The 261,869-nt window shown below is 40.4% G+C and overlaps 5 protein-coding genes and 1 long non-coding RNA gene across 16 annotated transcripts in view; 2 read left to right on the top strand and 4 right to left on the bottom strand.

The window, feature by feature from the left end:
* Positions 1–49,565: 49,565 nt before the first annotated feature.
* Positions 49,566–105,384, bottom strand: raf1a (Raf-1 proto-oncogene, serine/threonine kinase a). Of its 4 annotated transcripts, none has more exons than XM_067447017.1 (18): positions 105,291–105,384; positions 99,396–99,575; positions 98,354–98,466; positions 91,922–92,024; positions 91,679–91,836; positions 90,037–90,129; positions 79,132–79,276; positions 78,880–78,933; positions 75,363–75,387; positions 75,180–75,283; positions 69,643–69,760; positions 69,479–69,563; positions 60,956–61,132; positions 60,820–60,866; positions 58,174–58,292; positions 57,953–58,084; positions 56,159–56,293; positions 49,566–50,168 (listed from the first exon to the last, which is right to left on the bottom strand). In XM_067447017.1, the coding sequence occupies exons 2-18, from the start codon at positions 99,549–99,551 to the stop codon at positions 50,025–50,027; spliced, it is 1,908 nt and encodes a 635-aa protein (XP_067303118.1). In that variant the 5' UTR covers positions 99,552–99,575; positions 105,291–105,384; the 3' UTR covers positions 49,566–50,024. The 4 variants fall into 4 exon arrangements, with proteins under 4 accessions (XP_067303118.1, XP_067303119.1, XP_067303120.1 ...); XM_067447018.1 differs by having other exon boundaries at positions 79,132–79,240; XM_067447019.1 differs by lacking the exon at positions 78,880–78,933.
* Positions 105,385–107,076: 1,692 nt separating this feature from the next.
* cnbpa (CCHC-type zinc finger, nucleic acid binding protein a) lies at positions 107,077–125,424 on the top strand. Its single transcript, XM_067447016.1, has 5 exons — positions 107,077–107,228; positions 108,543–108,654; positions 111,794–111,859; positions 111,943–112,141; positions 124,511–125,424. The coding sequence occupies exons 2-5, from the start codon at positions 108,546–108,548 to the stop codon at positions 124,626–124,628; spliced, it is 492 nt and encodes a 163-aa protein (XP_067303117.1). The 5' UTR covers positions 107,077–107,228; positions 108,543–108,545; the 3' UTR covers positions 124,629–125,424.
* Positions 125,425–129,227: 3,803 nt separating this feature from the next.
* On the bottom strand, positions 129,228–145,918 carry LOC137079439 (uncharacterized). Of its 2 annotated transcripts, none has more exons than XR_010905514.1 (3): positions 145,814–145,918; positions 139,818–139,925; positions 129,228–129,506 (listed from the first exon to the last, which is right to left on the bottom strand). It is a non-coding gene; the product is annotated as an uncharacterized lncRNA (long non-coding RNA). The 2 variants fall into 2 exon arrangements; XR_010905513.1 differs by lacking the exon at positions 145,814–145,918 and adding an exon at positions 140,987–141,259.
* On the top strand, positions 142,175–145,952 carry LOC137079438 (serine/threonine-protein kinase pim-1-like). Its single transcript, XM_067447396.1, has 6 exons — positions 142,175–142,264; positions 144,373–144,500; positions 144,601–144,651; positions 144,926–145,364; positions 145,636–145,756; positions 145,838–145,952. The coding sequence occupies exons 1-6, from the start codon at positions 142,225–142,227 to the stop codon at positions 145,839–145,841; spliced, it is 783 nt and encodes a 260-aa protein (XP_067303497.1). The 5' UTR covers positions 142,175–142,224; the 3' UTR covers positions 145,842–145,952.
* Positions 145,953–200,900: 54,948 nt separating this feature from the next.
* On the bottom strand, positions 200,901–211,074 carry gp9 (glycoprotein IX platelet). The gene is made up of 2 exons (XM_067447015.1): positions 210,928–211,074; positions 200,901–202,840 (listed from the first exon to the last, which is right to left on the bottom strand). Exon 2 carries the CDS (start codon positions 202,837–202,839, stop codon positions 202,123–202,125), a length of 717 nt encoding a protein of 238 aa, XP_067303116.1. The 5' UTR covers position 202,840; positions 210,928–211,074; the 3' UTR covers positions 200,901–202,122.
* Positions 211,075–216,978: 5,904 nt separating this feature from the next.
* iqsec1a (IQ motif and Sec7 domain ArfGEF 1a) overlaps positions 216,979–261,869 on the bottom strand; it is a 238,640-nt gene continuing 193,749 nt past the window's right edge. For 4 of the 7 annotated variants that reach the window (XM_067447006.1, XM_067447007.1, XM_067447013.1 and 1 more), the window contains 12 exons: positions 242,565–242,844; positions 240,541–241,661; positions 232,538–232,699; positions 228,885–229,007; positions 228,088–228,254; positions 227,796–227,935; positions 227,554–227,583; positions 227,148–227,273; positions 226,912–227,011; positions 224,755–224,916; positions 223,333–223,512; positions 216,979–220,162 (listed from right to left, as the gene is read on the bottom strand). In XM_067447006.1, the coding sequence (XP_067303107.1) occupies positions 220,149–220,162; positions 223,333–223,512; positions 224,755–224,916; positions 226,912–227,011; positions 227,148–227,273; positions 227,554–227,583; positions 227,796–227,935; positions 228,088–228,254; positions 228,885–229,007; positions 232,538–232,699; positions 240,541–241,661; positions 242,565–242,844 (2,605 nt within the window). In that variant the 3' untranslated portion in view covers positions 216,979–220,148. Of the gene's footprint in view, positions 220,163–223,332; positions 223,513–224,754; positions 224,917–226,911; positions 227,012–227,147; positions 227,274–227,553; positions 227,584–227,795; positions 227,936–228,087; positions 228,255–228,884; positions 229,008–232,537; positions 232,700–240,540; positions 241,662–242,564; positions 242,845–246,442; positions 246,499–246,773; positions 246,925–261,808 lie in introns of those variants that run through there. The other 3 variants (XM_067447011.1, XM_067447008.1, XM_067447012.1) reach the window with 3 other exon arrangements.

Here is a 261,869-nt window from a genome sequence, read left to right as displayed (position 1 = left end):
TAGTCTTTCTGAAACGCTGAAATGTTTTAGTCTCTGAAATGCTGAAATGTTTTAGTCTCTGAAACGCTGAAATGTTTTAGTCTCTCTGAAATGCTGAAATGTTTTAGTCTCTGAAATGCTGAAATGTTTTAGTCTTTCTGTAATGCTGAAATGTTTTAGTCTTTCTGAAACGCTGAAATGTTTTAGTCTCTGTAATGCTGAAATGTTTTAGTCTCTGTAATGCTGAAATGTTTTAGTCTTTCTGTAATGCTGAAATGTTTTAGTCTTTCTGAAACGCTGAAATGTTTTAGTCTTTCTGAAATGCTGAAATGTTTTAGTGTTTCTGAAACGCTGAAATGTTTTAGTCTTTCTGAAATGCTGAAATATTTTAGTCTTTCTGTAATGCTGAAATGTTTTAGTCTTTCTGTAACGCTGAAATGTTTTAGTCTCTGAAATGCTGAAATGTTTTAGTCTCTGAAATGCTGAAATGTTTTAGTCTTTCTGTAATGCTGAAATGTTTTAGTCTCTGAAATGCTGAAATGTTTTAGTCTCTGAAATGCTGAAATGTTTTAGTCTTTCTGTAACGCTGAAATGTTTTAGTCTCTGAAATGCTGAAATGTTTTAGTCTCTGAAATGCTGAAATGTTTTAGTCTTTCTGTAACGCTGAAATGTTTTAGTCTCTGAAATGCTGAAATGTTTTAGTCTCTGAAATGCTGAAATGTTTTAGTCTTTCTGTAATGCTGAAATGTTTTAGTCTCTGAAATGCTGAAATGTTTTAGTCTCTGAAATGCTGAAATGTTTTAGTCTTTCTGTAACGCTGAAATGTTTTAGTCTCTGAAATGCTGAAATGTTTTAGTCTCTGAAATGCTGAAATGTTTTAGTCTTTCTGAAATGCTGAAATGTTTTAGTCTTTCTGTAACGCTGAAATGTTTTAGTCTCTGAAATGCTGAAATGTTTTAGTCTTTCTGTAATGCTGAAATGTTTTAGTCTTTCTGAAATGCTGAAATGTTTTAGTCTCTGTAATGCTGAAATGTTTTAGTCTTTCTGTAATGCTGAAATGTTTTAGTCTTTCTGAAATGCTGAAATGTTTTAGTCTTTCTGAAATGCTGAAATGTTTTAGTCTTTCTGAAATGCTGAAATGTTTTAGTCTTTCTGTAATGCTGAAATGTTTTAGTCTTTCTGAAATGCTGAAATGTTTTAGTCTCTGAAATGCTGAAATGTTTTAGTCTTTCTGAAATGCTGAAATGTTTTAGTCTTTCTGAAATGCTGAAATGTTTTAGTCTCTGAAATGCTGAAATGTTTTAGTCTTTCTGAAATGCTGAAATGTTTTAGTCTTTCTGAAATGCTGAAATGTTTTAGTCTTTCTGAAATGCTGAAATGTTTTAGTCTTTCTGAAATGCTGAAATGTTTTAGTCTTTCTGAAATGCTGAAATGTTTTAGTCTCTGAAATGCTGAAATGTTTTAGTCTCTGAAATGCTGAAATGTTTTAGTCTTTCTGAAATGCTGAAATGTTTTAGTCTCTGAAATGCTGAAATGTTTTAGTCTTTCTGAAATGCTGAAATGTTTTAGTCTTTCTGAAATGCTGAAATGTTTTAGTCTTTCTGAAATGCTGAAATGTTTTAGTCTTTCTGAAATGCTGAAATGTTTTAGTCTTTCTGTAATGCTGAAATGTTTTAGTCTTTCTGAAATGTTGAAGTGTTTTAGTCTTTCTGAAATGCTGAAGTGTTTTAGTCTTTCTGAAATGCTGAAATGTTTTAGTCTTTCTGTAATGCTGAAATGTTTTAGTCTTTCTGAAATGCTGAAATGTTTTAGTCTTTCTGAAATGCTGAAATGTTTTAGTCTCTGTAATGCTGAAATGTTTTAGTCTTTCTGAAATGCTGAAATGTTTTAGTCTTTCTGTAATGCTGAAATGTTTTAGTCTTTCTGAAATGCTGAAATGTTTTAGTCTTTCTGTAATGCTGAAATGTTTTAGTCTTTCTGAAATGCTGAAATGTTTTAGTCTTTCTGTAATGCTGAAATGTTTTAGTCTTTCTGAAATGCTGAAATGTTTTAGTCTTTCTGAAATGCTGAAATGTTTTAGTCTTTCTGAAATGCTGAAATGTTTTAGTCTTTCTGAAATGCTGAAATGTTTTAGTCTTTCTGTAATGCTGAAATGTTTTAGTCTTTCTGAAATGCTGAAATGTTTTAGTCTTTCTGAAATGCTGAAATGTTTTAGTCTCTGAAATGCTGAAATGTTTTAGTCTTTCTGTAATGCTGAAATGTTTTAGTCTCTGAAATGCTGAAATGTTTTAGTCTTTCTGAAATGCTGAAATGTTTTAGTCTTTCTGTAATGCTGAAATGTTTTAGTCTTTCTGTAATGCTGAAATGTTTTAGTCTTTCTGTAATGCTGAAATGTTTTAGTCTTTCTGTAATGCTGAAATGTTTTAGTGTTTCTGAAACGCTGAAATGTTTTAGTCTTTCTGAAATGCTGAAATTTTTTAGTCTCTGTAATGCTGAAATGTTTTAGTCTCTCTGAAATGCTGAAATGTTTTAGTGTTTCTGAAATGCTGAAATGTTTTAGTGTTTCTGTAATGCTGAAATGTTTTAGTCTCTGAAATGCTGAAATGTTTTAGTCTTTCTGTAATGCTGAAATGTTTTAGTCTTTCTGAAACGCTGAAATGTTTTAGTCTCTGTAATGCTGAAATGTTTTAGTCTCTCTGTAATGCTGAAATGTTTTAGTCTTTCTGAAATGCTGAAATGTTTTAGTCTCTGTAATGCTGAAATGTTTTAGTCTTTCTGAAATGCTGAAATGTTTTAGTCTTTCTGAAATGCTGAAATGTTTTAGTCTTTCTGTAATGCTGAAATGTTTTAGTCTCTGTAATGCTGAAATGTTTTAGTCTTTCTGAAATGCTGAAATGTTTTAGTCTTTCTGAAATGCTGAAATGTTTTAGTCTTTCTGAAATGCTGAAATGTTTTAGTCTTTCTGTAATGCTGAAATGTTTTAGTCTTTCTGAAATGCTGAAATGTTTTAGTCTTTCTGAAATGCTGAAATGTTTTAGTCTCTGTAATGCTGAAATGTTTTAGTCTCTGTAATGCTGAAATGTTTTAGTCTTTCTGTAATGCTGAAATGTTTTAGTCTTTCTGTAATGCTGAAATGTTTTAGTGTTTCTGAAATGCTGAAATGTTTTAGTGTTTCTGTAATGCTGAAATGTTTTAGTCTCTGAAATGCTGAAATGTTTTAGTCTTTCTGTAATGCTGAAATGTTTTAGTCTTTCTGTAATGCTGAAATGTTTTAGTCTTTCTGTAATGCTGAAATGTTTTAGTCTTTCTGAAACGCTGAAATGTTTTAGTCTCTCTGTAATGCTGAAATGTTTTAGTCTTTCTGAAATGCTGAAATGTTTTAGTCTCTGTAACGCTGAAATGTTTTAGTCTTTCTGAAATGCTGAAATATTTTAGTCTTTCTGTAATGCTGAAATGTTTTAGTCTCTGTAATGCTGAAATGTTTTAGTCTCTGTAATGCTGAAATGTTTTAGTCTCTGTAATGCTGAAATGTTTTAGTTTCTGAAATGCTGAAATGTTTTAGTCTTTCTGTAATGCTGAAATGTTTTAGTCTTTCTGAAATGCTGAAATGTTTTAGTCTCTCTGAAATGCTGAAATGTTTTAGTCTTTCTGAAATGCTGAAATGTTTTAGTCTTTCTGTAATGCTGAAATGTTTTAGTCTTTCTGAAATGCTGAAATGTTTTAGTCTTTCTGTAATGCTGAAATGTTTTAGTCTTTCTGAAATGTTGAAGTGTTTTAGTCTTTCTGAAATGCTGAATTGTTTTAGTCTTTCTGAAATGCTGAAATGTTTTAGTCTTTCTGAAATGCTGAAATGTTTTAGTCTTTCTGTAATGCTGAAATGTTTTAGTCTTTCTGTAATGCTGAAATGTTTTAAGCTAGGAACACACCAAGCCGACGCCGATCAACTAGTGGCGACGAAAGCAAACTGCTGAGTCGGCTCACGTTGGCTCACGTCGGCAGCGTCTTGGGTCCAAAGCGGTCCAAAGTTGCCCTGACACACCAAGCCGACGCTCGACATCAGACGGCCAATAGCGCGTCCGTTCTGCGCCTGCGTTAGAGGAAATACCTTTCCGTCCCAGCTGGTGGCAGTAGTCTGTTTTCGTTATTCGAAGCGGGAAACCGGAAGAGCTATAAAGATATCAGCTGTCGTTTTCGTTTCCCCACACAGACGGATTCGTGCATTTCAGAACGTTGCAAATGGCATTGCCGTTGTCAGCCCTTGGTCTTTTACTTGTGGAAGAGGAAAGGTAGAAGCGGACGCGAAAAATACAAAGAAACGCTCACTAAATGGATGAAACCATACCCGAAGTCAAAATGTGAAACCATAGATTATTACACTTGTTCACCTATCAATGAACCATAACAATAACAGGGCATAGCTCAAACAATACCCTGCAAATTGGCTCATTCAGATGCATTGTGGAAGTTAATGTGACACAATCTGAGCAATGGCCACTTATAAGGATTGTTAAAATAAATATATGTGTATGACGCATTCTGATTTACAGTAAATTATGTTTGTGACAATGCTTGGTGCTAGTTCAATGAATTATGACAGAATTTGTATATATTTTTTTCATTGGAAACATGCCTATGGTGACATTTCTTCAAAATGATATCATGCTGCTTCTTGCACATCACATAACAGCAGTTTGGAAATGAAATCTCCAGTGGCACAGAAATGTTAATGAAAATAATGTAACACTAAACCATACACTGAACTTAACTGACAGTAACCATGCTAACTATTAATTTACAGATATTGCACTTTGATAACATTGTATTGCGGAAGTAACACATAATGAAAATATGTCTCTATTAATTGAAAATCTATTTATTCTTAAATTAAAACATCAATACAGATGTGTTTATTTACCCTGCTAGTTAGATGTCAAATAGCAAAATAAGGGTTAGAATTCTGCATCATCTTGTGTTTTGTGATCCTTTTTTACATAAAGAACTGTGAATGCAAGTACCCAAAGTCAAAGTTTTTTATTTTCCAATGTTCAGTACAATGGGCACAAATAGCTATATAGAGAATAGCTATAAAAGTAGCTATATGTGTAGATTCAGCCAAGGGTGTACTGGGCCGTAGCTCCGCCGTAATGAAGCTGGGCTCCTCACGGGTGCCAATCCAGGTGTCACTGTTGGTACCATCTGAGGGTAAACAGGATTCACTTTCAGACAAAGGTTCCTTAAAGAAACAATCAAAATGTGAACAATGTGATACAATAGATTCTTACACTTAATCACCAATAACCCATAACAATAACAGGGCATAGCTAAAACAATACCCTGCAAATTGGCTAAATGGATCTATTCAGATGCACATTGTGGAAGTTGATTTGTTGAATTACTTGTAAATAGACCCATCTGAACATTCATTGGCCACTTTACCAAAAGCAAAATGTTCATTTGTCCAAATGGAAAGAAAAAATAAATAAAATAAATTATACACACACACACACATACATACATACATACATACATACATACATACATACATACATACATACATACATACATATATATATATATATATGTGTGTGTGTGTGTGTGTGTGTACCCTGATAGTTAGATTTGAGGTGCACTCCTTCCTTTTTGTGTGAGGTTCTAGAAACTGCAGGTGGGTCTTCTGAGCTCCAGAACTTCCTGAGGGTCCATGTTTCTTGTAACACATGTGGGTTCGCAATGAATCCCACCGCTTCTTGAGCTCTTTCTCTGAGGGACAATAAAAAAAATAAAAAAACATTACGCTGAGTTATGTCAATTTCATGGCTATTGTAATGTTCATTTTTGTTCTACTATTAACTGGATGTATTCTGGATGACAGCATTTTTTTTTACAGTCGCTTGAACACATTTCTCAATACATTTAGGTCACTTTTGCAAAACTCTCCACACAGTTAGTACAACCGAAATATATGAGGGCTAAACTGTGGATTTATCATTGCTTTTGGACATGAAGACATGCATTAAGTGTTTTGATATCTTTAGTGCATTTTGAATGTGAAATTAACTGCTGTGCAAAGATGAAAGTTGCACACAACAATCTAACATGCAGTTTTTTTAAATATGGACTACTGAAGAAGAAAAAAATATTGCAAAAAGGAAATCTTACCTGACATGACAACTTTATTTGCGATCTCACGCCACGGTTCTGCTTTCGCCACACAGTTGACATAACGTTAACATTTTCCCGTAGTGTGATACTAAGCTGGCCTTTGCTGGATCATGCTGATCAGTTTGTCTTCACTTGCCTCGGTCTACACAGCCATATATATTAACATGTGTTAACATGTATCGTAATGAGGAATATAATCAAATGAGACGACACCTTTCTTTTACTGTCTATGGAGGAGACAGGCGTTCTGTGTTCCCTCTTGACTCTGTCGTTTACTTGCTTCGTCACTTCCGTTTTATTTTCTCGTGCACTGGTTCGCTAGCTGAACAGCAAATCAGAACGATCATATGTCCCGACTGACCGACATGCCGCGACGCCGATTCAACATGTCGAATCGGCTGAAAAACAGCCGACGAGGACCAACGCCAGCCGACGGCGTGGAACTGTGTGGAACACACCGAGGAAACTTAGTTGGCCGACGCACAAAAACTGCCCGACGGCCGACCGTCGGCTTGGTGTGTTCCGGCCTTTAGTCTTTCTGAAATGCTGAAATGTTTTAGTCTTTCTGTAATGCTGAAATGTTTTAGTCTCTGAAATGCTGAAATGTTTTAGTCTTTCTGAAATGCTGAAATGTTTTAGTCTTTCTGTAATGCTGAAATGTTTTAGTCTTTCTGAAATGCTGAAATGTTTTAGTCTTTCTGTAATGCTGAAATGTTTTAGTCTTTCTGAAATGCTGAAATGTTTTAGTCTTTCTGTAATGCTGAAATGTTTTAGTCTTTCTGAAATGCTGAAATGTTTTAGTCTTTCTGTAATGCTGAAATGTTTTAGTCTCTGAAATGCTGAAATGTTTTAGTCTTTCTGTAATGCTGAAATGTTTTAGTCTTTCTGAAATGCTGAAATGTTTTAGTCTTTCTGTAATGCTGAAATGTTTTAGTCTCTGAAATGCTGAAATGTTTTAGTCTTTCTGTAATGCTGAAATGTTTTAGTCTTTCTGAAATGCTGAAATGTTTTAGTCTTTCTGAAATGCTGAAATGTTTTAGTCTTTCTGTAATGCTGAAATGTTTTAGTCTCTGAAATGCTGAAATGTTTTAGTCTTTCTGTAATGCTGAAATGTTTTAGTCTTTCTGAAATGCTGAAATGTTTTAGTCTTTCTGTAATGCTGAAATGTTTTAGTCTCTGAAATGCTGAAATGTTTTAGTCTCTCTGTAATGCTGAAATGTTTTAGTCTTTCTGTAATGCTGAAATGTTTTAGTCTCTCTGTAATGCTGAAATGTTTTAGTCTTTCTGAAATGCTGAAATGTTTTAGTCTTTCTGTAATGCTGAAATGTTTTAGTCTCTGAAATGCTGAAATGTTTTAGTCTCTCTGTAATGCTGAAATGTTTTAATCTTTCTGTAATGCTGAAATGTTTTAGTCTTTCTGTAATGCTGAAATGTTTTAGTCTTTCTGAAATGCTGAAATGTTTTAGTCTTTCTGTAATGCTGAAATGTTTTAGTCTTTCTGTAATGCTGAAATGTTTTAGTCTTTCTGTAATGCTGAAATGTTTTAGTCTTTCTGAAATGCTGAAATGTTTTAGTCTTTCTGTAATGCTGAAATGTTTTAGTCTCTGAAATGCTGAAATGTTTTAGTCTTTCTGTAATGCTGAAATGTTTTAGTCTTTCTGAAATGCTGAAATGTTTTAGTCTTTCTGTAATGCTGAAATGTTTTAGTCTCTGAAATGCTGAAATGTTTTAGTCTTTCTGTAATGCTGAAATGTTTTAGTCTTTCTGTAATGCTGAAATGTTTTAGTCTTTCTGAAATGCTGAAATGTTTTAGTCTTTCTGAAATGCTGAAATGTTTTAGTCTTTCTGAAATGCTGAAATGTTTTAGTCTTTCTGTAATGCTGAAATGTTTTAGTCTTTCTGTAATGCTGAAATGTTTTAGTCTTTCTGTAATGCTGAAATGTTTTAGTCTTTCTGAAATGCTGAAATGTTTTAGTCTTTCTGAAATGCTGAAATGTTTTAGTCTTTCTGAAATGCTGAAATGTTTTAGTCTTTCTGAAATGCTGAAATGTTTTAGTCTTTCTGAAATGCTGAAATGTTTTAGTCTTTCTGAAATGCTGAAATGTTTTAGTCTCTGTAATGCTGAAATGTTTTAGTCTTTCTGAAATGCTGAAATGTTTTAGTCTTTCTGAAATGCTGAAATGTTTTAGTCTTTCTGAAATGCTGAAATGTTTTAGTCTTTCTGTAATGCTGAAATGTTTTAGTCTTTCTGTAATGCTGAAATGTTTTAGTCTTTCTGTAATGCTGAAATGTTTTAGTCTCTCTGAAATGCTGAAATGTTTTAGTCTTTCTGAAATGCTGAAATGTTTTAGTCTCTCTGTAATGCTGAAATGTTTTAGTCTTTCTGAAATGCTGAAATGTTTTAGTCTCTGTAATGCTGAAATGTTTTAGTCTTTCTGAAATGCTGAAATGTTTTAGTCTTTCTGTAATGCTGAAATGTTTTAGTCTTTCTGTAATGCTGAAATGTTTTAGTCTCTCTGAAATGCTGAAATGTTTTAGTCTTTCTGAAATGCTGAAATGTTTTAGTCTTTCTGAAACGCTGAAATGTTTTAGTCTTTCTGAAATGCTGAAATGTTTTAGTCTCTGTAATGCTGAAATGTTTTAGTCTTTCTGAAATGCTGAAATGTTTTAGTCTCTCTGAAATGCTGAAATGTTTTAGTCTCTGTAATGCTGAAATGTTTTAGTCTTTCTGAAATGCTGAAATGTTTTAGTCTTTCTGTAATGCTGAAATGTTTTAGTCTCTGTAATGCTGAAATGTTTTAGTCTCTCTGAAACGCTGAAATGTTTTAGTCTTTCTGAAATGCTGAAATGTTTTGGTCTCTCTGTAATGCTGAAATGTTTTAGTCTTTCTGAAATGCTGAAATGTTTTAGTCTCTCTGAAACGCTGAAATGTTTTAGTCTTTCTGAAATGCTGAAATGTTTTAGTCTTTCTGAAATGCTGAAATGTTTTAGTCTCTCTGTAATGCTGAAATGTTTTAGTCTTTCTGAAATGCTGAAATGTTTTAGTCTTTCTGTAATGCTGAAATGTTTTAGTCTTTCTGAAACGCTGAAATGTTTTAGTCTTTCTGAAATGCTGAAATGTTTTAGTCTCTGTAATGCTGAAATGTTTTAGTCTTTCTGAAATGCTGAAATGTTTTAGTCTTTCTGAAATGCTGAAATGTTTTAGTCTCTGTAATGCTGAAATGTTTTAGTCTTTCTGAAATGCTGAAATGTTTTAGTCTCTGTAATGCTGAAATGTTTTAGTCTTTCTGTAATGCTGAAATGTTTTAGTCTCTGTAATGCTGAAATGTTTTAGTCTTTCTGAAACGCTGAAATGTTTTAGTCTTTCTGTAATGCTGAAATGTTTTAGTCTTTCTGTAATGCTGAAATGTTTTAGTGTTTCTGAAACGCTGAAATGTTTTAGTCTCTGAAACGCTGAAATGTTTTAGTCTTTCTGAGCAAAGTGTGTTGTTAAAGTGGTTCAGTTTAATTTCCTCCCAGAACTCTTAGTCGACTGCGTTCACAAACAGCAGCTTCCGCCACAGAAAGCAAGATAACTTGATCATGATTATTGCCTTTCGTCTGCGCACTATGAGACGCAAGTCATTTATTATCTACAGATTTTTTCCATACAGTGGCTTCTCCTATGCAGCAACTTCCATTTTTCCAATTGATATTTAGTGTCAGTTTATCATTAAGTGTTTTGATCTCTTCAACCGACTGGATGGAAACGGTGCATTATGCACAAATGTTTTATGCGATATTCCAATTTTGCGTATAAATTAAATGTGTGACTTTGGATGGAACCATAACTAGTGTAAACTTCAGTTCCCTTTCAGTCGGTCACGTTCGACGTACGTCAGAACTGAACCGACGAATTGGGATCTGCCCTCAGAGACCTATCCACTTCGAGTGTAAAAAACAAGCCAATCGGAGATTGGCATGTGATCCACACATTCCACGCTCCGCCCCGCAGCGCGGGTATAAATAGGAAGTGGAATGGTAGATCAAATGCTTTCAACTTCGGAGCCGAACAGTTCATTCTGTTTCCACGAAGAGTGTTTAAGACTGAGTCTTGGAGAGAAAGGAGAACTGCCAGTGCGGGTGTTACAGCGCTTCTCAGCGAGAGACCGACCAAGTTGCAATTGTTTGCATTCAACACAAAAGAGCTTCCATTGTTGGTTCGCTGGGCGTTTTCCCCCTTTTTGAGTGTCACACGCAGGCTTGCATTCGGACTGCGTGCTGACCGCGGTCATCTCCCTGAGTGCTTCAGCACAACTAAAAGAGCAGTTTTCCATCCTAAAAGAGCAACACGGTTTGACCCTGCGTCTTTTTCAAGATGTCATTCAAACCGTGTGTTTCTGGGTGCGGTCGCTTTCTGTCCCCGCTTGACGGTCACGTTCGTTGTCTCTCGTGTCTGGGCACTCAGCACGCAGAGGCTGCGTTCGTGAATGACTCATGTTCCCATTGCGGGAACATGACCATCGCAGTGTTACGGTCCAGACTCCAATACCTCAAGGCAGGTGGAGCACCCTCGCGCATCCCCCGGTCTAGCGGTCCTTCTGCGCCTAAGCAGAGGGCTGCTACTCTGGCTGATGACTTGGGTGGGGACCTGAGGGTGACGGTCAGGGCAAACCCGCCGGGTCATATGGCTCCTCGGGCCCCTCCCCCCTCCGCTGCGCCGGTGGAGTTTCCGGAGGAGCGTGCTGACCTCTCACGTGGAGTGCCAGCCGTTTCCTTTGGGGCTCCGGCGGAAGACAGGATGTCGGTCGCTGCATCGGGGGACGAGCTAATGGGCTCTGAGGATGAGGATTCGGCTGCGCTGCCCCCTTCGGGTGTGACAGCGTTGCCCGAGTCTGACCCAGAGCTTACGGCTATGCTTTCCCGGGCCGCCGCAAGCGTAGGGCTCGAGTGGAACCCTCCACCGTGTCCCGAACCTTCACGGCTGGACGATTGGTTTCTCGGGACGGCCCGTGCTGGTTCTCAGCGCCCCGCCCCGGTGCCTTTCTTCCCGGAAGTGCATCAGGAGATCTCGAAGTCGTGGGCAGCGCCGTATAGCGCTCGCTCGCGATCGACGGACTCCTCCGTCCTCACCTCCCTCGATGGCGGTGCGGTGAAGGGTTACGTGGGAATCCCCCCGGTCGAGCGGTCAGTGGCGATGCATCTGTGTCCCAAGACCGCTGCGGACTGGCGTGGTGCCCTGCGTCTCCCCTCCCGGGCGTGTAAGTTCTTGTCCGGGCTGACCGGCAAGGCTTACACAGCCTGTGGAGAAGCCGCATCGGCTTTGCATGCCATGGCGCTCCTGCAGGTCTACCAGGCCAAAGCGCTCATGGAACTGCACGAGGGAAGTTCCGACCAGGGCGTTATGCAGGAACTGCGTGCGGCGACAGACCTCGCTCTCCGAGCGACGAAAGTCACTGCACGCTCCCTGGGTCGGGCGATGTCCACTCTGGTGGTCCAGGAACGCCACCTGTGGCTAAACCTGGCAGATATGCGTGAAGCGGACAAGGTCCGCTTCCTGAACGCCCCTATCTGTCAGGCCGGCCTCTTCGGCGACGCCATCGAGGACTTTGCCCAGCAGTTCTCGGTGGCCCAGAAGCAGACGGAGGCTATCAGGAACATCCTGCCCCGGCGACCTGCTGCTGCCTCCACCCAGTCGCCGGCCGCAGCTCCCCCGCCTGCTCGTCGCCGAGGGCGTCCCCCGGCGTCCGCCTCTGCCCCTGCCAAGCCAAAGCAGCAGCCTCCACAGGCCAAGCAGGGTGCCGGGCGCAAGGGTGGCGCCCAACCTGTCCAGACCGCTAAGCCTGCCGGCAAGCGCAAGGGGAAGCGGCCCTGAGACAGGCAGCCCAGGGAGGACAGGAGCTGCTCTTCGGGAGATGATGTCCGCATCCCTCCCACACCCCCCGGAGGAGGACCGGGGGGTCCCGACTGGTCCGATACATCTGCCGCCAGCTCTCCGGAGCTCGGCGGTACCCACATACTCACAAAAAGAGCAGTTTCCTATCCCCCTGGGCTCCAAGAGGGTCAGGGTGGCAGTTCACGACGCCTCCGGGCTTTGTCTCTCCCTCCCTCCCCTCCCCTCGCCAGGGGGCAGCAGAGTGGGCTCCGAGGACGCCTCCGGGCCTTCTCACCCACGCTCTGCCTCTCCCGGGAAAGCTCAGACAACACTCCGGGCCGCCCACGGGCCTCCCGAGTCGGGTCTGAGCATCCCACCTCTCTGCCTCCGGGCAGCGAGCAGTCGAGCGGGCTCCGAGGACGCCTCCGGGCCTTCTCACCCGCTCCCTGCCCGCACCAGGAGAGCTCGCGCGACACTCCGGGCCGCCTCCGGGCCTCCCGAGTCGAGCCAGAGCTCTCCGATGCGCTGCCCCACCCCGGGCATGTCTGTGGTGCCGTTGGTCCCGCTGGTACGGTCCATGGGAGCGTGGCTACAGCTCCCTCGACCGTCCCGTTGGCTCATCCGTACCATCAGACTCGGCTACGCGATTCAGTTCGCGCGCCGGCCACCCAAGTACAAGGGCATCCTCTTCACCTCAGTGCGAAGCAGCGATGCTCAAGTCTTGCGGTCAGAGATCGAGGTCCTACTGGCGAAGGACGCGATCGAGCCGGTTCCTCCAGCCGAGATGAAGACAGGGTTCTACAGCCCTTACTTCATCGTGCCCAAGAAAGGGGGTGGGCTCCGGCCAATCCTGGACCTGCGCGTCCTGAATCGAGCCCTGCACAAGCTCCCGTTCCGGATGTTAACGCAGAAACGCATTTTTCAATGCATCCGTCCCCAGGATTGGTTTGCAGCGATCAACCTGAAGGACGCGTACTTTCATGTCTCTATACTCCCCCGACACAGACCGTTCCTACGCTTTGCGTTCGAGGGGAAGGCATACCAGTACAAAGTCCTGCCCTTCGGGCTGTCCCTGTCGCCTCGCGTCTTTACGCAGGTCGCGGAGGCAGCCATTGTTCCACTCCGAGAACGCGGCGTTCGCATCCTCAACTATCTCGACGACTGGCTCATTCTCGCCCAGTCTCGGGAGCAGTTGTGCGAACACAGGGACATGGTGCTCAGTCACCTCAGCCAGTTGGGCCTTCGGGTCAACCGAGAGAAGAGCAAGCTCTGTCCTACGCAGAGAATCTCTTACCTCGGTATGGAGCTGGATTCGGTCAGCCAGACTGCGCGCCTCACGGAGGAGCGAGTCAGGTCGGTGTTGAACTGCTTGAATATGTTCAAAGGCAGAACAGCGGTCCCACTGAAACTTTTTCAGAGGCTCCTGGGGCATATGGCATCCGTAGCCGCGGTCACGCCGCTCGGATTGCTTCATATGAGACCGCTCCAACACTGGCTTCATGGCCGAGTCCCGAGGTGGGCGTGGCAGAGCGGCCAGTACCGGGTCCCAGTGACTCCTTACTGCCGCCAAACCTTCAGCCCGTGGTCCAACGCTTCGTTTCTCCGGGCCGGGGTGCCCCTTGAACAAGTGTGCAGGCATGCTGTGCTATTCACGGATGCCTCATCCACGGGTTGGGGGGCCACGTACAACGGGCATGCGGTTGCGGGTCTGTGGACGGAACCGCAATTGCATTGGCATATCAATTGCCTCGAGTTGCTAGCAGTACACTTGGCACTGCGCCGCCTCAAGGGGCCGCTACGTGGCAAGCATGTACTGGTCCGTACAGACAGCACGGTGGCTGTTGCGTACATCAACCGTCGGGGTGGTCTACGCTCCCGTCGCCTGTTCCAACTCGCCCGCCACCTGCTCCTGTGGAGTCAGAAGCATCTGAGGTCGCTTCGGGCCATGCATGTCCCTGGTGCGCTGAACCAGACAGCCGACGAGCTCTCTCGGCAGCCAGCACCTCCGGGAGAATGGCGACTCCACCCCCAGGCGGTCCAGCTGATATGGGACCAGTTCGGAGCCGCACAGGTAGACCTGTTTGCCTCTCCGGACTCGACCCATTGCCAGTGGTACTATTCCCTGACCGGGGGTACCCTCGGCACAGATGCACTGGCGCAAAGCTGGCCCCGGGACCTACGCAAGTATGCGTTTCCCCCAGTGAGCCTTCTTGCACAGACCCTGTGCAAAGTCAGGGAGGACGAGGAGCAGGTCTTGTTAGTTGCGCCGTATTGGCCCAACCGGACCTGGTTCCCAGAACTTACTCTCCTCGCGACAGCCCCTCCTTGGCCCATTCCCCTGAGGAAGGACCTTCTTTCTCAGGGACGGGGCACTCTATGGCACCCGCGTCCAGACCTCTGGAATCTTCATGTCTGGTCCCTGGACGGGACGCGGAGGTTCTAGATTGACTACCACAAGCAGTCGTAGATACCATCTCTTCAGCTAGAGCCCCCTCTACGAGGCGCCTCTATGTACTGAAGTGGAACCTGTTCGTTGAGTGGTGTTCTTCCCGCCAGGAAGACCCCCGAAGGTGTTCGATTGGTGTTGTGCTTTCCTTCCTGCAAGACGGGTTGGAGCGAAGGCTGTCTCCCTCCACCCTCAAAGTGTACGTCGCCGCAATAGCGGCGTATCACGACGCAGTCGAAGGTAAGTCCGTCGGAAAGCACGACCTAATCGTCAGGTTCCTCAGAGGTGCGAGGAGACTAAATCCTCCTCGTCCATCCTCGATACCCTCTTGGGACTTGGCTCTAGTGCTCAGAGCACTTCAGAGCCCTCCCTTCGAGCCGTTGGAGCCGTTGGAGGCTCCTCTCACCTGTGGGGTCCCTCAACGGTCCATTCTTAATCCACTTCTTTTTTCTTTATACACTATATTGCCAAAAGTTTTGGGACGCCTGCCAGTGGTTCCTCCCACTGAATGAGCGGTGGAGCGTGTGCTGTCCTGGACCTCTTTGGTTTTAGTGCTGTTGTTCAAAACCTAATTGATTCTTGAACACCACAGCACACGAGGTGATGGATCTTCTCTCTGTAGTAGGTCTCTTCATTACCCAATATGTGACCCACTACAGTGCATTGCTGTCAAATTTGACAATGGTGTTAGAGGCACGGATAGGGGTGCAGTCGCCTGTGGAAAAAAGCACGCATCCCTGTGGAGTACCTGTGTTCAGAACGAGGGTACCCAATGGATTATCCCCTATTCTTACCACTTGTGGTCCATTGGTTAAAAAGTCTGATTTATGAACACAGAGAGGCAGCTTTACAGTGATGATAGGGCTATCTTAGTACCCCCTCAGTGGTGTAAGTCTTATTTATCAAATAGAAGCTTTGCAGTCAATGTTGGTGAATTCTTGTTGACCTCAGCTCCTCTCACCTGTGGGGTCCCTCAACGGTCCATTCTTAATCCACTTCTTTTTTCTTTGTACACTATATTGCCAAAAGTTTTGGGACGCCTGCCATGAGCTTTAATGCCATCCCATTGTTAATCTGTAGGGTTTAATATGGAGTCGGCCTATGGAGCGATGCTTTGAGCACTGGAGCGCAGTCATGCTGGGACAGACAGGGGCCGTCACCAAACTGATCCCACAAAGTTGGGAGCATGAAATTGTCCAAAATGTCTTGGTATGCTGAGGCATGAAGAGTTCCTTTCACTAAACTAAGGGGCCAAGCCCAACTCGTGAAAAACAACCCCACACCATAATCACCCCTCCATCAAACTTTACACTTGGCACAATGCAGCCAGGCGAGTCCCGTTCTCCTGTAACTGCCAAACCTAGACTCGTCCATGGGATTGTCAGACTGAAGCGTGATTGGTCGCTCAGAGAACACGTCTCACTGCTCTAGAGTCCAGTGGCGGCTGCTTTACTCCACTGCATCCCACGCTTTTACGTGGCTTATCACTTCATGGCTGAGTTGCTGTTGTTCCCAATGGCTTCCACTTTGTTATAATCCCACTAACAGCTGAGCGTGGGAATATTTAGTAGTGAGGAAATGTCAGGAATGGCCTTATTGCACAGGTATCAAACCTATAAAGGCACCACGCTTGAGTTCACTGAGCTCCTGAGAGCGACCCATTCTTTCACTAATGTGTGTAGAAGCGTCTGCAGGCCTAGAGCTTGATTTATACACCTGTGGCCATGAAGGGATTGAACACCTGAACTCAGGGATTTGGAGGAGTGTCCCAATACTTTTGGGAGTATGTGCTCCCTTTTAGGATCTATTTATAAGAAACATAATGTTTATTTTTACTGTTATGCAGACGACACCCATATGTATCTACCGTTGAAACAGAATAATAAGAATGCTCTTTAACACCTCTTTTGGCAACAGCGCCCGGTGGCTAGAGGACGCAAACCCCAAAACATAGTATTGAAATGGTACCATCATCATCTTCGTGTAAAGGATTTGGGATTCTGTGCGAATGGTGACGGGATACACGCATTACGTGTTTATATGTGCAAGCGTATCGTTGTTCTGTACAAAATGGCCCCCAAATTACTTCTTAATTCGTCTGGCTTGTTGAAACATGATGAATGTTTCTGTTAGTGGTTTACTCCCCTTGATGAAGATAATTCTGTGTACAATGTGTCACACTTGCCTGCTGCGATATTTCCCTGGAAGCTGATATGACTGCGATCCTTCTGCTGATTTTATATCCTCTCCTGTATACTTTCCTGAGTTTTTTTTTAATAAATACCCCTACACCTGGGTCCTGACTATATCTATATCTGTGTGGAGTTACAGCCACAGCCTGTTCTGTGTGAAAATCTGAAAATCTAAATTCGGTCTTTGTTTTGGTCTCCCGCCCACTGCCAGTTCACCCAAAAGTATTTCGACACCACAGGTTGCCAGATGGAGGAAAGCACAGCGTATTGTGGACATGGAAGCCAGCGAACAAACTTGGTCAGAGATCGCGGAATAAAAAGCCTTGGCATCCATTAAAAAGCTCTATGAGAGGCATATTAAAACTGATAAATCGAATCCATTGTCATGCCATTTCAACCACAAGCTGTCAAATATACATAGTCTGCTTTAAAATGAATATAACTATTCTAGCTTTATGCATTGTTTTTAAATCAAGTTTCATAAAGACACATGTTGAACAAAAGCTGGTCATATGCGTCATATTCAGAACGATGATCGAAACACAGATGGAGTAGATCGAGTCCATCAGCACCTCCAAAACTTCAGCTGTTTCCTCTTCATGGGTTCGGGATTTCAAAGAACAAATCTTGATCTATATGCTGTCACCTCTTCACCTTTATAGCGCTTTATACAATGAAGATTGTTTTAAAGCAGCTTTGCAGTGATAACAGGAAAATGATTCAAAGATGAAAACAGTTCAGTTCGGCTCTAAAAGAACAAACAGTGTGATTGTTCAGCGGAAGTCAGTTCAGTGTTCATTCAGGTCTGTTGTGAAGATCATCAATTATTACATTTGTTCAAGCTTGTTGTGTAAGCAAGTCCCAGAGGCGACAGTGTAAAGAAACTCAAACTCCATCAGGTGATAGGATAGAGAAAAAACCTCAGGAGAAACCAGGCTCCGTTGGTGGTCAGCGAACGAACAGTGTCATTATGGTTATTCAAAACAGCTATTTTCTTAATCAAATTCAAAATAATGACATGGATTTTGCCACTTGATCTTTAGTTGCTAGAGAATGAACACTGGCAAACTGAAGCGCTATGATTTGGCAGACACTGTTATCAGTTCAGTAGTAGAGAAATCAACGCTTCAGTGTTATAAGCTGAACTGAAAGCCATACATAAACTTCTTCTCAACCTGTCCAATTATTACTGAAGTTTGGGTTACTCCATGCTGAAGCTGCACAATAACGCACTGCAGATCTTTGCACAACTCTTGCATTAAAACTGACTGCAAAACCACGGACAGTTTACACAGCTAGACATTTCATCAGCTTTGGTCACGACAGCCCATGCGCGTTACACAACGTTAATGTGAACTGTGACAAATGCAACACTATCTTTTACATTCCTAGATCACTGCATGCATTGTATACTAGATAACATGAACATACAGTTATAACAGTCATTATAATTGTACATTTTTAAATATACTTGCATAGCAAATGATGATGTTCAAAAGTGTACACCCTGCCCTTGGCTCTTAATATCACGCCTCCTCCATTGAGATTCAGGGGCTGTTTGCAGTCCTTTGTTTGCCATAAGTAGTAAAGCTGATCTTTTTTGCCACACAAAAGACAACTGAGGGATTCACACGCAAATCACACAAACAGCAGCAATCAGCAGATGCTCAAGGAGATGAATCGACACTCGACAGTACCAAAGTCTTAGAGTGAGATAATCTGTGTAATAAGAGTAATTATTTTCTATTGTGGAATACACCGATCTGGCATAACATTATGACAAAACAGCCCTGACCCGTCGGGGGGAATGGACTCCACTATTGTGGACAGTATGCCGCCCCATACGCACCAAACTGAGCTGCTTTGTGTATTCTGACAGCTTTCTATCAGGACCAGCATTAACTTCTGGAGCAGTTTGAGCTCCAGTAGCTCGTCTGTTTGATCGGACCACACGGGCCAGCCTTCGCTCCCCACGTCCATTCAACTTTGAGGACAAAATCTTCACTTGCTGCCTAATATATCCCACCCACTTCATCTGTCAGTGGTCATAATGTTATGCCTGATCGATGTATATATAAATATCTGCTGTGCTTCTTCAAAGCAGCTCAAAAACAACATTTTTGAATTCTTACAAATTCTGCAAGTGTTGGGAGTAACGCATTACAAGTAACTTGAGTTACATAATCAGATTACTTTTTTCAGGTAACATGTTACTTTTCAAACTTACAACAAAATGTCGGAGTTACTTTTTCAAATAAGTTACGCAAATGTATTTTGTTTTCCCATTTATTGACTGACAGCTGTCTTGTCCTCATGTCCTCTGGTTAGTGCAGAGGCGGTGTGTGTGAGCGAGGGTTACTGTAGTAGATCTGTGAGCATTCACCCAAACACACATCTAGAGTTCCTCAAAGTGAATAAAATCTGTGAAAGGCTGTGGCAAGGGGGGCGTGGTTCAGCGAGGTCTGCAGCGGGAGAGAGAGCCGTGGGACGAGCGGTAAGTGAGTGGGTTGGACGCAGATTATTAACACCTGTCTCTTGTTCCAGTAATGAGCGCGGAGAGGGTATAAAACATCGGTGGAACCGGAGACCAGAGGGAGAGAGAGAGATCGGACGGTTGATGCCAAACCCCCACAGAGACTGAGTAACCGGAAGCCGGAAGTGCAGACCCGGATGTGATCGTGTGTTTATGTGAATCCACACCTTAGTGTGTGTTTTTGAGTTATTGAGAAAATAAAGAGAATAGCATCAACCGTCCAGCCGACCCCCGTGTCCTCTTCCTTCCTCATTCTATCGAACTTTGTTACAAAGGCAAAATCTGAATACTACGCAAACCTCCAATAATTAAATATGCTAACTAAAACCAATACCACCATGACCAATGTACTTGCTGCTGACCTTCGATGAGACAGGTAAAGTCCCAGGGAACCGGGAATAGCGAGTGAGTTTGCTTCAGTGCTGTGACGTATCAAGTGAAAGGTAATATTGAACAGAGGGCAGAGTGTGACTCCTCCTCTCCATCTCTCGCTCACAGCAGACGAACGGCTGGAGATGGTTAAGGACATTCAAACCTAATCCGTCAAACCGACATCAGCTGAGAAGGAACGCCGTTTCCAGACCGGAAGTTACTTTTCAGGTTTTAATGAAAGATTACCGCGACAAACAATTTTTTTCTGTGTATTAACTTACAGGAACACTCCACTTTAAAAAAAAAAAAAGGCTTATTTTCCAAGTCCCTTAGAGTTAAAGAGTCATTTTTTGACCGATATGGATAGGAACTATTCTCTCATTCCCGCGTAATAATCAGGGAATTTTCCCTATGGGGGTAATATTGTTGCATTATTCCAAACAAATATATTGTTATCCACAAATAAATGTAAAGCGATTCACAAAAAATAAATAATTTCACAAATCAATATATGAGATCCACAAATATATGCAGGAGTTTCACGAGAATAAGTTAGATTCACAAATAAATACAATGATGCATTTGTGGATCTCTTCCTCTGCATTTGTGGATCTCTTCCTCTGCATTTGTGGATCTCTTCCTCTGCATTTGTGGATCTCTTCCTCTGCATTTGTGGATCTCTTCCTCTGCATTTGTGGATCTCTTCCTCTGCATTTGTGGATCTCTTCCTCTGCATTTGTGAATCGCTTCCTCTGCATTTGTGGATCTCTTCCTCTGCATTTGTGGATCTCTTCCTCTGCATTTGTGAATCTCTTCCTCTTGTAACAACAACGAGTTTATGAGTTTAATGTCTCGGGGAATAATTAACTCAAAAGGGGTTCAATATTCAATATTCATGAATTTATGAATATAATTTGCCCGTCATTCATTACGTATTAAAAATTTCCCGATAGGGAAAATTGTTTAATTAAATACAAGTAACCCTTTATGAAATTGCTTGAAATTATCCTACTAAGTTCGTCCACCAAATTAGTTATAGACTTTTCAACTCAATTCTCCATAAGGGATCACTGCTTTACGAGCGCATAAGAAACATTAACTTTACTGATCAGGACAAGTTCAATATTTCAAATGGTCATACAGTTTACTTTACTAACATAGTAGCATAAGCAGTTAGGTAACTTAGATCGCAAGTTTCATTGACTTTGTGTATGTGGGAGAACAACAGACCCAACTCATTAAATGTTTTTTTCGGAGGTTTAATAAACACAGACTAAAAATAACACTACGATTCACACAGAGAGTACACACTAAATATGCATCAAGAAAGTAGACATGTAGGTATTAACGAAAGAATACATAAAAGAGAATAATGAATAGAATGAAATTAGAGAGAGATAAAAGAGAGAGATGGGGGAGAGAGAGAGATGAGAGAGAGAGATGAGACAAAGCATTTAGAGGTAAAAACACAACTTTCCTTCAGTTCAACAACTACGACCTTCACGGAGCTTGTCCCAACGGGACAATACACACCTTCTTTACAGCAGTTTAAATTTTATAAGAAGAAGAATACTTGCATTTCTTTTGGTTTCGTTTTGGCTTCTCGCTTGTGTGTGTGTGTATATATATCTGCGTCTCAGGTAGTTCTCTCCGAGGTCGGGAGGTGACGTAGTTTTCCTTTAGCGGCGTTTCGGGTCTACCTCCTGAAGTAGCCCGTGGCTAGTAAGTTGATGGAACGAGGAACAAAGGATTGTTGAAGACCGGATTGTAGAAACGGAGTTTCTTGAAGAGGAGTTTCCAGAAGAGAAGAGTTCAGAGGAGAGTTTCAGAAGTCAAGCCGGGAAGAAGTTTCAGAAGCGAAGAGGGAAGTCAAGAGGGGAGATTGTGGTCTCCACTGGTCTTTTAAGAGAATTAATCCACGCCCCCTTCTGGCTAATTCACCCAATCCAGAGGGTGAATTCGGTAGCGGGAAAAGTTCTCTTTGTCTCATTTTATGGCCTATTTTGCATGTTCCTGAGGTGTCGTAAAGGGGTGTTGATTTTGTATGGTTTTACTCCCAAGTCGGCTAAACATATTAATGATACATTTCACAATCCCATTTTGTGCATCATTGAGTAAGTCAAAGAAATAGGAATATTTAGATATCAAACACCTTATGGCTGGGAGATATTAAAACAGAGATACAATTTTACACAGGAATACAAGCATTTAAAATGAGCTTACATTGTTTCTATGCCATGACTGAGTAGGCCTGAGTCAAGGAGCATGCATATACACACCAAGCTACCTCGTATACAGTCTAGAATAGTCTTAATTAAAGCTTCATAAGGAATGTGTGTGTGTGCTCGTGAGTCCTTGTGTATTGACAGGAGCCTTGGCGCCTTTCGGTCTGGGGAATGAAAAAGGGGGGGAAACAGGGTTCGAGTCGTGTGACCCGATCAGGGCCTGTGTTATTGGACGGGGTCGTAAAACTGCCGAAGTTGTCACTTCCCCCAGACTCTGTGGCGTGGCTCTTAATTTACATGCGGCTAAAAGCTATCCCCCCCTTTTTACAATCAACATTGGGTTCCTCTTTGATCCTCATTGTAAGAGACCACAGACGCTACAGTTCCCCCTTTTCACCTGACGAAGTCCGTATGACATCGTCGGATGACAGTTATCGTTTTGTTCGGATGACAGGTGGATCATGAGGGTCAAGTGGCTAGTGGTTTCTTAATTGTTGTTTTTCTTCAGCCTTCGGTTCCTGAGGTTATTCTCGGACAGCCTCCCATCACGATGGATGGATGGTAGGTGAGTCGGGCAGTCGGGAGCAGGTGTTTGTTACGGCTGGGGCGCCAGCTCGATGAGGTCCGTCTCTGCTCCGGGCGTTGTAATTTCCCTCCGGGGTTTCCATCGGAGACCCCCGGACACGGCCGTTGTGAGCTTGGCTGTGGAGGTTCTCATCTGGTTGAACTTTCTGTACAGGAGGAAAGCGATGCCCAGGGTTAGGGTATTGCCGAAGATCATAGAGACACATAGCGCAGTGTCAGCTGCGGTCCAGGTTTGGACCACAGGAGAGTTATTCAGGATGGGTATTCGGGACAATGCTTGGAGGGCTGTATCAAGGGGAGCAATGTCAATGAGCTGGGGCCCCCCTTTCTCAATCCACAATTCTAACTCGGGAGCGAGGGTGAAGTTGTGGTCCTTGAAGAAGGCGGGGATTTCCAGTTCCGACTGGTATTCTTCGCTCGGGAGGTGGTACAAGGCCAAGTCGTCCAGGTGGAGGATGGCTCCTCGTGGTACTTGGACCCACATGCTCTGATCCAGCAGGTTGATACGAGTCGCAGTGTCGTGTTGGTCGTAGATCAGTGTGGCGGTGCGCACGGGAGTGTTGACGAGCCACCTGTCACCTACGATCTCTGCTTGCGTCTCGGTGACTAGGGTACGAGGCGTTGCGTCGGTGGGGCAGCGGGTATTGCTGAGCATAGGTTGCAACCCGCAGATTCCCTCCGTGTTGTCTCGGAGGAAAGGTTTGCTTGGGCAGAGATAATGAATGTCTTTGGTCAGGGTGCACATGTGTAGGTTTGGGGCTAGGTACAGCTGTGTGTCGCTGTCATGGTACGCGACTACCTGAGGAGTGCGCACCTTGAGGTGGGTGTTACCTTTCCAAAAGCCTACATTAATAATGTCTTTGAGTCGGTAGATTCGGCTCGACTCGATGATGGGTAAATTAAGGAGGAAACCCATTTCTTTCTGCTCGGGATCCACATACAGGGGAATGGCGCTTCCCAACGAGTAGGCCAGGTGTATCTGCAGCGGGTCAGTGGGTGCGTTGATCGCAGATGCCAACACGTTTTGCACCAGGCTTAAGGGTATCAGGTACGGTGGGATTCTACCCATGGCTAAGCTGTCGATGGACGAGCTTATTTCCCGTAACATGTCCGTCATTAAGGCGGTAACTAGCTGTGTTTGGGCAAAGTCATTTTGGAAGACGGTGAATAACTGTTTCATGGAGTTCACGGTCTGGTTCAACAGGACACTGTGGGTGTTTAGAATTACCACAGTTCCTCTCAACGTCTTGCCGATAGTCTGTAGAGCGGCACTCTGTGTGGTGAGTTGCTCTTTGAGCTGTGGAAGTTCAGTTTGGATTTCAGCCACATGTCGTCTTACTGTGGCGATGTTCACTGCGTTGACACTGGACATACCAATGTTAAACAGAGTTCCGACGGCGGCAGCGGCTCCGAGCAGCGCTCCCAGGAACCGTTTGGGGCGGCGGTTGTGTCCACCTAATTCTGCCTGGGTGACGGTCATCTTCTCTAGTTGTTTTAGCATGTGCGTGACATCAGCATCGGCGTGGCGGAGAGAGTCCTCTGTCCAGCGAGCACCGGCCCAGCTGTACTGGGCTACTGTACGGGGGTAGTGTGCGTTGTAGACGTTGCGGGGGTCAAGTCGGACATACACCTTCTGAGTGTGGGTTCGGCAGTTGGTGATCAGAAGTCCAGGTTGCTCTCTCAGTACGATGCCCGAGGCTGGACCCGGTGTGATGATGTCTGGTGGTGGCTGGCCTCTGATTGTCTGGAGGCACAGGAGCAGGATCCACAGTGGCATCCTGTTACAGGCAAGAGAGAGAGAGAGAGAGAGAGAGAGAGAGAAAGAGAGAGTGTGTGTCAGTGAGATTTGTCCCAGGTGGGTGGGACAGTCTTCTCGTTTCGGGGACGGCGGTTGTGTTCAGCTTGCATTGGCCCCTAACTGTCTTTCTCTGTTAGTGGCCACATGTCTCTTGATCTGGTTCCTGTGAACCCATTTGAGAACTGGTTCTCTTTGTCCCTGGTTTAGCTGAATCTGGTATGCGACGGGAGAGAGTTTGTTCATAATCTCATGGGGTCCCGTCCAGTGGGGCAGAAATTTCTTTGACAATCGTCGGGAGCCTGTCAAAGGTGGCGGGTTGAAGTTGTAATACCAGACCTTGTTGCCCACCTCCAGTTCTTGGTGTGAGGCTTTGCGGTCGTAGTAGGCTTTCTGACCTTCAGCGCTCTTTTGCAAGTGTTGCTGAGCAAAGGCAAAAGTTGTTTTTAAATGTCTATGGAGCTCATCGAGGTACTGGAATGTGGTGTACGCGGTGACCAGGTTGGAGTCGCCGGGTTGGTACAGCAGGTGTAGTGGCAGAGTCATCTGCCGCCCAGTCATGAGTTCAAAAGGGGATACCCGTGTTGATTCCTGCGGGGTGGCTCTGAGGGCCATCAGCACGAGGGGGAGTTTCATATCCCAGTCTTTTTGGTTAGCAGACACGTACTTTCTCAGCATGGCGACTACTGTGCGATTCGATCGTTCAACTTGCCCTGATGCGATTGGATGGTAACTGACGTGCAGTCTAGCCTGTATCCCCAGGCATTTCCAGATTTGTTGCATGATCTCGGCAGTGAAATGGGTGCCTCTGTCTGAGTTGACTTTCAGTGGCAATCCGAACCGTGAGAAAACGTGGTTTAACAGGAGGTATGCTGTGGTCTGGGCGGTGTCGTTGGGTGCTGGTAGACACTCCACCCACTTGGTAAACTGGCACACCACTGTAAGAAAGTACTTGTTGCCTCTTGTGGACCTGGGCAGGGGTCCTACCCAGTCGATTTGTAGGTCTGACCATGGAAACGTGATTCCTCTGCGTTGCAGTGGGGCTCTGTGGTTCGGGTTTGCCGGTTGGAACTGACAGCAAACCAGACACTCTCTGACGTACTCCGCAACATCTCGCTGCATGCCGGGCCAATATGCCACCTGTTTCAGTGTGTCATACGTGGCTCTGGTGCCGTGGTGTCCCGCACATGGTGTGTCGTGGGCGTACATTAGCATCACCCCCCTTTGCGATCATGGCACCACAAGCCGTGGCGTTGTGCTGCCATCGGGTGCAAACCACAGAATGTCGTCCTGTATGCGCATCATGTGTTTGGAGTTGTATAGTTGCTTGAGGCTTGAATCCTCGGAGAGGTCAGAGTCAGAGATAGGGTGGTCGGAGGGGTCAGAGAGGTGGTCGAAAATTGTCTTAATTGCCGTGTCAGAGGCTTGCATTTCCGCAATGTCGTTGTGTGAAATCTGCGGCGTGAGCGCTAGTGACTGTGCGGCGGCCATCGTGGCAGGTTCTGGTCGCTTGCTGCGGGTTAGCACTGCCACGGCGGGGCTGGGTGTGGGGTTTGGAGGTTCCCACATCTCGCCGTGTAGTGCGCCCATCTTTGCGAGGGCATCGGTCTGGTCATTTAAGTCTTTGTCGGGGCCGGGTAGTTTCGAATGGCCTTTGACCTTTTTCCAGTACACCGTCAGTTCATGTGTACTTGTGATGTTGTCACATGCCTGGAACAGGTGTTGGTGCTTGACTGGCTTGTTGTTAGCGGTCTTGAAACCATTTTGTTTCCAGGTTGGAAGGTGGCAAATGAAACTGAGCCTGGCGTAGTTAGAGTCTGAGCAGATGAGTAGTTCTTTGAAGTTATGGGCTGACGCGATCTGACAGGCTATGAGAATGGCTGCTATTTCTGCATATTGCGATGACTGGGGGCCCAGCATGAAGTGTCGTGGTGGGCACGGCTGATCGTTCACCCATAGCACACCTGCACCTGCTTTGAGGGTGCCGTCGTGGTTGTAGGAGCACCCATCGACGTAGGCCGTGGGCATGTCCTGGCACGCGTTCAGTTCAAAGTACCTGTGACAGGTGAGTTGTTGTTGTTGGGGTTCTTGTTCATCAGCGGCAGCTGTAGGCGTGTCATCGGAGCAGTTCTGGCATGCAGCCAGGCCATTACCCAGCGCAGACTTGTGGTTCTGTGCATATCGTGCCTCAACGTTGCGGCCTTGGAGGGCCATCAGCCATGTGGCGATACGTGAATTAGTGACTACGCCATCTCGGATGCGTTGGCTATTGAGGAACATTACGGGCTGGTGGCAAGTCTCTATGATAACCTTCTGCGCCCCAATGTAGTTGGAGAACCGCTGTATGGCCCACACCGTGCAGAACAGAGCTTTTTCACAGTCCGAGAACTTGCACTCCGGTGGGAGAAGCGTTTTGCTGGCATATGCGACCACCTTTTTGTCTTGGTCATGTCGTTGATAAAGGCCAGCACTAAGACAGTGGTCGGAAAACCCGGCTTCCAGGTAGAATTCCTTCTGTGGATCTGGGTAAGCAAGGCATGGGGCTGTGCATAAATGTCTTTTTAGTGCTGCCATGGCGTGTTCCTGAGCTTCGGTCCAGACAAACGGTGAGTCTTTCTTTAGCAGGGCTGTGAGCGGTCTGGCAATGTCTGAATAGTTCTCGATGAATTGTCGGGAGTAATTGCATACCCCAAGAAAACTGCGTAGCTTAGAGACATTAGTAGGGGGCTTGATGTTTTGAATGGCATGAATTCGGTTAGATTGAGGTTCAATGCCTTGGGATCCGATGAGCAGGCCAACGTAGTTGACCTTGGTTCGGCACCATTGTCCCTTGTGGAGGGCAATCTTGGCACCGGCTGCGGATAATTGGTTCAAAACATAGTCTATTTCTTTCAGGTGGTCGTCCACCGTGGCGCTCTTCATGAGAACGTCGTCTACGTAGATTAAGTTGCCTCTTACTCTGGCATCCGGGCAGGCTTTGTTAAGGAAGATGTTGAACTCAGCTGGTGAGTTAGCATATCCGAACGGGCACCTGTTGAAGGTGAATTGTCGGTTGCCAAATGTGAAGGCCAGCTTGTGTTGATCTTCTGGATGCACTGGGATGGTCCAGAATCCAGAGGCCACATCAAGTGTAGAGAAGATTGTGGCCCCCCTTATTTGGGGTATTTCTTGTTCCAACTGAGTCATTGGCCACCTTGACAGCGGCACCTGTTGATTCAATCTCCGATAGTCTATCGTTGGGCGCCAAGTGCCGTTGGGTTTGAGCACGGGCCAAATTGGGGCGGAGTAGGTGCTGTTACATGGACGGATGACACCTTTGTCGAGCATGGACTCGATAATCTTCTGCACTGGTTCGTATGAAGCGATTGGGATCTTGTACTGCTTGACAAACGTGGGAGGCGCACCAGGTTGTGTTGGGATGCGCACCGTGTGGAGGTTTGTGAGCCCGCAGTCTAATGAGTCTTTGGCAAAGGATTCTTTAAACTTATAGAGGACTCGTCTGAGTCCCTGACGTTCTGTCTCATTTTGGAGCGCGTTAGCGTCTCGTAGAATTTGTTGCACTTGAGACTCAAAACCGGGGTACGGTTCCTCCACCTGGGTGTCATCAGGCAGTTTGGTATGGAGGGGTGCAGCTAGTTCATCCGTTTCCATGACAGGCTGTTGGGAGACTGTGTATATTACAAGGTGACTGTCCTCTGTCAGCTCCGTTCGGCAGACCTGGTCTTTGGCCGCCGGCATGACAGATGTTATGGCGATGAACTTGAAGGGTACAGTGAACAGGGTGTTGTCTGTACATTCTGCTGGTATCAGTGCGGGCGGAATGGGCCCAATGATGGGTAACACAAGTTCAAAGTCATGAAAGTCATTGCTGATTAGCCATCCCAGTCGAAAGGCTTTTGGGATGTTGATGTCCATTGCTGTGCAGTTGTTGAACAGGATGTAAACAATACGAGATGACACTTCAGTGAGGGGTGTGGCTTCAAGTGTGAGTCCGAGTTCCACACACTCGGGTGAGGGTTGGAAGAAACTCAGTGTGTGGTTTAAGGTTTGACCACATCGCATGTTGAGCCGCACAGCGACCCCTTTGGTGTATGCTGGTATTGCAGTTCCTTGTTCACTGACAAGCGTGCAGACTTCAGGGATGGTCTGTCCCGACATGAGATTGTCAAGGCTGATGGGAAAGGGTGGCTGTGACGTTAATGGAGCCCATACCATTTCGTTACATACGTCCACATGAGCCTGGAGGCGAATCAGAATGTCTGCTCCGATGTAAACATCGTGGGGCGGGTCCGGCAGGACCAGAAAATAATGGGTAAGGCACCTGTGGTTCCATTTCAGGTGTAACGCACAGACTCCTTTGGCGGACTCCATAGAGGAGGGGTATGAGTTCAAAGGAAAGCGGGTGCGCTTGCTGGCGTAAAGAGTGTGTGGTGCCTTTTCACTGAGTGACTTGAACAGTGAGAGACTAATGGCTGAGTTATCGGCCCATAGTGCGAGAATAATGTTTGTGGTGGTGATGTCATTCAGCTGTAGGTCATTCATGACCCGGGGGCAGAAGGCATCAGAGTCTTTGGTTAGCTGAAATGTGCAGAGTAGCGAGCTTGCACTTGGCTTTGGGGCTGAGGCTGGGTTGTCACAGTGTGCTGCAGGGGGTCCCGTGACCTTTGTGACCTGGCAGTCTGGCTCTGCGGGAGTTCCCGTGACCTCTGTGACTTGACAGTCTTGCTCAGACGATGTGTGTGTCTGAAGGGGCAGAGGGTCACGCACTTGAGCCCAGACTTTCAGCTGTTTGAAGTCCAGTACGGGTTCGAAGCGGTCCAGCAGGTCTTTTCCGATGAGGAAAGGATAAGCGTTCATAGGGGAGACATAGACGGGATGTATCAGGCTCATTGGTCCAATTGTCAGGTGGATGGAAGCTACGTGCTTGAGCTGGATGTCGTTTTGGCTATACGACTGCACATTTAGCTTACAAGTGTGAAGGTTAAGGGTGCGATTTTGCCTCTGTGCTTCAAATCTGAGTCTTTCAAACAGTTGGGCGGATATAAGCGTGAGGTCGGAGCCAGTGTCAACTAGGGCTTCGAGCTTAAATTCCCTTTCCATAGTGATAGTCAGATAGAGTTTTCGAGCCATCCCCTTCTCGATTAGGTTTCCCAGGAGTCTTGGTGTGGGGACCTGTGTGTTGCTTAATAAGCCGTCTGGATATGTGTCAAGTGTCTCATTATGCGTGCAAATAATCAAAACAGCGCTTTCTGGTACGCTGGCCTGCCCCATGATGCTGTCTTGATCAGAGGCTGTTGCTGTCAGCTGTTGTGTGGGTGTGCTGCTGACGTGTGGGGGTGCAAAAGTTAGTTCATTAGTCTGTGGTTGGGGAACAGTGTTCAGGGTGGATGATTCAGTTGCAGGAGGGTCAGGCAGGTTGATTTCAGGTATCATGTCTAGTCATGCTGTGCCTGGTCCGTCCTTCTTGTCTTCCTTGTGAGGTTTCTGTCGGAGGAACTCTTTCAGGGTTTTTAAGAGCTCTGTGACCTCAGAAGCAGCTGCACTTTCTTTGCCAGACGTGGGTTCAGGTCTGGGCCTGCCATTGTCCCGTCGAGGGTGGCCTCGTCGCTGGCTTTCTGGGCTGGGTGGACCCGGAGGTTCGTTTCGGCTCCGTCTGGGTTGTCGGCCAGCTTCCCAGGTGCCCACCCCCTTTTGGTTGTGAAAGGGGCGAGGCGGTTCCCAGGATCTTTCAGAGCGATCGCTCTGGTACCGTGGCCGGTCGCCATTATGACCACGCTGCCCTCTGCTGGCGTGGAGTGGTTTGGACTCTCTGTTGACGGGTCGGTAACTGTGGTTCTGTTGGGCGCCCTCTAGGGTTAGCTCTGGGTGGTGCTCAGAGACAGGGCAGATGGTGGGCTGTTTTACAGTCTTTTCAGAAATGGTTTTCTGTTTGACATAAGCTTTGTGAGCCAAGTCTCTTAACTGTTGCATGTCCATGCTGCGCGGGCACGCCAGCACCCCCAGGTGGTGACTGATGGTGGGGTGCAGATTTCGGAGGAAAAGAGTTTTGAAGTTGATGTCCTCCTCCATGCCTGGGTCGTTACGTGCCCCGAAGTAAGCACGTCGCAGTCTGTTATAAAAGTTCTGTGAGGTCTCGAGTCGGGCTTGCTTGAGTTCCATGGCAGTGATGAGCCCCTGGTCTGACTCGGGATCGGAGTACTCACGAATTAGAGCTTGTCGTAGATGCCAGTAGTCCGCTTTGATGGCCTCTGGTTGTCGATCCAGAAAGCTGCGTACGTCCCGATTAGACGTGGCCCTGAGCAGGTACAGTCTGTCCCAGTTGTTCGCGTGAGCGACAGTTTGCAAGTAAAAGTCAATGTCTTTTAAGTATGCGTGGATGTCGTGTCCTCCTGCCGGGTCTGGGCTGAAGGTAGGAATATTTCTGGCCAGCTTGTCAAGGTTCTTTGAGGCTTTGTGGCTGTCGACCTTGACTTCCTGGAAGGGCGTCCTTTCCTCTGCTGCTGACGGGGATTCGTGGAGACTGGCAGGTGATCTTTTACACAGGGGGCTGTCATCCCCCTTCGTAGTTCTTGCTTCTTGGTGCAAAGGTGCGGAGTAATCGGTCAGGGGAAACTCTGTGTTGTGTGTTTCCCCTTTCCGGTCACGTTGCACTTTATATGATTGTCTCAGTTCTCTGTGCACCATGTCAAGTTCATCTTTGAGCTCGTGTCTTTGCTGGATGAGCTCGTCGATCTCGGCTTGTGCCGACTGCAAATGTTTTGCACAGACTTTAGCGTTAATGTCTCTGTCTTTAAGTTCATCATGGGCTCTCTCCAGGAGGGCTTCGCCACGCCGAAGCTTTTCGTCGAGGTTTTTCCTGGCGTCTTTCTCTGACTGCATTCGTCGGTCGGTGTCATGACGGAGCTCCTCCAGGGTCTCTTGAAGTCTTTCTATTTCTTTGCTTTGTTCTTTGTCTGTTTCGTCATCTTTCTCTGTGTCCAGAAGCTGATCTAGACGAAGCTGGGTGAGGGCTTGGTCTCTCCGGGCCTCCTCGGCTTGAAGCTTTAGCGTTGCTGCCTCCTGTTCCAGGTTGGCGTAGCTCCCTTCGCTTAGCCGTGCCTGTGCGATGAGGACGTGGGCGAGGCTTCCGAGGATCTTGGCCACTTCCTTGTTGGAGTAGCTGTGCGTGGGGTCGTGTGTCATCAGCTGGTCTAGCTCTGTGTCCAGTTGTCCCTGGTTCAGCTGCCCCAGACTTCCTTGACTGGTGGCCGTTAGCGCTTCCAGCCATGTCGTTAGGCGGTCCCACGGGACGGCAGGGCTGGGGGCACGGGACATTACTGCGAACGAGAGAAACACAGCACACACACACACACACACAGAGAGAGAGCCAATGCAAGCTTGTTCTAAGCTAACGAGCTATCGTACGGATAGCTGGGAATTTTGGCTAACTGATGTAGACAGTTAGATAATTAGACAATTCAGACAATTAGGTGGGCGGTAGCCCTGGTTGTCACTTGGTGAACTGCTGCTCGGTCGTCCCGGGACTATCTAATTCTCCTTGGGGTCTTTTGGTGAACTGAAAGAAACACAAACGTGATAGTCCAACAGTGAGGATAGGAAAGAGCACAGTGGAAACAAACACAAGATGAATTGGTCTGTAATGAAAGGAATGTCAGCGTGCGCGCCGGGAGTGTTAGGGAAAATTAACAGGCTTAATGCTCAAGATATACTAAAATTCGGCTTGTACTATGGGTTGTCCCATTTAGCTCATCCGGGGTGAATTGAGGTCGCTCAAGTGGAAACCCAGCGGTGTGGTTGGCCTTTCAAACGCTTCCAAACACCCACTGCCGTGTCCCCGGTCCCCTGCCACTCTGTGTCGCGTTGCGCCCACTCAAACAGCTTATGACTTTAAACACAACCCGACACACCAGTCCATCAACCGCCAGCCCGCGCAGCAAAATCGGAACGTCCCCAGAACCCTCTTTTTCAAGAGTGGCCCCGCTCAGGCCCCGGTTTAGGGATTAGTCCCAGAGATTGCCTTGCGTGCATGAGCTGAACTGGTTGACTTCTTTGGAGTGTCGAATTGCTGATGTCGCCACTGCGTGCCACAGCCGCGGACAGAGATACAAGAAACCGAGACTCACACACAGCCGGTGTCGGTTACGTCGGTCGGGCCACCCCCCCCTCTGGAGACCAGCCTGTGACGATTCTCAATGCACCTCGGACGCGTGAGCCCTACAATGGATACACAAAGAGGGTAAACAGGTGGAATTAAAATGAATTAAAAGCTCCCCTGTTCACCGGATCAAAGGCCTTTTGATTGTAGGTGAGAAGGAAGTGGAAGTTTAAATATCAAGAGCAATTTAGCCAAAAGGCAAAAGTTTCTGTCAAGTAGTGATAAAACAAAAAGCACCTTTGATACTATTTGTAATTACCAGACTGAGCTTTGTTCCCGATGGGAGGGGAAAAGAAAACTTTTGCAGAGAGAGAAAAAAATTTTTTTTTTTAATAATAATAAAAAAAAAAAAAAAAATTAAAAAAATTAATAATAATAATTTTTAATTAAAAATTAATTAAAATTAAAAATTAAGATTAAAAATTGAAAATTAAAATTAAAATAAAGTTATAAATTAAATAAAAAAAAAAATTGAGATAAAAAAATAAAAATTAGAAGCTCAACTTAATTCAAATTAAATTCAAAGCAAGTTTAAATGAAATTTAACTAAGCCTGTAAGGAAAATCAAATAAAAGAAAGCCAATCAAAAATCCTACCCTATAACGATTAATCTCTAAATGGGAGTTATCCAAATAAAAGAATTAATCAGGAAGGGCGTAGGGATTTAGTGTTGCGCTGACTTAACAGGGTATAGCCACACGGTGGCGTCCTTCCTTCCAATTGGACTGTCTGTGACTTAAACCTAATTTCACTTTGGGTTAGAGGAAGTTATGTTTCTTTTTAAACTTCAAATTCGAATAAGGGTGTTTAATCAGCGAGAAAGGAGATTTGGTTGTTGCTAGAAAAATTGTATAAATGAAACTGTGTACAACAGTAAGCAATAAACAATTTATAGGCTCAAACTTATTTTGTTAAGGCAGAATGAAATACGGAGAGTGAAACTATCCGAATTTATCCACACGATGGCGCTATTGCGCCCACCCTAGACTAGAGTTAGTTAGGCGGAAATGCTCACCAGATGGCTTTGTCTGGTTCTTGAGTCGCCCTCTGGCGGTTTGCAAGCGGTGTTGCAATTTCTGAGTCGCCTTCGCGTTTTGCAAGCGGCGTTGCAATTCTTGAGTCGCCCTCTGGCGGTTTGCAAGCGGCGTTGCAATTTCTGGGTCGCCCTGGCGTTCTTCGCTTTACTGGCTCTTGCAAATCATTTACAAATGACTGGTGCTCTAGATGCACGTAACAAGACGGGTGAATGCAGGAATTTTCCGTCTGCCTATTCACGCATTTTACATGGACTCCAATAGACATTTATCAATATGGCTGACGGTTTTCAGCATCTCTGATTCAAATGTTTTAGGTCTCAAGTCTTTGGTTAGCTAAGCCAGACTTAAACCAGGAGTTATCGTTTATCTTAACGATATAATAATTATTCTGAGGCCCCTTATATTGTACAGGAGAGTCTCGTCCTGTCCCAATCTTCCGCACAGATAGAAACTTTTTGTAGTTCAGATCAAGCGGGATAACGCAACGTACGTGTCTACAGACATCATCAAAATCTCATTATTTTGATGGAACACATAATATATTGCTCGAGTCAAATGTATGGATTTTCTACAATACATTCGTTTGGAAATCACGCGGATAAACCCTATTGCGCCTACGGCTGCAGTTTTTCGTTTCAAAATTGGATTTTTGTACCGTTCATATTTTCATTAATATAATCCGGCTACTTCAACATTTCTCAGCATCTGTTTATGCTTGGGTTCGCCTTGCGCGTACCGTTCAATTCACAAAACAAAACGAAACAAAAACGCGCGTGCAGGTTATTAATACTCCAAAAATACACAATGAATAGAATATGAATATCATTCACACATACACAAACGTTTGAAACTTGCCCGCATTTTTCTCCACCAAATACATGTAACAACAACGAGTTTATGAGTTTAATGTCTCGGGGAATAATTAACTCAAAAGGGGTTCAATATTCAATATTCATGAATTTATGAATATAATTTGCCCGTCATTCATTACGTATTAAAAATTTCCCGATAGGGAAAATTGTTTAATTAAATACAAGTAACCCTTTATGAAATTGCTTGAAATTATCCTACTAAGTTCGTCCACCAAATTAGTTATAGACTTTTCAACTCAATTCTCCATAAGGGATCACTGCTTTACGAGCGCATAAGAAACATTAACTTTACTGATCAGGACAAGTTCAATATTTCAAATGGTCATACAGTTTACTTTACTAACATAGTAGCATAAGCAGTTAGGTAACTTAGATCGCAAGTTTCATTGACTTTGTGTATGTGGGAGAACAACAGACCCAACTCATTAAATGTTTTTTTCGGAGGTTTAATAAACACAGACTAAAAATAACACTACGATTCACACAGAGAGTACACACTAAATATGCATCAAGAAAGTAGACATGTAGGTATTAACGAAAGAATACATAAAAGAGAATAATGAATAGAATGAAATTAGAGAGAGATAAAAGAGAGAGATGGGGGAGAGAGAGAGATGAGAGAGAGAGATGAGACAAAGCATTTAGAGGTAAAAACACAACTTTCCTTCAGTTCAACAACTACGACCTTCACGGAGCTTGTCCCAACGGGACAATACACACCTTCTTTACAGCAGTTTAAATTTTATAAGAAGAAGAATACTTGCATTTCTTTTGGTTTCGTTTTGGCTTCTCGCTTGTGTGTGTGTGTATATATATCTGCGTCTCAGGTAGTTCTCTCCGAGGTCGGGAGGTGACGTAGTTTTCCTTTAGCGGCGTTTCGGGTCTACCTCCTGAAGTAGCCCGTGGCTAGTAAGTTGATGGAACGAGGAACAAAGGATTGTTGAAGACCGGATTGTAGAAACGGAGTTTCTTGAAGAGGAGTTTCCAGAAGAGAAGAGTTCAGAGGAGAGTTTCAGAAGTCAAGCCGGGAAGAAGTTTCAGAAGCGAAGAGGGAAGTCAAGAGGGGAGATTGTGGTCTCCACTGGTCTTTTAAGAGAATTAATCCACGCCCCCTTCTGGCTAATTCACCCAATCCAGAGGGTGAATTCGGTAGCGGGAAAAGTTCTCTTTGTCTCATTTTATGGCCTATTTTGCATGTTCCTGAGGTGTCGTAAAGGGGTGTTGATTTTGTATGGTTTTACTCCCAAGTCGGCTAAACATATTAATGATACATTTCACAATCCCATTTTGTGCATCATTGAGTAAGTCAAAGAAATAGGAATATTTAGATATCAAACACCTTATGGCTGGGAGATATTAAAACAGAGATACAATTTTACACAGGAATACAAGCATTTAAAATGAGCTTACATTGTTTCTATGCCATGACTGAGTAGGCCTGAGTCAAGGAGCATGCATATACACACCAAGCTACCTCGTATACAGTCTAGAATAGTCTTAATTAAAGCTTCATAAGGAATGTGTGTGTGTGCTCGTGAGTCCTTGTGTATTGACAGGAGCCTTGGCGCCTTTCGGTCTGGGGAATGAAAAAGGGGGGGAAACAGGGTTCGAGTCGTGTGACCCGATCAGGGCCTGTGTTATTGGACGGGGTCGTAAAACTGCCGAAGTTGTCACTTCCCCCAGACTCTGTGGCGTGGCTCTTAATTTACATGCGGCTAAAAGCTATCCCCCCCTTTTTACAATCAACATTGGGTTCCTCTTTGATCCTCATTGTAAGAGACCACAGACGCTACACTCTGCATTTGTGGATCTCTTCCTCTGCATTTGTGGATCTCTTCCTCTGCATTTGTGAATCTCTTCCTCTGCATTTGTGGATCTCTTCCTCTGCATTTGTGGATCTCTTCCTCTGCATTTGTGGATCTCTTCCTCTGCATTTGTGGATCTCTTCCTCTGCATTTGTGGATCTCTTCCTCTGCATTTGTGGATCTCTTCCTCTGCATTTGTGGATCTCTTCCTCTGCATTTGTGAATCTCTTCCTCTGCATTTGTGGATCTCTTCCTCTGCATTTGTGGATCTCTTCCTCTGCATTTGTGGATCTCTTCCTCTGCATTTGTGAATCTCTTCCTCTGCATTTGTGGATCTCTTCCTCTGCATTTGTGGATCTCTTCCTCTGCATTTGTGGATCTCTTCCTCTGCATTTGTGGATCTCTTCCTCTGCATTTGTGGATCTCTTCCTCTGCATTTGTGGATCTCTTCCTCTGCATTTGTGGATCTCTTCCTCTGCATTTGTGGATCTCTTCCTCTGCATTTGTGAATCTCTTCCTCTGCATTTGTGGATCTCTTCCTCTGCATTTGTGGATCTCTTCCTCTGCATTTGTGGATCTCTTCCTCTGCATTTGTGAATCTCTTCCTCTGCATTTGTGGATCTCTTCCTCTGCATTTGTGGATCTCTTCCTCTGCATTTGTGGATCTCTTCCTCTGCATTTGTGGATCGCAGCACAGCACATGGATTTTGAAACATTTCTAGCGTCTAGATCAAGCCTGCAGCACCCCTCTCAGATACTAAAGCTTTCGCGCCTCGTTCGCCCCCCGGTGGCCGGTCAATCAATCAATCAATCAATCAATCAACTTTATTTATATAGCGCTTTTACAATCACGATTGTGTCAAAGCAGCTTCACAGTGTCAAACAGGATAATATTGCGACAAAATTAGATTTGGCTGTACAGTCGTACTGGAGAAAACAGTGATGTTATCAGCTTATTTTAATTTATCATATAGCGACAATGTTGGCAGATCAGTATTATAGTTTATAGAATTAAATAAGACCTAATTCATACATTTTATTTGTATAATAAGTTGAATAACTTTAATCATATTTTTAGTGTCCCCAACTGAGCAAGCCAAGCCAAAGGCGACAGTGGCAAGGAACCAAAACTCCATCAGGGCGTGATGGAGAAAAATAAACCTTGGGAGAAACCAGACTCAGTCGGGGTGCCAGTTCTCCTCTGGCCTATTAACACACCGTGTAAGATTATTATTCTGGCAACCTTACAGTTCGGAAATCATATTAGATTGGAATATTCAAAGTTTCATGGTATCACGGAAGAGACAGATTTATTTAGGATGGGGCGTCGATTACACAAGAGTATGAATACATGAAAGATCGGAATTATTGCGCCGAAGACGGGTTTTGAGCATGTCGTGTAAGTGAGGAAAATTCGGAGGAGACACCATTTGACACGGCTCAGCAGACACTCCAGGATGCGTTGGTCATGTCCAGGCAGGTCCACCATCCGATCCGGACAGGGCCCAGATCCGGGATAAACCTCGGGATAAACAGAGTGACTAACATTAGCGTAGATGTCACTCTTTTTATGATGTAACGAGTACATCAGGTGTTATGGGAAGTGTTCCCGGTTCCGGCTGACCTAGTTAATGCAGCCTAACAATCAGTCAATTGAATTGAATAATGAAAGTTAAAAATGTTCTATGTGTATGCCATAGTAAAGAGATGTGTTTTTAGTCTAGATTTAAACTGACAGAGTGTGTCTGCTTCCCGAACAATGCTAGGAAGACTATTCCACAATTTAGGAGCTAAATAGGAAAATGATCGACCACCTGCAGTTGATTTAGATATTCTAGGTATTATCAACTGGCCAGAGTTTTGAGACCGCAATCGACGTGATGGAGTATAATGTGTTAAGAGCTCGCTTAAGTACCGGGGAGCTAAACTATTTAGTGCTTTGTAAGTAATAAGCAAGATTTTAAAATGTATGCGATGTTTAATAGGGAGCCAGTGCAGTGTTGACAGAACTGGACTAATATGATCATACTTCCTGGTTCTAGTAAGAACTCTAGCTGCTGCATTTTGGACTAGCTGGAGTTTGTTTATTAAGCGAGCAGGGCAACCACCCAGTAGAGCATTACAATAATCTAGCCTTGAGCTCATGAACGCATGTACTAACTGTTACAGACAGACTACTAACTACTACTAACAGATATATTTTTAAGATGATAGAATGCGGTTTTACAGATGCTAGAAACGTGGCTTTCAAATGAAAGATTGGTATCAAAGAGCACACCCAGGTTCCTCACTGACGACGAGGGCTTGACAGAGCAGTCATCAAGTGTTAGACAGTATTCTCAGTTACTACTTGTGGAGCTTTTCTGTCCAATAATTAAAAATTCAGTTTTATCTGAATTAAGTTGCAGGAAATTACTATTCATCCAATTTTTTATATCAGCTATGCATTCCGTTAATCTTGTGAATTGGTAGGTTTCGTCAGGGCGTGAGGAAATATAGAGCTGAGTATCGTCAGCATAACAATGAAAACTAACGCCATGTTTCCTAATGATATCTCCCAGTGGTAGCATATACAGGGTGAAAAGCAACGGTCCTAACACTGAGCCTTGCGGTACCCCATACTGAACTTGTGATCGGTGTGACATCTCTTCATTTACTGCTACAAACTGATAACGGTCAGATAAGTACGATATAAACCATGCCAAAGCAGTTCCACTAACGCCAACATAATTTTCGATTCTATTCAGAAGAATATTGTGATCGATAGTATCAAATGCAGCGCTAAGACCGAGTAACACTAATAGAGAGATACAACCATGATCAGATGATAAGAGTAAATCATTTGTAACTCTAATTAGAGCAGTCTCAGTACTATGATACGGTCTAAATCCTGACTGGAAATCCTCACAGATACCATTTCTTTCTAAAAAAGAACATAATTGTGAAGACACGGCCTTTTCTAGTATTTTTGATAGAAACGGTAGATTCGAGATTGGCCTGTAATTGACTAATTCTTTAGGATCAAGTTGCGTTTTTTTAATAAGTGGTTTAATTATAGCCAACTTAAAAGTTTTCGGTACATATCCTAATGTCAAAGATGAATTAATGATATTAAGCAGAGGATCTATGACCTCTGGAAGTATCTCTTTTAATAGCCTAGTCGGTACAGGGTCAAGCATACATGTTGTTGATTTTGATGATTTTACAAGTTTAGCCAATTCTTCTCCTCCTATAGCAGTGAATGAGTGTAATTTTTCCTCAGTGACCCTACAATGCTCTGTCTGAAGTGATACTGTAATAGACGGCTGCATGGTTATAATTTTATTCATAATATTATCAATCTTACTAGTAAAGAAGTTCATAAAGTCATTACTGCTGTGTTGTTTACAAACATCAGAAGCTGAAGCTTTATTTTTTGATAATTTAGCCACTGTATCGAATAAATACTTAGGGTTGTGTTTGTTTTCTTCTAAAAGAGTTGAGAAATAAGCAGATCTAGCAGTTTTTATGGCCTTTCTGTATGCAATCATGCTCTCTTTCCACAAATTGCGAAAAACCTCTAGTTTTGTTTTCTTCCAGCTGCGCTCCATTTTTCTGGCTGCTGTTTTAAGGGCCTGAGTGTGCTCGTTGTACCACGGCGTTGGATTATTTGCTTTAATCTTCTTTAAGCGCCGGGGAGCAACTATATCTAAAGTGCTAGTAAAGAGAGAGTCAATAGTTTCTGTTGCAGCATCAAGTTCCTCTTGGCTATCTGTAATGCGGAGGAGATGGAACTGATGAGGAAGATTATGTACAAAGCAATCTTTAGTCGCAGCGGTTATCGTCCTGCCATATTTGAAGCGAGGGGATGGCTTTGCAGCCTTAGGTAAATTAAGTATACACGATATTAGGTAATGATCTGAGATGTCATCGCTCTGCTGCAGAATTTTAACAGTATCAACATTTATTCCATGTGACATTATTAGATCTAAAGTATGATTAAGGCGATGAGTGGGTCCCGATACGTGTTGTCTAACTCCAATAGAGTTTAGAATGTCTCTAAATGCCAATCCCAATGCGTCTTTTTCATTGTCTACGTGGATATTAAAATCCCCAACAATTAGTACTTTATCTACAGCTAATACTAACTCCGATACAAAACCAGCAAATTCTTTGATAAAGTCTATATTGTGCCCTGGTGGCCTGTATACAGTAGCCAACACAAATGTCAGACGGGATTTATCATTTACACTACACAGCGTTACTGTAACAAGTTCGATATAGTGAGGAAGGAAGAGGACACGGGGGTCGGCAGGACTGTTGATGCTCTTTATTCTCAATAACTCAAATCAATAAACGTGCACGCTTCAGCGTGTGTTTGTCTCTGTATATGCTCAGTTTCGCTTCCGGGTCACGCACTTCCGGCTTCCGGATATCTCAGGGTCTCCTCGCATCAACAGTCCGACTCTCTCTCTCCTCGGTCTCCGGTTCCGCTGGTGTTTTATCCCGTCTCCGCGCTCATTACTAGAACAAGAGACAGGTGTTATTAATCTGCGTCCAACCCACTCACTTACCGCTCGTCCCGCGGCCCTCTCTCCCGCTGCAGACCTCGCTGAACCACGCCCCCCTTGCCACATACCCCCACCGCCCGACTCAGGCCGGGGAGCCGTCTGGCCTGCAGCCCCCCCCCCCCCATTTCTGGAGAGGAAATCGGCCACAGCCATCTGAGCACCCGGCCTGTGGACCACCTTAAACTTAAACGGCTGAAGAGCCAGATACCAACGGGTGATCCGCGCGTTGGTATCCTTCATGCGGTGGAGCCATTGGAGAGGAGCGTGGTCCGAACAGAGAGTGAACTCCCGCCCCAGGAGGTAATAGCGGAGGGTGAGAACGGCCCATCTGATGGCCAAACACTCCTTTTCTATGGTGCTGTACTTAGCTTCTCTCTTGGAGAGCTTACGGCTAATGTACAGCACCGGCCGCTCTCCCCCCTCCACCTCCTGGGCCAGGACTGCGCCCAGCCCCCTGTCCGACGCGTCAGTCTGCAACAAGAAAGGGAGAGAAAAGTCAGGGGAGTGTAACAGCGGCCCGCCACATAGGGCAGCCTTTACTTGGGTAAAAGCCTGTTGACACGGCTCCGTCCACTGGACCGTATCTGGTAGCCCCTTTCTAGTAAGATCAGTCAAAGGGCTGGTGAGGTCCGAATAATTTGGTATAAACCGTCTATAATATCCCGCCAGCCCCAAGAACTGTCTTACCTCCTTTTTGGTCTTGGGCCTCGGACAGGTTGCAATTGCGGCAGTCTTATCAATTTGGGGACGCACCTGCCCATGACCCAAGTGGAAGCCCAGATACCTTACTTCCACCCGCCCAATCGCACACTTCTTCGGATTGGCCGTGAGCCCCGCTCTCCTCAGCGACCTCAGGACCGCCCTCACATGCTGCATATGCCGCTGCCAGTCGTGACTATAAATCACTATGTCATCCAGGTACGCAGCAGCATATGCAGCATGGGGACGCAAAATCCTATCCATGAGTCGCTGGAAGGTCGCGGGCGCCCCGAACAAGCCGAACGGAAGCGTGACAAATTGGTGTAATCCGAACGGCGTGGTGAAAGCTGTTTTTTCTTTGGACAATGGAGACAAGGGGATCTGCCAATAGCCCTTTGTTAAGTCCAGTGTCGAATAAAATCGAGCCGAGCCTAACCGATCAAGCAATTCGTCAACCCGTGGCATTGGATACGCGTCGAACTTCGACACAGCGTTCACCTTGCGGTAGTCCACACAGAACCTGACCGAGCCGTCCGTCTTGGGGACCAAGACTATCGGGCTCGCCCAGTCACTGTTGGACTCCTCGATTACTCCCATGTCGAGCATTGCGCCTAATTCGTCCTGAACTACTTTTTTCTTGTGTTCAGGCAAGCGATACGGCCGGCTGCGAACTACCACGCCCGGCTCGGTCTCGATATGGTGCTGAATCAAGTCGGTACGTCCCGGTAGGGGCGAGAACACGTCGGCGAACTCCGCCTGCAATTTCGATAAATCAGCGAGTTGTAACGGTGAGAGGTGATCTCCCCCAGGGGCCAGCGCGACTGATTGCGCTTTAATGCTCGCCTCTGGCCCGAGATCATCCTCTCCCCCGATCACCGTTGCCAACAACACCGATTCCACCTCATTCCATTTTTTCAGCAGATTGAGGTGGTATATTTGACGTGCCCCGTTCCTATCGGATCGTATCACTTCATAATCGAGCTCTCCTATCTGCCGTGCGACCTCAAACGGCCCCTGCCACTTCGACATTAATTTTGAGCTCGAGGTTGGGAGTAGAACGAGCACCTTCTCTCCCGGTGTGAATTTGCGCAGTTTAGTACCCCTGTTATATGACCGGCTCTGGCGGTCCTGGGCTTGCAACAAATTCTCCCTAGATAGCCGCCCCAATGTGTGGAGTTTTGTTCGCAAGTCCATGACGTACTGAATTTCGTTTTTGGCCAACGAAGGCCCCTCCTCCCAAGTTTCTCGTAGGACGTCCAGCACCCCCCGTGGCTGACGCCCGTAGAGAAGCTCGAAGGGGGAAAACCCCGTGGAGGCTTGCGGGACCTCGCGCACAGCAAATAAGAGGGGTTCTAACCACCGATCCCAATTTTTGGCGTCTTCTTGTACGAATTTACGGATCATGGATTTAAGAGTGCGATTAAATCGTTCGACCAAGCCGTCTGTTTGTGGGTGATAGACGCTGGTTCGAATGGATTTAATGCCCAGTAATCCGTACAATTCGCTTAACGTGCGTGACATAAACGCCGTGCCTTGATCAGTGAGGATTTCTTTCGGAATCCCCACCCGGGAGATTAAACGAAACAGTGCGTCCGCAACACTCTTCGCCGAGATGTTGCGGAGAGCCACTGCTTCCGGGTATCGTGTTGCGTAGTCCACGATAACTAGCGCAAAACGATGCCCGCGTGCGGATCGTTCTAATGGCCCGATGAGGTCCATCGCAATTCTCTCGAAGGGGACCTGCATTAATGGTAGAGGGTGCAATGGCGCTTTTGGGGCGGCCAGTGGGTTCACCAACTGACATTCAGGACAAGACGCGCACCACCTGCGCACATTGTCATAAATGCCTGGCCAAAAGAATCGGGTCATTAAACGATTCAGCGTGGCCGCCTGTCCCAGGTGGCCCGCCATCGGGTTCGAATGAGCCGCCTGGAAAAGCATTTCCCGGCGGCTCTTTGGTACTAACAATTGGGTTGTATCCATTTTTGACTGAGCGTCTTGGGTCACTCGATACAACCTATCCTTAATTATGGCAAAATAAGGATACGTGACGGGCAATGCGGGTTGAAGGGGCTGACCGTCGATGGTGCGGACCTGTTGAAACGCATGTTTTAGCGTCTCGTCTTGAGACTGCTCCAGAGGGAAGTCATCGCGGTCCGAGAGAATCAGTCTCTCAACCCCGCTCGGTTCCTCTGAAGCGGTTCCCAAGGGCCCCGTATCAGCCTCGCCAACCTGCACTCGCACCGCCCCGTTCCTAGCCTTGTTTCCCCAAGCGGCATCCGCGCACAACGACCCCAATAACGCCGAAAAGGCGGGCCAATTCGTCCCCAGAATTAGCGGATGCCGGAGGTGGGGACTAACCGCCACCTCAACACTATGCTTTTTCCCCCTAAACTGTATCGTGACTGGGACAACCGGATATTCCACCACATCCCCGTGCACACACCGCACCTTAACCACGCGGCTTGTATCCAACGCCCCAGGCTGAATCAGGCTTTGATGGATCGAGGTTTGGTTACATCCTGAATCCACCAAGGCCTGATATGTACCCCCCTTGATACTTACAGGAATTTGGTACTCTCCTGCTTGATCGGGGGTGGTCCGCTGGACGTCCGGGATCCGGATCATTGTTCCGATGTCCATCATCGGACATCGGTCCACAAAATGATCCGGATCACCGCACCGCCAGCAGGCCAGCCCAGGCCTACCCGCCGCCCCGGCGGCGGGGAGTGGGTTGGAGGCTGAGCGCGGATAGGGGGCGGAACCGGATCCATAGTCACTACCCGTCCCCAGCGGCCCCGCCCCCCTGGGCGGGACCCGCGAACTCCCAGACGGTCCAGGGCCCATCCCACCCCGGCCTCTGGGGGAAACGCGAGGAGGGCCTGGAGGGCGGGACCTGGGGAGAGGGACAGGTCGAGAGAGAGAGAGAGAAGGGGGAGAGAGAGAGGGAGAAGTTAGTGGGGGTGCGCCGACCCCCGGGCACGCCACCAGGTGGTCCTCCGCCAAATTGATGGCCGTCTCCAGCGACGTGGGCCGGTGGCACTGGACCCACTCGGCGGTCTTCCTGGGGAGCCGAGTGATGAACTGCTCCAGCACCACCAGATCGACGACATGGTCCACGTCGCTGCCGCCGGCCAGCAGCCATCTGCGGCACTCGTCCCGGAGCTGTTGGGCCAAGGCGAAGGGTCGACCGGACTCGCCCCACTCCAGGGAGCGGAAACGCTGGCGGTGTTGTTCTGGGGTCCGGCCGACCCGCTGAAGAATGGCCCGCTTCAGATCATCGTAGTCCAGGAGGTTCGCAACCGGTAGATGTTGCGCGGCCGCCTGGGCTTCGCCGGATAGCAGTGGAATGAGGCGCACCGGCCACTGTGCCCGGGGCCACCCGCAGGCCTCCGCGGCTTTTTGGAAGAGGTCCACGAAGGCCTCGGGATCGTCCTCCGGCCCCATCTTTTGTAGGGGCACGTGCGCCGGTGCGCTGGCCCGCCCAGCGGCCTCGGCGCGAACCTCCCGGTCCATCCAGCTCCGGAACTGCTCGCGGTCCTCTTGCTGGCCTTGGACTATGGCCGCGAAGCGGCGCTCCTGTTCAGTCCGAAGGTCCAGCAACGCCGTGTGATGTTCCTGGTGGAGGGCCGCGAGCGAGGTGATGATCTCCGCAAATGGCGAGGCGGAGGGCGTTGTCATGGCGGCGGCTCTGTCCTGCTTCCTTCCCGGGTTTCGGCACCAGTGTAACAAGTTCGATATAGTGAGGAAGGAAGAGGACACGGGGGTCGGCAGGACTGTTGATGCTCTTTATTCTCAATAACTCAAATCAATAAACGTGCACGCTTCAGCGTGTGTTTGTCTCTGTATATGCTCAGTTTCGCTTCCGGGTCACGCACTTCCGGCTTCCGGATATCTCAGGGTCTCCTCGCATCAACAGTCCGACTCTCTCTCTCCTCGGTCTCCGGTTCCGCTGGTGTTTTATCCCGTCTCCGCGCTCATTACTAGAACAAGAGACAGGTGTTATTAATCTGCGTCCAACCCACTCACTTACCGCTCGTCCCGCGGCCCTCTCTCCCGCTGCAGACCTCGCTGAACCACGCCCCCCTTGCCACAGTTACATAAAGCACCAAAACTTCAAAGGAATTATATTTGAAACTAGACTTCTGAGTAATACTGAAAATATTATTATAAATCACAGCAACACCTCCCCCTTTACCTTTCAGACGCGGCTCATGTTTGTAACAATAATCTCGGGGGGTGCACTCATTTAAAGTAATGTAATCGTCAGGTTTTAGCCAGGTTTCTGTCAAACACAGCACATCTAAGTTATGATCTATAATCATATCATTGACAACAAGCGTTTTTGGCGAAAGGGATCGAATATTCAGCAACCCAAGCTTTATCAATTGTTCATCCGTATTATATCTGTTGTTTATTTGTTGGACATCAATTAAATTTTTACTGTTGAATGGTTTTGATGGTTTTTTGTATTTACTAATTCGGGGAACAGACACTGATAATATCTAGGTGAAAGAGTCTCTATGTGCTGGGATTTAGCTGACTTTGGTGACGTGAGACAGCTAGCAGACGGTTGGTTTAGCCAGTTTGTCTGCTTCCTGACCTGGGCCCCAGTGAGTCAAGGTTTAGCTCTAAGACTATGTGCCAAATTACTAGAGAGAAGAGCAGCACCAGCCCAGGAGGGATGAATGCCGTCCATCTTCAACAGGTCAGGTCTGCCCCAAAAACTTTTCCAATTGTCTATGAACCCTATGTTATTTTGCAGACACCACTTAGACAACCAGCCATTGAGTGATGATAATCTGCTAACTATTTCATCACTCCTTTTCGCAGGGAGAGGACCAGAGAAAAATACGGCTTTTGACATCGTACTTGCGAGTTTACACACCTCTTTAATGTTAATTTTGGTGATCTCCGACTGGCGAAGTCGAACATCATTAGTGCCAACGTGAATAATAATCTTAGAGAATTTACGATTAGCCTTAGCCAGCACTTTTAAATTTGCTTTGATGTCAGGCGCTCTGGCTCCCGGTAAACATGTGACTATGGTGGCTGGTGTCTCTATTTTCACGTTCCGTGTAATAGAATCGCCAATAACTAGGGCACTTTCAACAGGATCCTCAGTGGGTGCGTCACTGAGTGGGGAGAACCTGTTTGATGTTCTAATCGGAACTGAAGAGTGGTTTTTTGATCCGCGACTATGCTTTCTCATCGTCACCCAGCCCTGCTGCGCGGGCTCAGCCGGAACCAAACAATGAGTGTTCACTAAGCTAGTCGCATCCAAAGCAGTATCTAAAGCTGTTACATTCTCACTACTCTCACATAAAGCTTGGATGCGTGTCTCTAAATCTGAAATCTTCTCCGTCAGCCTGATTAATTCCTTACATTTATCACATGTGAAGCCCTGTTCGCCAACGGAGATAGATATGCTAAACATGTAGCATGCAGTGCAAGTGACAATGACAGGAGAAGAAGACATGGCTTACCGTATTCGTTGATGAATCCAAAACTTACCACAGTTGTCTGATGGAGTCTTTTTAATAATCCAACTCACCACAGTTGTCTAAAGAACTCAGAAAACAGGAGACCCGGATGCTGGGATGGAAAGCTACTAGGCTAGCGAAAAGCTAACGTGTGGTAGTGATTTAGATTAAAAGCTAGTAATGTCAAATTTAAACTGATAGGCTATATTAAACACTATATGGTGATGAGTAAGTTATATTTAGCAGTGTAAATTACAAAGAAAATATATCAAATAGAGATTCAAACACAGCTATACAGAGCTACAAACACTGTGGTGGCAGCAGCAGCAGCAGGCAGACAGACAGGAGCAATCGATCAGGAACATACTAAGGCCGGTCCCAGTATAGCCGCCCCTCTGTGATTTCTAATGGACGCGAGGCAAACTAAACAATAAAATTACACTTCAAATATTTTTCCCCCAAAGTTAGTTTATGTCATTGAAGGCAGTTATCATCACGATGATTTCATTTCAAGTGTTCGTTTTTAAAATATATTTAGTTTTACTTAGTTATCTGATGCTATAAAAACGGGTGGTGTGACGTCATGATTGACAGCCGAGATGGCTTTCCTGAGTGAAGTTGACACTGAGGCACTAACAGACTTTTTTCTGGATTTTTGGGAGCAGATTGGAGCCTTACCTTTAATTTCTACATTTCCATAACTGTTCAGGAATTTCCTACATTTCCAGAATAAATCAGATCACGGCCAAATCGTGCTGACCAATCGTAGCACGTTCTTGCTCCAACCAATCACGTTTTGGCCAGTGCCGCTAAAAAACAGTTACGATCACTGATCTATATAAATCTATATATCTATATAACTCTATATATCTATAACTCTCTCTATATATCCAACTCTATATATCTATATAACTCTATATAGATCAGTGACTAGGATACTTCCATAGGAACTGAGGAATGCAGAGCGTGTGTCACGGAGCATCCAATAAGTCCAGCAATAAACACCAATCATTTCAGTGTAAGGCTATCTCAAGTGCCCTCGCTGGAAAATTGATGAAATTAATGCATATTTAGAGATTTTATGGCATTATTGGCCTCTCAGGAATATTGACAGACGATGTTTTTTTATGAAGCATGTTGATGTATATTGTTATATAAGCTAGATCTTCAGTTTCTAACGTGAGATCACTGCTAAAGCTATTATACCCAGATGCTATCTGTCATTTCAACAGTTTTTAGATTCTCTGAGATCTTTCTGTCAAATGCGTTTATATTCATTCAAGGAATAACGTCTCTAGCGCCTGAATGTAAAGAGTTTAATAAATTGGTTGCCCTGTTTTTTAATCATTTAAAACTCTTTTCTTGGGTAAATTATATACAGCCCATATTCTAGCATCATTCCTTTATATTCACCTGTTGTGTATGCTTCGAGTACCTATCAAAATAACATAATTTAGGACGTTAACATTAAAATTAAAAATAAAACAGCCAGTAGATGGCAGAAGAGGAACACTTATTGGCTCATTAGCCTTTTTTTCTATTTTATAGCCTTTATTATTTTTATAGTTAGTCCGATAAATACCACTAAAGTAATATTTTTTGTTACTTTTTTGTACTGGAATGTTAAATACATAGGCTAATTAGGGAACATTACAAAGTCTAATGAAAAACAAAAATATCTGACTGCTTCACGATAAATCTTTATTTAAATCATGTCTGTGCTGTCTGTTATGATGAGATGATTTGAAGATAGTGGGACGATTCCTGTAAAAACTTACACTAAAATTAATTTAGCGTTTTGAGACTGTATGATTCTCATTCACCGTAAGTTAATTGGTTATTATTTTCAATAGAAATGCACGTGATTGGCTACAACACTCAACAAAATCATATGTTGTACTCTCGTGACCCAAATGAAGATTCTCTTCTTTATCTCTCCTCAGAATAAAATGCTACTGTAAAGCCTTGGCGACGTCACGAATGTGTTAATATTTGCCAGACATTGCTGCTAATAGCCTATACTGAAAAGGCTTGTCTATCCTGCTATATCCTATTTAAACAGATTGACAGGACGGAGTTGTTTGGAACTATTGAGAACGCTAATGGCTCTGGTCAGCACGATATGGCCGTTATCTGATTATATAGATATATAGATTAATATAGATCAGTGGTCGTAACAGTGGTGCAACTTTTTATTTTCCGTTGGTCTTACTACACAATGTAGCTACAGAAGAGCCAAGTTTTAAATAGGAAAAATATTGAAAGGGTCATTTTTGGAGCGTGACGCTAATGGTCTAATCTGATTCAATGATGTATGCTAAGCTATGCTAAAAGTGCTACCGCCAGATACAGAGATCGGCTGAACGGATTCAAAACCGGTAAAACTTAACTCTTTAACTCTAAGGGACTTGGAAAATGAGCCTATTTTTTAAAAAAAGTGGAGTGTTCCTTTAATGTGTGCTAACAAAGTCAATAGGATCCATTTTGATTTCATGAGGACTTTAAACCATGAGCAAAAATGACGTTAGATTTTGTGTTGTTATTGGTGAAGTAAGTGTTAAACTTGTTTTCCTGCATCCTGAAAGGTTTGTTTGAGCGGCGCCCTCTACTGTACACGCATTAATTTGTTCAATACAAGCCCAGTCCAGGTGAGAAGAAGTAGCAAAAGTGACGCAAGTACTGTAGATCCTTTAAAGGGAGTAACACATTTGTGAACACATTCAAAGTAACTTTCCCCAACACTTTTCTGCAAAGGGCATATTAATCTGAGCATTATTGTATAAGGCATGTATTGGTAAAAGACGACTCAATGACAGAAAGGGGTATTTAACTTAATTTTATTAAAATAATTGATTAACAGTATGTACTCTATACATATCAAGAACACCTTCAGAATACTTGACATCACAAAACTGATCTCAAATCGCGTAAGACTAAGTCGCATCTCGAACACCACTCAATGGCAACTCAATACTGACTAAATTATGAAGCTCTTTCTGTGTGTGTAATATATAAACACCATCGCTCTTTGAGCATCGAGGGCAACATGTTTTTCAGACACATAAAAACGAGAGCCTGTTGTCAAAGTCCCTGCTTGCAAACAGAAGACATCCTTCATTTGTGAGGCCTTCAGCAGAGGTGTCCAACCCTCCGTCCTGCTCCAGCAGACCCAGATCAGGCTCTTCAGGGCTGGCCTAACTGTGGCAGGACAGCAGATGAAGACCTCGGGCTGCAGACATCTCTCCGTCTGAAAACTCAATCAATGGCCTTGCAGCAGCAGTCAGAAGACAGGCATCTTCATCATGGAGGTGAGTGTGCAGGAGCTGATGTCCTCGCTGTGGGACGCTCTGTGCAGCGAGGGCTCAGAGGTGCTGCGGTTGATTTTGGGCAGCGAATGCTGCAGCAGCTCAATGGACGACAGGATCTGTGGACACACACGAGAGACAGCAATCAGGTGTGTGTGTTATTTCCTGAACCTACCACAGCTCTCAGAAGAAGAAAAAAACTGTACGACCAGCTACCAACCAGAAGCAAGTGTTCAGCAGTGCTGCAGCGTACTTTAGCAGCTAGTCGTGTAAACGTAGCCACTATGGTAAGACTGTGTCTTAAGCACTAATTTGTCCAAATAGCAATTAGTCAAAATGTCTTACTTTTCTAATTCTAATTGAACTGATCTACCAGTTTATGTTACTGATTTTAAAAAGTCAGGACCAGTCTTAAAGAAAAAAATGAATGACTTACTTTTAAGACTAGTATAAGTTCACACTTGTACTTCGGTTAGTTTGGTTCGTTTGGTCCAGACAAAAAACAAAAACAAAACACATAGTCCTGTGGCCTGTTCCTCAAAGCTGGTTTCAGTTGTTACTAGGGTTGGGCATCGAGAACCGGTTCTAACTTGGAACCGTTTAAAAAAATAACGATTCCATTGGATGAAGTTCATGAAGTTCTCAATACTTCCAGCACGGTGTCAATGCATTTAAATGGCAGATCCACAACAGCTTCACTATACAGATGTTTGCAGCGAGTTTTAGTAAACAATACAGCTTGTGCATTGATTATTGAGTCAGCCATATTCACAGGATCGTTTTATTATGGAGAGTGATAGAGATGAAACATTGTTAACATTAATGTTATTCTTATTTAGCCCTCAGGTATTCCTGACTAATTGGTCAAACTAATACTCATTGATGGTCAAATGTGACCTTACGCCGTAACTATTTTTCAATTAAATAAGTGTTCTACATTTTAGTTCAATAATATTTATTGAATATTTTGAAGAGATCTTTTGGTACTAAATACTATTTGTGCAATAATTATTGTCAATTAATGACCACTTAAAATATATTTCTAATATTTGTATTATTTATATTACAATTTGTGTAGTAATGAAGGTAAAAATAGAGAATTCCAATTCAAAGAGGTAAATTAGAGTCATTTTGTGGCTAAAAAATAATAATGTTTATTTGTAATGCCATTACCCAGTAGGTGCCTTATGGCTCTTTAATAAATATACATGTATCTAATCTAGTTGCTCAAAAACTAGTCTTGCATTTTAATACATGAAATGACTTTGTGCTGCCGCTGTGTTACATTATGTTTGAAATCGCGAAATGATCTTAAACAATACTAAATAAACTGCATAATGTTAAGTTTTCTAATACATGACTGATTGTGACAGAGCTGCATGAGCCTGTGGACTACAGCTTGTTTGTCAAAAAGTCCAAAGTGCGAGAGGAAATGAATCTGCGCTGAAACAGCGCTACTCATCAGTTGCCCGCGGCATGGGCGTAGATTATGCGGGGGACGGGGGGGACGTGTCCCCCTCACTTTTAATAATATGTATTTTCGTCCCTCGCACTTTTACTTGGTCTCACCGATTCTAGTCGACCCGCTCCGAGTGGGATTCGAACCAGCGTTACCCTGCGCGGCGGACGCTAAAGACAGCCTTCTCTAATCTCGGTTGATAGAGCGCTTTTTGAGGTCACGGGCAAGTGTATTTACATATAAACCAATGTGAATACATTAAGATTTAAAATCAGAGACAAAAATAATTTATGCATGACCTGCTGTCATTTTATTCGCATCTAAATATGAGGAGGGCGCTCTCACAGAAAGTCCAGAAGCGGATTCATAGAGGGAATACCCCGTCACACTAGAGCTGCAGCTGAAGGAAAACAATCGTTATGATGATGAAACATGACGAAGACAATCAGAGGAGTGCGACAATATATGCTTTATGTGTGTTTTTCAAGCCATCTCAATGTAGGCTATTGATGACAATAAAGTATCATATGAATAATGCAGCTTTTAATGTTTAGTATCTTCTGCTCACCACGGCTGCATTTATTTAATCAAAAATAGTTAAAACAGTAATATTGTGAAATATTACAAGTTAAAACAGCTTTTTTCCCTATGTGAATATATAGTAATTTATTCCTGTGATCAAAGCTGTATTTATCATTACTCCAGTCTTCAGTGTCACATGATCCTTCACTAATCACTCTCATATGAGGATTTCATAATCAAGAAGCATTTATGATTATTATCTGTGTTGAAAGCAGTTGTGCTGCTTTAAAATGTTGTGGAAACCATGATACATTTTATTTTTCAGGATTCTTTGATGAATAGAAAGTTCAATGGACAGCCTTTATTTGCATTTATTAAATAAATTATTATCTTTTGTAATATTAAAAATATCACTTGTGATCAATTAAATGCATGTCTGACCAATAAAAGTAATACTTTCTCTCTTTTTTAATTTTACCACAAATGTTTTGATGGTTTCCACAAAAATTAAGCATCACCAGTAGCAGCACAACTGATAATAATCATAAATGTGTGTTGATCATCAGATCCTCATCTGAGAATGATTAGTGAAGGATCATGTGACACTGAAGACTGGAGTAATGATGATAAATTCAGCTTTGATCACAGGAATAAATTGCATTTTACTATATATTCACAGAGAACAGCTGGTTTACATCAGAATTAAAAAAAATTAAAAAACTTTTTACATTGCATAAAATCTATGGAGACTTAATGCACAAGTGTCTGTAATATATAAACCAATCATGAAATTGGCATAAAAAATAGGAGAATAATATTATAGATATTAGTGGTTATTGTTCAGTAGTGTATTTGATATCTTACCAAATTAAAAGCAAGAGATGCGATAAATTATATCGGTCCCCCCAAAAAATGGTGTTACGACATTTCTGTCCCCCTCACTTCTGAAAAGATGGCTACGCCCCTGCCCAGCGGTAACCTTCTTATGAATGGATGGATTTGAGAAAGTGATATAACGAAGTGCAGATATCTAATTTGACATGCTGCATGTTTTGGGCGGAGTACAGCATAGCTTCCAGTTTCTGTTCACAGTAGGGCTGTCCTCGACTAAGGATTTAGACAATCGAATCAGAATTGTCGAATCTCTCTATGGTCGACTGATAGTCGAATCATCTGTGTGTGTATGGGTTGGGAGGGGCACGATACTGTCAACAGAAGGGTAAAACTATTTTTCTTTTTCTTTACACACTGCACACAGCAAACACTTTTAATAAAGCGACCAAAACTGCCTGCCAACGGACAGACGAACTGACAATGGCTTTCTTATTTAGGTTTAAATAGCCTAAAAGGTAATGTGGTGGATAAACATTAATAAACCGTTTTCTCATAACATGTTAAAGCCGCGATCGAAATAAAGAACATCACACAAATATATAAAAGAACATTTTGATAAATAAACCTAAAAAAATACCTGCCTAGAGAGGAAATGAACACTTTGAGTGCGTTTACATGCACGTTCCTAAGCCGATTGTGCCTAAAGGAGGTGAAGACGTACGCGAAGCTCAGCCCCGCGCTTCAGGATCTCACACACCGCCACCTGATGTGCACATTATATACACGCAAGCTCAATTTTGAATTGACTGACAGATAAGCTGCACGAAAGCGCTCTGTGGTGCGGCAGGATTTTAAACAACTTCTTGAGTGGCCGCGGACAGGCGCTGAATGCTGCCGCCGGTGTGTGTACACTGCGAAGCTCAGCGCCCTTAAAGGGGTCGCACACCGATGCTCAGCTCAGTGCCGCGACACGTCTTTAAAATATTGAGCACCCCCATATTGCCAAAATGGTATGATCCTCGTTTCATAACACCCGACCGTGAGATCGGTGGTCGAATCAGGCTCCGCATATCGATGCATCGAATCCTCGACTATTCGGGGTCACCCCTAGTTCACAGTAAATGCTTCTCTGCAAGTGCTATATGTTTCTAAAATGATCATTTTTTGGGAATGCAAATGTGTTCTTCCCAAAAAGCCTTCCCAAATTCGTAATGAGAATCATTTATAAATATGTGGTTGTCAACAAACAGAAGCACTAATGTCTTCCTGCGCGTTTCCGTCAAAATAAAAGCGGTTTAATGTTTGAAAGAAATCCACCATTTCTCGTTTTAGAAGAAGTCTCTTCTGCTCATCAAAGGCTGCATTTATTTGATCAAAACTACAGTAAAAACAGTTATATCGTGACATATTACTGCCATTTAAAATAGCTGTTTTCTATGAGCTGTTATGCGTTATATATATATGATACTAAATTGTAATTTCTACTCAAAATGACACGATCATAAGGAGAGCGGTGTATCGAGTGTTCCCGTCACTGTGCGGTGTGTGCCCAGTATTGAAGTCTCTTGAGTTCAGACGGTGTAGTGCTAATGGTGTCTACATGATCTCTATTGTATTATTCACTTAAATGATTCAAAGTAAAGCTAGCACAAATAAAATCATGCTTTGATTATATATACCATTTGACTGTATATAACTTAATCATTTAAAAGTTTGTTAAATCTACAAATTCATTTTATTTCACATACAACAATTAACTGTAAATTGCTTTGCAGTATTATTCTATAATCAATTGCAAATTGTAAAAAAAAAAAAGCAATTCATATTTTTACAGGATTTTTGGCGTAATTTTTTGCCAGTAAATTCCTGTAAATTGTACAGTACTTTTTTTTTTTACAGCATACACACATTATTTGTACTGTAATTGTACAGCAATGACTGTAAAAAGTGTGTGTGTGTGTGGGGGGGGGGGGTAGTGTGTTCAGTAGTGTGCTGTATTTTTATAATTGAGTATAATAATGGTTTTAATATAAATAAAGTATATTAAAGTATAAATAATTGTTTTTATATTTTATTTTATGAACATTGAATAAAGATTAGATAAAGTTTTGCTGCTCCTTATTAACTGTTGATGAGGTAGTATATTATTTTAACTGATAAATTATTATTATTTTACATATGAAAAGCAACAAGCTCACATCATGAGAAATGTATTTCTAATCACTGCCAACTAGGAACAAAAAGAGTTAAGTAACTCTAGAGGCTTTTTAATGCTACTGAATGTATTTAACAACTGACTTGTTTAACACACACACACACACACACACACACACACACACACACACACACACACACAAATATATCTATTTGGAAATGTGATGTTTCTCTTCTGTTTCTACAGTTAGCACTGTCAATCATCTTCATTTCGTGGATCAATCCTGAGCACTGAGCACATAGCAGCAAGATAAATAAAGGCTTTATTTTAATAGTTTAATAGATATGAAAAAACTTCTCTCTTGTGAAAGCTCCAGTTATGATAGCTGAAGCTGACGACACTGCACAATGAATCGCTCACTGTAACTTCCTGTTATCACTGTAAAGCTGTATTGTAAAGGCACGATTTAGATAAAGGTGACTTGACTTAAAGTGGCTGATGATCAAAGTATATATGGAGTTATGGATACAGATTATTACAGCATTTCACTCGATTTGTCATATAAGTGTCATTTAACTACTTTAGTGTAAACTGAAAATTAATGTTAAAAAAAATCCTTTATTTTGTAGTGCAGTTGTATTATAATAGGCTTGTATATTTCTGTCTTGCATAATAATAATTTGTATTATTATTACTGTTATAAAAAGTTGGGATAAAAGAATATGCAATTTAAGAGCTTGACTGACGTGACCTGGCATTTTTAGATGAACTGTTCCTTTAAATAGTTTTTCTGAGATTATCCGCCGACTGCAACGTCAAATTTGGCCCTTTGGCCCAGTTGATCCTCACGGAGATGCACTTTGAACTGCTCGTTGTATAACCTATGATTAAAGCACAATTAGTGGTCAAAGCTGCTCATGTATCCTCCACACAAACAGCTCTTGTACCTTCAGTAGCAAAACCGTTTTCTGGTTGGCCTCAATCTGTACTTGTTTATAACATTATAAATACATTAAATTAATTCTTGGTCATTTTTAGATATGCCAAGCATGCTGGAAAACAAGCAGCGACTCAATAATGTCACTGATCTGTGTCATGTGTGTTTAGTTGCCTAATCTGCAGAAGGAAAGCAAACACACCTGAGGGAAAAGAGGCCGCTCGTCCTTGGCCTTCTGGATGCAGTCGGCCACCAGTCTCTTCATGGCTTTAGGACATCGCTTGTAGAGCTTACTGAGGTCTGGAGACAGGTATCCCCGGCCTACCATGAAAATGATCTGCAGGAAACAGGAAACCTCTGTCAATATATGCGTTCAGAGGTTCAGTTCTGCTCAGCACTGCACGCCGCAGCCATTGATTATTAGTTCATCGCCTTTCATAGACTCAACTTTAACATGATACTGATAAACGGTCAAAACATCCAGGTCACATTTTGTCAAACAACATTAATAATAAACGTATACTATTAGATTTTGCCTATATTTGAAATCATTGTTGATGTTTTTCACTGTGACATGATTTTTTTTAATGACAATGAAGCACACACACCTCCTTTATATATTAGTACATAAAACTGTCATGTATAGCTAAGTATATTTCATGGCAGTATGCATTTATACTGGTTAAAATGAAAAAGAAACATTTGTCTGGACAGGATTATTTTAATTACGATAAAGGGAATGAGGACTGTACTTAACTGTTAAGAAAAATTGGACCTGAATATTTTTAGGTGAAATTCGCCAAACTACTGAGACTGAATGAATGTGCGCTCTCTGTCAGGGCCGAACTTACACACACGCACGCACGCACACACTGCCCCTAAACCTACCCATCACACACACACACACACACACACACACACACACACACACACACACACACACACACACACACACACACACACACACACACACACACACACACACACACACACACACACACACACACACACACACACACACACACACACACACACACACACACACACAAACACACACAAACACACACACACACACACACACACTGCCCCTGCCCCTAAACCTACCCATCACAGCAAACATTCTGCATTTTTACTTTCTCAAAAAAACATCATTTAGTATGTTTTTAAGGCCATTTGAATTATGAGGACATTTGATATGTCCTCATAAACCACATTTATAGTGTAATACCAGTGTAATACCCATGTAGTTATACAAATTTGTGTCCTCATAAACCACATAAACAGGCTCACACACACACACACACACACACACACACACACACACACACACACACACACACACACACACACACACACACACACACACACACACACACACACACACACACACACACACACACACACACACACACACACACACACACACCCCCTAAACCTACCCATCACAGGAAACATTCTGCATTTTTACTTTCTCATAAAAACTCCTCCTGTGTGATTTATAAGCCTTTTGTAAAGTGGGGACATGGGGTAATGTCCTCATATTTCACCCTCTCCTGTAATACCTGTGTCATACCCATGGCATTATACACATTTGAGTCCTCATATGTCACAAAAACATGCCCCCACACACACACACACACACACACACACACACACACACACACACACACACACACACACGTCCAGTGCGTGCTCTACAGTCTCTGGGACCCTGATTAGTTTGCACATCTAAATTTAGTCACGCCTGGGGTCAGACTGAGATCCCGTGTGTATGTTCACAAACGCATGCACAGTCAGGCTGGATTAACCTTTCGTTTCTGAAAGGCATTTTGCTGGAGTGTTGTCCTTTATACTTGCATATAAGTGTAATATATTTCAAGCTCTTTCATGACTGGCCTTTCTACTACTGAAAAGCAACATTAATAGCATGGGCAAACCCCGTGCCCTGACCACGGAAAGTTGGTTTTGCAGCTCTTGGGGCTTGAGTGTGTGTTACCTGATCTCGGTTGGCTATCAGCGAGTAGGGCAGCTCTCCTGTCATTAACTCAAACAGCACAATGCCATAAGAATACACGTCCGACTGGAAACTATAAGGGTTGTTGTCCTGCATCCGGATCACCTCGGGTGCCTGAAGGTGAACAGCATTAATGAGGTTACGGGTCAGTGGCAGATGAATGAAGCAGGCAGAAAGCAGGAGGTGTTGAGCACAGCACTGACCATCCACAGAATAGACCCTGAAGGCTGCTCCACCTGTTGAGAGCCGCTCCATCGCGCCTTCACTGTGGCCAGCCCAAAGTCGCCAATCTTCACTGTCAGGCCTTCATGTAAGAAGATGTCTGAGCTCGAGTTAAGTCAAAGGCTGGCATGTCTTCATGATCGCTTCTCTACTCCGCTGCTGCTCCTTATAGCCAAGAACCGCTCGCTGGCATTATCACACACTCCTCTTACTCAGTATTTTTGTCTTGTTTCTAGGCCAAACATCTAAACATTCTTAAAACAAGAAGTATTTACTAGACAAGCACAAATCATTGTCATGTTTTGAGAAAAATAACTCAAAATGAAGAGAGTTTTTGCTTAAAATAAGATAAATAATCCGCCAATGGGGTGAGAAAAATAATCTTAATTCAAACAGAAAACAAGATTATTTCTCTCACCCCATTGGCGGATTATTTATCTTATTTTAAGCAAAAACTCTCTTCATTTTGAGTTATTTTTCTCAAAACAAGACAAAAACACTAAGGAAGAAAAGCATTTTTTGCAGTGCATTGAAATGCAAGTATGATGTTACATAGAAAGGATTACGTTTACAACACATACTCTCTCCTATATGCAATTCGAATCGTTTTAGATATATAAAGCTGAAGAACAGTACGGGTTTAGGTCAGGACTTTCTGGGGGTCAGTGATGTCCTCTTGTATTGATGGACCTTGCGTTGTCCACATGGGCTCTTTCATTTAGGAGCAGAGTTCATTACACGCATTAAGATCTGTGCTCACTGGAGTTACTAGATGAGGAGGACGTCACGATTTCCTCTACACACTCTTTAATATATACGTTTATAAATCATGAGAGTGCATGTGTGTCCATCAGCGACACTGCTGTGGGGGTAAGATATCAAGTGCAGGGTAAATGTAAGACCGATTAAAGATCTGTCAATGTGTTCTCTAAATGTAAATGTCCAAGCACACAACGAGTATTAGTGACACTTCAAAGTTAGAAAATAACATTTCCAACAGTTCTCCGTTACTTTTGAATTCATTTGACACAAAAAAAAGAGCCTAAAGTTTGAGATCAGAAATCTTGTGAAAGTGATTTTATGATTAAAACAAAAATCTGCCAATGAGTTCATAAAATCAGCTTCATTCAAAGACAGATATTTGCTCTTGTTTTTGGCATGAACTCGTTTAATTTTGTTCAGTTTCTGAGAAGAGAAGAGTTCATTTCTTCATTCTGCACGTCATTAATGTCTCTTGATTAAGGATGTTGTGAATCTGAGCTGGAAAACTAAAATCCTGAGGAAGAAAGTCATTCTCTGCGGCGCATGTGATTTACTTTACGGCCCTATGAAATCTCTTATTTTTCTGGACTCTGCTTTAATGGTTAGATTAAATGTTACTGACTTTCGTTCACCTTCAAAACTGAAATCCAACCAGTCAAGAGCGGTAACAGGCAACATCCAGTTTATACTACTACTACATGTTTCACATTCAAACTGCATAATACACCTAAATATATTCAAATGTAAGCAGTGACTTTGATAATCAGGTTTATTCTAATATTTTTGTTTTGCCTATTACTAGTACAAGTTCTGAATGGTCAGTAAAAAATGTTGTTTGTAAAAGATAATTTCAAACCCTGGCTTGAAACTACACCAGATAATGATGCAAGTCATGTGAAATATTCAAAGTTTTGCTGTCATTCACATATATCATGAACACTGCAAAAATGGGCAAAACCTGGGGCTTGCTTTATAGACACTACAAGCCAAAAATGTGTAAAGCCGGGCAATCAAAGCTTGTGATTTTGTGTTTACCAGTTTTTTTGTGCAATATGTATCAGAAGCTCTAATGAGTAGTGAGCGGACACAGACTAAATGCTGTAGTTTAACAGCTAAAACTATCAGATTACACTATTTTAGGCTTCAGTTCTCACTATTAACTAGTTGCTTATTAGCAGTGTTGGGTAAGTTACTCTAAATTGTTACTATTACATCTTCAATAGTGTAATTAGATTACTGTACAAATGACTCTGTCCAAAAAGTATTTAACTACTTTTTTATTACTTTCTAAATCCTATATCAACCTCGAGTTGAGCAATTCAAGGTTAGACATGAAACGGCTCTTTTAATTCATTCAAATAAATCATAAAACTACATAAAGGATACAGGATACAGAAGGATACATAAAAACATGCATTTTAAAGTTAGACTTTAAATGTTCATGTTAATTCCACTATTGTAGTACATATAATTATATTTAGTATTTAGTTCAAATACTTGTGAAGTAACTGTAATTAAATTGCAGAAAAAATCCCTTACTTTATTTTTTCAAGGGAAAAGTCATTAAAATAGAGTAATTAATTACACCCAACACTGCTTATTATCATGCATATTACTAGGATATTGTCTGTTTATTAGCACTTATAAAGCTCATATTAATGCATTATTCTGCATGAGCTTATTCTGCATCCCTTAATCCGACCCAACACCTAAACTTAAACGCTACAAAAACTACCTTACTAACTATTAATAAGCAGTAAATTAGGAGTTTACTGGGGCAAAAGTCGTAGTTATAGTGAATATGTGTTCCCTTTAGGCCTTTAGACCTAAAAAGCAGATTGAAATGATGTCTCATAAAAGGATACTGTTAGATTTCATATCTCGGTGGATGATGTTTTTTGCGTGTAGATAGCTGTGAGGGGGAAAAACACATGATTAATAACTGCTGAGACATTCGCAGTGAAGTTCTAGGCAGACGGATCCATCAGTGGCAGAACTCACTCCATGCCCTGAGCCGTCTGTCTGGCGATGTCTATCAGCTGAAACATCTGGAAGTTGGTCTCCTGCACGTGGAGGTGTTTATAGAGACTGCTGCCTTCACACCACTGCGTTACAATCGCAAGATTGTCTTTTGTCATGTAGCCCATGAACAACAGGATGTTGACATGTCTGGTTTTCCTGTTGGCAGCAAAAAAAAAAAAACAGGACACAAACATTCAGAGGCATCAAACGCAGACATGCGACTTATGCACTGCAATGGGGTGAGCGGAGTGACCATGTTAAATCATGTGCTAATGTGGCCTTGGCATGTTTTCCCCCAATGCGGTTTCTCCATGTTATTCGTTGTGTGTGAAAACGGCAGGCATGCTTCTTACAGTTTAAAGGTGCCCTAGAATGAGTTGAAACAATATGTTAAATTGTTCTCTGATATCTACATGGCTTATGGGTATGTGGCTTATTTAAGGGGAGAAATTGTCCAGATAGTTTTACAGGTCCATTTACAACCCTATAAATTGTCCCGAGGATGTAATGCTCTGTTTTTGCCTTATTTGGAAGAGTCATGAATATTAATGTTGAGCTGTGCTCTGATTGGCTTATTTCAGCAGCTCACAGCAGTTCAGTGAAGCGGCTCGTGAGTCCTGACAGAACACAGACCGACTGAACGACACTTTAAGCAGAACATTTCAAATGGAGATTGATAGAATGCAGCTTACTTGTTTATTGGTGTTTTCAGATCATCCACGCGCAAGATTTCAGTAATTACATCCCCCAAACAGAGATTTTCTGTGAAAAGAAACCCGTATACACTCCGGTTTTTACCTAAACATGTCCAATCTGGCAACCATATGCACGCGAGCTCTCTCTCGCGCATGGATCGTCTGAAAACACCAATAAAAAAGTAGGCTGTATTTCAGTAATCTCCATTTGAGGTTCTGCTTAAAGTGTCATTCAGTCGACATTTCAGACTTGCCTTTTTTCGTCAACGATATTGCATGTTTATATAACGTTAGTTACAATGTAGGCTAACGTTACGCAGTGACTGATGTAGCCTAATCTGAAATACAAATAGGCTAAAACATCATAGGAAACACCATACTTCAGTTCTCAAAAATATAAATATATGACTTATATTTTTACAAAATGAATAGCCTTGTCAAATGACTGTCTATTTAACTTCTATGGTGGAAAAGGCGACGTTTGCTAGAAGGATCGCGTGAACGATCTAAGCAAAGTATCTACGGTTGTATTTTGTAATACAAAATAATATTACCCTTAGTCATTAGACACACTATTTAGTCTGGTATGGTACTTGGTGTTTCCTGTTGTTACTGTACTAGCATCTTGCGTTATCTAGACAATGCGGTCTCTCTAAGAAACTCTCAATTTAATCAGAAATTGTTTAATCAGTCAATAAGTGGATAAATCGCTGCTTACTGCTTGCAGGAATATAGTTGCCACTTCTTCAGTTTAAGACGCTGAGCGAAGCTTGCTTGAAATGGGCCGAACAAACGAACGGTCTTGAATTAAATTGTTGTGGTATCGGATTATAAACATCAACCATGACTGCTGAAGTTTTTTATCTGTGGGAAGGGTAGAAAAGTCTCCTGCACAGCCTGAACATGAAGTGTGTCCATGCGAGCAGCTTGTTTTGATGATTTGCTCTGTCATTTCCACCGGACAATGCCCATGTTTGGACAGATGCAAATGTTGGGGGCGTGCATATAAATGATCCCCAACATTTGCGTCACGGTTGGGTTTATGTTGAGAAGCACTTTTTTTCAGTGGAGTTTTGGATTCACGTGATTTACATAAGAAGAAGGAGGCAATGGTGTTTGAGACTCACAGTATGGGATGTCCATGTCCTGAACTCTTGCTATTTCACTATGGCAAGGTTAATTCAATTTTTCATTCTAGGGCACCTTAAATAAATGTGTTGTGCTTCACACAATACATCAGATCAGTCTGCTCTTGTACACTTTAATTTGACAAAACTTAAAGCTGTTATACTATGACCACTTTTTTGCAAATTATTTCAATACCGTGATAATACCGTTTACCGTGATAAAAGCTTCAGCAATGAATCGCAACATGAAAAATTGATATCGGCACATGCCTAGTGCTCACACAAGAGATCAGCTCAGTCTGCTCTTGTACACTTTCATTTGGCAATGGTTCATCTTGAATCAGTCTTTAAATACACCTACAGTCTTAGAAGAAAAGGTTCTAACGGTGCTACGTGTTTGGGATCTATATTAAAAGGACCTATAGAGAACCCTTTATCTTGTCATTATAGAACCTTTTTAGCATAAAAGGTTATTTGGAGTTGAGTATACTCAAAAGTTTTCATGCTAAAAAGTAGGGATGTAACGATATTGATGATATCGCGGTGGTCTCGATATCGTCGTGGTTGGGTTACAATATTAAAAGGACAGGTGTCCGTCAAAAAGCAAGAGGAGTAAACACAGTCCCACAGAACAAATCATTGTTAACTACATAGACCATGATCGTTAGCGACCCGGATCTATATTTAACATGGATAGACCTCTACCTGTCATGATGATATATAAATCTCCTGATATTAGTTACACTTACAGAAGAATAAAATAAAACCTATTTCGTTCCCTTTTGGAGCTTGGAAGGATTCAGTTTGAGCAGATGTTTAATACCATCATCATATGACCTCGCCAGAGCTCGTTTACCAGTATATTCAGCATCTGCCTCATATTCGCCATCTCCAGCATATTCTTCAAACTCATTTTCAACGTCTTCAAAACCAATATTTTGATCACTGACAGCTCCTTGACCACATCCATCATCAAGAGACAGTGACACTAACATATGATTGTGTTTAGTACTTGCTCTCTGCTGTAAATCGCTGAGCCATTTCAAGTTTTGCAGATTATAATTATTGTTTCGTATTCTGTCAGAGGTAACTATGAGTGAAACGTCACTTCATCATTGGGTATCAGACATCGCCACCTTGTGGAATAAAGGTGAATTGCGCCTTATTTCCTTATTATAGATTAATTTATCAGTGTGCAAAAAAAATAAAATATATATATATAAATGTACAATCCTACACACCTCGGGTCGTTAGCGACCCTATACAATTTTGACAAATACTAGTGAAAAAACAGGCATTCAATTATAATTCTATTATTGTTTTCTTGTTATATTGTTTAAAATGGATTGATTGAGGAATACTAAGAATGCTGATGTCTAACTTGAGCAGGGTAGTGAATGACGAGGTATGCATTTAAGGGTTAAAAGCACTGTGATCAGCGTTTTATGTTGTCACGGATCCATGAATACAACAATAAATTGCCTGTTGACTGGCAAAAGCAGAATAAATGTCAGTATTTTTTCGCTATTATCATCACAAACACTATCGTGAGCTATTTGACAATACCGTGAGTTTTTCCACAATATCGAAATAAATATCGTACCGTGAGGTCAATATCGAAATTGTATCGTACCGTGAGATTTTGATATCATTACATCCCTAGTAAAAAGGTTCTATAATGACAAGACAGAGCCCTTTTGGCTCTTAAAAAGGGTTCTCTATTGAACACTGCAAACACATGCTGCTCTTACTTAGTGTTTTTGTCTTGTTTCTAGTCTAAACATCTAAAAAAATCATACATTAAGAAACAATTACAAGACAAAAAATTATTAGTAAAAAATATTTATTAATTATTAATTATTAATTAAAATAACTAGTAAAGATTATTGTCTTGTTTTGGGAAAATAAAGAGAGTTTTTCCTTAAAATAAGAAAAATAATCTGCCAATGGGTTAAGCAAAATAATGTTGTTTTAAGATTACATAGCGCCGATAGAACCTTTTCTTCTAAGAGTGTATGCTTACAGACTATTACAATATACACTCAAAACAAATCCTGAAAACACTTTTTAATGATCAACCACAAACTACAGGTCAGGAAATTAGAAAGAATTAAGGAAATGCGCTCCTCGAGACCTAATGAGCCACCATTTGCTTGTAAACGTAAACTGTTCAAGGCAATGCTGAATAGGTTAACATACCCACCAATTCAATATTATCAAGTAAAAGCAACCGTAAAGAAATCAGCTTTAAGGGAGGACTTAAAAACACTAAGGGTTTCTGCTTGCCTAATCCGAGCAGGCAAGAGTCTTGGAGCGACTGAAGAAAATGCCCCATCACCAATAGCTTTTAAACGGGTATGAGGGACGATTAAAAGGGCTAAGAGCTCAGAGGGCTAAGAGCTCAGCGAGATGGTGAGGAGCCAAACCATTCAAAGCTTTGTAGGCAAGCATGAACATTTTATAATCCACCCGAAATCTGACAGGGAGCCAAGGAAGGACTCCAAGACTGGAGTGATGTGATCCCTTGTCCTGGTTCCAGACAGGATTTAATGTTTACATGCACCCTCATAATCCGATTATAATGGGGTTTTGGCAACATTTTGATTAGTTCACTTCGTGTATTTTCACAGGGAGATCCTGAGTAACATCTCACATAACAGAGGGATAAAAGGAAACCTCTAGACTAGGCAGTTCAGCCATTCACCCAACTGGCCGCTTCTGTCTTTGCGAACCATAAGGTGCACAAATATCCACCTCTGCTCTTCCAAACTGTAGCCAGATCTCCAGATCTCCTGCACTACATCTGGACGAAGCCTCCATTCTCCAAGATATAACAGATCCCTAGAAATAGCATCCGCTGTGGTTGCATGCTGCCAAAAATATGAGACGCCCTCAGTGAAGCTATATGTCTGACAACATGTCAGACCTGCTGGATCTCATGCCACCCTGGTGGGTCGGATGGCACACTGTTGAGGTAATGTCGCAACAAATGAGAACATAGCCGCCTGCCAGGACTGGTAAAAACACCCTGAACACTGCATGAAGGTTCACCCATCGAGAGGCAACTACTGCCTTCAGGATCTCTACCTGTCCACAGTCAGGCGACAGCAGGTGACATACAGTACTGTGCAAAAGTCTTAGGCACGTTAGTATTTTCACCCCCCAAAAGCGTTTTTAATATATATTATTTATATATTTTGCAATAGTGTGTCAGTAGGTAATATCAGTTTACATTTTCAAACATTTATTTTGCCATTAATTGTAATAATCCATCATAGCAGAGAGATTTGTGTCTGCAGAAGGAGTCTGATCTCTCCATCATCAAGTCCGTCTGGGATTACAGGAAGAAACTGAAGAAAACTGAGACAAAATCCACAAGAACTGAGACAACATCTCCGAGACGCTTGAAGAAACCCTCCTGCAAAGCTCCAGGACTGAGAACAGTTTTAGAAACTTGTGTAAAAATGTTGTAAAGTGAGAAAGCTTTCTAAAATAATGTCACAATTAGATTTTGTTGATCAATGAACTCCTAATAACTAAATGAGATCAGTGTTTGGTGTGAGCACCCTTTGCGTTTTAAACAGCGTTCGTCCTGGTCCTCTTGCTCACCGTTTTTAAGGAGCTTTGCAGGAGGGTTTCTTCAACGGAGTGTTTCTTAGTTCTCCTCGGGCCAAACAAACCAACATGGGGTGATTATGATTCTGGCTCACCACATGTCAGAATTCAGTTTGTGTATTTAGCATTCAGAACAAATCATCCAGTTCCTTCTGCTTTCAAATTGACGATATTTGCATCATAGGAGGAACGTTTGGCCAAAGGCTAAAGACTACAGCCAGCAGAGGGAGCCATTTCCTCATGTTTTGAACCCGCGCATGGGGGCTTGAGATCACACTCACAGCTCAGCTCAGCTACAGGCACTCATTTAAACGGAGCTATGGTGAGCAATGCAAGTCTTTTAACTTCTCAAATTAATTTCTATGAAAGTTAAGCTTGCAAAGGCATGAACTGAAACGCCCCAGACTGAACTGGCGTTGTGAATGTATGCCGCGAGCGTAGTGGCGATTACCTCAGCGCTCATCACGAGAGCTCCTCAGCTCATTTATCTCACTCCTGCAGTCAGTGCTCAGTGCTGTGAGACTCGCGCAGCAACACTCATTATATTGAACACGTTCAGTTTTTAATTGTAGTGTCTCCTCTAACTCAGTCACTGTAATCCAGTAGCGGTGGCTTTGGGAATGGCCTCACAGGGCAGCGAAGCATTCTGGGAATTGTAGTTTTTCACCCCCATGAGACAAAAATACATTTTCTGTCTTTTTTCAGTCTAGAAGGCACCAAATTAAAAAATAATTTCACATTTCTACTACATTGATGACCCAGTTTAAATACAGATTCATCTTCCCAGCGCTGAAGTACCCCTTTAAGGCACGGAAAACATCAGTTATGGACACAACATTTAGTAATACGGACATTGCCAAATCTAATAACTCATGACTGTTTTCATCACCGTATAACTACTTGTTTTAAAATGTGAACAGTTTGAAGCGATCAGTTTTCCAAATGAAAAGTTACCTTTTATGGTATTATTACAGTACAATACTGTAAAAAAGGAGAGCTGTATATAAACAGTAGAGGGCTGTAAATTAACAGTACATTGCTGGAACCACAGCTGCCAGTAGATTACCGTTATTTTACGACACCATTTTTTACAGTGAAGATAATGAATGAAACTCAAACTATCCCTACTGACCAAAGAGCAGCGTCCTTCAGATGAGACGTTCAACCGAGGTCCTGACTCTCTGTGGTCATTAAAAATCCCAGGATGCCCTTTAGAAAAAGAGTATAGGTGTATCTCTGGCATCTGGGCCAAATTTGGCCATTGACTTCTAATCCATCATGCCCTCTTTATCATCCCCATATACAGACTGACTTCATCTCTCCATCTGCTCTCCACCATAAGATGGTGTCTGGCACAATATGGCCACTGTCACATCATCATCCAGGTATAACGAATTACTATAAAGTCTTTCCTCTGCGTGACCCATGATTGATGCAGTGGGCACACCAGTACAAGCAATTCTATACAACTATAACATCATTTATACCATACAATTTTAGTAAAATGTAACCCTAAAATTGTCTCTATATTGCATAACCATGTAGTACTTCTCTATATATATTAACCCTTAAACGCATACCTCGGGCTTTAGTGTCCCAGGACTTCCTTCACTACCCTCCTCCTCATTCATTTAGATATCAACCTTCTTAATATTCCTAAAACAAATCTTATATACAATAATACAAAAAATATATAATAACATTATAAAAGAATGCCTGTTTTTCATAAAAACTTCTGTAAAAAATTGTACAGGGTCGCTGAAGATCCCGAGGTGTGTAACAGTGTAAGCATGAATGAATGAATGAATGAATGAATGAATGAATGAATGAATGAGGCATTTATATAGAGCTTTCATATGTACTACTGTACACCCAAAGTGCTTTACAATCATGTCAGGGGTTTCTCCTCAACCACCACCACAAGGTCAAAATATTGATTTTGAAGGTGTTGTTTTCCAATCTCCAAAAGGTAATAAAATATGCTTTATTTCATTATTCTGTAATTGTTCCTCTAATATCAGGACAGTTTTATATTATTGCCAGATGAGTAGAGCTCTATCAGTGTTAGATAAAGATCCGGGTCGCTAAAGACCCAAATATGTAATAATAACTGGTGAAACATACATTGTAAAAAAATAATTAAAAAAAAGTAACCTGGCTGCCTTAAAATTTTTAGTTAATAAAATGAACATTTTATGAGATTCGACAACGTTTATTAAAATATTATTAAAAGATTTTGTAAGCATATTGGGTAATTGTGTGTGTTTTATTTGTGATGACGCAGTGAAACATGCTAAATTTCATTTCATTCATTTCAAAATTGCTATTTTCATGATTTATCAAATTTTTTATGTGGTTTAGATACAATAATATTTTGAGTTTCTATTTATTAAACACATTTCCTTCATTGTATCAACTCAAAGTTTTAATTTCAATAAACTCAAAATTTTAAGGCAACCAGGTTACTTACTTTTTTTAACTTAAACCAACAAAAACCAACACTTTTTTTTTTACAGTGTACTTTAAAATGAAAGGGTAAGCGGGGAGAAAATCAATCCACAGAAAGCTCTTCTGTGTGTTTGCAATCAATCAGAGGACTAGTGTTATTAAACGTTACAGTACGTTAAATCACTTAACTGGACTCATTAAACCATTAAAGGAGTACATGGGGACAGAATATTTAAAGGGAAAGTTCACCCAAAAATGAAAATTTGATGTTTATCTGCTTAAATCTAATTAGACTCCATTGACATGCATTATATGAGCAATGGTTTGAGTTAAAAATCTTCATCTGTGCTCTCCTGAAGAAACAAACACACCTACATGTTGATGCCCTGGGGGTCAGCAGATAAACATAACTCATTTTTGAGTGAACTAACCGTTTCATTTCTGGGTAAACAATTATTGTAATATAGCAGGTTGCAATGTTGCTTGGAAAATGTAAACCAGCTTTATGGACGTGGCACGGTGCTGCACGTCAGAACAAAATTCAGTCAATCAACAAAGCCATCGACACGCTGCCCTAAATCATCAAACTCAGCAGATAATCAGCATTAGCACCTCACCTAAGAACGGCCACCTCGTTGCGGAAGGCTTGAAACTGCTCCGGTGTTGGGTTGGTGACCTTTAATATCTTCACAGCCACATCACCTACAGTGAGTTAGAGAGTTAATGATTGTAGTTAGTGCCAGCTAGATACTGGAGCTGGCCAGGTTTGACGGATGCTTACCGTGCCATTTCCCTTTGTATACGGTTCCGAAGGAGCCCGATCCGATCCGGCTCAGCAGCATCACCTCATTCGCTTCAATCTCCCAGTAATAGCTCGAGTCTCTTTTATCCCTTGGCCGCTAAAAAACAAATGATTGACGTTAGCACTTAAGAGCTTATCTTTGGCCCCGTTTACACCTGCTAATAAGATGTGCTTTGTTTGATTCGATCACAAGTGGACACCGCTACATATAAGTTTAACCGGAAATGTTTTGAGTTTGTCCACTTTCAGAGGTAGTCAAAGATGCTTTCGACTGGATTGCTTTTGGACCGTGAACACTTGTGTGCTCAGATGCATTCAAACAGCCACAAAAGACCGCCGACTGACCTTACAATGTGCAACAAAACAATCAATTCAAACTTTCAACTTAACCTTTTTCATTCGCTTCCCTTTCACTCGCTTGTAAGCAGTGTAATAGCTTCATTCATCACCTGTATTTGTGTGCCACACCTGAGTGATGAAGAGCGTGACTATATAAGAGGGGAGAGTCAAAATCAGATCACAAGTGCTCACAGGAGATGTATTTCAAATGCATGTTAAGACCAGATGAAGACAGATAAAGCTGTGATCGGATCACTGAAAACAACTTAAAGGGATAGTTCACACATAAATGAAATTAGCCCATGATTTACCCCCCCTCAAGCCATCCTTGTTGTTGTATGACTTTCTTCTTTTGGCAGCCCAAAAATTAAAGCCCAAAAAAGCCCATCCATCCATGATAAAAGTGCTCCACACAGCTCTGGAGGTTAATAAAGGCCTTCTGAAGCAAAGCCATGGGTTTGTGTGAGAAAAATATCCATATTTAAAACTTTACGTTATTGCAAAAATGTCTAAATTGCCTTATCAATTTGAGTCGGAATCAGACCCGGAGAATATCGAAGAGGATCGGTTACAACCTGCTCAGGAAAGACTTTTGCTGGATGTTTCAGAATGGTCAGCTGTCTATTCAGGAGTTTAAACTGATCATTACACACACCAACAATCGATGGTGTCTGAATGAATTACTACACTTTTATAGGCTAAGTTTTTCGGATTAGTTTCAATTACCATCTAATGTTAGTTAACAAAGCTAAACAGCGTTGCACTTTGTGTCATGAGTTACATAAACTGTTAAACGGACCAACTTAAATAATAAAATACACTTACCGGTTGTGGTCCATAAACAACGCCTTCTCCAGACAAAGAGGGAACTGCGTCATCTTTTAAGAAAAATCTTTCTGCGAATCCGGCATTACAGGGAGTGCAGAATTATTAGGCAAATGAGTATTTTGACCACATCATCCTCGTTATGCATGTTGTCTTACTCCAAGCTGTATAGGCTGGAAAGCCTACTACCAATTAAGCATATTAGGTGATGTGCATCTCTGTAATGAGAAGGGGTGTGGTCTAATGACATCAACACCCTATATCAGGTGTGCATAATTATTAGGCAACTTCCTTTCCTTTGGCAAAATGGGTCAAAAGAAGGACTTGACAGGCTCAGAAAAGTCAAAAATAGTGAGATATATTGCAGAGGGATGCAGCAGTCTTAAAATAGCCAAGCTTCTGAAGCGTGATCAACGAACAATCAAGCGTTTCATTCAAAATAGTCAACAGGGTCGCAAGAAGCGTGTGGAAAAACCAAGGCGCAAAATAACTGCCCGTGAACTGAGAAAAGTCAAGCGTGCAGCTGCCAAGATGCCACTTGCCACCAGTTTGGCCATATTTCAGAGCTGCAACATCACTGGAGTGCCCAAAAGCACAAGGTGTGCAATACTCAGAGACATGGCCAAGGTAAGAAAGGCAGAAAGTCGACCACCACTGAACAAGACACACAAGCTGAAACGTCAAGACTGGGCCAAGAAATATCTCAAGACTGATTTTTCTAAGGTTTTATGGACTGATGAAATGAGAGTGAGTCTTGATGGGCCAGATGGATTGGCCCGTGGCTGGATTGGTAAAGGGCAGAGAGCTCCAGTCCGACTCAGACGCCAGCAAGGTGGAGGTGGAGTACTGGTTTGGGCTGGTATCATCAAAGATGAGCTTGTGGGGCCTTTTCGGGTTGAGGATGGAGTCAAGCTCAACTCCCAGTCCTACTGCCAGTTTCTGGAAGACACCTTCTTCAAGCAGTGGTACAGGAAGAAGTCTGCATCCTTCAAGAAAAACATGATTTTCATGCAGGACAATGCTCCATCACACGCGTCCAAGTACTCCACAGCGTGGCTGGCAAGAAAGGGTATAAAAGAAGAAAATCTAATGATATGGCCTCCTTGTTCACCTGATCTGAACCCCATTGAGAACCTGTGGTCCATCATCAAATGTGCGATTTACAAGGAGGGAAAACAGTACACCTCTCTGAACAGTGTCTGGGAGGCTGTGGTTGCTGCTGCACGCAATGTTGATGGTGAACAGATCAAAACACTGACAGAATCCATGGATGGCAGGCTTTTGAGTGTCCTTGCAAAGAAAGGTGGCTATATTGGTCACTGATTTGTTTTTGTTTGGTTTTTGAATGTCAGAAATGTATATTTGTGAATGTTGAGATGTTATATTGGTTTCACTGGTAAAAATAAATAATTGAAATGGGTATAAATTTGTTTTTTGTTAAGTTGTCTAATAATTATGCACAGTAATAGTCACCTGCACACACAGATATCCCCCTAAAATAGCTAAAACTAAAAACTAAAACTTCCAAAAATATTCAGCTTTGATATTAATGAGTTTTTTGTGTTCATTGAGAACATGGTTGTTGTTCAATAATAAAATTAATCCTCAAAAATACAACTTGCCTAATAATTCTGCACTCCCTGTAAACTGATTGAGATTGAGGAAGCAGTCCTCAGCAAAATGTGCTGCACATAGTTTTAAATTGTGATTATAATTTTCCGGAACCGAGTTACAACGCTTCCTATTCTCGACCAGCAAGAGCAAAAGGACCACGCTCCCGAATTTGCGTGTTCTTGTGGGCGGAGGGTTCGTCAACAGACGGTTTTAGTTGCGTCATTACAGCAGGAAGTGCAGCGGTGTAGTCCAAACCGGCCACTCGCTGTCGGCTTTGAAAGGGAACTTCTGTTAAATAAAATATCTCGCTTGGCATTAAACTTTGAGCTTTATAATTTTACAGGTATTATTTATGCTCTAACAGCAACATTACACACTAACTAAAGTTTGAAAGATGGAATCGCAAAGAATGGGACCTTTAATAAGCAGTAAATTAGGAGTTTATTGAGGCAAAAGGAGTTTATTGAGGTTAATAGTGAATATGTGTTATATTCCCTAGTGAATACCCCATACTAAAGTGTTACCAGATATTTTTCTGACACAAACCCATGGCTTTGCTACAGAAGGATTTTATTAACCTCCAGAGCCGTGTGGAGCACTTTTATAATGGATTGATGGGCTTTTTTGAGCTTCAAATTTTGGGCTGCCAGTATAAAGCTCGGAAGAGCCAGGATCAATGACATTGATTCAATCAACTGATTGTATTCGTCTCGTAGAAGAAAGGCTCTTTTTCATTTGTGGGTGAACTATCCCTTTAAAGCGGTGGTAAAACACATTCTTTCAAAAGGTCTGATTGTGTTTGTGGGATGCACTATTTTTGCATTATTTTTCCTATATTTTACCTTTATTCTACACTGCTCTGTCTCTCCTTGTAAAAACGGTCTGATGGTTTCCTGGTTCTATGAAGCCGGTCCGTCAGAAATACACAATGGGCTCTGATTGGTCAGCTGGCCCAGCTGTGCTGTGATTAGCTAATGTGTTTCAGAAACCCCTTACCTTCACTGGTAGTCTGTAAAGACTGCCGCAAATGCAGCACTTAGATGATGCGACGCACGCTCTTATTACAAACTAAAATAGCAGAATAAAATATAAGTTAAGTGGTAAATAAGCCCATGATTGCACTGCTGCATCTATCTTGTTCTAAACAGCGGTAAAACTGTGAGATCTGGAGGCAGGTGCGACCCTTACCTACAGGTGACGGGATACACGCTCCATTACAAACAAATGAGGGGATTAAAATACATGATTCGGGCGCAAATACGCAAAATAAGGACATGATAGCACCGTATGTGGCTTTAGTACAGCAAACGCAGCAGTAGAACAGTGAGAGATCTTGAGGGAGCTAGGCGAAATGCGCTTGGTTATTGGTGAATATTGACCTATTGTGTATACCGTAGAGGCTCTCGTGTACTGGAGTTTGTGTAAAAACGGAAGACTTGCATTTTGTGCAAAAAGAACAGCGTTGTCCTTTCATTCACACGCATCTACCGGACTGGCAGGTTTGTGGCAGCTCCCCCTGCCACACAAAGCTTTTAGTCCTACTGAAAATAACAGCGTTTCGTCGGCATTGCGCGACCAACGGCACTCCAGCCTACTCAGTCTTCCCCACAGCAATAAAACACGGCCTCGCCCCCCTTTAATATTCTCAGAGGAGGAGGAGGAGTTTATGTAAATATTGAGCCCGCTGATGTCAGCGAGTCTGGAGGAAAAGGCTGTAGTCCTTAGAAAGTGATTTCTTTAAAAGCAAATATCTCCCTTTGCTTTAAACGTTGAGCGTCGTAACTTTGCAGATGTTGTTTATGCTCAAACAGCAACATTACACACTAGCTAAAGTTATAAAAGTCAAATCATGTGTTACCACCCCTTTAACACCGGTTATAATACCAGGGAGATTATATGATAATAAACTATCTGAATGGGCTCTTTAAATTGAGTCTCGCCAGGTTCCTAAAACCGCTTACATCCTTCGCATATACCTTGGTTTAGGTTTTTAGTGCCTTGTCTCTACTTCTAAGGACTGTCCACTGAAATGTCTATAAAACTACAATGTTTCAAAGAAAGCTCTCAATAAAGACAAAGCCGATCCTCCGGATTCCTCTCTTCTGAGTTTCCTACAATCAATCAATCAACTTTATTTATATCGCGCTTTTGACATCAGTGTTAAACAGGACAATATTGCAGCAGAATTAGATTCGGCTGTACAAAATCGTTCTGGATTTTGTTCTGGATTTCTAGTAAACAGTGACGTTATCATCTTATTTTAATTTATCATAGAGACGATGTGGGCAGATCAGTATTATAGTTTATAGAATTAAATAAGACCTAATTAATAAATGTTATTTGTATATTTAGTTGAATAACTCAGATCATAATGTTAGTGTCCCCAACTGAGCAAGCCAAGCCAAAGGCGACCAAAGGAACCGAAACTCCATCAGGGCATGATGGAGAAAAATAAACCTTGGAGAAACCAGACTCAGTCGGGGGGCCAGTTCTCCTCTGGCCTATTAACACACAGTGGAGGATTATTATTCTGGCAACCTTACAGGTCAGAAATCATATTAGATCAGAATATTCAAGATTTCGGAGTATCATGAAAGAGACGGGTTTATTAAGGATGGCGCGTCGATTACACTAGAATATGAATATTTGAAGGATCGGAGTCATCGCGCCGGAGACGGGTTTATTGAGGATGATCGCTACAAAACTGAGCGAACAGAAAGAAGACTCAGAGAGCTTACGATGGTGAGCTTCTCCTGCGGGGTCAGTGCCCGCTCTCTCTGGGCTGGGCTGGGGACACTGGGCTGGAGCCAGCCTGTAGGGCTCTGATTTGGAGAACTGCCAGCTGAGCAAACAAAAAATACATGAGCCTAGTCATGCTCCAAACTACACTACAGTTTCTCATGTGAATGCTTCATTCTTACCTGAGCTGTGAACACGTATGGCATCCTAGACAAAAAGAAATAACACACAATAAACTGTTTTAATCTTCAGAGTTGATTTTTGACAACAAACTATATGAAGGACAGGCATATTTACAAGCACAGAACAAAAGCAAAGGAAGAGCGTTTAAGAGCTTGCTAAGACAGTCTGAACCGTTTCTTGTTATTTCCCATTTACCCCGGTCCCATGCCCTCTCAGCTGCGAACCCGGAGTGTGTGCACACTTGACAATTGGTCAGCTAGCTTTCAAATAAGTTTAAAACTTGTAGTGCCGGTGCAGAAGAAGGAACATTTTTGCATTCTAGGCAGAGCTGGACAGTAACTAAGCTCATTTACTTGAGTACTGTACTTAAGTACACTTTTTGAGTATCTGTACTTTACTGGAGTATTATTTTTTCTGGTAACTTATGACTTTTACTTCACTACATTTGAAAGACAAATATCGTACTTTTTACTCCACTACATTTCTATGAAGGTCGAAAGTCGTTTCTGTAGCAGCTCTGAAAGTCGGTGGATGATTTTTTCTTTCTTTTAAGGGTTTTTTTGTTGTTGTTGTTGCAGACAGTCTATCAGGAATCACTCTTATAAGTCATATACATTTCCCCAACCTTTAACACTGATCAGTTCATAGCAAAATGGAAGAAGACGGTTCTTAGGCACAAGTGTGTGCACCCATAGCAATACTTTGAAAATATGTTTCAGTTTAAAAAAAAAAGCACACAAAAAAGCACTTGGTGCATGTCTTATTAAATATTAAAAATATAAACGTCTTGGAGAAAGAGTGGTAAAGTTGTGAGAATATCAGATGTGTATCAGTGTATTGGATCCGTGCATTCGGCCTTAGAGTGACAGCAGCTTTATAAAGAGCTTTGTAACTTTTCTACAAGTATTTAAATTAGTCTAAGTTAGTCGTATGCAAGTGTGTCGGATGGACGGATTTTCAATGTATTGTCGGCTATTGCCACAGATATACCGTGAGACGAATGCAATTTTTGTATTTTACAGACGTTAAAGAAAGTGTTTCAACAATCCCAGTCTCCACACCTAGACTAGTTGCAGACTTAAAAAGATCGATCAACCATCCCTCAAAATACTAAATGGCCACGGTTGAGGAAATAACCATCCCTTTCAAATACGAAAGCGTAACAAGCGTTTGTTTTGAAGAGTAGACTTTATTGCAAGCATGACAAAATACAAGTAGCGTGAGGACAAGCCCAGCAGCTGATGGACGGACCCAGCTCACTCACAGCAAACACAGGCTGCCCCCAAACGGGCCAACGCTTTCAGACCTGGAGAGCACTCGCCGTTTCAGAAACAGGGACATGTTGCATTTTCTTCTTGGTTCAGTTCGCTTTCACAAGGCAGCATTTCAAAGCGTACCAAAATGTGTTTATGTGAGTAAAGCAGTCCTCTTATTGGTCAGCGTTTCCTCTGCATCATCTATCAAGATGGATTGACAAGTTCGCTGCGCCAGCATGGCCCTGTCCCAAATTTGCATCCTAAACTCTTGCGATCTTACAAGTCCGCAAAGGGGTTCGCGAGCACCCTTCTGAGACATTAAAGTCAAATGGAAACCTTAAGGTTTCGTGGACTTGGACACGCGCAGACATCGTAAGTCCACAAGACTGAAAGAGCATATGAAGCGAGTCATTTGGGACGGCTCTTATTGTGGCTCTACCTGTATATGAATGTAGCCATCATTCCTGCTTAGCTAGAGCGGGAAGTAAGGCTTTGTCAGGAACAGCATTCATGCAATGCACAAAGAGCACAACATTTTAAGATGAAGAGGCGATATAACTAATGTGCTCATGCACAGACTCACACATGCTGCTTTTATATAACGCATTTCCCCTTATGAATTATGATAGTGCTTGGTTTGTTGGTCCATTGAGCTGGATTGCGTTCTCACCTCAACTGAACCAAGTTCGTTTTCGATCAGGCCAAGTCCCCCTTATTTAGGTGATCTGAGGGATTGGTTTTGGCATATGCCTAAACAAACCAAACTAATAAATGAGCCAGTTTCTGAAACGAACGCTCCAAAGAGCCAGGTGTGAAAACGCTCTTAAAGGGTTAGTTCCCCCAAAAATGAAATGTCTGTCAGTAACTCCTCTCCCTAATGTCGTTCCACACCCGTAAGACCTCCGTTCATCTTCACACACAGTTTAAGATATTTTATATTTAGTCTGAGAGCGTATGTAAGTGTATGCACACTATACTGTCCATGTCCAGAAAGGGAATAAAAACATCATCACAGTAGTCCATATGAGACATCAGTGGGTTAATTAGAGTCTCTTGAAGCATCGGAAATACATTTGGGTCCAAAAATAACAAAAACTACGACTTTTTCAGCATTGTCTCTTTTTTTGTATTTGTTTATTTATTTAAAATAGGACAATGTACATAAATCAACATTACGATAATGTAAATGTAACCGAGTTAGCTCAAAAGTGCTAATTTTCATCAGCAGTCCTCCAGCCAGACGTACAGAACGGCAACCTTAAAAATAATCACAATTATATAATCACAAAATAAAATTACATATAAAACATTATGGTTAGCAAATACAATTAATTTAAGTTTGTTATACAATATATAAGTACACACAGAAGGAATTGACCAAACGCAGTTCTTCTCCGGGGGATAATACAGTCTTCCCTCACTGCTCCTCTCGTTACTCTAACCTCACTTGATCTAAACTTTACAAAGTCACATAGTGGAAGAGGTGCTAAACCACGTCTGACTTTATACATTAAACAAAAATTGTTGAATTTAATGAGATTATCCTAGGTTAGTATCTGATATTTACTTAAAATACTACAATGGTGGTAGCGATATGTCTTTTTTAATCTAGTATTTTTAATGCTTGTTTGTATAAAGATGTGCATTGTCTTCTCTTCCGCGTTTGTGTTCAATCCTCAAATAAAGATTCAAGCGGTTATGAATCAGCGAATCGATTCATGATTCGGATCGCCAATGTCACGTGATTTCATCAGTTTGGCACGCGATCCGAATCATGAATCGATTCGCTGATTCATAACCGTTTGAATCTTTATTTGAGGATTGAACACAAACGCGGAAGAGAGGCCAATGCTGAATAAAGTCGTAGTTTTTGTTATTTTTGGACCCAAATGTATTTCTGATGCTTCAAGAGACTCTAATTAACCCACTGATGTCTCATATGGACTACTGTGATGATGTTTTTATTCCCTTTCTGGACATGGACAGTATAGTGTGCATACACTTGCATACGCTCTCGGACTAAATATAAAATATGTTAAACTGTGTGTGAAGATGAACGGAGGTCTTACGGGTGTGGAACGACATTAGGGAGAGGAGTTAATGACAGACATTTCATCTTTGGGTGAACTAACCCTTTAATCTCAGGCAGTGTAAGAAAGCATCTGTGTTAAGCCACTATCTTACGGCTGGGCATCGAGGCAGCAAAGCAGCTGCAATCTGTTTCAAACACTGCCGTACTGAGGAGAAGAACAATACCTACTCTTCTCTTCAGACAAAACTGCTGTTGGCACCAGGGGCTTGGAGACGTGTCTAGCTACTCCCCAGCATGGCACAACAACATGACAGTGAAGAGGAGAGGGGGAAGAAATTGTGGAATGAAAGGGAGAGGAGAACAGCAAATCCAATTCATATTTTAAGAAGTTTGAGAGAAATGTGGCGATCACAAAAGATGGAGGTAGAGATGAAGAGATGTCCTGTGTGGAGGAGTGTGTTTTGTTGTGGTGTGTCCTACCTCAATCTGGCTGCAGTGGACGGGCAGGGTGGTGCTGAGCATGTTGACGTTGGGTGTGGAGGTGGAGCGCAGTCTCTGGGTCAGAGCCGCTCCAGAGGGGCTGGAGTAACTGAAGACATGAGGGTTTGAGTGTCTGTGCACCGAGCTAATGGAAACATGAATACATGCCTCAGACTACGGCACATAAACGGACAGCGTTAGGCTCAAAACGACCCTTGTAGTATCTAGAAACAAGAATATCACTGAAAACGTAGGGCTGCAATCAACCAAAGAAAATCTTGGTTGCCTGAAGTCCTGAAATGTTCGACTAAAAACGGCGTTAGGAAAAACAACGTTAAATGAATCTGCTGCACACTATGTGCAGTACTTGGTAGCCTTGTTCAGGGTTCCTCAAGTCTTTTTAAGACCATTTATTTACCATATATTAAAATTAATACCTATTTCACGTCCCTACCAGCAAGAAAAACTAAATTTTTCGCACTTCTCCTTTGCTTGTGGTGTGTGTTGTGTCGCAGTCTATGGTTGTGATCTTCATTTACTCGCACTAAGTGTTCGCAGTATTTCGTAATGTGACCCGGGGCTGCGTTGCGTTCTCAATTATTGGGTCCGCCACTCTTTATTTATACTACATTATTTAATCAAAACAATCTTGGTTGACAAATTAAAATTTTGAGGAAAAATACAATACGGATAAGTTATATCCAGCACAATTTTTAAGACCCAGACATCAAAATTCAAGACTTTTTAAAGTCTTTCTAAGGTATTATTTCCAAATTAATCAATTCAATGCTTTTGAGGCTTTTAAAGACCCCGCGGGAACCCTGCTTGTTGTCTGCCTACATTAATTATAAATAAACATAAACTAGTAGGCTGTTTGCAGAGTATTAAATGTTTTTTGACCTGATTATTTAGCACTGAAATGAGTCTGACACACGAGTCTGTCGGCTCTACAGCGTTGCATCACTGCACCTGCGATATATCATAGCCTATTTCCCAAAATATCACACTATGTTGTCAACTAGTGATATCATCACAAGAACGTTTGAGAAATATGCAACATAATTTAGACAATTGTTTTAGTCATATGTATTATAATAACTGACATGCACTATAATTTCAGCCGCTCTGTGCCGCTTGAACATGAGCTCAGCTTCACGGCTGAGACACGAATAGACTTAAAGCTTAAAGCTTTTACTCTTAAACACAAAAGGCACAACCACTATAATAAAAGAGGAATATTTATTAAACATGCCAGATCAAGAGCAGAAACTAAATAAAGTGCATAACTGAAAAATAAAGCCTAACACAACCAGTGGGCCAGCGCATCGCACATTAGGCTCCAAATAAAGGATTAAATAATGTGCCTGCAGTTATGCACTAATTATTATTATTACACTAAAACATTGAAATATGGCCATTCTGATATGTTCATATAGCCTCCTTAAAACAGATGGGGCAACCTAACGCAGACAAGTTAGCCGTCACCGTTTATAGCTGTGATATGCAAACTGTTGCAAGCATAAATTGCATTCGACTTTTTCCCATTTTCTATTTTAAATAATGGTCCCACACTGCCGATGTCTCTGTTAACATGCTAGAGGACTGATAGGAAAACGCTCTCACAATTAACAAAAAAACAAAATCAATCTTGGTCGAGCCAGAACATACTGACGTATAATGGACTAATCGACTGGGACAGGGGTTTTCAAACTGGGGTCCGGGACCCCCAGGGGTCCTCCAGAAGGTTATTAGCGGTCCCCAGAACATTTCAGGGACTAAAAAGACACAACAAATGCTTAAAGTCTACCGTTCATCAAATGTAATATAAGAAGTTTTCCCCACTATAGTCCACTAATAGTCCCATTTATCTCGCTCACTGCGGTTCTTAACGCACGGCATACGCTGCTCACATACACTTACTGTGAAAGCTGCTTATACAAATAAGTTTTAATGGAAAATGTTCTTCAGGTTTATACAGCCAACATTAAGTAGAGTCAATTTAAGTTTGGAAAAAGTATGTTGTATTTATAATGTCACACTTACTATTTATCTAACAGTTTAAATGTTTTTCTTACATAAAAATGCCTGGACCACAAGACCAGTGGCACAGTGGCTATAGCCAACAATACATTGTGTGGGTAAAAACTGTCCTTATATGCCAAAAATCATTTTGATATTAAGTAAATATAATGTCCCATGAATATATACTTTTTTTTTTTTTTTTAAGTGACCCGTATGACTGGTTTTGTGGTCCAGGGTCACATATAGATGGATTTTAAGAAGGGGGTCCCATAAAAGGTTTGTCATATTTGGGGGGTCCATGGGATCATAAAGTTTGAAAACCCCTGGACTGGGAGACTACAGCCCTTGGGAGTGTGTGGAGCTTGTGTTATTGAAGACAAACAGCAAGCTTCATTTCAACTCATTCATTTCAAATGTCATGAGGAAAATCCTTTAAGACGGCCTTACCAGCAACATACTGTATGTCACAGCTCCAGTGATCAGGGAGTAACGCATTACAAAAGTTATACATTACAGTAACTTATTACTTTTTGATGTAACGCAGTAGTGTAAGGCATTACTAATGAATTTTCAGTAATATTTTACTCGGTACATTTCCAGTAACGCTTGCTAAATACCTGGGTGAAGATGACAGAATAAGACTTCTGCACCAGGGCCGTGCACAGGGGGGTGGCCCGGTGGCTAGAGCCACTGCCCCTTTGCCCTCATCGGCTAAGGTGCCCCTCTTGCCCCCTTCCCTCCCTTCACCCTCAGAGGATTCCTATAAAAGCGTAATAAAAGCGCTCTGTTCCGCTAAAAATCCACTAATTCCGCTAATCCGTTCCGTGTTTTCCCGCTCCCTCCGCAGCATCGCTCACAGTCTGCAGCGGGGTCCGCTCTCTGTGGAGACGACAGTTCCAGAATGTCGTCCCATTAACGGGTAAATCACAAACTACAGTCTACATTACAGACAGTGGTTGATCCGCAGAATTATTAGTTTGTTTCTTTCAACAGTTCAAACATAAATTAAAAGCTCCAGCATGCCAGCGGGTAAATCGTCATATACTGTATACTGAATAGCTGACAGTTTGTCACTAGGCTATTTAACTCCTGTAAAATAGATTTCCGATTATAATACATTTTTGTGAGTTAACACTTGTATCTATAACATGTCATATTTATGATATTTTATTTAGACCATATTAATTGTATACACAATAATAAAAAAAAGGTAGGCTAATAAAGGCTATTATAGATATGAGTTGTATCAGGGTGGCTTGATGAATAAAATAACATTATGTTATTAAAAAAACTGTTTTGCGTATGATTTACATAAATCATAAACAAGACCTTTGTCTCAAAATATATTCAATAAATGATTCTTATTTGCTACTTAAATCTCCAATACTTAAATCTCCAATAGAAAAGAGATCAAATTAGCCCAGAATCAACTTTTTGGAAGAATAATTAGAACAACATAAATGTAATTAGTACTAAAGCCTAACAATTGTATTCATTCTCTATATTAAGATGATACTCAACCCCCTTATAGTGCCCCTTTTTTGGTTTGGGCCACTGCCCCTCAAAATGTCTGTGCACGGCCCTGCACAACGTGGTTTTGATTTTTTATAGTAATAAAGTCATTTAGTTCAGTTAGAGAACAGACCGTTCAAATAAAAACTGAAGATAAGTATTGTTCAAAATAATAGCAGTACAATGTGACTAACCAGAATAATCAAGGTTTTTAGTATATTTTTTATTGCTACGTGGCAAACAAGTTACCAGTAGGTTCAGTAGATTCTCAGAAAACAAACGAGACCCAGCATTCATGATATGCACGCTCTTAAGGCTGTGCAATTGGGCAATTAGTTTAAAAGGGTGTGTTCAAAAAAATAGCAGTGTCTACCTTTGACTGTACAAACTCAAAACTATTTTGTACAAACATTTTTTTTTTTTCTGGGATTTAGCAATCCTGTGAATCACTAAACTAATATTTAGTTGTATGACCACAGTTTTTTAAAACTGCTTGACATCTGTGTGGCATGGAGTCAACCAACTTGTGGCACCTCTCAGCTGTTATTCCACTCCATGATTCTTTAACAACATTCCACAATTCATTCACATTTCTTGGTTTTGCTTCAGAAACAGCATTTTTGATATCACCCCACAAGTTCTCAATTGGATTAAGGTCTGGAGATTGGGCTGGCCACTCCATAACATTAATTTTGTTGGTTTGGAACCAAGACTTTGCCCGTTTACTAGTGTGTTTTGGGTCATTGTCTTGTTGAAACAACCGTTTCAAGGGCATGTCCTCTTCAGCATAGGGCAACATGACCTCTTCAAGTATTTTAACATATGCAAACTGATCCATGATCCCTGGTATGCGATAAATAGGCCCAACACCATAGTAGGAGAAACATGCCCATATCATGATGCTTGCACCTCCATGCTTCACTGTCTTCACTGTGTACTGTGGCTTGAATTCAGAGTTTGGGGGTCGTCTCACAAACTGCCTGTGGCCCTTGGACCCAAAAAGAACAATTTTACTCTCATCAGTCCACAAAATGTTCCTCCATTTCTCTTTAGGCCAGTTGATGTGTTCTTTGGCAAATTGTAACCTCTTCTGCACATGCCTTTTTTTTAACAGAGGGACTTTGTGGGGGATTCTTGAAAATAGATTAGCTTCACACAGACGTCTTCTAACTGTCACAGTACTTACAGGTAACTCCAGACTGTCTTTGATCATCCTGGAGGTGATCATTGGCTGAGCCTTTGCCATTCTGGTTATTCTTCTATCCATTTTGATGGTTGTCTTCCGTTTTCTTCCACGTCTCTCTGGTTTTGCTCTCCATTTTAAGGCATTGGAGATCATTTTAGCTGAACAGCCTATCATTTTTTGCACCTCTTTATAGGTTTTCCCCTCTCTAATCAACTTTTTAATCAAAGTACGCTGTTCTTCTGAACAATGTCTTGAACGACCCATTTTCCTCAGCTTTCAAATGCATGTTCAACAAGTGTTGGCTTCATCCTTAAATAGGGGCCACCTGATTCACACCTGTTTCTTCACAAAATTGATGACCTCAGTGATTGAATGCCACACTGCTATTTTTTTGAACACACCCCTTTCAACTAATTCAACTAATTGCCCAATTGCACAGCCTTAAGAGCGTGCATATCATGAATGCTGGGCCTCATTTGTTTTCTGAGAATCTACTGAACCTACTGGTAACTTGTTTGCCACGTAGCAATAAAAAATATACGAAAAAACTTGATTATTCTGGTTAGTCACATTGTACTGCTATTATTTTGAACAATGCTGTATGCTAAGAATGATCTGAACGAGTGTCGCAGCAGGAGTCAGATCTTGAGCTGACAGAAGATTTGGTCGCGGAAGATTTAATCCAGTACCTGTCCTGTAGACCCGTTCACAATTTGGTGTTGGGGGAATTTCTCACTTGAACTGAGTTAGTGGGTCCCTAGACATGAAAAATCACAGAGGTGCTCGTCCACCATAGTGCCACGAATGACATAGTGGTCAAATCAAATATGGCCGCCGATGGATGATCATGAAAATCCAACATATTTGTTTCTGAATGTTTATACACATGTAATACCTCTATTTAGACTTCCTATTGTATGTGGAATTAATTTCTGATATTGTTATGACCATAATGGGTGAATTTTGACCTTTAACAGGCATGGTCAAGGTAATTTTCCTATTCAGAAGACCTTGGCCATTATTAGGAATAAAAGCCAGATGCAATAAGTTTAATTCTACTAAATCTGACACTTAACATTCATTGCTAATATTTTTTTAACATTAAGGATCATCTTGTCATTGAAATATCAAGGTCAATATATTTTTTTATAAAAAAATATTTTTTCTTTATAGTCACTTATTATTGTTTCCCTCAATTATTTGTTTTAATTATAACAAGACATGAAGAGAAGAAATGTAACAATTATAAACATCCTCTTTGAAGTTTTAGTTTAATTGGGTGTTAGTACAATGATATAAACTAAAACAATTGGGTGCAAATAAAACTATGTAGCAATAGCCTGACAAGATGTTGGGCCTGGGAACTTCCCATTGGCAGGGCTCAATCTGAGAGGCGGGATAAACGGTTGTCTTTCAAATTCACTCTGCACGCGATAGGATAGCGCTACAACCAACCAGAGCAACGAAGAAGGAGAAGTGGAACTAGTTGATAGATTAAACTTTCACTGTATCCGGTCGGCAAAACTCCAAACACATCTTCCTTTCTTAAAGGGTTACTTCAGCGATTAGCATATGGCTTTGTATCAGTAGAAACCCTGGAGTATATTCAAATGATTGTGCTTTCCCCCCTCATATCTCCCTGAGACAAGAGATTTATGCATTTTATTTCTGGAAAAATTCCTCCTATGATGCAAATTGATGATATTTGCATCATAGGAGGAATGTTTGCCCAAAGCCTAAAGACTACAGCCAGCAGAGGGAGCTATTTCCGCATGTTTTGAACCCGCGCATGGGGGATGGAGATCACACTCACAGCTCAGCTCAGCTACAGGCACTCATTTAAACGGAGCTATGCTGAGCAATGGAAGTCTTTTAACTTCTCAAATTATTTCTATGAAAGTTAAGCTTGCAAAGGCATGAACTGAAACGCGCCAGACTGAACTCGCGTTGTGAATGTATGCCGCGAGTGTAGTCGCGATTACCTCAGCTCTCATCACTCGTGCAGTTAGTGCTCAGTGCTGTGATACTCGCGCGGCGACTCACTCATTATATTGAACAGACACGTTCAGTTTTTAATTGTAGTGTCTCCTCTAACTCAGTCACAGTAATCCAGTAGCGGTGGCGTTGGGAATGGCCTCACAGGGCAGCGAAGCATTCTGGGAATTGTAGTCTTTCATCCTCATGGGACAAAAATACATTTTCTGTCTTTTCTCAGTCTAGAAGACACCAAATTAAAAAATAATTTCACATTTCTACTGCATTGATGACCCAGTTTAAATACAGATTCATCTTCCCAGCGCTGAAGTACCCCTTTAAGAATGATTTCAGTACCGTTCTTTTCTCAAAGAAAAGCTTAACTCTGAGTCTTCTAGAGGCCAAAGCCAATTTGAAAGACCGCCATTTGACAGCTTCTTTGTTTACAAGTAGCATGCGGAACCTCCGCAACTCTGCTGTCATTATATTAAGCCCGCCCACCGACTCTATACACAATGTGATTGGCCTGACCAGAGTTTGGTTTTTACAGCTCACAATTCAACAAAGAGTTGCTAGACTACCCTGGCTGCAAATTAGCTTTGCTGCCGCTAGGGTGTGTCTAGATTTCTAAACTAATGATGATTTTTCCATGGCAGAATATGGTGCATGAAACTTCAGCAACACAACAGCCACATCGGTGATTGTCACACTTGCCTGCACACTTACTTACTGTGAGCAGACTTGGTGGCCCTTACGAAAGGAAAATATATTTACCAATATATTACTTGAAATATATTTTTATATATTGTAAATATATGGAATAATATATTGATGGTATTATAAAATATATTATATATTCATGTAATATATTGCAAAATATACAAACGATTGCCGCTTTCAATATATTGCAATATATTGAAATATATAAATATTAATTCCCATATATGTGAATATATTGCCTAATGTATTGCATGAAATTTTCCAATATACTGCAATATATTTTTGTTTCGTAAGGGGGTATGGGCTTCAGACATTTTGATGCCAGGGGTGTGCCAAAGTTGCAAGCAAGTGGCATGTCGTATGAACCAGAAAAGCCCCTCGTTGGATGTAGCCTCTAATCTCACTACTTGTCGAAGGGAGAGCATCAATTCCAGAACTTCCACTGGTGTAGATTTCTATCCTGAAATCATCAAATGTCTTAGCTGCATCTTGCTCTGTCAAGGTGTCTGCCTCTTCAAAGTTGGCTAAGTATTGCACTGGGTCAGAAGCCATAGCAGCATGTTTAGTCCCCACGTTGCTCATACAGTCATCTCCAGTCAGAATATGTCCTTTAATCACTGTCTTTGACAGTGACGCATCAAGATGATAGCATGCTCACTGTTGATCAATTGGTGCGATGCTCAATAGTGAGATGAAGTGAGAAGTATCTTTTGATACTCCTGGTAAAATACAAGAAAAGTTAAATCTTGTAATCTTATTTTTTGTGAATTCATACTGTGTTTTGTGTATACAATACTAGACAAAGGGCAGACTATACATTTAGTTAGTTCGCATGTACATGTCTTTTGAGATTCTTCAGAATAGGAAAATGACTATGACCATGCCATTTGGGGGGGGGGGGGGGGGCATGAAATGCTGTTTCATGCATACTGAGCTTTTTACCACTTTGCGACGCGACTGAAGCTTCACAACATCGCTTCAGTCGCGTCGCAAAGTGGATCTCTACAGTCACTGCTGTCACAGGACTTCACCAAATCATACCAAAGAAGTGTGTTTTTGACGGAGCGGTCCCAGCGATAAAGGTTCGGTCCTGCTTTGGAAGCAGCCGGTGAGTAAAACTGCTTCAAATGTCTGTGCTGTCGGCTATCGTCGCGTGAGTAAACATCAGTAAACGACACGACCGCGTGCTTCGTCATTCAAATGCGCTAACGGTTACTCCATTGCTGTTCTCTGTATAACGTTACACTAGTCTGACGTGCAAAACCGTTTTGCTTGCTACTGCTAAGGTTTAGTCGCATACAGTAGTCCATAAACCGAATCATGTCCTCATAAACTGCGAGTAAAGACACAGAAATGTTGACAGGCCACTAAATACAGTCCATACCACAGAGACGGACGTCCTGCTGCTGCTGTTTCTCCTGTTCAATTTATTTCAGCCTCAGATTTGATTCTGGATCATATCTATTAGCTGAGATCGATAGCCATGGGTTTCTCCACGCTTGAGGACATCGCCGCTTTGTGCGATTGTCATTCTTTAGCTCCGCCCACACGATACGCCTCCAGGCGCTCGGTTTTTTCCAGAAAGACTCGGTACAGACTATATTTCTTTAATAATATAATAAAACTAAAGACTTTTCGGCGATATGAAGGATGCAATACTACTCTATAGGTACTCAAGATTGACATGAGATTGACTGAAACTAAGTGTTTCACCCCCCCTTTAAGGTCAAAATCACCCATTATGGTCATATCAATAGCAGAAATGAATTCCACATACCATAATTAGTCTAAATAGAGGTATTACATGTGTATAAACATTCAGAAACAAATATGTTGGATTTTCATGATCATCCATCGGCGGCCATATTTGATTTGACCACTATGTCATTCGTGGCACTATGGTGGACGAGCACCTCTGTGATTTTTCATGTCTAGGGACCCACTAACTCAGTTCAAGTGAGAAATTCCCCCAACACCAAATTGTGAACGGGTCTACAGGACAGGTACTGGATTAAATTGGTTTCAAAATGAAATGTAAAAGCGTCTATTAAAGGGGGTTTGTCATTGTGTTGTGTATTTCATTAAGAATAATAGGCTAATTTTAAACCGAAACTAAAATCTGCTTGGCCGCACAGAGCACGCATTTACTGACGAGCTGTCATTCACGGTGTGCGCACACTGGCGCATTTTCAGTTCATATGGAAGCTTAACTTTTATAGGAATTCATTGAAAGCACTCGCTTTGCTCCGCTCCCGTTATTAATGCCTGAGCGGCAGTGTGCAAGTTCCTTTCGGTTAGATAGAATTAGTGATTTAAATGCCCAAATACCGTTATTACCGATGTTGTCACATCACACTTTGATTAACCGGTGGGAAAATGTCCCCACCGTCACATCTCTACTGTACATTCGCGAAATGGATGCGCATTCCTTAGTTTATCAGAGATAAGAACAAAAACGTAGGCTAATAGTCAATGCAGTCAAATGCAACCTTTGTCTAAAACCAAAATAACTATCGATGTCTCAACAATAAGAAAAGAACAAATGCGCATATTGTCATAACTTAGAGTTTACACAGTACTGTTGTGTCTATGAACAGCAGCTATTCCCAGATAATCACTTTACCTCTACAATACTTATAACAGAATTGGATCGTTTGTGATTCTGTCTGTCATGATTTCTTGCATTGTCTTGAGACAATTCTCTATTGTTAGCCTGATACAGTCATTATGGTTCATCATATCGCCTTCTACTGGATGTAAGATGCTCTCTGGTAGCATACATCTTAGCATGTTAAGAGCTACTTCTGTAGTTATTTTGGTGAAAGTAACTCAAAAGTAATACAGGAGTAATGTAACGCATTACAATTCTGAGACAGTAATATTGTAATGTAAAGAATTACTTTTAAATAGCAGTAATAAGTAATCTATAATATATTACAGTTTGGAAGTAACTTGCCCAACACTGCCAGTGATCCACAAATTATATTAAAGCGCTCGCTAAAGACCCAAACTAGACTTTCCTGGAGAAAACATTAGTGGTGTCTGCCCAAGAAAAACTCTCCATTCCACATGTTTTGAGTGTTAGCTGAAAGTACTGCATATTGTTCTTGTTTATTTTACTATCCACCAGGAAAAATATCAGTCTGATACACAGTTTAACACACCTCTCAACACAGAGTATTACTGAAGGATGTGAAGGAAAGGGCCATGTTTATTTTAAACATGCTCTCTGCTCTCAGCAGAAGGGATGAAAGATTCTGAATGATAGAGCACAACTGAACTCTGTTTACCTGTAATCACTATAAAGCTGCTTTGAAACAATCTGTACTGTATATAATATTCAATAGAAATAAAGGTGCTTGACTATATGTAATCTAAGCTTTACTCAAGACATCAAACCATGTGCAGTCGCTGAACGGCGTGTGTGCGCATACAGAAAAACAACGGTTGTGAACCTGCTGTTCCTCAGGTAGTGTGAAATGATGAGTTACCTGTTGGGGATTTTTGTCAGGGATTCCCTCATTCTCCGAGATGTAAGTGCAGGTAGAGACGGAGTCCCACTTTCACCCGGAGTTGGAAACAATCTGTCAAATGCACAGCAGTCAAGTGTGAAATAATCTGACTCATATTACACACGATAAAAACAATTCAATATTACCTCAGACTGATCGGGGAAGCTCTGTATAAACAGCCAGTAAGACTCTTTAGCCCTATTCAGACGGTAATTGTTTCTCATGTGGACGTCTGTAAAAATGAATTTGCAGCCCCCTCAGTGATAAACTCGAGCATTCGGATGGAGATTTATTCAGGAGGAGCGAGTTTTGGGATCCTGCGCACCTGGGAACGCCGCTCATGTCGTCTGTCTAATGACCGTCTGCTGTAAAAATGTCATATGCTTGGAATAATAAGAATAAAATCATATTTAGTTTAATAATAGAAAAATATGAATTATTTAATTATTTAGATATCCTGTTTAAAAATAGGAAGATGTAATTTTAAAATGTGGAAATGAGGGGAATTAAGCTAGAATGCTGCAAATTGAACCTATATAACGTTAATTACTGCCATAATAACGGCTCCTTTCACATGTTTGCGTGTTTTTCTTCTTTTTCTCTTTTGAGGGATGAAGAAAAATTATTCTTGTAAATACTTTCCAGCATTTCAGTAATAAAAGTGTCGGCTAGATCTTTAAAATGCATCCACATTACAGCGAAGCGCAACGATATGGTGCTCCGCAGGGGTCAAAAAGGTTTAATTTGAAGCGATCTCTTCTTGAAAACTCAGAGATGTGTATTCGGACGGCAGTTAAATCACCGCAGACTTTGGTGTTTGTCTAAAAACAGTCGGTAATTCGGCCGGGGATTCTTATGCGGATGGTGGGAGAAAAACTCTGACATTCTGGATTCGGACGGCAATAAAATCACAGACTATCCGCTGTAAATGATGAGAATACCTTACGACCCCACGAGAAACAGTCCCCGTCTGAATAGGGCTTTAGGCTTCCTCTGATAAATGCACAAATCTAATTTCAAAACAGATTGACGTGGACTTCAGGCCAGTGACAGGCGTCCATATCGATGATAACGGATGGAAACAAACAGTAATGGCTCTTTTTGTTGATGTCTATTGAACGCTTTACTCCTCCATTACAATAATGTAATGTCTTACAACGCTTTACTCCTCCATTACAATAATGTAATGTCTTTGAAGGATCTTTCTCAGCAAATACTGATGTGAATATTCAACGTTCAGTTGATCAATAAATCAGCATATCATGTAAATTCTTTAATTGTCACACTAGGTTGTTGCAAGAAATGTGTACGACGAAGGCGACTTTCACGATAAATCCACTAACACTTAGCTTCATCACATATGTAAATGAGATTGGACAAGGAACTGAACAAAACGAAGAATATATAAAACACAGGGATAATGAGGGAACTAAACATGAACAGATGAACAGAATGATAAACGAATGAGTTACCAAGGAAACAAACTACGAACTCAGGCAGGCTTAACAGGAACTAAATACAATACACACGTTACAAATGTATTGTAAACCCTAATTTTCACTGTTTTTCAAACCAGTGATAACACAAATGAAGAGACACTAAAGAAAAAAGCGAGACTTACAGAAGTTGTCTGATGTTAGTCCAGTCTACACACATCGTGGGCACTTTTGTGCTGCAGTGTTCATGAAACTTGTAGCCACAGGTTTGGCACCGGAAACCATTTAACAGGAACTTCTGGCATATGTCGCAGAAAGCCAATTTCAGAAATGTTTTTCTAACCTAAAAATGAAGTAAATCATCTTTTTATTTGAACTATGAATAGAATTGTTCAAGTGTGCACAAAAAAAACCTGTGTAGCACTCACAAAATTGTGTGTGGTTAAGGGAACATGGTCTAAAACCTCCACTAGCAGTTCCTCCCCGATGAGCGAGGTCGAGTCTGTGCTCCAGTCCATACGAGACTTCTTGCTGCAAACATGAACATACCTTAACTTTGGTTATATTACTACTGGGGATGAGGGACAATACCAACGCAAAGGGGAAACATTATGAATGAAACATACTTGACAACAACAGATCCTATATCAATATCCTACTGAAAAGAAAGCCTTTGAATAATGTCTATATAATGTCATGTGTATACACACATTTCATGCATGAGAAGCGTGTTCAAACACAGACACACGAGCATGCTAATGAACATCCATACCTAACGCAGTGGTGCACAGATCAGGACATTTGAGGCAGAAACTGATCACCAATATTTTAACAGTAAAATAATTCTCCACCGATTCTGGCCCACATGCAATAAGCAATTTCTGATTGATCTGTTGAAAATTAAAATCAACACCCAAACCAAGAATTGTGTGGATATTTGCTAGATGTCTGTTCTGTGTGTGTGCAGAAAAAAACATACATAATGTACATCATGGGCGTCAGAACCATTGTGTGTGTGCGGGACAAGACCCACACACGGTCTATGACCAATGATATTGGACCCACTCACTGTAAAAATGTGTTTAAGAAGTCATTCCTCCCGAATGCCTTTACAAATCTGCAATGACTGATAATTTAATCGGATGTGATATGAATTGTACCTTTGTTGTTTATCTTTATATTTATACACTGTGTGTGTGTTTTTTGTTTTGTTTTGTTTTTGTAAATGCCTGTCTAATCTTTTTGTATGCCTGACTAATCGTTACAAGTTTTGGTGAGCCAAAGACACATTTCCACCGTCCAATTGTCTCTAATTCATGTTATGGAAAAACTTGATACGACCATGTGACAGTTTATGCAGAGGCACGCAGAGGTCAAAGGTCTAGGACCATCTGGCCTGATGTTGGAGGGAGACTCCTTCCCTTGTCTGATTATATCTTAAACTGACGGGTTTGACCATGGACGATACGTGCTGTTAGCCTAGAAATCTAGACGCACCCTAGCGGCAGCAAATCTAATCTGCCCGCGAGTGTCGTCTAGCAACTCTCAATACCCTTCTGAGCTGTAATCGCCTAACTCTGGTCGGGCCAATCACATCGTGTATAGAGTCGGTGGGCGGGGCCATAATGACGACGGCTGAGTTGCGTTTGCGTGCTTCTAGTAAACACAGAAACTGGCGAACGGCGGCGGTCTTTCGAATCAGCTTTGACCGCGACTCTGGAAGACTTGAGTTCAGCTTTTCTCTGAGAAAAGAACAAAGAACGGCACTGAAGTCATTCTTAAGAAGGGAAGATGTGTTCAGAGTTTAGCCGACCGGATACGGTGAATGTTTAATCTATCAACGAGCTCTGCTTCACCTTCGTTGCTCTGGTTGGTGTAGCGCTATCCTATCGCGTGCAGAGGGAGTTTGACAGACAGCCGTTTATCCGCCCCTCGGATTGAGCCGTCAATGGTGAGTTTCCAGACCAAACATCTTGATGTGGGTCTGGCTTGTCAGGCTAACGTGCTGTATGTAACGTATATGGGGTGTGTGTGATCAGATGTATGGCCTATGTGACATCCTGACTTAAACAACGGCCTGTATGGAAATGTACTGAGGGGGGAGGATGCTGCCAACATTATAAGAGATTGTGACTTCTGTTATGACTTCAGCGTACGCTTGGTGTGGCCTTGTGTTTCCATCAACCGTGCCCCTCTTTCTTGCGAGAAACTATTTTTATTAAATAAACCTTTATTAATTATAATTGGCTAATGTTTGTCTCTTATTCAGTGAAGTGACGGAGTTGATTATTTTGCCATTACATTCAGCACATGTCTGTTTACCTACCCCTAACCGATAAACACTTATTATTAAACATGTTAGACGCTTTATTTTCACTTTTCTAATATTTTCTCCATTTTTATTGAAAATAAATACGTTTCCGATCTGATATGTGATGAGAAAAGGGAGTAGAGCGAGTTCGGCAAAAGGCGGATTCGATCCTCAGATCTGTTTGTGCCAAAACTTTATAACCTGTGTCTCTTACCCCTACACTATAGCCTAACGGTACTTTTTCTGTCTGGACACGGAGCATAACAAACATGCAACTTGTTCATTATCATTATCTGTGAAACTGTTGATTTCTATATTCTAAATGAATATAGTCTTTTTATTAGACTATTGGTCTTGACTGGTTTGAGGTCTTTTTTGGTATAGGCAAGGGATATGGCCTCAAACGCACCATAATGCAGGAAATCACATCTACGAAATAACCATGTTTTGGGGGGAGACAACCCCTCAAAAAATGTGCCCCACCTTTAATATTTTTCACCAGCCGCTACTGGGACTCACCCACTTTTTACTTGCTTGCGACGCCCATGGTGTACAGAGTGCTGGCTGTGCAAACAGGACTAAAACACAGTGGATCGGACCAAGCAGCACTGCACACTTTTAGCCAATCAGCAGTAAGGGGGCGTGTCTCCTCATGATGGGGGAGGGACTTTTAAAGAATAAGACTGTATATGATCAGTACATCTCAAAGCATTAAAGTCTGCTAGTTGCTTATTGCTCATAAATAAGCAGTTTTAGGAGATGTTATCAGATAAAACATCAGGCTAAGATAGTTACTGGATAAAGTTAGTAACCTAACATAAACTACGAACAGCCTATTAATTGTAAAACCTCTTCTACTGATGCAGTTTTATCCATTGTTGTGTAATTAGATGCTTCTAAACGGGATAAATATAACATTGGAGAGTGTGATAGTGGTGGGTGGAAGTGGTAAAATGACAATATCCGTTTAATACCTTATTAAATGTGGTCATTAAATGAATTGCTTATTGTAGCTTGAGCAATTATCATTTAGATTACATATTTAAGTAAGCAAAAATGTATGGGTGTACTTTTGTAGGCATTGCGATTCTGTTGACTATTACCTGTCTTTATTATATTTCCGTTCAGCTGATTTTTGGATTGATGGTAAAGGGAAGTTTATAAGTGAGATCAAAAATGCTTAAAAATGCAAGCAGTTATTAAAAAAAGAAATCATAATAGGTTAAATGGGGAATCATACTAAATACCAAAACTGTTTTATAACTGTATTCTATACTACTACTGTATAATTTGTCGGTTCTTGTCTCCAATATCTCGCTTGCAAAACAAGAAACACAAAGTGGACTGAGTGTATCCTGAGGGGTCCCTGCCCTCACCCTGACTGTCTCAGTTCCTCCTTTTTCTGAATAACTCTTTAATAAACATTACACTTACCAGCTTCCCAAATTCTTTGTGAAAAAGTGCAGATACAGCCAAGCATGTTTAGCACACTATTTAGCACACAATACACAAATGATACATTAATACTGCTTTGTCTGAGCGACTGGATCATCCTTATGCAGCGCTGCAAACCATATGGAGACTACAGGAACATGGAGGAAAGGACAGACTGAAGGCTTGACATGCAGTTTAACAGACTTTTATGAATACATTGCCCTAAATGGACATTGTATGTGATCGTATGTGTATAATTGGATGTTTTGTTTTAGAATTGAACAATTACATTTCACATACATTTTACATTTCACTTGTTTGCAATGGATTTTTTCCACCTGCAGGTCTCCAGTCCTTGTGAAACCATAGTGAACATGACACGACTGCCCTTAACTAACATACAAGTTTAAGAACGTAAAAATTCACTAATTCACTCTTTGCTTTCATCTCATAAACAAACTCACACACGTGACACTCATGGTGTTTTCCAGCCTGGATGCCAGCCGAACTCAGCCCCGCCCACAACATTTGAGATCGGGGGTTTAGTCTGGACTCAATCCATAGAGGAGTAATTATAAACAGAAACTGACCAATGAGATCATCAGGGCGGGCTTTAGCCGATGACGGACAGATGATCAACAGAAACTGACCAATGAGATCATCAGGGCGGGCTTTAGCCGATGACGGACAGATGATCAACAGAAACTGACCAATGAGATCATCAGGGCGGGCTTTAGCCGATGACGGACAGATGATCAACAGAAACTGACCAATGAGATCATCAGGGCGGGCTTTAGCCGATGACGGACAGATGATCAACAGAAACTGACCAATGAGATCATCACGGCGGGCTTTAGCCGAAGACGGACAGATGATCAACAGAAACTGACCAATGAGATCATCAGGGCGGGCTTTAGAGGATGACGGACAGATGATCAACAGAAACTGACCAATGAGATCATCAGGGCGGGCTTTAGCCGATGACGGACAGATGATCAACAGAAACTGACCAATGAGATCATCAGGGCGGGCTTTAGCCGATGACGGACAGATGATCAACAGAAACTGACCAATGAGATCATCAGGGCGGGCTTTAGACGATGACGGACAGATGATCAACAGAAACTGACCAATGAGATCACAGGGCGGGCTTTAGACGATGATGGACAGATGATCAACAGAAACTGACCAATGAGATCATCAGGGCGGGCTTTAGCCGATGACGGACAGATGATCAACAGAAACTGACCAATGAGATCATCAGGGCGGGCTTTAGAGGATGACGGACAGATGATCAACAGAAACTGACCAATGAGATCATCAGGGCGGGCTTTAGACGATGATGGACAGATGATCAACAGAAACTGACCAATGAGATCATCAGGACGGGCTTTAGCCGATGATGGACAGATGATCAACAGAAACTGACCAATGAGATCATCAGGGCGGGCTTTAGACGATGACGGACAGATGATCAACAGAAACTGACCAATGAGATCATCGGGGCGGGCTTTAGCCGATGATGGACAGATGATCAACAGAAACTGACCAATGAGATCATCAGGACGGGCTTTAGACGATGACAGACAGATGATCAACAGAAACTGACCAATGAGATCATCGGGGCGGGCTTTAGCCGATGATAGACAGATGATCAACAGAAACTGACCAATGAGATCATCAGGGCGGGCTTTAGCCGATGACGGACAGATTGATCAACAGAAACTGACCAATGAGATTATCAGGGCGGGCTTTAGCCGATGACGGACAGATGATCAACAGAAACTGACCAATGAAATCATCGGGGCGGGCTTTAGCTGATGACGGACAGATGATCAACAGAAACTGACCAATGAGATCATCGGGGCGGGCTTTAGCTGATGACGGACAGATGATCAACAGAAACTGACCAATGAGATCATCGGGGCGGGCTTTAGCCGATGACGGACAGATGATCAACAGAAACTGACCAATGAGATCATCGGGGCGGGCTTTAGCCGATGATGGACAGATGATCAACAGAGACTGACCAATGAGATCATCAGGGCGGGCTTTAGCTGATGACGGACAGATGATCAACAGAAACTGACCAATGAGATCATCAGGGGGGGCTTTAGCCGATGAGAGACAGGTGATCAACAGAAACTGACCAATGAGATCATCAGGGCGGGCTTTAGCCGATGACGGACAGATGATCAACAGAAACTGACCAATGAGATCATCGGGGCGGGCTTTAGCCGATGATGGACAGATGATCAACAGAGACTGACCAATGAGATCATCAGGGCGGGCTTTAGCTGATGACGGACAGATGATCAACAGAAACTGACCAATGAGATCATCAGGGGGGGCTTTAGCCGATGACGGACAGGTGATCAACAGAAACTGACCAATGAGATCATCGGGGCGGGCTTTAGCCGATGATGGACAGATGATCAACAGAGACTGACCAATGAGATCATCAGGGCGGGCTTTAGCTGACTGATGGACAGATGATCAATATTACCGTAATCATCACGTCATCAAAGGCGTTTGGGTTGAATTTGCTATGATCTTAAACGGAGAGCTTGTTCGTATGCATTCACCATCACTATTTCTCTCGTTTGGGAGTAAAATGTGTGTTATTTTGCTAGGTTGCCCTAAAATTCGCAGTCCTGGGTCTATATATCACATAATAGTCGCTTCAACCCGCGGACATGGAAAACAACCCGTGGAAAAAACGTAGAATTGGCAACACAGTGCAGTGAGTTCTGTTGACGTTTGACAACTAACGTTATGCGTCGCTCCGCTGCTCTGATTGGTTGTTGGTCTGTCCAATCGAGGTCTTTCCTGGTTGGGTTGAAACACGCCCCATAATCACAGCCCAATGGAGCATCAGACTCATATTCTGACTAGAGCCGAGTATGACCACGGCAGGCCAGGTATTTTCAGCATTTGCGCCTCAATATATGAGGACATGAACTTCATCTCCAGAGCTGCTCTGAGCTTTTCCCCATTTCAACTGAGAAAAACTACAGTCAAATAACCACGCGGGGCTAAAATGTACTATTTCGAAGGACTCTCATACCCTATTGTACCCTTATCACACCGGCTGGATCAGTTAGCCCAGACTGACCTTCTCTGTCCAGGATGGAGACTGAAGACCGCACAGCACTCCGGCTGGAGCCCTCGGACCTTCAGCGCTTTAATCAGGCAGCTGTGGAGCGTCACACCTGGCCGCACATTCACCTTCAGAAGAAGAGTGGACAAAAACACACCACACCATTCATGAACATAGCTGCACTTTCCCTTCCTTTAACCAATAATATTAGCAGACTCAACTGCTGGCTATAATGAGCTCTGCCAAGGAGGAACTGGCCACTGGATTTGATAGTCTTCCGAATTCATGACAACAATAACATTTAAGTTTTGAGGCAAATTACTGTTGAGGAAATTGTTTCAATCTCTTGCTGACTTATTGCTTAGAATACCATGATGGCAATACAGTGTGTGTGTGTGTGTGGGGGGGAGAGAGAGAGAGAGAGAGAGAGAGAGAGAGAGAGAGAGAGAGAGAGAGAGAGAGAGAGAGAGAGAGAGAGAGAGAGAGAGAGAGAGAGAGAGAGAGAGAGAGAGAGAGAGAGAGAGAGAGAGAGAGAGAGAGAGAGAGAGAGAGAGAGAGAGAGAGAAGAATTTTGAAGAATTTATTTGTAAATTATGGTGGAAAATAAATATTGACCTAAAAAAAAGCAAGATTTCTGGTGCCATTGGTACAGGTAACGAATGGAGGACAGAGGAGCCTCTTAAAGAAGAAGTTACAGGTCTGGGAGAGCCAGAAATCTTGTTTTTTTGTGATAATTTAATTGCATAATTTGCAAATAAATTCTTTAAAAATCAGACAATGTGATTTTATGGATTTTTTTCTCATTCTGTCTCTCAAATTGAAGTGTACCTATGATGAAAATTACAGGCCTCTGTTATCTTTTCCAGTGGGAGAACTTGCACAACTGGTGGCTGACTAAATACTGTTTTGCCCCACTGTACTCACACAACAGTTTTGACCATACTAGTGTCCAGTGCTGTCCCTGGCTGAAGCTCACGCGAATGAATTCAGTGTTTAAGTAATATTAGTGGAGTATGACTGAAATGGTTAATGGCTCCATCATGAACGGCTCTCTTACCACTGTGCGCTGCTGGTTGGGCAGGAAGACTCGGATGGTCCGGCTGGTTTTGGAGTCGTCCGAGGAGCGGTGCTGAGCGCAGGAGCTCTCAAACACTGAGTCCTTCGCTCCCAGACCATTGGTCACGCTCCTCCACGCTCCCTGAAGCTGCTCCATCACAATACCCTCTAGCACTTACGTCTGCAGACAAAAACAAACACGTCTGATGTGAGAACCGCTCAATTAAAGGATGTCATTCGCTAACTCTAATACGTCGAATCCCTCCTCAGCACAGTGTGAAGTACCAACAACTAATTAACTATTCACTTTTACTGAACTTTGAAGGTGCTCAAAGTGTGTGTAAAACACTGCTATAACTTTTATAAACACACACAAAAAATCTTTCACTTTTAGTTCATTAGGCCGTTTTAAAAAACCATGACGGTGTGAGTAATAGCAGAGGTCAACTTGCTAGCCTAAAGGGTTAGTTCCCCCAAAGATGAAATGTCTGTCATTAACTCCTCCCCCTAATGTCGCTCCACACCCGTAAGACCTCTGTTCATCTTCACACACAGTTTAACATATTTTATATTTAGTCCGAGAGCATATGCAAGTGTATGCACACTATACTGTCCATGTCCAGAAAGGGAATAAAAACATCATCAAAGTAGTCCATATGAGACATCAGTGGGTTAATTAAGCCCCGTTTCCACCAAAATTACCCGGAACAATTTGTACCAGGAACTTTTTTACCGGTTTTTTTACCTTTTCTTGCCCCCAGACCTGCAGCTGTCTGCGTTTCGACCGCGATCTAAAGTTCCGAGAAGATTAGGCAGATTAGTCCGGTGATAGGACTGCGCGCGACTGTTCCTCCAAGTCAGTGACGGACATGTCTTACTGCAGTAATCATTTTTGTGTGTACCGATTGAAAGATGGACTATTTACATGAGCCGTTATCTAAACCGATCATGTGTTTACATGTGATGACTTTCAATCACAATCATTTTGTCACATGCAGTTTGTCTGCCGCACCAAAAATGTCGCCGCTGTTTTCTCCAGCAGCGGGAGTGTGTTTACTGTAGCCATAGCAACTCTTAACGGCCACCAGGACTAATACAGTATTATTTATAGCTATCTGTTGTAAAGTGTAATAATCATCTCAGAAAAAAAAAAGTTCTGTCAGGCGCAGTTAAAGTAAAAACTGCCTGGGGCAATATACGCTGTGTCATTACTCCAACATTATCTTCATAACTCACGAAATAAAAAGTTTACCCCTCAGAAAAATTTGCTTTCCTCTCTTGTCAAGATGAGCGCGGCGCGCGCCGTCACGTCATGTAAGGACACACACTTAAAAGAAATCGGTCAGGTCGTTTACATGGTGAAAAAAAATGAATAACGAATATGGAAGAGATTCAAGCTGTGCTGCTTTTGCTGGTTATGTATCGGTTTACTAAAAAGGTAATTAACAACGACAGAAAAGAGCACTAGCATATTCAGAAAGCTTGTAAAGCTAGATTTAAAATGACAATGTATATTATTATCAGCTATTACGGACATTGCACGTGAGATGGCTGAGACAAACGTGGCGCGCCATCAGACAGAGAGCAAGACTGATATTTACTGAACGAGACTGAACCCCGCAAGACTTTTAAAAATGCCCGTTGAAATAAAATACTGCTTGATCTAAACCAATCAGCATGTTCAGCGCCCAAGTCCCGCCCTCGAAAGTTCCTGAACTTTGAAAAAGTACTTCCTCGCGAGCAGGGCCGTTTGGAGGGGGAAATATTTACCCGGAACTTCATTTATACCCTGGTTCCTGCGGTCTAAACACACGAAGTACCACCCAAAGTTCCTGGTTCCTGGGTAAAGTTCCTGTGGTGGAAACGGGGCTATAGAGTCTCTTGAAGAATCCAAAATACATTTGGGTCCAAAAATAACAAAAACTACGACTTTATTCAGCATTGGCTTCTCTTCCGGGTTTGTTTTCAATCCGCGTTCGCGACTAAATATAAAATATCTTAAACTGTGTGTGAAGATGAACGGAGGTCTTACGGGTGTGGAGTGACATTAGGTGGAGGAGTTAATGACACACATTTCATTTTTGGCTGAACTAACCCTTTTAAGTATGGTCAGCCCTCTACAATGCGAGTAAATCACTCACATATGCAAGCAAATTTAAGGTTAGACGTAAAAAAAAAGTGAGATGTACGATTTCAGTCACCTGGGATTGAGATGCAAAAAATAAGTTAAGCGCATTGTCTCTCTCTCTCTCTCTCTCTCTCTCTCTCTCTCACACACACACACACACACACAACGGCCCTCATTTATCAAAAGTGCGTACACCAAATTTCCAGCGTACACCTTGCGTACACCCAAACCCACGGTGACTTTGAGATTTATCAATATGGACGTTGGCGTACGGCACGCTCAAATCCTACGCCAGCTCAGGAGGTGGTGTACACACACACACACACACACTCCAATCCTACGCCAGCTCAGGAGGTGGTGTACGCACACACACACACACACTCCAATCCTACGCCAGCTCAGGAGGTGGTGTACGCACACACACACACACACTCCAATCCTACGCCAGCTCAGGAGGTGATGTACGCAAGTTTGAGTTAGAGCGAACATGCGCAGAAAAACTATTCCTAACACCACAAAACACAACATAGTAATTATAAACTTCAGTGTTTATTTTTGTGCAACATGGACTTCAATGTTTAATTTGTGTGACTTTACCAAAGCGTTTGATTTGTAGGCCTGTATTCCTCCAGTTGAGCCTGTGGTCTTTACCTGACGGTTCAGGGTTAGGCCCGGCAGCTGCGCACGGACTGGGACTAAAATAACTGAGACTGACAAAATAATAAAAATTATATTCTTCTTCTTTTAAATAATAATAATAAAATAAATAATAACGGCATTCTTCTTCTAAATAACAATAAGCGTCATTAATAATAAAAATCATTATAATAATAAAACGAATCTTACAAATGGTCATGCAATTATTAATGTAAATGAATGGTCCTCCACATCACATCATCATCATATCGTACACCCCAATACATGTGCCGTGATACGAAATGAAATGCTAATTGTTTCAAAACATGTTCTGTAAAATAATGCATTGTGATGGTAATTTATCATCCAAACAGCTTTAAACTGCTGGAGTGCGCTTCTCAACCCCACACTATTAACAGTACTCGTAATTTGGGTCCATATTTTGTTTTTGTGGGTGCCTTTAATCCCACTCTTTAAACTCCCAAATAAAACTATTTCGGGTTTTTTCCCACTTCCCTGGTGATGGTCTCGCGTCTCAATCATCTCTCTAGTTCAGTAGTCAGGGCACTGATCAGGGAGTCAGCCCATTGACTTATGTCCTAATCAGGGCCCTGACTAGTGGACTAGTGAGATGATTGAGACGCGCCCGATCTCCACGTCGGAGAAGTTTCGCTTCTTTGCCGTCTTCCGTGTGTCCATGGCGTAAAATGAGGGCGTGGGGGAGGCGGAGACTTGAATCTATAGGGGCGTGTTATTCTAATGACGATCGTTTTCAGCCGTGGCGTTAATCAAGGGCAAGTATTGCGTACATCTGGATTGCAGAGGTGCGCACAGCTTCATAAATCAGGCGGTGAGAGGAGTGTAAGCATAATCTTACGCCAACATATACACCAGTTTCTATGCAAGAATGATAAATGAGGGCTAACGTGAGAGAAATAGGCTTTCACACATGCCATGTAAAGAGAACTGACTCGCTAGATCTAAATGCAGAGCTCAACGATAAGGCCTGCATGATAGCCAAGAGTGGACAGAACTGTCACTGTCCCAATCATTATCATTTGCATGCTTTTAAACATTCAAGCGCAAGAAGATGCGAAAGAGAGCTTGAGCCCAAAAACTCACATCTGACAACATACGAATAGTGATTTTAACTCTTTCACGTCTTCTTGCACTTGAATGGACAATTTCATACAAAACTATGTGAAAAAAAACCATCTTGCCAAGTATCCTAGCAAACATATTCAGTTATGTTTTTAAAGGGATAGTTCACTCAAAAATGAAACGCATCCCATGATTTACTCTAGATCAAGCCATCCGGTGTATATGGCTTTCTTCTTTCAGCCAGTTATATTAAAAACACATATCCTGGCTCTTCCAAGCTTTATAATGGCATTGAATGGTAAAAGATATCCACACAGCTCCAGGGTTTAATAAAGGCCTTCTGAAGCAAAGCATGTGTTTTTGTAAGAAAATACCCACATACAGGTGCAGTGTGTGATTTTTTTAGCAGCATCTAGTGGTGAGGTTGTAAATTGCATCCCCCTCCCTTTCGGAGCACATAGAGAAGCTACGGTGGCTGGCACAGGATAAAGATGTGGTCATCTGAGACGGCAAAGAGTAGCTAGCGCTCTGTAGAGCAGTTTGTCCCTTTAGGGCCACTGTAGAAACATGGCGGCTTCACTGTAAGGGGATTTGTGGTGTGTGTAGATGGAAATGGCTCATTCTAAGGCAAACGGCTCCTCCCCCAGGTTCTGCTGAAGCCGATACAGAAGTGCCTTAAACTGCAGATCATCGACTGGCCACTAGAGACAGCCTCCAGAAGAATCTCATTGAGCTCATGTTAAAATGCCCAACTTTACAGCAATAAAACATGTTTACAGCCTGGTACAAATGGTGGTTTTGGCCTATATGACAAATTTTGCCCTTCATGACAACTGAATTTGTCTTTTCTTCCAAAACAACTGTGAGGAGGTAAGTTTTTTTTTTTATAACTCATCGGTTTACATTATATAAAGCCTTAAAGTTCTGCATAATAAGGGGCGTGGCCACTTTGAGTGACAGATGGATAGCCGTTCCTCAGCTGTCTGTTAGTCATCCCATGACCTAAGCTCCGCCCACATCCCGCCTCTTTGCCCATTTTCTGTTATCCTGGTGTGAAGCGCGATGAAGCGCTAGCAAGATGGCGACGGCCAGCTCGTCTCTACTTTACGCTTCAGAATCCCACAGGGGACGTCACGGACACTACGGCCATATTTATTTACAGTCTATGTTCTTAGGTAATAAAAACATAATGGTACATTATGGCAAGGTCTTTATACGCCCATGAAACAGTTATGTGTATTATCTTGCATTGTTGGCCCCCGTAGTTTCTCTGTGCTTCGAAAGGGAGACGTGAGCGGCGGGCTGTTGTAATTCACAACCTCACCACTAGATTCTGCATAAACGTACACACTGCACCTTTAACTTTGTTGTTGATCTTTACACAATTCTACAGCACTGACAACTCTTCTCAAATACAGAAACTCACTGGAATTGGGTAAATCCTGTGTCATAATAATGAAACAAACAATCATTTAGTCTGTCCTGATTCGGTTTCCAGGAAAACCTAAAGCAAACCTAAAAAGCTGTCAAACTAACACAGCCATGTAATTTAAGGCCAAACACTTTTACTGCAATAAATGAATAGTGTTGTTGTTGTTGTTGTAAGCGTTTGTAAATTTCATCAAGATGGATCCTCAACAAACGCTGTTTTACAACTATGTTTAATAACGTGTGTGTGTGCAGAAGAGATTCATAACAAACACAAGTCCAGTCGCTAGATGTAATCGGAAAAAGGGTGTAAACTTCATGGAAAATAAGTTGAGCTAATATACAATGATCTTTATTCGCAGGGCAATCGTACATGTTGTTAAGGCATTGATTACACTAGTGTGAAGGACTGAAGGAACTGGAGAGCAGATCTTTTTACATCTGCGGCCCTATTTCTACATAAACCTATTAAATAAACAGCTAACTACACAAACTTTTCAGAAGCCACTTATATTTTTATAATCACTAGACGAAAAGCTGATATAAGATGTGATACGATCGTTACAAGACTCATAATGCATTTCAGGAGCGATAAACACTCACCAGAAAAAGTTTGAAGAGTTTCAGCTCCGCCATAACCTGAAGAAACGACACAGTGACGTCACCGCCACAAGACGAGTGTGTAACCTCACACACACACACACACACACAGAGAGAGGGGGGGGGGGGGGGGGGGGGGGCGCTAGCACACAATGTAATATTCTCTATTGTAGATAACCTGAGCCTTTTAGAAGGGGAATTGAATTGAACAGCTTTCCAAACTGACTGGTTTCAGTAAAACTTCAGGTGACACACTTAATTCAGGAAAAACTAAATGTAGAAATTAAAATCCATAAAATAATAATAAAAGTATATATAACACAACGTAAAGTAATTCATATAAAAAAATCCCACTAGAATGGCTTGTATAGGTGATGGTGTTGTTTAATATTCATTTCGGTAGTACACTTAGTGATTCAGACATTATATATTATATATTATATATTAGATCACAGATGCTTAGATCATTCATCTCTCTCTCTCTCTCTCTCTCTCTCTCTCTCTCTCTCTCTCTCTCTCTCTCTCTCTCACTCATCATACATGAAGAAAGGTTTTACTAAAGTAAGACACTTGATTAACTTAGACTTAGAAGAGTGGAGATCAGCAGCTGATATTTCTAAACAGTTGATATAAAATTAATATTTAAAAAGTGTAATGCTAACTTTGTATAATTTCGTAAATTAAAGGCATGGTTCACCCCAAAATGAAAATGACCCCATGATTTACTCACCCTCAATCCTAGGACCTATAGGTGTGTACGACTTTCTTCTTTCAATCAGTTAGCCTATATTAATAAATATTCGGACACTTCCAAGCTTACAATGGCAGTGAAGGGCAGTTTCCATAAAAGTGCATCTATCCATCATAAAAGTGCTCCATACGGCTTTGGGGATAATATAGAGGCTCCGGTGCTCTATCCTCTGAGCGTCCGCATTAGTCACCAGATCTTACAGATCTCAGAGCCTGTGTACAGTTTGTAAAGGTTTAAATATGGATATTTTGTTTACAAAAACAAATCAATTTGCTTCAGAATTGTACACTTTTATAATACCACCCCCCAACACAAACACACACTTTTATGATGCATGGATGCTCTTTTATAAAAACAGCCACTTACTGCTATCATAAAGCTTGGAAGAGCCGGGATATTTATTAATATAACTGATTGTATTCGTCTGAAAGAAGAATGTTTTACACACCTAGGACGGCTTTAGGGCGAGTAAATCATGGGCTAATTTTCATTTATGGGTGAACTATCCCTTTAATACATGGTTGAATTCAAATTAGCATACTAGTCTTACTATTTATGCAATATAAAATATGACAGAAATAGTAAGAGTAGTAGTATGCTAGTGTGCTGACACCGAAAGAAGTTGTCCACATACTAAAGTGCATTATAAATAAAATTTATTATTATTATTATTATTATTATTATTATTACTCCCACTATTATAAAAACTGATCTGAGGTCATAATGATGCTTGTTTTGGACGCTTGGGAGCTGAAAGTCGCAGGATTTCTTTCTCTGAAATTATTAATAACTCACGTTCGGCTTGAGTTCTCCCTCATAACTAAACTCTGCTGTGTTTGTAGGATCTGCATAGACTTGGATTAACATGTTTGGAAATAGTACGTGTAATTTATGTCAGTATTCTTTTGTCTTTATAATAGGCTAGCTAAACAAGCACGGTGATAATATTCAATTTCTGAACATTTTTCAACGGTGTTGTTTGTGTGGGCGGGACGGTGTTTCTACTCGATCGGCGATTGGACAGAAGTAAGGGGTGTCTCCAGGCATTGGATCCTCATTGGTTCCCCCCCGCGCAGAATCGCGATCTCTTATTGGCTACTGTATGTGTCGCTCAGTGGATTCATGCGCAGTGCTGAAGGGAGGAGTAAACAGCAGTGAGTCACAGCTAACAGGCTAGGGTTCCGTTATAGGTAAGTAAAGTTACACGCGCGTTATTAGCGACAAACTCACAATTTAAACTGGTTTTGTTCGTATTAACGAAATGATCAGTTATATCTTTAGCGCTGGCGTTGATTATGTTGACCTGAGAGTTCGTGTGTGTGTGTAGCGTGTGTGTTTAATCACGTGCGTTGAGCTAGCCGAGGCCTGCTGCAGCTCGTGCCTGCGCGGGAAACGCTCATATAAGTGCACGTGCTCGTGTGCAATTCCAGAAATAAACCCACAGCAGCTTATAAACACACACACCACGGCCGAATAGCGATATAATTGAGTGTATTTGTGAATGATTGAGTTGAACCTGCACGGCGAGGCCCGGTGTTGAGGTGTGGAGCATGTGCATGTGACTTTCCTTCAATCGCGTGCCATTTCACCAATAAATAACTCGCATCCATAAACGCGTTTATTATTAATGCATGTTTCATGTGCAGGCTGTGCTGTAACGTTAGTGCAGCCGAGAGCATTTACTCTGTTGTTCTGCTTTTCCATTCAGCCTGGTGTGATTTGATGATTAGCACACGCGGTAAATCATTACACAGACGATTAACCCTTTATAACACGTCTGATTAAATACATTTACGAGTATTGACAATACTTTTCAAAGCCAGGCCTGTTGTATCTGTCAGGTGTGTTGGCGTTTAGCAGTAGCGGTGGTGCTAGCACACGTGCCGTGAGCACATTTACACATGAGTTTGGAAAGTTGTTTTTTATATCTTTCCATCGACATAATCAAAGGTTACTTTTCATTTTAAGGTGTCGTTGTTATACTGTAATTATATATGTAAGTACTGCGTAATATTAAGTAGCTAAATGTACTTTTTGCATGTAATAATGCTTAATGTACTGTTATTAATATGGTAAGTATGTGTAACGTGTACCAAGGACACCTAATGGTAAAATAAAGCGATACCTAACGTTAATTAAGTTGTTAAAGTTGGGTGTAACAACTGTGCTAGCAAGCTCACCACAAAGTTCAGTTCCAGTAAAACTACTGGCGGATCATCTGTCATAGAAATATGGTGTGTCATGATTTGTCACTTAAAATGGTCTTTTGAGAAGGAATGAATGAATCGCATGATGACGGAAACTGCACACATAAACACCTCAATGCACATAAAGGCTTAGTGTTGTGTTAATGTTAGTCTTCGCAGCCTTTGAACCTTTGGTGAGGTTTTGCATGATCTTCACTGATTGCATTGATCTAATACTGCTGTCCGATGCCCTAAACCCTTGGTGTTTTGCATGCTCTTCACTGCTTGAGCTAATGGTGCGCCCCATGCCCTCCGCAGATAATGGACATGAGTACCAGCGAGTGCTTTGGATGTGGCCGCTCCGGACACTGGATCAAGAACTGTCCCAACGCGGGCCGCGGCCGTGGCAGAGGACGGGGGCGAGGAAAGGGTACGAGGGCTTCATTTCAGGGTTTACACGGGTCTTAAAGGCTTCATTTCACCTTCCACAACTTAAGGCTTTAATAATAGGTGCGTTTACATGCACGATTATGCCTAATAAGCCGACAATGATCATGGTCATGTAAACGCGGTAACCCGTTTTCTTTTATCGGAGTACGGTCATAAGCGGCGTAAGCATAAACCGATCGGGGCGGCGTTTTTTGCCTCTTATTTCGCGCTGCATGTAAACGCATTAACCTGCTTTCTGTCGGCTTATTGAAGAGCTCATGTGTGATAGTGACAAAAACACAAACTCAGAGCAGATTTAAACACATCCAGCGAGTGTTTTTCATGAAATAAGGACATCTATCACAAACGCAGACTCTTTTAAGACCCAGAGCATTGTAAAGATGTGTTCTCATCTCACAGCAGAAGTAGAAGAGCTTCAGTCTAAACGCTGCAGAACTGATGAGGGATAATATGAGCCGTAAATCTCCAGCTCACGCTTTATTAACATCACAACTGACCTAACATGTGGGAAACTCAGAGTCAGATACGGACAGTATTATTTCTGACGCCACTAGAAGGAAATAACCGGTTTATTAATAAAGTCATGTAAACGCGGCTTACTTGCGTTGTCGGTTGACTGTATAATGCTGTAGTAAAGTCAGTAACATTTAATCTAACCTTTAAAGCAGAGTCCAGAAAAATAAAAATAAGAGATTTCATAGGGCCGTAAAGTAAATCACATGCGCCGCAGAGAATGACTTTCTTCCTCAGGATTTTAGTTTTCCAGCTCAGATTCACAACATCCTTAATCAAGAGACATTAATGACGTGCAGAATGAAGAAATGAACTCTTCTCTTCTCAGAAACTGAACAAAATTAAACGAGTTCATGCCAAAAACAAGAGCAAATATCTGTCTTTGAATGAAGCTGATTTTATGAACTCATTGGCAGATTTTTGTTTTAATCATAAAATCACTTTCACAAGATTTCTGATCTCAAACTTTAGGCTCTTTTTTTTGTCAAATGAATTCAAAAGTAACGGAGAACTGTTGGAAATGTTATTTTCTAACTTTGAAGTGTCACTAATACTCATTGTGTGCTTAGGCGTTCACACTTGTAGTTCGGTTAGTTTGGTCCGGACCAAAAAACAAAACACATTCCTGGTCCGCTTAGCGGTCACACTGGCATTTTTAACAGCGAACCTAAAGTTACCGAACCAAAGGCTCAGGGAGACGCTCACAACCTGATTGGTCGGCTTATATGACGCAGGAGCTGCTTACCGAACATTCAGAACAACGCTGTGTGCTGGATTAAACAGCATCATTTTATGCGTGTACATATGGCATTATTTTTACCAGCTGAGAACTCAAGAAGAGCTCATAAAATGTTCAAAACATTCAAAACAGCCGCAGGATTTCCTCCGTTGTGCAGAAAAGAGACGGCCGTTCTGTCGTCTGTACCGACTAATGGGCAGCTCAGGTCCTTTCATGAGAAAAACCAGGTTTGCTTTTTGTGTGTTTTTTCTAGCATTTTCTAAACATGCTCGTCAGACCAAATATTGATGAGGCTCTTCCTCGTTGCTCCACGTTTGTCCTCTAATGTTAACGTTACTCATTTTGGATACACCGATCTTTCCGCATCTTCGAATCAGCTGACTATGCATCACATGCTGTCTTTGGTCCGTGTTGCATTCATATATCAATCGAAGTGCACCAGAGTCCGCCTGGAAGCGGACTGAGGGTGCTTTCACACCTACCCTGTTTGGTCCGGATTTTCGGACTTTTCAGTTTGGTACGAACCAAAATTACAGGTGTGAAGCCTCCCTCGGACCATGGTCCGGACCAATCAGACGAAATTTGGTCCGACGAAAAGAGGTAGTCTCGGACCGGACCAAACAGAACAAAGGTTCGGTTCGTTTCTTGTGTGAAAGCATTTTCTGTATAGTTCGGACTTTCAGACCATTTACAGGAAGTTCTGGTGTAGGATTAGTGAAAAAACACAGATTAAACTCACAGCACATGTAAGCAGCAGTGATCGCGCAGCATTTTAACCAGAACCGCTTGTGTACTCATGTCAGCTCGCGTGAACAGCGTGCTCTGCTTGACTATGAGTTTCAGTTTAGTTATGAGACCGCTCCAGTTCATGTGCAACACAAATGATCACTCCGTCACGGGATGTCTGCTATATTATTTATTTAAGCTTATTTATTACATTCAGGCAAAAGATGAAACATTTATTAAAATTAAGATACAAAATACAAAGCTTTCTACAAAACAACTTAATAAAGTGGTCAAAATTATTTCTGTCTCGATGTCTTTGACATATATTGCACATCTGTGCACCTTTCATAATCAATATAGCCTAGATGAAATTTAAAAATAACATTATAATATTAAAACATAACTATAAAATAAAATACATTGTTTGGCTAAAAAGCCTATCCTCTAGGAGCTTCTCCTTTCCTGTCGGCGCCGATCAAATGTTTGCGCAACGAGGACGTTCATTTGGTGAATTTGCCTCGAGTATAGTTGGTGCTGCAGATAGTAATGCCATAATATTAACAGTATTGGCAACGATGCGTGTGATCATTCATTCTTGTCAAAGTTAGCCGCTGAATTGACAATACACTGACGTCAGACGCACGTCCGCTAACAAACCAATCAATGTTAAGATGCAGCCCACAGAGATGACGACAGGACGCCAGTGCGTCAGGTAAAGTTCTTTGGTGCGTTAACATAACTGCAATGTGAAAGCAAACTAGCAAAAGAACCAAATGTCCAAACACAAACTTTGGTTCAGACCTTGGTGCGGACTTTCAGGTGTGAAAACGTCCTGAGACTCCTCTTTTTAGCGGTCTCGGGCCGCTTGTTTGGTGCGCACCAGGGTTCGGATGGCAGCGTTTGCTTATGTTCAAATGAACCGAGCAATCGCACCAGGGTTCGTTTTAATCCAACCAAACATGACAAGTGTGAACGCACCCTCAGAGAACATTGTGTTCTTCTCTTCAATTCATTCCTGACATTTCTTGAATTGGTCTTAATGTACCTTTATTTAACTATTTTATATACTTTATTTATCTATCTGTGTCTCTCTCACACACACACACACACACACACACACACACACACTGTCTGTCTGTAGATCTGTTCTGTTACCGGTGTGGAGAGCAGGGCCACATCGCCAGAGATTGTGAACAGACTGAGGATGGTAAGATGCTCTGCCTCATCACACTTACATTAGTCACAACACACACCATCGTTTGCATCATGCATGTTTTTTGTTTTACACAGCTTGCTACAACTGCCACAGGAGTGGCCATATTTCCAGAGACTGTAAAGAACCCAAAAAGGAAAGGGAGCAGTGTTGCTATAACTGTGGTAAAGCCGGCCATGTGGCCCGCGACTGTGACCACGCCAACGAGCAGAAGTGCTACTCCTGCGGCGGCTTCGGACACATCCAGAAATTATGTGACAAGGTCAAATGTTACCGGTAAGTGCCTTTGTTTCAGCGCTTGGTGCCTTAAAGAAATAATTCACCCAAAGATAAGAATGATTCACTCGCTCCTTATGCTGTAACCAGAAGGGGCCCGTTTCAAAGAAACCCCAATGAGAAGACACACAGACAAAGGCTATGTTTACACCACAGCGATGGACTAAAAACTGAACACATGTTCCTTTGCGTTTCTCACGTACAAATGTTAACGTTGTCAAAACGATCCCCGTTCACACAGATCTGTAAACGCTGTATTATTCATGCCAGCCACACACATATAGACTGAACACATAACTAGAGATCGAACATTGTGGATTAATTTTTTTATTACCGATTATTTGCATGTTCGTGTGCCTGGGAACCGATATATAAACCATTATTTAGAGCCGATATTTATTGTTATTTCTGATTTTGACAATAATATCAACAGAACTGAACTGAACAAACTCTCAAACACTTTTTAAACTCTAATTTTTCATTCCCTTCTCTCATGCAAAACAAAACACACACATCTACATCAATAACTAGAGTCTGAAAGAGTGCAAAAAATAGCGCGCTGTCACAAAATGTGTCTCTTTAACATTACTGCTGTTGCATCTTTTTATAACAACAGCATATTAGCAACAGGCAAAATAAATGTACGGAGTCTATCAATGACAGCTGAGTCTGTGAGCGCCCCATTAATATACAAATTGGCTTTAAACTACACTTTTAAAAGGTTAATGTGTAGTTTAATAGACTAAAGAGTGAAGAGAGTACTCTCTGGAATACACAAACATTGTCAGTAGGGCCGGGACTCGATTAAAAAAATGAATCTAATGAATTAGAGGCTTTGTAATTAATTAATCGAAATTAATCGCATTTTAACTGCGTAAATATTTTACCTGAGAACAATGAGAAGTAATTTTTTTCACATGTATTTTTAGTATACCATTGAATAATGACTGAATACATAAGCTTAATCAACAAAATATTAATTATTTCAGTCCAGCAGACCAGAGCAATGTTTGCCATTAAGATTAGCAAAAGCATATGTGTGATATTTGAGGCTCAATGTGCTGCGGTGATACGCAGATTCCTTGTTGTATAGCTTGCTCACAACCGTGCTCTTGTCGATGCTTCCATTCTTTCGTTTTTTAAAACAAAATTTCCCATCCACGGGGCCGAGCAAAGCAGTCTCATCAGCTTCTTCTTTCATGCTCACTCATGCCCTGCGTCTCAATCAGCTCCCTAGTTCACTAGTCAGGGCACTGATCAGGACATAAGTCAATGGGCTGACTCCCTGATCAGTGCCCTGACAACTGAACTAGGGAGCTGATTGAGACGCACCCATGGTTTGTTGTTGTCGTGACTCCGGAGCGCTAGTTGGTGTTCCAGTATAATCGGTCCGTCGAAACTCATTCATTAAAAAACGTTCCGAGGTGCAAAAAAAGTGGTTATTTTTTTATTTTTTGCGTAATTAATTAACGCGTTAAAGTCCCGGCCCTAATAGTCAGACAAATCACCAAAACAGAGAATACATCGTCACTATTATCGAGTCCATCTCGTCTCTCAGCCCCTCGGAGAGAGCGTAGGAAACAGGATGCCTAGACTAAAGCCTAGATGGATTTAGTATTACAAAATGAGTTTGAGTAGGCTACTTCAAAGTTCAGCTCCACACACACACCCCTGAACCAGCTCCTCGAGCTCTTCAGGATGGCTTGAGAAGACATGGGCAGGTGTGCTGAAGCAGGCTGGAAATAAACATTGCAGTGTTTAAGACCTCCTAGTTTTACTCCTACATCTACAGGACATATTTTTACTCTGATTGTGATGTTTAAAATAAGTGGCTTTCAGATACGTGCTGTAAAAGCTCTGAGCAGTTTATGCTTCATCCACCGATCTCCTAGTGTGGTGTTTAGTTGACACCTGGCCAATGAGCTGTGCTGACCGATGGGTGTATGATATGAAGCACTTTCTGCCAGTTAACGTCATTTTAACCGGCTTTCTGAGGCGGATGCACTGATGGACTAAAAACTAGGGATGTCCCGATCAGGTTTTTTTGCCTTCGAGTCCGAGTTGTTGGTGTGAAAAAAACAGTTATGGAAATTAAATTAAATAATCTGCTCCCAATAATCCCGAAAAAAGTCTGTTAGTGTCTCAGTGACGTCGATCTCAGCTGTCAATCATGACGTCACACCGCCGTTTTTATAGCATCAAATAACTAACTAAAACTAAACTTACTTAAAAAACGAACACTTGAAATGAAATCATCGTGATGATAACTGCCTACAATGACATAAACTAACTTTGGGGGGAAAATATTTGAAGTGTCATTTGACTGAAGTGTAATTAACAATGCTTTTCAGGTTTTTATAGGTGTAACATTAGTTTTTAGGTAGAGAAAGTGAATAAAGTAGGCTAATCAAATGTAAAATGCATATTTAACTGTTTAAATTAAAGACTAATCCTTAAAAAAGCTATTCAATCAAGAGCAGTGGGTGATTTGATTCCTTATCTTTTCTTTGACATTAAACAGACAGCAGTAAAGGCTACTGCCCCTTTAAGACCTAACAGAAGGCTCTGCGTCGTCTTTCTCGGCTGCATAAAGTCCTCTTACGGCATATTTAGACTATGTCTGCTTCGATACTCATCAAGATGGACATGCTGACATACTTCTTGTGTGAGTTGGTCCGTTTAACCACAAGACTTGAAAGAGAACTCAATATTTGCGCGCTGTGAGACGAGTGCGCGCTTTCGGATGATGCACAGAGACAGATCAGCGTGCGCGCTCTCATTCGCGTCTTCTCTACACATGACTGTGAAAATGACTGCTCATATTCAATGACAATACGCAGCACTCGCATGAATTGAGCAAAGTTTACACAGATAGACCGTTTTGCCCACGGTTTTCTTTTATTAGCGCTGTTGTAATGTATCACTGAGGAGCCAGCATGTGTATCCATCTACAGAAACATAGCCGCCTACATAAAGCATTATTTTCAAGTTACAACCTATATTATTGCGTCATCAGATGTGAGATGAACCGCGGTGCAAGTGCTCACTTTGTCTCTCACCCCAGAATATACATATATATCCGAGTCCTGATCGGGATGTAACGTCCGATTCCGATCGAGTCTGAAATCACGTGATCGGATCGGGACATCCCTACTAAAAACAGACGATACCATTGTCATCCATCCCTGTTCACTCAGATCTGCGATAACGATTAAAGGCTGTATTATGATGGCAGGCCTGTAGTTGGCGATGTCACTTTGATAAGAAACACTGCAAACATGTAAAGCGTCACAGGCTTCTCAGATTCAAGTTTTTGTTGTTTGCATTGGAGACTGTAAAGGCATCGTAGAGTTTGCATGTTCAGGCGCCAAAAACACTGTTGTCATGTAAGTAATCAACCAAACGCTCAAGTTTCTGCGTTCAGTGGCTCGGTGTCAGTAAACATAGCACTAAACCGCATTTCAGATGCTAGTTAAAAATGATATATATTATGCTGGTCAGTCCAGCTATGCCTATCTCTATGTCACGTCGCATTAATTGTGTGTCGAAAAATGTTTCCCTCAATAGTTAATGCGTGTGTTTTCCTATTGGATGATAAATGTATCCGATTTAAACGAGCATCTTCAAAATGTATGTGCGTCTTGCCGTTTCCATTTAGCGTGTTTTGATGCGATTCGTTGAAAATAGGTGAATGGAAACATGTATGCTGTCATTTTTTCACTGAGACTGTAACTTTTGTCCTTTTGAGTTCAGCATAAAAGATGGGGATATCGCATAACTTTTGTGAATAAAGCTGTGTTTACACAGTTGAAGAAAACAAAATGTCCACTTCCTGATGAACTTTTAAGTCATGGTTTAGTACAGCAGGGAAGAGAAAACTAAATATAAAATGTATTCTTAATGAAACTGTGATTTGCTGAACACATTGTGTCTGTCATTAAATTGATTAAATTATAACTAATCTTCTTAATAATTAATAAGAATAACAATATAGGGAACCCTTGCACATTAGAAATATTAAAGGTTAACAACAGTGCCCAAACTCTTAGCCTGAAGTCAGTTGCTGTTTATTTTCTGATATAATAATCAACACTCAAATAACACATTTTATACGAACATGTAAACTTCACATAAGGCAGGTTTTCCATTACCTTTTAAATCTAATCATAAAATAGTTTTTACTCCAGTTCGGTGTTGAAATATAATAATTTATTTAAACATACATTAAATAGTGCAGACATCAGTAACCGGTTCAGTAGAATATATAATATATATATTCAGTGAAAGAGTTGATTTCTCTAGTGAACTCACAGCGGTGGACTTCTGAGATAATGTGATGCTACGGGACATTATTCTCAAGCTGTTTTATTGGCTTTCCACGGTTGAAACTGATTGAGTGATTACATGACATGTAGGCCTGCAACGTACGATTATTTTGATAATCGGTTAGTTGGTCGATTATTTTTCCGATTAATCGGATAAAAGGGCTTTTTCCTTTTATTGACAAAACACTATTCCACATCCTTTCCAATGCTGTCCTTCAAACAAACGTGTCAGCTGAGTGCTATGAACACACACACAGTGAATATATCACCATTACAAAAATTAACCATGGCTTTACAATGAACAAAACAAAAACATAATATTAATAAATAAACATAATATTAATAAATAAATAACAGGGATATTGTAGTTATTCAATGGTAACCACAAATTAACCATTGTTTGGCTTCAAATCCATAGTTTAAATATATTGTATGTGTGGCTATACAAATGGAAATCAATACGGCAAAAGCATGGTTTTATTATAATCCAAACATGCTTTTACTATCTAATATAACCATGGTTAATTTCCATAAGAGTTTATCTGCTGTAGCCTACATTATTTGCAAAAAACCATAGACTGTAAAAAAATATGGACGTAGTGTCCGTGACGTCACCCATAGGATTCTGATAAGCCGTTCTGAAGCTTAAAGTATGGGCGAGCTGGGCGTCGCCATCTTGTGAGCGAGTCATTGTGTGTCACTCCTGGATAACAGAAAATGGGCAAAAAGGCAGGATGTGGGTGGAGCTAAGGTGACGCAAGGACTATAGACGGCGGATAAATGGCTATCCACTTGTAACCACGCCCTTAATTATGCAGAACTTTATATAACGCTTTATATAACGTAAACGAATGAGTTAGAAAAAAATTCAGCTCCCTCACAGTTGTCATGAAGGTCAAAATTAGCCTTATAAGCCAAAACCACAATTTGTACATATAATAACAATAACGTTAATAACCGATCGCTCCAGCGGCCGTGCTCTGCTCCTCAACACTCGCTCCTGCTCTGCTTCTCTACAGTAACGTTAATAACCGATCGCTCCAGCGGCCGTGCTCGGCTCCTCAACACTCGCTCCTGCTCTGCTTCACTACAGTAACGTTAATAACCGATCGCTCCAGCGGCCGTGCTCGGCTCCTCAACACTCGCTCCTGCTCTGCTTCTCTACAGTAACGTTAATAACCGATCGCTCCAGCGGCCGTGCTCAGCTCCTCAACACTCGGTCCTGCTCTGCTTCACTACAGTAACGTTAATAACCAATCGCTCCAGCGGCCGTGCTCGGCTCCTCAACACTCGCTCCTGCTCTGCTTCACTACAGTAACGTTAATAACCGATCGCTCCAGCGGCCGTGCTCTGCTCCTCAACACTCGCTCATGCTCTGCTTCTCTACAGTAACGTTAATAACCAATCGCTCCAGCGGCCGTGCTCGGCTCCTCAACACTCGCTCCTGCTCTGCTTCACTACAGTAACGTTAATAACCGATCGCTCCAGCGGCCGTGCTCTGCTCCTCAACACTCGCTCCTGCTCTGCTTCTCTACAGTAACGTTAATAACCAATCGCTCCAGCGGCCGTGCTCGGCTCCTCAACACTCGCTCCTGCTCTGCTTCTCTACAGTAACGTTAATAACCGATCGCTCTAGCGGCCGTGCTCGGCTCCACAACACTCGGTCCTGCTCTGCTTCACTACAGTAACGTTAATAACCGATCGCTCCAGTGGCCGTGCTCAGCTCCTCAACACTCGGTCCTGCTCTGCTTCACTACAGTAACGCTAATAACCAATCGCTCCAGCGGCCGTGCTCGGCTCCACAACACTCGGTCCTGCTCTGCTTCACTACAGTAACGTTAATAACCAATCGCTCCAGCGGCCGTGCTCGGCTCCACAACACTCGGTCCTGCTCTGCTTCACTACAGTAACGTTAATAACCAATCGCTCCAGCGGCCGTGCTCGGCTCCACAACACTCGGTCCTGCTCTGCTTCACTACAGTAACGTTAATAACCGATCGCTCCAGTGGCCGTGCTCAGCTCCTCAACACTCGGTCCTGCTCTGCTTCACTACAGTAACGCTAATAACCAATCGCTCCAGCGGCCGTGCTCGGCTCCTCAACACTCGGTCCTGCTCTGCTTCACTACAGTAACGTTAATAACCAATCGCTCCAGCGGCCGTGCTCGGCTCCACAACACTCGGTCCTGCTCTGCTTCACTACAGTAACGCTAATAACCGATCGCTCCAGTGGCCGTGCTCGGCTCCTCAACACTCGCTCCTGCTCTGCTTCACTACAGTAACGCTAATAACCGATCGCTCCAGTGGCCGTGCTCGGCTCCTCAACACTCGCTCCTGCTCTGCTTCACTACAGTAACGTTAATAACCGATCGCTCCAGCGGCCGTGCTCGGCTCCTCAACACTCGCTCCTGCTCTGCTTCACTACAGTGACGTTAATAACCGATCGCTCCAGCGGCCGTGCTCGGCTCCTCAACACTCGGTCCTGCTCTGCTTCACTACAGTAACGTTAATAACCGATCGCTCCAGCGGCCGTGCTCGGCTCCACAACACTCGCTCCTGCTCTGCTTCACTACAGTAACGTTAATAACCGATCGCTCTAGCGGCCGTGCTCGGCTCCACAACACTCGGTCCTGCTCTGCTTCACTACAGTAACGTTAATAACCGATCGCTCCAGCGGCCGTGCTCGGCTCCTCAACACTCGGTCCTGCTCTGCTTCACTACAGTAACGTTAATAACCGATCGCTCCAGCGGCCGTGCTCGGCTCCACAACACTCGCTCCTGCTCTGCTTCACTACAGTAACGTTAATAACCAATCGCTCCAGCGGCCGTGCTCAGCTCCTCAACACTCGGTCCTGCTCTTCTTCACTACAGTAACTTTAATAACCGATCTCTCCAGGGGCCGTGCTCAGCTCCTCAACACTCGCTCCTGCTCTGCTTCACTACAGTAACGTTAATAACCGATCGCTCCAGCGGCCGTGCTCAGCTCCTCAACACTCGCTCCTGCTCTGCTTCTCTACAGTAACGTTAATAACCGATCGCTCCAGCGGCCGTGCTCTGCTCCTCAACACTCGCTCCTGCTCTTCTTCACTACAGTAACGTTAATAACCGATCGCTCCAGCGGCCGTGCTCGGCTCCTCAACACTCGCTCCTGCTCTGCTTCTCTACAGTAACGTTAATAACCGATCGCTCCAGCGGCCGTGCTCAGCTCCTCAACACTCGGTCCTGCTCTGCTTCACTACAGTAACGTTAATAACCGATCGCTCCAGCGGCCATGCTCGGCTCCACAACACTCGCTCCTGCTCTGCTTCACTACAGTAACGTTAATAACCAATCACTCCAGCGGCCGTGCTTGGCTCCACAACACTCGCTCCTGCTCTGCTTCTCTACAGTAACGTTAATAACCAATCACTCCAGCGGCCGTGCTTGGCTCCACAACACTCGCTCCTGCTCTGCTTCTCTACAGTAACGTTAATAACCGATCGCTCCAGCGGCCGTGCTCGGCTCCTCAACACTCGCTCCTGCTCTGCTTCACTACAGTAACGTTAATAACCGATCGCTCCAGCGGCCGTGCTCGGCTCCACAACACTCGCTCCTGCTCTGCTTCTCTACAGTAACGTTAATAACCAATCACTCCAGCGGCCGTACTTGGCTCCACAACACTCGCTCCTGCTCTGCTTCTCTACAGTAACGTTAATAACCGATCGCTCCAGCGGCCGTGCTCGGCTCCTCAACACTCGCTCCTGCTCTGCTTCACTACAGTAACGTTAATAACCGATCGCTCCAGCGGCCGTGCTCGGCTCCACAACACTCGCTCCTGCTCTGCTTCACTACAGTAACGTTAATAACCGATCGCTCCAGCGGCCGTGCTCGGCTCCTCAACACTCGCTCCTGCTCTGCTTCTCTACAGTAACGCTAATAACCGATCGCTCCAGCGGCCGTGCTCGGCTCCTCAACACTCGCTCCTGCTCTGTTTCACTACAGTAACGTTAATAACCAATCGCTCCAGCGGCCGTGCTCGGCTCCTCAACACTCGGTCCTGCTCTGCTTCACTTCAGTAACGTTAATAACCGATCGCTCCAGCGGCCGTGCTCGGCTCCACAACACTCGGTCCTGCTCTGCTTCACTACAGTAACGTTAATAACCGATCGCTCCAGCGGCCGTGCTCGGGTCCACAACACTCGGTCCTGCTCTGCTTCACTACAGTAACGTTAATAACCGATCGCTCCAGCGGCCGTGCTCGGCTCCTCAACACTCGCTCCTGCTCTGCTTCACTACAGTAACGTTAATAACCGATCGCTCCAGCGGCCGTGCTCGGCTCCACAACACTCGCTCCTGCTCTTCTTCACTACAGTAACGTTAATAACCGATCGCTCCAGCGGCCGTGCTCGGCTCCACAACACTCGCTCCTGCTCTTCTTCACTACAGTAACGTTAATAACCGATCGCTCCAGCGGCCGTGCTCGGCTCCACAACACTCGCTCCTGCTCTTCTTCACTACAGTAACGTTAATAACCGATCGCTCTAGCGGCCGTGCTCGGCTCCTCAACACTCGCTCCTGCTCTGCTTCACTACAGTAACGTTAATAACCGATCGCTCCAGCGGCCGTGCTCGGCTCCTCAACACTCGCTCCTGCTCTTCTTCACTACAGTAACGTTAATAACCGATCGCTCCAGCGGCCGTGCTCGGCTCCTCAACACTCGCTCCTGCTCTTCTTCACTACAGTAACGTTAATAACCGATCGCTCCAGCGGCCGTGCTCGGCTCCACAACACTCGCTCCTGCTCTTCTTCACTACAGTAACGTTAATAACCGATCGCTCTAGCGGCCGTGCTCGGCTCCACAACACTCGCTCCTGCTCTTCTTCACTACAGTAACGTTAATAACCGATCGCTCCAGCGGCCGTGCTCGGCTCCTCAACACTCGCTCCTGCTCTTCTTCACTACAGTAACTTTAATAACCGATCGCTCCAGCGGCCGTGCTCGGCTCCTCAACACTCGCTCCTGCTCTTCTTCACTACAGTAACGTTAATAACCGATCGCTCCAGCGGCCGTGCTCGGCTCCTCAACACTCGCTCCTGCTCTGCTTCTCTACAGTAACGTTAATAACCGATCGCTCCAGCGGCCGTGCTCGGCTCCTCAACACTCGCTCCTGCTCTTCTTCACTACAGTAACGTTAATAACCGATCGCTCCAGTGGCCGTGCTCGGCTCCTTAACACTCGGTCCTGCTCTGCTTCACTACAGTAACGTTAATAACCGATCGCTCTAGCGGCCGTGCTCAGCTCCTCAACACTCGGTCCTGCTCTGCTTCACTACAGTAACGTTAATAACCGATCGCTCCAGCGGCCGTGCTCTGCTCCTCAACACTCGGTCCTGCTCTGCTTCACTACAGTAACGTTAATAACCGATCGCTCTAGCGGCCGTGCTCGGCTCCTTAACACTCGGTCCTGCTCTTCTTCACTACAGTAACGTTAATAACCGATCGCTCCAGCGGCCGTGCTCGGCTCCACAACACTCGGTCCTGCTCTTCTTCACTACAGTAACGTTAATAACCGATCGCTCCAGCGGCCGTGCTCGGCTCCTTAACACTCGGTCCTGCTCTGCTTCACTACAGTAACGTTAATAACCGATCGCTCTAGCGGCCGTGCTCAGCTCCTCAACACTCGGTCCTGCTCTGCTTCACTACAGTAACGTTAATAACCGATCGCTCCAGCGGCCGTGCTCTGCTCCTCAACACTCGGTCCTGCTCTGCTTCACTACAGTAACGTTAATAACCGATCGCTCTAGCGGCCGTGCTCGGCTCCTTAACACTCGGTCCTGCTCTTCTTCACTACAGTAACGTTAATAACCGATCGCTCCAGCGGCCGTGCTCGGCTCCACAACACTCGGTCCTGCTCTGCTTCACTACAGTAACGTTAATAACCGATCGCTCTAGCGGCCGTGCTCGGCTCCACAACACTCGCTCCCGCTCTGCTTCACTACAGTAACGTTAATAACCGATCGCTCCAGCGGCCGTGCTTGGCTCCTCAACACTCGCTCCTGCTCTGCTTCACTACAGTAACGTTAATAACCGATCGCTCCAGCGGCCGTGCTTGGCTCCTCAACACTCGCTCCTGCTCTGCTTCACTACAGTAACGTTAATAACCGATCGCTCCAGCGGCCGTGCTTGGCTCCTCAACACTCGCTCCTGCTCTGCTTCACTACAGTAACGTTAATAACCGATCGCTCCAGCGGCCGTGCTCTGCTCCTCAACACTCGGTCCTGCTCTGCTTCACTACAGTAACGTTAATAACCGATCGCTCTAGCGGCCGTGCTCGGCTCCTTAACACTCGGTCCTGCTCTTCTTCACTACAGTAACGTTAATAACCGATCGCTCCAGCGGCCGTGCTCGGCTCCACAACACTCGGTCCTGCTCTGCTTCACTACAGTAACGTTAATAACCGATCGCTCTAGCGGCCGTGCTCGGCTCCACAACACTCGCTCCCGCTCTGCTTCACTACAGTAACGTTAATAACCGATCGCTCCAGCGGCCGTGCTTGGCTCCTCAACACTCGCTCCTGCTCTGCTTCACTACAGTAACGTTAATAACCGATCGCTCCAGCGGCCGTGCTCGGCTCCACAACACTCGCTCCTGCTCTGCTTCACTACAGTAACGTTAATAACCGATCGCTCTAGCGGCCGTGCTTGGCTCCACAACACTCGCTCCTGCTCTGCTTCTCTACAGTAACGTTAATAACCGATCGCTCCAGCGGCCGTGCTCGGCTCCACAACACTCGGTCCTGCTCTGCTTCACTACAGTAACGTTAATAACCGATCGCTCCAGCGGCCGTGCTCGGCTCCACAACACTCGGTCCTGCTCTGCTTCACTACAGTAACGTTAATAACCGATCGCTCCAGCGGCCGTGCTCAGCTCCTCAACACTCGCTCCTGCTCTGCTTCACTACAGTAACGTTAATAACCGATCGCTCCAGCGGCCGTGCTCGGCTCCTCAACACTCGGTCCTGCTCTGCTTCACTACAGTAACGTTAATAACCAATCGCTCCAGCGGCCGTGCTCAGCTCCTCAACATTCGGTCCTGCTCTGCTTCACTTCAGTAACGTTAATAACCGATCGCTCCAGCGGCCGTGCTCGGCTCCACAACACTCGGTCCTGCTCTGCTTCTCTACAGTAACGTTAATAACCAATCGCTCCAGCAGCCGTGCTCGGCTCCTCAACACTCGGTCCTGCTCTTCTTCACTACAGTAACGTTAATAACCGATCGCTCCAGCGGCCGTGCTCGGCTCCACAACACTCGGTCCTGCTCTGCTTCTCTACAGTAACGTTAATAACCAATCGCTCCAGCAGCCGTGCTCAGCTCCTCAACATTCGGTCCTGCTCTGCTTCACTTCAGTAACGTTAATAACCGATCGCTCCAGCAGCCGTGCTCGGCTCCTCAACACTCGCTCCTGCTCTTCTTCACTACAGTAACGTTAATAACCAATCGCTCCAGTGGCCGTGCTCGGCTCCTCAACACTCGGTCCTGCTCTGCTTCACTACAGTAACGTTAATAACCGATCGCTCCAGCGGCCGTGCTCGGCTCCTCAACACTCGCTCCTGCTCTGCTTCTCTACAGTAACGTTAATAACCGATCGCTCCAGCGGCCGTGCTCGGCTCCTCAACACTCGCTCCTGCTCTGCTTCTCTACAGTAACGTTAATAACCGATCGCTCCAGCGGCCGTGCTCGGCTCCTCAACACTCGGTCCTGCTCTGCTTCACTACAGTAACGTTAATAACCAATCGCTCCAGCGGCCGTGCTCAGCTCCTCAACATTCGGTCCTGCTAAACTAAACTAAAAACATTTCAGCATTTCTTTTATATAAATGAAGTTGATTGATTGATATTTACTTGATGTTAAATCTATCACCATTCACACGGATCTGCGAAAATGATTAAATGCTGCATTATGTCCGCATACAGGTTTGAAATGACAAGCGATGATAAATAACCAGTTGGATGCTGGATGAAGGTGTGTGTGAGATAGATAACTGAAGTATGTGTGTGTGTTTGTGCAGGTGTGGTGAGATCGGGCACGTGGCGGTGCAGTGCAGCAAGGCCACCGAGGTCAACTGCTACAACTGCGGCAAGACGGGGCATCTGGCCCGCGAGTGCACCATCGAGGCCTCCGCGTAACTCCTCGGCTCCGCCCCTCCTGTCCCCATTGATGGTTTCTCTTCTCTAAATCCTCTTCATTGGCCAAAGCCTGGCAAACAGAGGCCTTCCCCGGGCCAGTGAGCAGCTTTGAGTTTTGTTTTTCCTTTGTTATAAAGAAGAGGGGTAAAAAAAAAAAATCATATTGCGTTTAAAATGAGATGTTTATTTAGGTAGAGGTGTAATGTGTGACGCTTGGTTAAAGGACCCGCTGGTGAGAAGATGTGTGTCCGGGACGTCCTGCGTCACAGGGGACCTCTGGGGTCACACACACGCGACCCTTAGATGAAATGAAAGAAGTCAGGTGAAGGCGTTTGCTTTAGTTTTTGTGGTTATATGGAGAGAAGTTGAAGCTGGCTTAAGAGGACAGACTAAACCATTCTCATCGCAGGCTAAGTGTCTGTCTACTATGGAAATGTTATGGATTGGATTCATTTGATTTTTCCTTTTCTTTGCATTTTTATTTAGTTTGAGATTTTTCTAAAAAGTCATGTTTGCAGGTTCATCGAACGATGCTTTGTTAATGCTGGAAGCGACATTAATTTTAGTCCTTTCTACCTTAAATTATCCGGAAAAATAGAGAGACGCATGGATTAAGCAACAATTTGCGAAAAGAATGTTTTCACAGAAATCAGATATTTTTGTACAATATCACTTGGACTACTGTAAGAATATCAGTGCTTGTACTCAGTTTTTAAGTCGGAGGAAATTGCAACTTAAGTCCTAGAGCATAGATGTGTAATTTTAAACTGTCAATAAAGCTGGAGGAGGATGGGGAGTCTGTCTGCATTCATCATTCGCATGATCTAGAGCAGTGCTTCTCAAACCTCTCCCTCAGTTATCTGTTATTTACCTGATTCAACTCATCAGCTCATGAACTAATCTGGGTGTGTGTGATGAGGGAGACGTACAAAAGGCAGGGCAGCCTCCAGGACAGGTTTGAAAACCACTGCTCTAGAAACATTTGCCCTTAATTAGCTCTTAAATTTCAAAGGCATGGTTTCTTATGTGCATTAAAAAAACAGATTATTTAATGTCAACTGACACAATTGGCCTATTTAGTAGATACCATGCACTGAGAAGTTTAGTAGACATTAAAGGGCACATTCTGCTCATCTTTCTTTAGTGTGTAATGTTGCAGGTTGTGTGTCAAAAGCTCTGTGAAGACGCTTTCGGCTGCTTCTTCAATGGGAGTTTCCTCCATCTCCAGCCTGTGAGCCGGACACAGGCGGCCATCTTTAAGGACCTCTCAATCCTGTACGACATCCAGATGTGAGGAACGGCAGATCAACAGCTGGATCTGTGCAGAAAAGCCTTTCCCATAGAGAAACCTCAGGCACAAACGAGCGCTCCTTCACATCTGTCTCGATCCTTTTCATTTTTGATTCTCTTTGCGGTTTAAATCAATCATACATCTCACGTATTTAAACAGGGCAATGCAAACTTAACCATACATGGCCTAGTAAACAATTTAATATTTCTTAACCAGACAACTGATGAGCATCATAAGAGACAAAAAAACTTAATGTAATAAAAATTAATAACTAGGGTGATCTCTGCAAGCTTAAAGGGATAGTTCACCCATAAATGAAAATGACCCAATGATTTTCTCACCCTCAAGCCATCCTAGGTGTGTATGATTTTTTTATGAACACAATCTGAGTTATATTAATACATATTCTGATACTTCCAAGCTTTATAATGGCAGCCCAAAATTTGAAGCTCATAAAAGTGCTCCATATGGCTCTGGGGGTTAATAAAGACCTTTTGAAGTGTTTCCATGCCTTATGTAAGAAAAAAAAGTCCATATTTAACACTATAAATGTAAAAATATCTAGCATCTACCAGACCGCCTTCAGTATTCAACTTAAAAAGTGTATCGCAGCTCATAACACTTTGTTGCATAAATAACACTTTTCATAAGTTGAATACTGAAGGCGGTTCACTAGATATTTTACTTTATGGATATTTTTGTTAAACGCATGGCTTCGCTTCAGAAGGCCTTTATTAACCTCTGGAGCCGTGTGGAGCACTTTTATAATGGATGGATGGGCTTTATTGGAAACTGCGGGACATTTATCAATATAACTGCTCCTCAAAAATGAAGAAAGTCATACTAGGATGGCTTGATAAGGAGTAAATCATGGGGTCATTTTCATTTTTCAGACTGAGACAAAAAAGCAGCTGTTAATATTAAGATTAAATCGCCATCTTTAAAGTTCCCTGAAAGGATGTGCATTTCCTTTTAAAATTCTTACCTTCATCGTTGTAAGTGAAATGAGAAAAAATGGATACAATGCCTTCTCAATGGCTTTCTGGGTTGTATTTGGGTAAATTTAGGTTATGAGACTAATTCCATCCATCCACCAAAAGCTTAGAAAGATCAGGCATGACATTACTCTGAATTATAGATTGCTTTCATAATATTTTCGTACAATTTTCTGTCATATTACATTTTGAACAGAAAATCTGAAGAGACAGACCATATTCCTGTCTGCCACCAGTTTTGGTAGAATAAAGATGTATTCATAAATACTACCACATATCTGCAATTCCACAAAGGGACGGTAATGAGGACTGAAATATTGATAATGTTCTAATAATGTAAAAAAACAGTGGAGTTTTTAAAGTCAAAAGCACATTTAAGGAGGAAATTGGTGCCTCTTTGTTTCACACAAATTTGGCTGGAAATATGAAATCCAAAAACTTAATTTTCAGAAAGGATCTTTGCCAAATAATTTTAACAGTAGCATTAATACATTCAATATCAATGGCTTTGAGCCCTCTTTCATACTCTTCATACTTCTTTTCTAAAGAAGAGTTTTTTCTTTTCCAGATCAAATTAAACTTGTCTTGGTTTTCTTAGGCAATGAGATCGATGAGTCTAGAAATGCATTTCATTTTCCGGCCAATAATAGAAATGTCTCTGAGAACGCACATTCAGATAACATCTACACTGGGGCCTATTGCACAAAACTAGAATAAGGGATTAAGTCGGGATATCTTGGTGATCTTGTCATCTATATGCAAAAGTTAGTACACCGCTGTCATGTAAACGTACCCTGAAGGCACACTCATACCAATAACGAAAGATAACTGTATATTAGCGGATAAATTGAGCCAGGATCACCAAGATATCCCAGCTTAATCCCTTATCCAAGTTTTGTGCAATAGGCCCCTGGTCTAGACTATTCCAGATGTTGAGATGATTCATTCAATCATCATTGATGCATTGACACAGATTATCATTTGTAATCTGTATGCATGGTATTTAACAGGTCCTTAAACATGAATATTGAGTTATGAAGTAATCCATAATCTAATGCCCTAAAGAAAATCTCTATAGTTTGGAGAATTTTTGGAATTGGTTAATGTTTTTCCATGAATATTTGTCATTGTCATTAGCTTATTGTGATGATTAACTCTTTGCCAAACACGGTTAGTATTTCAAAATCCAGGGTAAGAGTTGAATAGCCCTGCTTTACACTCGGTCAAACGTACCCTAGTTCCCCGAGGAGGGGAAGTATTGCCATACTCCAGGCATGCCTTCAGACAGGAAAACCTAGTGATGGGGAGTCGACTCCAAAAGAGTCGATTCCTCGACTCTGAATAGCCCCAGAGTCGGAGTCGACTCCAGTACAGGAGTCGACTCTGTTGCTGTGTCCAAAATCGCTCGTTTACTGATTGTTTAATGAAATGAAGCGAGCCGCGGCCCGCGAGGTAATAGGCCTACCCTGACGTGATACACTGCATCAGAGAACTGCCGCAAAAACTTCACACATTTATTTGAGTGCTTACTTTAGAAATAGAAAACAATCACAGCGACTTTAGCTTGTAATTATAGGATTCCTCCATGCTAGCTTTAGTTTAATTGATTGTATATATTATTGCGATAAATAGATTTGGTTTCCTATAACGTCAAACTAACCATAAATCATAAAAATTCTGACAGAAAAAACACATCAATAGTGTGCATTTTTTTATGTATAGGCTAGTATCTTTAACTCACCTTTTATGACAATGGTCATGTGCGTTTAGCGCCATCATTCGACAATCACATCTTTTTTCAGGATTTTTCCTATGTAAAATTATTGGCAATATAGATACAGAAACATAGCCACTAAAGTCATCACTAAACTGGACTAATTTGGACAGCCACGCTAAAAGTGTGCGGTTTTAATAAGAGGATTTTAGGACCTTGTGTCAGGGGGAAATAATTTAAATATGTAACAACAGCATTTTTTTCTGATTTCTTACCCTGTTTTGATGTGAAGTAAATGGAGTTGAGGAGTCGATTCCATAGACTCCCATAGTGGGAGTTGGGAATCGGAGTCGACTCCAAAAAACCTGGAATCGAACACCCCTAGGAAAACCTGAAGATGTGGCAACGCAGATGCCATCTTCAATCAATCAACTTTATTTATTTCGCGCTTTTCCAATGCCGATTGTTTCAAAGCAGCTTCACAGGGTTGAACAGGACAATAATGCAACAGAATTAGATTTGGCTGTACAGTCGTTCTGGAGTAAACAGTGATGTTATCAGCTTATTTTAATTTATCATAGAGCGACGATGTCGGCAGATCAGTATTATAGTTTATAGAATTAAATAAGACCTAATTCATTAATTTTATTTATATATTTAGATTAATAACTCAGATCATAATGTCAGTGTCCCCAACTGAGCAAGCCAAGCCAAAGGCGACCAAAGGAACCGAAACTCCATCAGGGCATGATGGAGAAAAATAAACCTTGGAGAAACCAGACTCAGTCGGGGGGCCAGTTCATGTCAGTTGGTCATGTCCAGAAACAGGTCCACCATCCGATCCGGACACGGCCTGGATACGGCTGACTGCAGTAAACCTCAGGATAAACAGAGAGACTAACATTAGTGTGGATGCCACTCTTCTTATGATGAACAAGTACATCAGGTGTTATGGGAAGTGTTCCCGGTTCTGGCTGACCTAGTTAATGCAGCCTAGCAATCAAGACTTGAATAATGAAAGTTACAAATGTTCTGTGTATGCCATAGTAAAGAGATGTGTTTTTAGTCTAGATTTAAACTGACAGAGTGTGTCTGCTTCCCGAACAATGCTAGGAAGACTGTTCCAGAGTTTAGGAGCTAAATAGGAAAAGGATCGACCGCCTGCAGTTGATTTAGATATTCTAGGTATTATCAACTGGCCAGAGTTTTGAGACCGCAATAGACGTGATGGGGTATAATGTGTTAAGAGCTCGCTTAAGTACTGGAGCTAAACCATTTAGTGCTTTGTAAGTAATAAGCAAGATTTTAAAATGTATGCGATGTTTAATAGGGAGCTGTGCAGTGTTGACAGAACTGGACTAATATGATCACACTTCCTGGTTCTAGTAAGAACTCGAGCTGCTGCATTTTGGACCAGCTGGAGTTTGTTTATTAAGCGAGCAGGGCAACCACCCAGTAGAGCATTACAATAATCTAGCCTTGAGCTCATGAACGCATCGACTAACTGTTCAGAATTTTGCATTGAAAGCATGTGCCGTAAATTAGATATATTTTAAAGATGGTAGAATGCGGTTTTACAGATGCTAGAAACGTGGCTTTCAAATGAGAGATTGGTATCAAAGAGCACACCCAGGTTCCTCACTGACGACGAGGGCTTGACAGAGCAGTCATCAAGTGTTAGACAGTATTCTCGGTTACTGCTTGTGGAGCTTTTTTGTATGATAAATAAATAAAAAAAATTTAGTTGCAGGAAATTACTATTCATCCAATTTTTTATATCAGCTATGCATTCCGTTAATCTTCTGATTGGTAGGTTTCGTCAGGGCGTGAGGAAATATAGAGCTGAGTATCGTCAGCATAACAATGAAAACTAACGCCATGCTTCCTAATGATATCTCCCAGTGGTAGCAGATACAGGGTGAAGAGCAACGGTCCTAACACTGAGCCTTGCGGTACCCCATACTGAACTTGTGATCAGTGTGACATCTCTTCATTTACTGCTACAAACTGGTAACGGTCAGATAAGTATGATTTAAACCATGCCAAAGCAGTTCCACTAACGCCAACATAATTTTCGATTCTATTCAGAAGAATATTGTGACCGATAGTATCGAATGCAGCGCTAAGATCGAGGAACACTAATAGAGAGATACAACCACGATCAGATGATAAGAGTAAATCATTTGTAACTCTAATTAGAGCAGTCTCAGTACTATGATACGGTCTAAATCCTGACTGGAAATCCTCACATATACCATTTCTTTCTAAAAAGGAACATAATTGTGAAGACACTGCCTTTTCTAGTATTTTTGATAGAAACGGTAGATTCGAGATTGGCCTGTAATTGACTAATTCTTTAGGATCAAGTTGCGTTTTTTTAATAAGTGGTTTAATTATAGCCAACTTAAAGGTCCCGTTCTTCGCGTGTTTTCAAAGCTTTGATTATGTTTACAGTGTGCAATATAACATAAGTTCATGTTATATTGTGATCTGCTGAATAACTGCACTTACACAACCTCTGTGTGACAATACAAAGCCTTTTTCCCATCAGGCCTATATGATAAACAGCCTATGATCATTTAAAAGTGTCATGAACTGGCTTTTTTATACGGTTGTCTGAGGTCAACTACAGGGAGTGCAGAATTATTAGGCAAATGAGTATTTTGACCACATCATCCTCGTTATGCATGTTGTCTTACTCCAAGCTGTATAGGCTGGAAAGCCTACTACCAATTAAGCATATTAGGTGATGTGCATCTCTGTAATGAGAAGGGGTGTGGTCTAATGACATCAACACCCTATATCAGGTGTGCATAATTATTAGGCAACTTCCTTTCCTTTGGCAAAATGGGTCAAAAGAAGGACTTGACAGGCGCAGAAAAGTCAAAAATAGTGAGATATATTGCAGAGGGATGCAGCAGTCTTAAAATAGCCAAGCTTCTGAAGCGTGATCATCGAACAATCAAGCGTTTCATTCAAAATAGTCAACAGGGTCGCAAGAAGCGTGTGGAAAAACCAAGGCGCAAAATAACTGCCCGTGAACTGAGAAAAGTCAAGCGTGCAGCTGCCAAGATACCACTTGCCACCAGTTTGGCCATATTTCAGAGCTGCAACATCACTGGAGTGCCCAAAAGCACAAGGTGTGCAATACTCAGAGACATGGCCAAGGTAAGAAAGGCAGAAAGTCGACCACCACTGAACAAGACACACAAACTGAAACGTCAAGACTGGGCCAAGAAATATCTCAAGACTGATTTTTCTAAGGTTTTATGGACTGATGACATGAGAGTGAGTCTTGATGGGCCAGATGGATGGGCCCGTGGCTGGATTGGTAAAGGGCAGAGAGCTCCAGTCCGACTCAGACGCCAGCAAGGTGGAGGTGGAGTACTGGTTTGGGCTGGTATCATCAAAGATGAGCTTGTGGGGCCTTTTCGGGTTGAGGATGGAGTCAAGCTCAACTCCCAGTCCTACTGCCAGTTTCTGGAAGACACCTTCTTCAAGCAGTGGTACAGGAAGAAGTCTGCATCCTTCAAGAAAAACATGATTTTCATGCAGGACAATGCTCCATCACACGCGTCCAAGTACTCCACAGCGTGGCTGGCAAGAAAGGGTATAAAAGAAGAAAATCTAATGATATGGCCTCCTTGTTCACCTGATCTGAACCCCATTGAGAACCTGTGTGCCATCATCAAATGTGCGATTTACAAGGAGGGAAAACAGTACACCTCTCTGAACAGTGTCTGGGAGGCTGTGGTTGCTGCTGCACGCAATGTTGATGGTGAACAGATCAAAACACTGACAGAATCCATGGATGGCAGGCTTTTGAGTGTCCTTGCAAAGAAAGGTGGCTATATTGGTCACTGATTTGTTTTTGTTTGGTTTTTGAATGTCAGAAATGTATATTTGTGAATGTTGAGATGTTATATTGGCTTCACTGGTAAAAATAAATAATTGAAATGGGTATAAATTAGTTTTGTTAAGATGCCTAATAATTATGCACAGTAATAGTCACCTGCACACACAGATATCCCCCTAAAATAGCTCAAACTAAAAACTAAAACTTCCAAAAATATTCAGCTTTGATATTAATGAGTTTTTTGTGTTCATTGAGAACATGGTTGTTGTTCAATAATAAAATTAATCCTCAAAAATACAACTTGCCTAATAATTCTGCACTCCCTGTAATGACGTTCGTATGGTTTTTACTGTTATGACCCAAAATAGGGACCAACATAAGAGCCATTCAGAAAGGTATATAAACCCAAATCGCAAAGGCCGTGGTAGTAAAAAGATGATTTATTTACAACAAATGGACTGGTGAGCTAACTGATCTAAACTACAACTCAGAGTTAATGCTTCCCTAACTCCCGAGAAACACAAAAGCAAATACACAAACAATCTTCCGGGTCAGCTTCCTTACCTATGCTTTCCCACTAACCTAATGTAACTAAACAAACACAACTCACCATCCTGTACAAAAGAAACCAGAAACGCAAACTTCAAAGTCACAAACGAAACTTTTTCAAGTTTCACCAGCAGCTCTTAAATAGGAAGAGGTCTCAGGTGTTAGGAATAATCAGCCTCCGCCCCCATCCAATTGAAGAAAAAACGAGAAAGAGGCTCATAACACCCTCACCCATAAAACATTAAATATAATCAAATCCTAAAATGAGAGATTGCACAGCTCTGTATCATGAAAGCTCTTACCAGGAATGTCCCGAAGTAAAGGCTTGTAGTCCTCTAAAGAACAGTTCAGTCTCCATTCTAACACTCAGAAAGCGCTTAAGAGTCGAAGAAGTGTTCAAAAAACAGTAGTTTTAGTTCTGGCATTCTTCTTATGAAGTGCCAAACTATCTGCCATAAACACCAGGTTTCCTGAGGTAGGCCACAAACGAAACTGTTTCAAGTTTAACCAGCAGCTCTTAAGTCTCAGGTGTTAGGAATAATCAGGCTCCGCCCCCATCCAATTGGCAGCTATCCTCAGACAGGAAAGAAAAAACAAGAGAAAGAGCAGGGGTATTACGATCCGTCTAGGGTTAGACCGTAATAAATGAATTAAATAAAAATATTACTCTCCGGCCCAGTCGTCAGACCAAAAAAAAAAAAAAAAAAAAAAAAATTTAATAATCCAATAAATCCAGAATTCACGAAAAAAAGCGTAAACATTTATTAAGGTAAAGTCAATTGACATAAATTGGAAAATTAAACTAACATTTATGAAATGGATGTATAATCGTCAGGAAGACCCAAGGCCCAAAATAACAAACAAAAAATGAGAAACAAATAAAAATTTAAACTAACTTACCTCGAGGTAAGAAATCAAAAATACAACAAATTACCCTAAACTACACTAACAAAACAGAGCGAACGAAATTGCAAAAATAAAAGGGCAGGTCAACCCTACAAAACATCCATTACCGAAACAAGCAAAATAAAAAAGATAAACATAGACTTAATTAACAAAAATCAAAAGATTCCATAATAGCGGTCTGACGGCTGGAGAGGTATGGTTTTAAACCCCTTAATCAATTTTACGGTCCAATCCCCACAGGAAGAGGTGGCCCTTACCGCAGCTGGAAGTCATACGTAACACAGAAGGACAACAAAGCAAACAAACAACACGGACAAAAGCATAAACATAAATATATAAATAAACGGAGTTACACATAATTCTGTAACAGGGCTCATAAAATTTACATTCAGAAACATCATAACTAATCAGTAGTAGGCTATTTTCTACACTGCTTTTGAGGCTCTCTCCTGAACGCTGGGTTTTGATGGGCGTGTCACTGGAGACTTGGAAGTAAACGCCCATGGCTAGGATTGGATAAGATTTGCATATTTAATGAGCTTCAGCTCCACTGTCAGATCACATGAGGGAGGGATTGTTTTGAAAGCAGCACCGGAATGATTCTCTCACAGGGCTCGCTAAACGTCTTTATCAAACAAACAATGATTTATCTCTGATCCACCTGTGATTTAAAAAAAAAAAAAAAAATTATTTAGCCCGCCCGATCAGTGGATATAAGTGCGAACCGCAGACACACACACACACACACGTGCTTTTCAAATATCAAGTCAAGAGAGTACACAACAGATCAAGAAATGAATGTTATTTCAGTATTTAATATTCACCGCCTGCCGACGGGCTTACGTTTTGGTCTGGAAAACACACACACAGCCCCGGGACGATGGGCTTTGCGAGCCCTGGCCCATAACATTACATGTCCGATCTGATCCCGAATCACAATGAACCAATAAATAAAGGATTCTCCAGCCTGTGACAGCGTGCTAAGGAATGTTCAGTTAGACACGTACACATAATCAATACGATCTGTAACAATGCAATACTATCACATATAAAAACATGTTTCACTCACATGTTCAAGTTCAAGTTCAATTTTATTTATATAGCACATTTCCCCCAGCCCCCAGGCTGACCAAAGTGCTTTACAGAAGGTCAAGAATAGCATACATACATAGAAATAAAACCAGAACAGAGTAAAAAAATAAAAAGCACAACTTTTAAAAGTTAAACACATCAGGGTAATCAGTACACTAAAGAAAATAGAAAAGTTTTTAACAGTGACTTAAAAATAGACAGGGTAGGGGGCAGCCTGATCTCTAAAGGCAGGGTATTCCAGAGTCGAGGCCCTGCTACCGCAAATGCACGCTCACCTCTACGCTTCATTCTAGCGCGTGGAACGACCAGCAAAGCATGATCACAAGAACGGAGTCTTCTGGAAGGAGTATAGGAGTGAAGGAGTTCTGATAGATAGACAGGCGCTTTGTTATGAAGGGATTTATCGACGATTTTAAAATCTATTCTCTGACAAATCGGCAGCCAATGAAGTGATCTAAGAATAAGAGTGACATGTTCATATTTACGACGCTTTAAAAGAAATCTGGCAGCAGCATTTTGGACAAGCTGAAGTCGTGCAATTTGAGATTTAGATATACCGCAATATAAAGAATTGCAGTAATCTAGACGCGATGTAACAAACGCATGAACAGCCATTTCTAGAGTTTTCGGGGAGAGAAAGTTTTTAATTTTAGACAGAAGACGAAGCTGATAAAAACTAGATCCAATGACAGAGGAGATATGTCTGTCAAATTTTAAATGCTGGTCAAAAATAATACCTAGGTTCTGGACCCTTGTCGATCTAAAAGCGGATAAACTTTCTAGCTCAGGGCTTATATGCTGAGTGTTGTCATTGGGACTGAATACAATGACCTCAGTTTTGTCCTCGTTTAAGAAGAGGAAGTTTTGGGCTAGCCATAATTTAACCTCCTCTAAACAATGGAGAAGAGAGGTGATCGCAGTTGAATTATTTTTCTTGACAGGAAGATAGATTTGAGTGTCATCTGCGTAGAAATGAAAGGACACACCATGATCTCTTAGAATATAGCCCAGAGGCAGCATGTACCGAGAGAATAGAGAGGGTGCTAAAATAGAGCCTTGAGGGAGGCCACAGGTCAGAGGGGTGGGGGAGGAGGAAAAATTGCCCAGTTTCACTGAAAACTTTCTGTCAGATAGGTAAGAATGAAACCATTTCAGACCATTTGCTTTTAGGCCTACCCAGGACTCTAGTCTAGATAATAGTAAGGAGTGGTCTATGGTATCAAAAGCAGCCGACAGGTCTAAGAGAATAAGAACCACAGAGTCCCCAGAGTCAGTGGAGATGTAGATGTCATTAACAACTCTCAGAAGGGCAGACTCAGTGCTGTGAGCGGATTTAAAACCAGACTGAAAAACCTCATAAATAGAATTGCTAGTCATAAAGTGTTGAAGTTGATTCAGCACAATTTTCTCTAAAACTTTTGAAATAAAAGGCAGAAGAGAAATGGGACGAAAATTTCTTCTTGAGCAGAGGAGTGACTGTAGCGACTTTAAGGTCAGCAGGAACAGAACCCGTTAGGAGACACTTATTAACAAGAGATAGCAGACCTGACCCAATCGAATCAATAATCAATTTTAAAAATTTGGGGTGAATAATATCGCCAGGACAACAGGAAGGTTTAATTTTGTCAATAACTTCCTTCAACTCCTGGAGATTGATGGGTTCAAAAGTGTCCAGAAATACATAGGCGGGTGACATGATTGGAGAATTAGCTAACGTTAAGGTGGGACGGACGTCAAGTCTTAAGTTTGTAATTTTGTCACTGAAGTATCTCAAGAAGTTTTCACAGAGAGCATCAGAAGCCACCGGTGGGGTGTTCACGGAAGGATTGGTAACAGATTGAATAATAGAAAACAGAACCTTAGGTTTAGAGTGATTAGTGTCAATTAATTTGGAGAAGTATGCAGCTTTAGCAGACTTGGCCGCAGCCTGGTAAGATATAAGCGAGTCTCTGAACATTTGAAGAGAGATATGCAGCCTGTCTTGTTTCCATTTACGTTCTGCCTTCCTGCAGTTTTGTCTCAAAAGGCGGGTAGCAGAGTTTTGCCACAGTATAGTTTTAGATTTCAGTTTGTGAGGCTTAAGAGGTGCAGTAGCATTTGCTACCTTAAAGCCCTATTCGGACGGGATTAGATTAACATGGGGACATGGGGGTAAGGTCATTTTACCTCAGGACGTCTGTAATATTAATGGCCAATTCGCACGGGATAAGACATCTCAGTAAAACTAGCAGAAGTGGGAGGAGTAACTCGCTTTACGCACCTCCTTGACGTCATGTGCGTATGACGTTACCGTTATAACGTGAGCAAACACACAACCTGAGCGCCAGTCTGAACTCCGTCTCCAATATATATGTGTTTTAATAAACAGTTAGGTCCAGTCTAACGATTATGATTGGATTATGTTGGTAATAGACACTTTCCTAGAGCTAAAATGTGTTGTGCCTCTAATAAGTGCTTTTGATCTTCTTTTTGCTTTAAATGATATGCGGAAAATACTGGACGTTTGCCACAGATTTGTCCCACCACCTACAACGCAACCGAATGCTTCAAGCGGTTCAAAACTCGCAAAATGCGCTTTTTTTAAATTTTAACATACATTTTTACAGCAGGTCTATTCGAACGGGATTAGTATTACCAGAGGTAATTTTTCCAGACCTTTTTACAGAAGGTAAAAGTCTCGGTAATCTTTACTGACATTGTCCGTAATGATTACCGAGATGGCACATTCGGACGGGACTAAAATCACTGAGAACCTCTGGTTATAATTACTTTACCCCCACGTCCCCATGTTAAACTAATCCAGTCCGAATACGGCTTAAGCCAGACAGAGTTCAGGAGGCTCAGATGTTGATCAGCATCCAAGTCAAGAAATGGTTGATCCAAGTTTAATTGTGAGGAACAATACTCTTCAAAGCACAAGTTGAAATTTGTGCTAAACTGAGGAGAATAGAAACGAGAAAGATTAACAGTTGTACTAGAAAAAAGTGACAGCTCTTGAAGGGATAGTGTGAATAATATAGGGTTATGATCAGAAATCATAAAATCTGAGAGCACAACATCTGTCACATCAAACCCATATGAGAGTACAAGGGCCAACGTATGACCCAAAATATGTGTGGAGTCACTGATCCACTGTGAGAGATTAAAATCATTAATAATGTTAAGAAACTCGTGTGATAAGGGGTTAGAAGGACAGCAGACATGAACATTAAAGTCACCCACCAATAGGAAGCGGTCATAATTTATGGCAATATTGCCAATCAGTTCAGTGAAATGCTGTATAAAGTCTTTGGAGGAGTGCGGAGGACGATAAATCACCACTAAACATACAGGACCGTTCCAGTCCAAGTGAAGAAACTGAGCTTCGAAGCTGGAGAAGGCCGTTCCAGGGACCAATCGACAGCGTGCAGAGCGAGTTCTGTAAAATAGTTACTATGCCACCCCCGCGTCCACTCGGACGAGGAGAGTTAAAAAATGTACAGTCATTCGGGATCAGTTCAGAAAACGGAGTTAGATCACCAACCTTTATCCATGATTCCGTGATAAACATAAAATCCAAGTTGTGTGCTGAATAAAAGTCATTTAGTAGGAAGGTCTTGTTCACCAGAGAACAGGCATTTAATAATGCCATCTTCGGTGGAGGGATAATAGCGGGAGATGAGGACGCTCTTTCCAGCATGCGCAGATTACTGTGAGTCACTCCCCGTCCCCGACATCCGGAGCCGAGGCCGATGCGGTTTTACTCACATAAGTGTGCTGCACCATTCCTGTCGGATCCACAAGCACAGCGTCGTGTTTTAATCTCAATATGTCTGCAAATCCAGTGTCCACCTGTATCTTGTTTACAAACGATTATCTCGCTATCTTCAGCGTGTTTATTTGGTAGTTTATCGCCACGAGTCGGTGGGCGGGGCTACACATTCATCTGTAGAGACGGAGTTTCCTCTTCAATACATCATTGATTTGAGAGCCTTGTGTCTATAAAAGCTTTTCTTTTAATAACAAGAAAGCTTTCAGCTCCGAAACTCACATTTCTTATTTTACCATGACCTTTTATATATCAATGGCTTAAGGGAAAGTTGATTTCTCAATTCATCACCCCTTTAGGTTGAGTAGGAGTCTGTGTGACCTCAACAAGTGCGTAATGCGCGGGGGCGACCAGAGCAGGAGGGCAAATACACGTCCTTTAACTTCTCCTCTTGTTCGCTCTCAAAACTAGAAACTCTGTGTGCACTTCAATATTCAAATATATAGCAGCACTCACATTGAAGAAACTTTACAAAGAGTGAATGTTTTTATTATTGGGGAGCCAGAATATGCATTCATCGTCAGAAATGTTGAATTACCTTATAATTACATGAAATTAGCTTTCCTGTAGCTCAACCAGTAGAGCATGGCACTAGCAATGCCAAGGTCATGGGTTCTATTCCCAGGGAAAGCAAGAACTGACAGTAATGTAAAAATGTGTACCTTGAATATAATGTAAATCGCTTTGGATAAAAGCGTCTGCCAAATGCGTAAATGTACATTATTTTTGCGTGTTGTTATTTTACACAAACCATATTATAGATGCTTTGCCAGATTTGAGGTGAGTCGCGGTGCAAGTGCATGCCACACCTAGGGTGCAGAACGATACAGTTTGTTTTTTGTTTTTTAATCGAGTAACTTTACACTCCTAATTTTACCGCAAGAATAAAGTCTAACGAATTTGAAGTGTGCTTTTGAAAATAACATTGGTCAGCAGTGTTTGAGATTTCAGTATTTCACTGTGTCGTTCTACACTCACCGATGAGCTTGGCGGGTTTGTGGGGTCCATCTTGTCCTTGAAGTCCCGCAGATCCTGAACCATCTCTTTATCCTTCTCTGGAGAACTCACAATCTCTCCGCTAGAGCTCTGCAGAAGAAACCAGAAACGTTGAGTTTGTTCACAAAACGAGAAACGTTTCATTCGCTTTCTAAACAAAGTGGTATGTTTCCCTGATGTTTTTATTTATTTATAGTAAACTATTGTAGTTTCTCCAAGATTACTGCAGTGCCTTCATTCTAGGGCTGGGGAAAAAATGTATTCACCTATCACATTTTGTACATTTTGTTGTTTATGATTTTTTATTTCAGAATTGATATTAATTCAAACTTCTAGTCCTTGCTTATAGGTGAAATTGACACTTTTGTTCCAACAGAGGGTGAAATGTCTCACTTAATGAATATTAATATAGTAATGAATACACAAGAGTGTGATCTCAAATCAAACCATTATTCCTTAATGACAACAATTCATCTTTTGACAAAATCAAATCATTTGAATGGAATAATTTACTAAATTATGACATATCTATGTATGAGCCAATATACAGTAGTGAAAAACAACAATATTTAAGTATGATTTGACAGTGTATTTTAATATAAATCAAAAATATAAAAGATGTGCATGATAGCCGAAACCTGGATGAACACTGTACAGTTGGATTTATGACTGTAAATTATTCCATTCAAATGTTATTGAAGTTTGAAACGTGCATACCAATGTCGTATGCAACTTTAGAGACGGTCCCTAAATTTGCGAATATCAAACGTCTAACGTCAAACCAACTTTATGCCAGTCATGTAGAAATGTAGGCTGGCTAACCGTCAACACGCGAATAAAGCCCGCGCCGCATTTAATCCTAAGAAACAAGTACAACATATTTTTAAGCAATATAGTCCATAATATATGAGCTGGCTTAAAATATTTTATTAATAACCAAAATCCTGCGCGTTGAAACCATGCAGCGCTGTCCATCCGTGATACCGAGTGTATTAGAATAGTGTTTGTTTTTAACGGAAGAGAATGAAAATAAAAGAATAAAGGCTTAAATTAATGTGTGTTCATCATAAAGCGAGCGGACGTCTCTTCAGAAAATGTGGATTAACCCGCTCGATTAACGATCTTTATGAACTTTTTGACAACTAGCTTACCTCGACTGTCAAAGGAAGATTTCATTCAAAATATCTCCATCTGTGCTGAGCACGACGCGAAGGTGAGTAAATTAACGTTACTCTTTAATGAGTTTATGTTCGCTATTGTTGGTTTATAGCAATAACACAAATCTGAATTTAAAACGGCAACCAGCGCCTACGTATACATTAAACTGAGGAAAATTAGCTAATTCGACATCCTCCTTAATGAAACGAATAACTAAACGTTCAATAACATGCAATGTTGACACAAAATGCTGCATATTTCACATCACAAGCTGTATGACGTGAGGAAAGAAGAGAAAATGGCGCCGTGTGGTCTCACTCTTTTTGTTTATTTTTTATTTTTATTAAGAACAATTAAATATTACAGATAAAGAGAGAAACAATAATTTAGGAAAGAAATATACAAAAAAGATAGATAACAAATTAGTGCCGTTTTTCTCACTCAGCTTCACGCTCGACTGGTCATGTGACGCCACAGGCGCGTCTACAGTTCTACTCGTGACGTAACAGGCAGACATCTTATAAGAGTGAGTTTAGTTCGGCGATTATCAGAGTAGATGTCCCATAGCGATCCAAGTGGCGGTTTATAGACAGTGGTAGAAAACATTTTTAGCGCAATCTAGCTGGTAAAAATATTGTTAGACATGTTCGAGAACGCGTTTAAGAACTTACCTGTGGAGATGGAGAGCAGCGACATATTCGAGGACGCGTTTAAGTATATAGCTGAGAGCACAGATGTGTTCGAGGACGCGTTTGAATACTTACCTGTGGAGATTGACAGCAGTGACGTGTTCGAGGACGCGTTTGAATACTTACCTGTGGAGATGGAGAGCAGAGATGTGTTCCTAGACGCGTTTGAATACTTACCTGTGGAGATGGAGAGCAGAGATGTGTTCCTAGACGCGTTTGAATACTTACCTGTGGAGATGGAGAGCAGAGATGTGTTCCTAGACGCGTTTGAATACTTACCTGTGGAAATGGAGAGCAGAGATGTGTTCCTAGAAGCGTTTGAATACTTACCTGTGGAGATGGAGAGCAGAGATGTGTTCCTAGACGCGTTTGAATACTTACCTGTGGAGATGGAGAGCAGAGATGTGTTCCTAGACGCGTTTGAATACTTACCTGTGGAGATGGAGAGCAGAGATGTGTTCCTAGACGCGTTTGAATACTTACCTGTGGAGATGGAGAGCAGAGATGTGTTCCTAGACGCGTTTGAATACTTACCTGTGGAGATGGAGAGACCTGAACACACTGCGAAGTACAACCCAACAGGTGACTGATGACATTAAATCAAAACTGATACAGAAATAATAGCAGGATACGGCTAACACTTTGGGTGCATCTCAATCAGCTCCCTAGTTCAGTAAGCGGGACATTAATCAGGGAGTCGGCCATTTTATACGCGAAATGTAATTTACATTGGCCAAATGTACGACAGCCGATAACAGCGTGCAGTATGTTTTTAAAAATAGATAGCATTATTTTATTAAATTTCAGCATTAGCGCCTTTTACTGTCCTTACCAGTGCCCGAATTCATGAACATGAGCTGGAGACGCGCCATTTATTATAACATTCAGACATTTATAAGTTATTAATGATGCATTTACTATATAGCGATGTTTTGTTAATAAGTGATATGCTAACATTGTATAAATGTGTTGTTAACTCAGTTTTAAGAAATGTATAAATGCTTAGTTAATGATGAGTTAATAATTTACAAAACATGATTATACTTTCATAAATGATTAATAAGCGATATGCTAACATTAATGACCACAAATAGACATGAAAATGCACTATCCAAGCTTTTAAGGGCTGTAATTCAAGAATGCTTTTGGCAGATTATTGCTGATGTGAAAGCAAATCAAAATATAAAAGTATGAAAAGGTTATGGAAGTTTAAATTTACTGTAAAAGAAAAATACTGTACTAAATATTTTTTATTTTATGTAAATATTTTTACTATAAAATTACTGTAAAACCAAAGACATATGTCTAACTAAGTTGTGTTTTAAATTTGAAGTTGATATCGCACAAATTGAAGTTCCCAGGAGATTTTTGTTTCGGCGCTGTACCAAAAATAGCCACAGAGAGTCATCCACATTCCATTGATTGTTTTTCTGATGCGCTTTCCTGTACATTTCTGTCCAAATATCACTTTCATCACAAAACAGTCACCAAATATTGAACCTTGAGACTTTCCGACGATATGCGTTTTGTCAAGATTAGAAAAGATTTTGATTATAAAGTAGCTAAAATATATTTTGTAATATGAAACATGCGATGCTCTCTAGGGGGAGGAGACGGCTAGAGGAATTTAGAGTAACGTTTCCATTGTAACGCAATGTCCGATTTCAAAACTGTTTTCCCAGGATGAATTTTGAGTTTATAAGCTTTCGAATGACACCTAATTTATGATATTTGACTAAAATATATGATACGGGGGGGGGAAAGGTGATCAAAAAAGAGCGCCAGGCGTCGTGCCTATGGGTTAATTGCCTCCAGGCAATTGGTTAATAAAACATTGATAAAAATTAAGAGACAATTTATACAAAACGAAATTAACTTTAAAGAAAGGCTTTCAACAAGACATAACTCAATGAAGTGGTCAAAATCATTTCTTCTGACATATTGCGCATCTTATGATGTGTCCTGTTCACTTTTCATAGCTAATCAGCATAGATTACATAAAATAAAAAAACATACTATTTAAACATATGAAACTAAATGCATTTTAATGGCTACAACAAGTATAAAAGGCTCCAGTGTAGAGAAATGTCCTGTCGGAGCGGGATTTGAGCGCGTGTCGTTTTATTGGTGAGCAGTTCATGCTTGTTGTGCTTTCGTGTTTTATAGACTCAATATCGTTTCTTATTCAAATGTGCTGAAAGCAAAGTCTCTTCATTTTTAATGAATGACACGCGGATAGGGGCAAATTAGTGGAAGTCTCTGTGTGTGCGCAGCTCTTGGTAGCGGTTACAGGCTAAATATTATCATCAATGGCATCCCAGCAAAACATTGGTCTGATGGCAATGTTGTGTCTCTGGCCAAAAATAGCTAAATTTCCAAAAAAATGCATTCAGATACGCTCAACGTACATCAAGTCAACTTTCATTTTGGAACTATTTTCCAACCATGACAGGACGTTAGGGGTGTAACAATACACTCGTGTCACGATTCGATATTAATCACGACACGATATTTATCCCGATATTTTAAGCCGACACAAAGAAGAGAGTTGTTTTTTTAATTTATTTTTTTTCAACGATAAAAACGATACAGATCGTCACATTTTTATATCGCGATATATCGTTTTCATCTGTTGTTTCTGGTTTTATTTGTAAGTTCAGTCTCATGCTGTGTGTTTTTTTTTTCCTCAGAGAACGTCAACCTTTATAATGAAACGAGAGTGGCACCTCAACTCTTCCACACTCTTTATGACGTGGGAAAGAAACTGGAATATAATGGCCGTGTCCATGAAGGAATCAGAAAATCGGATGGCCAAAAGGTATGTTACTCTTTCTCCATAAACCTTTGACCTCTGAGTTCTGCCATAAACATCAATGTTTACAAGTGTAAAAACCTGCAAAACATTTTTTCTTGTTTAGGTGTTCATCAAATTTGTTGAGAGGCAGCAGCGCGGGGAACCATCGGAATCGGTAAGTTGACACGACTTTATTCTTCATGAATTATTGATCAACCTTGCAACATTGACACTGTTATTGACCTGAATTGAATCACATTGTACTTAATTGAATTAATTTCATAATTGACGAACTTTACAACTTTGATACTGTTCTTGAACTGAATTGATTTAAATTGAACATAATTTTTTTACATTTGTTAAATTCCGTAGTCAAAGCCTAGAAGCATCAGTGCATGTAAAGTTCACTGAAACGAGCTAACCTTTCGTTAATCTCTTCTCTTCTTTAGCCTGAGTTTTTCAGTGACGAGATTACTACAATGCTAACATTGCAAAAGCCTCCAACATGCGACCGTGTCATACAGTTTTATGACTGGTTTGTCATGAAAGATGACGACGTGATTGTAATGGAATATCCTCATCCCTCTGTGACCTTGGCTGAATTCATCGAGAGTAAAAAAGGTCACCTGACCGAAGACATGGCGAGACGCATCATGTGGCAGCTCGCCGATGGACTGCGCCACTGCTGGGATCGGGGGGTTTTCTTTCTCTCTGAGGGACAATTGCTCATCAACCCTGACACCCTGCAGCTGAAGATAAACTTAAGTTGCAAGGCTAAATGTCTAGGAGAAGGAGTTAAATCATCACACGCTCCATTCTTCTACTTCGTCATGAATGCGCTCATCAAAGCAATAAGACGCCCGTTTTGGAAAAAAACTGTGTCCAGAGGTGAGCTCAATAACATTGCTTGGAAAAACATGTAATGCTTAAGTGTCAAACACAGATGATGAAATGTTATACAGTCTCGAATAAAATCTGGGTTAAAAACAAACTAAGTTGGCTTGAAAACAGACAAACCCACCGGTTGGGTTAAATATTTGCTGTAAACAACCCAATTGCTGGGTTGAAAACGGACAAACCCAGCAACTGGGCAGTTTTATCCCAGCAGTTGGGTAAGGACAAACATGGCTAATCCGCTCTCCTCTGATCACTTTCACAGAATGCGTCAGACTTCTCAAGCGACTTCGTCCCAAAGGAAAGCGGCCAGTTTACACCTTAGAGAACATTTCATATGATCCCTGGTTCGTGGGTATGAAGGAGAACGAAACCTGCAGAAAAAAGTATGTGTTTTTTGTTTAATCAGAACGACCTCTTTTCAATGTGAAACAGAACTTTACTTTAATGCTCTGGTTGTTTGACAGGTAGATGTTTCCCTGTTCACCAGCTGTAGTCCGACTCAGGATCAGCCGCTTTCCCCAATGATCTGCCTTCCGCCCCTCCAGATGAGCTTCAAGTTAGACGACCTCTTGGTGTACCTCTGTATTTCAGAAAGATTAAAACATTTCAGCATTACAGAAAGACTAAAACATTTCAGCATTTCAGAGACTAAAACATTTCAGCATTACAGAGAGACTAAAACATTTCAGCATTTCAGAGACTAAAACATTTCAGCGTTTCAGAGAGACTAAAACATTTCAGCATTTCAGAGACTAAAACATTTCAGCATTTCAGAGACTAAAACATTTCAGCATTTCAGTGACTAAAACATTTCAGCATTTCAGAGACTAAAACATTTCAGCATTTCAGAGAGAGTAAAACATTTCAGCATTACAGAAAGACTAAAACATTTCAGCATTACAGAAAGACTAAAACATTTCAGCATTACAGAAAGACTAAAACATTTCAGCATTACAGAAAGACTAAAACATTTCAGCATTACAGAAAGACTAAAACACTTCAGCATTTCAGAAAGACTAAAACATTTCAGCATTACAGAAAGACTAAAACATTTCAGCATTTCAGAGACTAAAACATTTCAGCATTACAGAGACTAAAACATTTCAGCATTACAGAAAGACTAAAACATTTCAGCATTACAGAGACTAAAACATTTCAGCATTACAGAGAGACTAAAACATTTCAGCATTTCAGAAAGACTAAAACATTTCAGCATTTCAGAAAGACTAAAACACTTCAGCATTTCAGAAAGACTAAAACATTTCAGCATTTCAGAGACTAAAACATTTCAGCATTACAGAGACTAAAACATTTCAGCATTACAGAAAGACTAAAACATTTCAGCATTACAGAGACTAAAACATTTCAGCATTACAGAGAGACTAAAACATTTCAGCATTTCAGAAAGACTAAAACATTTCAGCATTTCAGAAAGACTAAAACACTTCAGCATTTCAGAAAGACTAAAACATTTCAGCATTACAGAGACTAAAACATTTCAGCATTACAGAAAGACTAAAACATTTCAGCATTTCAGAGACTAAAACATTTCAGCATTTCAGAGACTAAAACATTTCAGCATTACAGAGACTAAAACATTTCAGCATTTCAGAAAGACTAAAACATTTCAGCATTACAGAGACTAAAACATTTCAGCATTTCAGAGACTAAAACATTTCAGCATTACAGAGACTAAAACATTTCAGCATTTCAGAGACTAAAACATTTCAGCATTACAGAAAGACTAAAACATTTCAGCATTACAGAAAGACTAAAACATTTCAGCATTACAGAGAGACTAAAACATTTCAGCATTTCAGAAAGACTAAAACATTTCAGCATTACAGAAAGACTAAAACATTTCAGCATTTCAGAAAGACTAAAACATTTCAGCATTACAGAGAGACTAAAACATTTCAGCATTACAGAGAGACTAAAACATTTCAGCATTTCAGAAAGACTAAAACATTTCAGCATTACAGAAAGACTAAAATATTTCAGCATTTCAGAGACTAAAACATTTCAGCGTTTCAGAAATACTAAAACATTTCAGCGTTACAGAAAGACTAAAACATTTCAGCATTTCAGAGACTAAAACATTTCAGCATTTCAGAGACTAAAACATTTCAGCATTTCAGTGACTAAAACATTTCAGCATTTCAGAGACTAAAACATTTCAGCATTTCAGAGACTAAAACATTTCAGCATTTCAGAAAGACTAAAACATTTCAGCATTACAGAAAGACTAAAACATTTCAGCATTACAGAGAGACTAAAACATTTCAGCATTTCAGAAAGACTAAAACATTTCAGCATTACAGAAAGACTAAAACATTTCAGCATTTCAGAGACTAAAACATTTCAGCATTTCAGAAAGACTAAAACATTTCAGCATTACAGAGAGACTAAAACATTTCAGCATTTCAGAAAGACTAAAACATTTCAGCATTACAGAGAGACTAAAACATTTCAGCATTTCAGAGACTAAAACATTTCAGCATTTCAGAGACTAAAACATTTCAGCATTTCAGAAAGACTAAAACATTTCAGCGTTTCAGAGAGACTAAAACATTTCAGCATTACAGAGACTAAAACATTTCAGCATTTCAGAGACTAAAACATTTCAGCATTTCAGAGAGACTAAAACATTTCAGCATTTCAGAGACTAAAACATTTCAGCATTTCAGAGAGACTAAAACATTTCAGCATTTCAGAGACTAAAACATTTCAGCATTTCAGAGACTAAAACATTTCAGCATTTCAGAAAGACTAAAACATTTCAGCATTTCAGAAAGACTAAAACATTTCAGCATTTCAGAAAGACTAAAACATTTCAGCATTTCAGAAAGACTAAAACATTTCAGCATTACAGAAAGACTAAAACATTTCAGCATTTCAGAAAGACAAACATTTCAGCATTTCAGAAAGACTAAAACATTTCAGCATTTCAGAAAGACTAAAACATTTCAGCATTACAGAAAGACTAAAACATTTCAGCATTTCAGAGACTAAAACATTTCAGCATTTCAGAGACTAAAACATTTCAGCATTTCAGAAAGACTAAAACATTTCAGCATTTCAGAAAGACTAAAACATTTCAGCATTTCAGAGAGACTAAAACATTTCAGCATTACAGAAAGACTAAAACATTTCAGCATTTCAGAAAGACTAAAACATTTCAGCATTTCAGAAAGACTAAAACATTTCAGCATTACAGAAAGACTAAAACATTTCAGCATTTCAGAAAGACTAAAACATTTCAGCATTACAGAGAGACTAAAACATTTCAGCATTTCAGAAAGACTAAAACATTTCAGCATTTCAGAAAGACTAAAACATTTCAGCATTTCAGAGACTAAAACATTTCAGCATTTCAGAAAGACTAAAACATTTCAGCATTTCAGAAAGACTAAAACATTTCAGCATTACAGAAAGACTAAAACATTTCAGCATTTCAGAAAGACTAAAACATTTCAGCATTTCAGAAAGACTAAAACATTTCAGCATTTCAGAGAGACTAAAACATTTCAGCATTTCAGAAAGACTAAAACATTTCAGCATTTCAGAAAGACTAAAACATTTCAGCATTACAGAGAGACTAAAACATTTCAGCATTACAGAGACTAAAACATTTCAGCATTACAGAGAGACTAAAACATTTCAGCATGTCAGAGAGACTAAAACATTTCAGCATTTCAGAAAGACTAAATATTTCAGCATTTCAGAGACTAAAACATTTCAGCATTACAGAGACTAAAACATTTCAGCATTTCAGAGAGACTAAAACATTTCAGCATTTCAGAAAGACTAAAACATTTCAGCATTACAGAGACTAAAACATTTCAGCATTACAGAGACTAAAACATTTCAGCATTACAGAGACTAAAACATTTCAGCATCTCAGAAAGACTAAAACATTTCAGCATTACAGAGAGACTAAAACATTTCAGCATTTCAGAAAGACTAAAACATTTCAGCATTACAGAGACTAAAACATTTCAGCATTTCAGAGACTAAAACATTTCAGCATTACAGAAAGACTAAAACATTTCAGCATTTCAGAGACTAAAACATTTCAGCATTACAGAAAGACTAAAACATTTCAGCATTTCAGAGACTAAAACATTTCAGCATTTCAGAAAGACTAAAACATTTCAGCATTTCAGAAAGACTAAAACATTTCAGCATTTCAGAGAGACTAAAACATTTCAGCATTTCAGAGACTAAAACATTTCAGCATTTCAGAGACTAAAACATTTCAGCGTTTCAGAAAGACTAAAACATTTCAGCATTTCAGAGACTAAAACATTTCAGCATTTCAGAAAGACTAAAACATTTCAGCATTTCAGAGACTAAAACATTTCAGCATTTCAGAAAGACTAAAACATTTCAGCATTTCAGAAAGACTAAAACATTTCAGCATTTCAGAAAGACTAAAACATTTCAGCATTACAGAAAGACTAAAACATTTCAGCATTTCAGAAAGACTAAAACATTTCAGCATTTCAGAAAGACTAAAACATTTCAACATTACAGAGACTAAAACATTTCAACATTACAGAGACTAAAACATTTCAGCATTACAGAGAGACTAAAACATTTCAGCATTTCAGAGAGACTAAAACATTTCAGCATTTCAGAAAGACTAAAACATTTCAACATTACAGAGACTAAAACATTTCAACATTACAGAGACTAAAACATTTCAGCATTACAGAGAGACTAAAACATTTCAGCGTTTCAGAGAGACTAAAACATTTCAGCATTTCAGAAAGACTAAAACATTTCAGCATTACAGAGAGACTAAAACATTTCAGCATTTCAGAAAGACTAAAACATTTCAGCATTTCAGAAAGACTAAAACATTTCAGCATTTCAGAAAGACTAAAACATTTCAGCATTTCAGAAAGACTAAAACATTTCAGCATTTCAGAAAGACTAAAACATTTCAGCATTTCAGAAAGACTAAAACATTTCAGCATTTCAGAAAGACTAAAACATTTCAGCATTTCAGAGACTAAAACATTTCAGCATTTCAGAGACTAAAACATTTCAGCATTTCAGAAAGACTAAAACATTTCAGCATTTCAGAAAGACTAAAACATTTCAGCATTACAGAGAGACTAAAACATTTCAGCATTTCAGAAAGACTAAAACACTTCAGCATTTCAGAAAGACTAAAACATTTCAGCATTTCAGAGACTAAAACATTTCAGCATTTCAGAAAGACTAAAACATTTCAGCGTTTCAGAAAGACTAAAACATTTCAGCATTTCAGAAAGACTAAAACATTTCAGCATTTCAGAGACTAAAACATTTCAGCATTTCAGAGAGACTAAAACATTTCAGCATTTCAGAAAGACTAAAACATTTCAGCATTTCAGAGACTAAAACATTTCAGCATTTCAGAAAGACTAAAACATTTCAGCGTTTCAGAAAGACTAAAACATTTCAGCATTTCAGAGACTAAAACATTTCAGCATTTCAGAGACTAAAACATTTCAGCATTACAGAAAGACTAAAACATTTCAGCATTTCAGAAAGACTAAAACATTTCAGCATTTCAGAAAGACTAAAACATTTCAGCATTACAGAGACTAAAACATTTCAGCATTTCAGAGACTAAAACATTTCAGCATTTCAGAAAGACTAAAACATTTCAGCATTTCAGAAAGACTAAAACATTTCAGCATTTCAGAAAGACTAAAACATTTCAGCATTTCAGAAAGACTAAAACATTTCAGCATTTCAGAAAGACTAAAACATTTCAGCATTACAGAGAGACTAAAACATTTCAGCATTTCAGAGAGACTAAAACATTTCAGCATTTCAGAAAGACTAAAACATTTCAGCATTTCAGAGAGACTAAAACATTTCAGAAACACTAAAACATTTCAGCATTTCAGAAAGACTAAAACATTTCAGCATTTCAGAAAGACTAAAACATTTCAGCATTTCAGAAAGACTAAAACATTTCAGCATTTCAGAAAGACTAAAACATTTCAGCATTTCAGAAAGACTAAAACATTTCAGCATTACAGAAAGACTAAAACATTTCAGCATTTCAGAAAGACTAAAACATTTCAGCATTTCAGAAAGACTAAAACATTTCAGCATTTCAGAGACTAAAACATTTCAGCATTTCAGAAAGACTAAAACATTTCAGCGTTTCAGAAAGACTAAAACATTTCAGCATTTCAGAAAGACTAAAACATTTCAGCATTTCAGAGACTAAAACATTTCAGCATTTCAGAGAGACTAAAACATTTCAGCATTTCAGAAAGACTAAAACATTTCAGCATTTCAGAGACTAAAACATTTCAGCATTTCAGAAAGACTAAAACATTTCAGCGTTTCAGAAAGACTAAAACATTTCAGCATTTCAGAGACTAAAACATTTCAGCATTTCAGAGACTAAAACATTTCAGCATTACAGAAAGACTAAAACATTTCAGCATTTCAGAAAGACTAAAACATTTCAGCATTTCAGAAAGACTAAAACATTTCAGCATTACAGAGACTAAAACATTTCAGCATTTCAGAGACTAAAACATTTCAGCATTTCAGAAAGACTAAAACATTTCAGCATTTCAGAAAGACTAAAACATTTCAGCATTTCAGAAAGACTAAAACATTTCAGCATTTCAGAAAGACTAAAACATTTCAGCATTTCAGAAAGACTAAAACATTTCAGCATTACAGAGAGACTAAAACATTTCAGCATTTCAGAGAGACTAAAACATTTCAGCATTTCAGAAAGACTAAAACATTTCAGCATTTCAGAGAGACTAAAACATTTCAGAAACACTAAAACATTTCAGCATTTCAGAAAGACTAAAACATTTCAGCATTTCAGAAAGACTAAAACATTTCAGCATTTCAGAAAGACTAAAACATTTCAGCATTTCAGAAAGACTAAAACATTTCAGCATTTCAGAAAGACTAAAACATTTCAGCATTTCAGAAAGACTAAAACATTTCAGCATTACAGAAAGACTAAAACATTTCAGCATTTCAGAAAGACTAAAACATTTCAGCATTTCAGAGACTAAAACATTTCAGCATTTCAGAGACTAAAACATTTCAGCATTTCAGAAAGACTAAAACATTTCAGCATTTCAGAAAGACTAAAACATTTCAGCATTTCAGAGACTAAAACATTTCAGCATTTCAGAAAGACTAAAACATTTCAGCATTTCAGAGATACTAAAACATTTCAGCATTTCAGAAAGACTAAAACATTTCAGCATTTCAGAAAGACTAAAACATTTCAGCATTTCAGAGACTAAAACATTTCAGCATTTCAGAGACTAAAACATTTCAGCATTTCAGAAAGACTAAAACATTTCAGCATTTCAGAAAGACTAAAACATTTCAGCATTTCAGAGACTAAAACATTTCAGCATTTCAGAAAGACTAAAACATTTCAGCATTTCAGAGATACTAAAACATTTCAGCATTTCAGAAAGACTAAAACATTTCAGCATTTCAGAAAGACTAAAACATTTCAGCATTTCAGAGACTAAAACATTTCAGCATTTCAGAGACTAAAACATTTCAGCATTACAGAGAGACTAAAACATTTCAGCATTTCAGAGACTAAAACATTTCAGCATTTCAGAAAGACTAAAGGCCGGAACACACCAAGCCGACGATCGGCCGTCGGGCAGTTTTTGTGCGTCGGCCAACTAAGTTTCCTCGGTGTGTTCCACACTGTTCCACGCCGTCGGCTGGCGTTGGTCCTCTTCGGCTGTTTTTCAGCCGATTCGACATGTTAAATCGGCGTCGCCGCATGTCGGGCAGTCGGGACATATGATCGTTCTGATTTGCTGTTCAGCTAGCGAACCAGTGCACGAGAAAATAAAACGGAAGTGACGAAGCAAGTAAACGACAGAGTCAAGAGGGAACACAGAACGCCTGTCTCCTCCCATAGACAGTAAAAGAAAGGTGTCGTCTCATTTGATTATATTCCTCATTCCGATACATGTTAACACATGTTAATATATATGGCTGTGTAGACCGAGGCAAGTGAAGACAAACTGATCAGCATGATCCAGCAAAGGCCAGCTTAGTATCACACTACGGGAAAATGTTAACGTTAATGTCAACTGTGTGGCGAAAGCAGAACTGTGGCGTGAGATCGCAAATTAACTTGTCATGTCAGGTAAGATTTCCTTTTTTGCAATAGTTTTTTCTTCTTCAGTAGTCCATATTTTTTAAAAAAAACTGCATGTTAGATTGTTGTGTGCAAATTTCATCTTTGCACAGCAGTTAATTTCACATTCAAAATGCACTAAAGATATCAAAACACTTAATGCATGTCTTTATGTCCAAAAGCAATGATAAATCCACAGTTTAGCCCTCATATATTTCGGTTGTACTAACTGTGTGGAGAGTTTTGCAAAAGTGACCTAAATGTATTGAGAAATGTGTTCTAGCGACTGTAAAAAAAAATGCTGTCATCCAGAATACATCCAGTTAAAAGTAGAACAAAAATGAACATTACAATAGCCATGAAATTGACATAACTCAGCGTAATGTTTTTTTTATTTTTATTGTCCCTCAGAGAAAGAGCTCAAGAAGCGGTGGGATTCATTGCGATCCCAGTACATGTGTTACAAGAAACATGGACCCTCAGGAAGTTCTGGAGCTCAGAAGACCCACCTGCAGTTTCTAGAACCTCACACAAAAAGGAAGGAGTGCACCTCAAATCTAACACTATCAGGGTACACACACACACACACACATATATATATATATATATATATATATATATATATATATATATATATATATATATATATATATATATATATATATATAATATTTATATGTATATATATATTTATATGTATGTATGTGTATATATATATATATATATATATATATATATATATATATATATATATATATATATATATATATATATATATATATAATATATATGTGTGTGTGTGTGTGTGTGTAATTTATTTTATTTATTTTTTCTTTCCATTTGAACAAATGAACATTTTGCTTTTGGTAAAGTGGCCAATGAATGTTCAGATGGGTCCATTTACAAGTAATTCAACAAATCAACTTCCACAATGTGCATCTGAATAGATCCATTTAGCCAATTTGCAGGGTATTGTTTTAGCTATGCCCTGTTATTGTTATGGGTTATTGGTGAACAAGTGTAAGAATCTATTGTATCACATTGTTCACATTTTGATTGTTTCTTTAAGGAACCTTTGTCTGAAAGTGAATCCTGTTTACCCTCAGATAGTACCAACAGTGACACCTGGATTGGCACCCGTGAGGAGCCCAGCTTCATTACGGCTGAGCTACGGCCCAGTACACCCTTGGCTGAATCTACCTACATAGCTACTTTTATAGCTATTCTCTATATAGCTATTTGTGCCCATTGTACTGAACATTGGAAAATAAAAAACTTTGACTTTGGGTACTTGCATTCACAGTTCTTTATGTAAAAAAGGATCACAAAACACAAGATGATGCAGAATTCTAACCCTTATTTTGCTATTTGACATCTAACTAGCAGGGTAAATAAACACATCTATATTGATGTTTTAATTTAAGAATAAATAGATTTTCAATTAATAGAGACATATTTTCATAATGTGTTACTTCCACAATACAATGTTATCAAAGTGCAATATCTGTAAATTAATAGTTAGCATGGTTACTGTCAGTTAAGTTCAGTGTATGGTTGAGTGTTACATTATTTTCATTAACATTTCTGTGCCACTGGAGATTTAATTTCCAAACTGCTGTTATGTGATGTGCATGAAGCAGCATGATATCATTTTGAAGAAATGTCACCATAGGGATGTTTCCAATGAAAATATATATACAAATTCTGTCATAATTCATTGAACTAGCACCAAGCATTGTCACAAACATAATTTACTGTAAATCAGAATGCGTCATACACATATATTTATTTTAACAATCCTTATAAGTGGCCATTGTTCAGATTGTGTCACATTAACTTCCACAATGCATCTGAATGAGCCAATTTGCAGGGTGTTGTTTGAGCTATGCCCTGTTATTGTTATGGTTCATTGATAGGTGAACAAGTGTAATAATCTATGGTTTCACATTTTGACTTCGGGTATGGTTTCACCCATTTAGTGAGCGTTCCTCGTATTTTTGGCGTCCGCTTCTACCTTTCCTCTTCCACAAGTAAAAGACCAAGGGCTGACAACGGCAATGCCATTTGCAACGTTCTGAAATGCACGAATCCCAGGGTTGCCAGGTTTTCGCAACAAAACCAGCCCAATGGCCAATCAAAAATAGCCCAAAAGTAGCCCAATGGCCAATCCAACTAGCCCAAAACTAGCCCAATACCAAAAAATCTAAATATAACACTCCAATACACATTTTATGGTAGTGTTATGCACTACACACCATTTATACTAAAAGATAATTGTATAAGTAATTATAAACAGTCTATTTTAATTAATAGACTTAATTAAAAATAATGTAAAATAAACATTGCAAGATATTCCTCATTAAATGTTAATTTACAGAAAATTCTTCTGTGTATGACATTTATTTTTTAAATTATTATTTACCAGCAACAACCCTGGAGAGCACGCATTCGGTTACCATGGAAACGAAAACACACACACACACACACACACACACACGAAATTAGCGAACAAGCCCAGCAGTGCCACTGTACCTCACAAAGTGTGCGCTTATCAGCACAGTTATGCTGATACGATATTGCTTATGTCATCATCCTAGAATCCTTATCATTGGTGGAATATGAATTGGCTAAAGTAAAATATTTATTTCAACACAACCATTTCAGCTAAATATAACTGATGCAATATGTTAAACCTTTAACCCGCGGAATAAAAAATCAACCCACGGCAAGTGGTTAAAAGTAGCCGACTTGGCAACACTGACGAATCCGTCTGTGTGGGGAAACGAAAACGACAGCTGATATCTTTATAGCTCTTCCGGTTTCCCGCTTCGAATAACGAAAACAGACTACTGCCACCAGCTGGGACGGAAATGTATTTCCTCTAACGCAGGCGCAGAACGGACGCGCTATTGGCCGTCTGATGTCGAGCGTCGGCTTGGTGTGTCAGGGCAACTTTGGACCGCTTTGGACCCAAGACGCTGCCGACGTGAGGCAACGTGAGCCGACTCAGCAGTTTGCTTTCGTCGCCACTAGTTGATCGGCGTCGGCTTGGTGTGTTCCTAGCTTAAAACATTTCAGCATTTCAGAAAGACTAAAACATTTCAGCATTTCAGAGAGACTAAAACATTTCAGCGTTTCAGAAAGACTAAAACATTTCAGCATTTCAGAGACTAAAACATTTCAGCATTTCAGAAAGACTAAAACATTTCAGCATTTCAGAGACTAAAACATTTCAGCATTTCAGAAAGACTAAAACATTTCAGCATTTCAGAAAGACTAAAACATTTCAGCATTTCAGAAAGACTAAAACATTTCAGCATTACAGAAAGACTAAAACATTTCAGCATTTCAGAAAGACTAAAACATTTCAGCATTACAGAGAGACTAAAACATTTCAGCATTTCAGAGACTAAAACATTTCAGCATTACAGAAAGACTAAAACATTTCAGCATTTCAGAGACTAAAACATTTCAGCATTTCAGAAAGACTAAAACATTTCAGCATTTCAGAAAGACTAAAACATTTCAGCATTACAGAGAGACTAAAACATTTCAGCATTTCAGAAAGACTAAAACATTTCAGCATTTCAGAGACTAAAACATTTCAGCATTTCAGAAAGACTAAAACATTTCAGCATTACAGAGAGACTAAAACATTTCAGCATTTCAGAAAGACTAAAACATTTCAGCATTTCAGAAAGACTAAAACATTTCAGCATTTCAGAGACTAAAACATTTCAGCATTTCAGAGACTAAAACATTTCAGCATTTCAGAAAGACTAAAACATTTCAGCATTTCAGAAAGACTAAAACATTTCAGCATTTCAGAGACTAAAACATTTCAGCATTACAGAGACTAAAACATTTCAGCATTACAGAAAGACTAAAACATTTCAGCATTTCAGAGACTAAAACATTTCAGCATTTCAGAAAGACTAAAACATTTCAGCATTTCAGAAAGACTAAAACATTTCAGAGACTAAAACATTTCAGCATTTCAGAAAGACTAAAACATTTCAGCATTTCAGAAAGACCAAAACATTTCAGCATTTCAGAGACTAAAACATTTCAGCATTACAGAAAGACTAAAACATTTCAGCATTTCAGAGAGACTAAAACATTTCAGCATTTCAGAAAGACTAAAACATTTCAGCATTTCAGAAAGACTAAAACATTTCAGAGACTAAAACATTTCAGCATTTCAGAAAGACTAAAACATTTCAGCATTTCAGAAAGACCAAAACATTTCAGCATTTCAGAGACTAAAACATTTCAGCATTACAGAAAGACTAAAACATTTCAGCATTTCAGAGAGACTAAAACATTTCAGCATTTCAGAAAGACTAAAACATTTCAGCATTACAGAAAGACTAAAACATTTCAGAGACTAAAACATTTCAGCGTTTCAGAAAGACTAAAACATTTCAGCATTTCAGAGACTAAAACATTTCAGCATTTCAGAAAGACTAAAACATTTCAGCATTTCAGAGACTAAAACATTTCAGCATTTCAGAAAGACTAAAACATTTCAGCATTTCAGAAAGACTAAAACATTTCAGCATTACAGAAAGACTAAAACATTTCAGCATTTCAGAGACTAAAACATTTCAGCATTTCAGAAAGACTAAAACATTTCAGCATTTCAGAAAGACTAAAACATTTCAGCATTACAGAGAGACTAAAACATTTCAGCATTTCAGAAAGACTAAAACATTTCAGCATTTCAGAGACTAAAACATTTCAGCATTTCAGAAAGACTAAAACATTTCAGCATTACAGAGAGACTAAAACATTTCAGCATTTCAGAAAGACTAAAACATTTCAGCATTTCAGAAAGACTAAAACATTTCAGCATTTCAGAGACTAAAACATTTCAGCATTACAGAAAGACTAAAACATTTCAGCATTTCAGAAAGACTAAAACATTTCAGCATTTCAGAAAGACTAAAACATTTCAGCATTTCAGAGACTAAAACATTTCAGCATTACAGAAAGACTAAAACATTTCAGCATTTCAGAGACTAAAACATTTCAGCATTTCAGAAAGACTAAAACATTTCAGCATTTCAGAAAGACTAAAACATTTCAGAGACTAAAACATTTCAGCATTTCAGAAAGACTAAAACATTTCAGCATTTCAGAAAGACCAAAACATTTCAGCATTTCAGAGACTAAAACATTTCAGCATTACAGAAAGACTAAAACATTTCAGCATTTCAGAGAGACTAAAACATTTCAGCATTTCAGAAAGACTAAAACATTTCAGCATTACAGAGAGACTAAAACATTTCAGCATTTCAGAAAGACTAAAACATTTCAGCATTTCAGAGACTAAAACATTTCAGCATTTCAGAAAGACTAAAACATTTCAGCATTTCAGAAAGACTAAAACATTTCAGCATTTCAGAAAGACTAAAACATTTCAGAGACTAAAACATTTCAGCATTTCAGAAAGACTAAAACATTTCAGCATTTCAGAGAGACTAAAACATTTCAGCATTTCAGAAAGACTAAAACATTTCAGCATTTCAGAGACTAAAACATTTCAGCATTTCAGAGACTAAAACATTTCAGCATTTCAGAAAGACTAAAACATTTCAGCATTTCAGAAAGACTAAAACATTTCAGCATTTCAGAAAGACTAAAACATTTCAGCATTTCAGAGACTAAAACATTTCAGCATTTCAGAAAGACTAAAACATTTCAGCATTTCAGAAAGACTAAAACATTTCAGCATTTCAGAAAGACTAAAACATTTCAGCATTTCAGAAAGACTAAAACATTTCAGCATTTCAGAGACTAAAACATTTCAGCATTTCAGAGACTAAAACATTTCAGCATTACAGAGAGACTAAAACATTTCAGCATTTCAGAAAGACTAAAACATTTCAGCATTTCAGAAAGACTAAAACATTTCAGCATTTCAGAAAGACTAAAACATTTCAGCATTTCAGAGACTAAAACATTTCAGCGTTTCAGAGACTAAAACATTTCAGCATTACAGAGAGACTAAAACATTTCAGCATTTCAGAAAGACTAAAACATTTCAGCATTTCAGAAAGACTAAAACATTTCAGCATTTCAGAGAGACTAAAACATTTCAGCATTTCAGAGACTAAAACATTTCAGCATTTCAGAAAGACTAAAACATTTCAGCATTTCAGAAAGACTAAAACATTTCAGCATTTCAGAAAGACTAAAACATTTCAGCATTTCAGAAAGACTAAAACATTTCAGCATTTCAGAAAGACTAAAACATTTCAGCATTTCAGAGAGACTAAAACATTTCAGCATTTCAGAGACTAAAACATTTCAGCGTTTCAGAAAGACTAAAACATTTCAGCGTTTCAGAAAGACTAAAACATTTCAGCATTTCAGAGACTAAAACATTTCAGCATTACAGAAAGACTAAAACATTTCAGCATTACAGAGAGACTAAAACATTTCAGCATTTCAGAAAGACTAAAACATTTCAGCATTTCAGAGAGACTAAAACATTTCAGCATTTCAGAGACTAAAACATTTCAGCGTTTCAGAAAGACTAAAACATTTCAGCGTTTCAGAAAGACTAAAACATTTCAGCATTTCAGAAAGACTAAAACATTTCAGCATTTCAGAAAGACTAAAACATTTCAGCATTTCAGAAAGACTAAAACATTTCAGCATTTCAGAGACTAAAACATTTCAGCATTTCAGAGACTAAAACATTTCAGCGTTTCAGAAAGACTAAAATATTTCAGCGTTTCAGAAAGACTAAAACATTTCAGCATTTCAGAGACTAAACCATTTCAGCATTTCAGAGACTAAAACATTTCAGCATTACAGAAAGACTAAAACATTTCAGCATTTCAGAAAGACTAAAACATTTCAGCATTACAGAGAGACTAAAACATTTCAGCATTTCAGAGACTAAAACATTTCAGCATTACAGAAAGACTAAAACATTTCAGCATTTCAGAGACTAAAACATTTCAGCATTTCAGAAAGATTAAAACATTTCAGCATTTCAGAGACTAAAACATTTCATCATTTCAGAAAGACTAAAACATTTCAGCATTTCAGAAAGATTAAAACATTTCAGCATTTCAGAAAGACTAAAACATTTCAGCATTACAGAAAGACTAAAACATTTCAGCATTTCAGAGACTATAACATTTCAGCATTTCAGAGACTAAAACATTTCAGCGTTTCAGAGATACTAAAACATTTCAGCATTTCAGAAAGACTAAAACATTTCAGCATTTCAGAGACTAAAACATTTCAGCATTTCAGAGACTAAAACATTTCAGCGTTTCAGAAAGACTAAAACATTTCAGCATTTCAGAGACTAAAACATTTCAGCATTTCAGAAAGATTAAAACCTTTCAGCATTTCAGAGACTAAAACATTTCATCATTTCAGAAAGACTAAAACATTTCAGCATTTCAGAAAGATTAAAACATTTCAGCATTTCAGAAAGACTAAAACATTTCAGCATTACAGAAAGACTAAAACATTTCAGCATTTCAGAGACTATAACATTTCAGCATTTCAGAGACTAAAACATTTCAGCGTTTCAGAGATACTAAAACATTTCAGCATTTCAGAAAGACTAAAACATTTCAGCATTTCAGAGACTAAAACATTTCAGCATTTCAGAGACTAAAACATTTCAGCGTTTCAGAAAGACTAAAACATTTCAGCGTTTCAGAAAGACTAAAACATTTCAGCATTACAGAAAGACTAAAACATTTCAGCATTTCAGAAAGACTAAAACATTTCAGCATTACAGAGAGACTAAAACATTTCAGCATTTCAGAGACTAAAACATTTCAGCATTTCAGAAAGACTAAAACATTTCAGCATTACAGAGAGACTAAAACATTTCAGCATTTCAGAAAGACTAAAACATTTCAGCATTACAGAAAGACTAAAACATTTCAGCATTTCAGAAAGACTAAAACATTTCAGCATTTCAGAAAGACTAAAACATTTCAGCATTTCAGAGACTAAAACATTTCAGCATTACAGAAAGACTAAAACATTTCAGCATTACAGAGACTAAAACATTTCAGCATTACAGAGACTAAAACATTTCAGCGTTTCAGAAAGACTAAAACATTTCAGCATTACAGAAAGACTAAAACATTTCAGCATTTCAGAAAGACTAAAACATTTCAGCATTTCAGAAAGACTAAAACATTTCAGCATTTCAGAGACTAAAACATTTCAGCATTACAGAAAGACTAAAACATTTCAGCATTTCAGAGACTAAAACATTTCAGCATTTCAGAGACTAAAACATTTCAGCATTACAGAAAGACTAAAACATTTCAGCATTACAGAAAGACTAAAACATTTCAGCATTACAGAAAGACTAAAACATTTCAGCATTTCAGAGACTATAACATTTCAGCATTTCAGAGAGACTAAAACATTTCAGCATTTCAGAAAGACTAAAACATTTCAGCATTTCAGAGACTAAAACATTTCAGCATTTCAGAGAGACTAAAACATTTCAGCATTTCAGAAAGACTAAAACATTTCAGCATTTCAGAAAGACTAAAACATTTCAGCATTTCAGAGACTAAAACATTTCAGCATTTCAGAGAGACTAAAACATTTCAGCATTTCAGAGACTAAAACATTTCAGCATTTCAGAAAGACTAAAACATTTCAGCATTTCAGAAAGACTAAAACATTTCAGCATTTCAGAAAGACTAAAACATTTCAGCATTTCAGAGAGACTAAAACATTTCAGCATTTCAGAGAGACTAAAACATTTCAGCATTTCAGAGACTAAAACATTTCAGCATTACAGAGAGACTAAAACATTTCAGAAACACTAAAACATTTCAGCATTTCAGAGAGACTAAAACATTTCAGCATTTCAGAGAGACTAAAACATTTCAGCATTTCAGAAAGACTAAAACATTTCAGCATTTCAGAAAGACTAAAACATTTCAGCATTTCAGAGACTAAAACATTTCAGCATTTCAGAGAGACTAAAACATTTCAGCATTTCAGAGAGACTAAAACATTTCAGCATTTCAGAAAGACTAAAACATTTCAGCATTTCAGAGACTAAAACATTTCAGCATTTCAGAGAGACTAAAACATTTCAGCATTTCAGAGACTAAAACATTTCAGCATTTCAGAAAGACTAAAACATTTCAGCATTTCAGAAAAACTAAAACATTTCAGCATTTCAGAGACTAAAACATTTCAGCATTTCAGAAAGACTAAAACATTTCAGCATTTCAGAAAGACTAAAACATTTCAGCATTTCAGAGACTAAAACATTTCAGCATTTCAGAAAGACTAAAACATTTCAGCATTTCAGAGACTAAAACATTTCAGCATTTCAGAGAGACTAAAACATTTCAGCATTTCAGAGAGACTAAAACATTTCAGCATTTCAGAGACTAAAACATTTCAGCATTTCAGAGAGACTAAAACATTTCAGCATTTCAGAGAGACTAAAACATTTCAGCATTTCAGAAAGACTTAAACATTTCAGCATTTCAGAGACTAAAACATTTCAGCATTTCAGAGAGACTAAAACATTTCAGCATTTCAGAGACACTAAAACATTTCAGCATTTCAGAAAGACTAAAACATTTCAGCATTTCAGAAAGACTAAAACATTTCAGCATTTCAGAAAGACTAAAACATTTCAGCATTACAGAGAGACTAAAACATTTCAGCATTTCAGAAAGACTAAAACATTTCAGCATTTTAGAGAGACTAAAACATTTCAGCATTTCAGAAAGACTAAAACATTTCAGCATTTCAGAAAGACTAAAACATTTCAGCATTACAGAGAGACTAAAACATTTCAGCATTTCAGAAAGACTAAAACATTTCAGCATTTCAGAGAGACTAAAACATTTCAGCATTTCAGAAAGACTAAAACATTTCAGCATTTTAGAGAGACTAAAACATTTCAGCATTTCGGAAAGACTAAAACATTTCAGCAATTCAGAGAGACTAAAACATTTCAGCATTACAGAAAGACTAAAACATTTCAGCATTTCAGAGACTAAAACATTTCAGCATTTCAGAAAGACTAAAACATTTCAGCATTTCAGAAAGTCTAAAACATTTCAGCATTTCAGAAAGACTAAAAAATTTCAGCATTTCAGAGACTAAAACATTTCAGCATTTCAGAAAGACTAAAACATTTCAGCATTTCAGAAAGACTAAAACATTTCAGCATTTCAGAAAGACTAAAACATTTCAGCATTACAGAGAGACTAAAACATTTCAGCATTACAGAGAGATTAAAACATTTCAGCATTTCAGAGACTAAAACATTTCAGCATTTCAGAGAGACTAAAACATTTCAGCATTTCAGAGACTAAAACATTTCAGCATTTTAGAGACTAAAACATTTCAGCATTACAGAGAGACTAAAACATTTCAGCATTTCAGAGACTAAAACATTTCAGCATTTCAGAGAGACTAAAACATTTCAGCATTACAGAAAGACTAAAACATTTCAGCATTTCAGAGACTAAAACATTTCAGCATTTCAGAAAGACTAAAACATTTCAGCATTTCAGAAAGACTAAAACATTTCAGCATTTCAGAGACTAAAACATTTCAGCATTTCAGAAAGACTAAAACATTTCAGCATTTCAGAGACTAAAACATTTCAGCATTTCAGACAGACTAAAACATTTCAGCATTTCAGAAAGACTAAAACATTTCAGCATTTCAGAGAGACTAAAACATTTCAGCATTTCAGAAAGACTAAAACATTTCAGCATTACAGAGAGACTAAAACATTTCAGCATTTCAGAGACTAAAACATTTCAGCATTTCAGACAGACTAAAACATTTCAGCATTTCAGAGACTAAAACATTTCAGCGTTTCAGAAAGACTAAAACATTTCAGCATTTCAGAAAGACTAAAACATTTCAGCATTTCAGAGACTAAAACATTTCAGCATTTCAGAAACACTAAAACATTTCAGCATTTCAGAGACTAAAACATTTCAGCATTTCAGAAAGACTAAAACATTTCAGCATTTCAGAAAGACTAAAACATTTCAGCATTTCAGAGACTAAAACATTTCAGCATTTCAGAAAGACTAAAACATTTCAGCATTTCAGAGAGACTAAAACATTTCAGCATTTCAGAGACTAAAACATTTCAGAAAGACTAAAACATTTCAGCATTTCAGAAAGACTAAAACATTTCAGCATTTCAGAAAGACTAAAACATTTCAGCATTTCAGAGACTAAAACATTTCAGCGTTTTAGAAAGACTAAAACAATCCAGCATTTCAGAGATACTAAAACATTTCAGCATTTCAGAGACTAAAACATTTCAGCGTTTTAGAAAGACTAAAACATTTCAGCATTTCAGAGACTAAAACATTTCAGCATTTCAGAGAGGCTAAAACATTTCAGCATTTCAGAAAGACTAAAACATTTCAGCATTTCAGAGAGACTAAAACATTTCAGCATTTCAGAGACTAAAACATTTCAGCATTTCAGAGAGACTAAAACATTTCAGCATTTCAGAGACGAAAACATTTCAGCATTTCAGAAAGACTAAAACATTTCAGCATTACAGAAAGACTAAAACATTTCAGCATTTCAGAGAGACTAAAACATTTCAGCATTTCAGAGAGACTAAAACATTTCAGCATTTCAGAAAGACTAAAACATTTCAGCATTACAGAGAGACTAAAACATTTCAGCGTTTCAGAAAGACTAAAACATTTCAGCATTTCAGAGAGACTAAAACATTTCAGCATTTCAGAAAGACTAAAACATTTCAGCATTACAGAGAGACTAAAACATTTCAGCGTTTCAGAAAGACTAAAACATTTCAGCATTTCAGAGAGACTAAAACATTTCAGCATTTCAGAGACTAAAACATTTCAGCGTTTTAGAAAGACTAAAACATTTCAGCATTTCAGAAAGACTAAAACATTTCAGCATTACAGAGAGACTAAAACATTTCAGCATTTCAGAGACTAAAACATTTCAGCATTTCAGAGACTAAAACATTTCAGCATTACAGAGAGACTAAAACATTTCAGCATTTCAGAGAGACTAAAACATTTCAGCATTTCAGAGAGACTAAAACATTTCAGCATTTCAGAGACTAAAACATTTCAGCGTTTTAGAAAGACTAAAACATTTCAGCATTTCAGAAAGACTAAAACATTTCAGCATTACAGAGAGACTAAAACATTTCAGCATTTCAGAGACTAAAACATTTCAGCATTTCAGAGACTAAAACATTTCAGCATTACAGAGAGACTAAAACATTTCAGCATTTCAGAGAGACTAAAACATTTCAGCGTTTCAGAGAGACTAAAACATTTCAGCATTTCAGAAAGACTAAAACATTTCAGCATTTCAGAAAGACTAAAACATTTCAGCATTACAGAAAGACTAAAACATTTCAGCATTTCAGAGACTAAAACATTTCAGCATTTCAGAGAGACTAAAACATTTCAGCGTTTCAGAGAGACTAAAACATTTCAGCGTTTCAGAGAGACTAAAACATTTCAGCGTTTCAGAGAGACTAAAACATTTCAGCGTTTCAGAAAGACAAAAACATTTCAGCATTTCAGAAAGACTAAAACATTTCAGCATTTCAGAGACTAAAACATTTCAGCATTTCAGAAAGACTAAAACATTTCAGCATTTCAGAGACTAAAACATTTCAGCATTACAGAAAGACTAAAACATTTCAGCATTTCAGAGAGACTAAAACATTTCAGCATTACAGAAAGACTAAAACATTTCAGCATTTCAGAGACTAAAACATTTCAGCATTTCAGAAAGACTAAAACATTTCAGCATTTCAGAGATACTAAAACATTTCAGCATTTCAGAGAGACTAAAACATTTCAGCATTTCAGAGAGACTAAAACATTTCAGCATTACAGAAAGACTAAAACATTTCAGCGTTTCAGAGACTAAAACATTTCAGCATTTCAGAGACTAAAACATTTCAGCATTTCAGAGATACTAAAACATTTCAGCATTTCAGAGACTAAAACATTTTAGCATTTCAGAGACTAAAACATTTCAGCATTTCAGAAAGACTAAAACATTTCAGCATTACAGAGAGACTAAAACATTTCAGCATTTCAGAGACTAAAACATTTCAGCATTTCAGAGACTAAAACATTTCAGCATTACAGAGAGACTAAAACATTTCAGCATTTCAGAGAGACTAAAACATTTCAGCATTTCAGAGAGACTAAAACATTTCAGCATTTCAGAGACTAAAACATTTCAGCGTTTTAGAAAGACTAAAACATTTCAGCATTTCAGAAAGACTAAAACATTTCAGCATTACAGAGAGACTAAAACATTTCAGCATTTCAGAGACTAAAACATTTCAGCATTTCAGAGACTAAAACATTTCAGCATTTCAGAGACTATAACATTTCAGCATTTCAGAGACTAAAACATTTCAGCGTTTCAGAGATACTAAAACATTTCAGCATTTCAGAAAGACTAAAACATTTCAGCATTTCAGAAAGACTAAAACATTTCAGCATTTCAGAGACTAAAACATTTCAGCATTTCAGAGACTAAAACATTTCAGCGTTTCAGAAAGACTAAAACATTTCAGCGTTTCAGAAAGACTAAAACATTTCAGCATTACAGAAAGACTAAAACATTTCAGCATTTCAGAAAGACTAAAACATTTCAGCATTACAGAGAGACTAAAACATTTCAGCATTTCAGAGACTAAAACATTTCAGCATTTCAGAAAGACTAAAACATTTCAGCATTACAGAGAGACTAAAACATTTCAGCATTTCAGAAAGACTAAAACATTTCAGCATTACAGAAAGACTAAAACATTTCAGCATTTCAGAAAGACTAAAACATTTCAGCATTTCAGAAAGACTAAAACATTTCAGCATTTCAGAGACTAAAACATTTCAGCATTACAGAAAGACTAAAACATTTCAGCATTTCAGAGACTAAAACATTTCAGCATTTCAGAGACTAAAACATTTCAGCATTACAGAAAGACTAAAACATTTCAGCATTACAGAAAGACTAAAACATTTCAGCATTACAGAAAGACTAAAACATTTCAGCATTTCAGAGACTATAACATTTCAGCATTTCAGAGAGACTAAAACATTTCAGCATTTCAGAAAGACTAAAACATTTCAGCATTTCAGAGACTAAAACATTTCAGCATTTCAGAGAGACTAAAACATTTCAGCATTTCAGAAAGACTAAAACATTTCAGCATTTCAGAAAGACTAAAACATTTCAGCATTTCAGAGACTAAAACATTTCAGCATTTCAGAGAGACTAAAACATTTCAGCATTTCAGAGACTAAAACATTTCAGCATTTCAGAAAGACTAAAACATTTCAGCATTTCAGAAAGACTAAAACATTTCAGCATTTCAGAAAGACTAAAACATTTCAGCATTTCAGAGAGACTAAAACATTTCAGCATTTCAGAGAGACTAAAACATTTCAGCATTTCAGAGACTAAAACATTTCAGCATTACAGAGAGACTAAAACATTTCAGAAACACTAAAACATTTCAGCATTTCAGAGAGACTAAAACATTTCAGCATTTCAGAGAGACTAAAACATTTCAGCATTTCAGAAAGACTAAAACATTTCAGCATTTCAGAAAGACTAAAACATTTCAGCATTTCAGAGACTAAAACATTTCAGCATTTCAGAGAGACTAAAACATTTCAGCATTTCAGAGAGACTAAAACATTTCAGCATTTCAGAAAGACTAAAACATTTCAGCATTTCAGAGACTAAAACATTTCAGCATTTCAGAGAGACTAAAACATTTCAGCATTTCAGAGACTAAAACATTTCAGCATTTCAGAAAGACTAAAACATTTCAGCATTTCAGAAAAACTAAAACATTTCAGCATTTCAGAGACTAAAACATTTCAGCATTTCAGAGAGACTAAAACATTTCAGCATTTCAGAAAGACTAAAACATTTCAGCATTTCAGAGACTAAAACATTTCAGCATTTCAGAAAGACTAAAACATTTCAGCATTTCAGAGACTAAAACATTTCAGCATTTCAGAGAGACTAAAACATTTCAGCATTTCAGAGAGACTAAAACATTTCAGCATTTCAGAGACTAAAACATTTCAGCATTTCAGAGAGACTAAAACATTTCAGCATTTCAGAGAGACTAAAACATTTCAGCATTTCAGAAAGACTTAAACATTTCAGCATTTCAGAGACTAAAACATTTCAGCATTTCAGAGAGACTAAAACATTTCAGCATTTCAGAGACACTAAAACATTTCAGCATTTCAGAAAGACTAAAACATTTCAGCATTTCAGAAAGACTAAAACATTTCAGCATTTCAGAAAGACTAAAACATTTCAGCATTACAGAGAGACTAAAACATTTCAGCATTTCAGAAAGACTAAAACATTTCAGCATTTTAGAGAGACTAAAACATTTCAGCATTTCAGAAAGACTAAAACATTTCAGCATTTCAGAAAGACTAAAACATTTCAGCATTACAGAGAGACTAAAACATTTCAGCATTTCAGAAAGACTAAAACATTTCAGCATTTCAGAGAGACTAAAACATTTCAGCATTTCAGAAAGACTAAAACATTTCAGCATTTTAGAGAGACTAAAACATTTCAGCATTTCGGAAAGACTAAAACATTTCAGCAATTCAGAGAGACTAAAACATTTCAGCATTACAGAAAGACTAAAACATTTCAGCATTTCAGAGACTAAAACATTTCAGCATTTCAGAAAGACTAAAACATTTCAGCATTTCAGAAAGTCTAAAACATTTCAGCATTTCAGAAAGACTAAAAAATTTCAGCATTTCAGAGACTAAAACATTTCAGCATTTCAGAAAGACTAAAACATTTCAGCATTTCAGAGACTAAAACATTTCAGCATTTCAGAAAGACTAAAACATTTCAGCATTACAGAGAGACTAAAACATTTCAGCATTACAGAGAGATTAAAACATTTCAGCATTTCAGAGACTAAAACATTTCAGCATTTCAGAGAGACTAAAACATTTCAGCATTACAGAAAGACTAAAACATTTCAGCATTACAGAAAGACTAAAACATTTCAGCATTACAGAAAGACTAAAACATTTCAGCATTTCAGAGACTATAACATTTCAGCATTTCAGAGAGACTAAAACATTTCAGCATTTCAGAAAGACTAAAACATTTCAGCATTTCAGAGACTAAAACATTTCAGCATTACAGAAAGACTAAAACATTTCAGCATTTCAGAGACTAAAACATTTCAGCATTTCAGAGACTAAAACATTTCAGCATTACAGAAAGACTAAAACATTTCAGCATTACAGAAAGACTAAAACATTTCAGCATTACAGAAAGACTAAAACATTTCAGCATTTCAGAGACTATAACATTTCAGCATTTCAGAGAGACTAAAACATTTCAGCATTTCAGAAAGACTAAAACATTTCAGCATTTCAGAGACTAAAACATTTCAGCATTTCAGAGAGACTAAAACATTTCAGCATTTCAGAAAGACTAAAACATTTCAGCATTTCAGAAAGACTAAAACATTTCAGCATTTCAGAGACTAAAACATTTCAGCATTTCAGAGAGACTAAAACATTTCAGCATTTCAGAGACTAAAACATTTCAGCATTTCAGAAAGACTAAAACATTTCAGCATTTCAGAAAGACTAAAACATTTCAGCATTTCAGAAAGACTAAAACATTTCAGCATTTCAGAGAGACTAAAACATTTCAGCATTTCAGAGAGACTAAAACATTTCAGCATTTCAGAGACTAAAACATTTCAGCATTACAGAGAGACTAAAACATTTCAGAAACACTAAAACATTTCAGCATTTCAGAGAGACTAAAACATTTCAGCATTTCAGAGAGACTAAAACATTTCAGCATTTCAGAAAGACTAAAACATTTCAGCATTTCAGAAAGACTAAAACATTTCAGCATTTCAGAGACTAAAACATTTCAGCATTTCAGAGAGACTAAAACATTTCAGCATTTCAGAAAGACTAAAACATTTCAGCATTTCAGAGACTAAAACATTTCAGCATTTCAGAAAGACTAAAACATTTCAGCGTTTCAGAAAGACTAAAACATTTCAGCATTTCAGAGACTAAAACATTTCAGCATTTCAGAGACTAAAACATTTCAGCATTACAGAAAGACTAAAACATTTCAGCATTTCAGAAAGACTAAAACATTTCAGCATTTCAGAAAGACTAAAACATTTCAGCATTACAGAGACTAAAACATTTCAGCATTTCAGAGACTAAAACATTTCAGCATTTCAGAAAGACTAAAACATTTCAGCATTTCAGAAAGACTAAAACATTTCAGCATTTCAGAAAGACTAAAACATTTCAGCATTTCAGAAAGACTAAAACATTTCAGCATTTCAGAAAGACTAAAACATTTCAGCATTACAGAGAGACTAAAACATTTCAGCATTTCAGAGAGACTAAAACATTTCAGCATTTCAGAAAGACTAAAACATTTCAGCATTTCAGAGAGACTAAAACATTTCAGAAACACTAAAACATTTCAGCATTTCAGAAAGACTAAAACATTTCAGCATTTCAGAAAGACTAAAACATTTCAGCATTTCAGAAAGACTAAAACATTTCAGCATTTCAGAAAGACTAAAACATTTCAGCATTTCAGAAAGACTAAAACATTTCAGCATTTCAGAAAGACTAAAACATTTCAGCATTACAGAAAGACTAAAACATTTCAGCATTTCAGAAAGACTAAAACATTTCAGCATTTCAGAGACTAAAACATTTCAGCATTTCAGAGACTAAAACATTTCAGCATTTCAGAAAGACTAAAACATTTCAGCATTTCAGAAAGACTAAAACATTTCAGCATTTCAGAGACTAAAACATTTCAGCATTTCAGAAAGACTAAAACATTTCAGCATTTCAGAGATACTAAAACATTTCAGCATTTCAGAAAGACTAAAACATTTCAGCATTTCAGAAAGACTAAAACATTTCAGCATTTCAGAGACTAAAACATTTCAGCATTTCAGAGACTAAAACATTTCAGCATTTCAGAAAGACTAAAACATTTCAGCATTTCAGAAAGACTAAAACATTTCAGCATTTCAGAGACTAAAACATTTCAGCATTTCAGAAAGACTAAAACATTTCAGCATTTCAGAGATACTAAAACATTTCAGCATTTCAGAAAGACTAAAACATTTCAGCATTTCAGAAAGACTAAAACATTTCAGCATTTCAGAGACTAAAACATTTCAGCATTTCAGAGACTAAAACATTTCAGCATTACAGAGAGACTAAAACATTTCAGCATTTCAGAGACTAAAACATTTCAGCATTTCAGAAAGACTAAAGGCCGGAACACACCAAGCCGACGATCGGCCGTCGGGCAGTTTTTGTGCGTCGGCCAACTAAGTTTCCTCGGTGTGTTCCACACTGTTCCACGCCGTCGGCTGGCGTTGGTCCTCTTCGGCTGTTTTTCAGCCGATTCGACATGTTAAATCGGCGTCGCCGCATGTCGGGCAGTCGGGACATATGATCGTTCTGATTTGCTGTTCAGCTAGCGAACCAGTGCACGAGAAAATAAAACGGAAGTGACGAAGCAAGTAAACGACAGAGTCAAGAGGGAACACAGAACGCCTGTCTCCTCCCATAGACAGTAAAAGAAAGGTGTCGTCTCATTTGATTATATTCCTCATTCCGATACATGTTAACACATGTTAATATATATGGCTGTGTAGACCGAGGCAAGTGAAGACAAACTGATCAGCATGATCCAGCAAAGGCCAGCTTAGTATCACACTACGGGAAAATGTTAACGTTAATGTCAACTGTGTGGCGAAAGCAGAACTGTGGCGTGAGATCGCAAATTAACTTGTCATGTCAGGTAAGATTTCCTTTTTTGCAATAGTTTTTTCTTCTTCAGTAGTCCATATTTTTTAAAAAAAACTGCATGTTAGATTGTTGTGTGCAAATTTCATCTTTGCACAGCAGTTAATTTCACATTCAAAATGCACTAAAGATATCAAAACACTTAATGCATGTCTTTATGTCCAAAAGCAATGATAAATCCACAGTTTAGCCCTCATATATTTCGGTTGTACTAACTGTGTGGAGAGTTTTGCAAAAGTGACCTAAATGTATTGAGAAATGTGTTCTAGCGACTGTAAAAAAAAATGCTGTCATCCAGAATACATCCAGTTAAAAGTAGAACAAAAATGAACATTACAATAGCCATGAAATTGACATAACTCAGCGTAATGTTTTTTTTATTTTTATTGTCCCTCAGAGAAAGAGCTCAAGAAGCGGTGGGATTCATTGCGATCCCAGTACATGTGTTACAAGAAACATGGACCCTCAGGAAGTTCTGGAGCTCAGAAGACCCACCTGCAGTTTCTAGAACCTCACACAAAAAGGAAGGAGTGCACCTCAAATCTAACACTATCAGGGTACACACACACACACACACATATATATATATATATATATATATATATATATATATATATATATATATATATATATATATATATATATATATATATAATATTTATATGTATATATATATTTATATGTATGTATGTGTATATATATATATATATATATATATATATATATATATATATATATATATATATATATATATATATATATATATAATATATATGTGTGTGTGTGTGTGTGTGTAATTTATTTTATTTATTTTTTCTTTCCATTTGAACAAATGAACATTTTGCTTTTGGTAAAGTGGCCAATGAATGTTCAGATGGGTCCATTTACAAGTAATTCAACAAATCAACTTCCACAATGTGCATCTGAATAGATCCATTTAGCCAATTTGCAGGGTATTGTTTTAGCTATGCCCTGTTATTGTTATGGGTTATTGGTGAACAAGTGTAAGAATCTATTGTATCACATTGTTCACATTTTGATTGTTTCTTTAAGGAACCTTTGTCTGAAAGTGAATCCTGTTTACCCTCAGATAGTACCAACAGTGACACCTGGATTGGCACCCGTGAGGAGCCCAGCTTCATTACGGCTGAGCTACGGCCCAGTACACCCTTGGCTGAATCTACCTACATAGCTACTTTTATAGCTATTCTCTATATAGCTATTTGTGCCCATTGTACTGAACATTGGAAAATAAAAAACTTTGACTTTGGGTACTTGCATTCACAGTTCTTTATGTAAAAAAGGATCACAAAACACAAGATGATGCAGAATTCTAACCCTTATTTTGCTATTTGACATCTAACTAGCAGGGTAAATAAACACATCTATATTGATGTTTTAATTTAAGAATAAATAGATTTTCAATTAATAGAGACATATTTTCATAATGTGTTACTTCCACAATACAATGTTATCAAAGTGCAATATCTGTAAATTAATAGTTAGCATGGTTACTGTCAGTTAAGTTCAGTGTATGGTTGAGTGTTACATTATTTTCATTAACATTTCTGTGCCACTGGAGATTTAATTTCCAAACTGCTGTTATGTGATGTGCATGAAGCAGCATGATATCATTTTGAAGAAATGTCACCATAGGGATGTTTCCAATGAAAATATATATACAAATTCTGTCATAATTCATTGAACTAGCACCAAGCATTGTCACAAACATAATTTACTGTAAATCAGAATGCGTCATACACATATATTTATTTTAACAATCCTTATAAGTGGCCATTGTTCAGATTGTGTCACATTAACTTCCACAATGCATCTGAATGAGCCAATTTGCAGGGTGTTGTTTGAGCTATGCCCTGTTATTGTTATGGTTCATTGATAGGTGAACAAGTGTAATAATCTATGGTTTCACATTTTGACTTCGGGTATGGTTTCACCCATTTAGTGAGCGTTCCTCGTATTTTTGGCGTCCGCTTCTACCTTTCCTCTTCCACAAGTAAAAGACCAAGGGCTGACAACGGCAATGCCATTTGCAACGTTCTGAAATGCACGAATCCCAGGGTTGCCAGGTTTTCGCAACAAAACCAGCCCAATGGCCAATCAAAAATAGCCCAAAAGTAGCCCAATGGCCAATCCAACTAGCCCAAAACTAGCCCAATACCAAAAAATCTAAATATAACACTCCAATACACATTTTATGGTAGTGTTATGCACTACACACCATTTATACTAAAAGATAATTGTATAAGTAATTATAAACAGTCTATTTTAATTAATAGACTTAATTAAAAATAATGTAAAATAAACATTGCAAGATATTCCTCATTAAATGTTAATTTACAGAAAATTCTTCTGTGTATGACATTTATTTTTTAAATTATTATTTACCAGCAACAACCCTGGAGAGCACGCATTCGGTTACCATGGAAACGAAAACACACACACACACACACACACACACACGAAATTAGCGAACAAGCCCAGCAGTGCCACTGTACCTCACAAAGTGTGCGCTTATCAGCACAGTTATGCTGATACGATATTGCTTATGTCATCATCCTAGAATCCTTATCATTGGTGGAATATGAATTGGCTAAAGTAAAATATTTATTTCAACACAACCATTTCAGCTAAATATAACTGATGCAATATGTTAAACCTTTAACCCGCGGAATAAAAAATCAACCCACGGCAAGTGGTTAAAAGTAGCCGACTTGGCAACACTGACGAATCCGTCTGTGTGGGGAAACGAAAACGACAGCTGATATCTTTATAGCTCTTCCGGTTTCCCGCTTCGAATAACGAAAACAGACTACTGCCACCAGCTGGGACGGAAATGTATTTCCTCTAACGCAGGCGCAGAACGGACGCGCTATTGGCCGTCTGATGTCGAGCGTCGGCTTGGTGTGTCAGGGCAACTTTGGACCGCTTTGGACCCAAGACGCTGCCGACGTGAGGCAACGTGAGCCGACTCAGCAGTTTGCTTTCGTCGCCACTAGTTGATCGGCGTCGGCTTGGTGTGTTCCTAGCTTAAAACATTTCAGCATTTCAGAAAGACTAAAACATTTCAGCATTTCAGAGAGACTAAAACATTTCAGCGTTTCAGAAAGACTAAAACATTTCAGCATTTCAGAGACTAAAACATTTCAGCATTTCAGAAAGACTAAAACATTTCAGCATTTCAGAGACTAAAACATTTCAGCATTTCAGAAAGACTAAAACATTTCAGCATTTCAGAAAGACTAAAACATTTCAGCATTTCAGAAAGACTAAAACATTTCAGCATTACAGAAAGACTAAAACATTTCAGCATTTCAGAAAGACTAAAACATTTCAGCATTACAGAGAGACTAAAACATTTCAGCATTTCAGAGACTAAAACATTTCAGCATTACAGAAAGACTAAAACATTTCAGCATTTCAGAGACTAAAACATTTCAGCATTTCAGAAAGACTAAAACATTTCAGCATTTCAGAAAGACTAAAACATTTCAGCATTACAGAGAGACTAAAACATTTCAGCATTTCAGAAAGACTAAAACATTTCAGCATTTCAGAGACTAAAACATTTCAGCATTTCAGAAAGACTAAAACATTTCAGCATTACAGAGAGACTAAAACATTTCAGCATTTCAGAAAGACTAAAACATTTCAGCATTTCAGAAAGACTAAAACATTTCAGCATTTCAGAGACTAAAACATTTCAGCATTTCAGAGACTAAAACATTTCAGCATTTCAGAAAGACTAAAACATTTCAGCATTTCAGAAAGACTAAAACATTTCAGCATTTCAGAGACTAAAACATTTCAGCATTACAGAGACTAAAACATTTCAGCATTACAGAAAGACTAAAACATTTCAGCATTTCAGAGACTAAAACATTTCAGCATTTCAGAAAGACTAAAACATTTCAGCATTTCAGAAAGACTAAAACATTTCAGAGACTAAAACATTTCAGCATTTCAGAAAGACTAAAACATTTCAGCATTTCAGAAAGACCAAAACATTTCAGCATTTCAGAGACTAAAACATTTCAGCATTACAGAAAGACTAAAACATTTCAGCATTTCAGAGAGACTAAAACATTTCAGCATTTCAGAAAGACTAAAACATTTCAGCATTTCAGAAAGACTAAAACATTTCAGAGACTAAAACATTTCAGCATTTCAGAAAGACTAAAACATTTCAGCATTTCAGAAAGACCAAAACATTTCAGCATTTCAGAGACTAAAACATTTCAGCATTACAGAAAGACTAAAACATTTCAGCATTTCAGAGAGACTAAAACATTTCAGCATTTCAGAAAGACTAAAACATTTCAGCATTACAGAAAGACTAAAACATTTCAGAGACTAAAACATTTCAGCGTTTCAGAAAGACTAAAACATTTCAGCATTTCAGAGACTAAAACATTTCAGCATTTCAGAAAGACTAAAACATTTCAGCATTTCAGAGACTAAAACATTTCAGCATTTCAGAAAGACTAAAACATTTCAGCATTTCAGAAAGACTAAAACATTTCAGCATTACAGAAAGACTAAAACATTTCAGCATTTCAGAGACTAAAACATTTCAGCATTTCAGAAAGACTAAAACATTTCAGCATTTCAGAAAGACTAAAACATTTCAGCATTACAGAGAGACTAAAACATTTCAGCATTTCAGAAAGACTAAAACATTTCAGCATTTCAGAGACTAAAACATTTCAGCATTTCAGAAAGACTAAAACATTTCAGCATTACAGAGAGACTAAAACATTTCAGCATTTCAGAAAGACTAAAACATTTCAGCATTTCAGAAAGACTAAAACATTTCAGCATTTCAGAGACTAAAACATTTCAGCATTACAGAAAGACTAAAACATTTCAGCATTTCAGAAAGACTAAAACATTTCAGCATTTCAGAAAGACTAAAACATTTCAGCATTTCAGAGACTAAAACATTTCAGCATTACAGAAAGACTAAAACATTTCAGCATTTCAGAGACTAAAACATTTCAGCATTTCAGAAAGACTAAAACATTTCAGCATTTCAGAAAGACTAAAACATTTCAGAGACTAAAACATTTCAGCATTTCAGAAAGACTAAAACATTTCAGCATTTCAGAAAGACCAAAACATTTCAGCATTTCAGAGACTAAAACATTTCAGCATTACAGAAAGACTAAAACATTTCAGCATTTCAGAGAGACTAAAACATTTCAGCATTTCAGAAAGACTAAAACATTTCAGCATTACAGAGAGACTAAAACATTTCAGCATTTCAGAAAGACTAAAACATTTCAGCATTTCAGAGACTAAAACATTTCAGCATTTCAGAAAGACTAAAACATTTCAGCATTTCAGAAAGACTAAAACATTTCAGCATTTCAGAAAGACTAAAACATTTCAGAGACTAAAACATTTCAGCATTTCAGAAAGACTAAAACATTTCAGCATTTCAGAGAGACTAAAACATTTCAGCATTTCAGAAAGACTAAAACATTTCAGCATTTCAGAGACTAAAACATTTCAGCATTTCAGAGACTAAAACATTTCAGCATTTCAGAAAGACTAAAACATTTCAGCATTTCAGAAAGACTAAAACATTTCAGCATTTCAGAAAGACTAAAACATTTCAGCATTTCAGAGACTAAAACATTTCAGCATTTCAGAAAGACTAAAACATTTCAGCATTTCAGAAAGACTAAAACATTTCAGCATTTCAGAAAGACTAAAACATTTCAGCATTTCAGAAAGACTAAAACATTTCAGCATTTCAGAGACTAAAACATTTCAGCATTTCAGAGACTAAAACATTTCAGCATTACAGAGAGACTAAAACATTTCAGCATTTCAGAAAGACTAAAACATTTCAGCATTTCAGAAAGACTAAAACATTTCAGCATTTCAGAAAGACTAAAACATTTCAGCATTTCAGAGACTAAAACATTTCAGCGTTTCAGAGACTAAAACATTTCAGCATTACAGAGAGACTAAAACATTTCAGCATTTCAGAAAGACTAAAACATTTCAGCATTTCAGAAAGACTAAAACATTTCAGCATTTCAGAGAGACTAAAACATTTCAGCATTTCAGAGACTAAAACATTTCAGCATTTCAGAAAGACTAAAACATTTCAGCATTTCAGAAAGACTAAAACATTTCAGCATTTCAGAAAGACTAAAACATTTCAGCATTTCAGAAAGACTAAAACATTTCAGCATTTCAGAAAGACTAAAACATTTCAGCATTTCAGAGAGACTAAAACATTTCAGCATTTCAGAGACTAAAACATTTCAGCGTTTCAGAAAGACTAAAACATTTCAGCGTTTCAGAAAGACTAAAACATTTCAGCATTTCAGAGACTAAAACATTTCAGCATTACAGAAAGACTAAAACATTTCAGCATTACAGAGAGACTAAAACATTTCAGCATTTCAGAAAGACTAAAACATTTCAGCATTTCAGAGAGACTAAAACATTTCAGCATTTCAGAGACTAAAACATTTCAGCGTTTCAGAAAGACTAAAACATTTCAGCGTTTCAGAAAGACTAAAACATTTCAGCATTTCAGAAAGACTAAAACATTTCAGCATTTCAGAAAGACTAAAACATTTCAGCATTTCAGAAAGACTAAAACATTTCAGCATTTCAGAGACTAAAACATTTCAGCATTTCAGAGACTAAAACATTTCAGCGTTTCAGAAAGACTAAAATATTTCAGCGTTTCAGAAAGACTAAAACATTTCAGCATTTCAGAGACTAAACCATTTCAGCATTTCAGAGACTAAAACATTTCAGCATTACAGAAAGACTAAAACATTTCAGCATTTCAGAAAGACTAAAACATTTCAGCATTACAGAGAGACTAAAACATTTCAGCATTTCAGAGACTAAAACATTTCAGCATTACAGAAAGACTAAAACATTTCAGCATTTCAGAGACTAAAACATTTCAGCATTTCAGAAAGATTAAAACATTTCAGCATTTCAGAGACTAAAACATTTCATCATTTCAGAAAGACTAAAACATTTCAGCATTTCAGAAAGATTAAAACATTTCAGCATTTCAGAAAGACTAAAACATTTCAGCATTACAGAAAGACTAAAACATTTCAGCATTTCAGAGACTATAACATTTCAGCATTTCAGAGACTAAAACATTTCAGCGTTTCAGAGATACTAAAACATTTCAGCATTTCAGAAAGACTAAAACATTTCAGCATTTCAGAGACTAAAACATTTCAGCATTTCAGAGACTAAAACATTTCAGCGTTTCAGAAAGACTAAAACATTTCAGCATTTCAGAGACTAAAACATTTCAGCATTTCAGAAAGATTAAAACCTTTCAGCATTTCAGAGACTAAAACATTTCATCATTTCAGAAAGACTAAAACATTTCAGCATTTCAGAAAGATTAAAACATTTCAGCATTTCAGAAAGACTAAAACATTTCAGCATTACAGAAAGACTAAAACATTTCAGCATTTCAGAGACTATAACATTTCAGCATTTCAGAGACTAAAACATTTCAGCGTTTCAGAGATACTAAAACATTTCAGCATTTCAGAAAGACTAAAACATTTCAGCATTTCAGAGACTAAAACATTTCAGCATTTCAGAGACTAAAACATTTCAGCGTTTCAGAAAGACTAAAACATTTCAGCGTTTCAGAAAGACTAAAACATTTCAGCATTACAGAAAGACTAAAACATTTCAGCATTTCAGAAAGACTAAAACATTTCAGCATTACAGAGAGACTAAAACATTTCAGCATTTCAGAGACTAAAACATTTCAGCATTTCAGAAAGACTAAAACATTTCAGCATTACAGAGAGACTAAAACATTTCAGCATTTCAGAAAGACTAAAACATTTCAGCATTACAGAAAGACTAAAACATTTCAGCATTTCAGAAAGACTAAAACATTTCAGCATTTCAGAAAGACTAAAACATTTCAGCATTTCAGAGACTAAAACATTTCAGCATTACAGAAAGACTAAAACATTTCAGCATTACAGAGACTAAAACATTTCAGCATTACAGAGACTAAAACATTTCAGCGTTTCAGAAAGACTAAAACATTTCAGCATTACAGAAAGACTAAAACATTTCAGCATTTCAGAAAGACTAAAACATTTCAGCATTTCAGAAAGACTAAAACATTTCAGCATTTCAGAGACTAAAACATTTCAGCATTACAGAAAGACTAAAACATTTCAGCATTTCAGAGACTAAAACATTTCAGCATTTCAGAGACTAAAACATTTCAGCATTACAGAAAGACTAAAACATTTCAGCATTACAGAAAGACTAAAACATTTCAGCATTACAGAAAGACTAAAACATTTCAGCATTTCAGAGACTATAACATTTCAGCATTTCAGAGAGACTAAAACATTTCAGCATTTCAGAAAGACTAAAACATTTCAGCATTTCAGAGACTAAAACATTTCAGCATTTCAGAGAGACTAAAACATTTCAGCATTTCAGAAAGACTAAAACATTTCAGCATTTCAGAAAGACTAAAACATTTCAGCATTTCAGAGACTAAAACATTTCAGCATTTCAGAGAGACTAAAACATTTCAGCATTTCAGAGACTAAAACATTTCAGCATTTCAGAAAGACTAAAACATTTCAGCATTTCAGAAAGACTAAAACATTTCAGCATTTCAGAAAGACTAAAACATTTCAGCATTTCAGAGAGACTAAAACATTTCAGCATTTCAGAGAGACTAAAACATTTCAGCATTTCAGAGACTAAAACATTTCAGCATTACAGAGAGACTAAAACATTTCAGAAACACTAAAACATTTCAGCATTTCAGAGAGACTAAAACATTTCAGCATTTCAGAGAGACTAAAACATTTCAGCATTTCAGAAAGACTAAAACATTTCAGCATTTCAGAAAGACTAAAACATTTCAGCATTTCAGAGACTAAAACATTTCAGCATTTCAGAGAGACTAAAACATTTCAGCATTTCAGAGAGACTAAAACATTTCAGCATTTCAGAAAGACTAAAACATTTCAGCATTTCAGAGACTAAAACATTTCAGCATTTCAGAGAGACTAAAACATTTCAGCATTTCAGAGACTAAAACATTTCAGCATTTCAGAAAGACTAAAACATTTCAGCATTTCAGAAAAACTAAAACATTTCAGCATTTCAGAGACTAAAACATTTCAGCATTTCAGAAAGACTAAAACATTTCAGCATTTCAGAAAGACTAAAACATTTCAGCATTTCAGAGACTAAAACATTTCAGCATTTCAGAAAGACTAAAACATTTCAGCATTTCAGAGACTAAAACATTTCAGCATTTCAGAGAGACTAAAACATTTCAGCATTTCAGAGAGACTAAAACATTTCAGCATTTCAGAGACTAAAACATTTCAGCATTTCAGAGAGACTAAAACATTTCAGCATTTCAGAGAGACTAAAACATTTCAGCATTTCAGAAAGACTTAAACATTTCAGCATTTCAGAGACTAAAACATTTCAGCATTTCAGAGAGACTAAAACATTTCAGCATTTCAGAGACACTAAAACATTTCAGCATTTCAGAAAGACTAAAACATTTCAGCATTTCAGAAAGACTAAAACATTTCAGCATTTCAGAAAGACTAAAACATTTCAGCATTACAGAGAGACTAAAACATTTCAGCATTTCAGAAAGACTAAAACATTTCAGCATTTTAGAGAGACTAAAACATTTCAGCATTTCAGAAAGACTAAAACATTTCAGCATTTCAGAAAGACTAAAACATTTCAGCATTACAGAGAGACTAAAACATTTCAGCATTTCAGAAAGACTAAAACATTTCAGCATTTCAGAGAGACTAAAACATTTCAGCATTTCAGAAAGACTAAAACATTTCAGCATTTTAGAGAGACTAAAACATTTCAGCATTTCGGAAAGACTAAAACATTTCAGCAATTCAGAGAGACTAAAACATTTCAGCATTACAGAAAGACTAAAACATTTCAGCATTTCAGAGACTAAAACATTTCAGCATTTCAGAAAGACTAAAACATTTCAGCATTTCAGAAAGTCTAAAACATTTCAGCATTTCAGAAAGACTAAAAAATTTCAGCATTTCAGAGACTAAAACATTTCAGCATTTCAGAAAGACTAAAACATTTCAGCATTTCAGAAAGACTAAAACATTTCAGCATTTCAGAAAGACTAAAACATTTCAGCATTACAGAGAGACTAAAACATTTCAGCATTACAGAGAGATTAAAACATTTCAGCATTTCAGAGACTAAAACATTTCAGCATTTCAGAGAGACTAAAACATTTCAGCATTTCAGAGACTAAAACATTTCAGCATTTTAGAGACTAAAACATTTCAGCATTACAGAGAGACTAAAACATTTCAGCATTTCAGAGACTAAAACATTTCAGCATTTCAGAGAGACTAAAACATTTCAGCATTACAGAAAGACTAAAACATTTCAGCATTTCAGAGACTAAAACATTTCAGCATTTCAGAAAGACTAAAACATTTCAGCATTTCAGAAAGACTAAAACATTTCAGCATTTCAGAGACTAAAACATTTCAGCATTTCAGAAAGACTAAAACATTTCAGCATTTCAGAGACTAAAACATTTCAGCATTTCAGACAGACTAAAACATTTCAGCATTTCAGAAAGACTAAAACATTTCAGCATTTCAGAGAGACTAAAACATTTCAGCATTTCAGAAAGACTAAAACATTTCAGCATTACAGAGAGACTAAAACATTTCAGCATTTCAGAGACTAAAACATTTCAGCATTTCAGACAGACTAAAACATTTCAGCATTTCAGAGACTAAAACATTTCAGCGTTTCAGAAAGACTAAAACATTTCAGCATTTCAGAAAGACTAAAACATTTCAGCATTTCAGAGACTAAAACATTTCAGCATTTCAGAAACACTAAAACATTTCAGCATTTCAGAGACTAAAACATTTCAGCATTTCAGAAAGACTAAAACATTTCAGCATTTCAGAAAGACTAAAACATTTCAGCATTTCAGAGACTAAAACATTTCAGCATTTCAGAAAGACTAAAACATTTCAGCATTTCAGAGAGACTAAAACATTTCAGCATTTCAGAGACTAAAACATTTCAGAAAGACTAAAACATTTCAGCATTTCAGAAAGACTAAAACATTTCAGCATTTCAGAAAGACTAAAACATTTCAGCATTTCAGAGACTAAAACATTTCAGCGTTTTAGAAAGACTAAAACAATCCAGCATTTCAGAGATACTAAAACATTTCAGCATTTCAGAGACTAAAACATTTCAGCGTTTTAGAAAGACTAAAACATTTCAGCATTTCAGAGACTAAAACATTTCAGCATTTCAGAGAGGCTAAAACATTTCAGCATTTCAGAAAGACTAAAACATTTCAGCATTTCAGAGAGACTAAAACATTTCAGCATTTCAGAGACTAAAACATTTCAGCATTTCAGAGAGACTAAAACATTTCAGCATTTCAGAGACGAAAACATTTCAGCATTTCAGAAAGACTAAAACATTTCAGCATTACAGAAAGACTAAAACATTTCAGCATTTCAGAGAGACTAAAACATTTCAGCATTTCAGAGAGACTAAAACATTTCAGCATTTCAGAAAGACTAAAACATTTCAGCATTACAGAGAGACTAAAACATTTCAGCGTTTCAGAAAGACTAAAACATTTCAGCATTTCAGAGAGACTAAAACATTTCAGCATTTCAGAAAGACTAAAACATTTCAGCATTACAGAGAGACTAAAACATTTCAGCGTTTCAGAAAGACTAAAACATTTCAGCATTTCAGAGAGACTAAAACATTTCAGCATTTCAGAGACTAAAACATTTCAGCGTTTTAGAAAGACTAAAACATTTCAGCATTTCAGAAAGACTAAAACATTTCAGCATTACAGAGAGACTAAAACATTTCAGCATTTCAGAGACTAAAACATTTCAGCATTTCAGAGACTAAAACATTTCAGCATTACAGAGAGACTAAAACATTTCAGCATTTCAGAGAGACTAAAACATTTCAGCATTTCAGAGAGACTAAAACATTTCAGCATTTCAGAGACTAAAACATTTCAGCGTTTTAGAAAGACTAAAACATTTCAGCATTTCAGAAAGACTAAAACATTTCAGCATTACAGAGAGACTAAAACATTTCAGCATTTCAGAGACTAAAACATTTCAGCATTTCAGAGACTAAAACATTTCAGCATTACAGAGAGACTAAAACATTTCAGCATTTCAGAGAGACTAAAACATTTCAGCGTTTCAGAGAGACTAAAACATTTCAGCATTTCAGAAAGACTAAAACATTTCAGCATTTCAGAAAGACTAAAACATTTCAGCATTACAGAAAGACTAAAACATTTCAGCATTTCAGAGACTAAAACATTTCAGCATTTCAGAGAGACTAAAACATTTCAGCGTTTCAGAGAGACTAAAACATTTCAGCGTTTCAGAGAGACTAAAACATTTCAGCGTTTCAGAGAGACTAAAACATTTCAGCGTTTCAGAAAGACAAAAACATTTCAGCATTTCAGAAAGACTAAAACATTTCAGCATTTCAGAGACTAAAACATTTCAGCATTTCAGAAAGACTAAAACATTTCAGCATTTCAGAGACTAAAACATTTCAGCATTACAGAAAGACTAAAACATTTCAGCATTTCAGAGAGACTAAAACATTTCAGCATTACAGAAAGACTAAAACATTTCAGCATTTCAGAGACTAAAACATTTCAGCATTTCAGAAAGACTAAAACATTTCAGCATTTCAGAGATACTAAAACATTTCAGCATTTCAGAGAGACTAAAACATTTCAGCATTTCAGAGAGACTAAAACATTTCAGCATTACAGAAAGACTAAAACATTTCAGCGTTTCAGAGACTAAAACATTTCAGCATTTCAGAGACTAAAACATTTCAGCATTTCAGAGATACTAAAACATTTCAGCATTTCAGAGACTAAAACATTTTAGCATTTCAGAGACTAAAACATTTCAGCATTTCAGAAAGACTAAAACATTTCAGCATTACAGAGAGACTAAAACATTTCAGCATTTCAGAGACTAAAACATTTCAGCATTTCAGAGACTAAAACATTTCAGCATTACAGAGAGACTAAAACATTTCAGCATTTCAGAGAGACTAAAACATTTCAGCATTTCAGAGAGACTAAAACATTTCAGCATTTCAGAGACTAAAACATTTCAGCGTTTTAGAAAGACTAAAACATTTCAGCATTTCAGAAAGACTAAAACATTTCAGCATTACAGAGAGACTAAAACATTTCAGCATTTCAGAGACTAAAACATTTCAGCATTTCAGAGACTAAAACATTTCAGCATTTCAGAGACTATAACATTTCAGCATTTCAGAGACTAAAACATTTCAGCGTTTCAGAGATACTAAAACATTTCAGCATTTCAGAAAGACTAAAACATTTCAGCATTTCAGAAAGACTAAAACATTTCAGCATTTCAGAGACTAAAACATTTCAGCATTTCAGAGACTAAAACATTTCAGCGTTTCAGAAAGACTAAAACATTTCAGCGTTTCAGAAAGACTAAAACATTTCAGCATTACAGAAAGACTAAAACATTTCAGCATTTCAGAAAGACTAAAACATTTCAGCATTACAGAGAGACTAAAACATTTCAGCATTTCAGAGACTAAAACATTTCAGCATTTCAGAAAGACTAAAACATTTCAGCATTACAGAGAGACTAAAACATTTCAGCATTTCAGAAAGACTAAAACATTTCAGCATTACAGAAAGACTAAAACATTTCAGCATTTCAGAAAGACTAAAACATTTCAGCATTTCAGAAAGACTAAAACATTTCAGCATTTCAGAGACTAAAACATTTCAGCATTACAGAAAGACTAAAACATTTCAGCATTTCAGAGACTAAAACATTTCAGCATTTCAGAGACTAAAACATTTCAGCATTACAGAAAGACTAAAACATTTCAGCATTACAGAAAGACTAAAACATTTCAGCATTACAGAAAGACTAAAACATTTCAGCATTTCAGAGACTATAACATTTCAGCATTTCAGAGAGACTAAAACATTTCAGCATTTCAGAAAGACTAAAACATTTCAGCATTTCAGAGACTAAAACATTTCAGCATTTCAGAGAGACTAAAACATTTCAGCATTTCAGAAAGACTAAAACATTTCAGCATTTCAGAAAGACTAAAACATTTCAGCATTTCAGAGACTAAAACATTTCAGCATTTCAGAGAGACTAAAACATTTCAGCATTTCAGAGACTAAAACATTTCAGCATTTCAGAAAGACTAAAACATTTCAGCATTTCAGAAAGACTAAAACATTTCAGCATTTCAGAAAGACTAAAACATTTCAGCATTTCAGAGAGACTAAAACATTTCAGCATTTCAGAGAGACTAAAACATTTCAGCATTTCAGAGACTAAAACATTTCAGCATTACAGAGAGACTAAAACATTTCAGAAACACTAAAACATTTCAGCATTTCAGAGAGACTAAAACATTTCAGCATTTCAGAGAGACTAAAACATTTCAGCATTTCAGAAAGACTAAAACATTTCAGCATTTCAGAAAGACTAAAACATTTCAGCATTTCAGAGACTAAAACATTTCAGCATTTCAGAGAGACTAAAACATTTCAGCATTTCAGAGAGACTAAAACATTTCAGCATTTCAGAAAGACTAAAACATTTCAGCATTTCAGAGACTAAAACATTTCAGCATTTCAGAGAGACTAAAACATTTCAGCATTTCAGAGACTAAAACATTTCAGCATTTCAGAAAGACTAAAACATTTCAGCATTTCAGAAAAACTAAAACATTTCAGCATTTCAGAGACTAAAACATTTCAGCATTTCAGAGAGACTAAAACATTTCAGCATTTCAGAAAGACTAAAACATTTCAGCATTTCAGAGACTAAAACATTTCAGCATTTCAGAAAGACTAAAACATTTCAGCATTTCAGAGACTAAAACATTTCAGCATTTCAGAGAGACTAAAACATTTCAGCATTTCAGAGAGACTAAAACATTTCAGCATTTCAGAGACTAAAACATTTCAGCATTTCAGAGAGACTAAAACATTTCAGCATTTCAGAGAGACTAAAACATTTCAGCATTTCAGAAAGACTTAAACATTTCAGCATTTCAGAGACTAAAACATTTCAGCATTTCAGAGAGACTAAAACATTTCAGCATTTCAGAGACACTAAAACATTTCAGCATTTCAGAAAGACTAAAACATTTCAGCATTTCAGAAAGACTAAAACATTTCAGCATTTCAGAAAGACTAAAACATTTCAGCATTACAGAGAGACTAAAACATTTCAGCATTTCAGAAAGACTAAAACATTTCAGCATTTTAGAGAGACTAAAACATTTCAGCATTTCAGAAAGACTAAAACATTTCAGCATTTCAGAAAGACTAAAACATTTCAGCATTACAGAGAGACTAAAACATTTCAGCATTTCAGAAAGACTAAAACATTTCAGCATTTCAGAGAGACTAAAACATTTCAGCATTTCAGAAAGACTAAAACATTTCAGCATTTTAGAGAGACTAAAACATTTCAGCATTTCGGAAAGACTAAAACATTTCAGCAATTCAGAGAGACTAAAACATTTCAGCATTACAGAAAGACTAAAACATTTCAGCATTTCAGAGACTAAAACATTTCAGCATTTCAGAAAGACTAAAACATTTCAGCATTTCAGAAAGTCTAAAACATTTCAGCATTTCAGAAAGACTAAAAAATTTCAGCATTTCAGAGACTAAAACATTTCAGCATTTCAGAAAGACTAAAACATTTCAGCATTTCAGAGACTAAAACATTTCAGCATTTCAGAAAGACTAAAACATTTCAGCATTACAGAGAGACTAAAACATTTCAGCATTACAGAGAGATTAAAACATTTCAGCATTTCAGAGACTAAAACATTTCAGCATTTCAGAGAGACTAAAACATTTCAGCATTACAGAAAGACTAAAACATTTCAGCATTACAGAAAGACTAAAACATTTCAGCATTACAGAAAGACTAAAACATTTCAGCATTTCAGAGACTATAACATTTCAGCATTTCAGAGAGACTAAAACATTTCAGCATTTCAGAAAGACTAAAACATTTCAGCATTTCAGAGACTAAAACATTTCAGCATTTCAGAGAGACTAAAACATTTCAGCATTTCAGAAAGACTAAAACATTTCAGCATTTCAGAAAGACTAAAACATTTCAGCATTTCAGAGACTAAAACATTTCAGCATTTCAGAGAGACTAAAACATTTCAGCATTTCAGAGACTAAAACATTTCAGCAATTCAGAGAGACTAAAACATTTCAGCATTACAGAAAGACTAAAACATTTCAGCATTTCAGAGACTAAAACATTTCAGCATTTCAGAAAGACTAAAACATTTCAGCATTTCAGAAAGTCTAAAACATTTCAGCATTTCAGAAAGACTAAAAAATTTCAGCATTTCAGAGACTAAAACATTTCAGCATTTCAGAAAGACTAAAACATTTCAGCATTTCAGAGACTAAAACATTTCAGCATTTCAGAAAGACTAAAACATTTCAGCATTACAGAGAGACTAAAACATTTCAGCATTACAGAGAGATTAAAACATTTCAGCATTTCAGAGACTAAAACATTCCAGCATTTCAGAGAGACTAAAACATTTCAGCATTACAGAAAGACTAAAACATTTCAGCATTACAGAAAGACTAAAACATTTCAGCATTACAGAAAGACTAAAACATTTCAGCATTTCAGAGACTATAACATTTCAGCATTTCAGAGAGACTAAAACATTTCAGCATTTCAGAAAGACTAAAACATTTCAGCATTTCAGAGACTAAAACATTTCAGCATTTCAGAGAGACTAAAACATTTCAGCATTTCAGAAAGACTAAAACATTTCAGCATTTCAGAAAGACTAAAACATTTCAGCATTTCAGAGACTAAAACATTTCAGCATTTCAGAGAGACTAAAACATTTCAGCATTTCAGAGACTAAAACATTTCAGCATTTCAGAAAGACTAAAACATTTCAGCATTTCAGAAAGACTAAAACATTTCAGCATTTCAGAAAGACTAAAACATTTCAGCATTTCAGAGAGACTAAAACATTTCAGCATTTCAGAGAGACTAAAACATTTCAGCATTTCAGAGACTAAAACATTTCAGCATTACAGAGAGACTAAAACATTTCAGAAACACTAAAACATTTCAGCATTTCAGAGAGACTAAAACATTTCAGCATTTCAGAGAGACTAAAACATTTCAGCATTTCAGAAAGACTAAAACATTTCAGCATTTCAGAAAGACTAAAACATTTCAGCATTTCAGAGACTAAAACATTTCAGCATTTCAGAGAGACTAAAACATTTCAGCATTTCAGAGAGACTAAAACATTTCAGCATTTCAGAAAGACTAAAACATTTCAGCATTTCAGAGACTAAAACATTTCAGCATTTCAGAGAGACTAAAACATTTCAGCATTTCAGAGACTAAAACATTTCAGCATTTCAGAAAGACTAAAACATTTCAGCATTTCAGAAAAACTAAAACATTTCAGCATTTCAGAGACTAAAACATTTCAGCATTTCAGAAAGACTAAAACATTTCAGCATTTCAGAAAGACTAAAACATTTCAGCATTTCAGAGACTAAAACATTTCAGCATTTCAGAAAGACTAAAACATTTCAGCATTTCAGAGACTAAAACATTTCAGCATTTCAGAGAGACTAAAACATTTCAGCATTTCAGAGAGACTAAAACATTTCAGCATTTCAGAGACTAAAACATTTCAGCATTTCAGAGAGACTAAAACATTTCAGCATTTCAGAGAGACTAAAACATTTCAGCATTTCAGAAAGACTTAAACATTTCAGCATTTCAGAGACTAAAACATTTCAGCATTTCAGAGAGACTAAAACATTTCAGCATTTCAGAGACACTAAAACATTTCAGCATTTCAGAAAGACTAAAACATTTCAGCATTTCAGAAAGACTAAAACATTTCAGCATTTCAGAAAGACTAAAACATTTCAGCATTACAGAGAGACTAAAACATTTCAGCATTTCAGAAAGACTAAAACATTTCAGCATTTTAGAGAGACTAAAACATTTCAGCATTTCAGAAAGACTAAAACATTTCAGCATTTCAGAAAGACTAAAACATTTCAGCATTACAGAGAGACTAAAACATTTCAGCATTTCAGAAAGACTAAAACATTTCAGCATTTCAGAGAGACTAAAACATTTCAGCATTTCAGAAAGACTAAAACATTTCAGCATTTTAGAGAGACTAAAACATTTCAGCATTTCGGAAAGACTAAAACATTTCAGCAATTCAGAGAGACTAAAACATTTCAGCATTACAGAAAGACTAAAACATTTCAGCATTTCAGAGACTAAAACATTTCAGCATTTCAGAAAGACTAAAACATTTCAGCATTTCAGAAAGTCTAAAACATTTCAGCATTTCAGAAAGACTAAAAAATTTCAGCATTTCAGAGACTAAAACATTTCAGCATTTCAGAAAGACTAAAACATTTCAGCATTTCAGAAAGACTAAAACATTTCAGCATTACAGAGAGACTAAAACATTTCAGCATTACAGAGAGATTAAAACATTTCAGCATTTCAGAGACTAAAACATTTCAGCATTTCAGAGAGACTAAAACATTTCAGCATTTCAGAGACTAAAACATTTCAGCATTTTAGAGACTAAAACATTTCAGCATTACAGAGAGACTAAAACATTTCAGCATTTCAGAGACTAAAACATTTCAGCATTTCAGAGAGACTAAAACATTTCAGCATTACAGAAAGACTAAAACATTTCAGCATTTCAGAGACTAAAACATTTCAGCATTTCAGAAAGACTAAAACATTTCAGCATTTCAGAAAGACTAAAACATTTCAGCATTTCAGAGACTAAAACATTTCAGCATTTCAGAAAGACTAAAACATTTCAGCATTTCAGAGACTAAAACATTTCAGCATTTCAGACAGACTAAAACATTTCAGCATTTCAGAAAGACTAAAACATTTCAGCATTTCAGAGAGACTAAAACATTTCAGCATTTCAGAGACTAAAACATTTCAGCATTTCAGACAGACTAAAACATTTCAGCATTTCAGAGACTAAAACATTTCAGCGTTTCAGAAAGACTAAAACATTTCAGCATTTCAGAAAGACTAAAACATTTCAGCATTTCAGAGACTAAAACATTTCAGCATTTCAGAAACACTAAAACATTTCAGCATTTCAGAGAGACTAAAACATTTCAGCATTTCAGAAAGACTAAAACATTTCAGCATTTCAGAAAGACTAAAACATTTCAGCATTTCAGAGACTAAAACATTTCAGCATTTCAGAAAGACTAAAACATTTCAGCATTTCAGAGAGACTAAAACATTTCAGCATTTCAGAGACTAAAACATTTCAGAAAGACTAAAACATTTCAGCATTTCAGAAAGACTAAAACATTTCAGCATTTCAGAAAGACTAAAACATTTCAGCATTTCAGAGACTAAAACATTTCAGCGTTTTAGAAAGACTAAAACAATCCAGCATTTCAGAGATACTAAAACATTTCAGCATTTCAGAGACTAAAACATTTCAGCGTTTTAGAAAGACTAAAACATTTCAGCATTTCAGAGACTAAAACATTTCAGCATTTCAGAGAGGCTAAAACATTTCAGCATTTCAGAAAGACTAAAACATTTCAGCATTTCAGAGAGACTAAAACATTTCAGCATTTCAGAGACTAAAACATTTCAGCATTTCAGAGAGACTAAAACATTTCAGCATTTCAGAGACGAAAACATTTCAGCATTTCAGAAAGACTAAAACATTTCAGCATTACAGAAAGACTAAAACATTTCAGCATTTCAGAGAGACTAAAACATTTCAGCATTTCAGAGAGACTAAAACATTTCAGCATTTCAGAAAGACTAAAACATTTCAGCATTACAGAGAGACTAAAACATTTCAGCGTTTCAGAAAGACTAAAACATTTCAGCATTTCAGAGAGACTAAAACATTTCAGCATTTCAGAAAGACTAAAACATTTCAGCATTACAGAGAGACTAAAACATTTCAGCGTTTCAGAAAGACTAAAACATTTCAGCATTTCAGAGAGACTAAAACATTTCAGCATTTCAGAGACTAAAACATTTCAGCGTTTTAGAAAGACTAAAACATTTCAGCATTTCAGAAAGACTAAAACATTTCAGCATTACAGAGAGACTAAAACATTTCAGCATTTCAGAGACTAAAACATTTCAGCATTTCAGAGACTAAAACATTTCAGCATTACAGAGAGACTAAAACATTTCAGCATTTCAGAGAGACTAAAACATTTCAGCATTTCAGAGAGACTAAAACATTTCAGCATTTCAGAGACTAAAACATTTCAGCGTTTTAGAAAGACTAAAACATTTCAGCATTTCAGAAAGACTAAAACATTTCAGCATTACAGAAAGACTAAAACATTTCAGCATTTCAGAGACTAAAACATTTCAGCATTTCAGAGAGACTAAAACATTTCAGCGTTTCAGAGAGACTAAAACATTTCAGCGTTTCAGAGAGACTAAAACATTTCAGCGTTTCAGAGAGACTAAAACATTTCAGCGTTTCAGAAAGACAAAAACATTTCAGCATTTCAGAAAGACTAAAACATTTCAGCATTTCAGAGACTAAAACATTTCAGCATTTCAGAAAGACTAAAACATTTCAGCATTTCAGAGACTAAAACATTTCAGCATTACAGAAAGACTAAAACATTTCAGCATTTCAGAGAGACTAAAACATTTCAGCATTACAGAAAGACTAAAACATTTCAGCATTTCAGAGACTAAAACATTTCAGCATTTCAGAAAGACTAAAACATTTCAGCATTTCAGAGATACTAAAACATTTCAGCATTTCAGAGAGACTAAAACATTTCAGCATTTCAGAGAGACTAAAACATTTCAGCATTACAGAAAGACTAAAACATTTCAGCGTTTCAGAGACTAAAACATTTCAGCATTTCAGAGACTAAAACATTTCAGCATTTCAGAGATACTAAAACATTTCAGCATTTCAGAGACTAAAACATTTTAGCATTTCAGAGACTAAAACATTTCAGCATTTCAGAAAGACTAAAACATTTCAGCATTACAGAGAGACTAAAACATTTCAGCATTTCAGAGACTAAAACATTTCAGCATTTCAGAGACTAAAACATTTCAGCATTACAGAGAGACTAAAACATTTCAGCATTTCAGAGAGACTAAAACATTTCAGCATTTCAGAGAGACTAAAACATTTCAGCATTTCAGAGACTAAAACATTTCAGCGTTTTAGAAAGACTAAAACATTTCAGCATTTCAGAAAGACTAAAACATTTCAGCATTACAGAGAGACTAAAACATTTCAGCATTTCAGAGACTAAAACATTTCAGCATTTCAGAGACTAAAACATTTCAGCATTACAGAGAGACTAAAACATTTCAGCATTTCAGAGAGACTAAAACATTTCAGCGTTTCAGAGAGACTAAAACATTTCAGCATTTCAGAAAGACTAAAACATTTCAGCATTTCAGAAAGACTAAAACATTTCAGCATTACAGAAAGACTAAAACATTTCAGCATTTCAGAGACTAAAACATTTCAGCATTTCAGAGAGACTAAAACATTTCAGCGTTTCAGAGAGACTAAAACATTTCAGCGTTTCAGAGAGACTAAAACATTTCAGCGTTTCAGAGAGACTAAAACATTTCAGCGTTTCAGAAAGACAAAAACATTTCAGCATTTCAGAAAGACTAAAACATTTCAGCATTTCAGACAGACTAAAACATTTCAGCATTTCAGAGACTAAAACATTTCAGCGTTTCAGAAAGACTAAAACATTGCAGCGTTTCAGAAAGACTAAAACATTTCAGCATTACAGAAAGACTAAAACATTTCAGCATTTCAGAGACTAAAACATTTCAGCATTACAGAAAGACTAAAACATTTCAGCATTTCAGAAAGACTAAAACATTTCAGCATTTCAGAGAGACTAAAACATTTCAGCATTTCAGAAAGACTAAAACATTTCAGCATTTCAGAAAGACTAAAACATTTCAGCATTTCAGAGACTAAAACATTTCAGCATTTCAGAAAGACTAAAACATTTCAGCATTTCAGACAGACTAAAACATTTCAGCATTTCAGAGACTAAAACATGTCAGCATTACAGAGACTAAAACATTTCAGCATTTCAGAAAGACTAAAACATTTCAGCATTTCAGAAAGACTAAAACATTTCAGCATTTCAGAAAGACTAAAACATTTCAGCATTTCAGAGAGACTAAAACATTTCAGCATTTCAGAAAGACTAAAACATTTCAGCATTTCAGACAGACTAAAACATTTCAGCATTTCAGAGACTAAAACATTTCAGCGTTTCAGAAAGACTAAAACATTGCAGCGTTTCAGAAAGACTAAAACATTTCAACATTACAGAGACTAAAACATTTCAGCATTTCAGAGACTAAAACATTTCAGCATTACAGAAAGACTAAAACATTTCAGCATTTCAGAAAGACTAAAACATTTCAGCATTTCAGAGAGACTAAAACATTTCAGCATTTCAGAAAGACTAAAACATTTCAGCATTTCAGAAAGACTAAAACATTTCAGCATTTCAGAGAGACTAAAACATGTCAGCATTACAGAGACTAAAACATTTCAGCATTTCATAAAGACTAAAACATTTCAGCATTTCAGAGACTAAAACATTTCAGCATTTCAGAGAGACTAAAACATTTCAGCATTTCAGAGACTAAAACATTTCAGCATTTCAGAAAGACTAAAACATTTCAGCATTTCAGAGACTAAAACATTTCAGCATTTCAGAAAGACTAAAACATTTCAGCATTTCAGAAAGACTAAAACATTTCAGCATTTCAGAAAGACTAAAACATTTCAGCGTTTCAGAGAGAGTAAAACATTTCAGCATTTCAGAGACTAAAACATTTCAGCATTTCAGAAAGACTAAAACATTTCAGCATTTCAGAAAGACTAAAACATTTCAGCATTTCAGAGAGACTAAAACATTTCAGCATTTCAGAGACTAAAACATTTCAGCATTTCAGAGACTAAAACATTTCAGCATTTCAGAGAGACTAAAACATTTCAGCATTTCAGAGACTAAAACATTTCAGCATTTCAGAAAGACTAAAACATTTCAGCATTTCAGAGAGACTAAAACATTTCAGCATTTCAGAGACTAAAACATTTCAGCATTTCAGAAACACTAAAACATTTCAGCATTTCAGAAAGACTAAAACATTTCAGCATTTCAGAAACACTAAAACATTTCAGCATTTCAGAGAGACTAAAACATTTCAGCATTTCAGAGACTAAAACATTTCAGCATTTCAGAAACACTAAAACATTTCAGCATTTCAGAGAGACTAAAACATTTCAGCATTACAGAGAGACTAAAACATTTCAGCATTTCAGAAAGACTAAAACATTTCAGCGTTTCAGAGACTAAAACATTTCAGCATTTCAGAGAGACTAAAACATTTCAGTTTTCAGAAAGACTAAAACATTTCAGCATTACAGAAAGACTAAAACATTTCAGCATTTCAGAAAGACTAAAACATTTCAGCGTTTCAGAGAGACTAAAACATTTCAGCGTTTCAGAGACTAAAACATTTCAGCATTTCAGAGACTAAAACATTTCAGTTTTCAGAAAGACTAAAACATTTCAGCATTACAGAAAGACTAAAACATTTCAGCATTTCAGAGAGACTAAAACATTTCAGCATTTCAGAAAGACTAAAACATTTCAGCATTACAGAGAGACTAAAACATTTCAGCATTTCAGAAAGACTAAAACATTTCAGCATTTCAGAGAGACTAAAACATTTCAGCGTTTCAGAGACTAAAACATTTCAGCATTTCAGAGACTAAAACATTTCAGCATTTCAGAGACTAAAACATTTCAGCATTACAGAAAGACTAAAACATTTCAGCATTTCAGAGACTAAAACATTTCAGCGTTTCAGAGAGACTAAAACATTTCAGCGTTTCAGAAAGACTAAAACATTTCAGCATTTCAGAGACTAAAACATTTCAGCATTACAGAAAGACTAAAACATTTCAGCATTACAGAAAGACTAAAACATTTCAGCATTACAGAAAGACTAAAACATTTCAGCATTTCAGAAAGACAAACATTTCAGCATTTCAGAAAGACTAAAACATTTCAGCATTTCAGAAAGACTAAAACATTTCAGCGTTTCAGAGACTAAAACATTTCAGCATTTCAGAGACTAAAACATTTCAGCGTTAATGTCGCCTTTGGCTTGGCTTGCTCAGTTGGGGACACTAAAATTAAGTTATTCAACTAAATATCCAAATAAAATTAATTAATTAATTAGGTCTTATTTAATTCTATAAACTATAATACTGATTTGCCAACTTTGTCCCTATATAATAAATTAAAATAAGCTGATAACATCACTGTTTACTCCAGAACGACTGTACAGACAAATCTAATTCTGTTGCATTATTGTTCTGTTAAAGCAGCACTAGGTAACTTTTCAACCTTCATAATGTTTTCAACTCTTGTGACGATGCATCGATCTATAATACGTTGAATGACACGTCTGCCATAGCCTCGATTGCTTCCACCACCACCCCGACTTCCTTAAATTCAGACGTGCGAGCCCAACTTTGTTCGTCGGATAAGATAGTCATGTCCGAAGCAGCACAGACAAATAAGAAGGAAAAGGTTTTGTTGGAGGAAAGCAATAAGAGGAAACGAAAAAGTGATGTGATTAAAGGCAGGACGAGGATCAACATGTGACCAGCGTTTGCTCGTCGGCGTGAGCTGAAGGAGGCGTGCCCGACCGATGCTGTCCTGCTTGTTACGGTGATAACCTACCACTCAAACATTGAACTGAAGTATCATATAGATTCTGTAAAACGCTGACCAATAGACTACTATAATGACGCTGGCTTGTAAACGTGAGCATCGTGATTATTTGGCGTTTGATAAAAATAAAACCCATGAAATGACATTTATGTGACATGCTGAAACATATGCCACTGACTGTACCTGGGATGAAGACATTTCTATGATGTAACGAGTACATCAGGTGTTATGGGAAGTGTTCCCGGTTCCGGCTGACCTAGTTAATGCAGCCTAACAATCAGTCAATTGATTTGAATAATGAAAGTTAAAAATGTTCTGTGTGTATGCCATAGTAAAGAGATGTGTTTTTAGTCTAGATTTAAACTGACAGAGTGTGTCTGCTTCCCGAACAATGCTAGGAAGACTGTTCCAGAGTTTAGGAGCTAAATAGGAAAAGGATCGATCGCCTGCAGTTGATTTAGATATTCTAGGTATTATCAACTGGCCAGAGTTTTTGAGACAGCAATAGACGTGATGGAGTATAATGTGTTAAGAGCTCGCTTAAGTACTGGGGAGCTAAACTATTTAGTGCTTTGTAAGTAATAAGCAAGATTTTAAAATGTATGCGATGTTTAATAGGGAGCCAGTGCAGTGTTGGCAGAACTGGACTAATATGATCATATTTCCTGGTTCTAGTAAGAACTCGAGCTGCTGCGTTTTGGACCAGCTGGAGTTTGTTTATTAAGCGAGCAGGGCAACCACCCAGTAGAACATTACAATAATCTAGCCTTGAGCTCATGAACGCATGCACTAACTGTTCAGCATTTTGCATTGAAAGCATGTGCCGTAATTTTGATATATTTTTAAGATGATAGAAAATGGTTTTTGTCCAATAATTAAAAATTCAGTTTTATCTGAATTAAGATGCAGGAAATTACTATTCATCTAATTTTTTATATCAGCTATGCATTCCGTTAATCTTCTGATTGGTAGGTTTCGTCAGGGCGTGAGGAAATATAGAGCTGAGTATCGTCAGCATAACAATGAAAACTAACGCCATGCTTCCTAATGATATCTCCCAGTGGAGCATATACAGGGTGAAGAGCAGCGGTCCTAACACTGAGCCTTGCGGTACTCCATACTGAACTTGTGATTGGTGTGACATCTCTTCATTTACTGCTACAAACTGATAACGGTCAGATAAGTACGATTTAAACCATGCCAATGCAGTTCCACTAATGCCAACATAATTTTCGATTCTATTCAGAAGAATATTGTGATCGATAGTATCGAATGCAGCGCTAAGATCGAGTAACACTAATAGAGAGATACAACCACGATCAGATGATAAGAGTAAATCATTTGTAACTCTGATTAGAGCAGTCTCAGTACTATGATATGGTCTAAATCCTGACTGGAAATCCTCACATATACCATTTCTTTCTAAAAAGGAACATAATTGTGAAGACACAGCCTTTTCTAGTATTTTTGATAGAAACGGTAGATTCGAGATTGGCCGGTAATTGACTAATTCTAAATTTAGGATCAAGTTGCGTTTTTTTAAAAAGTGGTTTAATTATAGCCAACTTAAAAGTTTTCAGTACATATCCTAATGTCAAAGATGAATTAATAATAATAAGCAGAGGATCTATGACCTCTGGAAGTATCTCTTTTAATAGCCTAGTCGGTATAGGGTCAAGCATACATGTTGTTGATTTTGATGATTTTACAAGTTTACCCAATTCTTCTCCTCCTATAGCAGTGAATGAGTGTAATTTTTCCTCAGTGACACTACAGCGCTCTGTCTGAAGTGATACTGTAATAGACGGCTGCATGGTTATAATTTTATTCCTAATATTATCAATCTTACTAGTAAAGAAGTTCATAAAGTCATTACTGCTGTGTTGTTTACAAACGTCAGAAGCTGAAGCTTTATTTTTTGATAATTTAGCCACTCTATCGAATAAATACTTAGGGTTGTGTTTGTTTTCTTCTAAAAGAGATGAGAAATAAGCAGATCTAGCAGTTTTTATGGCCTTTCTGTATGCAATCATGCTCTCTATCCACAAATTGCGAAAAACCTCCAGTTTTGTTTTCTTCCAGCTGCGCTCCATTTTTCTGGCTGCTGTTTTAAGGGCCCGAGTGTGCTCGTTGTACCACGGCGTTGGATTATTTGCTTTAATCTTCTTTAAGCGCCGGGGAGCAACTATGTCTAAAGTGCTAGTAAAGAGAGAGTCAATAGTTTCTGTTGCAGCATCAAGTTCCTCTTGGCTATCTGTAATGCTGAGGAGATGGAACTGATGAGGAAGATTATGTACAAAGCAATCTTTAGTCGCAGCGGTTATCGTCCTGCCATATTTGAAGCGAGGGGATGGCTTTGCAGCCTTAGGTAAATTAAGTATACATGATATTAGGTAATGATCTGAGATGTCATTGCTCTGCTGCAGAATTTTAATAATATCAACATTTATTCCATGTGACATTATTAGATCTAAAGTATGATTACGGCGATGAGTGGGTCCTGACACGTCCTGATCTTATGGTGCAACATGTCATCATAATCTGCCAGAAGAACTGGCGTGATTACACACATGCTTCAGACACCGTCTCCAAACCATCAGCTCATGATGCAGTTCCCTTCTTAGGGATCCAGGGTTACACGAGTAACCCACATTTGTCTAACAATTGATTCTGTTTATGTGTTGTGGGCAGATAAACGATCTTACGGTTTAGAAGAAACTAAAAATGGAGGGAGTGTTTGTATTGTTTATTGTGCTTTTTTACAGATTAAAGCACTTGAGGTGACCGCACACTGGCTATTCTACCTGTGGTTCTTCCCACAGACAGCAGCCTGCATTAACACATGTGGTGCCATTTACAGCAGTGCTAGTAGCATTGGTGTATCATTATAGTTGTTGTTTTATATTTTCTGTGTTTATTTTAATGTGTATTGTCATTTGTTTGTTTTTTATTAATAATGTATATTATAATTGTAATCATTTTTATTTCAGTTATAGTTTTAGTTATTTTAGCTCTTCAAGTTAGGGTTAGGGTTAAAGGCACAATATGTGAGATTTTTTGATTAAAATATCCCAAACCCATTAGGACAGTGTTATATATTTTGCTGACTTACATTATCTCAAATGTTTCCAAGAATGTTTAGATCCAGAGGAATCAGCGATTTTAGGACATGGGCCGTATCACTGACCTCACACCCGCGGTACCCTCGGTTTCTGGTGTTATTCTGTAGAAGCGATGGCTACACTATCGCCGCTTTAATATCTGATGTGTTTATTAGACACTGTTAGGATCATTGAGGGACAGAAACTAATGATTGTTCTCCAGCTCAACACAGTTAGTCTTAAATCTGCTGTTGTTGATTTACCGCTCAGAGTGCCGTGTTTACCGCCTAATATGATCTCGCTCACCGCAGTGTGAACAAGAGTCTCATAGCAGCGCCGAGCCGACACACACACACACACACACACACACACACACACACACACACACACACACACATACACACACACACAGAGGAGCATTATAACATCACTTTAACACACTAAAATACACACTTTATAACACACTTTAACACACTCACACTCTTTTTATAACACACTTTAACACACTCAGATATGATACAACAGCGCTGCGGTACACACACACACACACACACACACACGCACACACACACACACAGAGGAGCATTATAACATCACTTTAACACACTCAGATATGATACAACAGCGCTGCGGTACACACACACACACACACACACACACAAAGAGGAGCATTATAACATCACTTTAACACACTCAGATATGATACAACAGCGGTGCGGTACACACACACACACAGAGGAGCATTATAACATCACTTTAACACACTCAGATGTGTGTGATATGATAAAACAGCACTGCGGTACACACACACACAGAGGAGCATTATAACATCACTTTAACACACTCAGATATGATACAACAGCGCTGCGTTACACACACACACACACACACACAGGAGCATTATAACATCACTTTAACACACTCAGATGTGTGTGATATGATAAAACAGCACTGCGGTACCCACACACACACACACACACACACACACACACACACACACACACACACACACACACACACACACAGAGAGGAGCATTATAACATCACTTTAACACACTCAGATGTGTGTGATATGATAAAACAGCACTGCGGTACACACACACACACACACACACACAGAGAGAGGAGCATTATAACATCACTTTAACACACTCAGATGTGTGTGATATGATAAAACAGCACTGCGGTACACACACACACACACACGAGGGTTATTGTTTATTTCAGTAGAGGTTGTTTTTAATTTTCTTTTACCACATTACCACATCTGACTACAATCCACCTTACAAAGCACAAGTATAAATAAATGTAACTGGCAGGATTTGCAATGTCTTAATATCTCAGTCCATGTTACATATCAAATCAAAGCGCTGATGCAGTATCACACACACACAAGTGAAGGGGTTCGTACACAGCTCAGTGTGCCACGCTACTTTAATCTTAATGCTGTGTTGCTTGTGCAGGACAGCCTGCTGTACATAAAGCGAGATTGATGTATATTTCATCATTGAAATTACATTAAATTCAGGGTGCAAACCTGAGTAAAAGTCAACGATACATTTCAATATTGATTGGGTTTAGTCGATGCATTAACATTGAGTGAGTGTTTGTGTGCTATCTGGGTACACAGCTCAGTGTGTCACGGTACTTTAATCTTAATGTTGTGTTGCTTGTGCAGGACGTCCAGTATCTGAGGGAGAATGTCCATGTTGAGTAAAGGCTTGTCCATATCGTCAGCTCCTGGGCTCAGTGACCCAAAACTGCATCTCATCCTCGCTGCGTGTTTGGGTTTGCGTGATCGAAGAGATTCGGCCTCAAATCCAATGTGTCGCACGTCAATTCCCAGAATAAAGGTCGAGTTTCTTGCTAGTTGCATGCACCACAGCAGCAAACCAATGAGAAAGCAAAGCATTACGCATAAGATGGCGTTATAAAGCCCCCCAGAGCAGAACTCAGAGACGCAGGACGGGAGCTGGGCGTCAGTGAGCTCCTCGATGGGCCTTTGGGCCAGCTCTGGAGGACTGGCACACACTGCCCTCACACACACCGCCCTGCTTCTCTTCAGCCATTGCCTGAGGTACAGGATCCTGCAGTCGCAGTGGAAGGGGTTCCCGGACAGGTTGAGCAGCTGCAGGTGCTCCAGCGTGTCCAAATGTCCCGGCGGTATGGAGGTCAGGAGGTTATTCTGCAGCAGGAGCTCAGTGACGCTGGCCTGAAGATGAGGGACGGCGGTCAGGCCCTGTGAGCTGCAGTCCATCCGCACACCTTTAGAGGGGACTGTGCTGCACCGGCAGGGGTCACCGCTGGCCTGAGCCAAGACGGAGCACAGGACAACATGGAAGAAGAAGAAGAGCATCCTGTTTGGGAAAACACCACACAGATTGGACAACAGTTAGACGGGAGAAGCAGGGAGTGTGCCCATATGTAGGGGTAAAGTCAGCTAAAATAGGTCACATTTCGGTAAATGACTTATAATACCATCAAATAAGCTATGCATGAGGTCTAATGATATTTGTATACATTAGCATGGGTCTCTTAAATATGTATGTACATTTTAAATGTGAAAAAGTATAATTGTTTTAAAATGATGAGAGTTAGAGTATTAGCAGGTACTTTCTCAAGCCACTGCTTAATATTCAGGTAAAATGGGCCAATATAAAACAGAACAAAACACATTATTTTGGATGAAATAATTTAATGTTTAACAGTAAAGTGACACCACAAAAGCACCATAAATGTATTTCATTACACAGAAAGTCAAACAAATATTTCATTACAGAAAGGCCATTAAAAATGAACTGATCATGTTGTATCATGTCTAAAGATTAGAACATCTTTGACAACAGAAAATCTGTGTATGTGTCTATGCAGTCCATTTTAGCCGAACACTGTGGCCCATTTTAGCCGAATACTGTGGCCCATTTTAGCCGAATACTGTGGCCCATTTTAGCTGAATACTGCGGCCCATTTTAGCCGAACACTGTGGCCCATTTTAGCCGAATACTGTGGCCCATTTTAGCCGAATACTGTGGCCCATTTTAGCAGAATACTGTGGCCCATTTTAGCCGAATACTGTGGCCCATTTTAGCCGAATACTGTGGCCCATTTTAGCCGAATACTGTGGCCCATTTTAGCCGAATACTGCGGCCCATTTTAGCCGAACACTGTGGCCCATTTTAGCTGAATACTGCGGCCCATTTTAGCCGAACACTGTGGCCCATTTTAGCCGAATACTGCGGCCCATTTTAGCCGAACACTGTGGCCCATTTTAGCCAAATACTGTGGCCAATTTTAGCCGAATACTGTGGCCCATTTTAGCCGAATACTGTGGCCCATTTTAGCCGAATACTGTGGCCCATTTTAGCCGAACACTGTGGCCCATTTTAGCTGAATACTGTGGCCCATTTTAGCTGAACACTGTGGCCCATTTTAGCCCGAATACTGTGGCCCATTTTAGCTAAATACTGTGGCCCATTTTAGCTGAATACTGCGGCCCATTTTAGCCGAACACTGTGGCCCATTTTAGCCGAATACTGTGGCCCATTTTAGCCGAATACTGTGGCCCATTTTAGCCGAATACTGTGGCCCATTTTAGCAGAATACTGTGGCCCATTTTAGCCGAATACTGTGGCCCATTTTAGCCGAATACTGCGGCCCATTTTAGCCGAACACTGTGGCCCATTTTAGCTGAATACTGCGGCCCATTTTAGCCGAACACTGTGGCCCATTTTAGCTGAATACTGCGGCCCATTTTAGCCGAACACTGTGGCCCATTTTAGCCAAATACTGTGGCCAATTTTAGCCGAATACTGTGGCCCATTTTAGCCGAACACTGTGGCCCATTTTAGCCGAATACTGTGGCCCATTTTAGCCGAACACTGTGGCCCATTTTAGCTGAATACTGTGGCCCATTTTAGCTGAACACTGTGGCCCATTTTAGCCCGAATACTGTGGCCCATTTTAGCTAAATACTGTGGCCCATTTTAGCCGAATACTGTGGCCCATTTTAGCCGAATACTGTGGCCCATTTTAGCTAAATACTGTGGCCCATTTTAGCCGAATACTGTGGCCGATATTAGCCGAATACTGTGGCCCATTTTAGCTAAATACTGTGGCCGATATTAGCCGAACACTGTGGCCCATTTTAGCTAAATACTGTGGCCGATATTAGCCGAACACTGTGGCCCATTTTAGCTAAATACTGTGGCCCATTTTAGCCGAATACTGTGGCCCATTTTAGCTAAATACTGTGGCCCATTTTAGCCGAATACTGTGGCCGATATTAGCCGAACACTGTGGCCCATTTTAGCTAAATACTGTGGCCCATTTTAGCCGAATACTGTGGCCCATTTTAGCCGAATACTGTGGCCGATATTAGCCGAATACTGTGGCCCATTTTAGCTAAATACTGTGGCCGATATTAGCCGAACACTGTGGCCCATTTTAGCTAAATACTGTGGCCCATTTTAGCCGAATACGGTGGCCCATTTTAGGCGAACACTGTGGCCCATTTTAGCCGAATACTGTGGCCCATTTTAGCCGAATACTGTGGCCGATATTAGCCGAACACTGTGGCCCGTTTTAGCTAAATACTGTGGCCCATTTTAGCCGAATACTGTGGCCGATTTTAGCCGAATACTGTGGCCCATTTTAGCTAAATACTGTGGCCCATTTTAGCTAAATACTGTGGCCCGATTTAGCCGAATACTGTGGCCCATTTTAGCCGAATACTGTGGCCGATATTAGCCGAATACTGCGGCCCATTTTAGCTGAATACTGTGGCCCATTTTAGCCGAATACTGTGGCCCATTTTAGCTTAATACTGTGGCCCATTTTAGCCGAATACTGTGGCCGATATTAGCCGAACACTGTGGCCCATTTTAGCCGAATCCTGTGGCCCATTTTAGCTGAATACTGCGGCCCATTTTAGCCGAACACTGTGGCCCATTTTAGCTGAATACTGCGGCCCATTTTAGCCGAACACTGTGGCCCATTTTAGCCAAATACTGTGGCCAATTTTAGCCGAATACTGTGGCCCATTTTAGCCGAACACTGTGGCCCATTTTAGCCGAATACTGTGGCCCATTTTAGCCGAACACTGTGGCCCATTTTAGCTGAATACTGTGGCCCATTTTAGCTGAACACTGTGGCCCATTTTAGCCCGAATACTGTGGCCCATTTTAGCCGAATACTGTGGCCCATTTTAGCCGAATACTGTGGCCCATTTTAGCTAAATACTGTGGCCCATTTTAGCCAAATACTGTGGCCGATATTAGCCGAATACTGTGGCCCATTTTAGCTAAATACTGTGGCCGATATTAGCCGAACACTGTGGCCCATTTTAGCTAAATACTGTGGCCGATATTAGCCGAACACTGTGGCCCATTTTAGCTAAATACTGTGGCCCATTTTAGCCGAATACTGTGGCCCATTTTAGCTAAATACTGTGGCCCATTTTAGCCGAATACTGTGGCCGATATTAGCCGAACACTGTGGCCCATTTTAGCTAAATACTGTGGCCCATTTTAGCCGAATACTGTGGCCCATTTTAGCCGAATACTGTGGCCGATATTAGCCGAATACTGTGGCCCATTTTAGCTAAATACTGTGGCCGATATTAGCCGAACACTGTGGCCCATTTTAGCTAAATACTGTGGCCCATTTTAGCCGAATACGGTGGCCCATTTTAGCCGAATACTGTGGCCCATTTTAGCCGAATACTGTGGCCCATTTTAGCCGAATACTGTGGCCGATATTAGCCGAACACTGTGGCCCGTTTTAGCTAAATACTGTGGCCCATTTTAGCCGAATACTGTGGCCGATTTTAGCCGAATACTGTGGCCCATTTTAGCTAAATACTGTGGCCCATTTTAGCTAAATACTGTGGCCCATTTTAGCCGAATACTGTGGCCCATTTTAGCCGAATACTGTGGCCGATATTAGCCGAATACTGCGGCCCATTTTAGCTGAATACTGTGGCCCATTTTAGCCGAATACTGTGGCCCATTTTAGCTTAATACTGTGGCCCATTTTAGCTGAATACTGTGGCCGATATTAGCCGAACACTGTGGCCCATTTTAGCCGAATCCTGTGGCCCATTTTAGCTAAATACTGTGGCCCATTTTAGCCGAATACTGTGGCCGATATTAGCCGAACACTGTGGCCCATTTTAGCCGAATACTGTGGCCCATTTTAGCCGAATACTGTGGCCCATTTTAGCTAAATACTGTGGCCCATTTTAGCCGAATACTGTGGCCCATTTTAGCTAAATACTGTGGCCCATTTTAGCTAAATACTGTGGCCCATTTTAGCCGAATACTGTGGCCCATTTTAGCCGAATACTGTGGCCCATTTTAGCTGAATACTGTGGCCCATTTTAGCCGAATACTGTGGCCCATTTTAGCCGAATACTGTGGCCCATTTTAGCCGAATACTGTGGCCCATTTTAGCCGAATACTGTGGCCCATTTTAGCCGAATACTGTGGCCGATATTAGCCGAATACTGTGGCCCATTTTAGCCGAATACTGTGGCCGATATTAGCCGAATACTGTGGCCCATTTTAGCCGAATACTGTGGCCCATTTTAGCCGAACACTGTGGCCCATTTTAGCTAAATACTGTGGCCCATTTTAGCCGAATACTGTGGCCCATTTTAGCTGAATACTGTGGCCCATTTTAGCCGAATACTGTGGCCCATTTTAGCCGAACACTGTGGCCCACTTTAGCTGAATACTGTGGCCCATTTTAGCTGAACACTGTGGCCCATTTTAGCCCGAATACTGTGGCCCATTTTAGCTAAATACTGTGGCCCATTTTAGCCGAATACTGTGGCCGATATTAGCCGAATACTGTGGCCCATTTTAGCTAAATACTGTGGCCGATATTAGCCGAACACTGTGGCCCATTTTAGCTAAATACTGTGGCCGATATTAGCCGAACACTGTGGCCCATTTTAGCTAAATACTGTGGCCCATTTTAGCCGAATACTGTGGCCCATTTTAGCTAAATACTGTGGCCCATTTTAGCCGAATACTGTGGCCGATATTAGCCGAACACTGTGGCCCATTTTAGCTAAATACTGTGGCCCATTTTAGCCGAATACTGTGGCCCATTTTAGCCGAATACTGTGGCCGATATTAGCCGAATACTGTGGCCCATTTTAGCTAAATACTGTGGCCGATATTAGCCGAACACTGTGGCCCATTTTAGCTAAATACTGTGACCCATTTTAGCCGAATACGGTGGCCCATTTTAGCCGAATACTGTGGCCCATTTTAGCCGAATACTGTGGCCCATTTTAGCCGAATACTGTGGCCGATATTAGCCGAACACTGTGGCCCATTTTAGCTAAATACTGTGGCCCATTTTAGCCGAATACTGTGGCCCATTTTAGCCGAATACTGTGGCCCATTTTAGCTAAATACTGTGGCCCATTTTAGCTAAATACTGTGGCCCATTTTAGCCGAATACTGTGGCCCATTTTAGCCGAATACTGTGGCCGATATTAGCCGAATACTGCGGCCCATTTTAGCTGAATACTGTGGCCCATTTTAGCCGAATACTGTGGCCCATTTTAGCTTAATACTGTGGCCCATTTTAGCCGAATACTGTGGCCGATATTAGCCGAACACTGTGGCCCATTTTAGCCGAATCCTGTGGCCCATTTTAGCTAAATACTGTGGCCCATTTTAGCCGAATACTGTGGCCGATATTAGCCGAACACTGTGGCCCATTTTAGCCGAATACTGTGGCCCATTTTAGCCGAATACTGTGGCCCATTTTAGCTAAATACTGTGGCCCATTTTAGCCGAATACTGTGGCCCATTTTAGCTAAATACTGTGGCCCATTTTAGCTAAATACTGTGGCCCATTTTAGCCGAATACTGTGGCCCATTTTAGCCGAATACTGTGGCCCATTTTAGCTGAATACTGTGGCCCATTTTAGCCGAATACTGTGGCCCATTTTAGCCGAATACTGTGGCCCATTTTAGCCGAATACTGTGGCCCATTTTAGCCGAATACTGTGGCCCATTTTAGCCGAATACTGTGGCCGATATTAGCCGAATACTGTGGCCCATTTTAGCCGAATACTGTGGCCGATATTAGCCGAATACTGTGGCCCATTTTAGCCGAATACTGTGGCCCATTTTAGCCGAACACTGTGGCCCATTTTAGCTAAATACTGTGGCCCATTTTAGCCGAATACTGTGGCCCATTTTAGCTGAATACTGTGGCCCATTTTAGCCGAATACTGTGGCCCATTTTAGCCGAATACTGTGGCCGATATTAGCCGAATACTGTGGCCCATTTTAGCTGAATACTGTGGCCCATTTTAGCCGAACACTGTGGCCCATTTTAGCCGAATACTGTGGCCCATTTTAGCCGAATACTGTGGCCCATTTTAGCCAAATACTGTGGCCCATTTTAGCCGAATACTGTGGCCCATTTTAGCTGAATACTGTGGCCCATTTTAGCCGAATACTGTGGCCCATTTTAGCCGAATACTGTGGCCCATTTTAGCCGAACACTGTGGCCCATTTTAGCCGAATACTGTGGCCCATTTTAGCCGAATACTGTGGCCCATTTTAGCCGAATACTGTGGCCCATTTTAGCCGAATACTGTGGCCCATTTTAGCCGAATACTGTGGCCGATATTAGCCGAATACTGTGGCCCATTTTAGCCGAATACTGTGCCCATTTTAGCTGAACACTGTGGCCCATTTTAGCCGAATACTGTGGCCCATTTTAGCCGAATACTGTGGCCCATTTTAGCCGAATACTGTGGCCCATTTTAGCCGAATACTGTGGCCCATTTTAGCAGAATACTGTGGCCCATTTTAGCCGAATACTGTGGCCCATTTTAGCCGAATACTGTGGCCCATTTTAGCCGAATACTGTGGCCCATTTTAGCCGAATACTGTGGCCGATATTAGCCGAATACTGTGGCCCATTTTAGCCGAATACTGTGCCCATTTTAGCTTGACCAGCCATTTCTACATAAATTCACCATATTTGTACAAAAATCGAAGTGTTTATTTAAATTAAACTTTTTTTATTAGAAAGAGCATGTCAAAACATCGTTCATAAGCCTTTGCTTCATTTGTAAGCTCACTTATAATCGCTTTAGTACTCTTATTTATGCTAGATGACGATGTACTGTCAGGCTCACTTCTCTTACTATTTCTCTGACAGGTTCATCTAACTCTGCTCTGCCTGCCATAAAAAACTCAGACCAATCATAACTATTGTTACATGTCAACAAGTGTTGAAGCAACAATGCAAGATCAGTGACTGTGATTGGCTGTAATATTTTTAAGAGATATGATGCTACAACCTTATTTGGCCCATTAAACCTGATGGCCCATTTTAGCTGAGTCCTAATATATGTCCCTATATCTGAGCAGTGATGTCATATATGTTATATATAAGCCAAAAGATTATTAGCACATGTATACATGATATATGAAGATTTACAGGTCCTTCTCAAACAATTAGCATATTGTGATAAAGTTCATTATTTTCCATAATGTAATGATAAAAATTAAACGTTCATATATTTTAGATTCATTGCACACCAACTGAAATATGTCAGGTCTTTTATTGTTTTAATACTGATGATTTTGGCATACAGCTCATGAAAACCCCAAAATCTCAAAATATTAGCACTTGGCAATGCTATCCACCCTTGATATTATTACTCTTAATGCGTCGTGTTTCCTTCTGGAGCATCAGTGAATGTTTGAACTCTTTTCAATAGTTGTGTTTGTCCCTCAATCGTCCTCAGGTCTCAGAATCATACAGTCACTGCTGGAGAGGGCTCAAATATGCCAGAAAATGCTGGAAAACTGAAGAACTTGGGGATTTTTCTGAAGAACGTTGGTCAGTTTAAATGCTCAGACAAACGAGAGCCTCAAGACCAACCATCACAAACACACAGCCGTGGGTCGGCAGGGAACGACACACAGCTTAAAGGGATAGTTCACCCAAAAATAAAGATTCTGTCATCCTTTACTCATCCCCCAGTTACGTATGTACGGTATGAGTTTCTTTCTTCTGCTGAACACAAAAGAAGATATTTTGAAGACTGTTTGTAACAAAGCAGAGAGGACAATCATCCAGTACCATAGTATTTTTCCGTACTATGGTAGTCAATGGTTGTTCTCTCTGTGTGGTGAACTATCCCTTTAAGAGTCAAGGGTGTGTTTGACCTTATCATATTTATAAATTCAGCACTTTTTTGTTTTTTCTGTATGTTATCTTGCCTGTAAATATCTTATTCAGGACAGCACTAAAAAATAAATTAAAAAACATGCATTTTTGTATGATTTCTCATTTTCTACAAGCCAAATTCTACAAACAAAAAGTACATTATTTGGACAAGAAAGTCACACAAAAAAAGTGTAAAAAGGCAGGTTTGTGTGTGTATGATGGATGTGAGACTTACCTTTTAGATTGACATGTGAGGAGTGTGTGTAAAGTGCATCCTGCCTGTAGGCGGAGAGCAACATCCACAGTTCTTCTCTCCAACGCTTCTGTATATTAATACAGTATTACTGTAAACCTTAAACCACAGGACATGTTTGTGTCTGTTGACAAATGAGAGCTCTAGGAGCTCAGTGGGTCATGTGATCATCACAGGGGATAAGACTATCTGTCAACAGCACATTAGACATGCCCAGTGTGTTCCTTTCTGAAGTTACTGAGATAAGTTCAAAAATATTGACAACTGAATAACTGGCTGAAAACTACACGATGAAGGAGACATGTTTGGCCTGCAGTGGGTGCGTGTCACCAAAGCGGACGTGACTACTCTCATTATGTCATACTCATTATTTTTTTATATTTAATAAATGCTAAAACCCTTATATTTAAGGTTATATTTATAATACCTTATATTTAAGGTTTTAGCATAATAAATGCTAAAACCTTAAATATAAATATAGCATGCATGTGATATCATGTAATACAAAAATCAGGACACCCAAATGAATTATATGGTTTTATTTGAAAGCCACGTTTCTAGCATCTGTAAAACCGCATTCTATCATCTTAAAAATATATCTAAATTACGGCACATGCTTTCAATGCAAAATGCTGAACAGTTAGTACATGCGTTCATGAGCTCAAGGCTAGATTATTGTAATGCTCTACTGGGTGGTTGCCCTGCTCGCTTAATAAACAAACTCCAGCTGGTCCAAAACGCAGCAGCTCGAGTTCTTACTAGAACCAGGAAGTATGATCATATTAGTCCAGTTCTGTCAACACTGCACTGGCTCCCTATTAAACATCGCATACATTTTAAAATCTTGCTTATTACTTACAAAGCACTAAATAGTTTAGCTCCCCGGTACTTAAGCGAGCTCTTAACGCATTATACTCCATCACGTCTATTGCGGTCTCAAAACTCTGGCCAGTTGATAATACCTAGAATATCTAAATCAACTGCAGGCGGTCGATCCTTTTCCTATTTAGCACCTAAACTCTGGAATAGTCTTCCTAGCATTGTTCGGGAAGCAGACACACTCTTTCAGTTTAAATCTAGACTAAAAACACATCTCTTTACTATGGCATACACATAGAACATTTTTAACTTTCATTATTCAGATCAATTGACTGATTGTTAGGCTGCATTAACTAGGTCAGCCGGAACCGGGAACACTTCCCATAACACCTGATGTACACGGACACTACAGCCATAGTGTTTTACAGTCTATGGTCAGACCGTGCACCGCTCAGAGAAACTGCAAAAAACCCAAACGCTACACCTCAGACTCCGCAGGCCTCAGGTAACATGTTAATTCATGACGGTGCAATTAGAAAAAGACGGGTCAAGTATGGCTTGTTTGAAAGGGTTGCCTGGAGAAAGCCTCTTCTCTCTCAAAAAAACGTGGCCACACGGCTTAGGTTGGCAAAGTTGCATCTGAACAAACCATAACACTTCTAGAACAATGTCCTCTGGCAGATGAGACCAAAGTGGCCATCATGCCCAGAGCCTAGTTAGCTGAAAACTAAACACAGCATATCATCACCAACACCTGATTATCTGGCATGCTGGTGCAGGGCTGATGATTTGGGGCTTGTTTTGTAGCCACCGGACTCATTGAGTCGACTATGAACTGCTCTGTACACCAAAGTATTCTAGAGTAAGACCGTCTGTCTGACGGCTAAAGCTTGGCTAAAACTGGGTCATGCAGCAGGACAATGATCCCAAGAACAGCAGCAAAAACAGAATAGCTGAAAAAAGGAAAAGAACCAGGGTCCAGTCAAAGAGGTTAAGGCTTTTATTCAGAAAACAATTCCCTCAAGTTATTGCTGCTAAAAGCAATATGGCTCTATAAGCTATCACTTCGTTTGTCACACATGGCATTTGGGCTTTATGTTTGTGACATAAATAATGCCTCAGTGTAATATGTCGTGCTGTTGTTCATCTGAGTTTGTATTATGTTCTGACACATAAAACCATGGAATTCAATAGGGTGTCCTAACTATTTCACATTACTTTCTATATCGAATATCATTTGAATGATGATAATAGACTACTGCGGGGTTTCCCAAATGAGGGTTTGTGCGGGAACTGCAGGGCTTCGTGAGGAGATGAAAAAAATAAAAAGACTAGATTGTAACATTTAAAAAGGGAAGCTGCACAATTACTTTAAATAGCCAAACTACTTCACTTTTGTTTCTTTGCTCTAGTTCACATGGATCTGTGAAAATGACTAAAAGTGCTGTATTCTGCTGCCAGGCCAGTAGATGGCGATGCACTTGGTAAAGAAACCACGCACCTATCGCCTGAACATTTGTGCAGTTTACACAGAGATGATAACTGTATCATTTTCAAAACCTTTCACGTTGAATGTTTTTAAAAGTTTTCAAGCCCCCATAACACAGCTGTCGTTTACATGAACGGCCAAATCTCATAAAAGTTTTGAATTGAAAACAATTTTTTCATTAGGAGTAAATCAGATACTTTTTCCAAGTCATCTCAATGGCAAAAAGTGTCCCAATCACCCTGGATTGACCCTAATTCGTATCACCTGTTCCACATTTTACCCCTCATGTGTGTGTGTAATTATAGCCTTGTGTTTTGGTCTTCAGTCTGTTCTTGTTCTTGTCGGTTTGGTTCTCCAGTCCGCCAGCGTGTGGCTTCAATTTATTTTGCCTTTTTTCTTAAAGGCTCAGTTCCCCCAAAAATGTAAACTCTGTCATTAATTCCTCCTGTGGTTGGCCAGCCGTCAGACCTCCGCTCATCTTCACACACAGATGAAGATATTAGTGTTGAAACCCGATGGCTCAGAAAGGCCTTCATTGACACCAATGTCATTTCCTCTCTCAAGACCCATAAAGGCACTAAAGACGTCGTTACAAAGCCCATCTCACTACAGCGGCTCTACTATCATTTATGAAGAGGCCAGAAGAGTTTTAGTGCGCAAAAAAAACGAAATAACGACTTATATAGTGAAATTATATAGTTTCAAAACAAAGCTTCGAACCGTTATGAATCAGTGAATCAATTCACGATCAGTGGTGTAAAGTAACGAATTACAAATACTCTCGTTACTGTAATTGAGTAGTTTTTCTCCGGATTTGTACTTTTTAAAGTAGTTTAAAAACAGTGTACTTTTACTTTTACTTGAGTACATTTTAAGTGATGTATCTGTTCTTTTACTGCGCTATTTTCCCTAAACCTGCCATTGCTACATTATGTTTATTTATTTTTCCTGTCAACGTGATTGGCTAATAATAATCAGTCCAGTCCATGCGTGACTTCCGTCAAATAAACCACAGCGATCGGCCTAGAGTGATAGGCGCGCGCTTTAAGAAAGGGGGTTAATGCTACTGTATGATGGTGACTGAAATCGTCAAATGGCCTTAAACAATTATGGACCGCAGAATATAACATTTTCTAATACATGCATAAATGGTACGTATTCTGTTAGCGCTGCACAAGCTCGCGGTGCCATCTGCTGGAAACTCTTCATTGTTTGTCAGGCTTAAAGTGCATTAGGCATAAACCGATCGTCACTTCTAGATTTTTGTCCCTTACGTCGATTTCGTTGTACTTGTAAACGGATTAAACCTGCTTTCTGTCAGCTTACTGAAGTGCATTTTAATGTAATGTGTTCTCACATGGCAATTTAAAAATGTAGGCCATGTATATAGCGAAAAACTTTTATAAACATCAGATTTATATTTAAATCAGGTTTATTTTTTAATTACAAGCAAAAAATAATCAGAGGTGAAAACTGTGAGTTACTCGATTCTGATTTCTATTCTTTTTACAGAGAAAACGTCCAATTGAAATTAAAGCAGGACAACGAATGCCTTTTGAAAAGAGAGAACTTTGAAGAGATTTTTTTTAATACATTTTTTACATCAAATTGTTATGTACAACGCTTTGCAACCTTTTTTTAATAAACCGCAAGAAAACCTCTACAGAATGGTTGTCATAAATGTTACCAGACAACCTTGGACTAACATTCAATAGCATAATACTCACTACTCTTGAGTACTTTTAAAACGGCTACTGTTTACTCCTACTTTGAGTAGTATTTAGGACAGGTACTTTTACTCTACTTAAATTACATTTTTTGACAAGTAACAATACTTCTACTTGAGTATAATTTTTCTGTAGTCTTTCCACCGCTGAGAGTTTCTTTCATTTCGCCAAAGTCACATGACTTCAGCAGTTTTTACACGCGATCCAAATCATGAATCGATTCACTGACTCATAAGGGTTCAAAGCTTTGTTTTGAAATCGGCCCATCACTATACGCACATGCGCACAATTTCAGATAATTTGCATCTGAAAGAGAGGTGTATGCACGTTTTTCTGTGTGTACATTCGCTGTCTGAATTACACGCATGCACATTTGATGATCTCTGCCAGATCTGTCACGGTATGGCCGAGGAGGAGAGGTGAGGATCATTCTTAAAGGTGCCTTAGTTTACAAAAACAAACCAGACAGAACATTAACATGAGCACTTTTGATAGATCCTGACCGCTGCAGACCGGGAACAGCCCACAAGAGCTGCAGTTTTGTTGTGATAAAATGATTATTATCATTTAATAAGCAAATCTGTGCATGAAATCTGCATACAAACTTTTTCATGAACAAATCATAATTCAGGAAAAACAAACTAAAATTTATTCTAAATATACACACAAAAAACAACTGAATCCACTAACACATTGATTACACAAAAAGCACCTTCTCTGTGTTAAACTATAACTTCTCAATATATTTTCAAGACTGCACAGAGAAAGTGGTCAGTGTCTATCAAAAGTGCTCCAAGAGGACCAGTGGAGAACCGGCCACAGGGTTATGGGCGGCCAAGGCTCATTGATGCACGTGGGGAGCGAAGGCTGGCCCGTGGGGTCCGATCAAACAGACGAGCTACTGGAGCTCAAACTGCTTTAATGCTGGTTCTGATAGAAAGCTGTCAGAATACACAGAGCAGCTCAGTTTGGTGCGTATAGGGCGGCATAGCCGCTGACCAGTCAGGGTGCCCATGCTGACCCCTGACCCCGCGGAAAGCACCAACAGTGGCACGTGAGCATCAGAACTGGACCACGGAGCAATGGAAGAAGGTGGCCTGGTCTGAGGAATCACGTGTTCTTCTACATCACGTGGATGGCCAGGTGTGTGTGTGTGTGTGTGGCTTACCTGGGGAACACATGGCCCCAGGATGCACTATGGGAAGAAGGCGAGCCGGCGGAGGCAGTGTGATGCTTTGGGCAATGTTCTGTTGGGAAACCTTGGGTCCTCCATCCATGTGGATGTTACTTTGACACGCTCCACCTACCTAAGCATTGCTGAGACCATGTTCAGCCTTTGATGGAAACGGTATTCTGGTGGCTGTGGCTCTTCCAGCAGGATAATGCTCCTGACACAAAGCACAAATGCTTCAGGAATGGTTTGAGGAGCACAACAACCAGTTTGAGGCGTCGACTCGGCCTCCAGATTCCCCAGATCTCAATCCAATCGAGCATCTGTGGGATGAGCCGAACAAACAAGTCCGATCCACGGAGGCCACACCTCACAATTTACAGGACTTAAAGGATCTGCAACTAAGTTCTTGGTATGTACACATTTAGTCACCATGAAATCAGAAATTATAGATGAATATATATTCATTTTATATATAACGTAGCAGTCCACAAGGGCTTAAGTATTCCAGCAGCGACGGATTCTGTGGAGCATGGTCCGCCTTTACATCAGGCCGTAATATAAAATGATCTGATGTAATATAATGTGTCTGGATGTCTCAGCAGTAGCAATATTACAAATTGTTGTATGAAATTAATTCATCATAGCTCATCAAATCACACTATATGACAAAATAATCACAGAATAAATGTTTGTCCCAGTCCTGCCTGTACGTAAGGTGAATTCAGGGAGCCAGTGAGATGACATGGAAAGAGTTTCCCAATCCCTGAATTCATTATATAGTATTATAGTCTATATATAAATCTCTTTCAAATAAGAACACAGCGTCATATATTCATTTTATTTTATACTCTGAATGTCGTCACAGTTTGAGTTTTACATTGACTGTACACTGACCATTACCATTACATAAAAAAAATAATATCTCAAATGACAAGCGTTCTCTGTTCTACAACAACGAAATAAAACAATGCCCGTTTCTATAGCCGTTTGGGGGAGCGGTTGAGCTGGACAGTGTGATGATAGCAGCCTGTGGGGAGAGAAACACACACACTCGCACGCACGCACACACACGCACACACACAGAGACAGACTGTGTGTTTGAGGGACGCACAGTAAAACAGACCAGACAGGATACTGTACACACTATATACACACTATAGTTCCTAAAGTGGTCCCCTAATATATTCCTTACGGCTCAGATGTGACTTTAGCCCTCTCTGCATGGCTAAGAGTGGGCAATGATCTGCACACAACATATGGATATGGACATAAACCTTCAGTGTTGCATTTGAACCGTCAGTGCACATTGTTGGGGTCTCGCCTGTCAATCAGATTATTAAGGTAACATCTCATGCAGAAAAAAAATCTTTGGAAAGTAATATTATAAATACAAAAGCTTTACATTTCCTGTTAAAGTCAACATGAACCGACGTTCACAAACCCATTTTACTTCCTTAATTGTGAATGAAAACAATGTTAAACGTGTGTGTGTGTGTGTGTGTCACGCAAGTATTTGTTTCAACTTGAACGATTATGAAGACAAATATTGTTTTCTTGACTGTGCCCCAATAAATCGCACACAATAGGACCGGGAGCGTCTTTAGAAAGTCAAGCGGTGGTGAGTTTCGGGTTTATGTTGACTTTATTACACCAGAATGAATATTGCACTCAAGATACATGTGATATGTTCAAAATAAAACATAATGCTTTGGTTTGGGGTCATGGAAACATGATTACAACATCTTGATACTGAAAAACATCAGATTTTCAGCTTATATATCTGATCAGAAACAGCTTCGTTTGAGTTTCACAGACCACGTGTTCATTTCTATTGATAAACATACAGACACTTGCATAATATCGCTGAATATTCACCTGAAACAATCTCCTGGTTGTTTAAAAGTAAAAAAACAAAAGTATTTTTTTTACAAGATTGCACTTCATTGCCATGGTAACACTGGTTTATTTTCTCTAATAAATAAACACCCAAGAACAACATCGATAACAAATCACAGCTAAAGCCTATAGCCGATCACTCTGACGCCGCGTGGGATGGGGATCTACACGCCATACGCTGGAGAAGAGTGAAGATGTCCACGTCTTCATGACCGACATATTGCACAAGACCGATCTTTAAGAGATAGAAAAATAATCCAGTCACTGGCCCTCAGAAGTCCTGTGCGGATCTCCGAAGCAAAAGACATGTGGGGGGGAAATCCGAGAAAAGTTTGTTCAAAAGATCTATCTCCAGTTAAAGGCATGCAGACATATCTCCATTCCTGTACATCTGTGAGACTGTACTAGCAGCTCAAAGGGCCACTTCATTTGTGCTTCAAAATCACCGAATCACGGCTCACAATGGAAGCTTCTATAGCATACTTCCTTAAATATGACTCAAACTGATATCATCTGAAAAAGTTATGAATACATTTTTACAGTGTTCTATAACATCGCTTTTTGCTTACAATGGTTTCAGTTGCACTACTGTACTATAATACTACACACACACACACACACACACACACACATAGAGCTGACGGGTGCAATGGCCATTGGCACGTTCATTTATGATTGTTAGACAATCTGTCATCTACAACAAATATTGAACATCTACTCTGTCCTTCTGCTAGTCTGAACACATGTCCGTCTGTAGCAACTCATAACGGAAAAACAAGATTTACATCAGTAATGTAATACAATGTTCATAATGTAATCAAATCTTGAGCTCATAATCTAACCATTTTTATATTATGACAAAATTATTACATTATAAACTCACCAAAAACATGTCATATTTTCATTATTGTTTGATTGATTATTGTAATAGCTTTTAAAACATAGAAAATATTAGTATTACTTTACAGTACATTTTTAAAAAGTCTTAAACTAAGGAAATGCAACATTTAAATATTCCTATTATTATTATTATTAAATAATAATTATTAATAAACAAAGCATTAGTATTTCTTTACATAATAGCATGAACATTTAAATCTGTTGCGTTTCGCAGGTAGTTTAAGACTGGATTTAGATTTTTTAAATGTTATGTTAATTATATTTTTTATGTTTTAAAAGCTATTACAATAATGAAAATATTGCATGTTCTTGGTAAGTTTATAATGTAATCATTTTTTCAGTGTAAATGTGACATAATGAGCTCAAGATTTGATTACATTTTGAGAAAATTATTACATTATGAACATTTTATTACAGTAATAATGTACTAAACCCGTCCGGATCATCAAGAAAATATTCTGCATAAAGGCAACCGAGCCTATTTTAGGACCATTAAGATTATTCTTAGACTCATGTGCTAAACACAATATTGCATACTTCTAAAATTATCAAAATAAATACATTAAAAACGTATTAGAATTATATTAAAATATTATTATTTGAATTGAAACATTTATACAGCAGTTTGACGTTTTATTATATTTATTGTTTTATTGTATTTTTTAAAATTATCTCATGACAATCACTTTCGATATAAAAAAATAAGGTAACACTTTATATCAATAGTTCATTTTAGACTTTCTTTTAACTATAAGTAACTTTACAACTCCATGTAAACTTATTCCACTTACCAGAGTTAGTTGACATGTAGTTGCAAAGTTTCGTATAGTGAGTTGAATGTCTAAGGCCGACAATTGAAATAAAGGAATAAAAATAACGTTAAAACGTGTTACAATGCAATAGATCTTAATGGTCCTTGATTTTCTTTATGCAAAATATAATGTCTTCATTATAGTCTTGTGTCAGTCCCCCATGGGCAGAATGGTAATCATATGAGAGACGGAGTGTTTGGCTGGGTGTGCTCGCCGCGTGTCCGTGTAAAGTTAGGCCCAGCCCAGCGTCTGTGCTTGCTGATCGTGTGCTGAAGGTTAGGGCTGAAGTGATGGTGGGATGGGCCTGAATGCTGCCAGAAAGGGACCCGAGGACGAGTTTGGAGCGCCGGCCAACAGATGCTTCTCTCAGGCTCAGAGGAGGACTGCTAAAGGTGGAGCCCTGCGAGGAGAAAGACAAGAACCAAACATCAACATTAAAGCCATTCAGCTTACAGGCGGGCTACACTATATTGCCAAAAGTTTTGGGACGCCTGCCTTTACATGCACGTGAGCTTTAATGCCATCCCATTGTTAATCCGTAGGGTTTAATATGGAGTCGGCCCACCCTCTGCAGCTCTAACAGCTCCAGCTCTTCTGGGAAGGCTTTCCTCAAGGTTTAGGAGTGTGTTTATGGGGATTTTTGCCCATTCTTCTAGAAGCGCATTAGTGAGGTCAGGCACTGATGTTGGACGAGAAGGTCTGGCTCTCAGTCTCCGCTCTAATTCATCCCAAAGCTGATCTATCGGGTTGAGCTCAGGACTCTGAGCAGGCCAGTCAAGTTCCTCCACACCAAACTCCTCATCCATGTCTTTATGGAGCGACGCTTTGAGCACTGGAGCGCAGTCATGCTGGGACAGGAAGGGGCCGTCCCCAAACTGTTCCCACAAAGTTGGGAGCATGAAATTGTCTGAAATATCTTAGTATGCTGAGGCATGAAGAGTTCCTTTCACTGGAACTAAGGGGCCAAGCCCAACTCCTGAAAAACAACCACAACATAATCCCCTCTCCACCAAACTTTACACTTGGCACAATGCAGTCAGGCAAGTCCCGTTCTCCTGTAACCGCCAAACCGAGACTCGTTCATGGGATTGTCAGACTGAAGCGTGATTGGTCGCTCAGAGAACACGTCTCACTGCTCTAGAGTCCAGTGGCGGCTGCTTTACTCCACTGCATCCCACCCTTTGCATTGCTCTTGGTGATGTAAGGCTTGATGAGCTGCTCGGCCATGGAAACCCATTCCATGAAGCTCTCTACACTGATCTTGAGCTCATCTGAAGGCCACAGAAGTCTGGAGGTCTGGAGCTGTTGACTCTGCAGAAAGTTGGTGACTTCTGCGCACTGTGACCCTCAGCATGTGCTGACCCCACTCTGGGATTTACGTGGCTTATCACTTCATGGCTGAGTTGCTGTTGTTCCCAATCGCTTCCTCTTTGTTATAATCCCACTAACAGCTGAGCGTGGAATATTTAGTAGTGAGGAAATGTCAGGAATGGACTTATTGCACAGGTGGAAACCTATCACGGCCCCACGCTTGAGTTCACTGAGCTCCTGAGAGCGACCCATTCTTCCCCTTAAGGCAGGCGTACACTGTGTGAACTCAGACACTCGGGAGGTCGTGAGATATTGCAGACGCTACGAGTCAATTAATTTGATCATCGCATCAAATCAGCTGGTACACGGCACGACTGTTAGCACCGCGAGCCGGCCGCGACCACCCGAGCAGACACCGGAGCTTTCAATGTTGCTGCTATAGCTTCAGATACAAAAAATAAAGAAAACATGTGTGCAAATGATTTGTTGCAAAGCAGAGAACAGTAGCCATTCCTTTCAACCGAAACAACCAGAGTGAGAGAGAAGGGTGCGCGTGAAAGAGAGAGAAAGTGTGTGTGTGTGTGTGTGTGTGTGTGTGTGTGTGTGTGTGTGTGTGTGTGTGTGAGCCTGTTTATGTGGTTTATGAGGACACAAATTTGTATAACTACATGGGTATTACACTGGTATTACTCTATAAATGTGGTTTATGAGGACATATCAAATGTCCTCATAATTCAAATGGCCTTAAAAACATACTAAATGATGTTTTTTTGAGAAAGTACAAATGCAGAATGTTTCCTGTGATGGGTAGGTTTAGGGGCAGTGTGTGTGTGTGTGTGTGTGTGTGTGTGTGTGTGTGTGTGTGTGTGTGTGTGATGGGTAGGTTTAGGGGTAGGGGCAGTATAAGGGGATAGAAAATACGGTTTGTACAGTATAAAAACCATTACGCCTATGGAGAGTCCCTGTAAACCACATAGACCAACATGTGTGTGTGTGTGTGTGTGTGTGTGTGTGTGTGTGTGTGTGTGTGTGTGTGTGTGTGTGTGTGTGTGTGTGTGTGTGTGTGTGTGTGTGTGTGTGTGTGAAAACGCTGTATGTTTGCAGCCACTGAGCTAGTAATAATACTCATAGATTGAGCCTATGTGACGTGGTTGGGTTGTGCATGATTTGGCAATAGGGGACAGACATATGCTGGTAAAAAAAAAAAAAAATTGTCTGCGAGTTCGTATGACAGCAAAATCACACCGTGTACGGCCACCTTAATGTGTGTAGAAGCGTCTGCAGGCCTAGAGCTTGATTTACACACCTGTGGCCATGAAGGGATTGAACACCTCAGCTGGCTCCTCTCGATGTGAAGGAGCAACGGCTCTACTCTGAGCTCCTCCCGAGTGACCGAGCTTCTCACCCTATCTCTAAGGGAGTGCCCGGCCACCCTGCGGAGAAAGCTCATTTCAGCCGCCTGTATATAACCGGCATCTTGACCTTTCGGTCATCACCCACAGCTCATGACCATAGGTGAGAGTAGGAATGTAGATCGGCTGGTAAATCGCCTTACAGCTCAGCTCCTTCTTCACCACGACAGATCAGTATATCGCCCGCATTACTGCAGATGCTGCACCGATCCGTCTGTCAATTTCCCGTTCCTTCCTTCCCTCACTCGTGAACAAGACCCCAAGATACTTAAACTCCTCCACTTGAGGCAAGAACTCTCCACCAACCTGAAGTGAGCAAGCCACCCTTTTCCGACTGAGAACCATGGCCTCGGACTTGGAAGTGCTGATTCTCATCCCCGCCGCTTCACACTCGGCTGCACTGTAAATCTTTATTTATATTTATTTTATATTATACAATACACTGGGAATGTGTACAAGGGTTCTTTTAAGTTTAAGTAAGGGTTTTCAAGTCTTTTAAGGAAAATAAAGAAAGAGTATTACAATAAAAACACTTTCTCCTTAACCTTTTTCTGTTCCTGTCGCCTAAGAATAGAATAGCAAAAAAACCGAACCGAAACCCGTGGTTAAAATCTGAGGTATGAACTGAACCGTGGACTGTATTGTTGCATCTCTAGAATACAGACATGATATGTGACAGAAGGCTGAGCACATCAGGAAACACTTTCATTTTCTTTCACCTATTTAACTCTAATTAAAGATGTTTGTGAATATTTTGAATGAAAGACTGACAGGAGAAATTGCACACTAACTCATTGTCATAGTCAGTTGTGCTCATATTTGTGTTGAGCTGAAGTATATAGCTCACCTGATTCAGAAAGGTCCCGCAGTGAGCTGCTGAGAGCGCTGCGCTTCAGGCCCTCTCCCATGGCATACGTATCATCCAGACTAGTGCGGCCCATGGAGCCGTTCGCTGACTCTTTCTTCAGCCCGGACATGCTCTGAGACATACTGGGCCTGACCAGCCCTTTCTGCTTCTCCAGCTCAGCTGCAAACATCAACACACACACACGTCATACACAGAGCACACACTTCCTCATGACACCAAAGAAAGCGGATAGTCATGCCTCATACTTCTCTTCCCATAACATACTAAAGCATACAAATCTACACAACCCTGGCATGTCCATCAGAAATGAAGGAGACAACAACAAAGATTTGCTGCGTCCCAATTCGTCTACTTAGACTACGTCCTAAAAGTATGTACTCTTTTTGTGAAGAAAAAGTAGATGCTTTTGAGTGTGTAGCAGAAGAGGGTGCGAGCTTCGTCATCTTTAATGGACTCTTAGTCACGAGCGTCCCATCACCGTTTAACTGGCCTGTCAATCATCACAGTTCAAATCCTCCTCATTCAGTTTAATCTCCTGCCGTATCGGAGAGAAATGGAGCCGCTCGTTGATCTGCCGTGTGTGTCTTTAATGCAGAGACTCTCCTCGTGTGTTTGTAGTTTAAATATAATGATGCTTTAAAAGTTAACGGCCAAACGTGTCATTACAAAAGTTCTCAGTGCTGCTGCAGGTGAAATATAATGTGGACAACACTGAATAAATATCTTAAATACTGATGATTGATCACTCACACCCCTTTATCTAAACCTCTCTACTTAACCGCCGGACTCACACATCCGTCATGTTTGTAGTTTTTATCCGTGTTTGTAGTTCTAATCGAATCCTCGTCCGACTCGCAATGGATTGTGGGTAATATCAGCCGAAATAGTAAACCATCCGGGTCTCTTTGGCATCACTTTACAGCATACTCCGATTTGGGAGTTACTATTTCTTATTTCAAGAACTATTTAGTATGGATAGTATGGGAATTGGGACGCAGGGACAGTGTCACTACATTAACATATAATTGCAATTAAATATTTGAGTCGAAGCCATGCGAGAAATTAGGATGAATGTAAAAAATGACATGAATTGCGATCAGAAACTCATACAGGAGTCACATCGCATATCAGATTGATCTTCACATTAAAAGAGGCTCGTATTGGAACGCAACCTCTGACCTTTACAATTAAACATGCAAATGACATCGAGTGTGATTGGATGGCCCTGACACATGTGAAACGAGTAACGCATTCCTTATGTTAATGAGCTCACGGTTAATCCTAGCGAATATAAATGTGCATGTGTGTGTGTGTGCTCTCTGTGAAGAGCCAGAGGCTCAGAGATGTGTGTAATCTGCAGTAAACTCAGTGTGGTAAAGCTGAGGAATAAAGTCTGTTTACACTCTATCCGGTACTTCTCCATCTCCTGGACCTCAGCGATGGATTCCCGCAGGTCGCTGGTGAATTTCTTGCGGTCCTGAATGTTCGGAGCGTTGAAATTGATCAGGACTTTGAAGTCGGCACCGGGAATGGCGGAAGTCAGCCGGATCCCATTCGGATAGACTGAGGAATATAAGAAAACATAATTTTACTAAATAAAAAAAAAGAAATTGATGATATATTTGTACATGGATTATTTTGGTACACGCATGCAGGACTGAGAGTGGCACGAAACGAAGGAATACAATATAATACATTTTTATTAAGCCAAAAACAAAAATGTAAATAAACCACTGAATTAAATACATAAACGCATCCATAAAGACAGCTGTGAGAAATGTTGGATGTAGTTATTTCCTACAGTTCGCTTACTGAAATCCCCAACAAGCCAAACTAAAATAGGGTTTGCATGCTATCGCCAGATTCCCAACCCCGACCGGAGCCACAGACTGACCCTCATCGCCATTAAAGCACCATCACACAGTGAATTTAATGATGGAAATAGAAAAGTGTTTCATTCTGTTAACATGCGTATCATTTGTGATGCAAATGTGTTGTTGTTGTTAAACGTCACTGACGTCGTGACTCGTTTTGTGTTTGTGAAGTTCCTCTTTTTTGCCGTAATTGCAGTGAGGATAAAACAGTCTTGTGATTGTTAAAGGGATGTGTTGCCCCCATATATGGCTGATTGGAGGCGTTTCCGAATGCTAATGACCGTGACTGAGCGTGCTTCTCACACACATGTGGGATTCATCAACAACGCTTGCTTACTCATGTGCGTAAGAGAACGCACGTTTGATAAATACTGAATTTCTTGTACTGAGACACATTGTTAATTACAGTCATATGACGATATATACAGCGTTTTCTTCACACTGTTGATAAATGAGGGCCCAGGACATGCTGATTGGTTGAGCTCACCCAGCATTTTATCTCAACCTAAGAGCCAGTTGCGATGCGTGCAATAAGAGTCGATTGCTATGCGAATCAACAATGGAGTTTAAAAAATACGACGAGGTTCAGGCTTTATTAAGTTCATAATATATATAATAAAAGTATAGATTTCAAAGGACGAAATCCAGTGGGTTCTAGTAATTTCGTTACCTAGTTACTTTTTAAGAAAAGTAATGCGGTACGTTACTTTGCGTTACTTTTTTTCACCTGGGCTTGTCTTTAATATAATAATAATAATAAAGTTCTATTTTTGAGCAAATGTAAAGATCCTTTGACCCCAAGAGGAGTAGACTCAGGTAACACTTACTTCCCCAATAAAACTAAAACATCGAAAGACATTTTTGCACATGGTTTAACTGACTCATCAAAGGTTTATTGAACATATTTAATTATTGGAAGTTTGCGTAGTATTCAGATTTTGCATTTCACAGATTTTATTAATTTTGAAGAATATTAAATAGTTTTTTGTGTGAAATGAGATTAATGAATGCACGCTCACATGTAGCCTAGAACTACACTGACCATCAGCTTACACACACCGACTCGGCACTCTCACGGTTATTCTCAGCATTGGGGAAAGAGAGCGCAGTCAATAAATGGGAAAACTTGCATTACTTATTTGAAAAAGTAACTAAAAAAAAGATATTTTGTTGTTAAGTAATGCAGTACTTTACTTTAGACCGCGATGGATACTGCTTTTTTGTGCTAAATTTTACATTCATAAATGTACATTTTCAAAGAAAACCTCCCTACTTCTTTATTTTCAGGAAAGATTTTGACATGTACTCTGGTTAAGAAGCTCTAATCATTATATTGCATGTAAGACTCCTTCATGGTGTAGGTCCTTTAAGATAACAGTTTGCTTTTGGGATATTGTTTGTAACCCTCATTGTTTTTTGTTTTTTTTGTTCTTTGTTAATGTACTTGTTGTTCTTCTTTATACATAAGTAAAAAACAAAAATAGAATAGACCGCGATGGAAAGCAGACAGCAGCAGGTCTGGGAAAAGAGTTGCTGGGACAAGCGGTTCTTGTGGAAGCAAGGCTTTACTGTCTCCAACTACTCGACTTCTTGTTTATCTCTCTGTGATTGATTTATTTACAATAATGCATTGATAACCGATTCCAGCATTTCATATTCATTTTTGATTGTGTATATATCTTACACTGGTTCTCAAAGAGCATGACTTGCATCCCGCACAGAGAGAACGATTGCCTGAAGCTGTACGTCACTGAGTTTTTCTTCTTTTGGAAGATCTTGGTAACCTGTCACACAAACGCAACAATCACAGTGATGATCAGTGGCCACATCAGCACATCTGCTGATATCTGTACATTACTGAAAGTATTATCTTTGATAGACATCTGTTATTTGTGTGTATGTGTGTTTGCGTTCTCTCACCACCAAGAGGTCGTTAAACAGGAAGATCTCCCGCTGATGCTGCCCCAGTTTCTGCAGCCGGTTTGGATCTGGGACCTCAAACAGTCTGCAGTAGCACACGAGCCTGCGATGAGCCTGCGACAGCACCTGCCACACACACACACACACACACACACACACACACACACACACACACACACACACACACACACACACACAAACACACACACACACACACATTTGTTTTTGTGAAATGTGGGGACATTCCACAGGCGTAATGGTTTTTATACCGCACAAAAAATATTTTCTATCCCCCTACACAGCCCCTAAACCTACCCATTACACACACACACACACACACACACACACACACACACACACACACACACACACACACACACACACACACATCATGAAGGATACTTACACATCCAAGGCCATGGTGAAGCGATCCCATCTGTAATGCAGGAGATATATGGATGAATCACACACTGTTCATGATTGAAAACTGCTGTATGAGAATTGTTGATAAATGATAAGACCGCTTAAACTGCGACTGACAGACTCTCATTATCTTCATTAACGGGCAGTGTGTGGGTAAGCCTGTGTGTTCCAGCAACCTTTAGTGCCGTGTCCTGATGTTATGAGGAACAGGTGTGATAAACGTACCTGCTTCTTGCCCACGATGAGCTTCTCCACCTTCTGCACCTGAGTCACATGGTCATCATTGGTTTTGAGCTCCTTCTTTTGGATCCGCTCGTAAATCCCAACCAGCATCTCCCGAGGGATGTCCTCTCCATCGTCAACCCCTTTCAACACACACACACACACAACACAAGACTATAACACACACCACAGCTACTGAATTAGCATGCCACGTCGTCCTTTATTTGGACTCTTCTGTGACCATGTGATTTACGGATGATCATTTAATAGGGTGAGGGTGTGTTTCAATCAAAACCTCGCAGATTCTTGATGAAGTCCTCCAGCTTCATCTTGCGCTCCAGCTTGACGTTGGGGCTGTACATGTCTGTGTTGAGGAGGATGATGGCGAAGGCCATGATGAAGATGGTGTCCGGGTTTCGGAACTGGCGGACCACATCAGGGTTACAGATGCAGTAGCGCTGGCTAAACAAAGGCACAGATCAGTCTATCGCATGCAAGGAAGATTATCTTTAAACAGTTAGTGCTGTAGCATTATTGATTATATTTCTACATTGTTTATTTGTCGTTTCTAAGTTACTCGTTTAAAAAAAAAAATAGGCTTATTTTCCAAGTCCCTTAGAGTTGAGTGTTACCGTTTTTGAATCCGTTCAACCGATCTCTGTATCTGGCGGTAGCACTTTTAGCATAGCTTAGCATACATCATTGAATCGGATTAGACCATTAGCATCACGCTACAATTTATTACGCAGGAATGAGAGAATAGTTCCTATCCATACCGGTCAAAAAATCTAAACTTTTCATTTTCTGTTGGTCTTAGACTACACAATGTAACTACAAAAGAGTCAAGTTTTAAATAGGACAAATATTATCCTTGTCATTTTTGAGCGTGATGCTAATGGTCTAATCTGATTCAATGATGTATGCTAAGCTATGCTAAAAGTGCTACCGCCAGATACAGAGATCGGCTGAACGGATTCAAAAACGGTAAAACTCAACTCTTTAACTCTAAGGGACTTGGAAAATAAGCCTATTTCAGAGATAAAAACTGAATGGTTCAGAGTAGTAGAGGTATATTTGGAGATGGGACAGCACCTGTAGGCCTCGATCAGCCGCTCCACCTTCTGTGCCTCCCCCTGAACCCGGATCTGAGCCTGAAATTTCCTCAAAGCTTCATCCAGCTCCATCCCTGAGAAATCCAGCTCATCCACCACACAGCTGCACAGACACACATGACTTCAGATGCTGTGGCATACAACAACTGGCTCCGTGGAGGAACAGAGTACTTAAAAAAGTGTTTTTTCGACATAATATGAAGTGAAACATTGAAAGGGCTAGTTCCCCCAAAAATGTAAACTGTGCCATTAATTCCTCCTGTGTTGAAATCCGATGGCTCAGAAAGGCCTTCATTGACACAATGTCATTTCCTCTCTCAGGACCCATAAAGGCACTAAAGACGTCGTTACAAAGCCCATCTCACTACAGCGGCTCGACAATCATTTATGAAGACACCAGAACATAGACCGTAAAAAAATATGGACGACTCGACATCATCCGTTTCCGCTTGGCAGATTTGAAGCTTTCAGGCGGCCTGCACGGCGCTGACATCTTGGCACTGAGTCTGCGCAGTAGAGATTTCGGGGCCGAGTCTGCGCAGTAGAGATTTCGGGACAGAGTCTGCGCAGTAGAGATTTCGGGACAGAGTCTGCGCAGTAGAGATTTCGGGACCGAGTCTGCGCAGTAGAGATTTCGGGACCAAGTCTGCGCAGTAGAGATTTCGGGACCGAGTCTGCGCAGTAGAGATTTCGGGGCCGAGTCTGCGCAGTAGAGATTTCGGGACCGAGTCTGCGCAGTAGAGATTTCGGGACCGAGTCTGCGCAGTAGCGATTTCGGGACCTAGTCTGCACAGTAGAGATTTCGGGACCGAGTCTGCGCAGTAGAGATTTCGGGGCCGAGTCTGCGCAGTAGAGATTTCGGGACCGAGTCTGCGCAGTAGAGATTTCGGGACCGAGTCTGCGCAGTAGAGATTTCGGGACCGAGTCTGCGCAGTAGAGATTTCGGGACCGAGTCTGCGCAGTAGAGATTTCGGGACCGAGTCTGCGCAGTAGAGATTTCGGGGCCGAGTCTGCGCAGTAGAGATTTCGGGACCGAGTCTGCGCAGTAGAGATTTCGGGACCGAGTCTGCGCAGTAGAGATTTCGGGGCCGAGTCTGCGCAGTAGCGATTTCGGGACCTAGTCTGCGCAGTAGAGATTTCGGGACCGAGTCTGCGCAGTAGAGATTTCGGGACCGAGTCTGCGCAGTAGAGATTTCGGGGCCGAGTCTGCGCAGTAGCGATTTCGGGGCCGAGTCTGCGCAGTAGAGATTTTGGGGCCGAGTCTGCGCAGTAGCGATTTCGGGACCGAGTCTGCGCAGTAGCGATTTCGGGACCGAGTCTGCGCAGTAGAGATTTCGGGGCCGAGTCTGCGCAGTAGAGATTTCGGGGCCGAGTCTGCGCAGTAGAGATTTCGGGGCCGAGTCTGCGCAGTAGAGATTTCGGGGCCGAGTCTGCGCAGTAGAGATTTCGGGGCCGAGTCTGCGCAGTAGAGATTTCGGGGCCGAGTCTGCGCAGTAGCGATTTCGGGACCGAGTCTGCGCAGTAGAGATTTCGGGGCCGAGTCTGCGCAGTAGCGATTTCGGGACCGAGTCTGCGCAGTAGCGATTTCGGGACCGAGTCTGCGCAGTAGAGATTTCGTGGCCGAGTCTGCGCAGTAGCGATTTCGGGACCGAGTCTGCGCAGTAGAGATTTCGGGACAGAGTCTGCGCAGTAGCGATTTCGGGACCGAGTCTGCGCAGTAGAGATTTCGGGGCCGAGTCTGCGCAGTAGAGATTTCGGGACCGAGTCTGCGCAGTAGAGATTTCGGGGCCGAGTCTGCGCAGTAGAGATTTCGGGGCCGAGTCTGCGCAGTAGAGATTTCGGGGCCGAGTCTGCGCAGTAGCGATTTCGGGACCGAGTCTGCGCAGTAGAGATTTCGGGGCCGCGTCTGCGCAGTAGCGATTTCGGGACCGAGTCTGCGCAGTAGCGATTTCGGGACCGAGTCTGCGCAGTAGAGATTTCGTGGCCGAGTCTGCGCAGTAGCGATTTCGGGACCGAGTCTGCGCAGTAGAGATTTCGGGACAGAGTCTGCGCAGTAGCGATTTCGGGACAGAGTCTGCGCAGTAGCGATTTCGGGACAGAGTCTGCGCAGTAGAGATTTCGGGACAGAGTCTGCGCAGTAGCGATTTCGGGACAGAGTCTGCGCAGTAGAGATTTCGGGGCCGAGTCTGCGCAGTAGCGATTTCGGGACCGAGTCTGCGCAGTAGAGATTTCGGGGCAGAGTCTGCGCAGTAGAGATTTCGGGGCCGAGTCTGCGCAGTAGCGATTTCGGGACCGAGTCTGCGCAGTAGAGATTTCGGGGCAGAGTCTGCGCAGTAGCGATTTCGGGACCGAGTCTGCGCAGTAGAGATTTCGGGACCGAGTCTGCGCAGTAGAGATTTCGGGGCCGAGTCTGCGCAGTAGCGATTTCGGGACCGAGTCTGCGCAGTAGAGATTTCGGGACAGAGTCTACGCAGTAGCGATTTCGGGACCGAGTCTGCGCAGTAGAGATTTCGGGGCCGAGTCTGCGCAGTAGAGATTTCGGGACCGAGTCTGCGCAGTAGAGATTTCGGGACCGAGTCTGCACAGTAGCGATTTCGGGACCGAGTCTGCGCAGTAGAGATTTCGGGACAGAGTCTGCACATTAGCGATTTCGGGACAGAGTCTGCGCAGTAGAGATTTTGGGACAGAGTCTGCGCAGTAGAGATTTCGGGACAGAGTCTGCGCAGTAGAGATTTCGGATATCAAAAGCCCACCCACACTCTCACAGTTGCAGAACAATTAATTATTTTGGTGTGAAATTAACAGTTATGGAAATGTAGAAATTAAAGCTAAAGCTCCAATCTGCTCCCAAAAATCCTGAAAAAAGTCTGTTAGTGCCTCAGTGACAACTTCACTCAGGAAAGCAGTCGATCTCAGCTGTCAATCATGAGGTCACACACCCCCCCCCTCCCCCGTTTTACAGCATCAGATAACTAAGTTAAACTAAACTTATTTTAAAAACGAACACTTGAAATGAAATCATCATGATGATAACTGCCTTCAATGACATAAACTAACTTTGGGGAAAAAATATTTGAGGTGTAATTTTATTGTTTAGTTTGCCTCGCATTCATTAGAAAACACAGAGGGGCGGCTATACTGGGACCGGCCACCGGGGGGGCGATAGAAGCGCGAAAGCTTTAGTTTCTGAGAGGGGTGCTGCAGGCAAAAAAATGAAATAACAACTTATATAGTGATGGCCGATTTCAAAACAAAGATTCGAATCTTCGTTATCAACCAGTGAATTGATTCATGATTCGGTTTGCGTGTCAAACTACTGAAATCACATGACATTGGCGATCTGAATCATGATTCGATTCACTGATTCATAAACGTTCGAAGCTTTGTTTTGAAATTGGCCCATCACTATATAAGTCGTTATTTAGTTTTTTTGCGCACAAAAACTCTTCTCGTCTCTTCATAAAATGATTGTAGAGCCGCTGTAGTGAGAACGGAGGTCTGACGGGTGTCCAACGACAGGAGAAATTAATGACACAATTTACATTTTTGGGGGAACTAACCCTTTAATTTATCTAATAACATTAGTAAAAGGGTATGGAGTAGTACGAAGAAGAAAAAACTGCCAATACTTACTCTAAAACATCCCTATTGAACTGCTTCTGTCTGTTCCCCAGGAACTCCCCAATCATCTGCCTACTCAAGCCTTTCCTCTGCAGCAGGAAGTGGGCCACACCCACGGGCGTGTCAGGAATAAAGCCCCTCTCCGTCAGGTACTGGATACCCTTCTCTGGCTTCCTGAGAGCAGACGATCAGCCGGAGTTAACAAACTACTGAAAACTCACAATCCTTCCACATCACTGTCCATAATGGACATTAAAGGGGAAACGGAAATGCAGTGCAAAACAAGAGCTATAAAAGGTATAGAAGAGCTCTTTGTGTGAAAAGCAGCTGAATAATATTGCTATAAAAAATGATGACATACTTTATACAACATCTAACCAGAGACAGCACTTCTGAAATTCCTTCTAAAAAAGGATGTTTTATTTGTTGAGCATCATGTTTTATTAGCAGTGCTAACAGCCGAACACCACACACACATACACACACACACACAAGCACAGTTACTCATGCATGTTCAGTACTAACAGCTAAACACCACACACACACACACACACACACACACACACACACACACACACACACACACACACACACACACACACACACACACACACACACACACACACACACACACACACACACACACACACACACACACACACAAGCACGTACAGTTACTCACGCATGTTTCCGGTTTGATTTCGGTCATTATTTGTACAATGGCAACATTCTCAGTCCTTGACTTTCTACTCGAACAATCAACAGGGAACTTACTGAACTTCATTGATAAACTGGACTGCAAAAATGTGTAAAAATATGTATTATTTATTTTTATATAATTTTTTTTATCTTTTAAAGGTAAAGTATGTTGTTTCTGTGACTCTAGTGGCACTCAGCAGAATAACAAAAATACAGCACACGGCCATTTCGCGCTAGCCTGGTTTTACCAGACTCTCGTACATTTCATCTGTAAATAGAGTCTGGCCACTCTCCATTGACAAGGGTTCATTTCCGCGAAGGCGGGTACTCTGTTGAGGTTTAAAACTATTGGATCTGGCCTGAGCCATTCTGGATCTGCCATAACCAATCGCTAACATTTGGTCGTGACATATGTTATCCGCCCTTCGCCTGTTTCACACAAATCCGTCAAAATAAATGTGTGCCACCTCAGTGATAAAACCATAGGATAAAACCTAAAACTCGTGCATTCATATTGTGATTTATTCACGCCACGGTCGAACGCTCCCGTGGTCCGTAACATGATTGTATGCTGTAAATAAAATGTCATATGCTTAGTATGATAATAATAAATGCTGCTATAAATAACGGACCAATTCAAATGTTTACATGCTTTTATTTTAATTTGTTTGAGCGGTGATGAAATTGCTCTTGTTAATACTTGCCAGAATTTAAAGAAATACAAGTCTAGAAATGCATCCAAATAACAGCAAAGCGCAACCGTACGGTGTTCTGCAGGGGTCAAAAACAATATAGACTGTGAATTTTGAAGTGATATATTCTTGAAAACTCAGAGATGTGGATTCGGAGAGCTATCCCAGATAGCATGGTGACATTGATTCAATGTTGAAATTCCATCAGAATCATCATTTTGGTTGAGGTTGAAATTTCAATGCTAAGTAATATTGGATCAATGTTGAAAATTCAATGCTAACACCATACTGGACCAATGTTGAAAATTCACTGCTAAATAATATTGGATCAATGTTGATAATTCCATGCTTTTCAGTGTTGAAAAGACAAACATTGAATCAATGCTGATGTTTGGTCATCTTAATTCTCCACCGGTGAGGCTTACGGTCAATCTATCTGTCCCATTATTCAACATGTTAAGGCAAGTCCAAATCAATTGGGTATATTTGTGTGAATGTGAGCACATTTATTATCCTCAAAGGATACGATGAGTACACCAACGAGTGTGTGGATTAACAAAGAATACATAAATGTAAATTTTGTAATTGTAAGCCTTTCTTTACATTTTTCTGGAAGAGTTAAAATTGTATGCGTGTTTGATTTCTGACTCTTCCAATAAGAAAGCTGTAAAAACTATTAATCTTTTTAAAAGGTATATTATTTTCCTGCTTACTGGCATGTAATGTTGTCATTCTGTGTTTCATGTTATTATAATAAAAAATGTAAAAAACAAATAAAAAAAACAAAGAACTTCTACCATAAATTTAGTCTATCAGTTTTAAATAAATAAAAATGTAGCCTATTATTATTATTTAAATCATGTAGAATGTACATGTATTTCATTATTTATCTAAAGAATACAGAGTTAATAAAGAATTTAGAATATGTGTCCCTATCGAATGCGCCACAATCCAATCCAGCAGGTGGCGGTAATGCACCTTCAAGACATCCACCAATCAACCAAAGCAAGCGCAGCTGAACCCTGAACAGACTTCAATCGCGAAAAAGACACAGGACAACGACCATGTTTTTTAGAGGTAAGTGGCCTACAAAAATATAATTATAAAATTCATCTCAATTTTAATTTAGTGTTTTTATTCATCTTTATGTTTTACAACTTGTGTGCTTCTCCTGAGCGAGTCAGAGTGAACTGCAATGTTAATAATAGTCACATGAACGCCCTCGTAAGTTACACAACCAACGGCCAGGATAATCTTAATACATTGAGTTTCAGTTTGTTTTTCACCAAACCATATCATATTTGTAATCTTTTTTTTTTCTTAAGATTGGCATATACACTATGAATTATGTCCAAATTCTGACTCGTGCAACTCTTTTTTTTTGAAACGGTGCTGCACATGCAGTCATTGACTTGTGAGTCGATCCTATTTGATTCATTTGGATTTTGAGGCCATATAGGATCGACTCACAAGTCAATGAATGCGCGGCGCGGATCCACAAACGTATCTTACTCGTTGCACACAGATGAATCATTTTGAATCATCCTATATTCGTCCAGTGTATAAACGAGAGGCGATCAGAAGGTTAGATGAATTTCTGGCTTGTCAGTGTGTTCGCCACTCGTGAGAGTATCTCACAGCTGAAGCAGAGCTAGAACTGATTGACCTGTTAGCGTGGTGAGGGGAAATACAATCAGCTCGTAGCTCTGCATGAGCTGTACGATATCATCGAGAGCAGATCACAATTACATCATTACAGTTTAATCTTTAATGCAGCAAGAAAAAAGAAAAGAGTGAGATCTTTAAGTTCGGTAGGCAGCTATATCAAAATACAGAAATTTAGTAAACAGTTGTGCCTCCAGTTCGTGTTGTAAATGAAAAAAAAATCTCTTCCAAACCACCATGCCTATACAGCTCCTCTTTTATTTTCTTAATTTAGCTATTTGGTCATTCATTTACTTGTTTCATTTTCACACTTTATTTATTTACTATTAAATACAATAATATTATTAGATAAAACACCGGATATATTCACTTTGCTCTTTCATTCATTGTGTGTCTGCAGGTCCTTTAAAGTCTATTTTAAAATGCATTAATAGTCCTGAATTTAATGTTACCGTTTTAACTGGGATATCAAGATTTTGATAAAATTTCAAGTTTCACTTCATTTTGTTGTAGGCTATATTTGTAATGTATAATTAATCACATTTCCAAATATTTACTATCTTCTTGTTGTTTTAGATGCGGTGAATGCTGATAAAAAGAGGCATCAGAGTTTATCTTTGCTGGGACGGTGCAGAACTGGCTCCATTACAACCTGAAAGGCTTCGGGGCATTGCTCATGGTGGAACCCCCTGCGTTTGGAGTATTTCATTCTTTCTTCTACCTTCTTTCTTTCAGTAGTACTGTCTCATTTCTGTATTTATTGGCAAGTTTACATTTGTATTTACTTCCATTTTGCAGATGCAAGTTGTCATGTTTTTCCAGGCTCTTCCCATTTGTGTCATAAATTCAGATGTAATAGTTTTAAGTCAATGTGAGATTTCCTGTTGTAACTGTGGGGGCATAAATAAATACATTTGCATGTAAACTGAAGGATGTTGTTTACTTTGAGTGACTTTTTGATGCAAAATCATATCGATTGCAGCCACACATGGTCTCTGATTAAAATGAATAAAATAAAGAGACAAATTAACTGGCATAGAATCCTGCTGTACATAAAGTAAGATTTATCTATTTTTCATTGTTGAAATAACATTATTTCACGGTGCAAACCTGATGAAAAATCAATGTTATATTTCAATATTGATTCAATGATATTTTGATTGATGCATTAACATTGATTCAACATTGATTCACTTAAATAAGTGGTTTAATTTTAGTTGTTAAACTATTGATTTTAAGCCCATCTTGATCTATTTTTCATCGTTGAAATAACATTATTTCAGGGTGCAAACCTGATGAAAAATCAACATTCTCAACATTGACATCTCAACATTGATTCAATGATATTTTAGTTGATGCATTAACATTGATTCAACGCTGATTCACTGTTTGTCTGCTATCTGGGATTACATCACCACACGAGCTCGGTGTTTGTCAGAAGCAGTCGGTAACTCAGCCGGGGATTTTCACGCAGGTGGTGGAAAACGGACGGCAATAAAATCACTGACTAGCCCGGCCCCTGTAAATGATGGCAATACCTTCCGACCCCACGAGGAACAATTACCGTCTGAATAGGGCTTCAGCAACTCCTTCACCACTAACGGAGCGAGCTGGAAAATCAAACTTTTCCCGAATTGCCCCTGTTGGGGAGGAGGGCCACAACATCATGGCCACCAACAAACCCCAGCAAAGATTGTTCTTGCTCCGGCTTTATCTTCAGGATATTCGGCAGCGGTGCCACAACGGAATGAAATTTTTCATTCGCATCTTTCTCCGCCGCCATTGCTGAACTAAGTTACATCTCAAACTAGCGTTCAACATCAACGTCATCGTTCTCAGCCAATCCTTCTGTTCGCTGATTGGACCGGTAAAAATGTGTTCAGAGAAAATCTAAGAACACACCGCAGTCCCAGACGGAGTACTGAAGGAAAATTAAAATGAAGCGGAAGCACGTGGGAGGGCAGAGCCAGCCAAATTTTGCGCCACCTCGACTCAAACATCACGACCACAGCTCTCCCCGCTGCTTGTGAAGGCAATAAAAGCTCCAACATATTAGGAATACTTTTCGCTGTGTTGCTGTGTCATGAGTTAGAAATTAAGTAACTACACTCTGTCTTGCTTTATAATAAACCCATCCAACATTTACGCGCCTGGCACGTTTGTTTTTATGTGCCACAATTATTTGCGAGGCTGTCGACACTGGACACATCAAGGTAAATACAATCAGCTGAAACATTTGCCTTGATGATGCTGTGTGGTATTGAAGCGTCCCTTATAGCTCACAGTCAAGTCACCTTTTTATTTCTATAGCCCTTTACACAATACAGATTGTTTAAAGCAGCTTTACAGTGATAACAGGAAGATGTGGCTGGTGTTCAGCAGAAGTCAGTTCAGTGAATTTTGGCTTCCACTCCAGGGTGGTATTCCAGAAAGCAGGTTACTGTCATGTTACGCCCTGAGCTAGGGGATAACAATAAAAGAGCAGAGAACGAGGGCAGCGTTTACAACAACACATTTATTTTCAATCGGTCAACCACAACAAATACGTCGTCGAGTCTTTCTACGCACCCGACTGCGATCGTCTCATCGGTAAAGCATATCAGCAGCCATATCACCCTGTAGCCCAAGACTGGTTTCCCACTGGAGCTAAGCAGGGCTGAGCCTGTCCGGTTCCTGGATGGGAGTCCTACTCTGGTTCAAACATGTACGGCTGGACTCCACACCTGGTTATTTCTGACATTTTAGTTGAGCGAGATTTGTTTTGTTGTTGACGTTGTATGTCTCCAAAGCTTGTGTAAAGGATCTGCGCTCTTCTGGAAAGGGGCAGGAGAAGCAGCTCATCTGCATTTAAAGGGACGCACACAAAAACTGCATGTTTTTGCTCACACCTAAATAGGGACGCATTTGAATTTATATAATGAATGTCCTAGGGCTGAAACATCACAGACACATTCTGGAGACTCACCAGAGATTTGTATCACATCTTGTGATCACTGTTTTCTATATACTTATATTATACTATATTCTTACACTCTAAACTATATCACTGATCTGCCAACATTGTGACTCTATGATGAATTAAATTAAGCTGATAACGTCACTGTTTTCTCCAGAAAGACTGTACACCCAAATCTAATTCTGTTGCATTATTGTCCTGTTTAACACTGAAGCAGCTTTAAAACAATCAGCATTGTAAAAGCACAATATAAATAAAGTTGATTGATTGATTGATTGATTGATTGATTGATTGATTGATTGAAAAGGGGCATAATATGTCTCCTTTAATAAATATATATTTTTAATTAATCCTGCATCTCTTCCTGGTATATAAGCCCTTAGTTTCCTCCATTCTTTGGCCAGCCTTGTTTATGTTAATGTGTATTTGCTGTATCTTTCTCCTAGCGTATAAATAAAAATATAGTTTTGTAATTCATCTTTGATTTGTGTGTTTTTAGAGTCTGTGCTTGCCAATATAATATGACTTTATATGTTTATTTTGTTTAAGTTTAGTCATTATGTTTCCACACAGAGGTGGACAAAGTACACAACTCTATTACTTGAGTAAAAGTAAAAGTACTGCTGGTCAAATATTACTCCGTTACAAGTGAAAGTTGTAAAAACAGATTTTTACTGAAGTAAAAGTACAGAAGTATTTGTTTTCAAAAGTACTTAAGTATCAAAGTAAATTTCCTTTTTTATGCCAACGCATTATTTTATTATTGTCGTATAAAAGCACATTATGCCATCATGGTTTAAGCCAGCCAGTGATGCTCCATCTGACATACTAGCATACGACTAACTTAAACTCATTTAATACTTGTAGAAAAGTTACAAAGCTCTTTATAAAGCTGCTGTCACTTTAAGGCCGAATGCACGGATCCAATACACTGATACACATCTGATATTCTCCCAAATTTACCACTCTTTCTCCAAGACGTTTATATTTTTAATATTTCATAAGACATGCACCAAGTGTATGCCAACTAAACTAATCTTTAATATATATATTATTATTTATTTATTTTTTTTAACTGAAACATACTTTCAAAGTATTGCTATGGGTGCACACACTTGTGCCTAAGAACGGTCTTCTTCCATTTTGCTATGAACTGATCAGTTTTTTAAAAAAAGGTTGGGGAAATGTATAAGACTATAAGAGTGATTCCTGACAGACTGTCTGAAACAACAACAGCAAAAAACCCTTAAAAGAAAGAAAAAATCATCCACCGACTTTCAGAGCTGCTACAGAAACGACTTTCGACCTTGATAGAAATGTAGTGGAGTAAAAAGGACGACATTTGTCTTTCAAATGTAGTGACGTAAAAGTCATAAGTTACCAGAAAAAATAATACTCCAGTAAAGTACAGATACTCAAAAAGTGTACTTAAGTACAGTACTCGAGTAAATGAGCTGAGTTACTGTCCACCTCTTGCATGAAATGTAAGATATATCACATATGTATTTTTATTATAGAAATACATTATAGCAGGGGTTTTCAAACTGGATTCGAGGGACTCTCAGTGGGCCGAAAGGGAGTTCTTAAATAAAACATTTATGAAATAAATAAAAATTAGATCACAATAAGTAAATAAATAATACATCTAATAGTACAGTAACTAGAAGAAAAAGAAATTTGATAATGTAACTTAATAGAAACAGAATAAATTGGGTCTTTATACACAAAACCATATAGATGTCTTAAATGTTAGGATGGGATCCTTACACAAGGATGATCATATTTGGGGGTCCTTGGCATCTAAAAGACTGAAAACCCCTGCATTATAGCATAGAAAGCATCCCGGTGCGACAAAAACAACAACATTTGAATGCTGATCTATAATGTGTGGGACAATAAAATAAATATAATAAAAATACTAGAATAAAATAATAAGCCCTTCATACCCAGGTCTTGGGGTGATGAAATCTGTGTTTTGTGTATTATGGCATTGAAATACGTACTTATTGAAGAGGTTGAGGCCGATGCGGTATTGTCTCTTGCGCATGAGGTCGCTGCTGAACGCTGGAGAGTCCCAGCTGTTGCGAGTGTCTTTGTGATAGGTCTGCTTGCTGAGACTATCTCTAGATGAGGACTCTGAGTTTATTGTGTCAATGGAATTTGAATTGCTGTTGATACTGTCATTGTCTCCATCTGAAAAGTCTGATTCTGACTTGCTCTGTCGATTGCCATTGGTGGGCAGATGGCTCTCCACCTGCCGGTGTTTAAGCGGCTCATCGTCTCGAGAGAGCGAGGGAACTCTGGGAGGAAGTCCGTGTGCGATTGGTTTGGGACAGGCCTGTGGTTGGGGAATATTTTGTGGCTGGCCCGACCCATGCTCAGAGCGATGGCTTATATCTGCTGAGCTGTCACTAGGAGGCTCAATGGTCAACAGGGGTAAGTCCGTACAGAGCTGCGGCCCTTGGCCCTCGAGGGACGGATTGCTTCTGTAACTAGTGTCCGAATTGTCATCCTTGTGCTGCTTAGACTCAGTGCTGGATGGCTGATTAGTGGAGCAGGACGGCTGAACCAGTGGAGACAGCTCCTCTTCATCGATAAAGAGTGTCACGTCACACATCTCATTCAGCTTGTGGTGCTCATCCGGCTGAGGGAGCACCTCTTCCTCTGTACAAACGGCTTGTTCAGGCTGGATCTCTTCTTTGTGTAGACTACGGGAGTTCAGTGCCTCGTCAATTGACTCCGCCAAGGACTTAACTTGCCTTGAGAAAGTGTCCTCTAGCTCTGTGATGGTATCTGTTAAATCGTTTTGAGGTTCTGGGGCCTCCAAAATAACAGGAACCATCTCTCCAGCCTGCATCATGGCTCCTACTTGGCTGGCTACGTCCAGGAAAGACATTTGCTTCCCCTCAAAAACAGAGCCGTGGACTTTCTCAGATCCTTCAAAGGAAAACTGCATCCTCATGTTGGACAAAAGAATCCTGCGGGACATGCGGTTCTCTGACATAGAGCTCCGGAGACGTTCAAAGTTCTTGTTCATTTGGTATTGGCGGAAAGCTGTCTGGATGGTGCGTGCAGCATGGCGGGTTATGAAACGGCCTCCGTATTTCCGCTCAAGCATTTCCACCTGGGAAAAGCAGGAAGTATTTATTTCAGATGATATCACAACAAAGTGATTAGGTGTAATTAGGGGGTACAACAAATAAACTCTCAGAAAAAAAGGTACAGTGGAGGTACAATTTTGCTCCTTGGCGAACAAAACCTATAACGGTACCTTTAAAGGTACACAATTGGTCCTTAGGGTACAAATATACCATTGTGTTCCTCAGAGTTTGGCTCCAGCCCTGAATATAGCAGATCTTAGTGAGAATTAACAGCTTTAGATGCTGATGTTTTATTGAAAATGGTCACCATTATGGAGATCAGTGTTTCCTTTAGTTGGGCCGTTTGACTTGGATTTTTAAGTAAGTTTTTGTTTTTTTGTTACAGTGAAAACAAAACACATAATTGTTCAAAACAAAAAAAGCCATGAACAAACTGTATCATACGGAAAATGTTTGACTAAAATCACTGAATAAAAATAATAATAAATAAATTCACCAACAATACTTTTTTTTTTGCCACAGATCAGACTTTCTGAATTTTGCTTTTGAAAGGCATTATAAGGGGGAAAGTTCAGACGCACACAGATATCAATAATCAGCATATGAATCTCAACAATGGTGACATACTTAATGCTGCAATGCATGCTGGGAGCCGTGAGGTTTATACTGCGGTGGCTTATCATGGGTTGGAGCTAAACTCTGGAGGACATCAAATCTCTCGGACTGAACTTGCCACCCCTGATTTAAAAATTTACCCTTAAGGGTACAGACCCCAGTGACGCCAACTTGTACCTTAAAAGGAACCTTTTTTTGACAGTGTATAAAGAATAGTGTTTAGAGTTAAACGAGATGCGGAAACTACAAAATGCAGTTATATAGGTTAGGTCAAACTTCTTGTCCAATATTAAATTGGCATGACACTGTACCTTCTTGTCCTGAAGATCTGTGGAGAGCTCATAGCTTTCGGAGAGGGAGCGTGAGCGTTTGATGGCCTCCTCCTCTGCCTGCTTGCGGAGGATAGATTGGGAGTGTTGTAGTTTGGGTCGCTGAGGGCGCTGTGGGCCTGTTTGGATGTTATGGCTGTACACTGAGCCTTCAAACTGGTCAGGACTCAAGGAAGAACTGTGCGTGACAGGACCATGGCCATATCCTATGCTGGTGTCCAAGGAAGGGCCAGGCTCACTGTTTTGAATATTCCCCTCCACACTAGACAAGACAGGAAAGCAAAACATGTAATTGCAGGGTACAGTGGGTTTCATTCACTAACAAGGCTTGCAAGGTTCTCGTGCAAACATTCTGCTGGCTCCAGAACATGTGCTTATGTGCAAACAAACATTCTGGTAACGCTTTATTTCGGTAGATCACTTTAGACATTTGTGGCAAGGGGGGCGTGGTTCAGCGAGGTCTGCAGCGGGAGAGAGAGCCGCGGGGCGAGCGGTAAGTGAGTGGGTTGGACGCAGATTAATAACACCTGTCTCTTGTTCCAGTAATGAGCACGGAGAGGGTATAAAACATTGGTGGAACCGGAGACCAGAGGGAGAGAGAGATCGGACAGTTGATGCCAAACCCCCACAGAGACTGAGTAACCGGAAGCCGGAAGTGCCGACCCGGAAGTGATCGTGTGATCGTGTTTATGTGAATCCACACCTTAGTGTGTGTTTTGAGTTATTGAGAGAATAAAGAGAATAGCATCAACCGTCCAGCCAACCCCCGTGTCCTCTTCCTTCCTCATTATATCAAACTTCGTTACAACATTCTACTAACTATGGGCGCGTTCCTGCATGCACGTTCCTAAGCCGACTTAGCAAAATAATAAGCCGACAATGATCATGGTCATGTAAACGCGGTAACACGTTTTCTTTTATCAGAGTACAGTCATAAGCAGCGTAAGCATAAACCGATCGGGACGGGTCGTTTTTTTGCCTCTTATTTCGCGCTGCATGTAAACGCATTAACCTGCTTTCTGTCGGCTTATTGAAGAGCTTGTGTGATAATGACAAAAACACAAACTCAGAGCAGATTTAAACACATCTAGCGAGTGTTTTTCATGAAATAAGGACATATATCACAAACGCAGACTCTTTTAAGACCCAGAGCATTGTAAAGATGTGTTCTCATCTCACAGCAGAAGTAGAAGAGCTTCAGTCTAAACGCTGCAGAACTGATGAGGGATAATATGAGCCGTAAATCTCCAGCTCACGCTTTATTAACATCACAACTGACCTAACATGTGGGAAACTCAGAGTCAGATACGGACAGTATTATTTCTGACGCCACTAGAAGGAAATTATCGGTTTATTAATAAAGTCATGTAAACACGGTTTACTGGTGTGTTCAGTTTACTGGTTTGCATGTAAACAGGGAAAACTGGTTATTCAATAAGCGGATATCTGTGAGTTATCAGATTACTGGTGTGCATGTAAACATGCTCTATAAGTAGTGTTGCAACAACATGTCAACTAGCAGTCATTAAAGTGTTAATAGACTGTCTGATTACTATCTGCTGACACTTTACTGTGATGCTCCTCAACAGACACTGACTAGAAGTAACTTTACAACTACATGTCAACTTATTCTACTAACCCTTCTAACAGTCTACCCCAGTCTAATAATAGACGAGCCTTAGCTGCAAAGCTTCTGGTAGTTAGCAGAATGTCTAAAGTGGACCATCAAAATAACATGTGCCCTGTTTTCTAACCCTTTCTAATGTTGAATCCATCCAGTTCTAAATGGTTGATCTCTATGTATGTCCAGGCTTCCCAAACCTGTTCCTAGAGGCACACGAACTGTTAGTGATAATTTAAATAAGGGAGACATAAGGTGTCTCCATGAACAGGGTTGGCGAACAGTGCTCTATGCTCTCTAAAGATGCTCTGCTACTAACAGCTGTGATATAAAAAATATACTTAATATACTTCTGTGATTGCATCTTCATGCTGAACCTATCCCAGGTTGAGCTATCATGACTTCTCACACCAAACCTGTCTTGGTTTAAAATTCATTTAATTGCAATTTTTGGGACGACCAGACACGTCCAGCTAGCAGTGCAGCGTAATGCAGAGCTCGAACAGCCCCCTTTTTATGCATAACACTTTTTTATGTTTTAAAACGCAAGATGCAAGGCAGTGGAATAATAATTAAAAAAAGGTCTAGAGAGACTAGAGAACGTCTCGTAACTTGAGCACTGCATTTTCCCAAAACACGATGTCATGCAAAAGACACTAGATATGAGCACAACAGTCAAATATATCCATCTAGCGCATGTTTGCACAGAAAAACACCTTTAAGTCAGGACCACTCTGGTTAAAGATCATTGACTCTTATCACACGGTTTGGATTGGCGGTATGGTTCTGTTCTGGGAAAGCCTATAGCATGAATAAGAGCAGGGAGAGCAGAACCAACATAATGTAAGGCAGATATCATTAATTCAGTCTGATTCAAGGAGAATGAGAACGCCAAATCCAGGAGGAGCTGGGGATGGAGGAGGGTAATGAGCTCTGGAGAAGCACGATAGCAGCTGATAATACTGAAGGAGCTTATATACAAACACATGCATATTTCATTAAAGCCACAATCTGTTGTTTGTCACCACTAGAGGTCTCTTATTCAGGACAGAGGCGTGTTTAGATGATGGCCGGATTGGGAGGAGCTCTTATTCTGCCACAGTCACCGCTTATAATTCTACTCTGTGTGTGTATGTGTGTGTGTGTGTGTGTGTGTGTGTGTGTGTGTGTGTGTGTGTGTGTGTGTGTGTGAGAGAGGGAGAGAGACGCAGCGCCGTTGTATCATATAACACACCCACCTGAGTGTCTTAAAGGGATGTTATAATGCTCCTCTTTGTGTGTGTGTGTGTGTGTGTGTGTGTGTGTGTGTGTGTGTGTGTGTGTACTGCAGCGCTGTTGTATCATATCTGAGTGTTTTAAAGTGATGTTATAATGCTCCTCTGTGTGTGTGTGTGTGTGTGTGTGTGTGTGTGTGTGTGTGTGTACTGCAGCGCTGTTGTATCATATCTGAGTGTGTTAAAGTGATGTTATAATGCTCCTCTTTGTGTGTGAGTGTGTGTGTGTGTGTGTGTGTGTGTGTGTGTGTGTGTGTGTGTGTGTGTGTGTGTGTGTGTGTGTGTGTGTCGGCTCTGCGCTGCTATGAGACTCTTGTTCACACTGCGGTGAGCGAGATCATATTAGGCGGTAAACACGGCACTCTGAGCGGTAAATCAACAACAGCAGATTTAAGACTAACTTTGTTGAGCTGGAGAACAATCATTAGTTTCTGTCCCTCAATGATCCTAACAGTGTCTAATAAACACATCAGATATTACAGCGGCGATAGTGTAGCCATCGCTTCTACAGAATAACACCAGAAACCGAGGGTAACGCGGGTGTGAGGTCAGTGATACGGCCCATGTCCTAAAATCGCTGATTCCTCTGGATCTAAACAGAAACAGCTGAGATAACAGAAGCACACAAGTCCACACAATATACCACATGTCAAGTGGTTTTTGGATATTTAAATAAAAAAATCTTACATATTGTGCCTTTAAGCCCTGTTAATGTTTGAACAGCACATATGGCCTGATTTCCCAGACTAAGCAAACCAAGAATATGAAATATGAGCCAACATAGAAAAAGACTTGCTGAGGAAAGCATCAATATTATTACTGCCCACACTTCGTCCTGCAGTGTTTGTGCTATAGATGTGGAGGATATTATAAAGCATGCAGCCTGTGAATGAGAGCTGTGTTACTTTTCAACACAATCAGACCGAGGAACAAAACAATGGGCTTAAACTGGGTAAAGGACACACCAAAATATCCCAGAGATATTCAGGCTTGGGTCTATTTGCATTCGGTCCAGAAACCAAAGGAAACCTCCTTCTGATAGCAGACTTGACTGAAGATCTTAAAGTATCCCAGAGAGCCACTGAAACAAACAGTTGTGGTCAAATTGCATTTAGTTTAGAGGCCGAACCAGAACTGATTAGATTAATTGTGTTAAATATATTGATCAGCTTAAGAACGTCATCTGCACATCTCTCCAGCACAAGGAACAGCAGATCTGTGTCCTAGAGCATATTTACATGGTTTTAGACCTCCGGCAGAGCATACATCTTCCATATTTACATGAACATTACTCACTAACTCCTACTGTCTACAGCATTTCGACGTAAGTATCGTCCAAGGAAAGATCTCCGGCCAAACAAGTCCAGTTTCTTCTGTTTATCTGTCATCACGAGCCACCAGTTCAAAGGGCAGTTCAGTTTCCCACACAGAGCCAAAGTCTGCTCTGATGAAACCAATCATTGACAAAGCAGCACATCACGCATGAGAAATGTTTTGCTGAAATCATGCAGAAGAGACACTTCCTCCAATAACTTCCCCTTCAGGTTTGAAGTCCTGTTGTGTCTGCAGTCACATGAGGCACTGTACAAACAGACCGGAGAGGCTGGTCTCAAAGGCAAACCCAGCACACCTTTTTATGCAATGAAGTGAAATACAGTTGACACTGTGTGCACAAGTGTTGTGAAGTGGGGTAAGATGAGCCAGTGTGTACTTATGTGGTCCTTTAGATAAGATAACATTAGTACAATGAAATAATTGCAGGATGTTTCCTATCACTTTATATGATCAGAATACATCTATGACAAAGGGTAATAACAATATGGCTTCCTGTGGCTCAATTTACCCCAGGCCATCTGACTGATTCTGAATCAAATTTCCTTCTTCAAATTTCATATTTCTTTTCTTAATTTAAATTTAAACAACATAAATTGTTTAAAGTAATCTTCAGTTGTTTCTGAAACAACATGTTGAACAGCAGTCGTAACCTTCCCCAAAACCGTTTATTTACGTTTATTGAGTAAAATTAGATGAAATAAAAAACTGAATCATAATAAATGAAATGTATACATGTATTATAATATATTGTAGTCATAGGGATCTTGTCATGGTAGTTTTCTGCAGTGTTGATCATGTCGGGTCATTAGATGTGGACTACAGGTGGAGATATATATATATATATATATATATATATATATATATATATATATATATATATATATATATATATATATATATATATATATATATATATTTATGATTACGCATCTTCTGGCTCTTATCAGAGAAAGGTTGCTGTACTTGTACATTGTTCCTATCAAAGAAACTCAATTTAAAAAAACTAACCCAGTTGAGTAGTATTACACTGAAATGATGCCAGTTTATGCTTCAGAGACTTAACTCAACCACAGTGCCTTACGGTGGGGGAAGGCAAAACGCTGGCTCAATTTACCCCACAGCATTTGGCTCACTTTGCCCCATGGCTGCCATTTTAGACAAAACTAGCGAGCTCACCAATTCAGGCTAATATTGAGCTGAATGATTTGCATGGTTTTATACATTGCTAAATCCCCAATAGTGGTCATCCATATTTTAGAGCTGCGGGACAAATGAGCTGTGAGGGAACAGCCGTTTCCTCAGTTATGCTAAAACTCTGCAGTAAAGGTGCAGTTATTAAAGTGCTTCTCCTCTCCACAGTCCGGCAGACATGATGTGGTTATAAAATACATGGTCACATGACAATAAAGTGTCCAAGATAAAGGGGGCGGGTCAACTTACCCACTGGCTCATCTTACCCCACTCTCCCCTACTGCACATTAGGCTGTGGCCTAATCTAAAGACACACTAGCGGTACTTCATCCTTAAATATACTCTCGTCTATTACGCATCCTCAATTTAATATTTTCTTTATCAGTTTTACAGAATGGTGCCAAGCTAAATAAATGGCTTCTATAATCACACTGCTAGCCTAGTCAGAAGAATAGCATAGCTAAGTAAATAGTACGGCTATGAAATGTCCAGAACAACTGTACAACCAAACCTAATCCTGTTGCAGTATTGTCCTGTTTAACACTGTGAAGCTGCTTTGAAACAATCGGCACTGGAAAAGCGCGATATACATAAAGACTCTAAAAAATGCACTTGGTTGTTTTAACCAAATGATTGAGTTGTTTTAATTCAGCGGTTGGGTTAAATGTTGCTTAAGACAATCCAATTGCTGGGTTAGTCCATTTGCAACCAAACTTGGGTTGTTTTTAGTCCAGCATCTTTTAGAGTGAAGTTGGTTGACTGACTGAAATGTCAATGCATCTATCAGACACCACTCCTACAACTACAGCACAGAGCTGCTTATTCCTAATATGACGCCTGTCAGACTCGGCATATTAAAACAGGACACAGGGTTCAGACAGCAGCAGGACTAGCCCCACGTCCACACACGCATGTCCTTTTCCACACGCAGAAAACACGCGGGCACAGAAATGAGCCGTTAACAGAGAAATTCACAGCTCTTGCATAATATCTGCAGAGATGAATCTCACACACCATCTGTGCTGGCAAACACCTCTCTCTCTCTCTCTCTCTCTCTCTCTCTCTCCCTGTGTGTGTGTGTGAGTGGGTATGTTTTTGTGACATATGAGGACACAAATGTGTATAATGCCATGGGTATGACACAGGTATTACAGGAGAGGGTGAAATATGAGGACATTACCCATGTCCCCACTTTTCAAAAGGCTTATAAATCACACAGGAGGAGTTTTTCTGAGAAAGTAAAATGCAGAATGTTTCCTGTGATGGGTAGGGGTAGTGTGTGTGTGCGCGCGCGCGCGCGTGTGTATGTGTGTGTGTGTGTGTGTGTGTGTGTAAGAGTGAATAACTCTTCAGTATAGTCATTTCTCCATCACAGGCCACAGTAAAAAGGAACAGCTGTTGTGTGATTGAGGGGGAAATGAAGAACAGTGTAAGATGACATCCTTTCCTCTTCAGGTTTTCATCACAGCCTGACAATACAGTAAATCAAGAACGTTCATAAACACTATATGCTTTCACGCAGAAAACACGAGCACTCATGTGCTCTCTCATACTGCTTTGCAGCTCTGTCCGCCGTCTGGATTATAGTTCAAATGAACTAGTACCCGATACAAAATAACAACAAAAATTGAAAGTCTACATAAAACATGAAAACACAACATGTGTATCCAGACAAACCCTACGATATGAGGACAAAATGTCCCCTCCAAGATGACAATATCTGAAATCCTCATCTTTGTAGGGAATTGCTTTGAGGAAAACAGCTTGTAAATCATATTAAGTGATTTTTTTCTGAAAATGCGAAAATGCAGAAAGTTTTGTGTAAGGGGAGAGAATGGACAGGAATGCCCCCATAAAACATGAAAACCCAACGTGTGTGTGTGTGTGTGTGTGTGTGCAGGACGACATAGTGTCTGTCAAAGCATCCCCACTGGGTGTCTGATGAGTAACAGGGGGATTCCTGCATTCCTAGTCAATAAAGGTGGATGAGAAAAGGGGCAGGAAAACTCTTTGGGAGTTTTGGGAGTCCATCATGTTAATGAAGAGCAGATTTCAGCTGTGTGTGTGTGTGTGTGTGTGTGTGTGTGTGTGTGTGTGTGTGTGTGTGTGTGTGTGTGTGTGTGTGTGTGTGTGTGTGTGTGTGTGTGTGTGTGTGTGTGTGTGTGTGTGTGAGTGAGCATGCGAGTTGTCTCAAGTGGATTTCCATATGTGCCTGAACACACCGCAGACCAGATGACCCACTTGCAGTTTTACTGTAGATGATTACAAGAGTCAAACACAACATTACACACACACACACACACACACACACACACACACACGCACGCACTTTGTAACTATAAACTTAATGGTTTTTATACCATACAAACTGTACATTCTATCCCCCTAAAATGCCCCTACTCCTAAACCTACCCAACACACACACACACACACACACACACTCACACACACACACACACACACACACACACACACACACACACACATATATATATATATATATATATATATATATATATATATATATATATATATATATATATATATATATATATATATATATATATATATATATATATATAACTAAAGAAAGAAAGAAAGAAAGAAAGAAAGAAAGAATATTGTAGATTGACAAAGAGTATTGTGACCAGTGTTAGGGAAAGGTACTTTTAAAAGAAATGTGTGGCAAGGGGGGCGTGGTTCAGCGAGGTCTGCAGCGGGAGAGAGCCGCGGGACGAGCGGTAAGTGAGTGGGTTGGACACAGATGAATAACACCTGTATCTTGTTCTAGTAATGGGCGTGGAGAGGGGATAAAACGCCAGTGGAACCGGAGACCAGGGAGAGAGAGAGTCGGACGGTTGATGCCAGAGACCCTGAGACTGAGAAACCGGAAGCCGGAAGTGCCGACCCGGAAGTGATTATTGTGTTTTGAGTTTGATAGAAGGCACACGCTGAGTGTGCCGCTGAGTATTGAGATACTAAATAAAGAAAGCATCACCCGTCCAGCCGACCCCCGTGTCCTCTTCCTTCCTCACACTCACGAACTTGTTACACTGGTGCCGAAAACCCGGGAAGGAAGCAGGACAGCGCCACCGCCATGCAGACGCCCTCCGCCTCGCCGTTTGCGGACATCATCACCTCCCTCGCGGCCCTCCACCAGGATCAACATCAGATATGCTGGACCTTAGGGCGGACCAAGAGCGCCGCTTCGTGGCCATCGTCCAAGGCCAGCAAGAGGACCGCGAGAGGTTCCGGAGCTGGATTGACCGGGAGGTTCGCGCCGAGGCCGCCGGGCTGGTCAGCGCACCGGTCCACGTGCCCCTGCATAAGATGGGGCCACAGGACGACCCGGAGGCCTTCATCGATCTGTTCCAGAAGGCCGCGGAGGCCTGCGGGTGGCCCCGGGCACAGTGGCCGGTGCGCCTAATACCACTGCTCTCGGGAGAAGCCCAGGCGGCCGCCCAACAACTGCCGGTGGCGAACCTCCTGGAGTATGAAGACCTGAAGAGGGCCATTATTCAGCGGGTCGGCCGGACCCCGGAGCAGCATCGCCAAAGGTTCCGCTCCTTGGAATGGGGCGAGGCCGGCCGACCCTTCGCGATGGCCCAACAGCTCCGGGACTCGTGCCGCAAATGGCTCCTGGCCGGTGGAAGCGACGTGGACCACATCGTCGATCTGGTGGTACTAGAGCAATTCATTGCTCGGCTCCCGAAGAAGACCGCCGAGTGGGTCCAGTGCCACCGGCCCACCTCGCTGACGACGGCCATCAATCTGGCGGAGGACCACCTGGTGGCGTGCCCGGAGGTCGGCGAACCCCTACTAACCTCTCCCTCTCTCTCTCCCCCCTCTGTCTCTCCCTCTCGCCCTGTCCCTCTCCCTAGGTCCCGCCCTCCGGGCCCTCCTCGCATTCCCCCCAGAGGCCGGGGTGGGATGGGCCCTGGGCACTTCGGGAGTTCGAGGGCCCCGCCCAGGGGGGCGGGGCTGCTGGGGTCGGGTGGGGATAATGGATCCGGTTCCACCCCCTCTCCCCGCTCATTTTCCAACCTGGACGGCGGGTAAGCCTGGGCTGGCCTGCTGGCGGTGCGGCGACCCGGAGCATTTTATGGACCGATGTCCGATGATGGACATCGGGACAATGATCCGGGTCCCGGACTTCCAGCGGACCACCCCCGATCAAGCAGGAGAGTACCAAATTCCTGTGAGTATCAAGGGGGGTACATATCAGGCCTTGGTGGATTCAGGATGTAACCAAACCTCGATCCATCAAAGCCTGATGCAGCCTGGGGCATTGGATACAGGCCGCGTGGTTAAGGTGCGGTGTGTGCACGGGGATGTGGTGGAGTATCCGCTTGTCCCAGTCACGATACAGTTTGAGGAGAAAAACATAGGGTTGAGGTGGCGGTTAGTCCACACCTCCGGCATCCGCTAATTCTGGGGACGAATTGGCCCGCCTTTCCGGCTTTATTGGGGTCGTTATGTGCGGATGCCGCTTGGGAGAAAAAGGCTAGGATTGGGGCGGCGCGAGTGCAGCTTGGCGAGACTGACACGGGACCCTTGGGGACAGCTTCAGAGGAACCGAGCGGGATCGAGAGACTGATTCTCTCGGACCTCTGGAGCAGTCACAAGATGAGACCCTAAAAAATGCCTTCCAACAGGTCCGCTCTATCGACGGCCAGTCTCTTCAACCCGCCTTGCCCGTCACTTATCCTTATTTTGCCATAATAAAGGATCGGTTGTATCGAGTGACCCAAGACACTCAGACAAAGATAGATACAACCCAGTTATTAGTACCAAAGAGCCGCCGGGAAATGCTTTTCCAGGCGGCTCACTCTAACCCGATGGCGGGCCACCTGGGACAGGCGGCCACGCTGAATCGCCTAATGACCCGATATTTTTGGCCAGGCATTCATGACAACGTGCGCAGGTGGTGCGCGTCTTGTCCTGAATGTCAGTTGGTGAATCCACTGGCTGCCCCAAAAGCGCCCTTGCGCCCCCTTCCATTAATGCAGGTCCCCTTCGAGAGAATTGCGATGGACCTCATCGGGCCATTAGAGCGATCCGCACGCGGCCATCGTTTTGCGTTAGTCATCGTGGACTATGCAACACGATATCCGGAAGCAGTGGCCCTCCGCAACATCTCCGCGAAGAGTGTTGCGGACGCACTGTTTCGACTAATCTCCCGAGTGGGGATTCCAAAAGAAATCCTCACTGATCAAGGCACGGCGTTTATGTCACGTACGTTAAGCGAACTATACGGATTATTGGGCATTAAGTCCATTCGAACAAGCGTCTATCACCCACAAACGGACGGCTTGGTCGAGCGGTTTAATCGCACACTTAAATCCATGATCCGTAAGTTCGTGCAGGAAGACGCCAAAAATTGGGATCGGTGGTTAGAACCCCTCTGATTTGCCGTGCGGGAGGTTCCCCAAGCCTCCACGGGGTTTTCCCCCTTCGAGCTTCTCTACGGGCGCCAGCCACGGGGGGTGCTGGACGTCCTGCGAGAAACTTTGGAGGAGGGACCTTCTTTGGCGAAAAATGAAATTCAATATGTGCTGGACTTGCGAACAAAACTCCACACCTTGGGGCGGCTATCTAGGGAGAATTTGTTACAAGCCCAGGACCGCCAGAGCCGGTCATATAACAGGGGTACGAAGCTACGCAAATTCACACCGGGAGAGAAAGTGCTCGTATTACTCCCTACGTCGAGCTCTAAATTAATGTCAAAGTGGCAGGGGCCGTTTGAGGTCGCACGACAGATCGGAGACCTCGATTATGAAGTGATACGATCCGATAGGAACGGGGCACGTCAAATATACCATCTAAACCTGCTTAAAAAATGGAATGAGGTGGAATCAGTGTTGTTGGCAACGGTGATCAGGGGAGAGGATGATCTCGGGCCAGAGGCGAGCATCAAAGCACAATCGGTCGCGCTGGCCCCTGGTGGAGATCATCTCTCACCGTCCCAACTCACTGATTTATCAAAATTACAGGCGGAGTTCGCCGACGTGTTCTCGCCCCTACCGGGACGTACCGACTTGATTCAGCACCATATCGAGACCGAGCCGGGCGTGGTAGTTCGCAGCCGGCCGTATCGATTGCCTGAACACAAGAAAAAGGTGGTTCAGGAGGAATTAGGGGCAATGCTCGACATGGGAGTAATAGAGGAGTCCAACAGTGACTGGGCGAGCCCGATAGTTTTGGTCCCTAAGACCGACGGCTCGGTCAGGTTCTGTGTGGACTATCGCAAGGTGAATGCAGTGTCGAAATTCGACGCGTATCCAATGCTGCGGGTTGACGAGTTGCTTGATCGGCTGGGCACGGCTCGATTTTATTCAACATTGGACTTAACAAAGGGCTATTGGCAGATCCCCTTGTCACCATTGTCCAAAGAAAAGACAGCTTTCACCACGCCGTTTGGATTGCACCAATTTGTCACGCTTCCTTTCGGTTTGTTCGGGGCACCCGCTACCTTCCAGCGCCTCATGGATAGAATTTTGCGTCCCCATGCAGCATATGCTGCTGCCTACCTGGATGATATCGTGATTTACAGTCACGATTGGCAGCGGCATATGCAGCATGTCAGGGCGGTCCTGAGGTCGCTGAGATCCATGGTCGAATCAGTGCCCAGAAGTCAGCACTAAACAAAAGACAATTGAAAAACCGTGTGGCATTTGCCAAGGCCCACAGCCTGCTAAAAGGATGGACGCTGGAAAAGTGGCAGAAGGTGGATTTTTCAGATGAATCTTCTGTTGAATTACACCACAGTCGCCACAAATATTGCAGGAGACCTACTGGAGCCAGAATGGATCCGAGATTCACCCAGAAAACAGTGAAGTTTGGTGGCGGAAAAATCATGGTCTGGGGTTACATTCAGTATGGGGGTGTGCGAGAGATCTGCAGGGTGGAAGGCAACATCAATAGTCTAAAATACCAAGAAATCTTAGCTACCTCTTATTCCCAACCATAAAAGAGGCCAAATTCTGCATCAGGACGGTGCTCCATCGCATACAGTATTGTTCAAAATATTAGCAATACAATGTGACTAACCAGAATAATCAAGGTTTTTAGTTTATTTTTTATTGCTACGTGGCAAACAAGTTACCAGTAGGTTCAGTAGATTGTCAGAAAACAAACAAGACCCAGCATTCATGATATGCACGCTCTTAAGGCTGTGCAATTGGGCAATTAGTTGAAAGGGGTGTGTTCAAAAAAATAGCAGTGTCTACCTTTGACTGTACAAACTCAAAACTATTTTGTACAAACATTTTTTTTTCTGGGATTTAGCAATCCTGTGAATCACTAAACTAATATTTAGTTGTATGACCACAGTTTTTTAAAACTGCTTGACATCTGTTTGGCATGGAGTCAACCAACTTGTGGCACCTCTCAGCTGTTATTCCACTCCATGATTCTTTAACAACATTCCACAATTCATTCACATTTCTTGGTTTTGCTTCAGAAACAGCATTTTTGATATCACCCCACAAGTTCTCAATTGGATTAAGGTCTGGAGATTGGGCTGGCCACTCCATAACATTAATTTTGTTGGTTTGAAACCAAGACTTTGCCCGTTTACTAGTGTGTTTTGGGTCATTGTCTTGTTGAAACAACCGTTTCAAGGGCATGTCCTCTTCAGCATAGGGCAACATGACCTCTTCAAGTATTTTAACATATGCAAACTGATCCATGATCCCTGGTATGCGATAAATAGGCCCAACACCATAGTAGGAGAAACATGCCCATATCATGATGCTTGCACCTCCATGCTTCACTGTCTTCACTGTGTACTGTGGCTTGAATTCAGAGTTTGGGGGTCGTCTCACAAACTGCCTGTGGCCCTTGGAACAATTTTACTCTCATCAGTCCACAAAATGTTCCTCCATTTCTCTTTAGGCCAGTTGATGTGTTCTTTGGCAAATTGTAACCTCTTCTGAACATGCCTTTTTTTTAACAGAGGGACTTTGCGGGGGATTCTTGAAAATAGATTAGCTTCACACAGACGTCTTCTAACTGTCACAGTACTTACAGGTAACTCCAGACTGTCTTTGATCATCCTGGAGGTGATCATTGGCTGAGCCTTTGCCATTCTGGTTATTCTTCTATCCATTTTGATGGTTGTCTTCCGTTTTCTTCCACGTCTCTCTGGTTTTGCTCTCCATTTTAAGGCATTGGAGATTTATTTTAGCTCAACAGCCTATCATTTTTTGCACCTCTTTATAGGTTTTCCCCTCTCTAATCAACTTTTTAATCAAAGTATGCTGTTCTTCTGAACAATGTCTTGAACGACCCATTTTCCTCAGCTTTCAAATGCATGTTCAACAAGTGTTGGCTTCATCCTTAAATAGGGGCCACCTGATTCACACCTGTTTCTTCACAAAATTGATGACCTTAGTGATTGAATGCCACACTGCTATTTTTTTGAACACACCCCTTTCCACTAATTCAACTAATTGCCCAATTGCACAGCCTTAAGAGCGTGCATATCATGAATGCTGGGTCTCATTTGTTTTCTTAGAATCTACTGAACCTACTAGTAACTTGTTTGCCACGTTGCAATAAAAAAATATACGAAAAACCTTGATTATTCTGGTTAGTCACATTTTACTGCTATTATTTTGAACAATACTGTACTTCCATCTCCACATCAAAGTTCCTCAAGGCGAAGAAGATCAAGATGCTCCAGGATTGGCCAGCCCAGTCACCAGACATGAACATCATTGAGCATATGTGGGGTAGGATGAAAGAGGACGCATGAAAGACGAAACCAAAGAATATTGATGAACTCTGGGAGGCATGCAAGACTGCTTTTTAGCTATTCCTGATGACTTCATCAATAAATTGTATGAATCCTTGCCAAACCGCATGGATGCAGTCCTTCAAGCTCATGGAAGTCATACAAGATTTACAATTACATTTGGATCTCACAGCACCACAACTTAATTTGCTGACATATTTTTGTATTTGCTGTAAATTTGTTCAATTTCTGTATAGGCGACAAAACTTTTGTCTTGCCAAAATTTGACCTTTCTGTCTTGATTAAATGATAAATATTTTTTCTGTGAACATTATTTATTTCAGTGCATTAAACATCATTTAGGAGGGTTTTAGCTTTTCATATGAGCTATTTCTAACACCAATTAATTAATTAAAAGTCAGGTTAATATCAGGTATTTCTAGAAAATAGATAAGCGACAAGACTTTTGTCAGGGACTGTACAGTTCAAAGTAATATCTGCTCGTCCTTCATAACGCAGTCGATATTTACATCACATATCATCTGTAAACACAGACGTTATTGCAGCACCACAGTAGAAAACTAAACCATATCTGTATCCGGCTCGGATGGTTAATAAACAGAGAACAGTTTGGCTCGATGGAAAAGCGGCTCCACCAGCCATGCATGTTCTGTATCATTCTGTATCGTCTTAGGAAACTTAATGGCTTGTACGTTTTCGATCTGAGAACGAGTGCAGTGGAGTCAATGTTTTTTTTTTTATGGGATTTTGGTTAAATGGCTAAAATATGGTCTGGGCCAAACAGGAGCTCAAGACATTTTCACGTTTTATTCTACAGCATAAAATACATCAGTAATACCCCACTCATGAGTTTTTGAAGCTGTTACGTGTCTTGAAAAAGCAGTTGCTAACAAGTGTCTAAATGGGACTACAGTCGGGAGATTAAACGTCCTCACGCCGAACAGATAAACTCAGCCCGCTTTCACAGCCTCGTTCTGCTCATAATTGTGCTCTTATAAACAAGTCTGACTCAAACGCTCTAGGAAAATGTTTTGAGATAAAACTGGAAGAGTTGTCGGAAGGGTAGCGATGGTGACGCTGAAACCGCGGGGACCGTGGTGTAGTTTGTTTATAGCCTACCTTTAGCTTTTTACTTCTGGCGACTGCATTCAGGCTTCAAAAAAGTTCATACAAGTGTTCCTCATCTGTTTTAATTATCTTGGTGGACAAAACGTGTAAGTATCATAAACTTTTGTTGATCACAGATTTTGTTTTTCTGCGATAATCCAAAAGCCTTTGGGAAAATCCTATTATGTTTTTTTTCTCAAGTGAACCAGTACAAAGTTGGCCTTTAAAGTGCCGTCAAACTTGTACCAATACAACGCATACCAATGTTTAGTAATCTATTAAACGTGCTCCCGCCTGATTTCTGTCAGATATGTGCACTTCATTGCTGGGTAAATGTTACAGGACACTAATAAAAGAAATGGGATATGATGACGTGTAATGGTGTCCATTTCTTAAGCCCGGGACACACTGCATGATTGTCTGTCCCAGATGAATGATTGCCATCGTTAAACAATCGTGATGGTTTCTGTGATCGTGGCTCCTAATTGTTGGTCCTGGGTCATACAGTGAGAGGTTCAAAGACATTTACATTTATGCATTTGGCAGAGGCTTTTTTCCAAAGCGACTTACTTTGCATTATAAGGTACAAGGAGTCTTCCTTCAAATGCTGCGGTGGTCAGGAGGACTGAAAGTAGTACTGCTGGGGCAGCTCGGAAATGTGTAGCCATTACATGGTTATCAGTGTTTAGTGGTAAGCCAGTGTTATTTGAGCCTTTATTTGCGATCAGGCTTATTAGCCTCCCTGTTTATAGAGCATGGGGCTAGTGGTGCTTTTCATCGTCGGGACTACGAAGACTAATGGGAGGGTAGATTGTGGTGACGTGTTCAATTATTATTGCTAGTGAGGGCGAGATGGTACATTCCATGGCGTTATTATGAGAGACGTGGTACATTCCACTTGTATAAAGAGGAGTGAGTCTGACATCTAAGGCGTGTCACTTGGGCTCTCGGTGTTGACGTCATTTCTAGTGCATCGTGTTTACATCCTGGAGGTAAGAGCTACTGGTGGCAGCGGTAGTTTGGAATATGTTTGAAGGGGTAATTTGACACCCATATATTTTACAGTATGGCTGAGGAGTGTGCTGGACGCATCGAGCGGCTTTATATCTGCAAAACAGTGCAGCTTGCACGCCATTGAGTGCGCGGGGTGACGCGAGTCATTGTCTGCAGGTATGGTATATGTATTTTCATGCTCGGGTTAATGGGGCAGTAATTTATATATTTTTTTAATACATGTCTTATGTTTTATTAGTGACACGGGGGCCAGGCAGTGTTGCAGCAGGCTTTGTGGGCGCCGTGAACATCGTAATGTTTCTTCCTGAAACATGACTTATTTTATCTGTAACTTGCCAGCAGCCATATCACCCTGTAGCCCAAGACTGGTTTCCCACTGAAGCTAAGCAGGGCTGAGCCTGGTCAGTACCTGGATGGGAGACCAACTGGGAAAACCAGGAGCTGCTGGTAGAGGTGTTAGTGAGGCCAGCAGGGGGCGTTCACCCTGTGGTCTGTGTGGGTCCTAACACACCAGTATAGTGATGGGGACACTATACTGACAAAGAGCACCGTCTTTCGGATGAGACGTTAAACCGAGGTCCTGACTCTCTGTGGTCGTTAAAAATCCCAGGATGTCCTTCGATAAAGAATAGGGGTGTGACCCCGGCATCCTGGCCATATTTGCCCAATGGCCCCTGTCCATCATGGCCTCCTAATAATCCCCCTCTCCTGATTGGCTTAATCACTCGGTCTCCTCTCCACCAGTCAGCTGGTGTGTGGTGAGCGTTCTGGCGCAATATGGCTGCCGTCGCATCATCCAGGTGGATGCTGCACATTGGTGGTGGTTGAGGAGATTCCCCCTTCCATGTAAAGCGCTTTGAGTGCCTAGAAAAGCGCTATATAAATGTAACGAATTATTATTAATTATTATTATTATTAACTTACGTGCTAATGAATGTTCGAACTGGAACGTTTTCCTTTGGACTATTTGGATTGTCTCTTTAGCTCTTAGTGCTGATCTCCTCGACTGTTATACACCAGACAATGTATTTGCTGTGACTCTACAGGTAACACTAATTCATATCATTATACCTCGACGACCAGAACAATAGAGCGTTCTAGGCCGCCGGTGGCGCATCGAGATTCGGGAGGCTTGAACTTTAGTGCCCTGAGGATTCAAAGGAGGTAAATAGTGACGAAAGCTGTATGTTTGTTACTATTTTGTATTTTCTGCATGCTTTTGGTCGTTTTGTTGCATTCTCCGAAATTGTCTTCTTTGTTTTATCTGTTTGTTTGACGTGACTTCCAATGTGACTTTATTGAATGATATTGTGATCTCGCAGTCAAAGAGCATTGGTTAGGACAGTCACCATTTGTGACAATGATCCTTCTGACAGCATGTGACAAGTGTTTGTTTGTTCGACTCATTGTGTGTGTGTGTGTGTGTGTGTGTGTGTGTGTGTGTGTGTGTGTGTGTGTGTGTGTGTGTGTGTGTGTGTGTGTGTCTCATCCTGTTTTCTCTTTCCCTTCAGAATTGGGGTACAAGTATTAGCCGTGTCCTTTGTGTGTGGTGGTGGTTCAGCTGTCGGCCTGCAGTGTTGAGCTTTTAGACGGCCTTTTTTAAAACTATAAAGGCTTTAAATACAGACTTTATAAAGACGGCCGTTGTCACAGAGAGCAAAGGTAGCCTACGATCATTTTCAGAAATTCAGCATGATCAGTGTGTTTGCTGCTATGGCCTACATCTACTGGCCAGCCAATAAAAATTAAATAAAAATGAAGAGGAAAAAAAATACCCCTTACAATCCAAAATAAATTTTAATCGGATTTGCCCAATGATTCTGATTAACATGTGACTTTTTTATTCTGACTGTGCAAGCACACCACAAACAATGCTCTTCTTACTTAAAACATACTAAATAAGAAGATGATTTTTTGCAGTGTAGTCCGGTTACAGTCAGATTATATGGGTCCATACTGAGTGTGACATGAGCTGTGTCGTGATGAACTGACCGATCTGAAGTCACTCAGGAAAAGCTCTAGCAGAATTAGTTTACGGATCCCACTTGCTTTGGTATTTTGTTTTCTAATACAATTACAATTACATTTGGGCATTTAAAGTGCAAATTTGTTCTAATACTTTGAAGCCTGTATGTATAGTTGATCATTGAATGATTGGATGGTACAATCTCTGGCAATCTTACGAATCACACAGACCTCAAATAACCAGGAATGCTACAGAGATTGTCCCGAGTGGAAGAGTTTGCTGACTGTTGGCACAGGAAGCGAGATGGCTGTTGAGGAAGCAGCCGTTCCTGCTGATCTCTCCGGTGTTATCTAGCTCAGCACTGCAAACATGTGACACACACACACAAACACACTACTAGCAAGAGCACAACACAACTGACAGATCAGGCCCCGGTTTCCATCACTACAGGATAAACACAGTCCAAGAATGCCTCAATATTTAACAGAGAAGCACAGACCGTCCACAACAACAGTGGACATTATAAATAATCCACAACATGAGCCTTTAAAGTGCTCCTCTGCACGAAAACCTCACATAACTTCAGTTGAGGACTAATAAATAACCCAGTGTGAGACGGTCCTGGTGAAGAACTCTTCCTGTGTGTTAGAGACGGACTGTCATGTCACTCTCAGCTGGACGGGCTAAATAAAACACATTAATGTGATCGTCTCATAAATATAGAGCAGGACACATGACCAGTGCTACAGAGACTGAAGAATAAAGGGAACCGGTGCTAAATTTACAGAAACCAGGTCAACGCTTCTGTAGGTACAGGGCTTTCAATGCATTACTGTATAGTCCACCATTCTGCTGCTTTAGTAAAGCCTTACTGACCTGAGAAAGGCCACTTCAGTTACTCCAGCATTAACAAATAATCTCACATAAGTGCTCCCAAACACTAGTTATAGTTAGTCTTACCCGCTGTCCAGCTCCAGTTCCAGCAGAGACTGAGTTCTCTCTGAGTTGCAGTGCAAACACC

The sequence above is a fragment of the Pseudorasbora parva genome, chromosome 6 (genome assembly GCF_024679245.1).
Source record: "Pseudorasbora parva isolate DD20220531a chromosome 6, ASM2467924v1, whole genome shotgun sequence".
Classification (NCBI taxonomy): domain Eukaryota; kingdom Metazoa; phylum Chordata; class Actinopteri; order Cypriniformes; family Gobionidae; genus Pseudorasbora; species Pseudorasbora parva.
The sequence above is the reverse complement of the archived record's forward strand: the minus strand, read 5'-3'. Positions and strand labels throughout refer to the sequence as shown.

Coding starts and splice junctions, on each gene's coding strand:
- raf1a (XM_067447017.1), bottom strand. CDS start 99,551: ATGGAGCAGCTTCAGGGAGCGTGGAGGAGCGTGACCAATGGTCTGGGA. Junction 91,837..91,921: donor CCTTAACCACACACAATTTT/GTGAGTGCTACA, acceptor CTTCATTTTTAG/GTTAGAAAAACATTTCTGAA. Junction 79,277..90,036: donor CTGACAAAAATCCCCAACAG/GTAACTCATCAT, acceptor TGTTTCCATTAG/CTCGGTGCACAGACACTCAA.
- cnbpa (XM_067447016.1), top strand. CDS start 108,546: ATGGACATGAGTACCAGCGAGTGCTTTGGATGTGGCCGCTCCGGACAC. Junction 108,655..111,793: donor AGGACGGGGGCGAGGAAAGG/GTACGAGGGCTT, acceptor GTCTGTCTGTAG/ATCTGTTCTGTTACCGGTGT. Junction 112,142..124,510: donor GACAAGGTCAAATGTTACCG/GTAAGTGCCTTT, acceptor GTGTTTGTGCAG/GTGTGGTGAGATCGGGCACG.
- LOC137079438 (XM_067447396.1), top strand. CDS start 142,225: ATGGAGAGACCTGAACACACTGCGAAGTACAACCCAACAG. Junction 142,265..144,372: donor TGCGAAGTACAACCCAACAG/GTGACTGATGAC, acceptor TTTTTTCCTCAG/AGAACGTCAACCTTTATAAT. Junction 145,365..145,635: donor GAAAAAAACTGTGTCCAGAG/GTGAGCTCAATA, acceptor TCACTTTCACAG/AATGCGTCAGACTTCTCAAG.
- gp9 (XM_067447015.1), bottom strand. CDS start 202,839: ATGCTCTTCTTCTTCTTCCATGTTGTCCTGTGCTCCGTCTTGGCTCAG.